Raw genomic sequence first — 263,172 nt, forward strand, 5'->3', positions numbered from 1 at the left:
TTAGAGGGCTCTATTGTTGAAATAATCACTCCATTAGCTGCATTTTTAACCGCCTTGTACTATATTACCAATTAGAATGTGTAAAAAAAGAAAGACATTAAGTTCTTATCCAACATAAGGGTTGTGAATGAGAGGCAAAATCCAAATGAATGTGCAGTTCCCCTTTAAAGACGTTTTGTGTTTGTAGCTTTACTGGGATTGTTAGAAAGAAGAGCGTGATCTGTCATCTGGCAGCGTCACACACATTTCACCAACACGTGCTCGCCTGCCTGCCACTCGGGGTGTCATTATGGCGGACGAGGACGGGAGATGAGGCGTCACTTACAACAAACATTTTCATTTCCTGGGATTGCACAGATAGTGAATGGATGAATCAGACAAGGCTTCAAAGTTAGGATGTGTGATGGACTGACATGGGAGGGCACGTGGCACGTGCACACACACCCACACCCACACAAACACACGCATGCACGCACGTACGCACACACACACACATTTTTGTGTTTGTTACCTTCTTGAGACCTCCGAAAAATACCTACCTCTTTAGGACTACCCTTTCTAAATATATATTTATATTTACAACATTAGTAATACATACATATTATGCAAATATAAAAAGGTAATCTTTTAGTTATTTTTTTATTTTTCTATTTTGTATTTGTAATTGCTTTTTTAATCCTCATTATTTACTTCAAGTTATTACAGTATGTCTATATAGATATTTATTTAATTTTTTAAAAAAAAATACATTTTGGCCAAAGGGGGCACATTTCAATTTCTTACACACACTTGTTATTTCATATGTTGGCCAGAGGGGGATCACTTCAAATTTTGACACGCACTTGTTATTTCATATGTTGACCAGAGAGGGAGCACTTTTAAAACCGACACACAGTCAATTTGAAAAATCACTGCTTTTTGGGACCACCCTAATTTTGATAGATTTCACCACCAGGGTTGCAAATGAGATCACTATTTTTATTTTTTTCTGTAATGCGCTTAAGGCAGATGACAAACGAGTGCCGCTCTTTGGGCAACCCAGCTGTATAAGTTAACTGTTAATGGCCACTATAGTTTTAGTACCGTAGTGTATTTGTTCATCCAATGGTAACATTTGGGATGGGGGTTGTCTTACGTCAGCACCGGAAGTCGTCAAATCCGCCGTTCACCTGGCGGGTTTTTTCGGGGATGAATCGGGAAGTCCTTCTTTAGCTGCCGTCTTGTTTTGTCATGTATGCACCTGTCAATGCCTTTGTTTACTTTTGTATGCACATTAAATCAAGAAGGAAAAAAAATCCTGACTTTGGAGCAATGTTCACGGACTGTAGTATTTGCAATGCTTTTCTATATTGGGACCATGATTTTTTTTCTCCTAACTTGTGGAAGGTACTCTTTCTTGTTGATGTCTCAAGAAGGGTAACAATACAAGAACACACACACACACACACACACACACACACACACACACACACACACACACACACACACACACACACACACACACACACACACAGGTTATCGTTTAGAATGAGGACCAAGTTTTTGATCATGACTTGTGGGGACCACCCTTTCTACAGGTTGTGGAGGCATAACAATTTTTATGTAAAATGGCCAATGCCCAGTTAGTTCATACACGTCTTTAAATCTCTGGATTGATGAAGTAAATGCTGATCATTCTTACTGGGGACCCTGGGGAAAAAGAGTAAATATGGTTCATAGAGACCAAATTTAAATAATTCTGCATAATTCACACAAATTTGTACCATACTACTGAGGACCATTAAAAATAAATAAAAAAGTTCAAATTAGATGTCAAATATGTTTATTTTTCAGTAAACATGTTTTATGGGCCAACGTTTAAAAAATGACTATCATTTAAAAAGGTTCCCCTTTAGGGGACCTGTTTTTTTGTCCCCATACTGCCAGAAGTCCCCTAAAGGTGACTGTGTAAACAGAGCCATGTACCCATTAAGTCAGCATTGCCAGAACACACACACACACACACACACACACACACACACACACACACACACACACACACACACACACACACACACACACACACACACACACACACACACACACACACACACACACACACACACACACACACAAACACACACACACACACACACACACACACACACACACACACACACACACACACACACACACAGGGTGAATAAACAGCATCAAAATGGGTCTCGGTGTAAATTGATGCCGTTTCCCAAGACAAGCACTTTGCTCCACCTGTGTGTCAATAGCCTCCTCAAAAAGACCCACCTGAACCTCAGGCCACGTCGACGCCAAATAAATAAAGCATGACACGCCAGCCGCTTATTTTGTTTTTGTTTTTTTTGCATTTTTATTGCTTGATTTTTTTCATCTGGTAGAAAATACACAGCAAAAACAAACACAAAAACAAATACAAAATTTAAAAAAAAATGGCACACAGTTCACAATACAATAGGGACTGGACTCGACAATACTGCTTTGGCATTACCAAATAGAAACAAACACACTAAACATAGAATAAAGTGCAGGTTTTCCATTCCTTTTGTCTTTTAGGTACATTCACAGGTGTTTGTTTTTTTTTTTTTTTCTTCACAGACTTTTCTTATTCACAGCGTTTCTCTCTTCAGTTTGTTGACAAATGTTAAAGTGCAGATACTGGATGGGCACCACTTTACAGCCAAGGAATATGTTTTTGCAAATCATACATTTGGTTTTAGCAATACACATGGGCGAGAACAAAGTGGGGAGGGAAAAAAAGTCATAATTAAGATTTTGTTTTTAATTGTGAAACTTCCACAATTCTTTTTAAAAGAACAAACAAAACAATGTAAAGTTGTAATGTGAGAGAAAAAAAAAGTTTTCTATTGCTCCTGATCATGTACTAAGGAGGAACACAATGAAATAGTTGAAATGTTAACATTTTCAAGGTTTTTTTTCAAGAAAAAAGTTGCGATATTATGTAAAATGAAATTTCAACATTACAATTTCAGCCCTGTAATGTTATGACTCAGGTTTCATAGCAAGAATTTTTAATCTTTGCACGTTACGACTTCTCTTGTAGCTACTTGTGACATTATAACCTGAATTTGGTAATGTTACGACTTAAATTTTTTTAACCCAAGATTACAAATCAATATCAAGTTGTGCAACTTTTTTCGTAATGTTGTAGATTCTTTGCGTGAATTGCAAAACATCTTAAAAGTCATACCATTACGGCCTCTGACTTCTTTTTGGGAGCATGATGACTTTATTTTGTAACGTAACACTGCAACTTTTCCCTCATAACATCATTTACTCGGAACGTTATGACTTCAAAGGTGTAAAATTGCAACTTTTTTTCCGTACCACAACAACTCTGACCTCATAACAATACAACTCCACGACTTTTTCATAACATTAAGAGTAAATTACGGTACATTTCACGATATGTGGTTGTAACGTTCCAAATTAACCTGGCCAATGTGTTTTTACAATAAAAACCTTATCCTTGAAGTACGTCAATTAATTTACATAATAATGTTACACGTTTTTTTTTCCTAACAGTACGACTTGAAGTGGTAAAGCTAATGACTAGGCGACCTTTTCATCGTAACATTTCAACTTAAGTCTCGACTTTTCTCGCATGATTACAAGTATTTCCTCGGAACTTTATGACATTAAAGTTGTAAAATTGCAGCTTTTTTTTCATACCACAACGACTCTGACTTCATAACATTACAACTCCACGACTTTTTCGTAACATTACGAGTAAATTGCAGTACATTTCACAATATGTCGTTGTGACATTCCAAATTAACCTGGCCACTGTGTTGTTCTTATAATAAAAACCTTATCCTTGAAGTATGTCAATTCATTTACGTAATAATGCCACGCATTTTTTCTCGTAACAATACGACTTAAAGTGGTAAAGCTAATGACGAGGCAACTTTATCCTCGTAACCTTTCAACTTAAGTCACGACTTTTCTCGCATGATTATAAGTATTTCCTCAGAACGTCATGACTTTAAAGGTGTAAAATGTAAATTGCGGTAAATTTCACGATATGTCGTCGTAACGTTCCAAATTAACCAGGCTGCTGTGTTCTTCTTACAATAAAAACCTTATCCTTGAAGTACGTCTATTCATTTACGTAATAATGCTACACATTTTTTCTCGTAAGAGTACGACTTAAAGTGGTATAGCTAATGACTTGGCGACTTTTTCTTTGTAACATTTCAACTTCAGTCGCGACTTTTCTCACATGATTACAAGTATTTCCTCGGAACATCATGCCTTCAAAGGTGTAACATTTCAACTTTTTTTTCGTACCGCAACTTTGACCCCACAACATTACAACTCCACGACTTTTTCATAACATTAAGAGTAAATTGCGGTACATTTCACTCTTGGTCGTCGAAATGTTCCTAGTTAACCTGGCCACTTTGTTCTTCTTACAATAAAAACTTTATCCTTGAAGTACGTCAATTCATTTACGTAATAATGTTACACATTTTTTTCTCGTAAAGCAAATGACTAGGCGATGTATTAAGCCCTAGCCTTGTTGTAAAGTGGTAGCACCGAATACATGAGACAGCGCTTGTGTTGGTGAAGTCTTCAGAGAGTCCGTGGCCAAGTGATACTTTGTTCTGCGCCCCCTAAAGGAGCACCAGTGGGCTCAGACCTCACTGGGCGACCTGGAGCGGTAGGCGGCATTGGGCCGGAAGCAGCCACAGAAGAGTATGTAGATGGAGCGCTGTATTTCTGTATTTCTGTAAGCGTAGATGATGGGGTTGATCATAGAGTTGTAGGTCGCCGGCAACAGTGTGGCGTAAGTGTACACTGACGGGTACTCCTGCTCGCCCACCAAGCAGTAGATGGCGAAGGGCAGCCAACTGGCGCCGAACGTCCCCAAGATGATGGCCAACGTGGACACGCCCTTCTTGGTGGCCACGTAGTGCGAGGTGGCAAAGAAGTGGTGCTGCAGCGCGATTTGGTGGGCGTGGTGGCACACAATCTTGCAGATCTTGAAGTAAAGAGTCAGCATGAGCATGAAGATGACGAAGAAGGACACGGCCAGCAGAGTCAAGTTGCTGCGGGTTAAAGGTCGCACAATGCTGCAAGAGGCCGGCTCATCCAGGCAGTTCCAGCCCAGGACCGGCAGCAGGCCCAGGAACAGGGACACACCCCAGGTGCCCACCAGCATCAGGTGCACGTACTGGAGCGTCTTCTCCGAGAAGTAAGTGAGGGCGTTGTAGAGCGAGAAGTAGCGGTCGATGGTGATGGCCAAAAGGCTGATGATGGACGCCGTGAAAGACGCCACCAGGAAGCCCACAGTCACAAGACTCACAGTCTGGGACGAGATCACGTACTTAAAGACGAAGTTGAGGATTAATCCCACGCCGGCCAGCAGGTCGGCCGTGGCCAGGCTCCCGATGAGCACAAACATGGGAGTCCTAAGCGTGGGTGTGTAGAAGATGATGGCCACCACGATGGCGTTCTCGCAGGCGATGACGGTGCCCGACATGCACAGCATGATGTCCCACGGGTTGATCGGGAACATGAAGGGGGCGGTGGAGAACTCCAGGGTGCCGTTGAGCCCCGGCGACTCCGCCTCCATCCACGGCAGAGCGTCCACAGGCGAGGAGTCATTCGCCGCCAGAGAGTCGTTCATATCTCCACGCTGGCTTCTTTGTCTCCTGCGGAAGCAAGCAGAAGAGACTGACTCAGCAAAAAAATACCTTCATCGAGCTCGAAGTAGAACAAAATAAACAATGCAAGGCTTGTGTGCATGAATGCTTGACTATCAGCACGTTGTTTTGGGCAGCTCATCATTAACTATACCGTTGTTGTGCTTGATGCACAGTAGCACCGAAAATAACATAAATAATTGTATTTAATTGCAAAATAAGCCTATCTCTCAGCAGTCATATGACAAATAAGTCGTACTATTGTGTTAAAAAAGTTGTAATGTTGGGGAACATTTGCTTGAAGAAAAACTGTTATGCTGCAAGAAAATTGATGTAATTGAGGAATATTTATTCATAACAAGAATAAAAAGTAGTAAAAGTAGAAATGTAGAAAACAATGAGTAAACTTTTGAGAAAGAATGAAGAATGTTGGGGTAAAAAAGTATTGTTAGGGAATATAGTTGTCAAAGTTGTAACAATATACAGCATTGGATGACAGGGCAAATAGTATTATATGAGAAAAAAAATGCTGGTTTTATTTTATTGCCATGACACCATAATATTCCGCCCAAAAAGTGGCAAAGCTACATGACAAAATTGCATTTGAAAAATCATAGTCACATGAAACCATAAATTGATTAACGTGGACCCCGACATAAACAAGTTGAAAAACTTATTCGGGTGTTACCATTTAGTGGTCAATTGTACGGAATATGTACTGAACTGTGCAATCTACTAATAAAAGTTTCCAATAAATCAAAAAGATATGACCGCACAATAACATTACAGGTTGATTGCCTCTCCCCATTAACACGCCACTAGAGGCAATAATCTTAAAAATTGTGTTTTTCAGCATCTGATAGCGAATGTTTGCCTCAAAAAGTCAGTTTTTCAGCCACAATAAGATCAGATATAATGCCTGTTACTCAGATGCATTTGACGAGGCTATGAGTAAGAATCAATGCTATAGTCCCTCAGCACAGCATCCATATAGTGTGCATACTTGCCTCTGTGCTCAACCTGTTATATACATTTATCATTCAAAAAAACCCCGCTCGAGTAAAAATATTGTAGTCCTGTGGTAGACAGGCATTAATCGATTTAAATCCATATAAAGAAGAAAAATAAAAAGGAGAATTCCCCTTAATTTTTAGGAGGAGCTGTCCATAGTGCTGAAACATGATCCCATTCAAACTCAATGCTGACTGTCATACAATAAAATGTTGAAATAAAGGTGCAGTTTACCTTACTCCAGTGGGATGAGTTGAGGTTGGCGTGGAAGTGATCTGGCACCCACCGCCAACCTACAGGATGGCAGGTAGCGTCTGCTCTCAGGTGAAGCCCTCGATCGCATGGGACGCACAGCCGACAAGGCAGAGGTGGTGTGAAGCATTGGTGGGGAAGAGGAAGAGAAAAGCAATGCCCGTGTGAGGAAAGGCCGGCGGAGGCGCAGGGATGGCTTTAAACGTCTGTGACGTCACCATGGGGAGGAGGAAAAGGAGGGGCGTGTGAGGAGGAGGGATGGTTGCACTTTTTTCAGTTATCAGGTCATTCATTCAGGAGGTGTTGGATTAGGCTTCATTCATCCGCTGGCCCCTTTGATTAGATAAAGTCAAAACACAGGGGAAAAAAAAGATGTAATATTTTTCCTTCAAATCTAAAATTCTACAACAAAAGAAAAATAATAAATAGCTTATTGATTTGAACCAAAAATTTGATATAAATCCTGTTGGTAATCTTGGACAACCATTGGGGGGAAAAAAACAAACTAAGATAACTCCAAAAATGTTTTATCTTATCTTACATTAACCACAATTCAAACAGATATGCTAAACATCCAAATGAAAATTGTGTTGGTTTATAATTAGCAAATCATAAAAAACAAAAAAAACAAAAGAAAACATAAAATGAAAATGGGCTTCACGGTGGAAGAGGGGTTAGTGCGTCTGCCTCACAATACGAAGGTCCTGCAGTCCTGGGTTCAATCCCAGACTTGGGATCTTTCTGTGTGGAGTTTGCATGTTCTCCCCGTGACTGCGTGGGTTCCCTCCGGGTATTCTGGCTTCCTCCCACCTCCAAAGACATGCACCTGGGGATAGGTTGATTGGCAACACTAAATTGGCCCTAGTGTGTGAATGTGAGCGTGAATGTTGTTCAATGTTGTCTGTCTATCTGTTTTGGCCCTGCAATGAGGTGGCGACTTGTCCAGGGTGTACACCACCTTCCGCCCGATTGTAGCTGAGATAGGCGACAGCGACCCCAAAAAAAGGGAATAAGTGGTAGAAAATGGATGGATGGATAAAATAAAAATAATATCCATAAATAAATGGGTTGTACTTGTATAGCGCTTTTCTACCTTCAAGGTACTCAAAGCGCTTTGACACTACTTCCACATTCACCCATTCACACACACATTCACACACGGATGGAGGGAGCTGCCATGCAAGGTGCTAACCAGCACCCATCAGGGTCAAGGGTGAAGTGTCTTGCTCAGGACACAACGTACGTGACGAGGTTGGTACTAGGTGGGATTTGAACCAGGTACCCTCGGGTTGCGCACGGCCAATCTCCCACTGCGCCACGCCGTCCCGTCCATCCATCCATCACCGCATGTTGCTTTTGGGGTCGCAGGGGGTGCTGGAGTCTACTTCAGATGTATTCGGGCGGAAGGCGGTGTACACCATGGACAAGTCACTACCTCCTCAAAGGGCCAAAACAGATAGACAACATTCACACTCACATTCACACACTCGGGTCAATTTAGTGTTGCCAATCAACCTATCCCCAGGTGCATGTATTTGGAGGTGGGAGGAAGCCGGAGTAGCTGGAGGGAACCCACGCATTCACAAATACATATATATATATATATATATATATATATATATATATATATATATACATACACTCCGTATTTCCTTGAATTGCCGCAGGGCATATAGTATGCGCCTGCCTTGAATTACTGCCGGGTCAAACTCGCTTCCCAAAATAATTAGCGCATGCTTAGTATTACCGCCTGGTCAAACTTGTGACGTCACGACACTTCCCTTGTCATCATTTTCAAAATGGAGGAGGCTGATTTCAATACCCGTATTTTGAAATCGCATAAAGAGAAGAAGATTAAGAGCTATTCAGTAGGATTTAAGGTCCAAGCTTACATCACACTCAATTTTTTACTGCATGCATTTGGTAAGTGCCGGAGTGAGAAGAAGTTTTAAAATAGTTAGCGCATGCTTACTTTTACCGCATGCCTTTGGTAAGCGCAGGGGTGAGAATAGGTTTTAAATTGATTAGCGCATGCTTACTTTTACCGCCTGCCTTTGGTAAGCGCAGGAGTAAGAAGAGGTTTTAAATTAATTAGTGCCCCGGCGGCAATTCAAGGAAAAACGGTAGAAGTAATCATCAACTTAAATTGCCCTCTTTGGGGATTGTAATAGAGATCCATCTGGATTCATGAAATTAATTCTAAACATTTCTTAATGAAAAAAATAAATCTTTAACATCAATATTTATGGAACATGTACACAAAAAATCTAGCTGTCAACACTGAATATTGCATTGTTGTATTTCTTTTCACAGTTTATGAACTTACATTCATATTTTGTTGACGTATTATTCAATAAATATATTTATAAAGGATTTTTGATTATATTTTTAGAATATTTTTAAAATCTCAAATACCCCTTGGCATACCTTCAAGTACCCCCAGGGGTACGCGTACCCCCGTTTGAGAACCACTGGTATAGACAGTTGAGAAAGGGTGTCAGGTGGCTGTGGTCTTTTGAAATCGGCATATAAATTTGGTAGTCATCTGCATAAAAGTGATAAGACACTCCATGGCTCTTAAAGATCTCTCCAAGAGGGAGGAGATACAGCACAAACAGGATGGGGCCTAGAATAGATCCCTGGGGGACACCACAGTAAAAGCGGAGCAGAAGAAGAGGTGGCATCCCCCAGCTTGACAGAGAAGGACCTCTCTGACAGGTAAGATGCAGTCCCCCTGACACCCACACAGTCTCTCAGGCGCTCTAAAAGAATTGTGTGGTCGACTGTGTTAAAGGCAGCTGTAAGATCTAAAAGCACTAAAATGACAGAGCTGCCAGAAATAGACAAGTCATCAAAAACCTTCAAAATTACAATTTCAACGATAATAAAAAAATTACCTGCAGGGTGTTGGTGTCTTGCCAGATTTTGTATTTTGTAAGAATACAGAATTTGTATTTCTGCTGTAGGAGCACTTGCATTCAGTGGAAGAGCTGGAAAAGAATAGAATAGAATACATTTCCGAGGTGGAAAATTGTCTTTGGCCCACTAACACAGGCAACAGACAGCATTAAAATACCAACAATGTCATATACAAAACACATAACTAACATAATAGGAACAGAGGTTAGGTAAAAACAGTAATGTAAGCACTTACAAGTTAAGGAATTTCAAGAAGTATTAGTAAAAATATAAATGTAAAGCAGTTCAGGTCAAGTGTGGATTTGTGCATTTTGTCACTTTAAGAATTGCAATGGCATAAAATACTTTTTGAAAGGACCTTTGGCCAGTGGAGCTCTATTGCTACACCAATACCACTTTCACACATTAATAACACAAAATGTGGATTGTTACGCTCATGGTTTGGTTGTCAAAGACAATGGTGATTATGTAAATTGTGATATTTCTACCTGAATAAATGCTTCTGATATTCTGTACATTACATGCTGTGGTGTGGTATTCACATCGCTACATGACAATTTTTTAACCTTCTCTCTTCATTAATAAAATGTAATACTTAGCCTGCTAAACATTCTGTAATTGCGGGCTATCAATCAGAACAGCTTATAAAAAAATATACACTTTATTTCAGTTTGCTAGAAAATATATATTTACCGTTAGGTAGAAATATCACAGAAAATATTTAACAAGGGATGATCATACATTTTTGTTATGGTAGTTAAAGCCGATATGACGCGTAGCACTTTTATTGTGAAGCCGGAAGTGTGTAATTGGTTTGATAAGAGCTGTTTTGACATTGTGACACAAATACACAAAAAGACTTCCTGTCTCTGCCTTTTCTTTCTGCTGAGGTTTTATTCCATTTTACTAAAGCAGTTAGTGCAACAATCTACATCTCATATTATTCATGCGCTTAACTGTAATCCAAACACGGAAGATAAAATGGTAATGCACTGCAAAAACTGAAGTCTAAGTAAGATTAAATATCTCAAATAAAGTTGATATTTGCTTATCTTCTGTCTGATAAGATAATTCCTCTCACTAAGCAGATTTTATGTTAGAGTGTTTTACCTCTTTTAAGGGTTTTGGTCCAAAATGATCTCAGTAAGATATTACAGCTTGTAGCTGAGATTTTATGACCGATATTAAGTAAAACATGTTTGAAACTAAAATATCAACTGATGCAAAACTGTGTCATCAACACTCACAAGTATAAAGTTAAAGTTAAAGTACCAATGATTGTCACACACACTCGGTGTGGTGAAATTATTCTCTGCATTTACCCATCACCCTTGATCACCTTCTGGGAGGTGAGGGGAGCAGTGAGCAGCAGCGGTGGCCACGCCCGGGAATCATTATTGGTGATTTAACCCCCAATTCCAACCCTTGATGCGGAGTGCCAGGCAGGGAGGTAATAGGTCTCATTTTTATAGTCTTTGGTATGACTCGGCCGGGGTTTGAACTCACAACATACCGATCTCAGGGCGGACACTCTAACCAGTAGGCCATTGAGTAGGTTAAAACCACTTTAACGAAAACTTTAACTTTAGTCCTAACATAAATAATAAATATAAATCGTTTGAGGTGCTTACTATGAGGTCTGTCACACCGCTGCCTCTACACCTGGCTGTTATCTACCGCCCCCCAGGGCCCTATTCGGACTTTATCAATGAATTCTCAGAGTTCGTTGCTGATCTAGTGACACACGCCGATAATATAATCATAATGGGGGACTTTAATATCCATATGAATACCCCATCGGACCCACCGTGCGTAGCGCTCCAGACAATAATTGATAGCTGTGGTCTCACACAAATAATAAATGAACCCACGCATCGCAACGGTAATACGATAGACCTAGTGCTTGTCAGGGGTATCACCGTTTCCAAAGTTACGATACTCCCGTATACTAAAGTATTGTCCGATCATTACCTTATAAAATTCGAGGTTCAGACGCATGTTCGTCAAACTAATAATAATAATAACTGCTATAGCAGCCGCAACATTAATACGGCCACAACGACAACTCTTGCTGACCTACTGCCCTCGGTAATGGCACCATTCCCAAAATATGTGGGCTCTATTGATAACCTCACTAACAACTTTAACGACGCCCTGCGCGAAACCATTGATAACATAGCACCGCTAAAGTTAAAAAAGGCTCCAAAAAAGCGCACCCCGTGGTTTACAGAAGAAACTAGAGCTCAGAAATTATTATGCAGAAAGCTGGAACGCAAATGGCGCACGACTAAACTTGAGGTGCACCATCAAGCATGGAGTGTTGGTTAATAACTTATAAACGCATGCTTACCTTAGCTAAAGCTAATTATTACTCAAATCTCATCCACCGTAATAAAAACGATCCTAAATTTTTGTTTAGTACGGTAGCATCGCTAACCCAACAAGGGACTCCTTCCAGTAGCTCCACCCACTCAGCTGATGACTTTATGCAATTCTTTAGTAAGAAAATTGAAGTCATTAGAAAGGAGATTAAAGACAATGCGTCCCAGCTACAACGGGGTTCTATTAACACTGACACGATTGTATATACGGCGGATACTGCCCTCCAAAATAGTTTCTCTCGTTTTGAGGAAATAACATTAGAGGAATTGTTACAACGTGTAAATGGAATAAAACAAACAACATGTTTACTTGACCCTCTTCCTGGGAAACTGATCAAGGAGCTCGTTGTATTATTAGGTCCATCAGTGCTAAATATTATAAACTTATCACTTTCCTCGGGCACTGTTCCCCTAGCATTCAAAAAAGCGGTTATTCATCCTCTTCTTAAAAGACCTAACCTCGATCCTGACCTCATGGTAAACTACCGACCGGTGTCTCACCTTCCATTTATTTCAAAAATCCTCGAAAAAATTGTTGCGGAGCAGTTAAATGAACACTTAGCGTCTAACAATCTATGTGAAACCTTTCAATCCGGTTTCAGGGCAAATCACTCTACGGAGACAGCCCTCGCAAAAATGACTAATGATCTATTGCTAACGATGGATTCTGATGCGTCATCTATGTTGCTGCTCCTCGATCTTAGCGCTGCTTTCGATACTGTCGATCATAATATTTTATTAGAACGTATCAAAACACGAATTGGTATGTCAGACTTAGCCCTGTCTTGGTTTAACTCTTATCTTACTGATAGGATGCAGTGCGTCTCCCATAACAATGTGACCTCGGACTACGTTAAGGTAATGTGTGGAGTTCCCCAGGGTTCGGTCCTTGGCCCTGCACTCTTCAGCATCTACATGCTGCCGCTAGGTGACATCATACGCAAATACGGTATCAGCTTTCACTGTTATGCTGATGACACCCAACTCTACATGCCCCTAAAGCTGACCAACATGCCGGATTGTAGTCAGCTGGAGGCGTGTCTTAATGAAATTAAACAATGGATGTCCGCTAACTTTTTGCAACTCAACGCCAAAAAAACGGAAATGCTGATTATCGGTCCTGCTAGACACCGAACTCTATTTAATAATACAACTCTAACATTTGACAACCAAACAATTAAACAAGGCGACACGGTAAAGAATCTGGGTATTATCTTCGACCCAACTCTCTCCTTTGAGGCACACATTAAAAGCGTTACTAAAACGGCCTTCTTTCATCTCCGCAATATCGCTAAAATTCGCTCCATTTTGTCCACTAACGATGCTGAGATCATTATCCATGCGTTTGTTACGTCTCGCCTCGATTACTGTAACGTATTATTTTCGGGTCTCCCCATGTCTAGCATTAAAAGATTACAGTTGGTACAAAATGCGGCTGCTAGACTTTTGACAAGAACAAGAAATTTTGATCACATTACGCCTGTACTGGCTCACCTGCACTGGCTTCCTGTGCACTTAAGATGTGACTTTAAGGTTTTACTACTTACGTATAAAATACTACACGGTCTAGCTCCATCCTATCTTGCCGATTGTATTGTACCATATGTCCCGGCAAGAAATCTGCGTTCAAAGGACTCCGGCTTATTAGTGATCCCCAAAGCCCAAAAAAAGTCTGCGGGCTGTAGAGCTTTTTCATTTCGGGCTCCAGTACTCTGGAATGCCCTCCCGGTAACAGTTCGAGATGCTACCTCAGTAGAAGCATTTAAGTCTCACCTTAAAACTCATTTGTATACTCTAGCCTTTAAATAGACTTCCTTTTTAGACCAGTTGATCTGCCGTTTCTTTTCTTTTTCTTCTATGTCCCACTCTCCTTTGTGGAGGGAGTCCGGTCCGATCCGGTGGCCATGTACTGCTCGCCTGTGTATCGGCTGGGGACATCTCTGCGCTGCTGATCCGCCTCCGCTTGGGATGGTTTCCTGCTGGCTCCACTGTGAACGGGACTCTCACTGCTGTGTTGGATCAGCTTTGGACTGGACTCTCGCGAATGTGTTGGATCCATTATGGATTGATCTTTCACAGTATCATGTTCTCATAGTCATCATTGTCACCGACGTCCCACTGGGTCATTATTGTCACCGATGTCCCACTGGGTGTGAGTTTTCCTTGCCCTTATGTGGGCCTACCGAGGATGTCGTAGTGGTTTGTGCAGCCCTTTGAGACACTAGTGATTTAGGGCTATATAAGTAAACATTGATTGATTGATTGATTGGTTTTTTAAAGTAACAATTTCTCACATCAAGCATGAAAACAAAAAATCATGATGCTGAGCACAAATCATTATGTCAAGATAATGGCACAAGCATTTTCTTATTTAAGAATATATATATATATATTTTTCCTACCAAGAAAAGTGCACTTGTTATTAGTGAGAATATACCCCGCCTTCCGCCCGATTGTAGCTGAGATAGGCGCCAGCGACCCCAAAAGGGAATAAGCGGTAGAAAATGGATGGATACTTATTTTAAGGTATTTTGGGGTTCATTAAGGTTAGCTAGGGGCAGCACGGTTAGTGCAACTGCCTCATAATACAAAGGTCCTAAGTAGGCCTGGGTTCAATCCCAGGCTTGGGATATTTCTGTGTGGAGTTTGCATGTTCTCCCCGTGACTGCGTGGGTTCCCTCCGGGTACACCGGCTTCCTCCCACCTTCCAAAGACATGCACCTGGGGATAGGTTGATTTGCAACACTAACTTGGCCCTAGTGTGTGAATGTGAGTGTGAATGTTGTCTGTCTATCTGTGTGGGCCCTGCGATGAGGTGGCGAATTTCCAGGGTGTACGCCGCCTTCCCCCCAAATGCAGCTGAGATAGGCTCCAACGACCCCCCGCAACCCCAAAAAAAGGGACAAGCGGTAGAAAATGGATGTATGAGGTTAGCTAATTGTACTTGTTTTGGAAAGTCTTGACAAGCCAAATTTTCTTGTTCTATGGGCAGATAATTTTGCTTAGTTCAAGTAAAATACCCCCTAATTTTTTCAATTTTTTCTTGTTTTTTAACCATGACTTTTTGCAGTATGTCTTGTCAGGAGAACGACTCGCCATGGCTTCAGATCTGATATTTCCATATTTCCATAATGTTCTCTTTTCTTTTTGCATTTCTGCTCCCTATTTTCCTGCTTGTCGCTCAACAGAAACTGAATGCCAATACATTTCCCCCACACTACTAAGAGTCAAAAAGGAGTCAGGAAAAGGGAAATTTGTTTTTTTATTTATAGTTAACACATCATTATCACGTTAAGTTTGAGAGCCCTGAAGCAAATCTATAAAATACGAAATACATGTACTGTAAATGCATGTCCAGAAACTGTGATAGTCAACCCAGTTCTGATGCAACAGTTTAAACAACAAAATCCTATTCAACGTTCTGTTTGGAATCAGTTGGGGATTTGTTGTGCAGATTTGAATACATTTTGTTACCCGAATGACACTTTATTATTTAGGCAAATTGTAGCTGTCCTCAACCATTGAAAAGGCATCAAAAAGTTATTCAAGTTCTCTTGGTATTGTAGTTTGCAGCTGTGTGCAGTTGTTTGGATCACACCAAAGTGTGTGCTTATTTCCCAACAAAAAGGACAAAATTTCTTGGTAAGTGAGAGATTTTGCAAGCATTTTCTTTGTTAAAAAGGCCAGATTTTGGATGTATCTTTCACAATAAGCTTTGTCAGTCAGGACATTTCCATGTTGCATAATTATCATCATCTTATTAAGAAGATGTTAAAAATGGTATTAGCGATGCGCAGACACACACACACGAGGCATCATGATTGGTCACGTGCTCATTTGAAATAGCATGTGATGTTTGCAGCCCAATGAATGAAGACCGAAGATGTATAAGGAGGCGGGCTGAAAATGCACCATAGAAATTCAGTGTGGTGACCATTGTTAGATTGTAGGCAACAGTTGTTTGGACACCTGTTTCAGTCAATCCAAGGATGAGCAGGAGGAGAGAGAAGGGAGCTCGGGGGGGTCTTTTCATCCATAAGTGGTCACATGAAGCGCCAAGTGACTCACTAGATAACACTGAAGGAGCCAAAAATGTAGCATGTTAAACCTGCTTCTAACTAGAACAGTAGTTCTGAAATGGGGTATGCGTACCCCTTGGGGTACTCGAAGGTATGCTAAGGGGTACATGAGATTTTAAAAAAATATTCTAAAAATACCAACAGTTCAAAAATCCTTTACAAATATATTTATTGAATAATACTTCAACAAAATATGAATGTAAGTTCATAAACTGTGAAAAGAAATACAACAATGCAATATTCAGTGTTGACAGCCAGATTTTTTGTGGACATGTTCTATAAATATTGATGTTAAAGATTTCTTTTTTTGTGAAGAAATGTTTGGAATTAAGTTCATGAATCCAGATGGATCTCTATTACAATCTCCAAAGAGGGCACTTTAAGTTGATGATTATGTCTATGTGTAAAAATCTTTATTTATAATTGAATCACTTGTTTATTTTTCAACAAGTTTTTAGTTATTTTAATATCTTTTTTTCCAAATAGTTCAAGAAAGACCACTACAAATGAGCAATATTTTGCACTGTTATACAATTTAATAAATCAGAAACTGATGACAAAGTGCTGTATTTTACTTCTATATCTCTTTTTTTCAACCAAAAATGCTTTTCTCTGATTAGGGGGTACTTGAATTAAAAAATGTTCACTGGGGGTACATCACTGAAAAAAGGTTGAGAACCACTGAACTAGAACAATGGTATCAATTTGACTCTGCACCAAAAAAGGACTGTTATCAAAAGCAGCATGTATTCACTGCCAATCCACCTGCTAACAGGATTCTGCAGTGACACGACACCTGCCTTGAAATGCAAACACGTGTCGTCCTTCATCCACACAAAGCATCAGGACACGCACATTCCCAATGATTCATCCTTAGAAAATGTACAGGGCTTCAAAGAAACCAAATATGAACTTGAACAAGACACACACCTCAGGTGACTTCTCCCACACTGCAAAAACTGAAATCTAAGTAAGATTAAATATCTGAAATAAGAGGGATTTTTGCTTATTTTCTGTATGATAAGATAATTCTTCTCACTAAGTGTTTTACTTGTTTTAAGTGTTTTGGTCCTAAATGTTCACAGTAAGATATAAACCGCTTGTAGCTATGATTTGATGACCTATATTGAGTAAAACATGCTTGAAACTAGTATATCAACTGTTGCAAAGCTGTGTTGTCAACACTCACAAGTATAAAACTGCAAACCCCGTTTCCATATGAGTTGGGAAATTGTTTTAGATGTAAATATAAACGGAATACAATGATTTGCGAATCATTTTCAACCCATATTCAGTTGAATGCACTACAAATAAGAGATATTTGATGTTCAAACTCATAAGCTTTATTTATTTTTTTGTCAATAACAATTAACTTCGAATTTCATGGCTGCAACACGTGCCAAAGTAGTTGGGAAAGTGCATGTTCACCACTGTGTTACATCACCTTTTCTTTTGATAAAACACTCAATAAACGTTTGGGAACTGAGGAAACTAATTGTTGAAGCTTTGAAAGTGGAATTCTTTACCATTCTTGCTTGATGTACAGCTTAAGGTGTTCAACAGTCAGGGGTCTTGTTGTCGTATTTTACGCTTCATAATGCGCCACACATTTTCGATGGGAGACAGGTCTGGACTACAGGCGGGCCAGGAAAGTACCCGCACTCTTTTACTACGAAGCCACACTGAAATAAGCAGGGGCTTTCATGATAACTTTGCTTGGATGACAACATATGTTGCTCCAAAATATGTACCTTTCAGCATTAATGGTGCCTTCACAGATGTGTAAGTTACCCATGCCTTGGGCACTAATACACCCCCATACCATCACAGATGCTGGCTTTTGAATTTTGCGCTTATAACAATCCGGATGAGTATTTTCCTCTTTGTTCCGGAGGACACCACGTCCACAGTTTCCAAATATAATTTGAAATGTGGACTGGTTAGACCACAGAACACTTTCCCACTTTGCATCAGTCCATCTTGGATGAGCTCGGGCCCAGCGAAGACAGCGGCATCCTTGATGTTGTTGATAGATGGGTTTTTCTTTGCATAGCAGAGTTTTAACTTGCACTTACAGATGTAGCAACCAACTGTAGTTACTGACAGTGGTTTTATGAAGTGTTCCTGAGCCTGTGTGGTGATATCCTTTACACACTGATGTCGGTTTTTGATGCAGTTCCGCCCAAGGGATCAAAGGTCCGTAATATCATCGCTTACGTGCAGTGATTTCTCCAAATTCTCTGAACCTTTTGATGATATTACGGACCGTAGATGGTAAAATCACTAGATTCCTTGCAATAGCTCGGTGAGAAATGTTGTTTTAAAACTGTTCGACAATTTGTTTACAAATTGGTAACCCTCGCCCCATCCTGGTTTGTGAATTACTTAGCATTTTATGGAAGCTGTTTTTATACCTAATCATGGCACCCACCTGTTCCCAATTAGCCTGCACACCTGTGGGATGTTCCAAATAAGTGTTTGATGAGTAGTTCTCAACTTTATCAGTATTTATTGCCACCTTTCCCAACTTCTTTGTCACCTGTTGATGGCATCAAATTCTAAAGTTAATGATTTGCAAAACAAAAATAAATAATTATCAGTTTGAACATCAAATATGTTGTCTTTGTAGCATATTCAACTGAATATGGGTTGAAAATGATTTGCAAATCATAGTATTCCGTTTATATTTACATCTAACACAATCTCCCATCTCATATGGAAACGGAGTTTGTCCTTTTTTTAAAGTAATAATTTCTTATTTCAAGCATGTAAAAAAAAAAAAAATCATGACTTTGACACAATTGTGTCTCATATTAAAACAGATGACAGCCAAATAGACTTTGCTGTTTTATTTTCAATGAAACAAGAGAATACACATACTCATATAGTAGTACACTTATTATTAGTGAGAATATACTTATTTTAAGCTATTTTTGGGTGCATTGAGGTTAGCTAATTTTACTTGTTTTGGAGCGTCTTGACAAGCCAACTTTTCTTGTTCTATTGGCGGATAATTTTGCTTAGTTCAAATAAAATACCCCAAATATTTGAATTTTTTTAAATTGTTTTTTAACACTGACTTTTTGCAGTGCAACCAATGAGCAAATCAAGTTAAAAATAATTATAACTCAAAAAAATTGGAATGTAGGTTATGCATCTAAACAAATGTATCCTTCGGAACTAATGAAAATCATGTGTTACACTGTCAAACTGTTTTAAGTGGATTAGTTTATAATTGTTTTGATTGCTCATTCAGGGGCGGACTTGCCATTAAGCAAGCTGTTGCCCGGGGCCCAACACGTCTCTTAAAACATGTAATAATTCTTAATTGGTCTCTCTTAATTTGTGTGCATCAAAATACTTACTCAATCATGATCGTTCTCCACAGCTGCATCCTCCGTTCTTGAGCTTTGTTGGTCCATGCCACCGCACATGTGCAGACTTGATTCTGGAACACAGCCAAAAACAAACTTTTTGGCTTGGTTTTGAGAGGTTTTTGTAAAAATGAGTTACCCAAGTGGAGGAGAGAAGAAGAGAAGGTGAGAAGAAAACACTTTTTATTAAAACTATGCTGTGGAGGGGGGCGTGGCCTGCGGACCTGCAGCGAGAAGGGTGTGCCAGGACTGGTTTCGAGATAAGCGACAGGTGCGTAGAAGACCCACCTGGAACTGGTTATCCATTCACCTGTCGCTCTGTTAAAAGGCAGCAGCCGGTAGGAGAGAGTTGTTGGAGCTGGAGCGAGAGCGCGAGTGAGAGCGAGAGCGACACAGACATGAACCCAGAGGGACAGATTTTGTGCTGAAAAGCAAAAGAATGGAAAACCCTGAAAATAAACCCATATTACATCCTATAAACCGGGCTCTCATGTCGATGTTTGGTGGTCTGGAGGACCCACGGGAGGGCAACCTCCACATATGCAAGGTGTCAACTTCTTTTCTTAGTGACACTTTGAGCCTGCTCTACTAAAATCCAAATACCACGCGCTAAACAGCACTTTCTAAAATTCTGTGTACTATTAGTGGGCGTGCGTGTGATTTACAAAGACTGATGCTAAGACCGCCTTATTTAAATAAGGTTTTTGCGTTTATCATACAGTGCTTTCACCACAGAGACACAAGCAGCAAAACATGTACCACTTTTTATGGGCATTTTAGAAGCCGTCCAGCGGTTCATGTACAATAGAAATCATTTCTATTACGCAAAAACTGCAAATGTGAAGAAGAATATGCAAGAAAATGCATTTTGGAATAAGTCATTTTTTACCAAATAGCAGATGTGTTAATATTTTATTTTATTTTATAATATAATCTTCCTTGTGAAACAAATTCCATAAAAAAACGCAAGGAGAAACCAAAACGCATCAATTGAATTTGTTTATGAATATTGCTGATTTGACAGTATGTCTGGTATTTGGATTTTTGACAGCCCATAGATCTCCCGTCCAAAGGCAAAACCTAGTAACTCACTTCTTGAGAAAACAAAGGAAAACCAATCTATCTTGATGCTGTCTTATAAAGATCTACAAAGTCATCAAACGTACAGATGTTTCCTTGAGCTTTCATTTTCTTGCCGATTGAGCCATGGATGGAATCTGCTCTCATTAACGTGTGCCCTTTCTCCAGATATTTTATCACAATCTCGGGTGAGCCCCATTCTGCGTTTGCACATTGGGCAAGAGCCGTGTAAAGCGTCCAGTTTTTATTTTGACCTCCACAGTTATCTGCCCAAAAGAGTATGCAAGGGGAAGAATCAAGAACAATACATGTAATGAAGGTGCTTGCAACGTCCTGGGCCAATCTTCCAAATATCCCCTCGTGCCATAATATCACATAATCAGGTTGACCGTCGGCCCCCATTCGTGCAAATGTCTCATTAAAGACAATAAGGCGACTGACAAAGAAGCTCCGATTGGTCCCTTGAGATACGAGGTTTTTTTGTTGTATCTATGCGGTTATGTGGTAGTTGCTAGGTCCTGCCATGCGTGTAACAGTTTACTTACGGAACAAATTACAATATCGGATACACTAATGTAAAGCATATCACCTAGGAACTCCAAAATTATTATCAGCTCAGTTTTGACCAACATTGAGTTACTGGGTTTTGCCTTTGGACAGGAGAGATGTGGACAAGCATAAGTAGGATGGAGCTGTTATGCAATTAAAGTACCAATGATTGTCTCACACACACACACACACACACACACTAGGTGTGGAGATATTTGTCCTCTATATTGGACCCATCCCCTTGTTCACCCCCTGGGAGGGGAGGGGAGCAGTGGGCAGCAGAGGTGGCCGCGCCCAGGAATCATTTTGGTGACAATTGCCTTCTTTCCCACAGCTGTGTGGAACTGTCTCAGTTTGCACATACTTTTCAAAAGCGTTAAATAAAGACGCAGTTGCAGAATAATTATATTTGCATTTTCTCCTCTCAGTATTGTGGGCCTTCTGATGATCAGCATATTCTGCTTTAGGGCTGGGCGATATATGGATATATTCAATACATCGCGGGTTTGTCTCTGTGCGATATAGAAAATGACATAGTGAAGTGAAGTGAATTATATTTATATAGCGCTTTTCTCAAGTGACTCAAAGCGCTTTACATAGTGACACCCAATATCTAAGTTACATTCAAACCAGTGTAGGTGGCACTGGGAGCAGGTGGGTAAAGTGTCTTGCCCAAGGACACAACGGCAGTAACTAGGATGGCACAAGCGGGAATCGAACCTGCAACCCTCAAGTTGCTGGCACGGCCACTCTACCAACCGAGCTATGCCGCCCCATCACATATTGAGATATTCGAGTATACATTCTCACACAATTACTTTTAGCTGTTGGCATTACACTACATGCGTTTCCCACTCTTTCTTGTCTCTCCTTGTCACTGAGACTTAAAACAAGCGCACCTTCTTACATACGTCACGTACGCAATGTCACACGCTCACGCGGAGCGGAGAGGTAGCGACATGGTAACGTTAGCTGTGATGCTAACAATGCGGTGCGGGTGTAATAAGAGAGAGAGAAGGTGCAAATCTGGTAACAAATGAAGGAAGAATTACTTCCCAAGAAAAACAGCAAGGAGTCCATCGTCTGGCGGTGGTTTGGCTTCAAGCGGGAATATGTCGAACATTTATGCGGCAAAAGCATTGTTACAAAAGTGAAGTGAATTATATTTATATAGCGCTTTTTCTCTAGTGACTCAAAGCGCTTTACATAGTGAAACCCAATATCTAAGTTACATTTAAACCAGTGTGGGTGGCACTGGGAGCAGGTGGGTAAAGTGTCTTGCCCAAGGACACAACGGCAGTGACTAGGTTGGCAGAGGTGGGAATTGAACCTGCAACCCTCCAGTTGCTGGCACGGCTACTCTACCAACCGAGCTAAACCGAGTAGCAACACTGCTAATATGTAGCATCATTTGAAAAGCCACCCGCTGGAGAATAAGGAGTGCTTGAAACTCCGCATGTCAACATCACCGTTCGGTGCCACACCAACAAAATGCAGAGGCAAGCATTTCTACATCAACACCGTATGAAAAAAATAGTCAACAACAGGAGAGAATGTCCGCAGGAACCTACCACATAGCGAAGGACATACACAATGGGCAGGTTCCTTTTTTTTTTTTTTGTCATGAAAAAGGGAGGTTTTTTGGGTTGGTACACTAATTGTAAGTGTATCTTGTGTTTTTTTTGTGTTGATTTAATAAAAAAAAAAAAATGATAATAAAATAATAATAATAATAATAATAATAATCTCCTCTCTGAGCTGCTACCTTACCGTGGTAGAGGAGTTTGCGTGTCCCAATGATCCTAGGAGCTATGTTGTCTGGGGGCTTTCATGCCCCCTGGTAGGGTCTCCCAAGACAAACAGGTCCTAGGTGAGTGATCAGACAAAGAGCAGCTCAAAGACTTCTATGGAATTACAACAAAATTAACTCAGATTTCCCTCGCCCGGACGCGGGTCACCGGGGCCCCGCTCTGGAGCCAGGCCCGGAGTTGGGGCACGATGGCGAGCGCCTGGTGGCCGGGCCTGTCCCCATGGGGCCCGGCCGGGCACAGCCCGAAGAGGCAACGTGGGTCATCCCTCCAATGGGCTCACCACTCATAGGAGGGGCCATAGAGGTCGGGTGCATTGTGAGCTGGGCGGCAGCCGAAGGCAGGGCACTTGGCGGTCCGATCCTCGGCTACAGAAGCTAGCTCTTGGGACGTGGAACGTCACCTCACTGGGGGGGAAGGAGCCTGAGCTAGTCCGCAAGGTAGAGAAGTTCCGGCTGGATATAGTCGGACTCACCTCGACGCACAGCAAGGGCTCTGGAACCAGTTCTCTCGAGAGGGACTGGACCCTCTTCCACTCTGGCGTTGCCGACAGTGAGAGGCGACGGGCTGGGGTGGCAATTCTCGTTGCCCCCCGGCTCAAAGCCTGCACGTTTGAGTTCAACCCAGTGGACGAGAGGGTAGCTTCCCTTCGCCTTCGGGTGGGGGGACGGGTCCTGACTGTTGTTTGTGCTTACGCACCAAACAGCAGTTCAGAATACCCACCCTTTTTGGGTACACTCGAGGGAGTACTGGAAAGTGCTCCCCCGGGTGATTCCCTTGTCCTACTGGGAGACTTCAACGCTCATGTTGGCAACGACAGTGAAACCTGGAGAGGCGTGATTGGGAAGAATGGTCGCCCGGATCTAAACCCGAGTGGTGTTTTGTTATTGGACTTTTGTGCTCGTCACGGATTGTCCATAACAAACACCATGTTCAAACATAAGGGTGTCCATATGTGCACTTGGCACCAGGACACCCTAGGCCGCAGTTCCATGATTGACTTTGTAGTCGTGTCATCGGATTTGCGGCCTCATGTTCTGGACACTCGGGTGAAGAGAGGGGCGGAGCTTTCTACCGATCACCACCTGGTGGTGAGTTGGCTGCGATGGTGGGGGAGGATGCCGGACAGACCTGGCAGGCCCAAACGCATTGTGAGGGTCTGCTGGGAACGTCTGGCAGAGTCTCCTGTCAGAGAGAGTTTCAATTCACACCTCCGGGAGAACTTTGAACATGTCACGAGGGAGGTGCGGGACATTGAGTCCGAGTGGACCATGTTCCGAACCTCTATTGTCGAGGCGGCTGATTGGAGCTGTGGCCGCAAGGTTGTTGGTGCCTGTCGTGGCGGTAATCCCAGAACCCGTTGGTGGACACCAGCAGTGAGGGATGCCGTCAAGCTGAAGAAGGAGTCCTATCGGGTTCTTTTGGCTCATAGGACTCCGGAGGCAGTGGACGGGTACCGACGGGCCAAGCGGTGTGCAGCTTTAGCGGTAGCCGAGGCAAAAACTCGGACATGGGAAGAGTTCGGGGAAGCCATGGAAAACGACTTCCGGACGGCTTCGAAGCGATTCTGGACCACCATACGCCGCCTCAGGAAGGGGAAGCAGTGCACTATCAACACCGTGTATGGTGCGGATGGTGTTCTGCTGACTTCGACTGCGGATGTTGTGGATCGGTGGAGGGAATACTTCGAAGACCTCCTCAATCCCACCAACACGTCTGCCTTTGAGGAAGCGGTGCCTGGGGAATCTATGGTGGACTCTCCTATTTCTGGGGCTGAGGTCGCTGAGGTAGTTAAAAAGCTCCTCGGCGGCAAGGCCCCGGGGGTGGATGAGATCCGCCCGGAGTTCCTTAAGGCTCTGGATGCTGTGGGGCTGTCTTGGTTGACAAGACTCTGCAGCATCGCGTGGACATCGGGGGCGGTACCTCTGGATTGGCAGACCGGGGTGGTGGTCCCTCTCTTTAAGAAGGGGGACCGGAGGGTGTGTTCCAACTATCGTGGGATCACACTCCTCAGCCTTCCCGGTAAGGTTTATTCAGGTGTACTGGAGAGGAGGCTACGCCGGATAGTCGAACCTCGGATTCAGGAGGAACAGTGTGGTTTTCGTCCTGGTCGTGGAACTGTGGACCAGCTCTATACTCTCGGCAGGGTTCTTGAGGGTGCATGGGAGTTTGCCCAACCAGTGTACATGTGCTTTGTGGACTTGGAGAAGGCATTCGACCGTGTCCCTCGGGAAGTCCTGTGGGGAGTGCTCAGAGAGTATGGGGTATCGGACTGTCTTATTGTGGCGGTCCGCTCCCTGTATGATCAGTGTCAGAGCTTGGTCCGCATTGCTGGCAGTAAGTCGGACACATTTCCAGTGAGGGTTGGACTCCGCCAAGGCTGTCCTTTGTCACCGATTCTGTTCATAACTTTTATGGACAGAATTTCTAGGCGCAGCCAAGGCGTTGAGGGGATCCGGTTTGGTGGCCACGGGATTAGATCTCTGCTTTTTGCAGATGATGTAGTCCTGATGGCTTCATCTGGCCGGGACCTTCAGCTCTCACTGGATCGGTTCGCAGCCGAGTGTGAAGCGACCGGAATGAGAATCAGCACCTCCAAGTCTGTGTCCATGGTTCTCGCCCGGAAAAGGGTGGAGTGCCATCTCCGGGTTGGGGAGGAGACCCTGCCCCAAGTGGAGGAGTTCAAGTACCTAGGAGTCTTGTTCACGAGTGGGGGAAGAGTGGATCGTGAGACCGACAGGCGGATCGGTGCGGCGTCTACAGTAATGCGGACGTTGTATCGATCCGTTCTGGTGAAGAAGGAGCTGAGCCAGAAGGCAAAGCTCTCAATTTACCGGTCGATCTACCTTCCCATCCTCACCTATGGTCATGAGCTCTGGGTCATGACCGAAAGGATAAGATCACGGGTACAAGCGGCCGAAATGAGTTTCCTCCGCCGGGTGGCGGGGCTCTCCCTTAGAGATAGGGTGAGAAGCTCTGCCATCCGGGAGGAACTCAAAGTAAAGCCGCTGCTCCTCCACATCGAGAGGAGCCAGATGAGGTGGTTCGGGCATCTGGTCAGGATGCCACCCGAACGCCTCCCTAGGGAGGTGTTTAGGGCACGTCCAGCTGGTAGGAGGCCACGGGGAAGACCCAGGACACGTTGGGAAGACTATGTCTCCCGGCTGGCCTGGGAACGCCTCGGGATCCCCCGGGAAGAGCTAGACGAAGTGGCTGGAGAGAGGGAAGTCTGGGCTTCCCTGCTTATGCTGCTGCCCCCGCGACCCGACCTCGGATAAGCGGAAGATGATGGATGGATGGGGGATGGATAATAATAAATTATTCTGCGGCCCGGTACCAATCGAGCCCGGTTGTTGGGGACCACTGTGTTAGAGTGTCCCAAAACCATGCAGGAATGTAGCAGCAGAGTGCGTCTGGGTCGGTCCAGCGTATTATACGCCTTCGTCGACCCCACTCTCGGGAGCTCCACACGAAACCCCACGGCGCAATATAAGTGAAGGCTGGTCTACGGTGGCCTAGGTGGGATCCCGGCCCCTCGGGGTTTCCGGGCGCACCACCTAATACGGTCGCAAAATTATAATTTGTCAAAATAAAAGCATGTTTTATTGTAAGTTCATGAGCTACGGTATGTTTGGAATTATATATCGACCTATTATTTTTGTGTATTTCGTCAGAAAAACTAACGTCAAAACGACAGGCATTGCATGCACACGTACTTGATAGCAAAGATGGTATCAGTTGTTAAGTTGGCCATATTCTCTTTACACATGACTCTGTTGCGGTGTAGTGCCACGCGTCACAACCTGTCCATCCTGTTTTATTTATGTTTTTTTCTCTCTGGCACTCATCGAGGGTGGACGCTCCCCTTTCATCTCCTGCTTGCTTCTTTGCTTTGTCTTGTCTTAACTGTCTTGTTGCCTCTTTTTGCACTGCTCTCCAAATCTAAACATTGGAACTATTTAACTGGCCTCAACAAAATTGACAAGATCTTGGGTTTGGGGGAACCTGTTGTCGTGACGGACTCTTGGGAGAAGAAGGAGTGCCGCGTGCCTGGCGACCCTTTTCTGTCGAGGACATGAAGATATCCACCTATTCGGAATTATGACAACAGGACATCTGCTGATTGGAGTAAGCGTTGCTCTGGTTTGTCGACAAATTGGAAGTTGCTGGCAGTCTTCAAAGTACTCCAAAGCCGCCACAAATGATTGGAGGATGCGGGAAGAACTGTGGATTACATCGGACTGTCTACCCCGCAGTTTTTGAGGACCAGTCATTGACAATTTAGAGTGAAAAGCAAATGTTATTTTCACTCGCATACAAATCATTCTAACTTGGATTGTTTCCCTGGCTTCGAGACTCTCCCGAAGAACAGCGCAGCGAAGACACAACAAATTCCCTTCTTGTCTCTCATGGACACACACCTGTTGTTGTTGACTTTGGACTAGCAACTGCATTAGACATCAAGGCCGGGGAACAGAGACACACTGCGGGCTTACACACACAGACACACACACACATCCACAAAAAAATATATGCCACACATACACCCCTCCAACCCAACGCCCTCGACGCAAATCCCGTAGGGGTGATGAATGTATGGTCAGCGCCTGAAGAGCTGCGGCCTACCACCATGACCTTGAACTACCTTCTATCTGTTGCTAGATATCTCGAGAAGTATGTTGTAATATGTATATGTGCTTTGCTATGGAGGTTTTTCCCCACTCCAGACTGGGCCCCCTTAGGAGCCCAGTCTAGATTGTATTTTTTTTACTCATCCTTCCCCAGCGTTGACCTTTTTCCCATCTTTTACGAGGCGCCTTATGGCGACCCATCAGAGTTCTTGTTCTGTAACCCTGTACACTGTTTGTTTGTCTAATCTTGAACAGGTTTGTGCTGAAAACAAAGTTTCGTTGTGCTTGTGCAATGACAATAAAGACCTATCCCCTATCCTATCCTATCTAATCTGACGGTGCTAACAAAATAATGATGTCTCTAAAAACGGCTTAAACTTTATTTAATGTGATCAATGCTATCAAGTATAGTGAAACCCGTGGGACATCGTGCTCTGCATGTCATGCACCGTCGTGGCATGTGAGAACATCGATCATTGATACCCTTTGAGCGGCTCACCAAGCTTTAATTTCTAACAACATGCTAAATTAGCACACTTGTGTTATGTGGAGGGCCCCAATGACTAGGTTTGCCCTCAGTCCTCAACTGACTAAATAGGCCCTTGCGTTTGTTGTCATACAAGTGTAAAAAGAAGTTAACCACTATCATAAACTACATGCTCCCTTCAGCAGGGGGTGATCAAGGGTGATGGGTCAAATGCAGAGAATAATTTCGCCACACCTCGTGTGTGTGTTACAATCATTGGTACTTTAACTTATCAACTTTATCTTGTTCAAGGAGGAGTTGACATACATGTATGAGTTCACGTTCTTAACTGTCAAACAAAAACATCATCAGCATACTGGTATATACTTGCATGTGTGTGCCCCATCAGCAAGTCTCGTCACATGACGACCTCTTTAGTGGATTTTTCATTCTTCACCTGTTGTTGATGATGATGATGATGATGATGTAGCCATACAGGAAACATACACAAAAAATGCACAAGAAAAAGCAAAGCAAATATTTGTCTAAGAAAAGAGGAGTGTTGTATTTTTATTAAATAATTTATACTAAGTACAGTATTTTTCGGATTATAAATCGCAGTTTTTTTCATAGTTTGGCCGGGGGTGCGACATATACTCCGGAGCGACTTATGTGTGAAATTATCAACACATTACCATAAAATATAAAATAATATTTTTATTCTCATTCGCGGAAGAAACGAAGAAAATGTCAGCAAACGTCACACACACGTCAGCCAATAAGAATTCAACGGGGGAGGGTCATGGCAGAAGTGCATTAAGGGTCATGGAATGCTAACTGCTAACTGCTATATGCTACTGCCGTAGCTATTAAAATGGATCATTTCAACGTTGGCGGTAACTTATAAAAACTGAGAAGGGCTGAACAAAAATGGCACCGAAAAGGAAATCATGTACTGGAGATAACAAGCTGGACGTAGTGAAATATGCAGCAGAAAACGACAAGAGGAAGCGGCGCATACCTTTGGAGTTGGCAGAGTTGTTTAGAAGCGACATCGAGGAAGAAGATTTCATGGGATTTATCGATTAGGAGTGACAGATTGTTTGGTAAACGTATAGCATGTTCTATATGTTATAGTTATTTGAATGACTCTTACCATAATATGTTACGTTATAAATAAATAATGATAAATGGGTTTTACTTGTACAGCGCATTTCTACCTTCTGTGACGCTTAGCTGGCAACATGGCGTGGTTTGCGTTCTCCCGTGGGTGCAGCGTAAGGTAGGAACAATAATTTATTTTACAATAAAATAAACTAAAAACAAAGGCACTTGCACAAAGGCACGAGACAAAACAAACAGAAAGTGCTAGTATGTAAACTAGGGACAGAAACTGAGTAACAAAAGTAGTCTTTACCACAATGCAGGACGTGCGACGTCAACTGTTGCGTGGGAGCAAACAAGAGTCCAAGAACGAATGTCAAACAAAGGCGGGCATATATAGGGAGATAAATAATCAAGGGCAGGTGCGCGTGATCAAAGGAGAGACAGGTGACACAAAATGGGTAACTATGACAACTGAACCAAAACAGGAAGTGCCACCGGGAACCAAAGACGTCAAATACAACACAGGGTGATAACAAAACAGGACAAAACCCAGAATATGACATGGTCCAAGACGTGGACCATGACACTTTTAAGGTACTCAAAGTGCTTTGACACTACTTCCACATTCACCCATTCACACACACATTCACACACTGATACCAGCACCCATCAGGAGCAAGGGTGAAGTGTCTTGCTCAAGGACACAACGGACGTGACGAGGTTGGTACTAGGCGGGGATTGAACCAGGGACCCTCGGGTTGCGCACTGCGCCACGCCGTCCCATAACATACCAGGTACGTTTTCAGTTGGTTATTTATGCGTCATATAACGTACACTTATTCAGCCTGTTGTTCACTATTCTTTATTTATTTTAAATTGCCTTTCAAATGTCTATTCTTGGTGTTGGATTTTATCAAAAAAATTTCCCCAAAAATGCGACTTATACTCCAGTGCGACATATATATGTTCTTTTCCTTCTTTATTATGCATTTTCGGCCGGTGCGACGTATACTCCGGAGCGATTTATAATCCGAAAAATACGGTATTTACTGTATATTTAAAAAAAACAAAACGTGTGGCCTAAAATGGGTCACAGTTCGATGAGTTTAAAGGTTGCAGATTGAAGGACGAACAATAACACTTCTAGATCTGCAACCTCCCAACAGAGGTGTTCCAGCTTGGAAAAAACCCTGCATCACATGACTTTGTTGCGATGAAGAAGTGTAATGCAACGGAAACACAACAATAAACATTAAGATACTGGTTCTGATTAGACAGTGCAAAGGTACCTATAACTGGGCCGGTGAGTGTAAACACAAGTCTACTCACCAACACTTTTAGGAACACCTGCGTCACAACTCCTCCTCTCCTCTCGTCAGTGCAGCAGCTGAGAGATTATCCCCTGCTTGAAATACCTGCCACACATGTCAAACTCCCAGGTCACCGGCCGCTTGTTTGCTCTTGGTGAAGAGCAGCTTCCGTCCGTCATTTCCTCCTTCGACAGGTGTGCTGGCTGAGAGTGGACATGCATCCTGTGTCAAGGTGCTGTTTGAGATCTGGAACAGATAAGACAGTCAACGCTCCACCTTCCTGTATCACCAACATCAGGACCAGAACGTATTGTATCCTCTTAAAAAGGTAACACTTAGACTGTCATGTCATGTCAATGTGTAATAAAAGTAGATATTATGACACCTGGTCATGTCTAGTGCAAGAGCTGTATCAAAATTGCTGTATTACAAAGATAATATTGCTCAGTTTTGTTAATAAATATGTTTATGTATTAAAGTGTAAACTGAATCATCGTCGTATTTCATTGCCCTTCTTGAATTTACTCATTTTCCCAGATGTCCATTCATGAAAAAGATTTAGATAGCATAAAACTGTCTACATACAGTGGGGCAAAAAAGTATTTAGTCAGCCACCGATTGTGCAAGTTCTCCCACTTAAAATGATGACAGAGGTCTGTAATTTTAATCATAGGTACACTTCCAATGTGAGAGACAGAATGTGAAAAAAAAATCCAGGAATTCACATTGTAGGAATTTCAAAGAATTTATTTGTAAATTATGGTGGAAAATAAGTATTTGGTCAACCATTCAAAGCTCTCACTGATGGAAGGAGGTTTTGGCTCAAAAATCTCACGATACATGGCCCCATTCATTCTTTCCTTAACACGGATCAATCGTCCTGTCCCCTTAGCAGAAAAACAGCCCCAAAGCATGATGTTTCCACCCCCATGCTTCACAGTAGGTGTGGTGTTCTTGGGATGCAACTCAGTATTCTTCTTCCTCCAAACACGACAAGTTGAGTTTATACCAAAACCGATACATGGATGATACAGCAGAGGATTGGGAGAATGTCATGTGGTCAGATGAAACCAAAATAGAACTTTTTGGTATAAACTCAACTCGTCGTGTTTGGAGGAAGAAGAATACTGAGTTGCATCCCAAGAACACCAAACCTACTGTGAAGCATGGGGATGGAAACATCATGCTTTGGGGCTGTTTTTCTGCTAAGGAGACAGGACGATTAATCCGTGTTAAGGAAAGAATGAATGGGGCCATGTATCGTGAGATTTTGAGCCAAAACCTCCTTCCATCAGTGAGAGCTTTGAATGGTTGACCAGATACTTATTTTCCACCATAATTTACAAATAAATTCTTTAAAATTCCTACAACGTGAATTTCTGGATTTTTTTTCACATTCTGTCTCTCACAGTTGAAGTGTACCTATGATGAAAATTACAGACCTCTGTCATCATTTTAAGTGGGAGAACTTGCTCAATCGGTGGCTGACTAAATACTTTTTTGCCCCACTGTATATATTTTTGAGCTTCTTTTATCTTTTTTTTTTTTGTAATTCTAAATTATTCCATAGATTTACTCTTTTAATACATATCTGTTTAAATTGTGTAAAAACACGTATTAGAAAATGTTATATAAAAAAAGATACATGTAAAAAATTGTAAGGTAAAGAGAAAAAAGTGCAATGTTACAATAGTAAAAAGGGTAATGCCAAGAAAATAAACGCACAATATTCAGATAATTAGAATTATTGTTAAAGAGATCGCTGTCACAGAAACATGGATTGATGATGAAAAAAAGGAATAGATTTTGACCTGGAAGGATATGAACTACATTACATCAAGTTAGACAAGCGGTAGAAATGGATGGATGGAAGTTAAAGTTAAAGTATCAATGATTGTCACACACATAAAAGGTGTGGTGAAATCTGTCCTCTGCATTTGACCCATCTCCTTGTTCACCCTTTGAGAGGTGAGGGGAGCAGTGAGCAGCATCGGTGGCCACGCCCGGAAATCATTTTTGGTAATTTAACCCCCAATTCCAACCCTTGATGCTAAATGCCAAGCAGGGAGGTAATGGGTCCCATTTCTATAGTCTTTGGTATGACCGACCTCAGGGTAGAAACTCTAACCACTAGGCCACTGAGTAGGTTAGGACCAACAAAAATGGAGGAGGAGTAGCGGTGTACGTGAAGAACCTGAACTACAAAAGTGATAAAACAACATGTAACTTGCTCTTGATAACATCTTAGAATGCATAAATATTGAAATATGTAATTAAAAAAGCAAAAACATATTCATCATTTGTATATGTAAATCACCTAAATGGTAAATGGGTTGTACATGTATAGCGAAGGCAAGTATTGAAACATTAAAGGCCTACTGAAATGAGATTTCTTATTTAAACGGGAATAGCAGGTCCATTCTATGTGTCATATTTGATCATTTCGCAATATTGCCATACTTTTGCTGGAAGGATCTAGTAGAGAACATCCACGATAAAGTTTGCAACTTTTGGTCGCTAATAAAAAAAGCCTTGCTTGTACCGGAAGTAGAAGACGATGTGGGCGTGACATCACCGGTTGTAGAGCTCCTCACATTCTTATTCTGTGAAATGTACTGTGCTACAATGTACATGACACCATATATCATAGAAGTATTACATACATGGACCGCAGATGTCAACAATATTTATGATTTATTGCAACAGTAAATGACAGATGAATAGAATGCATGACAATGTCTTTTGCATCATCCATGTCTGGATAATAACAGGTGCCATAATTTGCTATTAACTATTTTGTACTTCCAGGTGGGGACAATACACAGCATATCGACAGTTTGTCCGCTTCTGCTGGGGATATCTGGGAAAGGAGATAAGGGTGGCACTACCAGCTTGTGTAGTACATAAGATTAGAACATTTCCATCGATGAACTACACAGGGTTCCAAGACGTGCAGTGACTGCAACAGAATCCACATGGCCACTGTAGTTAACGCTTAGCGAAGCAACTCCTGTGCTTGGTGATGGCTTCCTCCTTGCCCGGCTTCTCCAGTTCATCGCAGAGGAAGGGAGGCAAATCCACGGTGACGCTGGCTGGTGTTCTCTCATCAGGGGTCTGTCTGCAGCCAGCAAAAACCTCCCTGATCAATTCATCTACGCAGCCTGCAAAATACAATTGTTCATTTTCCTGCTCACAACATAATAAACTCATGGAGAGTGGAACCTGACAGTATTATTATCATGATACAAAGTGTCGAGTGTTTACATGTTTTGTGTCCTCTACACTTACGGTATGTTGGCTCTGTCGCGATTTTCTTGACCACATGGCCCCCTGCTTTATACTTCGGGTAGCGTACTGCATAGCGCTCAGCACCCGCTTGTGTAGTGGCTATAGGGCGACTTGAGTTTCTATTCCAGTGCAGCCCAGCAAGCAGGTTTCTAGGTGTGGTAACAGAATAATGTAATAATTAGACATTGTGTACTTTACTCAGCAGGGAGAACAGATACATTAGTACGTGTGTGTTTAATGATGTCATATATCCATCTTTCCATTTTCTACCCCTTATTCCCTTTGGGGTCGCGGGGGGCGCTGGTGCCTATCTCAGCTACAATCGAGCGAAGGCGCTGTATACCCTGGACAAGTCGCCACCTCATCGCAGGGCCAACACAGATAGACAACATTCACACTCACATTCACACACTAGGGCCAATTTAGTGTTGCTAATCAATCAATAATATGCAAAAGTACTAAAGTATGGCACACACTAGTGACACTTGGATTAGTATGGAAGCATACCTGCACAGCATTCCAATGTATGAGAAGACATTTTCGGTGTGAACTGTATAAGACAAAAGACACTTTATTCAGTCATGCGTCCATACAATGTGTGTGTAAATTTATAAATTGTTTCTAAATTTAAATACAAATGTTTGTGTATTAAACTGTTTATAGTCAGCTATTAAAGATTGATCTCCTGCAATAATGAAGCTGTTTTGTAGCAACAATTCAAAAATCCTTTATGAATATATTTATTGAATAATACTTCAACAAAATATGAATGTAAGTTCATAAAATGTGAAAAGAAATGCAACAATGCAATATTTAGTGTTGACAGCTAGATTTTTTGTGGAAATCTTCCATAAATATTGATGTTAAAGATTTATTTTTTTTGTAAAAATATGTTTAGAATTAAGTTCATGAATCCAGATGGATCTCTATTACAATCCCTTAAGAGGGCACTTTAAGTTGATGATTACTTCTATGTGTAGAAATCTTTATTTAGAATTGAATCACTAGTTATTTTTATATCTTTTGTTCCAAATAGTTCAAGAAAGACCACTACAAATGACCAATATTTTGCACTGTTATACAAATTAATAAATCAGAAACCGATGACATAGTGCTGTATTTTACTTTTTTATCTATTTTTTTCAACCAAAAATGCTTTGCTCTGATTAGCGGGTACTTAAATTAAAACATTTTTCACAGGGGGTACATCACAAAAAAAAAGGTTAAGAACTACTGCTCTAGTATTTTGCTCCCTGGCCCCCAAAGTCCTAGTGGCAGGTGGTAACCACTCACGGCCAGTGGCGTCGCCAGACAGATTTCACTGGGGCACGTACCCCAGTGTTGATCTGTAGTGCCCCAGTAAAAATTTAACCAATAAAAAAAACGCTTCAGAGTTTTAAGTCTACATAACATAGACAACAGCGCACATACTACTTAGTATGGTAATTGATTGCTACTGTATTCACTCCACGTAACAAAGAGCACATGGCTAATTAATATGGTAATTTATTCCCATGTAGATGAGACTTCAGTTGAGAGAGAGAGAGAGAGAGAGAGAGAGAGGGGGGGGGGGATGCAAATCACTGCTGAGGTAGGTAACGTTAGCCAACAACAATTTGTTAATTATCTTAATGATCTTATTTCGATGGATATCAGAAAGTTATTCGCCCGCAGCAGGGAAGAAGCAGCAGGAATGAGAAAAATAAGTGAAGTCCTAGCTAGCTAGGCAACATCATTGTCTTAAGTTGATGCTAAGTTAGCTAACGTTATTCCTTGTATCAAGACAAACATGTTCATTTGCTGTATGAGCTGTCGGGGGAATTTCCAATCAACATGAAACATAATGTTGGTTATTGTCTGCTGGTTCTGCATCAATGATGATTTGGACTAAGCATGTGTGAGTTGAGTGCTTCTCAAATGGTTTATCTTCAGGAAGAAAAACATTTTTCCATATCATCAAGTCGTGAGCCAAATTTTTAAATCATTCAAGTTTATTTTACAGAAAAATAGCACAGTAGACTTGTCTTGTTAATCGGTGTGACTTTGACTAAAATAATCTTGTTTTGTCACCAGAAAAATGGCTACAGCATCTGGTTTTGTTTCCAGAGAAAATAGTAACATTTCTGTATTTGTTTTCAGAAAGATGGCTGAAAATATCGGGTTTTGTTGCCCCATTTAGATTTTTTAAAAATATATCTCCATGTCTGTCCTGTTAGTCGGTTTGCCTTTTGCTAAAATACTCACTAATAGTCACTAGAAAAATGGCTAAATATATCTGGTTTTGTTGCCAACATTTGATTTTTTTCTCCCTAAACTTTTTTTTTTTTTCATGCACACATCTGACTGCAACTCACTGAAAATGACACACAATCCACTTTTATGTCACGACCCACCAGTTGGGAACCACTGGTCAACTGTATAACAGTTACTGTAATATTTCCATGTCTGTCCAGAGTGACTGACCACTTTGCAAAAATGAAAACGAGACGTTAGTTTACTTCTCAGAAAACGATTACCTGAACAGACACACAACAGTTGTTCATTTAGTCTACTACTGTGGCATTATTGTTTTGTGTATATTTTATAGTTTTGTGTATCTGAAATAGGATTAGCCACATTGCCATAAATGGAAATTAAATAATATAAAAGAACCCAGAGATGTAGGGGTGCTTTATTTTTTGTTTTACTTTTGTAGATGTTAAATTTGCAGATGATTACTGCAATATATATTTCAAAAAGATTCATTGCTCTTCCTTTTTGCTTTTACCAGTAGCAGTTTAGAAGTCTGGAGTAAAAAAGTGCACAAGTAGGTCAAATGCATTAGTTAATTTCAGGTGGTTGATCAAAGATCCATACAACATAATCTGATATGATTTCATAGTTTAAAGCACTATTTATGTATTCTTCATGATACGTAAGTGCTAAAAATGTTTTTGCTTGCGTGCTTTGCACGCTCACATGAATTATTTGTGCCCCAGGTGTGCCCCAGTTCAGTATTAGGTCCAGTGACGCCCCTGCCCACGGCACCGAAAGGCGATCAGCCTATTTCTTACCTGGCTATGGCAATGGAACGCCTCCACCATAATACACTGTACTTTGTGTGTGTGGTGCAATCCAATCGTGTTCGCTTCTTCTTTGTAGTCTCCATTATTAATTGAACAAATTGTAAAAGATTCAGCAACACAGATGTCCGGAATACTGTGTAATTATGCGATTAAATCGGACAACTTTTAGCCGTGAGTGGTGCTGAAATAAAATGTCCGCTGCAACCAATAACGTCGCAAGCACGCGTCATCATTCCGCGACGTTTTCAACAGGACACTTTGTGGGAAATTTAAAATTGCAATTTAGTAAAATAAACAAGCCGTATCATCATTGATATATAAACTATCAGACTGCGTGGTCAGTAGAACTGGGTTTCAGTAGGCCTTTACAAAACTGAATGAAGGCAAATTTGATGTACATCGGTCAAAAGGTAATTTTCTTATGTGGTGACTTTAATATAGAGCTATTGAACCCTAATAAGCAAAAGTCCATTGATGCAATGTGTACAATGTACTACAAAGCTGTAAACCTTTTTCTGTAAATCGCAATGTTACAAAATAATCAAATAATCAATCCGGAAAAATTAATATAATGTTTGGAGAATTAAATGTTTTATTGACAAAAATTTAAAGGTTTTAATTGCACGAAAAACAAGATCATAGCCTGGTCCGGAGTCTCCCTACGGTACCCGGAACCTCCAAGCAAACACCTTTACTAAGAGGCTACTGGGCCAAAAGTGAAGTGGCCACCTCGCTTGTCCAGTAGAAGAAATCGACCAGCATATCTGTGCAACTGCCTGTTGTGCACTGTGACAACCTGTGACACTGTGACTGTGACAACACAGTGTCACAAACAGTGACACTGCAAGAGACCAGGAGCTTGGCCTGCAGAACAGGTGTCTCAATTCAACAGTGATGAGCCCAATCTGACAGAGATATAGGAAGCAGCAAGATCTTGTTCGGTTCTCGGCCCCAGTGGTGTACCCTATAAGGTCTATAAGTAGTGCCCACGGCTCCTCTGTCTGTGGAAATTTCTGAAGGTGATATGGGCAGAGAGGGAGAGTCGCACCACAGTAGAGGGTCCCCACATCTGCTGTCCCTCAAAACGTTTCTCATCCCCGCTGGGTTGAGTTTTTTCTTGCCCTAATGGGGATCTGAGCCAAAGATGTCGTTGTAGCTTGTGCAGCCCTTTGAGACATTTGTTATTAAGGGCTATATAAGTAAACTTCGATTGATTGATTGACAAAGGTATGCTGCAGGCGTTTGGATCCCGAAAGAAGAGAACTAAAGGGAACATTGAGCAGTTTCGTATAATCTCCCTGCTCAGTGTTCAGGGAAAACATTTCTTCAAGATCGTGTACCAAAGGCTAACTGAGTTCCTTTCGAAGAATGCTTACATAGACACCTCTGTCCAGAAGGAAGAAGTTGTTGGAGTGCCTGGGTGCCTGCAGCGTTGGGAATGCAAGAGAGGCAAGGGAAAGCAAAGGAGACTTGGCAACTCTCTGGCTGTGGTTTGATTCTGCACAGACTTGTAGAAACAGCACTGACAAGACATCACGTTCCTATGAAGATCTGCAACGTAATAATGGACGATTACAATGATTTCAGTGCAAGAATCTTTTTAAGCCAAGTAACATCTGCCTGGCACCGCCTGAAAAAGGGCATAATCACCGGCTGTGCAATTTTGCTGTCAATATTCTTTTGGTTCATAAAGATGACTGTCAAGTCCGCGAAGGTTGAATGCAGAGGGCCAAAATGAAGATCTGGGACCTGACAGGCCCACAGAAGAGCCTTTATGGATGACTTGACCGTGATGACCACATCCATGCCTGGGTTCAGGTGGCTACTTCACGTGCTTGAACAGCTCATCACATGGGCAAGGATGAGCTTCAAGCCAGCTAAGTCTAGGTCTTTAGTCCTGAAAAAAGGTAAAATGGCCGATACATTTCGCTTTATAAGTGGAAGGACTAAGATTCTAACAGTAACTGAAAAACCTGTTAAGAGCCTGGGCAAAATGTTTGAAAGCTCCCTGAAGGTTGCAGTCGATTTTCAGCAGACCAAGACCAACCAGTCGTCTTGGCTTACAGCCATCAACAAATCTGGTCCCCCAGGAAAGTTTAAGGCCTGAATGTACCAGTATGGAGTCTTGCCCAGAATACAATGGGCCCTGTTAATTTATGAGGAACCATTCACAACAGTAAAAGTACTAGAAAGGACCATCAACCAGTTCTTCAGGAACTGGCTGGGGTTGCCTCGATCCTTTAGCAGCATTGCCCTATATGGCAAATCCACTAAGCTGCACCTCCCTCTCAGCAGCCTCACAGAGCAATTTACAATCACCCGCGTGAGAGAGATGATAATGTTACGGGACTCCGAAGATGTCAAAGTTGCCTTGGCAGGAATTATTGTCAAGACCAGGAGGAAGTGGCAGTCACAAAAAGCTGTAAAAAGAGCGGTGGCACAAGACTTTGCTGGTTACTGTGGCAACAGGAAGGGCTAGCCTTGGTAGATTTCCTATGCCACGAGAAGACCAGGACCGTGGCAAGGAAAATCATCAACTGGTCTAAGACGAAATCCGTGCAGAGGAGGAAGAAAAACGTTGCAGCAAAACGGTCAGCATGTCCAAGCAAGGGCTGTGGACAAGGTGGAACCTCGCAAATTTAGCTGGGCAGAGCTCTGGAAAAATGAAACTTTGCGCACAAAGTTCCTCATTTAATATGTGTACGATGTTCTCTTAAGCCCGGTCAACCTGCACACCTGGAGCCTAGCAGACACTCCAGAGGATAGGCTCACATTCTGAGCTATTCCCCAAAGGCTTTAGGGGAGGAGCGGTATCACTGGCGCTATGACCAAGTAAGGCAACTCAAATTACCGGCCAATATCGCAACCACGTCACTCTGCCCAGACGTGGTGTTGACATTGGAGTCAACCAAGCAAGTGGTGCTACTGGAGCTGACTGTCCGCTGGGAGGACCGGATTGGGGAAGCCAATGAGCACAAGAGAGCCAAATACTCTGTGCTCACCATAGAGGGCCCGAGCAGTGGCTGGAAATCCTGCTGCGAACCAATCGAAGTTGGGTGCAGAGGTTTCGCAGGTCACTCCCTACAGCGAGTGTTCAAACTCCTTGGCATCAGGACTGCAGTCGAGAAAAAACACTAAGAACATCCTCGAGGCCGCAGAGAGGGCCTCACAGTGGCTGTTGAGCCGTAGGGAGAATCTGTGGTGCACACTCCATGACCCTGGGGTTCATCACTAACCACGTGTCCACGTCTCAACGTAGGGTGTAGTTGAGTTACAGTACAGTCTTGAATAAAAAAGGTGTAATATTACAGAATATCTACAACAGATAACCAGAGCAACAATGACAAAAACAGGGATATTATTATTTTATTTTTACATATTGTTGCTTTGTAATTATGTCATTTCGAAAATGGTGTAAAATCAATTTAAAAAAAAAAAAAAAAAGAATATTGTTTGCCAATAGAGAAGTACATATTAAAACGTAATTATTGTCATTTTAATATAAATCAGGTTAACCTTGGGAAAAAAAAACTTACTTACTACTTTTCTCCCTGATTATCTTTGAACTCTTTGAATGGCTTGGTTTGAAATAGTGAAACACCAGTCTCCATCACATGGTGGTGACAGGCGCAGACCCCTCCCTTCCTTTCTCAGGCTCACGAGGCTCAGAGTGATCAAGCGGTGGTCAGTCGCCATGTGTGTGTGTCTAAGAGCCCCCCTCGGGCACATTGGCAATATTTTTTGACACCTGAGAATGAAAGCAAACTAACAACAAAGTGTGACAGTCAGACAAAGGAGAAAAACTAAATGGACATACAACACTTCTTGAAGAGTACAATAATCAATGAAAAAAAATGTTATGTTTATTTGCGTCAGAAATACAATTTCAGACGCCTGTGAAGTGCTAGAATCAGCAGAAATCAGGAAACACGTTGAGCCATAGAAACAAAAATCTGCTTTTTGACAAAATGTACATGGAAAAAAGAAGCATACATTTATAAGTTAATGTTACTTAAAACAAACATTTGAATAATAAAATTGGCCATTTAAGAAAAGTCATGTACATGTTTGAAATATACATCAATATAAATATTTTGTTTTAAAACATGTAATTGCATTTAAAACAACAGAAAGTCCACAAACAAAGCTTCAAAATAACAGCAATAATGAAAAGAATCAGGACATGTGAGTCATTTACCACAATAAAAGCCCAAGTAGATAAAAAAGGAATACATTAGTTAGTGAGGGAGACATCACTCTAAAAATTGTTGCTGTGCTTCACATGTATCTGTTCTTGACGTACTCCCTGTACATCAGTGTGTCCTCACGACACAATGGCCTGACATGACATCTTCCCGCCATGGCGTGGCTCTCGAAGACGTTGCAGCTTTCCCGGTCTACTTGCGGCGGTGACACAGCGTAGACACTGTCCTCTGAGAAGCGGGAAACAGGCTCCCTTAACAAGCAGAAGGGAGAATATAGAAGAAAAAAATTAACATGACATTAAACCACAAACAACACTTGGAGATGCGGTATGAAGTGACCCGCATTAATCAACAAGTAGACACACTATTAATAGAATAATAATACAATATTTAAATATACATCCATCCATTTTCTACCGCTTATTCCCTTTGGGGTCGCAGGGGGCGCTGGTGCCTATCTCAGCTACAATCGGGCGGAAGGCGGTGTACACCCTGGACAACTAGCCACCTCATCGCAGGGCCAATGTGTATAACTTTCATATTTATTATGAAAGTTATACTGTCAATTGAGTAAAAATCAATCTTGGGTCCTTGCAAACTTTACAACATTTTTTTTCCCCCAGTAAAACTCACAAAGATACATTTCTCCAGGCATTATTAGCCATTTTGCATGTGTAGTTCGGGAGTTATGTTTAAATAACTGTAATATTGAGTGTGACAGTGTACTGTTATAGTGATTAAAACCTATTTTTTCTATTTGCAAACTTTACAAAAACAATTGATTTGAGTAAAACTCACAGATTAAAAATAACAGGCATTTTTAGACATATTGCATGTTTGTTTAGGAGTTATGTTGGAATACATTTTTATTGCTTTTTTTTGCATTATCTCAGGATTCTAAGAACATTACAGTATGAATAAATATAGCAAAAATAGTATACAAAAAAAAAAACGACAATAACACAGAAATATACAATCATGAATAAAAAATGCCATGTAAAGAAGATGGCAACAAAAAAAAGTATGCAAAGAATTTGATCAATAAATATAGAGTTGCAAATGATATAAGTAAATAAAAAATAAATAAATAAACTAAGCTACATAAAAATATCCAAACAATGGAATACTCATAAAAAACATATGAAAAAAACAAAAATGCCCTGTGGAAAAAATGGCCAGTACTGTAGACTAAAAAAATAAATCAATACATACTACCAGTCAAAAGTTTTAAAACATCTCATTCATTGTAATTAATAAGTCCAATAATGTCCAAACATTTCAAATCATAAACACTATTCTAATGCTGAACATCCTTACATGTCCTAATTTGTAAACCCGGCTACTGTAAGGTCCACTAATATTTGGACAATGACAGTTTTTTAATTGTTTGCCTTTACAGCGCTTTGGGCTCCTTAAAAAGGGGTAGAAAAGCGCTATACAAGTACAACCCATTTACCATTTACCATTACAGTGTACACCATTCAATATGAATTAGAAATAAATCATTCAATAAATAAATCAGCACGCGATTATAGTGATGACTTTCAACTTTATGTTAAGAGCTATGAAAAAATAATTTTCTTGTAATTTGCCATTTAAGAATCAAAGCATATCTATATAACAATGCACAGTAATGACATATATAACTACCATTTTAAGACTTTAACACTATATAAACCCCATGGACATCATTAAGTTGAGAATATTACAAAAGATATGAACATCTTTTTAGCATTATTTCTCAAATTCCGAATGACTCGTTTGTAGCAAGTTTGGATTTATGCAATCCCAAATACACAAAAACAGCTAGTTGTCTGTCTATCTGTGTTGGCCCTGCGATGAGGTGGTGACTTGTCCAAGGTGTACACCACCTTCCGCCCGATTGCAGCTGAGATATGCACCAGCGCCCCCCGCGCCCCAAAGGGAATAAGCGGAGGTAAATGGATGGATGGAAGGTACTAAAAAGGTAAGCAAAGTTGGTTTTGCATATTAGGGCTCATGAATTCATCTGCTTTGACAGTCAGCTCTTTGAAGTATTTTTTTTTTTAAATTTCACAGGGTTTTTATTTTTTGTGTAGCACTGCTAGAATAGTAGTGAAAATGTTAGATTGCTCAAAATCGACATGTCCAATTAAAAAAGCGGGAAGCCTATTGATTTTGAATGATGACAGAATATAGCTGTAGTTGTCTGATGTCAAATGAAGCAGAAACAATTCTGTGTTATTTTTATTGTGACCCACAAACCACACTTATTCCTCAGATTCTCAGGGATTAATTTTTTGGAGGATAACTCCTTTACTGGCTTTTATAGCAAAGCAAAAAAAAACTCACCAGTTTTGAAGGATGATAAAGAACCCTAATGATCTTGACAGCATTTCTGACAGAGAATAGTGGGCTTCTTGAAAGCCAAAGGTCAAACTTGTTTTTGTTACAGCGCTCAATATTTATTCTACTGTTGACACTTTCCTCAAACTTAAATGGATTTTATTTATTTATGCCAGAACCCAAATAGATTTTAAAGGTTTTATTTCTCTTAGCATTGGTTGTGATTGACTTCATTAACATGTATTTTCTGACTTCTCTTTTCATTCATTTGAATTAATACATGACTAAAAAACATGTGCACTTAAACTTGATAATTCTTTCCTAGTGTTTTTTTTAACCTAATTGTTTTACATAATAGTTTTTTTTACTTCTAGAAGGCAAAATATATTCACTCGAGAAAAAAACTGACTTTATACTTAATAATGAAATCCACCCAACTACCAGTGGTACAACCCCTACCCCACTGATGCCCTGCCCTCTATGACAGGAAGGGGAGGAGGGGGGTGGCGCCTTTAGTGAAAACATGTTTCGAGTTCTATAAGAGCGTCTTAATATAGCCATTTGTTGTGCAACACACACAGCTTGTGCACCTCTGACAACAGTAATAGCGGGATGAATGAAGGTGGAAGGAGACTGAACAAGGGATGGTAAGAATAGCGGCTTAGGCAACCACGTGCACGAAAAGCCTTTGCTTGTAAGAAATGAAAGCTGCAACACAGCTATTCCACACGACCTTTTACTAACTAATCTACTTGACAGTTGGTCTGCAAAGAACGCTAAAAAGATTTCTTACGAACAACATGGTGGAGGCCACGAGAACATTTCTCCTGTCCGGTCTCTTGTTTTTAATCAGTGCCACCTTCGCTTAGCCCTTTACAATGGAGGAAATTAAGGTTTACTTCTGCATACTCTTAGTATCAGATTTTAAAACGTATTAATTTGATCTTTTTCTTTAATACCCTCATGTCGTCACAGAAAGGAAGTTCTTCTTTCATTGTTTTTTTTCACCTGTACAGTAAATAACAAACTACTTGATAATATGCCGCAAATGTCACAATGATATCGTAAGGACAAGACAAAATCCACATACATGAACATGGTGAACGCCGCGAGAACATTTCTCCTCAATCAATTAACCAATGTTTACTTATATAGCCCTAAATCACGAGTGTCTCAAAGGGCTGCACAAGCCACAACGACATCCTCGGCTCAGATCCCACATCAGGGCAAGAAAAAACTCAACCCAATTGGATGACAATGAGAAACCTTAGAGGGGACCGCAGATGTGGACGTCAAGGGGATCTAGTACAATAAATCACAAACTACTTGATAATATGCCGCAAATATGTCACAATGATATTGTAAAGACAAGACATAATCCACCTACCCAGGGAAGTACAGTAGCAAATTGGGCCCCCACACACAAGTTTCTTGTAGTGCCCTCGCATCCCAACCGACCACAAACACACTGCACTCTAGGAATATGAATATTAAAATCTTGTTTTATATTCTTTGTATTTCTTGTTTCTAGTGATTTTATGATACCTGTTCACTTTTTAAAGGGCATTGTCCTACTTTCTGACTTATAGTTGTTACAATGTTGGATACTCATGTTAAACAATGCCTATTAATGCCTATTATTATCATAAGGTTCATGCAATGCTCACGCCAATGATTTTTGTTCTCTACAACAGTAGTCCTCACAATTTTTTCTCAAAGTACCACCTCAGAAAACACTTGGCTCTACAAGTACCACCATATTGACCACATTAAAATACTTTAGAGTAGCATAGTATGCCCAAGTATATATTTAAAACAAGGCAGAAGTTTTATTTAAGAAGTATATTATCCTAGCGAAGATTGGCTGCCCACCAAGACTCCTGAGCATGCCGTCGTTCCATGACGGCATGAAAGGCACAGTCCCATATGACGGCTCAGCGTCAGATGCCTTCGACATCCGCAGTGCCGTTAAACAGGGCTGTGTCCTCGCTCTCACTCTCTTCGGCATCTTCTTTGCCGTTCTGTTGAATCACGCCTTTGGATCATTGACCGAATGTGTTTACCTCCACACCCGGTCAGACTGTTCAACCTGGCTCGCCTAAAAGCAAAGAGCAAGGTCCGGAGACATGCTGTTTGCAGGTGACGCTGCTCTGGCCATCCACACAGAAGAAGAGCTACAGAGCCTGATGGACCCCTTTGCAAAGGCATGCGATGAGGTCAGTCTAACTATCAGTCTGAAGAAGACAAATGTGATGGTCCAAGATGCTGAACCACCCTGTATCACCATCAACGACTATCAACTAGAGGTCGTCAGCCAGTTCACATACCATGGCTCCACCATCATTGTCAACCTTTCACTGGAAGCAGAGATCAACAAGAGGATCGGCAAGGCATCCACAACCTTGGCCAGGCAAAGAGTGTGGAACAACAGCAGGCTGACAATAAATACCAAGATCGCTGTGTATCGTGCCTGTGTGCTAAGTACTCTCTTGTACACCAGCGAATCCTGGACTCTGTACTCATCGCAGGAGAAGAGGCTAAGTGCCTTTCACATGCGCTGCCTCCGTCGCATCCTCGGGGTTACATGGAGTGATCGTGTGACAATCAACGAGGTGCTGATGCAAGCCAAGATTCCCAGTATGGTCACTTTCCTTCGTCAGCGTCGCCTTTGATGGCTGGGCCATGTGTGTTGAATGGACGATGGCCTGATCCCCAAAGAGATCCTCTACGCAGAGGGCAACCGGACGGCCACATCTCCGCTTCAGGGATGTCTGCAAGCGTGACTTGAAAGCGCTCGACATGGACCTGAACACCTGGGAAGAGCTTGCTCAGGACAGATCCAGCTGGAGACACGCTGTGAACACTGGACTGAAAGCTGGCGAGGCAAAACTCCGCCAGTTTGCAGATGAGAAGCGAGCTCAAAGGAAGACCAAGCAACTACATCCTGTAGCTGACTCGACCTACGAATGCACCAAGTGCAACAGAGACTGTCACTCCCGTGTGGGTCTGTACAGCCACAGCAGACTCTGCATGACCAACTAAAACATATCTAAGGGGCGCCAATCCTATGTCTTCCGAGACTTACGGATGCCAACAACAACAACAACGTATTAATAATTTCTACACACAGTTTGAACAGCAACACTGTGTTTTAATGTGTACTTAAGTGATTTTTTGGCATATCATATTTTGAGAATCACTGCTCTACACTAATATAAAACAGAACAATTTTTTAAAAAATTGACTTTTAAGTATACAGAGTGTCTCCTTCAGGCCAACAACAACAAACATGGGTCTATAATAGATGATTTTATCAAGTGATGTGATGGATCATGTCTACAAGTCAACAGTCTCAAAACATTAAGATATAATGCAGGAATTGGACACAATCATTAATGAACAAACTGTTGAATAGGCGAAATTATACAAATTTTTTAAGACCGTTGTAGACAATACTTAGAATTTTATGGAGAATCGTGATTCTGTATGCAAGAGGGGTTCACCAGCATCTTCACTGTTGAAGGAAACACTCCTTTCATGTTGATAAAACCATTATGACTTTGTTTTATTTTGGAATCTCATCTTTTTCTCTAATGTTATGGTTTGGGGGTCTGCCTCTCAAGGACTGCCACAGATTGAGCCAAGCAATCAGGTATTTGAGTCGTCTTATTGGTGAGCTGCAGTTGAGTTTGGAGTCTCTGTATATCAGGCAGGTACAGCAGATTGCCAATGCAATTACAGCAGATAAAATAGTAAATGGGTTATACTTATGTAGCGCTTTTTTACCTTCAATGTACTCAAAGCGCTTTGACACTATTTCCACATTCACACACTGATGGTGGGAGCTGCCATGCAAGGCGCTAACCACGACCCATCAGGAGCAAGGGTGAAGTGTCTTGCTCAAGGACACAGCGGACGTGCGCTGGGGGTCGAACCAGGAACCCTCAGGTTGCTGGCACGGCCACTCTCCCAACCCCGCCACGCCATTCCCCCTCTCACCCTCTTTGTGGTCAGTTTCAGCTCCTTGCATCTGGTTGCAGGCTTCAGATTCCATGATGCATAACATCTTATAGGAACAGCTTTGTTCAAGCCTATTCTTTCAAACAAGTTGTAGTTATGTATTCGTTAAGTCATGGTTGATTTATCTTACTGTCTTTTATTCTGATGACAAATATGTGTTCTATTGCAGTGTTTTTCAACCTTTTTTGAGCCGAGGCACATTTTTTGCATTAAAAAAATGCGGAGGCACACCACCAACAGAAATTATTTAAAATTGAAACTCTCTTAACAGTAAAATGTGGTTGTCGCAATTGTTGGATATGACCTTAAAGCATAAGCAAGCATGTATCCCCATAGCTCTTGTCTCAAAGTAGGTGTACTGTCACCACCTGTCACATCACATCATGACTTATTTTCACTTTTTCGCTGTTTTCCTGTGTGTAGTGTTTTACTTCTTGTCTTGCACTCTTATTTTGGTGGCTTTTTCTCTTTTTTTGTTGGTATTTCACTGAGGCAGTTTCATGTCTTCTTTTAAGCAATATTTCCCGCATCTACTTTGTTTTAGCAATCAAGAATATTTCAGTTGTTTTCATCCTTCTTTGTGGGGACATTGTTGATTGTCATGTCATGTTCGGTTTTACATTGTGGACGCCGTCTTTGCTCCACAGTAAGTCTTTGCTGTCGTCCAGCATTCTGTATTTGTTTACTTTTGTAGCCCGTTTAGTTTTAGTTTGGTTCTGCATAGCCTTCCCTAAGCTTCAATGCCTTTTCTTAGGGGCACCCACCTTTTGTTTATTTTTGGTTTACGCATTAGAAACCTTTTTACCTGCATGCTGCCTCCCGCTGTTCCCGACATCTACAAAGCAATTAGCTACCGGCTGCCACCTACTGATATGGAAGAGCTCTATACAGCACCGAAACTCAACAACAACACATCATTTCCAGACTATAATTACTGGTTTGCAAAAAATATTTTCAACCCAAATAGGTGAAATTAGACAACATCTCACGGCACACTAGTGTTCCACGGCACAGTGGTTGAAAAACACTGTTCTATTGGTCATGGGACTTTTTCATCTTTTCCTGGTCCTGGTGCTGGTGCCAGAGAACCTATGAGTAAAAATGCATATTGCAAGAAGTTTTTTCCACATAAGAGTTTTGTAAACCACTTTTTTCCCCCAGTACCATTAACAAAGCGCATGCATAGCAGAAGTGTGTGCATTGCGATGTCGACTATGTGCAAGAGCCTGACAAAAAGCGAGACTTGGCAGCAAATTGCTTGTACTGCAGCACATTTTCAAGCCACGTGCGATTGTGTAAAAACAAATAAATAATCCATAAATAACAGGCCAATAACAGGCATGAGAGCAGCTAACCAAAGATTTACTGGGTTAGGAAATTAAAACCATCATAGCTAAAAACACCCATGGACACCACTTAGCAGAACCTTTTAATGCTGGAATTCATATGGACAGTAAAAAAACGCTGGCGCACGTGAGTGAGGATAATTGTGGTTGGACTGAACAGACGTGAATGTGTGGCTTTTCATGCGTGTCACGTTTTACTCACAAGGAGATGATATTTGCCAAGTTGAGACGTTCGCTCTTCATCGTTCGCCACTGTTGGCTCCCGCCCAAGCGTGCAAATCTGTAAATTAAAAAATACACACACGTTAGGTGGATTTAAATTATTAAAAGAAAGCCTCTTTTGCTTTAAAACACTTGTTCGACACCACAGTGTCTCGTCGGCTCTTGAAGGGGAGCAAAATATGAGTCAGAGGTGTCACACAATCATGACACATACACAGGTCGGCTCCGGCTCTACTTCAGGATTTTTAACAATAATGGAATGATTAGCAGAGCTGTGGAGGAAGCTTACATGTTTTTAAGCAGCCCCATTGTTTGCCTCCCAAATGAATGCCCTTTAATTGCCATTATGTTCCGCGGCATTAAAACCTGTGGGGACATTTAAGGTTTTTTTTATCATCTTCAAAACCAAACAAGGCCTTTAAGTTACTGAAAGGTACAAAATCATTAGGAATTCCTATTTCTTTGCTTAAATGTTTCAACAAACTTTAGTTTCAAACAAAATAATCAAACGTGTAATTGTTTTTATGTATTTTTTTTTTAAATTTGACTCTTTTAAAAGCCTTTTAATCAGATACTGTCACAAGTTTAAATCAGTAAAATAATTGATTTTCTGCTAATTTACAATAATTGATAACTTGGACATCATTTGACCAAAACGCCCTCAAATGGTTAAAAAAACAAAAACACTACATGTCTGGTATTTTTTTAAGGCTGAAGTTGATTAAAAGACTTAATCAAAGAAAAAAAATCCTAAATATCTTGATGTTCTTTAAAAAATGAGGGACTTTTATGTTTTGTTTGGCTATGGAGTTTGTTAAATAACTGTCGGTGTATTTACAACTGTAAAAAAATTGGACTTTGGAATTTAAAAATTCAACACGAAAAAAAAAAAAACTCAGAGAGGGGGGTATACAAGCTATATCAGAATGTAGTTCAACATAACTACATCAGCAAAAACTACATATTCAAATATGATACCAAAAATTAAAGCAAAGAACCAATTAATCACATGGATAGGAACAACACAGAAATGACATTGAACATTATTTTGCTACATATGAAACAATAAACTTAGTAATACCAATAGAAATAACACTATTGATAATGACTAACAATATTTACCTCTACTGTATTATCAACATTACGATCGCTTTAAATATATACATGTAATGAATAATTGGATTACAAAACAAAGACGAGAAAGTGCACGGGCACATACTGAGTATGTATGCACGTTTGTATGTATGTACATATCTAGACATGTACAATATATTTGTCTCTCAGTATGTGCGGAAGCCAAGGCACGACCCCAGCCATTCAGAAAGCCCCACCCAAAACAGCAGGTGTGGCGCCCAGTAAACAAGGGACAACAGCCCCACACAGGTAGACCGGCCAGCGACAATGTTTTATTATTTCTTCGGTCAGTTTTACATTCATAAATTGACAATTTTACAGACTGAAAGGGTTTAGGCTGAAGTTGAGCACTTATTTCGCCTAACGCTATAAACAATCTCAAACACAAGATGTAGTAAAACCATCGGGCTCTGATCTTGTGCTTCATAGAAATATGAAATTTCCTTTACACAACATCTTATAAATACACTTTATACACAACATGAACATAGTTCAAATATATACACAGTAAAGACAGAAAAACAATGCTGAAGCATCCTTGTACGCTAGTGGTTAGAGTGTTATTGATTGCCTCAGGATATCAGTAGGTTGTGAGTTCAAACCCCGGCCGAGTCATACCAAAGACTATAAAAATGGGACTCATTACCTCCCTGCTTGACACTTGGGTTAGATCACCAAAAATGATTCCCGGGCGCGGACACCGCTGCTCCCCACTGCTCCCCTCACCTCCCAGGGGGTGATCAAGGGTGATGGGTCAAATGCAGAGAATAATTTTGCCACACCTAGTGTGTGTGTGACAATCATTGGTACTTTAACTTTGATATGTTGGTTAAACATCCATCCATCGCTTGTCGCTTTTGGGGTCGTAGGGGGGTTGCTGTAGCCTATCTCAGCTGCATTTGGGCGGTAGGCGGGGTACACCCTTGACAAGTCGCCACCTCATCACAGGTTGGTAAAACATTTGTACCAATAATATACTATATATAAACACTTATACAAACCCCGTTTCCATATGAGTTGGGAAATTGTGTTGGATGTAAATATAAACGGAATACAATGATTTGCAAATCCTTTTCATCCCATATTCAATTGAATGCACTACAAAGACAAGATATTTGATGTTTAAACTCATAAACTATTTTTTTTCCCAAATTATGATTAACTTACAATTTCATGGCTGCAACACGTGCCAAAGTAGTTGGGAAAGGACATGTTCACGACTGTGTTACATCACCTTTTCTTTTAACAACACTCAATTAACGTTTGGGAACAGAGTGTCCGCCCTGAGATCGGTAGGTTGGGAGTTCAAACCCCGGCCGAGTCATACCAAAGACTATGGAAAAATGGGACCCATTGCCTCCCTGCTTGGCATTCAGCATCAAGGGATGGAATTGGGGGTTAAATCACCATAAATGATTCCTGGGCGCGGCACCGCTGCTGCCCACTGCTCCCCTCACTTCCCAGGGGGTGATCAAGGGGATGGGTTAAATGCAGACGACAAATTTCACCACACCTAGTGTGTGTGTGTGTGTGTGTGTGTGTTAAAATCATTGGTACTTTAACTTTGAAAGTGGAATTCTTTCCCATTCTTGTTTTATGTAGAGCTTCAGTTGTTCAACAGTCCAGGGTGTCCATTGTCGTATTTTACGCTTCATAATGTGCCACACGTTTTCGATGGGAGACAGGTCTGGACTGCAGGCGGGCCAGGAAAGTACCCGCACTCTTTTTTTACGAAGCCACGCTGTTGTAACACTTGTATTGCTGAAATAAGCAGTGTCCATGATAACATTGTTTGGATGACAACATATGTTGCTCCAAAACCTGTATGGACCTTTCAGCATTAATGGTGCCTTCACAGATGTGTAAGTTACCCATGCCTTGGGCACTAATGCACCCCCATACCATCACAGATTCTGGCTTTTAAACTTTGCGCCTATAACAATCCGACCACGTCCTCTGTTTCCATATATAATTTGAAATGTGGACTCCTCAGACCACACAACACCTTTCCACTTTGCATCAGTCCAAGTCCATCTTAGATGATTTCGGGCCCAACCAAGCCGGCGGCGTTTCAGGATATTGTTGGTAAATGGGTTTGAATTTGCATAGTAGAGTTTTAACTTGCACTTACAGATGTAGCGACCTACTGTAGTTACTGAAAGTGGTTTTATGAAGTCTTCCTGAGCCCATGTGATGATATCCTTTACACACTGATGTTGGTTTTTGATGCAGTACCGCCTGAGGGCTCAAATGTTCGTAATATTATCGCTCTTGTGCAGTGATTTCTCCAGATTCTCTGAACTTTTTGATGTATTTACGGACCGTAGATGGTAAAATCCCTAAATTCCTTGCAATATTTCGTTGAGAAATGTTGTTCTAAAACTGTTCGACAATTTGCTTACAAAGTGGTGACCCTCACCCCATCCTTGTTTGTGAATTACTTAGCATTTCATGAAAGCTGCTTTTAGACCCAATCATGGCACCCAACTGTTCCCAATTAGCCTCCACACCTGTGGGTTGTTCCATATAAGTGTTTGATGAGCATTCCTCAACTTTATCAGTATTTATTGCCACCTTTCCCAACTTCTTTGTCACGTGTTGCTGGCATTAAATTCTAAAGTTAATGATTATTTGCAAAAAAATATATATTTATCAGTTTGAACATCAAATATGTTGTCTTTGTAGCATATTCAACTGAATATGGGTTGAAAATGATTTGCAAATCATTGTATTCTGTTTATATTTACATCTAACACAATTTCCCAACTCATATGGAAACGGGGTTTGTAATTCCATTATTAGGTATGTCCCACATTTTTTGTAACAAATATTGATCACAGTATTAATTACTGGTGTTGATTCAAGAGCGATAGATTTTTCCAAGACATCGGTCTTAAAGTTTTTTTTAAATATGTGAATGGAACTGTTGTGATCCAATAGGTTTAATTCAGCTGCTTGTCTTGAATTCTCAGCTTCACACCTATACCTAAGATAACTTATTTCCTATAAAGGTGTTTTTTGTGGGGTGAAAAAAAGTTAACATGATACATGATGGAATCAAACAGCTCAAGTCTGAAGAACAGATGGCTGTGTTCATGATGAGGACAAACAAGTTGGTGGAGAAGAAGTGGACAAAGTGCAGCAAGGTCGGCTTTGTGATGTACACAGCAGGGTACAGTTGACAATGTCCTTTGCGCACAGTGACTTATATCAGGCTGAGGGGCCTGCTTGTCCCTACCCTTGCTGTCTAAACCATTAGGTGTGATTTAGAATTTCCTAGACTGGTGTGACACAAGCCTAGGATTCAACTTGACACCAAAAAATACACCAGACAAAAAAACCCAACAAAAATCAAAAGCCAGTTGTGTGTTTGTGTGTATGTGTCAGATTTGTCGCTCAGCATCAATCATTTACAAATGTATTGCGTATTTTTCGGAGTATAAGTTGCTCCGGAGTATAAGTCGCACCTATCAAAAATGCATAATAAAGAAGGGAAAACACATGTATATGTCGCACTGGAGTATAAGTCGCATTTTGGGGGAAATGTGTTTGATTAAAGCCAACACCAAGAATAGACATTTGAAAGGCAATTTAAAATAAATAAAGAATAGTGAACAACAGGCTGAATAAGTGTACGTTATATGACGCATAAATAACCAACTGAGAAGGTGCCTGGTATGTTAACGTAACATATTATGGTAAGAGTCATTCAGATAACTATAACAGATACAAACCCTGTTTCCAAATTGTGTTAGATGTAAATACAAACGGAATACTATGATTTGCAAATCATTTTCAACCCATATTCAGTTTAATATGCTACAAAGAAAACATATTTGATGTTCAAACTGATCAACTTTTTTTTTTTGCAAATAATCATTAACTTTAGAATATGATGCCAGCAACAAAGAAGTTGGGAAATGTGGCAATAAATACTGATAAAGTTGAGAAATACTCATCAAACACTCATTTGGAACATCCCACAGGTGTGCAGGCTAATTGGGAACAGGTGGGTGCCATGATTAGGTATAAAAACAGCTTCCATGAAATGCTAAGTAATTCACAAACAAGGATGGGGTCAGGGTCACCAATTTGCAAGCAAATTGTAGAACAGTTTTAAAACAGCATTTCTCAACGAGCTATTGCAAGGAATTTAGGGATTATACAATCTACGGTCCGTAAAATCATCAAACATTTCAGAGAATCTGGAGAAATCACTGGACGTAAGCGATGATATTAAGGACCTTTGATTCCTCAGGCTGTACTGCAACAAAAACAGACATCAGTGTGTAAAGGATACCATCACATGGGCTCAGGAACACTTCAGAAAACCACTGTCAGTAACTACTTTTGGTCGCTACATCTGTAACTGCAAGTTAAAACTCTACTATGCAAAGCACAGCCCATTTATCAAGTGAATTATATTTATATAGCGCTTTTCTCTAGTGACTCAAAGCGCTTTACATAGTGAAACCCAATATCTAAGTTACATTTAAACCAGTGTGGGGGCACTGGGAGCAGGTGGGTAAAGTGTCTTGCCCAAGGACACAACGGCAGTGACTAGGATGGCGGAAGCGGGAATCGAACCTGCAACCCTCAAGTTGCTGACACGGCCGCTCTACCAACCGAGCGATACCGCCCCAACAACACCCAGAAACACCACCGGCTTTGCTGGGCCCGAGCTCATCTAAGATGGACTGATACAAAGTGGAAAAGTGTTCTGTGGTCTGACAAGTCCACATTTCAAATTATATTTGGAAACTGTGGACGTGGTGTCCTCCGTAACAAAGGGAAAAATAACCATCCGGATTGTTATAGGCGCAAAGTTCAAAAGCCAACATCTATGATGGTATGGGGGTGCATTTGTGCCCAAGGCATGTGTAACTTACACATATGTGAAGGCACCATTAATGCTGAAAGGTCCATACAGGTTTTGGAGCAACATATGTTGTCATCCAAGCAACGTTATCATGGACGCCCCTGCTTATTTTCGCAAGACAATGCCAAGCCACGTGTTACAACAGCGTGGCTTCGAAGTAAAAGAGTGCGGGTACTTTCCTGGCCCGCCTGCAGTCCAGACCTGTCTCCCATCAAAAATGTGTGGCGCATTATGAAGCGTAAAATACGACAGCGGAGACCCCGGACGGTTGAATGGCTGAAGCTCTACAAAAAACAAGAATGGGAAAAAATTCCACTTTCAAAGCTTCAACAATTGGTTTCCTCAGTTCCCAAATGTTTATTGAGTGTTGTTAAAAGAAAAGGTGATGTAACACAGTGGTGAACATGCCCTTTCCCAACTACTTTTGCACGTGTTGCAGCCATGAAATTCTAAGGTAATTATTTGCACAAAAAAAAAACGTTTATGAGTTTGAACTTTAAATATCTTGTCTTTGTAGTGCATTCAATTGAATATGGGTTGAAAAGGATTTGCAAATCATTATATTCCGTTCATATTTACATCTAACACAATTTCCCAACTCATATGGAAACGGGGTTTGTATGTTCTGCCCAGGCTGCCACCTTTGGAAACTCGTGAAAGACAGACAGTCAGTTAGCAGCTCCTATCTCCCCCTACCTCATCCTATGTCAAGGTGTTTTGAGTGAAGTGGCTCAGTGATTGCCCCGTTTACATAACAAAAGGAAGGTTCACAGGGGGCCTTCCAAGCATTCAGATGCCCTCTGGGTTTTATAGGTAGCGCAAAAAATCCTGGGAGTTCTAGTGTTATTCCCTTCGGGGTCGCGGGGGCTGCTGGTGCCACCTCATCGCAGGGCCAACACAGATAGACAGACAACATTCACATTCACACACTAGGGCCAATTTAGTGTTGCCAATCAACCTATCCCCAGGTGCATGTCTTTGGAAGTGGGAGGAAGCCGGAGTACCCGGAGGGAACCCACACAGTCACGGGGAGAACATCCAAACTCCACACAGAAAGATCCCAAAAGAGCCTGGGATTGAACCCAGGACTACTCAGGACCTTCCTATTGTGGGGCATACGCACTAACCCCTCCCCCACCGTGCTGCCCTATAAGAAATATTTCAACAATAAAAACAAACGTCATTAAAAGAAACTACTAAAGGATACAAAAATGTATCAATTGATTTTCTTTTCAAACAGCCCATTAAGTCCTTTAGCAGCTATAAAAATTATAACATGATGTTACTGAATAAATGATTTGTCTAATATTTTTTTTTCTGACAGTCCAAAATGTTCACACTCACATGTAGGATGGAGGATTGATTCTCTTTTCAGCACATGCACTGATTCTGCGGAACTGTGTGGAACTGTCAGTTTGCACGTCTTTCTGAGAAGTGTTAAATAAAACCTTAAAGAGTGCTCGCAAAACAATGATTAAAGTTGATAATAGAATGGACTTTATTGTCATTATATTTGCATATAACGAAATTAGGGACTCCAACTTAAGGTGCGGTAGCGGGAACAAATATGGGATAAAAATATATTACACAAGTAATAAATAAATAAATCACATTGTGCGTGCTAAATAATTATCTTTGCATCTTCTCCTCCCAGTATTGAGGGCGTTTTGATGATCATCATATATGAAGACAGATGCAAAATGGATTGCATGCCATATTCGGCTCACTTAACCGTTGCAATCCACTCAGTAGATCAGATTTGCGTGTGCTATCAGGTGTGCATGTGTTTTAGTACATGTACAATTAAGTAATTCAGTGTTTTTTACACTTGAAGTTACGCACGTTTTATGTTATTTGTATTCTCCCATCCAGTCTCCATAGACGCCCACTATGTGTAAGTTAATGGTGCGTTCCAATTGTACTGGGAAGTCGGAAATTCCAAGTTCCTCATCGTAAGTTAGAACTGGAATGCACTTTGAGGTCGTACTTCCTATTTGGAAAGTCGGAGCATTCGCTCAACCTCTGAGTTGGCTTCACAGATGCCTGCCTCTGAATGTAAACAATAATTTACTCTTCAAAAAAATCTATTGGCAGCACTTCTGGGTAGTACACTAAATCAGCCATATGCAATGTTTTGTTGGACGTTTATATATTGTAACGTTTTTGTAGTGTGAACATTTTTTAATGTGGTATACACGTTCTACATCGTATGTGTTTCCTTTTCATCCACTGTGTTTGAATTCTGCAGAAATAGTGCATACCTTCCCATCAGTTGTTGATATTCAGAATAGGCAAATGCAAGAATAGCTTTTGTGGATATGGCCATCTTCCGACTTCACAACTACAACGGTCACAACTCTGCTGTTACGTCATTCCGAGCTCTGACTTCGAACTTCCGAGGTGAACGCGGTATTAGAGCAAAGTGCTTAAGTCTGGAATGAAGGCAGACTCATTACGAATGAGGCGGACTTTGCAATGACACCTTTTCTTTGGCTGTGTGAACATCATGGAACATGGAGTTTTCTTTGCACTTGTGAATGTCATTGAAATCAGTGCAAAACATAACACTAGTTTTGAAAAGGCCGTATTGATCGAGGCAACGCTTGTCATGTGCATTTGTATCGTCATGGTGATGCAGTTTTAGTTAGTGTAGTTTAGTCTTTATTTGAAGGGACAATGCACAGAAACATTAAAGGCCTACTGAAACCCACTTCTACCGACCACGCAGTCTCATAGTTTGTATATCAATGATGAAATATTAAAATTGCAACACATGCCAATACTGCCGTTTTAGTTTACTAAATTGCAATTTTAAATTTCCCGCAAAGTGTCGTGTTGAAAATGTCGTGGTATGATGACGCGTATGATGAAGCGTGCGTTTGACGTCTCGGGTTGTAGCGGACATTATTTTCCAGCCCGATCCAAGCTATAAGTAGTGTGCTTTAATCGCATAATTACACAGTATTCTGGACATCTGTTTGCTGAATCTTTTGCAATTTGTTCAATTAATAATGGAGAAGTCAAAGTAGAAAGATGGAGGTGGGAAGCTTTTAGCCTTAAGCCATACAAACACACGGTATTTCCTTGTTTAAAATTCCCGGAGGTGAAGCTTTACTATGGATCAGAGCGGTCAAGCGAACATGGATCCCGACTACATGTCAACCGGCAGTTTTTGGTGAGAAAATTGTGGTAATAAGTCGGCTCTTACCGGAGATCAGCGGAGCCAGCGTTCTCCTGCAGCTGCCGTGACTTCCCTCAGAGACACTGGGTCAAAACACCCGTGGCCACACCCCTCCGACTTTCAGGTACTATTTAACTCAGTAAAACACTAGCAACACAATAGGCAGATAAGGGATTTCCCTGAATTATCCTAGTAAATGTGTCTAAAAACATCTGAATCGCTCCCTCTGCAATCGCCTTTTTTTTTCTTTTCTAGTCCTTCACTCTGAATTTCCTCATCCGCAAATCTTTCATCCTCGCTGAAATTAATGGGGAATCGTTGCTTTCTCGGTCCGAATAGCTCTAGCTGCTGGTGGCTATGATTGTAAACAATGTGAGAATGTGAGGAGCCCTACAACCCGTGACGTCACGCGCACATCGTCTGCTACTTCCGGTAAAGGCAAGGCTTTTTTATTAGCGACCAAAAGTTGCGAACTTTATCGTCGATGTCCTCTACTAAATCCTTTCAGCAAAAATATGGCAATATCGCGAAATTATCAAGTATGACACATAGAATGGACCTGCTACCCCCGTTTAAATAAGACAATCTCATTTCAGTAGGCCTTTAAGATCAAAGACAGATAGGTTCTGTACCAGATTATAGCTCATTTCCATCTGCAGTTCCTGGCTACCTAAAATAGAGGGATACAAAATCATGCAATAAAATTATTACAATAAATTCATACCATATCACGTAATCAAATTAATGTCATAAAATGCCCTTACATGGACACATACTTAATATACAATACAACCGCATCTCATTTACATCATCACATAAATACATGCTCTTTTTCACATCTGCCATAATTTGTAAAAACATCCATGATTTTAACACACACACCTCACAATTTACAACAAAAATGCTGTCATGGATAAATATAATATACATTAAGTTGATCTGTCAATTATAGTGCCCACTTTAGTGACCGAGTGAGCAGCTTTGATTAATCCAAAGCCACTTTTTAACTTCAATTGTAAATGAAGAGTAATCTGTTAAACCTTTCAAGTTTGTTGTGAGGTCGTTCCATTCCTTTATGGCTTTATATGAAAAGGCTGACTGTGCAAAAGATGTTTTGCATCTGGGTACGCTACAATGCGTGTGTATGCAGGCGCAACATCTTCCTTGCTGGATGGAGCTCCACAAATTAAACTGTGTTTCACTTACTATGATATTTTTTGTGTTTTTACTACAAATGTTTGTGAAAATGTGACGCATCAGGATGGGTTTGGACAGCTGTTTGTGTGTTTTTGTGTCACTAGAGGTCTCAAATTATTGAGATTGAGAGAGGAAGCGAGAGAGAGAGAGAGGATTGAGAGAGAGAGAGAGGGACAAAGAGACAGAGAGCGAGAGAGAGAGAGGGAGAGATTGAGAGAGCGAGAGCTTCCTGTGTGTAGTAGTGGTTGTAGTAAACAATGGCATCTGTAGCGACACTTACTTTAATGCTGGAGCTGGAACTAATCATTTTGATACAAATAAACCGTAGAAAACTTATTTTGCGAAGGTGGGCCGTTTGCCGGGATCCTGACGGCAATGAGAAAAAGGATACGTTTGCTTGCAGTTGAATTTTGCGACGAATATTAGTCTCATCTACAATTTATGTCTGCAGTTGTTTTTTATGGTATGAAGTTCATATTTTATCTCATTATTTAGCTGTAGATGTCCCTGTTAAGCAATGTTTGCCAGCGATTTCAAGATTCAGTATATGCTGTTGACCCTTTGAAAGATTTATTATTCTATTAGGATATTTTCTTCATGCTAACAAATATCACCCAAGATGCTATAATATGGTCATATGTGTCGATTAAAGCACTTGTCTTTCCTGCACTAAGCTTTTAGTTTATGTTATAAAAAGTACTGTGGATTGGACCAACAATTACAATATCTATTACTGGGACTTAACATGACGTTAGTTTATTTGCACAACCAGGTCACTGTAGTCAAATTTAGGGATAGCAACCGCAGATGAACACAAACTAATTGCATTCTTTTTGAACTCACTTCGTATTCCTTTTGCAATGTTATTCCTCTGTCCTACAGCGTCAATAGCAATGCATTATGCAAATGAGGCCGTGAGATCATCGAGCGACTTCTAAGGACTTTTAGGACAGCCAATAGCTACTTTCCGTATTGAGAAGTTGGCAACACTGCACAGAGGAGACTCCGCTGCTCCTAGCGAGTTGTTGGTCCAATGAATGTGCAACTTACTTTTCAAAAACTCATCAATAGCATCACTGATAAATGCAGGATGATAGTCCTTTGTAAGAAGAAATCTGTTAACTATTGAAGCAGCTCAAACACACAGTCACACTGCAGCTTCAGTTAACGCTAGTGTAGTGAAGTGAATTATATTTATATAGCACTTTTCTCTAGTGACTCAAAGCGCTTTACATAGTGAAAACCCAATGTCTAAGTTACATTTAAACCAGTGTGGGTGGCACTGGGAGCATTTGGGTAAAGTGTCTTGCCCAAAGACACAACGGCAGTGACTAGGTTGGCGGAAGTGGGGATCGAACCTGGAACCAAATGAGCTATACCGTAAGAGTTATGCTGTAGCCACAACACTTTATTTTGTGGTGATGAACGATTATATTTTTGACGTTCTACTATTGTAATTTACAGCACTGTAACTGATGGTTCTATTTTATTTATTTTATATTATCTAAAGCAGACGAAAAGCAACAGGTTAAACATTCAATACATGCATTTGTAGATCTCGGAAATGTTTTTACTGTTTTTTGTTGTCAACTTCAACATTTTATATGGACCTGTTATTTTTTTAAGTAAATGGCTGAAACTGCATTTAATAAAGTCTTTTAAAATCAATAAAATACACAATCAATCAATGTTTACTTATATAGCCCTAAATCATTAGTGTCTCAAAGAGCTGCACAAACCACAACACAAACCACTACGACATCCTCGGTAGGCCCACATAAGGGCAAGGAAAACTCACACCCAGTGGGACGTCGGTGACAATGATGACCCAGTGGGACGTCGGTGATAATGATGACTATGAGAGCCTTGAAGAGGAGGAAAGCAATGGATGTCGAGCGGGTCTAACATGATACTGTGAAAGTTCAATCCATAATGGATCCACACAGTTGCGAGAGTCCAGTCCAAAGCGGATCCGACACAGCAGCGAGAGTCCCGTTCACAGCAGAGCCAGCAGGAAAACATCCCAAGTGGACGCAGATAAGCAGCGCAGAGATGTCCCCAGCCGATACACAGGCGAGCAGTACATGGCCACCGGATCGGACCGGACTCCCTCCACAAAGGAGAGTGGGACATAGAAGAAAAAGAAAAGAAACGGCAGATCAACTGGTCTAAAAAGGAAGTCTATTTAAAGGCTAGAGTATACAAATGAGTTTTAAGGTGAGACTTAAATGCTTCTACTGAGGTAGCATCTCGAACTGTTACCGGGAGGGCATTCCAGAGTACTGGAGGCGAAATGAAAAAGCTCTACAGCCCGCAGACTTTTTTTGGGCTTTGGGGATCACTAATAAGCCGGAGTCCTTTGAACGCAGATTTCTTGCCGGGACATATGGTACAATACAATCGGCAAGATAGGATGGAGCTAGACCGTGTAGTATTTTATATGTAAGTAGTAAAACCTTTAAATCACATCTTAAGTGCACAGGAAGCCAGTGCAGGTGAGCCAGTACAGGCGTAATGTGATCAAACTTTCTTGTTCTTGTCAAAAGTCTAGCAGCCGCATTTTGTACCAACTGTAATCTTTTAATGCTAGACATGGGGAGACCCGAAAATAATACGTTACAGTAGTCGAGGCGAGACGTAACAAACGCAAGGATAATGATCTCAGCGTCTTTAGTGGACAAAATGGAGCGAATTTTAGCGATATTACGGAGATGAAAGAAGGCCGTTTTAGTAACGCTTTTAATGTGTGACTCAAAGGAGAGAGTTGGGTCGAAGATAATACCCTGATTCTTTACCGTGTCGCCTTGTTTAATTGTTTGGTTCTCAAATGTTAGAGTTGTATTATTAAATAGAGGTCGGTGTCTAGCAGGACCGATAATCAGCATTTCCGTTTTTTTGGCGTTGAGTTGCAAAAATTTAGCGGACATCCATTGTTTAATTTCATTAAGACACACCTCCAGCTGACTACAGTCCGGCGTGTTGGTCAGCTTTAGGGGCATGTAGAGTTGGGTGTCATCAGCATAACAGTGAAAGCTAACACCGTATTTGCGTATGATGTCACCTAGCGGCAGCATGTAGATGCTGGAGAGTGCAGGGCCAAGGACAGAACCCTGGGGAACTCCACATGTTACCTTAACGTAGTCCGAGGTCACATTGTTATGGGAGACGCACTGCACCCTGTCAGTAAGATAAGAGTTAAACCAAGACAGGGCTAAGTCTGACATACCAATTCGTGTTTTGATACGTTCTAATAAAATATTATGATCGACGGTATCGAAAGCAGCGCTAAGATCGAGGAGCAGCAACATAGATGACGCATCAGAATCCATCGTTAGCAATAGATCATTAGTCATTTTTGCGAGGGCTGTCTCCGTAGAGTGATTTGCCCTGAAACCGGATTGAAAGGTTTCACATAGATTGTTAGACGCTAAGTGTTCATTTAACTGCTCCGCAACAATTTTTTCGAGGATTTTTGAAATAAATGGAAGGTGAGACACCGGTCGGTAGTCTACCATGAGGTCAGGATCGAGGTTAGGTCTTTTAAGGAGGGGATGAATAACTGCTTTTTTGAATGCTAGGGGAACAGTGCCCGAGGAAAGTGATAAGTTTATAATATTTAGCACTAATGGACCTAATAATACAAAGAGCTCCTTGATCAGTTTCCCAGGAAGAGGGTCAAGTAAACATGTTGTTTGTTTTATTCCATTTACACGTTGTAACAATTCCTCTAATGTTATTTCCTCAAAACGAGAGAAACTATTTTGGAGGGCAGTATCCGCCGTATATACAATCGTATCTGTGTTAATAGAACCCAGTTGTAGCTGGGACGCATTGTCTTTAATCTCCTTTCTCATGACTTCAATTTTCTTACTAAAGAATTGCATAAAGTCATCAGCTGAGTGGGTGGAGCTACTGGAAGGGGTCTCTTGTTGGGTTAACTAAACAAAAATTTGGGATCGTTTTTATTACGGTGGATGAGATTTGAGTAATATTTAGCATTAGCTAAGGTAAGCATGCGTTTATAAGTTATTAAACTATCACTCCATGCTTGATGGTGCACCTCCAGTTTAGTCATGCGCCATTTGCGTTCCAGCTTTCTACATAATAATTTCTGAGCTCTAGTTTCTTCTGTAAACCACGGAGTACGCTTTTTTGGAACCTTTTTTAACTTTAGCGGTGCTATGTTATCAATGGTTTCGCGCAGGGCGTCGTTAAAGTTGTTAGTGAGGTTATCAATAGAGCCTACATACTTTGGGAATGGTGCCATTACCGAGGGCAGTAGGTCAGCAAGAGTTGTCGTTGTGGCCGTATTAATGTTGCGGCTGCTACAGCAGTTATTATTATTATTAGTTTGACGAACATGCGTCTGAACCTCGGATTTTATAAGGCAATGATTGGACAATACTTTAGTATACGGGAGTATCGTAACTTTAGAAACGGTGATACGCCTGACAAGCACTAGGTCTATCGTATTACCGTTGCGATGCGTGGGTTCATTTATTATTTGTGTAAGACCACAGCTATCCAATGTATTTATTTGACAGGGACAGTCTAATTAAACATTGCTACCCATAGGCAACCGATGTCAAAGTACATAAGACTTCTAGCTACAAGCTAATTTGCTACATCCGTACCTGGTTAGGCATTTAAAAAAAAAAGTTTAGAAAAGTGAAAAACATACAAAAGGATTAAGACAAGTACAAAATAACAAAATACACAAACAATAATTGTCCAATTTGTCCGTATTACATCCAGTTCTAGTGCTCACCATTCTGATTTTCCTTAAGCCACTTTTTCAGTTTTGTAGAGAAAAGTTAAATGTCCGAATGTGACTTTAACTTCAGTGGCAAAGAGCTCCTAATAAATAAATAAAGCCATTTTTTGTAATATATCAATCTTTATATATGCCACAAGTATGTAATACATTTAGATGGTATTACCTCAAATTGAGGGCTTTTCAATTTTTTTAGTTGAGATTAAAAAATAAATTAATTAGGGTAATGAATATTTTTAATTTATTATTATTATTTTTTTAAATCGCTCGACAGCAATACGTTTGATAACTGTTAAAAAAAACAATCAATTACCGTATTTTTCGGACTATAAGTCGCAGTCTTCTCCACAGTCCAGCAGGGAGTGAGACCCGGCCAAACCCAAAAAAGTTAAAAATACATTTAAACATTTTTTTTTTTTAATTGTTTGGCCAAGTCTCCCGGCAGAACTACAAAAAAAACAAAACGCGATTTATAGTCCGAAAAATACGGTAATTGATAGAGGCTGTACTATATAAATATATCCCATAAATAGTCTCATACAGTAGGTCAATGATCACTGTCCAGTCGAAATTGTTTAATGTATTGAATGTCTGTTTGAAGCAATCAGAATATATTTGATAGCTGAAAAGAGAGTTTAACCCAGAGAGCATGCAGAAATGGGCAAATGATGCGGTAATGACAGGCTACAGAAGCAAACAAATCAGTGTTGTTTATGTGAACGATGATAAAAAAAAAAGTGTTTTTGTTGACGACCCCTTTTTTATGACAAAAATTTGATGAGGACAAGCTAATAAACATGGCTCTTTGATTACTAAAAATAACGAGACGTGTGAGGTTTTCATTAACAAGACAAGGCTGAACGAAAATTAAAATAAGTTGTCTGTCAGACGTTCAACAGACTGTTGTGCTTGTCATTTGTTTGTAAAAAATTTAAAAGTTTCACTTTGGTGTCAGCTACTGTAATGTTTTTGTTTGGACAGAGTCAACTTAGTTGTTGGAAAAAAACAATCTATGGATATACTTTCATTATAATCCATCATTAAGAGAAAATAGAATGCATACTGGGGATAGGTTGAATGGCAATACTACATTGGCCTTAGTGTGTGAATGTGAGTGTGAATGTTGTCTATCTGTGTTGGCCTTGCGATGAAGTAGCGACTTGTCCAGGGTATACACCACCTTCCGCCCGATTTTAGCTGAGATGGGCGCCAGCGCCCCCCGCGACCCCAAAAGGGAATAAGCGGTAGGAAATGGATGAATGGAGAATGCATACTAAAGGAAAACGGCGATAACAAATGTGGACACAAACTAGGTGGAAAGAATACCACCGATCTCTGGAGCTCTGATATCTTTTGAAAGGTAGGTCACAAGTCCTGTTAACATCACATACGCTTGCAATATTTTAGTTGATGTGTAATGAATCCAGAATGTATGACGTTTTCATGTTTTTAATTGCATTACAGAAAATAAAGGACTTTATCACAATATTCTAATTTTCTGAGACAGTCCTGTATTTCATTAAAAAAAAGTTGCATACTCCTCAGCATGTCTAGTTTCAAATTGTATTCTTCGTGCACCGCAACTTTATCTTTACAAATAAGACACGTCGGGGTGCCCCTGTGCTCAACAAAGAAATATTGCATCTCCCACTTTTACTGGAATTGTCTTTGCTAATTACAAACCTTTCTTTTTACTGCAGGCTTTGAAAAGACATGTTTGGGGTTGTGGAATATATTTGTATTTAGCCAACGCACGGAGAATCATGTTATTTCCGCAATGTGTGTCGTTCTGCTTTTCCTCTGAAAGTACCAGGATAGCGAGCGCAAAAAAGTGACGGCTCCTGGAGTGTTATCAGGCGTCATATAGAAATATATGAAGTCTTCATTGTGTGAGGCAATGCAAATTAAACAATAGAGAAAACAAATAACGGTTTGAATTGGTCCAGGTTATCGGGGACTGTTATTACTGACGGACAGGTGTCGCGGTGTGACTGCAGCCAAGCACATAAGAAAACCCTCATCTCCATGGCAACGCCTCTGTCGCTTTCACTCATTTGCCGCCTTTCCACTAATGCAGGGGTAGGCAACCCAGAACTTTGAAACGGCCATTTTGGACCCAGATAACACAACGCTGTCAAGCGCCATTCATACAAAACTTGCAGGCCGCTCTAACATTAAACTTTCATATTAAGGTGGGAGCTGCAAAATAATGTCTCTCGGGCCGCAATTGCCAGCGGGCCGCGTGTCTGAGACCCCTTGTCTAAATGAACAGCACACTTGGCTTCTGTTATGTTTACATTAATTGAAGGAGAGTGCTCTTTGTTTATGTTTAGTCAGCTTGTTGTGATTGCTTTTGTTGGGGAACTTACACACAAAAACAAACAAACCCAGCAGTACAAATACATTATAAGTTTGGCCATTGGTCAGTACTTACGTACATGGTGGGTGCCAGTCATGTGATTATTAAGCTATCAAAACATTGTTTTTTCTTGCTTGTTTAATAGTTATCTTTTAAGGCCATTAAATCTTTTTTTAACATGGTAGTATTCTGCCAACATGATATGTTGAACTTGTATATCTGCAATTTACACATTTATGACACTTTTATATGATGAAATATTGTATTGATCCATCCATTTTCTACTACTTGTCCCTTTTGGGTTTGCGGGAGGCTGGAAGCTATCCCAGCTGCACCGCGGCGGATCTTCTGGCAAGCTTTTGGTTTCATTTTTGACCACACCTCTTGACAAAATTGGTGCAGTTAGTTCAGCTAAATTTTTGGTTTCAGACATGGACTTGTTTCTTCGACATTGTCCAGATGTTCTTAATTGGGTTTAAGGCAGGACTTTGGGAAGGTCATTCCAAAACCTTAATTCTAGCTTGATTTAGCCATTCCTTTACCACTTTTGATGTGTATTTGGGGTCATTGTCCTGTTGGAACACTCAACTGCGCCCAAGACCCAACCTGGTTGATGATTTTAGGTTGTCCTGAAGAATTTGGAGGTAATCCTCCTTTTTCATTGTCCCATTTACTCTCTGTAAAGCACCAGTTCCATTGGCAGCAAATCAGGCCCAGAGCATAATACCACCACCACCACGCTTGAAAGTAAGCTTGATTAAAGTCCTCCCCTTTTCTCCTCCATACATATTGCTGGGAATTGTGGCCACACAGCTCAATTTTTGTTTTATCTGAGCACAGAACTTTCCTCCAGAAGGTCTTATCTTTGTCAATGTAATCAGCAGCAAACTTTAGACAAGCCTTAAGGTTTGGCTTCTGGAGCAAGAGCTTCCTTCTTGCATAGTAGTAGTAGCCTCTCAATCCAATAAGATGCAAAACACGCTTGGCTGTGGACAATGACACCTCTGTTCCAGCAGCTTTTAATTCATTGCAGACCTGCTTTTTGGTGGTTTTCCGTTGACTCTTGATCATCTGGACCAATTTTCTCTCAGCAACAGGTGATAGCTTGCGTGTTCTTCTTGACTGTGGCTGTGACAAAACTGTGCCATGCACTTTATACTTATGAACAATTGTCTGCACAGTTGCTCTTGGGACCTTAAGATGCTTTGAAATGGCTCCAAGTGACTTTCCTGACTTGTCCAAGTCAATAATTAGTTTTTTCAAACCTGTGCTGAGTTTCTTTGACTTTCCCATTGTCGTGTTTGTAACCGAGTCTAATGACTGCAGCACATGAGCCCTATTTAAATGGGCTCAGAGAAGTCAACAGGTGTCGTCAATCGTAATCACTCAAATGAAGTTAAGAGGCCATGCCATGAAGCTAACTTGATTTGATTGTAACTTTTGTACATCACCAAAATGTATCATGTATGTTGCTGTATGTATATTTTTGACCCAGCAGATTTGGTCACATTTTCAGTAGACCCATAATAAATTCATAAAAGAACCAAACTTCATGAATGTTTTTTGTAAACAACAAGTATATGCTCCAGTCACACTATCACAAGAAAATAAGGGGTGTAGAAATGATTGGAAACTCAAGACAGTCCTTCACAACTGTATGTAAACATCAAATCCAGCCGGTGCACCTCTATGATCGTCTGAGACCAGACAGTCAGTCGGACAGTTGCTGCTTCAATTGATTTGCATAACCAAATAATTTCTGCACAAACTGTGAGAAACCATCTCGGACGCTCTTCTGCATGCTCATCATCCTCAACGGAGTCTCGACCTGATTGCAGTTTGTCGCTGTAACCGACTTATGTGGGCGGATGCTCACAATCGATGGCATATGGCACTTTAGGGAGGTGTTCGCTTCACGGATGAATCCCGGTTTTCACTGTTCAGGGCGGATGGCAGACAGTGTGTGTGGCGTTGTGTGGGAGAGCGGTTAGCTGGTGTCAACGTTGTGAATCGAGTGGCCCATGGTGGGGGTGGAGTTATGGTATGGGCAGGCGTTATGTTGTGGACAACGAACGCAAGTGCATTTTATTAATGGCATGTAGAATGCAGAAAGATACCATGACAAGATCCTGAGGCCCATTGTTGTGCCAGTCACACGAGACCATCACTTTATGTTGCAGTATGACAATGCATTGCCCCATTTTGCAAGGATTTGTACACAATTCTTGGAAGTTGAAAACATCCCAGTTCTTGCATAGCCAGCATACTCACCGGACATGTCACCCATTGAGCATGTTTGGGATGCTGTGGCTCAGCGTATACGACGACATGTTTGAATTCCTGCCAATATCTAGCAACATGGCACAGCCATTGAAGAGTGGACCAACATTCCACAGGCCACAATCTCCAACCTGATAAACTCTATGCAAAGGAGATGTGTTGCACTGTGTGAGGCAAATGGTTGTCACACCAGATACTGATTTCTTTCTTTTTTTTTTTGAATACCTGGCGATCGACTGACAGACCCTCAGCGATCGACCGGTGGCTTGCGATCGACCATAATGGGCCCCCATGTACTACACTGTCACTTCATTCTGCTACGTCTTTGTCTACCGAGGCAGGTGTGTCTGATGTGTGTTGAGAAGCGTACAATGTAAGTTCCGATGCATACGGCCACCATTCCGTCATAATTTATTCATGAGTGAGGGAGAAACAGAAGCACCAAATCCACATTTGTTGCAGGCTGACACAAATAAATAAATATATGGACCATTTTATTAGACAGCAGGCTGCTTCTTCGGCGTTGACTACTCAGTGCTCACACGCTAACAACGGACATAGCTTGCAGATGAAAAAGTGTTACAATACTAATGATACTGAAAAAAGCTGGTAATGATTTAATTTTTGTGCGCGGATATTTCTATATCATATTCTGAGGGACTCAAATCCTCCATGCATGTACAGTTGAGCACAACATTTTAAGCCCTCTCATGAAAATTTAATTTTTTATTAAGTATTTCCCCATTTGCTGTTAAAACAATAATACATTTTTGACACAGCTTTTCCGAGCATCTTACTTTCATTTTGGATGCTTCTAATATTTTTATTTGCACACAGGTCCTAAATTATTGACTAAAAATGACCTTAGTCAAAAATATTAGCTCCCTGATGCTAATAGGCAAAAGTGTGTCCTTTTTACTGGATAACAGCCTTTTGCTACAGTTTTACACAAGTCTCACACACCCCCTGAGCAATCCCAGCCCAATACTTATATGCAATATTTGACGGCCTTCTCCCCAATTCTCCCCAAAGATTCTCGATGGGATTCAAATCAGGGCTTTCTGCAAATTATTCAATAACATTCACTTTGGCCCTGTCACGCCAAATTTCATCCCCCCAACAAAAACCTTCCCCCCGGAAGACATTTGGCGTGACAGACCCTCTAATGCCTGAAGGACCCCAATGAGGGTGGAAGGACCTTAAAGCAGCCCACACAGCTGCCTGTTTTAAAAGCATTATATTTGGCTGATTGTCATTGGTGAAAAATAACGGTAAGGAAAAAATATTAGCATTCCAGCATAATAACCTTTCAAGCTATTTTTGCTTCGCTAATTTTGCAGCTGTAACCCTTAAGAGTGATATACCTTGCTTAAAGCAGCCCACACAGCTGCCTGTTTTAAAAGCATTATAATTGGCTGATTGTCATTGGTGAAAAATAACGGTAAGGAAAAAATATTTGCATTCCAGCATGCTAGCCTTTCAAGCTATGTTTGCGTCGCTAATTTTCTATCTGTAACCCTTAAGAGTCATATAACTTGGTATTATCACGCCCTCATTGGGGTCCTTCAGGCATTAAAGGGGCTGTCAAGCCAAATGTCTTCCGGAGGGAAGGTTTTTGTAGGGGGGAAGAAATTTGGCGTGACAGCCCTCTGTAGGTAGTTCTTCACCAGGAGTGATTTGGGTCGTTATCATTTTGGAAGACAAAGCGGGGACCTGTATCCAGTTTTCCCACTGAGTACCTGAGGTTTTACTACAAGATCTTCAAATATCATTTCTTCAGGATTACTTCCATCTTGACGAGATATCCAGTTTCAAATGCACTGACGCATCCTACAGCATAATACTCCCACCACCATGTTTTACACCGTGCTCTTTGGGTTGTATGCCTCTCCCTTCTTTCTCCAATCATAAGCAGCGTCTCCAGGGCCAAAGAGCTATAGTTTTGTTTCATCTGACCAAAGGACACGCTTCCATTATGCATAGTCTTTCTCTTAGTTGTCCTTTACATACTTCAGAGTGGCTCAAAGGTGTCTTAATAGCAGAAGTGGAGTTTTACTTGTTCTGCAGCCTCGCAGTCCTATTCTCTGCAGGGCTCTAGATTGTCTTCTTTGAGACCACAATTCAAGACTTGGCCAAGTCATTCACTAGTGTCTTGGCAGTTCTTCTGGGGTCTTAAGACACATCTCTAGCTTTGAAATATTTAGTTTCCTACCTCTGCCAGGCTTGTTTTGTACCATGTGGCTATCTTAAAATTTCTTGATGATACTTCTTACTCTAGTTCTTGACACTTGGAAATGCTGTGATAACTTCAGATAACATCACCGGTTTTGTATGCATCAATAATATTTGTTATTAAGAGTAAACAGATTTTTTTTTTTGTGTCATGATGATTTCTGAGTCCTGAATCATCCAGCGTTAACTGAATCTTCTTTGCTGCTCTACAGGTCCCTCTGACAGAGTCAGTGCTCACTAATGACTTTAAATAGGGTTGATTAACCACAGCACATGGCTTCCAACACTTTGTAAGGGGTGTGATCATTCTGACTGTGGTCCATCTTGTTTTTTGTGATATAACTTTGCTCCTGTGTGCAAATAAAAATATTGGAAGCATCCAAAATGAAAGTAGGATGCTAGGAAAAGCTGTATTAAAAATGCATAGCTCTCTTTAACGGCACTTGGGAAATAATTAAAAAAATTACATTTTCATGAGGGACTAATAATTCTGTCCTCAAATTTAAATGGACTTTCTGAGTAATCAACAATTTATAAATAATCTTGAGCTGTTGAATAGTGGCTCGTGAGCAGAGGCAATTGCTCTAAAACTGCAAGAGAAGCTCAGCTTTCCTTAAAATGTCAAAAGACTGGTTATACATGTGCTTTTGTGTTTACATTTAATTGACTAACATGTACTAGAATGCCTTCAACTTGTGTTCAGAATCAGCTAAAGTACTTCCATAACAGCTGTTGCAGATTTCTTCTCATTTTTTGTGGTGGCGTCACAGTGCATTAAACCATGTTGAAGCTGAGCATCCAATGACTTCAAAGGGGGAGCATTGAGTGGGTTGTTCCACTGCAGCCAAACGAGACTGTATTGGGTAAATGCTCTGCATTGTCCCGAGCGTTAGTGGACGTGAATGGAAAGTGGGCTTGGCCTCGGCTGGCGTGGACGCTCAGCTTTCACATGATGATTGGATGAGGTTGAAGCCCCTTTTTGATTGATAGCAAATTGAGCAATTTTGAAAATAAATTGCTGCCAGAGCATTTTTCAAATTCCATTATGTTGTTCCAAGTTGATATGACCTTTTCTTTGTAAAATCTACCATTTTTATATCTATTATCTGGTATTACAGACTCTACTTGTGTTTAGAGAGTAGCTGAAAATAACCTTCTCCTACTTGCTTGCGAGTCATAGTTAGGAGAACCTTGGCCTCGTTTATATTATACTAGTATGTGTGATGAGTGTGTCCTACCGGTTGTAAATCAGCAGGTCGTGCTCGGCAGGAAACTGGGCCAAATCTAGTCCATAGGGCTCCCTGATGACATGCTGCTGGGTCTCCTGAGGAGTTGACAGGGCAAAGGGTAAATATAAGTCAGTAGGGCTGTGAATCTTTGGGTGTCCCACGATTCGATTAAATATCGATCCTTGGGTCACGATTCGATTCAAAATCGATTTTATTTTTCAATTCAACACGATTTTCGATTCAAAAACGATTCTCTATTTCAGGGGTCGGAAATCTTTTTGGCCGAGAGAGCCATACAAGCCAAATATTTTAAAAAGTATTACCGTGAGAGCCATATAATATTTTTTTAAGACTGAATCCAACTAAATGCGTGCATTTTCAAATAAGACCAACATTTTCCGAGTATAACAAGTCCCTTATTATTTTTAATAACATTGTTATTCTGAAACTAACCAACAATAAATAAAATACTTCTTACCAATAATGTGACTTCTTGAACAGGTGCGGTAGAAAATGGATGGATGGATTAAAATGCATGAAAATGTTTTATATTTTGAACGTTATTTTTGATACTGTGATTACCAGTGGAATTATTCATTACTTACCGTGTTAAGCAATCTCAGCTAAGATTTATCTGAGAGCCAGGTGCAGTCATCGTAAAAGCCACATCTGGCTCTAGAGCTATAGGTTCCCTACCCCTTCTCTATTTATTCAATACATAGGATTTCAGCAGGACCTACCCCCGTTTGCTGACATGCAAGCAGAGTAGTAGATTTTTGTAAAAAGCTTTTATAATTGTAAAGGACAATGTTTTATCAACTGATTGCAATAATGTAAATTTGTTTTAACTATTAAATGAACAAAAAATATGACTTATTTTATCTTTGTGAAAATATTGGACACAGTGTGTTGTCAAACTTATGAGATGCGATGCAAGTTTAAGCGACTGTGACACTATTCTTTTATTTTTATACATGTCTAATGATATTGTCAATGAGGGATTTTTAATCACTGCTATGTTGAAATTATAACTAATATTGATGCTGTTGTTGATAATATTTAGTTTTGTTTCACTACTTTTGGTTTGTTCTGTGTCATGTTTGTGTCTCCTCTCAATTGCTCTGTTTATTGCAGTTCTGAGTGTTGCTGGGTCAGGTTTGTTTTTGGAATTGGATTGCATTGTTATGGTATTGCTGTTAATTGTTTTGTTGTACTGATAAAAAAAATGCGATTCTGAATCGCACAACGTGACAATCGCGATTAGAATTCGAATCGATTTTTTCCCACACCCCTAGAAGTCAGGTAGGATATTAAAAGAACATATGCGGTAAATACAGTTGTAGCTAAAATCATTTTTTTGTGTGCCAAATCACCCGGTGCGCCTAATGTACGGAATAATTAGTTTTTTTCTTACCGACCTTGAAGCAATTGTATTTGGTACATGGTGTAATGATAAAAGTGTGACCAGTAGATGGCAGTCACATATAACAAATATGTGCAGACTGCACTATGATGGCACGATGACTCAAGTAAACAACACCAATATTTTCAATGTCCCATTGAAAATATAGAACATTACACACGGTGCTCAAAAATCTATCAAAATGTTTTAGTATGACTTTGGTAAGCACAGAAGCCGCACCGCTTGATGTGTTTCAACTTATGAGTATTATTATGATGTGTGTATAAGGTAAGACAGTGGTCCCCAACCACCGGGCCGCGGCGTGGCCTGATTGGTACCGGGCCACAGAAGAATTTTTTATAAAAAAAAAATAAAAATAAAATGTTTTTGTTTTTTTATTAAATCAACATAAAAAACATAATATACACTTACAAATAGTGCACCAACCACAAAAAACTCCCTTTTTCATTACAAAAACGTCCCTTTTTCATGACAAAGAAGAAAAAAAAGAAAAAAGAAAAAAAAAGGACATCCCCCGGGCCGCGGGACAAATTATTAAGCGTTGACCGGTGCGCGGATACAAAAAGGTTGGGGACCACTGAGGTAAGAGATATTATCTGGGTTTTTGTTTTGCAAAATTATGCAAAAGCAACTTTTCTTACTTTCTGGTACCTGCTGATCTTTATTTGGGATCTGCATAAACCCTGAAAAATTGTGAGCGTCCGCCTTTTCAGTCCATGGGGACAATGTAGTCAATAAACTTTTTCCTCTATCTTCTTGTTATAGTACATTCATCCTACGTTATTGTCATTTCTAATATAAAGTAGTGTAAAGTTCTCACTTATATCTGTCAGTAAACTCGCCAAGAAAGCGCTCAGACATACAGGTGAACTAAGTTTACATTAGCCACCCATGGAACTTCAGTTATTAGAGAGTTCCGGTCAGACGTTTTTTCTTGGGACACATTTCTGGTGTTGTTGTTTACGGATAAGGAGATGCTGCTCCGTTTTTGATTTAAGTTAAGTCTGAATGTCTATAAAACAGTTAGCTCCATCTTTTGCCACTTTTTCTACTCTCGTCCTTACACACAACACCGCTACAACAAAGATTTCGGGGGAGAAGACGCTGCTGAAGGTGAGCCACGTAAATAAGACCGCCCACAAAACGACACATCCTGAAGCGACTGTCAGAAAGTGGCTTGAAGATGATCTTTAAAACATAATCTAAGCAACATTTTGACCAAAGAACCACCATTACATGTTATGTAGAAAACAAGGAAGTGTTTTCAATTTAGAAAAAAAAAACAATAATATGACTCCTTTAATGCGCCCTATATATGAAAAAAGATCAAAAATAGACCATTCATCGGCAGTGCGCCTCATAATCTAGTGCGCCCTATGGTCCGGAAAATACGGTAATCGATAGCTGCAGCCCTAATGAAAAGGTTTTCACAACCATATGACAGCTAAAAATGACTTTAGTTAAAAAGTGCCTTTGCAGTTGCAATTTTTATGATGGGGACAATCCAAACAATTAATTAGTAGAAAAGTGTCCGGAATGACTTGTGTTCGACCTTACGAGGTTTCACTGCATAGAAAACATCTTTAGTTATTAAAAATGACGGCCTCTGGAAAATAATCGGTTGCATTAAGAACAATCCCACTGTGCCTCAATAAATTTCAAGAGACCAGAAAGATTTTATGTAATATTGCGCGCGCACGCGCACACACACACACACACACACACACACACACACACACACACACACACACACACACACACACACACACACACACACACACACACAATTATCTTCTAGCAAAAATGTTTAACATATACATTCAATTTTTATTATATTTCCATTGATCTGCCTGGCCAGGAGGAGAGAACGGAGAGTAGGGGTGTTCTCAGACTGTGTCCAACAAACTAAAGCTGTGAACACACCTGCAGTCCGACACAATCTCAAAAACAAACACACAGCCTCTCTCGAACAGAAACGTGCGCACACACACAGACGCACAAACTCGCATTAACACACACACGCACACACACACGCACGCACGCATGGACCGGCACAAATCTTTTTTGTGCACATGTAAGCTGATGTACTCCCAAATTGAAGTGGAATATGAAATGGACATGTATAATTACATGGCAAACACAGTAATGATCTGACGTTTAAATATTTCAACAGTATTGTGTACTTCAGGCTCCCCGGGCAATCTGCTGTGAGGGTACGGGCTTTGAGGCAGCGACACGAGACCCATGTGAGCGAGGCAGCGTGCACCAACACGTGAGAGTCGAATGTCCAAAACGTACACAAGACAGGCCAAGGGAGAAAGACTGAGCAAAAAAACACACACACACACACACGCACACGCACACGCACACGCACACGCACACGCACACGCACACGCACGCACGCGCACGCACACGCACACGCACACGCACACGCACACGCACACGCACACGCACACGCACACACATACACAAACGTATAGCTCGGTTGGTAGAGCGGCCAAAAAGGAGGACATTATGCGGCATATCAATCAATTACTATGGTGTACATAGGACTCTGTTATACTCTTATTTATAGTACAATTTTGAGTGGTTTAAAGATGATGTTTGTGTGGCTGAATAGGAAAAAATATTAAAGTCAAGTGTTTGTTAACAGTATTTGTATTTATTCAATACATTGTGGTGTTCAAAAAGTGACCACCGAGATGAATCTTTTCAAGAGCAGAGTGCCACAAAGCATGTGTGGACTTAAATGTAAACAACAATTAAAAGGCAACATATATAATTAAAAAAAAAAAAGTCTAAACTTCTGTAGGACTGGTGATGCTTTACAGCATGGTACACCTTGCACAGCTCCGCAGCGGTTATCTTGTCATCCAGGGGCGACGAAACTTCACGGAAAAATGTCCTCATTGAAGAGGTACCTGCCGCACGTTTATTACTTTTATGTTTATCCGTACCCGCATGCCGTTCAATTGCAGCTTTCCCCTGACTACTTACGTCGACATCACATCGACAAAGTGTGCAGAAGCCATGGAATGAGTCTCGACTGCTTTTTGTTATAAATTCGTACTCTTTTTATCCATTCAGAATTAAACGAGGTCTTGCGTTTTGGCATGATGCTAACTTTCTGGCAATGTCATGCCGCAGCAGCACATGGACCCTTGTTTACTTTTGTAACCAATGATAAGCAGATATGTATCCGACACCGCTCTTAGCCAATCATTTGATATGCTACTGCGTTGGGGGCCTTTTTTGACGGTCTATGATTGGCTATTGCGCTGCAGCCCAGCAAAGATGAAAAAACTCCGCTCTTCAAGCCTAGTGCTTCAAAAAGGAGGACAAATACCTGTCTGGCTTGATGCTGCGCCGGACGCCGGACAGGGCATTAAAAATCCGGACTGTCCGGCCTAAATCCGGACATGTGGTCACCCTATCATAGCACCCACCTGTTCCCAACTAGCCTGCACACCTGTAGGATGTTCAAAATATGTGTTTGATGAGCATTCCTCAACTTTATCGGTATTTATTGCCACCTTTCCCAACTTCTTTGTCATGTGTTGCTGGCATTGAATTCTAAAGTCAATGATTATTTGCAAAAAAAAATAAGTTAGTCAGTTTGAACATCAAATATGTTGTCCTTGGAACATATTCAACTGAATATGGGTTGAAAATGATTTGCAAATCATGTATTCCGTTTATATTTACATCTAACACAATTTCCCAACTCATATGGAAACAGGGTTTGTAAAATAAAGGCTACAGTATTCAAAGTTTTAAATAAAGCAGCATACAGGAAAAATAAAATTATGGTACCAAGTACTCTATAAAACCATCAAAACAATAATACTGCAGCAAACGCAACCCCAAATGCAACTCAAACCCACTCATCATCCTCCTCTTCATTCAGAAGTTCATTGAGGAACTGGTGTTCCTCATCACTCGCCTCCTCTTCCGGAACCACAGCATCACCCTGCTGTCTAGCCCTCAAAAGCATCTCTCTGCCTGCCTGACATGGCTGTCCCTCTTTGAGACAGTAAATGAGCTGGTCCTCACTCCCATCAGCTGCCACCGTCAGCCCACACACCTTGTAGGATTCCAGAAAGCAACAATCAGCTATTGCCACTGTTTGCAACACACGCACACACAAACATACACACAGGCAGCCAGCCAGCCTACCTTGAATAAGTTGATCAGAGTGTCCCGATCCAGAGCATCCCAGGCTCCTAGGACCCAGTCAACCAGGAGGCGGCGGGAAGAGCCTCTCAGGTTCCCTGACTTGGTGTAGGTCTTGTCTTTATCACCAGCCATCCAGTTATCATAGTAGTCACGGAGCTGAGCTTTGAAAGGGCCATTCCACACAACATCGGGGGCCTGCAGGTACTTTGTGCAACCTCCAGATATAACAGGTATTGTAAGGTTGTAGCCCCTTTTGAGCTCTGCCTTCGTGACCTCGCTGATATGGCATCGGTACGAGTCCCATGCAAGTAGCCTCGGTCCGAAGTGAAATTTCCCCACTACCCTCTGGAGCCAATCCTTTGTCAGGTCATCATTAAACCAGCACATCTTGGAGGAAACTATGATCACCTCGGGGATGCTCTGCATAGCCTTTACCTCACGGACAGCACCTTTAAACACAATGTAAGGCTTCAGCTTTGTCCCGTCTGCTGTGGCTGCAAGAACCACCGTGACGCGTGCCTTCTCGTGGCCGGTGGTTTTGAGGCCCCTCTCATTGACCGTACTAAAACCAACCATGTCAAACCAGACGGCTGTTTCATCAATGGCGATGATATTCTTGGGCTGGATTTTCTTGGCCTCTATCTGTTTAGTAGTGAAAACGAGGAAGTTGACAATCTTCTCGATGGGAGCGTCCTTCTGTGCAACAGTTGTTCTCCTCCTGAGGGTAAAGTTGTTCCGACGCAGGAATCGATTAAGCCAGCAACTCGTTGCACCAAACACCACCCCGGTGTCTCTCGTGTCACTCGCGGTGGCATACAACTCCTTGGCCTTAATGCGGATCATTTTGCGGGACACACGGTGGTTCAGTCCACGAAGGTGATGTATCCACTGACACAAATTAGCATCAAGCTCGTCGCTCACTTTCTTCCTACCTCCGCCAGATAAGCAAGCCCGTTTTCCATCAATTGCCGACTGAGATAGTAGTTCTCCCTTTTTTTGTTTCCATTCGCGTACACACTTTGGGTCAACGTTAAACTGCCTGGCCGCTGCCAAACCAGAATTTTGCTCCGCATACTTCACAACCGCTAGCTTGAACTTTAAGTCAAACTTTCTATTCTTCTTCCCCCTTAAAGTATTCCCATCCATCAGTTGTGGTGTACCGCTATACATGGGCTATTATTAGGAAGAGGCGTTTAATTCACAAAATGGGCTCAGACCCCGGGCGGCTATTAGGACATGGGCGGTTATTTGCCCAAGGGCGTTTACTTGGTAATATATATATATATATATATATATATATATATATATATATATATATATATATATGTTTATAAATGTATATGTATATATGTATATATTGTAATGTCCGCGGTGGAGAAGGAGTCACACAGACGAGGATGCGCTGCTCAATCGCTTTATTGACAAGCGGTAACTTGCTGGTAGTTCCAAAATAATGCACACACATGCACGAGCTGCTGTTAGCCACAACTCATGCTCACGCATACAGACACTTCCCGCCAACTCACTCGCGGATGCGCGTTCCCAAAAACCCTTAAAGACCCAGTACACTAATACAAATATCACAGATATGACACTGCCTCCCCCTTTATGAATTCCCTCACCCCGAGGGGTCAACAAGAAAATACCTGAAAGTTGGCGGTCTAGTCGGGTCTGTCAACACGTGGCGTTAGCAGCTTAACGGGCACAGCAATAGTGGAATATGGGGAACATTGATCCACTAACTGTCCAGTGCCATCTGGCGAGGCAGGTGCCACCTCAAACTGGGGAACTTCTCTACCCCTGTAGGGTGCCAAACGGTCTTTATGCCAAACAACCTTTCGGCCCTTAAGGGACACTGCAACTCTATACACTACCTCTCCCACCCTCTCTAGCTCCCAACACGGACCGTCCCAATGACTTTCCAACTTAGGGCAACGTCCTTTTTTTCTTTTGGGCGTGTACACCCAGACCAGCTCGCCAGGCCTAAAGTCACGGCCATTGCTTCGCACGTCATGGTTCCTCTTTTGCCTTAAACCAGCAAAAACTCTGGATTCAAAATTCCTGCCCTGGTCGCTGTGGAGGATATCTGCAGTTTCAAAGCGATTGAACATGCCCTCCAGTAAAGCATCAGCCACGGTCTCTGCTTCCTGGCCCGGCAGCGCGTACGCCTACGGCCACTTGGTAAAGTAATCCATCGCGCAAAGCACTTACTTGTTCCCTTTGTCTGTTACGGGAAAAGGACCCATAATGTCTACAGCTACCCTCTCCATGGGTCCGCCAACCCCCTGCTGCTGAAGTGTTGGAGGTGTGACCGGTCTTGGGGTTCCTTGTAGGCTGCGCACCCATCACAGCGCCGACAGAAGCCGTCCACATCCCGCCGGTGCTGACCCCAGTAGAACCCTTGGCGCAACCGACGGAGCGTTTTAGAGCTGCCAAATGCCCTGAGCCCATGCCCCCATGACACGCCTTCAGCACTGCGTCCCTCAGAGTCTTAGGTACCACCACCTGCCATCTCTCCTCCCCGGTGGCCGGCTCCTTCCATGCACGCTTCAGTGTGCCGTCCGTGATGCGCAGCACAGTAAATTTACTCCACAGGCCCTTGGTGCCGACTGACAGTCCCAACACGCCTTCCCAGGGTGTTCTCCTGCCACTCTGGACCCATTGCAGCACTGGTTTGAGATCGCTGTCTTCCCCCTGCCTGACCGCCCATTCTGCAGCGTCCAGAGTCTCCAAGGTGCAGCATGAAGGCCCGTCAGCGGTCTCATCTCCGCGCAGCTCCTTCTCTCTGACGTCTCACCAGTCACAGTAGCTACAGCCATCAATAGCACACGGCCGCCGAGAGAGAGCGTCTGCATTGGCGTGCTGCGCCCCAGCCTGATGACACACACTAAAGTGGAAAGACTGGATTTCCTCCAGCCATCGTGCCACCTGACCCTCTGGTTCTCGAAACGACATTAGCCATTGTAGTGCTGCATGGTCTGTTCTGATGGTGAAGGACACGCCACTCAAGTAGTACTTGAAATGGCGTACAGCTAACACAACAGCCAACAGTTCACGTCTGGTCACACAGTACCGCCATTCACTCTTGCTGAAGTTGCGGATGAAGTAAGCCACCACCCTTTCACCTTCTGAGCCCACCTGTGACAGCACTGCGCCCATACCAACATTAATGGCATCCGTATCCAGCACAAAAGGCAGAGCTGGGTCTGGAGTGGTGAGGACAGGAGCATTCATGAGGGCCTTCTTGAGACCAGAAAATGCCCCCTGACAGTCCGGCGTCCACACGAACATCTGATTGTTCTGAAGAAGGTCAAACAATGGTGCTCCATTGCAGGAAAATCCCTTCACCAACCGCCGATAATATGAGGCAAGTCCCAAGAAGCTTTTTAGCTGTTTCTGGTCCTTCGGAATTGGCCAGTCTTTTATAGCACTGATCTTCTCCTCCAGCGTGCTGATGCCCCTCCCGTCCACCTTGTGGCCCAGAAACTCCACCACACGCCGCATTAAATGGCACTTCTCTGGGTGCAGTTTCAGTCCAGCTACCGCAATCCTTTCCAGCACCAGCCTCAAGGAATCAAGGGCTGATTGAAAGGACCGTCCATGGATGAGGACATCGTCCAAACAGACCAAGCACTCTTGCCTGGGGATGTTAGCGAGCACTGTGTCCATCAGTCCCTCAAATGTCCCTTGTGCGTTGCAGAGCCCAAAGCTCATGACCTTGAATTGCCAGTGGCCCCTGGTGGTGCAGAACGCTGTCTTCTGTCGTGACTCAGGGGTGAGTGGGACCCGCCAGTATCCACTGCGCAGGTCGAGCGCAGTGGATAAGTTGTCCACACCCCCAGCAGACAGCAGTACACGCTCGTCTGTCCTTCTTGTCCTCATACTGGGTTGAGCGAGTCTGCAGCGCACATACAAGTTCCTCAACCCACCCCGGTCTTTGCTCTGCACCCTGCGTAATAGATGCAGCCAAAACTGGGCGGGAAGATGTCTCAGGTGCCGCCCCAGTGGCGATCTCTCTCTCAATGGCGAGTTCGAGTGCATCTGCCAGGGCAGTAGGGCGGGCCAGCTGGACGCGCAAGCACAATTCATCCGGTTTAAGAGCTTGGATAGATTGATCACGTATCAGTTAATTTTGGATTGCGTCCGCCAATCAGATAGGCGCACGCCTTTCGATCCCATGAGCAAGGCACCGAAACGACTCACCGGGTAGCCTGTCACGGTGCTTAAACTCACAGCGTAAAGAGTCTCTCATGTCAAACTCTCCAAAACGCCTTTGCAGCGCAGCAACCAGCGCATTGTAATCAAGTCTTTCTCCCAGGTTCAGCAGGAGCAAACAGGACGCAGCTTCTTCTGTCATTGACAAAGCCAACTGTATTGCTCTCACCTCCTCAGTCCAGCCTGCTTTATTAGCCACAAGCTCAAACTGAATTTTATAAGCTTCCCAGCTTCCTCTCCCTGAAAACTTCAGTGTCCTCAATGCTTCACACACAAGCTCATGGGCGCTGCCATGTTTGTCGGCGGCGGCACATGTGCTCCTACGTCATGACCCCGCTCCGTCATGGGGATACTGTTGTCCATGTGGCGCGAAACGCTGTCTTCATGACGTCCGTGCACGACGCAAGCAGCGTCCGGCATGTCAATCGCACACTCTCCAGTTCATCTCTCTACTTTCACTCGAGCACTGAGGTCGGCGAACATCCTCTCTCCACAGGTAGCGAGCGAGTTGAAACCGAAGCACTTCTGACACCAATGTAATGCCCGCGGTGGAGAAAGTGTCACACAGACGAGGATGCGCTGCTCAATCGCTTTATTAACAAGCGGTGACTTGCTGGTGGTTTTAAAATAATGCACACAAATACACGAGCTGCTGTTAGCCACAACTCACGCTCACGCACACTGACACTTCCCACACTCCCCATGCGTGTTCCCAAAAACCCTTAAAGACACAGTACACTAATACAAATGTCACAGATATTACAATATGTATATGTATACATGTAACATTACCACAGCCTATGCTTAGTATAGCTTAGTTTTACTAACACCACTATTGAAAAAATATGCCCTGATCCACAATTCACATCAGGCGCAGTACAGGATGTATCCTGTTTGTGTTTGCTAATAACTATGTACTGCTTTAGCGTTAGGTGTTGCTACTGAAGTCTTTGTGCAAAATTTGACGCAGGCTGTATACAGGATTATCGCAAAATCCAAAAACAGACGCCATCATGCGCCACATCTTGCTTTATGTGTCCTATTTATTAACAAAAGGCATTACCTGGATCTTTGAAGAGTAATAATATTGCATAACATATTGTCATAACAACAAACAAATAGTTAATAGATTTCAAGGCAGAGAGTACCTCTTGGGCACGGCTGCTCTCTTCGCCATCTGTATGAAGTTTGATTGGGGTAGAGCGCTGAGAGACAGAGGCGTCATCATCGCGGTCATCCTCAGAGTCATCCTCCGATGAGCTGGAGATGGCCTCCTCGCTTGGGGGAGGAGGTGCACTCGCTGCTGTCTTCCTCTGGAGTAGCGTCTCTTCTTTGTTGCTTTTATTGCTACAAACAAACAACAGAATTTATTTATTCCTATTTATTTATTTAGCCTTTATTTAACCAGGTAAAATCCAATTGAGATCAAAGGTCTCTTTTCCAAGGGAGACCTGGTCAAGAGGGCAGCAGCAAAGTTACATTAAAGGCCTACTGAAACCCACTACTACCGACCACGCAGTCTGATAGTTTAAATATCAATGATGAAATATTAACATTGCAACACATGCCAATAGGGTCTTTTTAGTTTACTAAATTGCAATTTTAAATTTCCCGGGAGTTTTTTCTTGAAAACGTCGCGTAATGAGGACGTGTACGCTTGACGTCGCGGGCTGTTAGGGAATATGAGCACTGCGCACACACACAGCTAAAAGTCATCTGCTTTAACGGCATAATTACACAGTATTTTGGACATTTGTGTTGCTGAATCCTTTGCAATTTTTTCAATTAATATTGGAGAAGTCAAAGTAGAAAGATGGAGTTGGGAAGCTTTAGCCACACAAACACACTGTGATTCCTTGTTTAAAATTCACAGAGGTGAAACTTTACTATGGATAAGAGCGGTCAAGCGAACATGGATCCCAACCGAATGTCAACCAGCAGGTTTTGGTGAGAAAATTGTGGTAAAAAGTCGCTTCTTACCGTTTATCAGCTGAGCTTGTGCCGCCAATAAAGCTGCCGTCGACTTCCGTGAGACACTGCGCGTCAACACCCGGTCGTGGACACACACCTCCGACTATCAGGTACTGTTAAACTCACTAAAACACTAGCAACACAATAGAAAGATAAAGGATTTCCCAGAATTATCCTAGTAAATGTGTCTAAAAACATCAGAATCCGTCCCAATGCAATCGCGTTTTTTTTTTCTTCCTAGTCCGTCACTTTCAATATCCTCAAACACGAATCTTTCATCCTCGCTCAAATTAATGGGGAAATTGTCGTTTCGTCGGTCTGAATAGCTGTTTTTGTTGGAGGCTCCCATTAAAATCAATGTGAATATGTGAGGAGCCATCAACATGTGACGTCATCGTCTGCGACTTGTGGTAGAGGCAGGGCTTTTCTCTTAGCACCGAAAGTTGTGAACTTTATCGTGGATGTTCTCTACTAAATCCTTTCAGCAAAAATATGGCAATATCGCGAAATAATCAAGTAGGACACATAGAATGGACCTGCTATCCTCGTTTAAATAAGAAAATCTCATTTCAGTAGGCCTTTAATAACAGTAAACAACACATAAAACATCACATTTACAATATTAAAACTTGCTCATATGACACATGTGCATACAGACAAGGTAGACTGCAATCCTTTCACAGAAGTTTTAAAGTCATTTAATGTAACAAGGTTTTGCAGTTGAATATTTGATTGTAGGTTATTCCAAGCCTTCGTTGCTGAAAACCTAAATGCTTTCTTGCCCAGTTCAGTTCTTACTTTTGGGATGAAAAATTCAAGAACATTCATTGAACGAAGATTGTGACTTCCTTGTTTTTTTGTTAAAAAGATAGATAAGATGGAGTGATACAAAGAATGGTTTTGTAGATGAAAACATACAAATGATTGAGGCTTCGAGCACATAAAGATGTCCAGTTAACCATTGAGTATAACACACAATGGTGAGTAAGGGGAGCGCAGTTGGTGTTGAATCTCAGTGCCCCGTGGTACACACTATCCAGCTTGTGGAGACAACCAGCAGTAGCATTCATGTACAACACATCTCCATAGTCAATAACAGGTAAAAATGTTGTATCCACCAATGTACCAGAAGTACATGTAATACAAATATTTATTGTTTAACATTAAAGGTCCCCTGTAATACAGAATATACTTTTTGTGTCCACCTCGAGGGAATGTGTGTCACTGAAATCTGTTTATTATCACCAAACGTGTGAAAAATCTATAATTTCGTTCACTTGCCACTCACAAACCTTTTCAAGACATAATAAGTAGTAGGGCTTTCTAAACACACTTTTTAACTGCCTAAATTATGCTTGAAGGGTAAAATTTGCATAAGACACGTTATAAAGTAATTCAGCTTTTGTATTTTGTAGTAATCCTTCTCAAAGGTTAGATGAAAATTGTTATGGTTATGTAATACTTTATTTCAAACATGCATATAGTTACAATATGGTACATCATATATTTCCAGTTTATCATTACAGCATGTCCAAAAAAAGAGTAGGAACACGCAAAGCTAGCACAATTGTTTGTTCACTTACTGTAGTCAATCTGTTAAACAAGTAAATAATTACATGAATGAATGAAGTAAATACATATATGTAAAATAAAGTGATCAAAAATAAATATCAATCAATCAATCCATCAACGTTTATTTATTTAGCCGTAAGTCACTAGTGTCTCAAAGGGCTGGACAAGCCACAACGACATTCTCGGCTCTGATCCCACATGTTATGAATATATAAATAGTTAAGTAAAATAGATGGATGGAAGTTTTAATTCACATAATGAGATTAATAAAATGATCTCTATCTTCGATAAGGTTCAGGATGTTTGTAAGGATTCTTCTTCCTTTATTCCATAAGAAATATTGTAAATCCAATTGTTAAGTTCCAGACACTCAAAAATAATAAATTCTACAGGGAATATTACAGTTTTATAATCAGAAAAATATAAATAACGAAGGACATGGGCAAATTAGCATTTAACAATAGTATCTCACCTTCTTTTATTAAAGTGCTGGCACACGCAACTTTTCTGGCTCCATAGTGTATTGTTTTGCAATCATACTCAAACAAAAAAGCACAGAGACTGAGTCACCAAAACATAAGCTTCTTTGTTTGGTGATTCAGTGGAATAATACACTGGCAAACGGACTACCGGTCGTTTGTTACGTGTAATGTTTACGAAAACCAAGGTAAAATTTTGACAAACATTTTCGTTGAAAATCAAAACGTACAATAGAGGCATACCAAAAAAGAGGTACCGCTCTACACTATTATGAGACCTCTGAGACTTGTTTTAAACAGTCTATTATGAGACCATCAAGGCGAAAATAAAGATATTATTTGTATGTATAAACAGGTTAGCACTACAACAATTAGTCAAACTACTCATTTGGGTGCTGGACAGATAATTAATCTTTAACTATTTCATATTTGATAAAAGCAGTGAGTCATTTTTCAACCAAAATGTTTTTCAGCTTTTCCAAATGGATTAGGAGCAAAACCTATCCATCATGTAAACAGCCACATGTTTTGGCTCGCAAGCTAAAAATGCAACCACAATGTACCCCACTTGGCATCCTCCAGTGGTTTACAGTCGTCCCTCGCTTATCGTGGTTAATTTGGTACTGTAAATAAATTGAATATTTTTATAGTTAAGACTTTTGCAACCTGAGTTCTTTAAACAATATTTGAGCCCTCTTAATATTAAATAATAGCCATATAGTCACTATTACACTCGTTTCACCCAATATAGTAGCCTTGAATGCGTTCTACTGTAGATTGCAGTACACCTCTCGCCCAGATGAACCTCCAAGCCTCACTGCTATGACCGTCGTCCGGTCACTAAAACACGGCCACTATGTGAAAATAGGTGTGTCTTGTGTTATTAATCCACATAGCTCATGCCAAAGCTGTGTTATTGCTGTCGAAGATGATGTGCATCTTGAATAAAGAGAGTTCATCTCCAGTATGTTCGGATATGTTGAAAGCTGATAGCATTGTCAGTTAGCCTTAAGTGCTGCGCTGATCGCTTGATGCTCTGTCCGTTCTACTTTGATTTTAGTCGCAAATATGGAGATGTGTTATTGATGACGCAGGAGTTAAAGGTAGCGTTGACGTTTAAGTACCACTGATAGTCACACACACACTGTGGTGAAATTACACCCATCCCCTTATTCCACCCCCTGGAAGACGGGAGCAGTGAGGAGCAAAGGTGGCCGCGCTCTGGAATCATTTTGGTGATTTAACCCCCAATTCCAACTCTTGATGCTTAGTGCTAAGCAAGGAAGTAATGGGTCCCAATTTTATAGTGATTGGTATGACTCGGCCAGGGTTTGAACTCGCTACCTCCCGATCTCAGGGCTGACACTCTAACCACAAGGCCACTGAGCAGGTTTTAAAGATAAAGTGAACCAAAAAGTTAGCTTATGACTATCAGCATAAACCACCTGTCTCAATCGGAAGGAACTTTAGATCCGAAAGTGTGTGATCGGGTCAGAGTATTCCAAATGGCGTGTTTACATGAAGCATTTTTAGTCCGTTCAGGCTTTGAATCCTATTAATTGTGTTCATGTCCACATAGCTAGTGACTCCCTGCTTAACATTAAATCGTGAAAATAAAAGCAGTACAGAACCCTGGAAAGGACCGCCATTTGATCATGGAACTTAAGGTCATTAGGTTTCCATTCCAAAAGGAGGCTTGCAATAATCAAATGTATAACCATAATCTATTACAGGAAAGGGCATTTAAGTTCCCATCAGTTGGAATCAGACTAGGAAGACAAGTAAGGACAGTATTACCAATTGTGCAGGTCGCACCAGGGCACAGTGACATGCAACTTTTAATTTAAGGAGGGCAAATAACAACAAAACACGACTATTATGAACATGGAAGACTTACGCCAGCACTGATTTCCCCGTCTCCTCTGGCTTGCGGACAGTAAAAGGGCTCGGATCCACTCCAACTGTTTTAGGCATGAACTCCCTTAATGGAGAGCATATGAACGAAGGGAAAAAAACCATTAGACACTTCAAAGAGTCCTCAAACACATCAACAGGTGTTACACACCTTGCAGAGTTGCTCATAGCTATGCAGAAGGTGTCGTCGAAAGAGGTCAGCTCGTAAGGCTTGAAGAACTCTGTGTAGATGTCCGTGCTCTCATCGAATTGGTTCACTCGCTTGACTGTCACCTTCTTCATTGTTTCTTCACAAGGGACTATAGGAAACAAAACAACCATACACATAGAAAGACTGTTCAAGGTTCGAGTTTATTTGTCACATGCAGAGTACACCACAGTGAAAGGCTTTTTTTCCATGCTCTTCAGATATTGCGTACAGTGGGATCCAAACACTATTTGCAGCATCTAATGCACTAAATACAAAAAAATACAAAAAATTGAATAGCTCTGATTTACATTAATTAAAAGACAAAAAAGTTGCACAATAAGCCAAAGTAGTTATGGTAGAAATATCAGTACAAGTAGAAGTACAGTAGTCAAATACAGTACCAGTGCAAGATCAAATAGTATAACAGCATATACAGTATGTACAGTATAGGAAGCAACAAATATTAAGGTGTCTACAGTTGTTTGGCAGTTGAGTAGTGACAGTAGTATGAACAAAGGTAATGGTTCAGTTCATGCAGTAGTTTGTTTTAAAGCTACACTGTAAACTACCAGGCACTCCCATATGTTTATGTACCATTGTGTACCATTGTTGGACAAGGTTCCAACAATAAGGTAAAGATATGCAAATGTAAAAAGATGGTAACATCTTTTTGAAGTTCATCAAAATTGGGACCAATACTAATCCCTGTTGACATCTCAAGTACTGTTACAAACACAAACATTTTTAATTTGACCGAAATCAAACAACAACTTATTCCTTGGTGTATGTTTCCTGTCAAGCAATAATTCCTATAATTCATGGTCTTTATGATAGCATCAATCATTACATATCCTAGTAATCCACAGGAATGCTTTGATACGTGCTTTGAGGCTTTGCTCTATTTTTGCGTTAACTTTCTCAGAGCCAGCGTCCTCTGCAGTGGACATTGGTTTTTGGTCTTTTTCTTCTGTCAAAGTTGCACATTTCGGAAAACAATTGCCCTATTTTGCAAAACACAGATTCTCAAGATGTTAAAATGTCCTGTGTTATGCAAAAGTATGTACTACTGGTAGCATGGTGCTACCTTGGTTTTCGTACAGCCCACTTTTCGTGTGACTGTGTTTTATGAAAATTAGCCGAAATCTTGCCCTTCTTTTTGGAAAAAGTCTCGTACACGGCAAAACGTTGCATGTGACAAAGTAGTCCGTTTGCCCATGTTCACGTCTCTGACTGACTGTAATGTTAGAACTACTGCTCAGATACCTATGCGAGTGTTGCTAACGCTTGTGTTTTCGTACACGTCTATTACGGCCAAACACTGTGCTTAACAAACTAGCAAGTTTGCCCACATATCATTCTCAGACTGTCATGTTAGCACTGGCGCTTACATTGCTATGCTAATGTTAACAAACTAGCAAGTTTGCCCACGTATCATTCTCTGACTGTCATGTTAGCACTGGCATTTACATTGCTATGCTGATGTTGCTAACACTTGTGCTCTACCCCCTGGGACTAATTTACTATAAAATCGAAAATTACTATAATTTGGGACTTTAAGTTTGAAATAATACATTGCATTTACACAAGATTAATCCAACCCCAGATATCCAGATGTGTTCGGTATGTACTGTATATGAAGATTTTTGAGAATTACTATAATCAATAGAGGTGTAACGGCAGGGCAGGCTATAGTACAGCTCTCGGTTTGGTTCATTTTCGCTACAGTAAGGGGAACAAAATACAAAACATTTAACTACTTAGCTTTTTGTTGAAATATTTAAAAATTCAACATAAAAAAATTACAATGCGCTGGCAGTAAATCATTTAATCACTCAAATTCTCAAATAAAAAATATAAATATATAGTATGCATATGGCAGACATAAAAATTAAAGATGTGGGGAGGGGTCCTTCTACAAACCCTGTTTCCATATGAGTTGGGAAATTGTGTTATAAATATAAATGGAATACAATGATTTGCAAATCATTTTCAACCCATATTCAGTTGAATATGCTACAAACACAACATACTTAATGTTCAAACTGATAAACATTTTTTTTGTTGTTGCATTTTTTAACTTTAGCATTTGATAACAGCAACACGTGAGAAAGAAGTTGGGAAAGGTGGCAATAAATACTGATAAAGTTGAGGAATGCTCACCATACACTTATATGGAACATCCCACAGGTGTACAGGCTAATTGGGAACAGTTGGGTGCCATGATTGGGTATAAAAGCAGCTTCCATGAAATGTTAAGTAATTCACAAACAAGGATGGGGGGACGGTCACCACTTTGTAAGCAAATTGTCGAATATTTTTAGAACAACATTTCTCAATGAACTATTGCAAAGAATTTAGGGATTTTCCCATCTACGGTCCGTAAAATCATCAAAAAGTTCAGAGAATCTGGACAAATCACTGCACGTAAGCGATGATATTACGGACTTTTGATCCCTCAGGCGGTACTGCATCAAAAACCGACATCAGTGTGTAAACGATATGATCACATGGGCTCAGGAACACTTCATAAAATCACTGTCAGTAACTACAGTTGGTCACTACATCTGTAAGTGCAAGTTAAAACTCTACTATACAAAGCGAAAGCCATTTATCAACAACATCCTGAAACGCCTCCGGCTTGGCTGGGCCCGAGCACACCTAAGATGGACTGATGCAAAGTGGAAAGGTTTTCTGTGGTCTGACGAGTCCACATTTCAAATTACATTTGGAAACAGAGGACGTGGTGTCTCCCATCGAAAATGTGTGCCGCATTATGAAGCGTAAAATACGACAGCGGAGACCCCGGACTGTTGAACGACTGAAGTTTTACATACAAACAAAAATGGGAAAGAATTCCACTTTCAAAGCTTCAACAAATAGTTTCCTCAGTTCCCAAATGTTCATTGAGTGTTGTTAAAAGAAAAGGTGATATAACACAGTGGTGAACATGTCCTTTCCCAACTACTTTGGCACGTGTTGCAGCCATGAAATTATAAGTTAATTATTGTTTGCAAAAAAAAATAAGGCTTATGAGTTTGAACATCACATATCTTGTCTTTGTAGTGCATTCAATTGAATATGGGTTGAAAAGAATTTGCAAAAGTTTATATTTACATCTAACACATTTTCCCAACTCATATGGAAACGGGGTTTGTATATATTTTTTGCATTAAAGATGCTAAAACCATTCCAATGTAAGTCAACACTATATGCATATATAAGCATATATACATTATGTGTTACAGGTGACAAAGCAAATTTGATGGCATTATTAACAAATTTTATTTCTAGAATACACTGCGGGACAATAAAAAACAAGCTGTTTGTCGAGACTGGCCCCTGTGCATTAATAGATGTAGCATACTGACACGCCCCTAATATATAATTTTACATTAATAGTTTTCAGACACTTACATGACTATTGTTTTGTAGAGACGGATACATATTTTAATTACAAACGAGATTGTATCTAAATGGGGCCCTGTAATGCTGCCAACACTTGTCTTTTTTTTTTTTTTTTACAGCTGTGGATGTCAAAATGATGTCTACAGGTAAAATTCCACCTCAAAATAGACACAGTATGAATTCTAGGTTTGTTTTCTAATGCGTTTAAGCATATTTTGGAACGCTACATTTATCTCCAAAATATGCCCCTGCTGATGTCACCTGACAGGCAATTTCATATTACGTAGTAGGTGTTTTGGTAGCATCGTCATCCCGAATCACGTTATTTTCACACAGAATTTGCAAATATGCCTGGCGTATTTATTGTTGCCGGTTGTTGCAATACAGCTAAGGAAGAGATCAGCCTGCATACATTTCCAAATAAAGGGAATATGAGGAAAGTATGGACCTCTACATTCAAATTGACTCGCGCAAAATGGGACGGGCCAAGCGAGAGGAATGTAATTTGCAGCGTTGATTTTGATAAGTCTGATTTAAAAAAATATATTTTTGTGGAGTTTGTATGGAAACAATCTAAGACACTAAAGCCAAATGTGATACTAAAAATCGGGAGCAACCTCAAGGGGAGAAAGACCAGGTCAGAATCTGTGGAAAAACGGAGAAAGAGGAGCAGACCCGGCACTCAAAAAGGAGAGAAAAAGAAGGTAAGTCGCTTGTATTTAATTTTACATCCTCTTATACTGATGTTTGCTTTAAGATGCTTAAGGAAATTATGAAAGATGAGGAAACACAGGCTATGGTGTCCATGGAAAACAGGGAAGCCTAGAAATGGAAATTCTTTTATATCTATTTTTGCTCATTAATTTAATGACATCATTTTTTAAATAATCATGGACAAGGACAACAAAAACATGCAATTCAGTGATGATAAATGATATTTTACAATCCTTTATTTTGCCTCTCCTGGGAAATGGGTTTCACTCCTATAGATGATGTCACACCAAGAGGGGGGCGGCATATAGAGTCTGGCGATGGAAAGGGAGCGTTCTAACTTCCAAGTACAGTTAGTTATCCAGCCATGACTCAAAAAAAAATTAATATTATGGGAAATGACTGCCAGCTTTATTTTCAGGAGAAAACAATACATAAAGAGTAGTTGTAAGTTAAATTTTGGTCTTCTGGATGTTATGGTTTCTTTAAAGTTAAACTATGTTAAAGTCCGGACTACGTATTGGACTTTGTGCAATCCACTAATAAATGTTTCAATCAATCAATCAAAACCAATGATTTCAGTGAGCAGCAGTGATGGCCGCGCCCGGGAATCATTTTGGTGACTGAACTCCCAATTCCAACCCTTGATGCTGAGTGCCAAGCAGGGAGGTAAAGGGTCTCATTTTTATAGTCTTTGAACTCACGACCTACCAATCTCAGGGCAGACACTCTAACCACAAGGCCACTGAGCAGGTCATATCAATATCAATTAAATCAGATAATATCAATTCAATTGTTATGTAAGGCCATTACCTTCATCATAGGCGACAGGGAGATAGGACAGTGTTTCCTCTGACCACCACAGTGTGTAGCTGAGGACAAAAAACAACAAGATACAGGTCACATACACACGCATTGACAAACCTGTACCTTGTCCCTTGAGACACCACATAACCTAGATAGCAAAATTGTCAACTACTATTGGCTACAACTAGCACACAACCCCACCGACGCATCAGTCTTTTGTGCAATGAAAGCTTTGTGTGACAGTAGAAGTGATTTCAGATTCAGCCAAGTTAATTTCTCAGAATAATAGCGAGATCTTGAAAACCTGGAAAATTGGGTCCACTTTTGTGCAATAATGAATAACAATAATAGTTAATTGGATTTATATAACGCCTCCAGACACTCAAGGAACTTTACAGCGAGAGCCAATTTAGATATGTATGGGCACTTCACATTGCTCTTTCGCCTAAACGCACTTGCGATTTATGCATACCATTAAAGACACATTCACAAAGGGTGATGGTAAGCTGCATCTGTAGCTACAGCTGCCTTGGGGTAGACTGACAGAAACCTGGCTGCCAATTTGTGCCAAAGTCCTCTCTGACCACTGAATAGTTCACAGTTATACACCAGCGTGGAGGACAATGGAGTCAAGGTGGGTGAAGTGTTTTGCCCAAGGACACAACAGCAGTGACTGGGACAGAGGAAGCGGACTTCGAACCTGGAACCCTCTGGTTAGTGGATGACCTGCTCTACCTCCTAAACCACTGCCGCCCCATGAGGACAAACCAAACAAGCACACAAATGATAAAAAGATCAAATCCGATCAAGAAAGCCAGATTTTGCCTTATATTTATAAACTGCCCAGGCAGCATGTTAACCTGCGTCGGTCTATGGGTAGGACCATGGTGCTCTTCTGATGCAGGTAGAAGTCAGTGGGTAGCTCCCATAAGTGTGGGCTGGACTCTGCCGGCTGGTAGACTTGAAGAAATAAGTTGATGGCATCCTGTCGGTCAGCATCTGGAAAAACATTCATGTTTATTGACAGTCCCTTGCAATGTATTTAAATTTGACCCCAAATAGAACCAGTAAAAAAAAGACAGGAAAAAAGGAAAAAATTAAGAACACATTTAGAGGGGAACTGCGCTTTTTTAGAATTGTGTCCATCATTCACAATGCCTGTGCATGACAAGAATACAAATGCCTTTCTTTTTTTATGCATTTTAAGGAGAGGGCAAACATTGCAGCTAAACATTGCATCTATTGCGCCCATAAACCGTTTTAAAAAAAAACATCCAAAAGCTGCCATCCATCCATCCATCCATCCATCCATCCATCCATCCATCCATCATCTTCCGCTTATCCGAGGTCGGGTCGCGGGGGCAACAGCCTAAGCAGGGAAACCCAGACTTCCCTCTCCCCAGCCACTTCGTCTAGCTCTTCCCGGGGGATCCCGAGGCGTTCCCAGGCCAGCCGGGAGACATAGTCTTCCCAACGTGTCCTGGGTCTTCCCCGTGGCCTCCTAGCGGTTGGACGTGCCCTAAACACCTCCCTAGGGAGGCGTTCGGGTGGCATCCTGACCAGATGCCCGAACCACCTCATCTGGCTCCTCTCGATGTGAAGGAGCAGCGGCTTTACTTTGAGTCCCTCCCGGATGGCAGAGCTTCTCACCCTATCTCTAAGGGAGAGTCCCGCCACACGGCGGAGGAAACTCATTTCGGCCGCTTGTACCCGTGATCTTATCCTTTCGGTCATGACCCAAAGCTCATGACCATAGGTGAGGATGGGAACGTAGATCGACCGGTAAATTGAGAGCTTTGCCTTCCGGCTCAGCTCCTTCTTCACCACAACGGATCGGTACAACGTCCGCATTACTGAAAACCGATCCGCCTGTTGATCTCACGATCCACTCTTCCCTCACTCGTGAACAAGACTCCTAGGTACTTGAACTCCTCCACTTGGGGCAGGGTCTCCTCCCCAACCCGGAGATGGCACTCCACCCTTTTCCGGGCGAGAACCATGGACTCGGACTTGGAGGTGCTGATTCTCATTCCGGTCGCTTCACACTCGGCTGCGAACCGATCCAGCGAGAGCTGAAGATCCCGGTCAGATGAAGCCATCAGGACCACATCATCTGCAAAAAGCAGAGACCTAATCCTGCGGTTACCAAACCGGAACCCCTCAACGCCTTGACTGCGCCTAGAAATTCTGTCCATAAAAGTTATGAACAGAATCGGTGACAAAGGACAGCCTTGGCGGAGTCCAACCCTCACTGGAAATGTGTTCGACTTACTGCCGGCAATGCGGACCAAGCTCTGGCACTGATCGTACAGGGAACGGACCGCCACAATAAGACAGTCCGATACCCCATACTCTCTGAGCACTCCCCACAGGACTTCCCGAGGGACACGGTCGAATGCCTTCTCCAAGTCCACAAAGCACATGTAGACTGGTTGGGCAAACTCCCATGCACCCTCAAGAACCCTGCCGAGAGTATAGAGCTGGTCCACAGTTCCACGACCAGGACGAAAACCACACTGTTCCTCCTGAATCCGAGGTTCGACTATCCGACGTAGCCTCCTCTCCAGTACACCTGAATAAACCTTACCGGGAAGGCTGAGGAGTGTGATCCCACGATAGTTGGAACACACCCTCCGGTCCCCCTTCTTAAAGAGAGGAACCACCACCCCGGTCTGCCAATCCAGAGGTACCGCCCCCAATGTCCACGCGATGCTGCAAAGTCTTATCAACTAAGACAGCCCTACAGCATCCAGAGCCTTAAGGAACTCCGGGCGGATCTCGTCCACCCCTGGGGCCTTGCCACCGAGGAGCTTTTTAACTACCTCAGCGACCTCAGCCCCAGAAATAGGAGAGTCCAACACAGATTCCCCAGGCACTGCTTCCTCATAGGAAGACGTGTTGGTGGGATTGAGGAGGTCTTCGAAGTATTCCTTCCACCTATCCACAACATCCGCAGTTGAGGTCAGCAGAACACCATCCGCACCATACACGGTGTTGATAGTGCACTGCTTCCCCTTCCTGAGGCGGCGGACGGTGGTCCAGAATCGCTTCGAAGCCGTCCGGAAGTCGTTTTCCATGGCTTTCCCGAACTCCACCCATGTCCGAGTTTTTGCCTCCGCGACCGCTGAAGCTGCACACCGCTTGGCCTGTCGGTACCTGTCCACTGCCTCCGGAGTGCTATGAGCCAAAAGGACCCGATAGGACTCCTTCTTCAGCTTGACGGCATCCCTCACCGCTGGTGTCCACCAAGGGGTTTTAGGATTGCCGCCCCGACAGGCACCAACTACCTTGCGGCTACACCTCCGATCTGCCGCCTCGACAATAGAGGTGCGGAACATGGTCCACTCGGACTCAATGTCCAGCACCTCCCTCGTGACATGTTCAAAGTTCTTCCGGAGGTGGGAATTGAAACTTTGTCTGACAGGAGACTCTGCCAGACGTTCCCAGCAGACCCTCACAATGCGTTTGGGCCTCCCAGGTCTGTCCGGCATCCTCCCCCACCATCGCAGCCAACTCACCACCAGGTGGTGATCGGTAGAAAGCTCCGCCCCTCTCTTCACCCGAGTGTCCAAAACATGAGGCCACAAATCCGATGACACAACTACAAAGTCGATCATGGAACCGCGGCCTAGGGTGTCCTGGTGCCAAGTGCACATATTGACACCCTTATGTTTGAACATGGTGTTTGTTATGGACAAACCGTGACGAGCAAAAAAGTCCAATAACAAAACACCACTCGGGTTCAGATCCGGGCGGCCATTCTTCCCAATCACGCCTCTCCAGGTTTCATTGTCGTTGCCAACGTGAGCGTTGAAGTCTCCCAGTAGGACAAGGGAATCACCCGGGGGAGCACTTTCCAGTACTCCCTCGAGTGTTCCCAAAAAGGGTGGGTACTCTGAACTGCTGTTTGGTGCATAAGCACAAACAACAGTCAGGACCCGTCCCCCCACCCGAAGACGGAGGGAGGCTACCCTTTCGTCCACCGGGTTGAACTCCAACGTACAGAATTGCCACCCCAGCCCGTCGCCTCTCACTGCCGGCAACGCCAGAGTGGAAGAGGGTCCAATCCCTCTCGAGAGAAGTGGTTCCAGAGCCCTTGCTGTGCGTCGAAGTGAGCCCGACTATATCCAGCCGGAATTTCTCAACTTCGCGCACTAGCTCAGGCTCTTTCCCCCCCAGTGACGTGACGTTCCACGTCCCAAGAGCTAGCTTCTGTAGCCGAGGATCGGACCGCCAAGTGCCCTGCCTTCGGCTGGCGCCCAGCTCACATTGCACCCGACCTCTATGGCCCCTGCTATGGGTGGTGAGCCCATTGGAGGGGTGACCCACGTTGCCATCGTGCCCCACCTCCGGGCCTGGCTCCAGAAGGGGGCCCCGGTGACCCGCGTCCGGGCGAGGGAAATCTGGGTCCATGATTTTTCTTCTTCATAAAGGTCTTCGAGCTGCTCTTTGTCTGATCCCTCACCTAGAACCTGTTTGCCTTGGGAGACCCTACCAGGGGGCTTTACGCCCCCGGACAACATAGCTCCTAGGATCATTGGGACACGCAAACTCCTCTACCACGATAGGGTTGCAGCTCAGAGAGGAGACATCCAAAAAGCTGCCAACAATACTCCATTCACAGGTTGTGACTTGCATATTAACCAAGTATTAGCGATAATGTTAGTATAAGCACGCACCACAAGAAACTACTCTTAGTGACACCGGGCTCACAGAGAGGTAAGTAACTTATGCAGCTATTGACCACCGCTGAGCTGCTGCATCGCTTTTGCGTTAGTAAAAGTTAACGCTAGATCATAAATAATTCATGGACAGGGTTGTGGCCATAATGTGAGAAGTTGGTCAACTTTGACATTCAACCTGTACCCTGAGATCGCGAAAGACCCTCGTTTGCGCCCAACTTTTTTATTGTTTTTAGCGGCGTGAAGATTGATTAATTCCTCATAAACGGTATGACATAAAATTCCTAATAATTGGTAACCAAGTGAGAACCGACATTTTACGGTAAATAATTGTTTTATTATCATTATAGTTTGTATTTCTTTTTTAGCAGTTAGCATTAGTGCTAATTGCTGGACCCGCTCATCACTCCGATTCTAAAACTTGTAGATCATCCTCCTTATGTTCAGGCTCAAAAATATAAAGTTCTGGATGTTCATTTGTCCCAAAGTAGGCGTTGGCTCAAGAAAAAATTGCAATACTGAAATAAAAAGTTGTCATATTCTGAGAATAAAGTCATAACACAAAAAGGAAGGTCATAAAATAAATACAATAAAATATTATTACATTACTATTATGTACAGTATTATTAAAGTACAATATTTACAATAATATCCATATATTGTAATATAGATTTGTTATCGTTAAAATTGAGCCTGTTTGATAACCTGAATACTGAAAAAAGGTTAATGTTTTCCATCAGCATGACTAAGAAATGCAATCATGAACACATGTATGAAAATGGCTGTGGCCCTCTCTGATGCTGGTGTGTGCATCTTGAACAACACCCACCTTTCTCCCTTGACATTTTCAGTCTGAATAAACAGCAAGTTACATTCCCTTCTCTACTCTGCGGCCAACCTAGAGATGCCTTTTTTCCCAAATAGAGTAAATGACGAGAGTCAAAAGGCACACGGACCCAATAAGATGTACAATGTCAAGTAGTGAGGATTAATGCACGAGAAACAGCCATCATGTCCATTTCAGGAGCCGTTGACAGTATTTTTAGCTGTTAGTTGCATTTTCATAGACACACTGTATCTGTTAAATTAGGGCGCTATTAACAGTGCTCGAAAATGGAAAAGAAGGCATAGCAGAGCCACTTTTGTCAAGCATCAAGCTTCTTCCAGCACTAATACATGCTTGGGATCTGCACTGAGCTCTGAAAAAGCATTGGTTTGTAAAGAACCTCATTGTGAGCTTCTTTGTTGTGTTGATATCCCCTATGCATTATTTTGCATGATGTCTGGCAATTGTATTGAAATGCTAAAGAGTTCCAAGGTAATCTGAATGTTGTGGCAATTTTATCCTGAGATTACATTTGAAGGGGACTATAATGTTCTGCATGAATCTCAAGTCTGTTCAGGTGAAAGAGCAATGTGAAGTGTCCATATGTCTCTTTGCATCACGCACCAGAGAAAGCGTTGCTGTAGTAGCGTGACAGTGTCTGCATGATGTCTTTGGAGTGCTGCGTCCACGGAGCAATCTTCCGGTAGGTCTTGACCCTGTGTACCAGCTGGGAGCCGCCATACTGCAGCGACAGGGTGTCTCCATGGTCCTCGTACAGCTCTTCAAACAATCTAAAGCATACAAAATACGGCTGGTTTTACACATATAAGCACTTTTTGGGTAATAAGTGGCTTATTTAAAAAAAGCAATAAAGAAAAAGGGTTTATGGCATATAAAAAATCGGGCATATGACAGTCCTATCTATAAATTACACATTGACTGATGACCACATACAATATGGTTGTAAATTTTTGAAATAGTTATTTGTTTGGCTTAAGTAGCTTATAAATGCACAACGTGATACATATTTCTCGCAATTTATAATAAAACAAATGTAATCAATTTCAAAGCTTAACCCATACAAATGTATATTTAGGACCACATCATTGGAAGTAGGTACAAAGGCTGTCATTCAGAAATGTGAAAATTGTACTTAACCTGTTTTCCATAATGACTTGGAGAGGATGAAAAACCTCAAAGCATAAACATAAGGTCTCTTTGATCACTCATTCATTATCATCATATTGCACAACACAACCATATTGTAATAGCTGAGCAAACTGATCAGTCAGCTTTGATAGTGTTGTTGAGTTAATTCTAAATAACAGGAAAGTAAGTGTAACAAGCATGACTTTCACACCTACAGCTGAGTAAGCGACAACAACATGCAGAGGTAAATAAAGCTTCTGGAATCATCATAGTTCGAGAAGGTAGAAAAACACATTAGGACGTTACCAATAGCCACAGCTGCAAATGCTCATGGTTTTGTAAGCGGGACTAATTAGAGACCCATGCAGTTATATTACTAACCCACACCCGGCAACTACAGGAGACTGCTGTTAAATGAACAGATGCAATAATTGGAGCATTTCCTGTAGTTATTTTGGGTTTAACTAACTTATTTATGCACGACAACAAAAGGGGAATATTGTAAATAAGAGAGTATATGAGCTCTTGTGTAAGACAAAAATAAAGGACGTTGTGTTAACAACACAAACACAAAACATTACCCTAGAGAAAAATACAAATTTATTGTCTTACATACTCCCATTTTATTTAAAAGTGGATCAAGATGTAACGGGACTGTTGGTTATGTCACTAATGCTTGTGCATGAAAAAAAAAAACATTCTAACTACTCCTCTTACTCCTTCAGTGGTAATAGGAGTACAAGCAGTAAGTAATCAGGATGATATGAGTGGTATTGGACAAAATGTACGTTATCAAGGGGTGCAGAACGGAGAACATGATGGGGGAAAGGGGGGGGGGAGAACAATCTTATCCTGCTATGGGGGACATTTGAGCAGAATAGATTATGTGATTATAACTGGTGCACATACTTAACTGCTTCTATGTGGCAGTTAAGTATGTGCACTTATGATGTGGCTTATTCATTAAAATCCAAAATTAGTAAGGTTTTTGTGACATTTATTATTGTACTCATAGAGGCTGTAAATTTGTAATTTAAAAAAGTGTCAATGGAAAGAAAAGCTTTTACTTGTGATCAAAAATTAAACAAATTTAAAGAAAGGGCTGATACCTCACACAGTCAGTGTCGAATTGGAGTTTGGGCTTGTCAGTCATTCCAAGAGCATAGAGCTGATAAGCAAGTGCACACTTGCCCACCATGAATTGGGCGGTGTTGGTTCGGTCCAGACAGTCCACGCAGTTAGTCCGCAGCACACCGGTCTAGATAGAGCAATGCAAGAGATGACACTATTTAAAAATTCTGTCCGATACAATGTTGATTTTTGGTAAAATGTCAACAATTCAGAGAATATCCATCAAGCATCTAAGTGGAAATCTAAAAAAATAGCGTTTGGTTAGCCAAACTAACCTGCACCCGTCCACAGACTGTAACGTGTCCACCCAAATCTCCCCATCTGTGGGAAAAATGACTTCAGTTGTACACAGAACAAAATACACAGAAGAAAAAATAAAACAATGTCCAGTACATCCATTCTTTTACAAGATGTGTAGCTCAGAGGGGTCGAACTCGTTTTGATTGAGGGGCCACATCACAGTTATGACTGCTTTTCGAGCTTGTAACGGTGAACATATATGTGTATAAATGTATAATCACCTTACGATAGTATTACACAATTTCCAATGCATTTTATGATTCGATTGTTTATGTACACCTTTATGGATAACTTGTTTTGAAATCATAAATCAAGCTTAATAGCAGATATTTAATTATTAATCTAAAAAAAAAATTGTAATACAGAACGTAATAATTTAGGATTGCAGCGATCAATCGATTAATTCAATTAGAAAAGAGCTTTGATTTATATTCTGCTAATTCGATTAATCGTTTAATGAGTATAACTATCCATTCATCCATCAATTTTCTACCGCTTATTCCCTTTTTGGGTCGCAGGGGTGCTGGTGCCTATCTCAGCTACAATCTGGCTGAAGGCGGCGTACACCCTCGACACACTCACACTCACATTCACACACTAGGGCCAATTTAGTGTTGCCAATCAACATATCCCCAGGTGCATGTCTTTGAAAGTGGGAGGAAGCCGGAATACCCGGAGGGAACCCACGCAGTCACTAATAAAAATTTATAAAATATGGAATATATGGAGTGTCCGGAACTTTAAAAACACTAACATAGTTTTAGCTATGCTGCTAACAAGTGTGTGTTGTGATCTCTGTAATGGCAAACAGTGGCAAGTTTATTATTATTTTTTAAATATAGAGTATATTTTGTTATTAATCCACACATGTTCAAAGTGCAATTTCAATGTTGATTATGTACATTTATTATGAAAAAGACTGTTTGTCTATGCGTGGTGCAATCGTACAGTATGTAGAAAAGGCTCCACTGAAATGGCAGCTGGTTCTATCAGGTCTGTTCTCTTTTACTGTCTTTTATGTCCTTGGTGTTCTTTGATGTTTCCGCCTAGTGTTTTTTACCTTATTTTTGTGTACTTTTTGTACCTGTACTACAAACACATAATTTCCATAATGTGGAATTAATAAAGTTTGTCCTAACCTATTATACAACAGTTTATTTGAATAGCCCTGCAGTATGATGATGAGCAGGTTCATGAAAGTAAACTCTTGTCACTAGTGTTTTTTATGTGAAGTATCCGTAGGGCTCTGATTACTCCCTAAATATATCGACAAAGTTGTTAAATTGGCAACACTAATAATCCCTCCTAGTACATCCCTCTCTTGGGTCTCGGGGTAGCAGATGTGGTGCATTATAATATGTTTATTAGTGAGGGTAAACATGTAGCACCAAATGTATTGTATTCTATGCTTACTGTTTTTGTGTGCATACCCTGAAAAGGAGGGTCACATAAAGAGTGGGCATTATAAAGAAAGTGAGATGGCCAATTAATATGGTGGCAGCGCAGTCTTTGTGTTATGTAACAATGTTGGGCAAAAGCGATTAACATGTGCAGACAACGGCAGAGCTTGCATGAAGAAAAGGCAATCTACTTGGCTCCGTAGAGGACTATTCACAGCGACACAGCTGCCACTGGGCATCATTTCCATTAAGAATTCAAAGCCTCAGAGTTTGAAAATTAAGAAGCAGCTATAAATGTAATAATCTTAACTTTGGTTAAACTTTTCTGAATATAGATATCCTATAGGTTTTATAATCACAAGCGAAATTGTCGACGACTTCTGAAAAGTTATTTGGTCATTCCCACAAGTGACCTTGGACATATTTCGCTTAAATGTGGGGCTCTGCTTTTTTTTAACCAAGCGTGCTCAAATTGTACGCCCATGTGCTTGTCAGTCCACCAAAAGTGTGTACCAAATGTGGTGATTCTGCGTAACAACCAAAATTACAGTGGGTGTTTCGTAGAGCTGCGTGAGGAATCTCAAGTTAATCCGACTGAAACAACAGCGCCAACATGCTGTGTATTTGTCAAAAAATTATAGCGCAAGCAACACAGAAGGGAGACATGTTTTGCCAATTTTTCACACTGTCAAATGCAGTTGTTTACGAGTATGTAACTGTTATGCTTTAAGTTGCAAGAAAATAAATATTTGAGTTTGTCAGTTGACGTAGCAAATGTCTAAGTGAAATCCCAAAGATTAGCATCTGGTCTTATTCGCTAGCATTAGCTGTTAGCTAGAAATTGACATAACTATGTTTTTACAACCATGGGAAGGAAGAAAGTAGTGTGAAGGACAGTGCTGATAAGAAAATGTGGATGATATTCATTGAATTAAAGTAAGAAATCATCAAAGTATGACAGTGTATGGAGCCAACCTGGAAAAACCAAATGAGCGAAACACTGCTAGTCTGCACAATACTGAAACAGAATTAATCTAACGCCAGCCAAAAAGGGTAAAATAATATCTCAACGGGGGACATTTTTTAATGAAACTATGAAGAAGCTGCGGATGGTGTGTTTGACGGCGAAGCAGCTGGAAGGAGATACCATAGAAGTCTACTCTCCAAGGAAAACCTTCTACATTATTAATACATTACTAGATGTAAGTACTGTATTTGTTTGTAGTACATTCTATTGCATCGTTTTGTACCGTTTTTATCATCTAAAAGTTTGTTCTTTTTAAAAAGACATGTTGCATGTTAAATTAGTGCTGTTTTTGGCAAGTCATTTTCAATGGGTGATTTTGATTTGAGATACAAGTGTTTTATGTTAAGCGCTCTATCACAGAACCAATTAAACTCGTAAGTCGAGGTACTGCTGTACATAAAAATTGTGTAAAATCCCCAGAACCTTCTGTTAGTCACTTTCCTTGCCGGTGTTACATAACAGAGTCTCACCTGTCATCGGGCCTGAGAGTGTGACAGTAGAAGTCTGATCGATTCACAAAAAATCCAGTACGTTTTACCACATTCTCTGCGATCATACTTAGACGGTCCAAAACATTGCACAGTTTACTGCAAAGGAGAGAAAATACCATATTATAGATATTTGTGTAAAACAAAAACTCCAAATCATTGTGGTGCGAAAATGATAAGTTATGCAAATATATAAAAAAATGTTTTATATTTAACACAGAGCTGTGTTTTAGTGGTATGAGGAGCATTGAGCTTGATGAAAAGTGGCCAGGCGACATATTGAATAAGTAATATTCCATCATAAATATTGCTGAACTATTATTCTGTTTCCAAATGTAAATAATAAAATCACATTTTGCTTTTGTTTTACACTAACAAAGCCTGGTTCCCAACCTCTTGGTATATCGGGCCATGTCCCATGCGATGTAGTCAATGCAGTGCTGAGGTGGCAGGAACTGGTTGAGGTTAATCACAGCGGGGTACAGCTCTTCACTCAAAATCTTTTCATGTTTCCTTTTTTCTCGTTTCTGCGACACAAAGAGATGTACATTACATGTATGAATTATTTTCTGTGATCTAAAAAAGGGACGTAGGGGGGGAATAATGGGCGCATTATTCCACAGCTTTAATAGGATTCCATCCATTCATCCCTTTTCTACTGCTTGTCCCTTTCAGGTTCGCGGTAGGAGGGGTGGGGAGGATGGCCTTGTATAAAAAGGTCCTGTGAGGATACAAGTAGATGTTGTATGAGGCATGTTAGCTTTAATGCATTCTGACATTGGGTCGTCTCCATGAAGGAGAAGCAAGATGCACACTACATAGCAAGACGTCCGGAATGATAGATACACACTTTATAACGAGGAGTCCTGAGTGACAGATATATATTATAGCAGGGAATCCTGACTTATAAATATTAACTGACTATAGCAAGGAGTCATGACTGATAGATACACTATACATAGCAAGAAGGTCAGAATGATAAATATACACTTTATAGCAAGGAGTCCTGACTGATAGATATACATTACAGGACTGTCTCAGAAAATTAGAATATTGTGATAAAGTCCTTTATTTTCTGTAATGCAACTAAAAACCTGAAAATGTCATACATTCTGGATTCATTACACATGAACTGAAATATTGCAAGCCTTTTATTATTTTAATATCGCTGATTATGGCTTAAGAAAACTCAAAAATCATATCTCAAAAAATTAGAATATTTCCTCAGACCAAGTAAAAAAAAAGATTTATAACAGCAAAACAAAATCAAACATTTGAAAATGTCAATTAATGCACTCAGTACTTGGTTGGAAGTATTTTTGCACGGATTACTGCATCAATGCGGCGTGACATGGAGGCAATCAGCCTGTGGCATTGCTGAGGCGTTATAAATGCCCAGGATGCTTCAAAAGCGGCCTTTAGCTCATTTGCACTATTGGGTCTGGTGTATTTCAGCTTCTTCTTCACAATACCCCACAGGTTCTCTATGGGGTTCAGGTCAAGGGAGTTGGCAGGCCTATTGAGGACAGTAATGCCATCCATGGTCAGTACACCAGTTACTTGTGGTTTTGGCACTGTGGGCAGGTGCCAGATCATGCTGGAAAATGAAATCATCATCTCCATAGAGCTTTTCAACAGATGGAAGCATGTAGTGCTCTAAAATCTCTTGGTACACAGCTGCATTGACTCTGGACATGATGAAACACAGTGGACCAACACCAGCAGCTGACATGGCTCCCCAAACCCCAAACTTAAACGCTCATCTTACTAAGACATTTTTACAAGTGCATTCTTTCCACTCAGTAAGAAAAGTTTAAAAGACCATTTTCTGCTCCACAGTGCACAAAGCTAGGTGGATAGGTTGGTGTGGAAAGAACTTTGACACCAACCCCCAGTCAACTCAGCGGAAACAATTTAAAACAAAAACGTTCTCTGATTTGTTTGGAGACTTTAAATGTATAATGGAAATTCAATGCTCCTCAGGGGCTACAATATGAATATATAAATGTATAAATATTTTTTTTAAGTTTATTAAAAACTAACTCCAGGTGTGTGCTTTGGTTTTTCTTTGGCTTTTCAATATTTGTTCCAATTGTTTCAACTGCCAACACAAATCAAATCAAATCAACTTTATTTATAAAGCACATTTAAAACTTACCACAGGGGTAGCCAAAGTGCTGTACAATGGACAGGTTAAAAGATAATACAAGGACCGAGCAAACAACACAACACAAACAGAACATGATAAAAATAAATAAATAAAACATAAAAACAGGTTCACAGCAGGTGTATAATGGGGCGCCATTGCAGGATGGATATCACTTAGTGTTAAAAGCCAAGGAATAAAAGTATGTTTTTAAGAGAGATTTAAAAACAGGAAGAGAGGAGGCTTGTCAAACACTCAGAGGTAAACCGTTCCAGAGCTTGGGAGCAGCAGCCGCGAAAGCTCTGTTACCTTTAAGCTTCAGCCTTGTGTGAGAGACCGTCAGTAGCAGCTGATCGGCTGATCTTAGGGATCGAGTGGGGCAGTAAGGCTGAAGGAGGTCGGAGAGATATGTTGGCGCAAGGTTGTTTAGACATTTAAAAGCAAATAAAAGGAGTTTAAAATAGATTCGATAACGCACAGGGAGCCAGTGAAGGGACGCTAATATAGGGGTGATGTGCTCACGTCTGCGGGTCTGTGTTAGCAGACGAGCAGCAGAGTTCTGCACGAGCTGCAGGCGGGCGAGGAAGGCCTGGCTAATGCCTACATACAGGGGATTAAAGTAAATATTGCAGAAATCTTGCGCCAAAATGACATTTTTAACACGCTTTCTGAATGTTTGTAGGGGGTTTGCATTTAGATACACCCTCTCGACCCTCTCAATCAAAGTTATTGTCACCCACACGCAGGTTCAGCGATTGTACCAAAAAGTTCTATTTTGGTTTCATCTGACCACATGACATTCTCCCAATCCTCTGCTGGATCATCCATGTATCCATTTTGGTATAAACTCAACTCGTCGTGTTTGGAGGAAGAAGAATACTGAGTTGCATCCCAAGAACACCACACCTACTGTGAAGCATGGGGGTGGAAACATCATGCTTTGGGGCTGTTTTTCTGCTAAGGAGACAGGACGATTGATCCGTGTTAAGGAAAGAATGAATGGGGCCATGTATCGTGTGATTTTGAGCCAAAACCTCCTTCCATCAGTGGGAGCTTTGAATGGTTGACCAAATACTTGTTTTCCACCATAATTTACAAATAAATTCTTTAAATTCCTACAATGTGAATTCCTGGATCTTTTTCCCACAATCTGTCTCTCACAGTTGAATTGTACCTATGATGAAAATTACAGACCTCTGTAATCATTTTAAGTGGGAGAACTTGCACAATCGGTGGCTGACTAAATACTTTTTTGCCCCACTGTAATTATATTACGTTTATATTTACTTCTAACACAATTTCCCAACTCATATGGAAACGGGGTTTGTAAGTTATTTTTATTATTATTCACAATCAAAAACAAACACGCACGCACGCACACACACACGCACACAGTCAATGATTTGTGGTTATAAACAGGGCACATTGAGCTATCTTTACATGTACTGTTCTACTACACAAGTTGTTGGCACTTTTGTGCAGTGATCATCTAAGATGATAATAGGCTTGGATGCAACATTTAGCAGATCACATCTCCACTCACATGTCCCCAGTAACGGCTACCAGTCAAATTACTGTCGCATTGTGTCAACCTTTCAGCAGAGCGTGTCATGCTGTCTAGCATATGTATTCGAACAAACACACACACATACTCACACATCTACAAAAAATATTCTAATCACATCTTTTAATGAGCAGATGAGAAAATAAATGTGCACATGCATTTGTCAAAGCAGACATGCACTGTGGCAAGGTCTAAGACTGCACTGCCAGGGTAATAATCAAGGATAACAATGGTGAAAAACTAGTTGCCCATAAAAGTACTGGTATAAAATAGCGATGATTTTTCAATTTAATACCTTGAATGCTTTTACATCTCATGTTTACATGTGCAAAGGAGTGGTGCTTCATCTGAAATAAAGTTATCTACAAGAGTCCAAAAGAATACGCAATCCACAGCCAATTAAATAAGGTGGTACGAAAGTTAATGCACATGCTGGGCCACGTGTGCACTTCCTCCCTCGCACTGAAAGCCCTGAAAATATCAGAGTTTTCGCTGCCATGCAGGGAAAGTGTCCACCACTGTGATATAGACTGTCATGATTTTATGGCTAATTACCCATTATTTCTTCTGTCTGTCTGTCTCCCTGGCATAAGGAGAGGTTGTTGAGTAAGAATGGTGGGGGTGTCCCCCTGCCTTAATCCCCACAGTTGCAAAAATCACATGGCTGCAGCTTGCGTGGATCTCCGAGGTCTCCGATTGGTCCCCGTGCTCACGGTTTCCTTTCCTCGAGACAACGTGAGCATGAAACCCAAGCAGTAGAGTGAAGAGTGAGTATGCACCCCATTGTTCTGTTGTGTGTGGGCACAAAAGGAAATGCAGTGCAATGCAAATGAATGACTGCTGCATGGGAATGAAATTTTTGTCTATGGATTTTTACCTTTTTTGAGCAGTGTTGAATAGGCATGGGTACCAAAGCCCGGCATAAAGCACTAAGCAGTAATGATTGATAATTGGAGCCTCAGTGACACTCACACACGCTGGCTGTACTGACACTGCAGTAACACTGTATTGCTGTTTCATAATTGTGCCATCTGCTGAATTGAAAAAGACACTAGATTTGACATGCACATAAGATCAATAGTTAGCAAAATATTTTTTTCTCTCAAACAAATAGGAACATGAAACTTGCAACTCTGGTCAATGAGCCAAATAGTAAACATTTAAAATAAAATGTACCTTATAGGGCTGTGTGATAAAAAAATTGTGCCGCACTTCTTAATATTTCCCTTTTCTTAATTCCCACTACAGCAATGATGGCGACAAATGCAGATGTCAAACATGGGATGTCAAACATTTCGGGAGAACATCGGCACCGTAACACAGCAACTGTATCGTTTAAATGTTTAAAGTTAAAGTACCACACTAGGTGTGGTGAAATTACCCTCTGCATTTGACCCATCCCCTTGTTCCACCGCCTGAGCAGTGAGCAGCAGCGGTCGCCGCACTAGGGAATCATTTTGGTGATTTAACCCCTAGTTCCAACCCTTGATACAGGTAACGGGTCCCATTTTTATAGACTTTGGTTTGACTCAGCTACTGAGCAGGATTTATTTCTTAACGTGACACGCACACCGAGGGACACACTATCACTCCTTGTGTTTCATAATGCATCAATGCGTCAGTATAATTTCACTCATCACTACAGAGTAAATAACGGTCCCTCATTTCAGTGCTAATTTAGTGGCACTGAAATGAGGCAAACATTTGAAAAGCTATCACTGAGTCAAATGTCCCAACGGTGTTACGTTTAAATGTGTTTTTTCTCATCTACACTGACAAAGGTAGCTCACCTTTGTCAGTCAGTCACTAACTTAGACTATAATGCTCAAAATGTTGTAATTTTTCTCAATTAATATGCGACTTACAGTATGTGCGTAGGATTAAGTAGTAAACACAATTGTATTGCCAGAATCATGTATCAATTCTTGATTTATGCTCTAATTGGTGAAATGTATGCACTTACTGTTTTTTTTTTGTCACATTGCATATGTTTTATATCGCTGCTGGTTTTGCTTGGGTTATTATGACTATGTTTGTTTATTATTTTATCTCTAATAGGTCGCTTGATATCGATTTAATTGTATTTATATTATCTACAGTAATTATTCAAATTATTATCTTGTTTAAATTCTGTTTCAAAAGAACTGATTTGGCACTGGTATTGAATAATATGTAAACAATACCCAAGCCTAGTTTTGGAGTACAGGGCACAGAAAAATGTGTTGGTGATTTTTGATGTGCTCTCTACCTGTCAGGGGATTTTAACTGCAATGCTAGAGTTTGCGATCACCATGCAAGTTTTCCACGACAACATCAATGATCAGTACTGATCGGTCTTGTGTGGCCTAAAGTACAGTACACAATTCCAACTCAAAAACTAACTGCTGAGTGATTCATTTGCATTCATTCAAAGCACTCAAGCAATTGACAAACAATTAAACAAATACCTACTGTAAATATTAACCATTTCAAAGCTAAAATTTACATTTACAAAGTTTTATGTTGATTTAATAGTGAATTAAATACATTGTGTTCTGCAAATCTTCGGCAACCTTTGGATTCTTCCAAAGGTAGCCATATATGAAACCATATATAAAACAGTCATGATTTATGTACTGTATATGTTTAAGCTAACACTTGAACTCCTAGTGAGTGTTTGTCTAAACATGCACTTTGCTTTTATTTTTCTGACCAATGCCACATGATGACACTGTTTTAAAACCCCATAAGTCAGGTTGACTAGAAATTTCAAATACAGCTCAATGCGTTCTACAACTTTGTAATGTTTAGCTGAGTAACAGCGGATTTTAAATGAAATCAAATCAACTTTATTTATAGAGCACATTTAAAGTTTACCACAGGGGTAGCCAAAGTGCTGTACAATGGGCAGGTTAAAAGATAATACGAGAACCGAGCAAACACAACACAACACAAACAGAACACGATAAAAAATAAATAAATAAAATAAATAAAACATAAAAACAGGTTCACAGCAGGTGTATTATGGGGCACCATTGCAGAATGGATATCACTGTGTTAAAAGCCATGGAATAAAAGTATGTTTTTAAAAGCGATTTAAAAACAGGAAGAGAGGAGGCTTGTCTAACATTCAGAGGTAAGTCGTTCCAGAGCTTGGGAGCAGCAGCGGCGAAAGCTCTGTCACCTCTAAGCTTCAGCCTTGTGTCAGGGACCGTCAGTAGGAGCTGATCAGCTGATCTTAGGGATCGGGTGGGGTAGTAAGGCTGAAGGAGGTCGGAGAGATATGTTGGCGCGAGGTTGTTTAGACATTTAAAAACAAATACAAGGAGTTTAAAGTTGATTCGGTAACGCACAGGGAGCCAGTGAAGGGACGCTAATATAGGGGTGATGTGCTCACGTCTGCGGGTTTGTGTTAGCAGACGAGCAGCAGAGTTCTGCACGAGCTGCAGGCGGGCGAGGGAGGCCTGGCTAATGCCTACATACAGGGCATTGCATTAGTCTAAACGATTCGAGATAAAGGCGTGGATTAATTTCTCGAGATCATGTCCTGATAGAAGCGGTTTCACTTTCACTATTTGGCGTAGTTGATAAAAGCTTTTTTGAACGACGCTGCTGATTTGTCTTTCGAATTTGAAATCTGAGTCAAACTTTACCCCTAGGTTTGTGACACAGTCGCTGAAATACGGGTCAGAGTGCCGAGGTCAACGTTGGGGGAGGGAGAGCGACTTGGACCGAACAACATAACTTCTGTTTTGTCTTCATTTAGGCTCAGGAAGTTAGCTGAAAGCCAGGCTTTGATGTCGTGCAGACAGTCAATGAGACGTTGAACCGTGTTATTTTGTGCCATGGAAAAATAGATTTGGCAATCATCTGCATAAAAATGAAATGCAATACCATCCATCCATCCATCAATTTTCTACCACTTATTCCCTTTGGCGTCGCAGAGGGCGCTGGTGCCTATCTCAGCTACAATCGGGCATACCGTACTTCCTAAAAAGAGAACCAAGGGGGAGAAGGTAAAGGGCAAATAAGATTGGGGCAAGGATTGAGCCATGGGGGACCCCATGTGGTAAAAGTGCTGTGGAAGACATAAAACTGTCTATTTTTACACAAAAACTCCTGTCGGTTAGGTACGACCGGAACCAGTTGAGGGCGGCGCCCTTAATACCCACACAGTTCTCAAGACGAGTGATTAAGGTGGCGTAGTCGACGTTGTCGAACGCAGCAGACAGATCTAAAAGCACCAGGACAACATGTTTACCAGAATCAGTTGACAGGAGGATATCGTTAAAACCTTTTGGCAGCGCTGACTCTGTGCTGTGGAGGGCTTTAAAACCAGACTGGAACAGCTCAGTGATCCCATTATCCTCTAAGAAGGGCAACAACTGACTGTAGACAACCTTCTCTAATATTTTGGAAATGTATGGAAGATTAGAGATACTGTAGGTCTAAGGATAGAGAGGAGAGAGGGGTCGAGTCTTGGTTTTTTAAGTAGAGGTCGTGCCACTGCATGTTTAAACTCTACTGGAACTATTGCAGAAGAGAGGCTACAATAGATAATGTTAAGGACACCTGAACCAATAGCAGCAAGTACCTCCTTAAACAGGTGAGGTGGGAGGGCATCTGCAGGAGAACCAGAGGGCTTCATATGACTAACTGTGTAATTTAGTACATTTCCTGGTAATAGAGAACAATGACAGTCACAAAAATAAAATATTGATGCCAAAAAAGCTGCACTTTTAGAAAAGGCCTTAGCAAAATGGTCTTCCTCGGCGAATGCACCACCCCTCAGCTACACTAAGTCATGTCAATTTTAAATACCCCTGACCAGTGTATTTTTGGTGGCCTAAGACATTTGCATAGCACTGTATGTATAGTATGTGTGCAAAGTTGTTGATAACATACCTTGACCAGGTTAAAGATGATAATCGGTGATCCAAATCGCTGCAGCATTTGGTCAAAATGGAGGCCAGCCACATGTGCATATGGGTCTGCTTGGTCCACTGCAAGAGATTATTATACTTTAAAATGTGCATATTCACTTTAATTCAGGTAACAGACACAGCAAACACCTCCTTAAAATAAACCTGGGGCCCTATTACCAAAAATAGTTATTCTTATTATACTCTGGGAAACAATTTCCATTTCTGATGAGCGCCTCACAACTGAGAGACATTTTCTAACTGCAATGACTTCATCAAAACATGTTATAAATAGGCTCCTTATGGAACGAGAAGGAAAGGCGAGGGTCACACCATGTCAGTCCAACGTCTGTTCAAACTGTCACTAAGTTACGTCACTGACCTAGATTTATAGAATAAAAGTCCTTTTCCACTGCTTGTATATTGACCAGAGAAAAAATATACTATTATTATTATTATTAAGATGTTTGATCTATCCGTCTGATCAGCCATCTATTTTGTCTAGTGAACACTGCACAAGAGAACAGAAGGATAATAGAAGGGGAATGGCTAAGGGCGGATTAAAACTGCACAGCGATACACAAAAGCAAGTTCTAGATTTCCCCAAAGCAGTCGATTACCTTCATCAGCACATGGCAGAAGGCAAAGCACCAGCCCAACTCAACAGGGGGGCTCCTCTCCGCCGCTCATGAGTGGCATCTCCAAGTTGACCTGGGAAGCTAACTCCAGTTCCCGGCCCACATCGCTACCACTTTACTCCACCCAGACATGGTGTTAACATCTGACTCAACCAAGTAGTTGGTGCTACGAGAGCTGACTGCACTCTGAGAGGACCCGATTGGCGAAGGTTATGAGTGCAAGAGGGCCAAATACAGTGCCACAGCAGTGGCTGAAAATCCCAATAAAAGCTGGTTGCTGAGGTTTCCCAGGTCACTCCCTACAGTGAGTGTTCAAATCTTTGGCATCAGAGGACTGCATTCTAAAAAACCCACCAAAAATATCTTTGAGGCTGCAGAAAAGGCCTCCTCGGTGGCTGCGGATCCGTGGTGCGCTACTTGGACACAAGCTGTGGTCTGATCACCCCCGCCCAGGTCGCCCACGCAAGGGTGTCTGATAAATGAAGACTCAAAAGACCAGGGTTTTTTCACTGAAGACCTGCATAAGTATCTCTGGAAGGTGAATTTGAATTATAATGAAGATATAATGAGAGATAATACACCACTACAGGGGTTGAAATACAACATTGGCAGCTTGATGGATATTATTGTGATAAGGGATATATACAGAGTATCAGTATTTTTAGGTACCGGTTTCTAACTGGGTTGGTCCAAGCGGACCGGGAAACTTCTAGACCAACGATACAATTTTGTCCTGCTGACCGTGTTAATGGTGACAATTAGGACTTGAAATATTCATTCAGGTGCCGCTGCCTAACATAAAAAAAAGACACGGCAGAACACCCGATCGGAGTCAACCTTTTACCGCACCACATCTGGATACACGGAGGTAAACAGAATTATAGATTTATGCGTCATCGAAATCATGGATTGAATCAATTTACGCTAAAAACAGATTTCAAATGCTAAAAGTTGCAGAATTGGCAAAATGTGACTAAGATGCTATCATAAAGAAGAAAAGGGGACATACTTTTGGGGAGAGATTTTTTATTTTGTCATGAAAAAGGGAGTTTTTTTTTGGGTTGGTGCACTAATTGTAAGTGTATCTTGTGTTTTTTATGTTGATTTAATAAAGAAAAAAAAAATACAAATTAAAAAAAAATTATTCTGCGGCCCGGTGGTTGGGAACCACTGCTATACATGACAGCCCACCATGGTGCACACATCTGGTGCCATTTCTGTGCTTGCCTTCGGTACACACGGGACAAACTACTCTAAAATACAGAGCCGAACAAATTCCAAATATATTCTACATGTCAGGTGATGTTTCCTTTGCAAATATAATGACTAAATGTCGCCATAAAGCTGTGTAAAAAACACCTGCTATGACTGCAGCAAGTTGAGGACGCGACCACCAAATAAATAACAGTTTATTATTATTATTACTTCACCAGTGTTGAAGTAATAACTGATGCATATTCATTTTATTTGATGCTATAAAATTGGCAGGTTAAAAACAATGTAAAATGTTTGTTTTGTTTTTTTGCCATATTGCCCAGCCCTCAGATGTGACAATTACCTTGGAATAATGACAAATATGGAAGCAACACCACAGAACAATATGTTGTTGTCAAAAGACCCTCAAAGTCAAGTGATTCAGTAATTTTCAATATTGATAAAAAAATGCAACATTAAAAAAAAAATACAAATCCATAAAGTTGCTCAAATGCAAGATAGCATTTGCTGACAGGTCTCTAGTCGCCACGTTTACGTGACATCAAAATACACCTTGCTGAACTGCACCCCACCAAATGTAAATGATTGTATTGATTTATGTTATATATTTGATATGATAGAAAATATTATATCATTTACAGTGCCATGTAAAAGGTCTGTGCTCTGCCTACATAAATATTATTTCTCAAAAGGCTGCACAAGCCACAACGAAATGATCAGTAAGGGGTAAATATTACACGTAGGGCTTAGAGGCAATGCAAAATAATAAATAAAACGTATATCTTACATCGTATTGGGGGTTTGGGCATCATGGTGGATATGTCCTGGGACCAGTAAAGCGGGACCGAACCCCGCACTTGGACGTAGGAGGAGTAACTTCCTGCTGTGAATGACATAACTGAGGCATCATGGACGATCTGCTCCGTCTCCACTTCATTAGCCACATCCCCCTTCACACAAAGAAACACAAAAAGACAAGTCAGTGACCGCCTGACAAACATAGCTTAAAGGTGAATTCTTCCCCAGGTATTATTATTGGGCCACTTTCTTCCGTGGTTTGCAACTATGTCACATAATATTCATAGGCTCATTGTTGCTATTATTGAGAAGCCCTGAAGTGGCTAAAAAAATGGGAATTTTGGGATGCCATCAGCTGATTTGACATGAGAAGCAGCAGTAAAAAAAAGATTGCTTTTCTACAAACAATTACATGTAGGAACAAATAATTTCCATATTAATTGTCTGTTCCCAGGTCAAACTGTTTTAGTAGCATTTTAACACTCTTAACAGCCAAACAAGTGTAAAAATAATTGTATATATATATATTTTTAATAATAACAAAAACAATTTAAAAAAAGGCTTAATCAGAATTGTTGTTTATTTTTTAAATACATTGCTCTGAAAGTAGTGAATGTTGCTACGGTATTTTTTATAGGTTACATAGGTGTCATTTCCTGCTCCCTGGTCATGATCATCATTGTTTTCTCCTTTGCTCTAAGTGGTAGACTTTTATGGTAGAATCACCCCAAAAATGAGGTGTCACAAATAAATACAAACACAAACAAAAACAATATATTGTAATGGAAGTAGTCTATGTTTGTTATCTCTAAATCTGAATTTGCTGGAGCAATGTAGTTATCAATGATGGCATGGCAAAAATACCAAAAAATAAACAGTCTCGTGCGACATGCATGCATCTCACACATTGTCACGTTTAAGGTTAGCTTGACCTTTATTGTTTGTGTGCCCCTTAAGAGGTTCTGCTGCACTTACTGCAGACATAGTTAAGAATTGAAACAGACCTTGGGAAAAAAAGCATCATACTGAGAAGTGTCCTAAGGCAGTGGTTCTCAACCTTTTTTCAGTGATGTACCCCCGGTGAACATTTTTTTAATTCAAGTACCCCCTAATCAGAGCAAAGCATTTTTGGTTGAAAATGTCATAAAGAAGTAAAATACTGCACTATGTCATCAGTTTCTAATTTATTAAATTGTGTAACAGTGTAAAATATTGCTCATTTTTAGTGGTCTTTCCTGAAACATTTGGGGAAAAAAAGATATAAAAATAACTAAAAACTTAAAAATAAACAAGTGATTCAATTATAAATAAATATTTCCACACATAGAAGTAATCATCAACTTAAAGTGCCCTCTTTGGGAATTGTAATAGAAATCCATCTGGATTCATGAACTCAATTCTAAACATTTCTTCACAAAATAAGAATATTTTAAACATAAACAATATTTATGGAACATGTCCACAAAAAAAATCTATCTGTCAACGCGGAATATTTCATTATTGCATTTCTTTTCACAGTTTATGAACTTACATTCATATTTTGTTTAAGTATTATTCAATAAATATATTTATAAAGGATTTTTGAATTGTTTCTATTTTTAGAATATTTTCAAAAAATCTCACGTATCCCTTGGCATACCTTCAAGGGTACGCCAAGAGTACCCCCAAGGGTACGCGTACCCCCATTTGAGAACCACTGTTCTAAGGTAATAAAAGCCCAAGTTAACCTAAACAACAACGTATGACTGAAATAGTGTGTTGGGAGCTCAACAAAAGCACCAGAACATGCCTGTTTGTTACAGAAGCAGCTCCCTCCTCCCACACAAGGACACTGATGCATACTAAAGGAAGAGCCAACAGGTCAAATTAACCCCCTACCAAGCCTGCAATTGTTTATTTTCCTCCGTTGCCCCAGCAACTGCTGTACCTCGCAGTTGGCTCCTCTTTTGAGGAAGCGGGTCCCGGCAAATTTGCTGGAGCGCCTTGCAAAGAGGGTGATGTGGACCGGGCGGCCATAGATGAGGAGCTCTGTGGTTGCCAGGATTAAGGAGGGAAAATGTAAAGCGGCCAATAGCGTGACACGGACAGCTGTTGGTAAACACACCTGCATTTAGTCAAAATATAAACCAATTACCAATTGAAGTGACCATAACATTTTCCTCCATTCCATTCCTTTTTACTTTTCATTCTTAAATGCTTCCTCGTTGTTGTCTATAATTTTTTTCCCCTATGCTTTCTCTGCGCCTTTTTGTTCTTCTCGGAAATAACGGCAAGAGACAATCTGTTTCCACAAATTGTCGAATGGTAGTCTTTGTCAGTGAAGGAGATGAAAGTGAGACATTTTAATCTGCCTCATTAAAAATAATTACATTTCTTATTCATCTTGAAGCATAGTAATTGGCAGATTTTTGTCACTGTGCTCCCTTTAAAAGTTGTGATGTGTAATTGTCTTATAAACCACATCCACAGTGCTTATACAGTAGCTGTTTTAGGAGGAATATCACTAGTATTTAGACAGTATTGAATCAAAAGCTACTTTGGTAAAGACTTGAATCAAAACAAACAAAATGTTTTGTATGCAGACATCAGATCCGTACACAACGAGAAGCGCAGCGGCTCAAGTAGTTAAAAATGCAGAGTGTCAAAAGCGTCAAAGAGTCTTTTCTCCCTGCGGATAACAGATGCGAGATGAAGTTTGTGCAAGCGGACGTGTTTACATACCTGACAGCTGGTGTTTAATTGCCACCTTGCTTTTCGACAAACAAAACGCAAAATGTTTTTCCCAGCGGTCAGACGGTGAATTGCGGGGGGTATCGACGAGGCCTGATGGAGACCATGTGTCAACAAGGTTTGGAGTAAACTGAGGCTTGGAGCAATACAGGACCATGTTTGAAATGGCATGTGTTAACACGGTTAAACAGCTGTTTTGTCTGTGTAGGGAAATAATCGCATACGGTATTAATATAAAAAGCATTTAGCAAGAATGGCAGACTACTAATGTTCCACAATAGTTCTGTTTGGAAGGGTAGTGTCATTATACTATAATACTGTGTGGGTGGTCTTATTTACATACCGGAGCCGTTCTCCTCAAAACCCCGCCTCGATCGAGGCTACCAACAATTATAAGTTGGAACTTTACGCTACTTTTTAAAATTAAAAATGGCATGTACATGTACCGGATCCGGTGCCCACCCCGAGTGACAAAGCATAAGCGTAATGTAAGACATATCCATTTTGTAAATGTAGTTCAACCGGATGCTGACCTACTGCCATCAGTAATGGCACCATTCCCAAAGTATGTGGGCTCTATTGATAACCTCACTAACAACTTTAACGACGCCCTGCGCGAAACCATTGATAACATAGCACCGCTAAAGTTAAAAAAGGCTCCAAAAAAGCGCACCCCGTGGTTTACAGAAGAAACTAGAGCTCAGAAATTATTATGTAGAAAGCTGGAACGCAAATGGCGCACGACTAAACTTGAGGTGCACCATCAAGCATGGAGTGATGGTTTAATAACTTATAAACGCATGCTTACCTTAGCTAAAGCTAAATATTACTCAAATCTCATCCACCGTAATAAAAACGATCCTAAATTTTTGTTTAGTACGGTAGCATCGCTAACCCAACAAGGGACCCCTTCCAGTAGCTCAACCCACTCAGCTGATGACTTTATGCAATTCTTTAGTAAGAAAATTGAAGTCATTAGAAAGGAGATTAAAGACAATGCGTCCCAGCTACAACGGAGTTCTACTAACACTGATACGATGGTATATACGACGGATACTGCCCCCCAAAATAGTTTCTCTCGTTTTGAGGAAATAACATTAGAGGAATTGTTACAACGTGTAAATGGAATAAAACAAACAACATGTTTACTTGACCCACTTCCTGGGAAACTGATCAAGGAGCTCTTTGTACTATTAGGTCCATCAGTGCTAAATATTATAAACTTATCAGTCTCCTCGGGCACTGTTCCCCTAGCATTCAAAAAAGCGGTTATTCATCCTCTTCTTAAAAGACCTAACCTCGATCCTGACCTCATGGTAAACTACCGACCGGTGTCTCACCTTCCCTTTATTTCAAAAATCCTTGAAAAAATTGTTGCGGAGCAGTTAAATGAACACTTAGCGTCTAACAATCTATGTGAAACCTTTCAATCCGGTTTCAGGGCAAATCACTCCACGGAGACAGCCCTCGCAAAAATGACTAATGATCTATTGCTAACGATGGATTCTGATGCGTCATCTATGTTGCTGCTCCTCGATCTTAGCGCTGCTTTAGATACCGTCGATCATAATATTTTATTAGAACGTATCAAAACACGAATTGGTATGTCAGACTTAGCCCTGTCTTGGTTTAACTCTTATCTTACTGATAGGATGCAGTGTGTCTCCCATAACAATGTGACCTCGGACTACGTTAAGGTAACGTGTGGAGTTCCCCAGGGTTCGGTCCTTGGCCCTGCACTCTTCAGCATCTACATGCTGCCGCTAGGTGACATCATACGCAAATACGGTATTAGCTTTCACTGTTATGCTGATGACACCCAACTCTACATGCCCCTACAGCTGACCAACACGCCGGATTGTAGTCAGCTGGAGGCGTGTCTAAATGAAATTAAACAATGGATGTCCGCTAACTTTTTGCAACTCAACGCCAAAAAAACGGAAATGCTGATTATCGGTCCTGCTAGACACCGAACTCTATTTAATAATACAACTCTAACATTTGACAACCAAACAATTAAACAAGGCGACACGGTAAAGAATCTGGGTATTATCTTCGACCCAACTCTCTCCTTTGAGGCACACATTAAAAGAGTTACTAAAACGGCCTTCTTTCATCTCCGTAATATCGCTAAAATTCGCTCCATTCTGTCCACTAAAGACGCTGAGATCATTATCCATGCGTTTGTTACGTCTCGCCTCGACTACTGTAACGTATTATTTTCGGGTCTCCCCATGTCTAGCATTAAAAGATTACAGTTGGTACAAAATGCGGCTGCTAGACTTTTGACAAGAACAAGATAGTTTGATCACATTACGCCTGTACTGGCTCACCTGCACTGGCTTCCTGTGCACTTAAGATGTGACTTTAAGGTTTTACCACTTACGTATAAAATACTACACGGTCTAGCTCCATCCTATCTTGCCGATTGTATTGTACCATATGTCCCGGCAAGAAATCTGCGTTCAAAGGACTCTGGCTTGTTAGTGATTCCCAAAGCCCAAAAAAAGTCTGCGGGCTATAGAGCGTTTTCCGTTCGGGCTCCAGTACTCTGGAATGCCCTCCCGGTAACAGTTCGAGATGCCACCTCAGTAGAAGCATTTAAGTCTCACCTTAAAACTCATTTGTATACTCTAGCCTTTAAATAGACTCCCTTTTTAGACCAGTTGATCTGCCGTTTCTTTTCTTTTTCTTCTATGTCCCACTCTCCCTTGTGGAGGGGGTCCGGTCCGATCCGGTGGCCATGTACTGCTTGCCTGTGTATCGGCTGGGGACATCTCTGCGCTGCTGATCCGCCTCCGCTTGGGATGGTTTCCTGCTGGCTCCGCTGTGAACGGGACTCTCGCTGCTGTGTTGGATCCGCTTTGGACTGGACTCTCGCGACTGTGTTGGATCCATTATGGATTGAACTTTCACAGTATCATGTTAGACCCGCTCGACATCCATTGCTTTCCTCCTCTCTAAGGTTCTTATAGTCATCATTGTCACCGACGTCCCACTGGGTCATTATTGTCACCGATGTCCCACTGGGTGTGAGTTTTCCTTGCCCTTATGTGGGCCTACCGAGGATGTCGTGGTGGTTTGTGCAGCCCTTTGAGACACTAGTGATTTAGGGCTATATAAGTAAACATTGATTGATTGATTTTGAAGCCGTAATGTCTGTGATTGGTTTGAGAAAGTGTCTTGACATGTTTTGAAATTGGAAAGGCTCCGTTCGACATCCTGAGTTAAGTTAAAGTACCAATGATTGTCACACACACACTAGGTGAGGTGAAATGTGTCCTTTGCATTTGACCCACCCCCTTGTTCACCCCCTGGGAGGTGAGAGGAGCAGTGGGCAGCAGCGGTGGTCACGCCTGGGAGTCATTATTGGTGATTTAACCCCCAATTCCAACCCTTGATGTTAAATGCCAAGCAGGGAGGTAATGGGTCCCATTTTTATAGTCTTTGGTATGACTCGGCCGAGGTTTGAACTCACAACCTACCGATCTCAGGGTGGACACTCTAACCACCAGGCCACCAAGTAGGCTCCTGCCGACTATCTTTCATTTCTGTTGAGCTTTTATGTCATTTTATATACTTAATCAGTCACAGTAACAATGTAAATGGTATGTTATCACTGCACCTTAATCGCAATCTGAACACGGAAAGTACACACCAACCACCTGAACTACGTGTGCAGCAGGCGTTTGCTGCAGGGATGTCGCCTCTTCTCACAGCAAAAAATTGTCCTTTCTTGTCGGGAGAACAACTTGCCATGGCTTAAAACCTGATATTTCCATAAGGTAGATAACTTTCCTTTGTCCATTTTTGCTCACTTGAGGCTAATGAATAACAAGTGAACTACAGCCAAGTTCCCCTCACTATTTCCACATTCACACACTGATGGCGGGAGCTGCCATGCAAGGCCCTAACCACGACCCATCAGGAGCAAGGGTGAAATGTCTTGCTCAAGGACACAATGGATGTGACGAGGTTGGTAGAAAGTGGGATTGAACCAAGAACCCTCAGGTTGCTGGCACGGCCACTCTCCCAACTAAGCCACGCCGTCCCGGAAATAGATATTTATTTGGTTGGTTCAATGAGTAAACTACGGACACTGTATTGCTCCAGTGCACAAGAGAGCAGTGTGCCTATTGGTGATCTAGCTTGCACTGCCGGTGATGTGGATTGTGTGTGCGCGTGTCTGTGGGTGTGGGAGGAAAAAAAAAAAGCTGTCTCATAAAAACAATGACAAAGTGGAAAGAGCGCAGAGCTCCGAGAAGATGATAGAAGCCCTTTTTCTAACTTTGTTCAATGATTCACTATGGCCGTAGTTCTTAACCATTTTTCAGTGATGTACCCCCTGTGAACATTTTTTTAATTCAAGTACCCCCTAATCAGTGCAAAGCATTTTTTGTTGAAAAATAGAGATAAAGAAATAAAGTACAGCACTATGTCAACAGTTTCTGATTTATTAAATTGTATAGCAGTGCAAAATATTGCCCATTTGTAGTGGGTTTTCTTGAAATATTTGGAAAAAAAGATATAAAAATAACTAAAAACTTGTTGAAAAATAAACAAGTGATTAAATTATACAAACCCCATTTCCATATGATTTGGGAAATTGTGTTGGATGTAAATATAAATGGAATACAATTATTTGCAAATCCTTTTCAATCCATATTCAGTTGAATATGCTACAAAGACAACATTTTTGATGTTCAAACTCATAAACTTTATTTTTTCTTGCAAATAATAATTAACTTAGAATTTCATGGCTGCAACACGTGCCAAAGTAGTTGGGAAAGTAGTTGTTGAAGCATTGAAAGTGGAATTTTTTCCCATTCTTGTTTTATGTAGAGCTTCAGTCATTCAACAGTCCGGGGTCTCAGCTGTTGTATTTTACGCTTCATAATGCGCCACAAATTTTCGATGGGAGACAGGTCTGGACTGCAGGCGGGCCAGGAAAGTACCCGCACTCTTTTTTAAGAAGTCACCCTGCTGTAACACTTGTCTTGCTGAAATAAGCAGGGGCGTTCATGATAACGTTGCTTGGATGACAACATATGTTGTTCCAAAACATGTATGGACCTTTCAGCTTTAATGGTGCCTTCACAGATGTGTAAGTTACCCATGCCTTAAGTACTAATACACCCCCATACCATCACAGATGCTGGCTTTTGAACTTTGCGCCTATAACAATCCGAATGGTTATTTTCCTCTTTGTTCTGGAGGACACCACGACCTCTGTTTCCAAATATAATTTGAAATGTGGACTCGTCAGACCATAGAACGCCTTTCCACTTTGCATCAGTCCATCTTAGGTGAGCTCGGGCCCAGCCAAGCCGGCGGCGTTTCGGGATATTGTTGATAAATGGGTTTGGCTTTGCATAGTAGAGCTTTAACTTCCACTTACCGATGTAGCGATCAACTGTAGTTACTGACAGTGGTTTTATGAAGTGTTCCTGAGCCCATGTGGTAATATCCTTTACACACTGATGTCGGTTATTGATGCAGTACCGCCTGAGGGATCAAAAGTCCGTAATATCATCGCTTACGTGCAGTGATTTCTCCAGATTCTCTGAACTTTTTGATGATTTTACGGACCGTAGATGGTAAAATCCCCAAATTCCTTGCAATAGCTCGTTGAGAAATGTTGTTCTAAAACTGTTCAACAATTTGCTTACAAAGTGGTAACTTTCACCCCATCCTTGTTTGTGAATTACTTAGCATTTCATGTAAGCTGTTTTTATACCCAATCATGGCACCCACCTGTTCCCAATTAGCCTGCACACCTGTGGGATGTTCCATATAAGTGTTTGATGAGCATTCCTTAACTTTATCAGTATTTATTGCCACCTTTCCCAAGTTCTTTGTCACGTGTTGCTGGCATCAAATTCTAAAGTTAATAATTATTTGCAAAAAAAACATGTTTATCAGTTTGAACATCAAATATGTTGTCTTTGTAGCATATTCAACTGAATATGGGATGAAATATATGGTGAATTTAGGGATTTTACCATCTACGGTTTGTAAAATCATCAAAAAGTTCAGAGAATCTGGAGAAATCACTGCACGTAAGCGACCTTTGATCCCTCAAATGGTATTGCATCAAAAACTGACATCAATGAGTAAAGGACATCACCACATGGGCTCAGGAACACTTCATAAAACCACTGTCAGTAACTACAGTCGGTCGCTACATCTGTAAGTGCAAGTTAAAACTCTACTATGCAAAACGTAAAGTGGGATTGAACCGTAAAATCGCGAATGCGGTCATCTACATTAGCTACGGACAGCGGATTATTGTGTTATTGTATTGTGTTGTTCACTGCTCTCGGCGCAACGGCCGTGTCGTGACGACCTGTTTCCTTTTAACTACTCTGTATTAATTCATCAGCCAAGTGTAACGTTACACCCGAAATATTTTGTGTTAATGCGGCCTTGTCGTTACAGCTAGCAATTCCTTGCTCACCGGACAAATTTGTGGAACGCTGTCAACCCGTTGCGTCAAACAGACTCTCTTGTGCTAAACTAACTCGGGCTAACCCTCTACAATAGCGACTGAGCCAATCTTCCTGCATGATGTCAGCGGCTTCGGTTTCCACCAAATGACATTGCACTAAAGCAGTGGTACTTAAAGGTTCGATCGAACCCTAGAGGTTCGGTGAGGGGTTCGGCGGAGCCTTCGCCGCCGACTCATCGTGTAAATAATACTCCCTACCGGAGTATTATGGATACCCCCAAACAATGTTCCCTCTAATTTTCCATATGCGTGTGCAAAGGCAAAAACTCCTTGAGCATTCAGTGGAGCAGTCCCAAACCTGACTAAATAACAAGTTAAATGCTTTATTGTTATAATCAAATGGCAGCAGTCATTTCCATGAGATTGTTTTCTAATATAAGTGTTTTGGCCCACTTACTATGACAATAACAACAAATATTGTTTTAAGATCAATGATGTGTCTGGAATCAGAGACATTTCTGTACCCATGGATCTGAAGCAAACAATTGCCACACACTTAGATGACGTTGCAAAGTCCCTCGACGGATATTTCCCTACAAAAGAGTCATATCCAGCATGGGTGAGACAGCCGTTTGCTGTTGAGACGGCAAATGCCAATGACGAATACCTCGACGAAATCATTAAAATTCAGCACAGCCAGGTTCAATAGCAACTCTTCAGAACAACAACGCTCTCAACCTTTTTGGGGTCTACAAATGGGAAACCACCAGTTAGCCCTGGAATTTTTTGCATACTATTTGTTACAAAATATCTTTGCGAGCAATCCTTTTCAAGGATACTGAACATAAAAATACAAAGAAAAGGAACAGACTTTGACATGACAATGAGAGTGGCACTTGCCAAGGTGAAGCCACGCATATCAGAACAGGTCTCTCATAAGGCAACAGCAGAGGTCACACCAATTTGCATATGTTTAATGTGCTGTGAGTTCATGCACTTGGTTGGTTTTGTTCTTTGAACAAGGTGATGTTCATGCACAGTTCCTATTGTGCACCAGTATAAACATATGTAACTTTGTCTTGAATTTGAAAAAAAATTAACATTTTATTTTTCACTAAAGAAGGGTTCGGTGAATGCGCATATGAAACTGGTGGGGTTCGGTACCTCACTAAACTAAAGCTAAGAGGCTGCATCCTACAAACCCCGTTTCCATATGAGTTGGGAAATTGTATTAGATGTAAATATAAACAGAATACAGTGATTTGCTAATCATTTTCAACCCATATTCAGTTGAATATGCTACAAAGACAACATATTTGATGTTCAAACTGCTAAACATGTTTTTTTTGTAAATAATCATTAACTTTAGAATTTGATGCCAGCAACGCGTGACAAAGAAGTTGGGAAAGGTGGCAACATATGTTGTCATCCAAGCAACGTTACCATGAACGCCCCTGCTTATTTCAGCAAGACAATGCCAAGACACGTGTTACAACAGCGTGGTTTCGTAGTAAAAGTGTGCGGGCACTTTCCTGGCCTGCCTGCAGTCCAGACCTGTCTCCCATTGAAAATGTGTGGTGCATTATGCAGCGTAAAATACAACAGCAGAGACCCCGGACTGTTGAACGACTAAAGCTCTACATAAAACCACAATGGGAAAGAATTCCACTTTCAAAGCTTCAAAAAGTTGTTTCCTCAGTTCCCAAACGTTTATTGAGTGTTGTTAAAAGAAAAGGTGATGTAACACAATGGTTAACATGCCCTTTCCCAAATACTTTGGCATGTGTTGCAGCCATGAAATTTTAAGTTGATTGTTATTTGCAAAAAAAAAAAAGTTTATTAGTTTGAACATCAAATATTTTGTCTTTGTAGTGCATTAATTGGGAAAAGGATTTGCAAATCATTGTATTCTGTTTTTACTTACATCTAACACAATTTCCCAACTCATATGGAAACGGGGTTTGTATTTGTGTCCTGCGTCATGCGGGCCCACGTCTCAGGGAAGGACCCTTACCCAATGTGCAAAGCCTGCATGGGCACTAAACATGTTAAGACATCCCTGACAGACCCCCAGTCATGCCATAACTGTGCATCACTGACAGAAAAGCTACAGGAAAGAAGCCTCAGAGTGGCTGTGTAAGATGGTCAGGACCCATGTTTGCCCGGACCCTCACCTAATACCACAGCTGTCGCCCATCCTCCGCATGCTACTAAGAACTGGGCGGACATGAGGGACGATGATCTTTCGGACACAGCCGCACACGTCCACTCTTTCATGAACTCCTCGAGGTGAACCCGGGAGCTGAGGATGCAGATGGCGACACCAATTTTGAGCTCCTCAATATGGATGAGATGGAGGAGGTGGAGAAGTATGACCCCACCTTTCCTGCTGAGGTGGAGAAGTAATACCCCACCTTTCCTGCTGACTACCCAGGCCCCCCAGGAGACAGCCATCAGTATGATGTTTGTAAGTGGGCTGCTTCCAAGCTAAGCATCCAGTGGCCTGACACCCAGGATGCAGAAGGGCTCCCCGTAGTCCATCCGCCGTACCAGCATGAATGAGGAGATGAGCCGTTATTGGATTACAACAGCAAGCTTCCCACTAAGGGCTGCTCTTAATTGGAGATTCAAAAGATTGGTGAGTTGGAGCTTCACTCTAACTGTTGGTCCATGTCGCCATCTCCTCTAATATCCCTCTGCCAAGCAAAATGGACCGCCTCAGGGGCTACATTTTCCAGAGGTCTTAATAATACAAAGCTCAGTCCGTGCTCTAAATGCACAAACGCTGCGGTCTGTGTATCAAGCAGCACAAAATCCTGGAGAAGTTGGGGAAGCTTATTGGACTCAGGATCTCCAAACTCTGACCTGTGGGACAAGATCTGTGTGGTGAATGATCTCATCTTGCATTCTTCTCGTGGCACAGTGCAAGGCCGTGGCCATGTTATGGGACTCGTGGTTTCAGGCAAAAGGGCTTGGCTGAACTTCTCAGGCATGAGTGATTCACTAAAGATGGAGGTCATGGACGCAAACTGTATCCCTGTAAAGGCCTTTTTGCTCCATACTTGGCTGAAAAAGGAAGGAGGCCAGTGCCACTCGTAAGCCATGGGCCTGTCCCGTATTCCAGGATGTTGTCCATCTGCTGCTTTCACCTTATATTGGAGCAATGGAGCTTTGTGAATTATATTTTGTTTCAGGGCTACAGTTGATTCAGTGTCACCCATCACTATCACCCTTGTTAAAAATAATAGGTTGTGCAACCCCATCTATGCCAAGACCTGAGGGCGATTTGAAACCAAAACAAATAAACCTATTGTCCCGCTTGGCCGCAAGGCGAAGCTCATGCTCCACCTGTGGCAGAGTTGTGTATTTAGAGAGTATGGCCAACCCGGTTTCAGGCGCTCTCCTCAATGATTGAAATAGTAAAACAAAGATAATGCTATTTAGTAACAGGAGAAGAAAAAGTCAAACATAAACACAAATACACAAAGTAGATATTGAAAGATTTTGGGTGCAATAATAAATGATAACGGATCAATAAAGTTTATCTGAGTCGAAAAGCACAGGCATAGCACTGTGATTCCAACCCAAAGCTAATGTAGATTTTGTCAAAATGAGGGTAATAAGTTATTTTTTCGTTGTTTTGTGTATTTTTTTTTCTTTTATTGCACTGTCAGGTGCATGCTACGCTGGTCAATAAACACTGCATGAATGTAGCAGCAGAGTGCATCAAATATAGCTGCAAAATTATACTTTGACAAAATAAAAGCACATTCTACTGTAAGTTTAGGAGCTGGAGTATGTTTACAACTATATTTTGGAATTTTTATTTTGGTTAATTTTGTCAGGAAAATTTAACATCAACAACCGCAATTGCATGCTTCCGGACACAGCCACACACCTCCTTGGTAGCAAAGAAGGCACCTTTCGTTTACTCTCTTCATACATGGCTCTGACTTGTGGCACACAGTTTCCTTCTGTTGTAAGTGGTGATGCCAGAGAGGTTTAAATGTACATGCTTTCAACAGAGTGGGCACATGTTTTACAAGCCGAAGTTACATCTTTTTTGAGCAAATAGGCGATCAGAGCCGTTCCGCAAGAGGTGATACATTAGAGCTTCTACTCCAGTTACTTCCTAGTTCCAAAGAAAGGAGAAGCAGCCCTTTGGCCCATTTTGGATCTTCGGGAGGTTAAACAAACATCTACTAAAGGTACAATTTCAGAATGTTGACACACAAACTTCTATGCAGTTTCATTCAGATAGGTGATTGAGTCACAAAAATCGACCTGTCAAATGCATACTTCCGCATTTTGATTTACTTTAAGCACAGGATGTTTTTGCCCACCAAGTCATAGTTTGCAGGTGTCAAAAAAATCAATGCAAAGACTACATTTTGCTGTAAATACATCGTATATGTGACAGTACAAATCTCCTTCTTCTGCTTCTATTCCATTCGAGCTGTCGTTAGCACTGAGGCTGTTCATCAAGTGTGTGGATATGCTCGCGCACAAAGTCAGGCCGTCATTGATTCCACGTCGGTGATAAATCACCTCGGGGATTTCAGTTTCACAATAAACTGGACAAAGAGCCAAGTGGAACCAGCACAGTGTATGAAGAATCTGGGTCTCAACATAAACTCTCTGTCTTTTTGCGTTATGCTGTCAGACGATAGATGAACGTGTCTCGATTAATGTGTCTCGATTAATGTCTCTCCCAGTTTGTCTGGAAAAGATGGTGTTGTTTCGACAATGCCTGCGCCTACTTGGCCTGATGGCATCAGTGAAATCTGCAGTGCATCCGGGCCTTTTGATGATGAGGGATTTTTAGCACTTAGTTGCAGCACTGTGTGTGTCCGCGTCGTCATCTTGCACGCAGGGGGAGGATCACGGTGGTGGCGGTGACAGCCCTGTGACCGTGGAGGGACACCACTCACATTGCACCAGACATCCGCAGGGGTCGGCAACCCGTGGCTCCTGAGCCGCATGCGGCTCTTTGACCACTCTGATGTGGCTCAGCCGCATACTTGCCGACCGCCAGGAGAAATCCGGTAGATTTCCAATTTTAATGTCTATCGGAAATCTCCCGGGTAAACATTTTTCGATTTTCACCCAGACTTTGACGGCGTACCGTGATCACAATGCCTTTAAGACCCTTTCTACATGTCATCGCGCGAGGATTTTCACCATGCTATCTGCGTGCCGGCCGTCTGGTCACAATTGGGATGCGACCTCTATCCGAAGGCATACGCAACTGCAAGGCATAATTGTTCAACAGCCATACAGGTCACACTGAGGGTTGTGATACAAACAACTTTAGCACTTTTACTAATATGCGCCACACTGTGAACCCACACCAAACAAGAATGCCAAACACATTTCAGGAGAACATCCCCACTATAACACAACATAAACACGACAGAACAACTACCCAGAATCCCTTGTATCCTGACTCTTCCGGGCTCCATTATACACCTAGCTACCACCAACCCAACCCCCTTTGCCCCCAACCCCGCCCACCTTCTACCGACACACGGAGTTGTGGGGGGTTTGTGGTAGATGGCTGTATAATGGAGCCCGGAAGAGTCAGGATACAAGGGATTCTAGGTATTTGTTTTGTCGTGTTTATGTTGTGTTATAGTGCGGATGTTCTCCTGAAATGTGTTTGTCATTCTTATTTGGTATGGGTTCACAGTGTGGCGCATATTACTAAAAGTGTTAAAGTTGTTTAAAGGGCCACCCTTAGTGTAACCTGTATTGCTGTTGAATAAGGATGCCTTGCAGTCTCTTGCGTGTGTCTGCAATAGCCTCGTCAAGCAATACTTTGGGCTGGCAAGCTATTTGTACAAGCGGTAGAGGGCGGTAGTGACATCATTGTACGCCCTTATTATTGTTCATTGGGTGAACACCAGCTTACATTCGAGAGAATAATTACTCTGAAATTTGGGAGTATCCCGGGAAAATTGGGACGGTTGGAAGGTGTGACGCTGTCAAGCGGCATTCATATAAAACTTGCGTGTCTGAGACCCCTGGTTTATACATAGCACAAAGCAAAAAATAACTTTTTATGCAGTATTATTTCATTATAAATTTTAAAAGAGTTATGTGGCTCCCATTGTTTTCTTTACTTTGTGAAACGGGTCAAAATGGCTCTTTGAGTGGTAAAGGTTGCCCACCCCTGCGACTAGGGTGTTGGGATGGCGTTGTTCAGGGTTACCAACGAACGCATCCCTGTCAGCCTGGGGAGCGACGTTGATGGCCAGAACTGTGAATGGTGCTTGGAGTCTAGAAATGGCTAAGCTTCACATAAATGTATTGGAGCTTGTGGCTTTTTTTCCGGCTCTACGGCATATTTTGCTATATCTCATGGTTCCTGGTAAAATATGGACAACACGACTTTGATGGCGGATATCAATTGCCACACAGTGGTGTGTCGCTACGCTTACAAAGGCTGGCACAGTGGGTTCTGTAATGGAGCAGAACAAAGCTCCTGCCTCTTAAGGCGACTCATGTTCCATTAAAAAAAAGCAGTTTTCCTGAACCAGTGCAATTGTACTGGCAGCCCGGGGGCCAATTTTGGCCTTGGAATTACACCATAACCGCCCCACAAAGATATTTGCCGCAAATTCCTAAAAACACTACAGTGCTCTTGTTGTATAGAGGTACTTGAACCATTTGTATCGACATTTCATTGATCATTTTATTTACATTTTAACCTTGCTGGCAAACATAGAACACAGTGGCCAAATTTGTGATTTAACTGAAGCATTCCTCAAAATATCTCTGGAAGTCTTCTACTTTTTGTCAGTTACAATTTGTTTTACCCCAAAAGGGAATAAGCGGTGGAAAATGGATGGATGGATCATGTGATTTATGTAACTAAGGTCATGTTTGTTTACTTCAGATGCAGTCAGTAGTTATCAGTTCAACTTCTTTAGTTACACTAGCAGAGTTCCTCAAGGTTTCATTTTAGGTCCTATCATCATTTCAGCTATTCAACTGGTGGCCTGTGAGTTCAGTTCAAACTATTTGTGGGAGACAAGACTCACATTTTTGAAAAAACACAAGAGTGCTGTCATAGAGATGATCTTTGACTAGCTATTATGAAGAAGGTCCTTAAAAACAGCAGCGCACTCCACTAATGCTGTCGAAAAATACACCAAAATCATATGACTACTGTAGAGAACCCCCTGGATCTCCAGAATATACCAAATAAGACTAATAGGGATGGGAGAAGTCCTGACCTCTGGTCCTTAGCATTCCGGAAATGTGGCCCCCAAAACAATTAAGTTTAATATCCCTTCCGTATACTGCATGCCTATAATTGTTTCTTAATGTGCACAATTGAATTAAAAATGTGTTTGACAATGTTAAGAAACATATTATAGAGTTTAAAGTATAATATATATGCATTTGTATGGCTTTCTTATGGAGGAATTTGTTATTCATCATTCAAGGCATGGGTCTTGCAATTTAACCTCTGCGAATGATGAGAATCGATTGTATCTGACGTACAGTAGACTCTTCATTGGCCAGGCTCTATCTCTCTGCAGTGTTTTTGCATAATCCTGTGAACTAAATATTAAAAAACAGGTTTTTTATATCGCAGCTGCTCAGTAAGCACTACATGTAAGCAGTATTAAACAAAGGTGATGTGTTCAAAGGATACTAGACTGTCCACAAAAGCCGTGGATTATATACATAAGCCAGTCGTGATGCACGATGTCCTTGACGCACTCCAGCAACTTCCCATTCCACACATACTTGTAGTATGGCTCGTTGCGGAGGCCGTAAATCACTGTGGCAGAAGACACAGATAGACCTTACTTTTTTTTTCTTACACAGCTGCTGAAAGAACCTCTGAAGCTCCAATGTGCTTTATCTACCTACACAGAGAGGAGCTTCCACTTCTACCTACCTTGCGTCGGCAGCCCTTCGTCTTCAAATATGTCAAAGCTATCCAGTTTGCCCCGCTGATTCGCTTCATCTTCGGCGGACGAGGCTGCCGACGACCATAACTCGTAGGGCCTCTGCAACAGAGTAAGGTTGTGTTGCAGCGAGTGGCTCAGGTCGTAGCTGTAGCTGCGGGGGTGCAAAAACAATGTTGTTTTAAACTATTAATTCAAGATTTTTCACAGTTTATTAATCTAAAAGACAGAAGGACAGCAGTAAGAATCTTACCTGAAGTAAAAGTTACTCGACAGGTCCACGTTTTGAAAAATTCGCACATATCTGGGAAAACATTTTAAAAGAGGCCTCAGGTAAATCACATGATCTGTTTCATGTGTGACATACGACAAGACTGAGGAAAAGATTCTACCTGGCTTCGTCAGGATGCGTGACTCGAACAGAGTCATTAGGAATGTAGATCATACTGGTGTCCTCAATTTTGTATATGGAATGGCCCCCGATGTCGGCCATTTTCCTGCGTTTCGTGATCAAAATCATGTAGTAGCCCTCGAGGAAACGTACAAAGCCTGTCAGAGGAAAATAAACTCAAAGATTTGAATAAGTACTACTACACCTCCACGGCATTTTTATAGGAATCAAACCTATTACCTTGACTTGGCTTTTTTGGTTTGGTCTAAAGCTCTTAACTGGTCATACTCAGAAAACATGGGGAAAAATAATGAAAGGTGCACAATAAAAGGTGTTGTGACTCAGATACTTTAGTCACAAGCAGTCCAGGGCTAAACAATAGCACAAGGGCACGGACGGCAAGTAAGGGAGAGATACAAATGTCAGAATGTGTCTGAAGCCCATCTAGTTAAAGGGTCAAAAATAAAGTATGCTACAAAATAAAGTAGTATCTGAACTCACAAGCATACTTGGTTCAAGGACCGAGCTCATGACTCAAAACACTCGTATCTGAAATTAGCCCCGCCCATTAAAATTTAAGTCAGTTTAATCTCTGCGTGTGCCCCGTAATCACCACAATTTTACGTTACCTTTTAAAAAAAATAATGAATTTTAAGAAAAAAATAAATAAATAGCGTCTAGCCGTCTACTACAAACAACTACAGTAGTTTTATGAAATAATGTAATAATATTGTACTGACTAAATGGAGTATCCTTCGGGCTGTTTCTCCGTTCAGTAACAATAAGAGCTGTATTCAGTGTTTATGTCAAACAGACATGTTTGAGTGACAAACCTGGGAGGTCAGAGTTGACAGCAACCGAAATGTACAGTATGTCTACCCAGTGAGCAAGTTGCTCACTCATCCAGTTAGTAGAGTCACAAGTTGGCCTGGACCGGTAACAAATTTTGCTGCAAGATATATTGACCAATAAACAATATTATTATCAACATTATTTTGAGACCAAATTAATTGGTAAGGATAATACATAACAATAATTCATGTACAGCCTTTCAAATGCAATGAACTTGTATTTATTGTGTATTTTAAGATTGTAATTGTAAATGAAATGTAACCTTCTAAATATCAATGTTATAGTGCTGCGATTTGGCTGCCTCGCCAGAGCGCGCCTACACCAGGGGTTTCGAGACGTCATTTTGCGGCCCCCACCTTAATATGAAAGTTTAATGTTAGTGCAGCTCGCGAGTTATATGTGAATGGCGCTTGACAGCGTTGTGTTATTTGGGTCCAAAATTGCTCTTTCAACGTTCTGGGATGCCTACCCCTGCATTAGTGGAAAAGCAGCAAATGAGTGAAAGCGACATAAACGTTGCCATGGAGACGAGGGTTTTCTTACTTGCCTGGCTGCAGTCACACCACAACACCTGACCGTCAGTTATAACAGTCCCCGACAACCTGGACCACTTCAAACAGTTATTTTTATTTTTATTATTGTTTAATTTGCATTGTCTTACACGATGAACACTACATATATTTCTATATGACACCAGATAACACTCAGGGAGCCGTCACTTTTTTGTGCTCACTATCCCGGTACTTTCCCGGATATTATCCGCCAACCACCCTGTCGCTGTAGGGAGGAAAATCGGAACGACACACATTGCTGAAATATCATTAGTCTCCGTGCGTCGGCTGTCTACAAATATATTCCACAACCCCAAACATGTATTTTTCAAAGCCTGCAGTGAAGAGAAAGGTTTGTGATGAGCAAAGACAATTCCAGGAAAAGTGGGAGATGCAAAATTTCTTCGAGCACAGGGGCACCTTGACGTGTCTTTTTGCACAGAGAAAGTTGCGGTGTAGAAGGGATACAATTTGAAACATCATTACACAACTAGACAAGCTGAGGAGTATGCAAACATTTTTTTAGAAATCTTTTCTTGCAGCCCAGCCTCACCTAGACTCTGCATCAAGTGGCCCCCAGGTGAAGTGGGTTTGTGACCCCTGGCCTACACAGTTGGTCATATGTTTGCTGGTTTGTTTTTCTTATCCGGTGGGTGTTGTCTGCTTCTTCTTCTTACTAATCACTTTGACAGTTCTAGTGGTCAGAGGGCAGAATTGGGTCGATCTCGTGCTGTGGTTTGCGTACAATTACTACCAGCGTCAGGAATGCTCGTAAATCAAATGTATGCTCGCATAATAAAAAGCCAAAAAAATGCTTGTGTCAAAATACTCTTAAGTTGGGGTACTTGTAAGTTGAGGGATCACTATCATTTATCTTATCTTACTAGACTGTATTTTCCTCAAATAGTGGCATGTCCTGTAACAGACACTGTGCCCAAATCTTATTCAGCATCCACAGAGAGAAAATAAACCATGTAACTTTGTAAAACTAAGTGTATTTCTTTTTCTTCATTTATTTAACTGACATATATTTAAAAATGAAATTCAAGGAAAGAAAATACAAAACAAATTTGGCAAAACATATACACCATCTGTAAAGCTGTTATTTTTTCCTAATTTTTTTAATGAGGTTATTTTTTTTCTTTATTTCATTAAATTAAATAATAAAATGAAACCATGCGGCAAATAAATAAGGCATCTGTAAATCTAAGGATTTTGAGGAAGTTTTAAATGAAAAGTGATGGGGCTGTATATATAATATACAGTGGTACCTCAACTTACAAGTACGAGATAGTACAAGATACGGGCTGTGTCTTGATTTTTTGTTGTGCTTTAAGTTGTGAGCATAATGAGTCACGACCCTCCCCACTAGCAGTCGCAGTAGTAATTGCCCTACAACCACAGGAACTGAGAAAGTTAGTGAGAAGCCGAAAAATCAGACGACTGAATCGGAGAAAAAAACTATTAAAAATATCTCCTGCCAGTTAGCCCAGGTTTTTTTTTAACCTTTTGGATCTTAGGACCCAACTTTTCCACTACAGTGGGGCCAGGGGACCACTTAAATATTAACACTAACTTAGTAATCATACTTTTGAATTTAATCATATCCAATACTTATATCTAACCTAGTAACAGTTTGCAACCTGGTCAAATCATATGAAACCATGTGTTAATCACAAAGATTTTTGTCTAATACATACATTTTGGGCTTAAGTCGGACTGATTTGAAAAATAAGTAATAACCAAATATACTAAACAAGAAGGTACCCGTAAATAACAGACACAAATTAAATGTATATACCATTATGGTAAAATAAACTAAATCAATAATGAATAAGTTTCTTAAACTGTCAATAAAATGAAAGTGCAAATGAAAATACAGCTTTACCACTTTAGTCATAATTTGTGCGCTGAAGAAACATACATGGCTTTAGCTCAAGACTTCTTCAGTTTGTTTGAGATTGACATTACTGTCATAAGTGGTGTAAAAGTGTAATACAATAGAGTACCGCTGCAGCCCACACGGACAACAGTTGAGAAACAGATATTTTTAGCATCCTTATAGGGGGCGCTTGCGGCCCAACAATGGGCCCCGCCCTGTGGTTAAGAAACAATGGGTCAGCCGACCTGGCGAGTCAGCCCAATGGTAGCACCGTCAGTCCCCATCACACAAGCTGTGGCCAGCCTCCCCGGCATGGAACCAAAAACGCACATGTATCCTTGAAAATATTGAGAAGCTGCCGAGGCTGTGTTTGACGTGTTTCACATCGTTCTGTCTCGTCCTGACTTTGCAACATGACCAACGATAACTGTTCCTATTGTAACACGGCAGAGAAGCAGCCTGTATGAGACACCTACAAAAGTCCACTATACAAAGTAAATGCTGAACAATACAACATTTTTTTCATAAAATTACTACAGTTGTTTTTATTTGTTGAAACACTATTTCTGATCTAAGTTGTTTTATTTTTCTTTCCATGGCATGTTGCATACGAAAATGGTCGCGTTTTTGGGGACCAAGCACAGATTTAATTTATTTAAATTTAAGATACAGGTATTTTGAGTTACAAACTAATAAGTTAAGATTACCACTGTTGTAGCAAAATTTACAAATTAGAAAATTATTAAATTGTATTACAGAAATGTTTGATTATAAATATTATCGTTCTAAATTGCCAAATGAGGAAACAAACGTACTCCCCATAAACACCTGATACTCGACAGTTACATAAACAAACTATAAGGAAATGTATTCAGCTTTAGTTTGTTGTGGTTGTATTATGTCAGGGTTTATTACTACTGCAAAGGAAAAAAAAAAACATTTTGTTTTGCTTCTCCATTATATATTTTTTTTGTTAACAGCTCAACCTTGCTGGAGGTCGGCTTCCTACTAGGTTCCATTCTAGTTTAAGTCCCTTCTAAATTGGCTATGAATAAAACAGCACTGACTGGAGATTGTGCAGCATTGTTGCAGAATGAAAATCCCATTCTTGGTATTCCCAATCAATGTGAACTAAAGTAAATTGTGGATATACCAAAAATTCTAATCATTGCAAATCTGCTTGCATTCCGTGATTAACAACACTGCCCTGAAGATTTTCCAATGAACATCCAAGGACCGAGCTTTTCTGAAAGGTCCAAACATTCTGTCATTGATAGCATGTAATCAGGATTGGCTTGTGTATTCAAAGACATGTTCCTGGGCTGTATTACCAAATGTAGGTCACCACTTGATAATGAAACAGAGACATGAAGCAGACCACTCTGCCCTGCTAATTACCTATAGAAACACTTCAATTAAATGTGTAAGGTTGAGACATATGTTCCCTCAGATGAAGACCAAACACTTCACCTGATTTTTAAAACTGAAATCATATCTGCTACACACAAACATCACAAGGACCAGTTTTTCCATGTTTCCATTTTTTATGGAGATCCACCACAAATAGATCAGGCCATTTCTAATGAAGCGAGCTTGAGTTGCAGAGGAACTAGTCAGATGTAGAGTTGGTCTTATTTAAGGAAGTTCTCTGCCTTTCTTTTACAGACATCACCTTAGCGATTCAATTTCACTACACACATAGATTACAGTCCTAAACACTGGGGACTTTTAATGAAATTGATTTTTTCGCACATAATCTTCAATCGTCCTTTGGTGCTAAAATTTGTTTGAAAAAATTCTAAATAGTTCCAAGACATATCAAGTATCCTCTTTTAAAATGGCTTTTTTTTTTAAATTGGCATGCTATTAAAGACAGTGGTATTGTATCCATTTAATTTTATATGTTAAATCTAAGAGGAGCAAAAGGAGTTGCATTATGTAGCAAACTGCATTGATTTGCCACCTGGGTCTTTTATTGTATTGTCCCATCTCCAGTGTGTAATATGCAAAAAGCAGGTCAACACCTGCAGCTGGGCACCTAACGATGCTTTGTAGCATGAAATACACGTTGCCATCTGTGTGGCCAAATGATTTTTCCTTTGTTGTTGTTGTGCAAGAGTGTGACAAGCGAGTGAAGGGAGGGCACGTACCGACGATGCCAAAGGCTGACACGGCCTTAGACAGTCCCGAGGGACCCTTTTGGGCGATCTTTGTGCGGTTTCCCAAGTCCAGACGGCCCAGCAACTCACGCACATCTTGCTGGTTGTACACATGCTAAAGACAAAATAGTAGATTTGAAGGACACAATATATAGGATTTTGTAGAAAAATCATTAAAAAAGTGTGACACATGTATTGCATTTTCACTGGACTACTTTTCAGCAAAAAAAAAATTCAATCGTGAGTCTTACTTTGCTTTGAAAATGCTCTCGCTGTACACCTATACATGTTTGTTTGTTTTTTGGTTTCTTTTTACAAAATCTCTAAAATTTGCCATGTTTCCAAAGTACTTAGTGTATCGACATGATTTTTCCCTAAAATTAACAAAAATATGTCCGTTTTAAAAAATGTTATGTCCACAATTAAATATATGAAAAATATTTACATCCAATATTTCCGGTAGGAGGCCACGGGGAAGACCCAGGACACGTTGGGAAGACTATGTCTCCCGGATGGCCTGGGAACGCCTCGGGATCCCCCGGGTGGAGCTGGACGAAGTGGCTGGGGAGAGGGGAGTCTGAGCTTCCCTGCTTAGGCTGCTACCCCCGCGACCCGACCTCGGTTAAGCGGAAGAAGATAAATGGATGGATGGAATACTTCCATCCATCTATTTTCTACCGCTCGCTCTGTTGTGGGACAGACAACAACATTCACACTCACACACATTCACACACTACGGCCAATTTAGTGTTGCCAATCAACCCAGGTGCAGGTTTTTGGAGGTGAGAGGAAGCCGGAGTGTTTTTTTTCCGCAATGAGCCACTTCCCATCTGTTTGTGTTTATTTATTTAAAAAGATGTTGTGTAAATATTAGGGCTGTGAATCTTTGGGCACCAAACAATTCGATTTGATTCAGAATCGATTCTCGATACAAAATCAATATTTTTTTACCAACATTGGGTGCCAGTTCTATGATTAACTACATTACTCCATAAAATAAATAACAGTTCTGATTACATTCTATATTAAACAGTTTTTAATAAAATTCTACCCAATCATTTTTAATTGCTTAAGAATCTTAACGAATAAAAATTGCGATTCATTCGAAAATCTTTATTTTTTACATCCCTAGTAAATATGCGGGATTATAGCAAGGAAGCTATTTCCATCCAGTTTGGTTTACTAACAAGAAAATAACATTCTCGAGCATCCACAGTACGGTTCTAAATTGGCATGTTTCTATAATGCCAATCTAATGGGGGAAAACAATGAATAAGTCACATAATATTGGCAGGAATGGAAGCATGGAGTGATGGATATTTACTTGAAAATGTCTAATAACAAAAAATTAAACACATCATCACAATAACAACAACCTCTGCAATATGACAATATATAATTTCCAGCTCATATCCTGGTAATAAGGGAAGGAGAAGGAGGTGGACTCAGAAGTCATCAGCTACCCGGTCATCCACAATGCACATGGGAGAGGCGGGAGCCATTGCACAATTATCCCCCCGGGCGTACTGTACTGTATTACATAAGCATGGAGTTACATTAGTACTGTACGAAGGCCAGTGAGAAAACAGTGCTCACCTTATCATCAATTATGACCAGGTCCTTGGGCTCTGTGCGGTCAATTTTGAGAACTCTGTTTTTGGTCTGAGCCTGATTGCTCCCCACTAAAAAATACCTCTGTCAAGAAAAAAATAGGGAAATGACTGCAAAACTTCAACTTTGACTTGTGTGACTTTGCATTTGTTTGACATAGCTTTCGTATTTTTCTACATAAATAGAAGAGAATCTTAGAGACTTTGCATGAAATAATTTTGCCCCTAATAAATGAGGTAACTCAAACAAATCTGTTCCGTTGTCAAACCGTCCCCATCATTCACCTGAACTGTACAGGCAAAGTTTTACATACCATTTTGACATTTGAAATGAACATACAGTCGTGGTCAAAAGTTGATATACACTTGTGAAGGATATAATGTCATGACTGTCTTGAGTGTCCAATAATTTCTACAACTCTCATGTTTTTGTGATTCAGTGATTGGAGCACATACTTGTTTGTCACAATAAACATTCATGAAGGTTGGTTCTTTTATGAATTTATTATGGGTCTACTAAAAATGTGACCAAATCAGCTGGGTCAAAAGTATACATACAGCAACATATATTATCAATTTTGGTGATGTAGAAAAGTTACAATCAAATCATATTAGCTTCATAGCATGGCCTCTTGTGAGTGATTATGATTGACGACACCTATTGATAAATAGGGCTCCTGTGATGCAGTCATTATACTTGGGTTACAAATGAGACAATGGGAAATTCAAAGGACCTCAGCACTGATCTGAAAAAAAGAATCATTGACTTGAACAAGTCAGGAAAGTCACTTGGACCTATTTCATAGCAGAGCAACTGTGCTAAAAATTGTTTGTACGTATAAAATGCATGGCACAGTTTTATCACTGCCACGATCAGGAAGAAAATGCAAGCTATCACCTACTGCTGAGAGAAAATTAGTCAGGATGATCAAGAGTCAACCGAGAACCATCAAAAAGCAGGTGTGCAATGAATTGGAAGCTGCTGGAACAAAGGTGTCAATGTCCATAGTCATGCGTGTTTTGCATCTCCATGGACTGAGAGGCTACCATGCAAGAAGGAAGCCCTTGCTCCAAAAGCGACACCTTAAGGCTCATCTAAAGTGTGCTGCTAATCACATGGACAAAGATAAGACCTTCTGGAGGAAAGTTCTGTGGTCAAATGACACAAAAATGTAGCTGTTTGGCCACAATACCCTGCAGTATGTAAGGAGGAGAAAAGGTGAGGCCTTTAATCCCAGGAACACCAACCTACCGTCTAGCATGGTGGTGGTAGTGTTATGCTCTGGGCCTGTTTTGCTTCCAATGGAACTGGTGCTTTACAGAGAGTAAATGGGACAATGAAAAACAAGTAAAAAATGGTAAAGGAATGGCTAAATCGGGCTACAATTAAGGTTTTAGAATGGCCTTCCCAAATTCCTGACTTAAAGCCCATTGAGACCATGTGGACAATGCTGAACAAACAAGTCCATGTCAGAAAACCAACAAATTTAGCTGAACTGCACCAATTTTGTCAAGAGGAGTGATCAAAATTTCAACCACAAGTTTGCAGAAGCTTGTGGTTGGCTACCAAAAGCGCCTTTTTGCAGCGAAACTTGCCAAAGGACATGTAACCAAATATTAACATTGCTGTATGTATACTTTTGACCCAGAAGATTTGGTCACCTTTTTTGTAGATCCATAATAAATTCATCCATCCATCCATTTTCTACCGCTTATTCCCTTTTTAGAGTCGCGGGGGGAGCTGGCGCCTATCTCAGCTACAATCGGGCGGAAGGCGGGGTACACCCTGGACAAGTCGCCACCTTATCGCACGGCCAACACAGATAGACAGACAACATTCACACTCACATTCACACACTAGGGCCAATTTAGTGTTGCCAATCAACCTATCCACAGGTGCATATCTTTTGAGGTGGGAGGAAGCCGGAGTACCCGGAGGGAACCCACGCATTCAAATGTATAAAAGAACCAAATTGAATTTTAAAAAAATTGTGACAAACAAGTATGTGCTCCAATCACTCTATCACAAAAAAATAAGAGTTGTAGAAATTATTGGAAACTCATGACAGACTTTTTGACCACGACTGCACACGTGTACAAAGAAGTTAGCCACTGTTGACAAACATTAAGTTAAGTTAATCCTTTGATTCTTCGCTGAAAGAACCTTTCAGCGAATTCCAAATTGCATTTACTTGGCATAGAATTGCTGGGATTTCTAATTAATGGAAAACAAATTGATGCTTGTCTGTAGGCAACCTCTTGATTAACTCAAGAGCGCTCATAAAGATGGCGTATTAGTATTATTAGTAATGGTAATCCAATCTCTGAAATGTAAATCTTACTTGTGCAGAATAATGACTTATGGTGCACAACATACTCTAATGCTGTATTTAGTGATAGCAGTACCAACACTAACAGTTGCTGCCATCTACTGTCCCTCCAAGTGCATGTTTTGCTCTTTTCAAAGCTGATTAAACTATGTTCAAGCCCAAAACTGGTGTTTGATCAAATATTTCTGTTGCACTCTTTACAAGAAAGTGTTTTTTTTTTCCTTTAAGCAAATTCAGAACTGACTGCTGATCACAATGACACTGTAAGAAAAACTGCACAAACATACGGCTCTTGTCTCGTACAAAACCATCCTCTGGATCCCACTGATGAGAGCTGCAGATTGTGGCATATTTGCTCTGGTGCGATCCACAAACCAGAAGACAAGAGTACCTGAAAATGTACAAAACACATCAAAGTATGTAGTGACGTCATCAAGCCTAAATAAATCGCATACATTCGGTTCCTGCTGGTAGATTGAGATCATCATTTATTCCGCTAACAACTCACCGTTATACTAGCTAGCGATCTACGACAGCCACATATCTTAACAAGGGATGACAATATGCATTTTTTTGTGTCTTGTGCGCTAAAAAACGTCCTAAAATAAGTGTATAAACAAGTTTAACACACCGGTTAAGTGATTGCTAGCTACAGAACATTACACGAATTTGTTTTAGTCACGTGACCGTCGTGAACCCGCCCGGAAAACGGTCACGCGTCGCTTGCTTACGGTGGCTCACTAAGCCCAAAAATAATCTTAGACCCCAATATAATCTTTCGTTTTTGTAATGCTGTGGATTTATAATTATGATTTTCTTTTTGCATTAGGATTATTTTAGATGTTACGTTGAACCATTTTTTTTAAATAATCATGATTACATAAGTTTACCGTAAATACAGCAGTGTACGTCCCCCCAAAAAAGCTTGTTGGTAGTTACCATGGCAACCAGCGGCACTCATGCCAACAAGTGAGCTAGTAAGTGCTCATATTAGATTGCACCGATTAACAAGTAACGGTGGAATTATTTTATGTTAGCCAGAGGAATTGCCTAAAGTATCGGTAGGTCAAATATGTAGTAAGTAATTGAGCTGACACTGTATTAACTTGCTTATGTGAACAATTACGTTAAACCTACTAGCGCCCTTTTGGTGTTTGATGACTCTTTGTTTTGTCGTTGCTAGTCAATAACAATCCAAACATGGATCTGGTGGACAACTTTATGGAAGATGAAGCTGAGAGACAACGTCTACTTACTAAACCAACCTGCTTCCTTGTGGTTGGAAGACCGGTAATGTCACTCTTTTAAAAAGGCCTGGATACATACACTCATGCACATAATCACGTTTCATCAAACATATATCAACGTTGTTGCCCTAGGGTAAACTGGGTAACACATTGCATATTGACAAAGCTTAACCCATTGTTACTATAACAATCTACAAGATTAATATAGGTTGCCTCTCTTTCTTCCCCTCTATCTTTCAGTATTCCTTTTTTGTTTGTTTGTTTTTTGTTTTTTATCTCTCTAGCTATCATTATGTACACGTATTGTTGCATTTGAACAACTATATTGTTGAAAATAGAGGTAAACTATTGCTATTGTTCATGATCAATAGCGCTTTTTCTATTGGTATTTGTATTGCTCCAGTTCTGGTTTAAAAGTGCTCATTGTCATTTCTATATTATTATTTATTTCACTAACTGCTTATTTGCTATCACTTTTATGATCATATTTGTACATATCGTATGTGCTGGTGTTGTTCTATTGTTGTTGTTGTTTTTGTTGTTATTGTTGTGTTTGCTGTTGTTGTTTTTGTCTCTCTGTCTAATCCCCCTCTTATCCCCACAATTTCCCCCTCTGTCTTCCTTTTTTTCTCTTTCTATCCCCTCCTGCTCCGGCCCGGCTGCACCAAATGATAACATAAATACATTTAATAAAGTCAAATTTAAATAAGGCAACAAGAGAAGTATCCAGATGGATGGATGGAGAAGTATCCTACCCTTCTCTTTTGTAAAGTAAATCTGAACAGCCAATATGGGCATCTACATCAACTATATGATTTGCCTGAGAAGCTGGACAGGACCAAAAAAAAAAAAAATAATTAATTTAAAAAAAATGATAGTAAAAAAAAAAGGCCGGGATAAATTCCAAATACACCCACCTAAAATGCCACCATAATGCTTCATTAATTTAACAAAAAAAAATGATTTGTTGCAGGGTGTTGGTAAATCCACCTTGGCCAAAGAAATTGCAGAGACCTGGGGATGTATATTAATTGATGGTAGGGAATATAATCACTATCTTATACATATATTTTTTCTTATACAATAAGTCAATTTATTCAATTGCTTCCAGACACGGATCTGCTGAACTACCACATTAAAACTAGAACAGACGATGGTATTAAGGTATTGGTATTTACAGTGCAAGTAAATTTGCATACACATTTTTTGTTATCTAACTAAAGCATCTTTTGACAGCTTTTGGATATCCTGAATGCGGGTGAAAGTGTGCCAGAAGACATGGTTCTACGGCTCATAATTGACATGCTAAACTCAGTAAAAGCTCAGCACTATGGTAGGCTCCAATTGTCAATTACAACATATCTGTAGACTGTTATGTAGAACCTGCATGTGTTGTGGTCCAGGCTACGTGTTGAGCTGCCTACCATTCATATCGGAAGAGAATGTGGCTGTGGATGAGCAAATGGAGCTGATCAGGAACCTCAAGCTCACGCCGGACTTTATCATCAATATCAAGGTTGAAACACATTGCTGCACCTCAACCTGTATCATTTAAAATTCACACATACAGTCGCGGTCAAAAGTTTACATACACTAGTAAAGAAGATAATGTTGGAGCACATACTTGTTGGTCACAAAAAGCATTTATCAAGTTTGGTTCTTTTATGAATTTATTTTGGGTCTACTGAAAATGTGACCAAATCTGCTGGGTCAAAAGTATACATACAGCAATGTTAATATTTGGTTACATGTCCCCTTGGCAAGTTTCACTGCAATAAGGCGCTTTTGGTAGCCATCCACAAGCTTCTGGCAAGCTTCTGGTAGAATTTTTGACCACTCCTCTTGACAAAATTGGTGAAGTTCAGCCAAATTTGTTGGTTTTGTGACATTGACTTGTTTCTTCAGGATTTTTGACACGTTTAAGTCAGGACTTTGGAAAGGCCATTTTAAAACCTTAATTTTGGCCTGATTTAGCCATTCCTTTACCACTTTTGACGTGCGTTTTAGGTCATTTTCCTGTTGGAACTGTAAACTGCGCCCAAGACCCAACTTCCGGGCTGATGATTTTAGGTTTTCCTGAAAAATTTGGAGGTAATCCTCCTTTTTCATTGCATCATTTATTCTCTGTAAAACACCAGTTCCATTGGCAGCAAAACAGGCCAAGAGAAAACTGCATACCACCACCATACTTGACAGTCAGCATGGTGTTCCTGGGATTAAAGGCCTCACCTTTTCTCCTCCAAACATATTGCTGGGTATTGTAGCCAAACAGTTACATTTTTGTTTCATCTCACATCACATGGACAAAGATAAGACCTTTTGAAGTTCTGTGGTCAGATGAAACAAAAATGGAGCTGTTTGGCCACAATACCCAGCAATATGTTGTCCAGGGTGTACACCACCTTCCGACCCATTGTTGCTGAGATAGGCACCAGCGCCCCCCGCAACCGCAAAGGGAATAAGCTGTAGAAAATGGATGCATTTATGTTTTGAGGAGAAAAGGTAAGGCCTTTAATCCCAGGAACACCATTCGTACCGTCAAGCCTGGTGGTGGTAGTGTTATGCTATGGGCCTGTTTTGCTGCCAATGGAACTGCTGCTTTACAGAGAGTACATAGGACAATGAAAAAGGAGGATTACCTCCAAATTCTTCAGGACAACCTAAAATCATCAGCCCGGAGGTTGGGTCTTGGGCACACTTTGCTGTTCCAACAGTACAATGACCCTAAACACACGTCAAAAGTGGTAAAGAAATGGCTAAATCAGGCTAAAATTAAGGTTTTGGAATACCCTTCCCAAAGTCCTGACTTAAATGTGTGGACAATTCTGAAATAACAAATCCATGTCAGAAAACCAACCAATTTAGCTGAACTGCACCAATTTTGTCAAGAGGAGTGGTCAAAAATTCAACCATAAGCTTGCCAGAAGCTTGTGGATGGCTACCAAAAGTGCCTTATTGCAGTGAAACTTGCCAAGGGACATGTAACCAAATATTAACATTGCTGTATGTATACTTTTGACTTAGCAGATTTGGTCACATTTTCAGCAGACCCATAATAAATTCGTAAAAAAAACTTTATGAATGTTTTGTGTGACCAACAAGTATGTGCTCCAATCATTCTATCACATAAAAATTAGAGCTATAGAAATTATTCGAAACTCAAGACAGCCATTACATTATGTTCTTTACAAGTGTATGTAAACTTTTGACCACGACTGTATACTATCTTATATCAGTGTGCAGACAAGGATCTGGTGCAGAGGCTGTCGGGTCAGAAGCAACACCCGGAGACAGGCCTGATGTACAGTAAAGACAGATGGAAGTGTGACAGTGAATTCCATGTCATAGGATCTATAGATGAAAAAGGCGAGGACCAGGAAGACTCAGAGGAAGAGGTATAACACACTAGTCCTGCATCAATCTAATTATTTTCACGTGTTGCCATCATAACTTGTTTGCATTGGTGCTATGTATGGGGGCATTGACCCACCAAATGTCTATGGTGTGTAATCAACACACACGTGCACAAACATTTTGGGGGGAAATGGATACATTGCAAAAACTATTCAATACATTTTTATTATTATAATACAAATCAAAGCATATTTTAAACTTATATAGCAGCACGGTGGAACAGGGGTTAGTGCATGTGCCTCACAATACAAAGGTCCTGAGTAGTCCCGAGTTCAATCCCAGACTCTGGATTTTTCTGTGTGGAGTTTGCATGTTCTCCCCGTGACTGCGTGTGTTCCCTCCGGGTACTCCGGCTTCCTCCCACCTCCAAAGACATGCACCTGGGGATAGGTTGATGAGCAACACTAAATTGGCCCTAGTGTGTGAATGTGAGTGTGAATGTTGTCTGTCTATCTGTGTTGGCCCTGTGATGAGGTGGGGACTTGTGCAGGGTGTACAGCGCCTTCCGCCCGAGTTCAGCTGAGATAGGCTCCAGTGCCCCCCGCGACACCAAAAGGGAAAAGTGGTAGGAAATGGATGGATGGATGGATGGATGGATGGATTGAAATAACTGATTAACCGATATAAGCTCAAATAATCAAACTGAACAAAACAAACATAAACAGTACACACATTTCTTTATTGTTTTCTGACAACGTTGAGGCATTAGCAGTATCACACTAATAATATATACAATATATCAATCAATCAATCAATGTTTACTTATATAGCCCTAAATCACTAGTGTCTCAAAGGGCTGCACAAACCACTACGACATCCTCGGTAGGCCCACATAAGGGCAAGGAAAACTCACACCCAGTGGGACATCGGTGACAATAATGACCCAGTGGGACGTCGGTGACAATGATGACTATGAGAACCTTGGAGAGGAGGAAAGCAATGGATGTCGAGCGGGTCTAACATGATACTGTGAAAGTTCAATCCATAATGGATCCAGCACAGTCGCGAGAGTCCAGTCCAAAGCGGATCCAACACAGCAGCGAGAGTCCCGTTCACAGCGGAGCCAGCAGGAAACCATCCCAAGCGGAAGCGGATCAGCAGCGCAGAGATGTCCCCAGCCGATACACAGGCAAGCAGTACATGGCCACCGGATCGGACCGGACCCCCTCCACAAGGGAGAGTGGGACATAGAAGAAAAAGAAAAGAAACGGCAGATCAACTGGTCTAAAAATGGAGTCTATTTAAAGGCTAGAGTATACAAATGAGTTTTAAGGTGAGACTTAAATGCTTCTACTGAGGTGGCATCTCAAACTGTTACCGGGAGGGCATTCCAGAGTACTGGAGCCCGAAATGAAAAAGCTCTATAGCCCGCAGACTTTTTTTGGGCTTTGGGAATCACTAATAAGCCGGAGTCCTTTGAACGCAGATTTCTTGCCGGGACATATGGTACAATACAATCGGCAAAATAGGATGGAGCTAGACCATGTAGTATTTTATACGTACGTAGTGAAACCTTAAAGTCACATCTTAAGTGCACAGGAAGCCAGTGCTTATATGTCACCAGACTCTCAAAACCCACCTTTCATCTCAATATTTAGGATTTTAAGTTTAACAAAACAAATAAACTATCTATTCTGTCGAACAGCAAATCTGTCAAATGATTCGTCTGCCTTGGACTTTCCCCCGCAGAGAGCAAAGTTATTTTTCTTTAGTAACAATTAAGTTACGTGGATTTGAGTCTCGGTCAGGCTGTGTCTTAACTCTTTTTTTTTTTTTTTTTACTAACGAAATAGTGATGAGAATAAAAACAAGGGTTGTTAAAAATGTGTTAACTAGTGTGATTAATCACCCAAAAATATTGGATTAATCAAGTTTATACACAGATTAGTAAAACAATTAATTTATAATAATACAAAATTAAAATGTATTAAATTTATCCATCCATCCATTTTCTACCGCTTATTCCCTTTCGGGGTGGCGGGGGGCGCTGGCGCCTATCTCAGCTACAATCGGGCGGAAGGCAGGGTACACCCTGGACAAGTCGCCACCTCATCGCAGTATTAAATTTATATAGCACTTTTTTCTAGTGACTAAGTTTGACTGTATATGCTCTTTTCCCTTAACTGGGGATGGTTACCTGAAAGGCAACACAGGTTGTTTTACACTCTGTCATCAGGTCAATGCATACATCAGAGCAAAAATGAGAAGGAAGACTCCAACTTGTGTGCTCGCTGGAAAATTTTACTTGGAAATACAACCTGACTGGACTTTAAATAAAAATCTTAGCAAGTTTCGAACAAATACATTTTGTGCATTCTACAGAAAAATTAAAATGTTTTCATATGACCTTCTGACAATAAATTTGCATTATTGTCCAACTATTGGGATGTTTTTTAAGTCAATTTGATATTACGCAATCAGGTAATAACCTCTGATTAAGTATGATTAATTACAATTTAAAAGTATGATTTATGTAATTTAAGAAATATATAATTTGACAACACCAATTAAAAAACAATGTTATTAGTTTTAAATTTTGCCGGAAAATGTTGCATATTTTGAATTGCAAGTGTTGATAAATATGCTCTCCCTTCATTAAACATGTCAAACGTCTGTAAACAGTTAGACAAAAGCTTTAGATTTTCTATTGTTTTTTCTATTTTGTTTAGGAAAAGTGGGACCATACATTTTGAGCTGCTCTAATAATGAGCTTAATTTTGCACCAAACAAAGTCTGGTATTGCACATACATGTATATTACCTGTCTGTCTGATGCTGTGTGTCAGAGGGGACTGGAGCCTGTAGACTCAGTAGAGTGCAGCGGTTAGTTCTGGCGCACAGTGCTACATTAGGAAGAGTGGGGCAGCTAGTGAGCTTGTGAGGATAGTGGATAGGATAGGATAGAATAGCACTTTATTATCCATCCCATCCATCGATTTTCTACTGTTTGTCCCTTTCGGGGTCACAGGGGTGCCTATCTCAGCTGCATTCTGGCAGAAGGCGGAGTAGCTCGGTTGGTAGAGCGGCCGTGCCAGTAACTTGAAGGTTGCAGGTTCGATCCCCGCTTCCGCCATCCCAGTCACTACTGTTGTGTCCTTGGGCACTGTACCCACCTGCTCCCAGTGCCACCCACACTGGTTTAAATGTAAAAATTTGATATTGGGTTTCACTATGTAAAGCGCTTTGAGTCACTAGAGAAAAAGTGCTATATAAATATAATTCACTTCACTTCACTTCACTACACCCTGGACAAGTCACCATCTCATCGCAGGGCCAACACAGATAGACAGACAACATTCACACTCACATTCACACACCAGGGCCAATTTAGTGTTTCCAGTCAAGCTTTCCCCAGGTGCATGTGTTTGGAAGTGGGAGGAAGCCAGAGTACCCGGAGGGAACCCACGCAGTCACAGGGAGAACATGCAAACTCCACACAGAAAGATCTCGAGCCCGGGATTGAACTCAGGACCTTCGTATTGTGAGGCACATGCACTAACCCCTGGCCCACTGTGCTGCCCCATTTTATTACCATTGCATTTAAAAAGTACAACAAAATTATATTTTAGCACAAACACGTTAAAAAGCAGACATACATTGTAAGTAGAAAGGAAATACAGAGCAGAAACACTGATGGTTCGCCACAAGTAAAAGAAAAGTAAATCCCATACTAGGCTCTAATGGGGAGGGGCTTAAAAACAACTAATTAGCCATATACACATGTCACAACACAGAAACCACAAGATTTGCAAAGGTTGGGGCATCCGGGTTTTCGAAGCTGTAGCTGGCACTGATCTAACAATCCGTCGCACACCAAGGGGATAAGCTGTGGCAAAGACACGATAGGGGTGGGTAATGTACGCATAAATACACTTAAATGTAGAATATATGTAAAATATATTTATACTATTCATTTATTATAAATTGTATATATAATATATGTTATATATAATTTATTATTATTATTGTCTATTGTGAGCGAACTGTGGTGCTGAATTTCCCCCAGGGATCAAAAAAGTACTTTCTATTCTATTCTATAACTGTGTGTAGCAGTCCATGGTGTGTGTGTGTGTATGTGTGTGTGCGTGTTTGTGTTATTTATACATGCCTGGAGTCGCTCTGCAAGCACGGCGAACAAGGTTCAAGTCCGTGGGAATTGTTGAAGGATGGAGGGGTTTAAATTTTTACGGCACGGCCTCACCAAGGCCTTTTGGAAAGAGTCCAATTGTGTTATAGTTGAATTGTCATAAAAACTAAAATATATTCCCCATTAGTTATCAAAACATATTGGGGGAATTGATGTCAGAGAGTAATTTATCCATCAGAAAGGGCACTTTTCTTACCTGGGGCAAAAGGGAAATTGGCTTAGCACCACTCGGGGTCTATCTGTGCTCGTGCCAGATAATCAATCAGGATCATGCATACTGTAAATAATTCTCAGTTAACACAGACAGGGATTTTTGTGGTTGCAGGAGGAAGAAGAAGAGGAAGATGAACAAACCCCAAAGATCACTATTGACCAGTTGGTGTGGGCCCCAGCATATCATCCGAGAAATACATCTCTTAGAATCAACACATACAAAGACACCATCCTGAGACCACTGGAGGTTAGACACATTTCAAAATCTCAGTATGCACCCAAATTAAAGTTTTCAGCATATTTGGATTGGATCTGAACACAAACGTGGTTTCTTCCAGGACTACATGATGGACCACAACCCTATTTACCTTTTCGAATTGGACGGAAGTGACAAACCTGAAGCGTTGCTCTTGGTTAGTAATGGCTGCGTTCAAGTGTGCAGTGAACTGTGGATGCTTCTCATTGACATCTGCGTAATGGTTGTTCTAGTTTGTGCTGTCACGTCTAGGATCGATGGCAATACAGCGTGTCTCCATTCCAGTTGTCCTCCATCAGGACAAAGAACTACCCGAAGATATCGACACAGTCAGTTTATATGACATCTCATCTTCAAAGCACAATCAAATGCAACGGGACCCCCAAAGTCCAAAATATTATAAATACTGAAAGTAAAAATGGTCGCTTCCAACCTCCACTAACATGAAAGCTTAATTAACTGTCCAGATAATATTCTTACCGATCATACATACGTGTCAAAATAAGTTAATCATTGTTTATTTTCAGACGTAGAGACAAAAAGACAGTTTGTCTTAACTTTTAACAATGAAAGTGAAATAAAAGTGATAAAAGTGATAGTTCGAGTCACAGTTGTGTCTCACTGATCTGAACGGTTATTATTCCTTTATTATTCCTTTTTAGCACAAAAACTTTGTAACTTTGTATAAAACAAAGTTAGGTCCAGTAAAACAAAAAAAACAGCAAAATAAGCGCAAGGTGGGACTTACACCCACAATTAACCCATTGATACTAACTGTGCTGTGCAATACATTACATTTTCTGTCACTTTAGAAGTGTATTCCCAAATGTCTTAAGTTCAATTTTTGCAACTTCACAATAGCAGTTCCATTCCACTGTATGTGAATGCATACATTCAAACAATATTGGTATTGAAAAAAAACTGTTTATCCCTTAAATACTTTTTTCCATTTATTTTATTTACAAAACTCATACAGAACAGTATTAAAATCAAATCAAAATAGATCAACCCCAACAATATCCCAGATTTCCAAATGTAGTACATACATTTTCAAAGCAATTGATAACATAAAATACAATACTAAAAAAGGAAAAAATTAATTGCCGTAATAATAGCAACAACTTGTTTCAATAACAATTACATAAATAGTGATTAAAATCATTTTTTTTAAAAACCTCAATTAACTATAATACCAGAAACAATATGCATAACTATTATTATAATCACTTTTCATTTATATCACCATAACAAACATTAACAATAAAAACAGTCACAGTGGCATCCACTTACATTACATCTCATAAACTTGACAGCCACATTGGAGCAAGTATTCACCACAAGGAAGAAAGGGTATTGTTTTAGGTTCCTTCAGCAGTTAAAACAATGTTTTTGATATTTTGAATATTTATTTGTCTTGTTTGATAATAAAATAAATATATTTACAAACCATTACCATGAATTGATTAACGTGGACCCCGACTTAAACAAGTTGAAAAACTTATCCGGGTGTTACCATTTAGTGGTCAATTGTATGGATTATGTACTCTACTGTGCAATCTACTAATGAACGTTTCAATCAATCAATCAATCAATCAATCATTCAATCAATCAATCAAAAAACTTTATGGTAACCATTTTACGTTGCAATGAGGCTATGCTGTGTTTGAGTTTTGCGCTGCGTTCAAGACAACTCGGAACGCATAAATGTTCGGCCTTCATTGTGTGAAGTTTTATATTATGCTAAAGTGAGCTGCATGGTCGCTACTTTGCCACAAATTTTACAACTAAATAGAATGCAAAACTACCTGCTCATTGGCATAACTGGACATGTATTTTGTCTACTTTAAACTGAAATGTTTTGACGCTGGACATCGAACCAGACACTGCATTACCTACTTTCTAGCAGTCTTGAACATTGCAAAACCAACTGTTATCATGCATGTTGTTAATATTTCTTTATCCATTAACTGACTTTCAATGCAGCCTTCTGTCCCGTTTCCAGGAAGACCTATTGAGGTTCATGTCTTCCACAAGGATGATGGTGCCAGGCTTCAGGTGGCGGAGGAGCCGCTGGGGTCGAATTTGTCCCGTTGCTCTGAAGGAAGGAAGGTTCCTCCCTGGAAAGCCAGAATATTCCGTAGGGTGAGGCTGCTTTTATTGGCTTTTAAGCCAAGCAACGGTTTGAAAAGGTTTTCTCATCAAATATTATCCAGCTTCCAGGAAAAACTGTACATCCTTTCGTCCCAAGAGGCCTTTGATAAGTTCATGACCAACCCAAGACGCTACCTGCTCCCTCCAATGCCCAGTCCCCCTTGCAGGGTTTGCATCATCGGAATCCCGCAATCAGGGAGGAGCGCCCTTGCCAAACTTATGGCTGAGCGGCACAAAGTTTCAGTGCTGGAAGTGGAGGCACTAGTAGAGCCTCTGCTGTCTCAACTGGAGCAAGAGAGGCTTGACAAAATCAAAGAACATGGATTGCAGGCTGCTATTGAGAAGATTAGTTTGAAGGAGCAAAGCGATCCGACTTCAGGTACCGGTAGGTGTCAATTTTTGTTGAACTAAACTTAACAAAATGAAAAATATCTTAGGTTAAGTAAGTATCAGTGTATCACCAGATCCAACTGATGTAAATGTTTTGATTTGTTCTACATGCTGTACAATGCATGCAAAGTAGGGACATAATTCCTGGCAGTGATGTTTTATAATTCATATTGACTAACACTACTGTCGTGATGGCTGAAGAAATACAGTATTTACAGAGTTTAAGACAAACATAATAAGCACATTCAATATTTATTACCTTCTTTATAGTTGTTCGATAACTCTTCATCATTGATCATTATCCTAAAATACAGATTTGTCTCTGTGTTGAGGCTTTATCTCTCAAAGCTGATGGTGTGCGAAGGAAGGAAGAAAAGCTCCAACTCTGTTGGTGTAAAGTATCTTGGCGTCATTAGTTGGTTTTTATGCGTAAATGTCTACAGCACGATTATCAAACAGCGTTTTCAAGAGAAATATATGATCTAGGACTGACATTTAATGCTGTGTAAAATTAAATATCGATTAAATTAATTCAATTGCTTTTCTCATAATTTGCCTCCCCAGATGCAATGCCAGCTGTGGAGGGTAAGCAAAATTCCAAAAATGTAATGTTACTTATTTCATAAATAGAAGTAATCTAACGTGGTCAAAATGTTCTTTCGGCTGTCTTCAGTCACAGAGGATCATCCTGAGGTAAAAGCCCTGTTGCAGAGTACCTTGGAGGAGGCCAAACAATCGAGCGAGACAGACAAGGAAATCTATTCTCTAGCTGTTAACAAGATTATAACAGAAGTAAGTCTTGAAGGAAAAGAAAATGAATGTTTACATTTCGTTGTGGCACTTTAACTTTTGCCATAACTACTCTATGCTTTTCATGTTGGGACTCAAAACAATGTTGTTTGTAAAGACTTGTATTGATCCCTCGCTTTTGTTAGATCTCATTCGATTGTGGTGCAGGTGTACCTAATGAGGTGTCTAGTGAATGTTACTCAGGCGTTTGAAAACATTTTTTTTTTGTCACAGAACGAAGACGCGAATGCGAAAGCCGAGCTCGGCATGGGCTGGGTGCTTGATAATTTTCCCAAAAATGTGTCCCAATTGGAATCATTAGAACGAGCCGGGATCCATCCAGATTTCCTCTTCTGTCTCATGTACAATGAAGGAGGTTAGTATCATTCAGTTAAAACAATAAGATGTAGACACATAGATCTGCTCAATTTGCTCAAGTGTTAAAGGTGCAGTAGTATCTTGGTTTTCGTCTTCCAAAAGGTCAGACAAAGACCAAATTGTGCGTAAACCAAAGCAGTTTTCCCCATAAGAAGTAACATAAATCCAATTAATTCGTTGTAGACACCCACAAATTTTAACACAAACAAATTTTCATAAAATAATTAAAGTTTTACATATAGAAAAATGTCCACAATAATGAATGAAATGAATAAATGAACATTTAACATCACTTTAGTTTAGTTGAAGACACTTTCTGCTGAAGATAGTGATAAGCGAAGTTTTCTCATCTATATTAATGTGCAGGCACTTGTGTGACATCAAAGAACGCACAGAAAATAAAAATAGAGTCCTGTGAAAACACTCGTGTGTCCACACGACTCAATTTCAATTTATTGCAAACAAACGCATGCGAGAGACTTAACCACACAATAGGTCACACTGTCAGGACCCGGCGACACCGACAGCAATATGCTACAACTCTTCCACAAATTCCTTTTGCCCCCATGGTGGGTAATTTTGCAGTCATACTTGATTAAAAAAACTAACTGAGTCACCAACGGATGGATATTTTTTTGGGCACTGGATTGTGCGTAATGATTTGCAGGAAGACGGACAAGTTTGTTACGTGAAATGTGTGATTGGCTGTACGATAACCAAGACAGTACAAACCGGGGCAAGTTTTTTGAGAAATTTATTTAAAAAATGTAATCACACCAAAACCAAAATACCACTGTATTAGTTTGACCTCATTGTGAATTGACCAAAATTGTTTTTTCAATATACTGCAAAAGTCAAGAATGATGGCACTGAACAACCAGATAAAAAGGAAGGTAAGACATTTAGAATGTTTGCATATTTTATGTATTTGCTTAAGACGATCTGAACAATGAACTTGACTCTCCTTGTTCGCTGTTTACCATAACCACACAGAAAAGACTTCTCCGGATACAGAGCAGCAAAAAGCTGAAAAGGTCCAGTTTACAAGAGATTGGGAGGGAATGAAGCTTTCTCTAAGCATTAGCCACTCAGTACTGGAGGCAGGCAACCGCAGCCCTGAGGAACTTCTCGACGAGATTGTCCAGCTCATGGAGAGTGAGTGAATCCCTTTAAATCAAGCCTAATCTACGGAATTGTTATTAAAGACATGTTATTAGTAAAACTACTTTTTCTCCCTTTTTTTAATTTATACTTTGTATACTTTAAGGTTTTTAACTCAAATATAGTCCAAAATAAAGTTAAAAAGTATAAAATACATAAATTGTTACGCTAGTCCAAGTTCCTCTATATAACAAGAGTGCTGTGCTTTTTTTAAAAGGGGAACTGCCCTTTTTTTGTAATTTTGCCTATTGTTCACAATCATTATGTGACGATGAAGGTTTTTGTTTTTTTTGCATTCTAAATATTAAATAAATGCGATTAAAGGTATGCCATGGGAGCCGTTCAATTCCGCCTTTAAAGCCCTTAAAAATATATCCAAACACCTCCATTAAGGCTTTATATACATGCTGTAAGCATATATAATGTAGTAACGGGCACATTTATTATTTACATATTTTGCTCATTTTAAACAAACGCGGCACATTAATTTTAATAAGGCATCATGATGTTTGCTTTTTTTTCTACATTACTGATTATTATTCACTGCAGATTTCATGAGAGCCAACACACATAATTAAACATAACTTACTGTACAATGTCTGCTGTCATTAGGATGCTGACTGCATGGATGTTCATGTACTCCCATTTAGGTAAAGAATGTCTCATAACGGACGGCGTGGTGAAGTTGGCTGAGTGGCTGTTCCAGCAGTCTGAGGGTTACTGGGTCAATCCCCACCTTCTACCATCCTAGTCACGTCCGTTGTGTCCTTGGGCAAGACACTTCACCCTTGCTCCTAATGGGTCCTGGTGAGCGCCTTGCATGGCAGCTCCCACCGTCAGTGTGTGAATGTGTGTGTGAATGGGCGAACGTGGAAATACTGTCAAAGCGCTTTGGGCTCTTTAAGAAGGGGTAGAAAAGCGCTATACAAGTGCAACCCATTTACCATAATCCTCACGAAGAAACGGAGTGTGGGGAGGACGGGGGACCAAGCATCTTTTTGTGTCATGCTGGCCATTTTCGGGTCGTAAATGGCTGTCAAAGTTTACCATTGTCGGAATACCTACTCAGACTTCTTTTGTCCAGGTGAGATGCATGATTGTTGATCTACAATAAACTTACAGGGAGCAAGGAAGCGAGGAAGGAGTAGACCACATGATGGGATATAAACATAGGGACACATGGTAGTGATCACCTCGCTGCTATAAATAGTTTGTCTTCATGAGTGCTGATATTAACAACATCACTAATACCTGGTAAATATTCAAATCACAAAATGTAAAAGGAGTATTGTTGGTGATTATTGATTGGTTATGTATTGGATTTTATGGGCGGAATAGAGGACCTTCCATTGGCTGCACTGTAAGCAGACTTTTATTTACATTTATTCAATAATTAGAATGCATTACTGCCCCTCGAGAAGTCCTGTGGGGAGTGCTCAGAGAGTATGGGGTATCGGACTGTCTGATTGTGGCGTTCCGCTCCCTGTACGATCAGTGCCAGAGCTTGGTCCGCATTGCCGGCTATAAGTCGGACACGTTTCCAGTGAGGGTTGGACTCCGCCAGGGCTGCCCTTTGTCACCGATTCTGTTCATAACTTTTTTGGACAGAATTTCTAGACGCAGTCAAAGTGTTGAGGGGATCCGGTTGGGTAGCTACAGGATTAGGTCTGTGCTTTTTGCAGATGATGTGGTCCTGATGGCTTCATCTGGCCAGGATCTTCAGCTCTCTCTGAATCGGTTCGCAGCCAAGTGTGAAGCGCCTTGAATAAGAATCAGCACGTCCAAGTCCATGGTTCTCGCCCGGAAAAGGGTGGAGGGCCATCCCCGGGTTGGGGAGGAGACCCTGCCCCAAGTGGAGGAGTTCAAGTACCTCAGAGTCTTGTTCACGTGTGAGCGATGAGTGGATCGTGAGATCGACAGGCGGATCGGTGAAGTATTTTCAGTAATGCAGACGCTGTATCGATCAGTTGTGGAGAAGAAGGACCTCAGCCGGAAGGTAAAGCTCTCAATTTACCGGTCGATCTACGTTCCCATCCTATCCTATGGTCATGAGGTTTGGGTTATGACCTAAAGGACAAAATCACGGGTACAAGCGGCCGAAATGAGTTTCCTTCGCCGGATGGCGAGGCTCTCTCTCAGAGATAAGGTGAGAAGCTCTGCCATCCGGGAGGAGCTCAAAGTAAAGCCGCAGCTCCTCCACATCGAGAGAAGCCGGATGAGGTGGTTCGGCCATCTGCTCAGGATGCCACCCGAACGCCTCCCTAGAGCGGTGTTTAGGGCACGTCCGACATGTTGGAAGGAATATGTCTTCCGACTGGCTACCCTGCTTAGGCTGCTGCCCCCGCGACCCGACCTCGGATAAGCGGAAAAAGATGGATGGATGGATGGATAAAAAGATGTATCCATTCGTTGTCATGTCTTTCTAAAAAGTGCAGTTCCCCTCTAAGGACTTAGGGGGGGAACCATGAGTCAAGTTTCTTCTATATCAGTGGGTCTCAACCTTTTTTCAGTGATGACCCCCTGTGAACATTTTTTAATTCAAGTACCCCCTAATCAGAGCAAAGCATTTTTGGTTGAAAAAAAGAGATAAAGAAGTAAAATACAGCACTATGTCATCAGTTTCTGTTTTATCAAATTGTATAACAGTGCAAAATATTTCTCATTTGTAGTGGTCTTTATTTAACTATTTGGGAAAAAATATATAAAAATAACTAAAAACTTGTTGAAAAATAAACAATTATATTATACATTATAAATAAAGATTTCTACACATAGAAGTAATCATCAACTTAAAAGGCCCTCTTTGGGGATTGTAATAGTGTCCATCTGGATTAATGAACTTAATTCTAAACATTTCTTCACAAAAAAAGAAATCAATATGTGCACAAAAAATCTAGCTGTCAACACTGAATATTGCATTGGTGCATTTCTTTTCACACTTTATGAACTTATATTCATATTTTGTTGAAGTATTATTTAATAAATATATAAAGTATTTTTGAATTATTGTTATTTTTAGAATATTTTTAAAAAATCTCACGTACCCCTTGGCATACCTTCAAGTAACCCCAGGGGTACGCGTACCCCCATTTGAGAACCACTGTTCTATATGTCTTGTGGCTTTAGTGTTTTTAGGAATCAGCTGTAAATATTCAAGTTTAACTGAAATTATGTCATTCAAGGGCCAGAGTTACATTATAATATTTACAATTTTACACTGATTGTTTTTGAAGGATTTCTGTCTTCCTAAACATAAAAACCTAATGTTTTGCAGAACCTTTCAAGTTTTTGCCCAGAGAGTTTTCAGCAGTGGACATGGATGAAGAGGCGGAGGATATCGAAGCCATGGCAAACCTGGATGATGATGACGAAGACAGCTTTTCCAAGGATACAGATGAGGAGGAGGATGAAGGAGAAGTCAGTGAAAATGCATCCTTTTATTGTGAAGGCATAAATAGCTTTGTTTATTGTTAGAAGAATTACACTAATTTAAAATATTCAATTGCAGGATATTTTATAAAGATGCATAGAAAACAGATTTGTTTCTAATTTTTTGAAACATTGCTGTACATTTTTCTAAATGTATCAGTTTAATAATGCTAAAAAAAGTTTCTTAAATTAGTAATTAAAAAAAATTATTCTAGGAGGCTTTAATCTCGGAATTTTCTTACAGAATTAATGAAGTACAATATATTAGGCTATATTTTTTTTCAAACGCCAAGTCTAATGTTACCATTTGCCCCCTGCTTTCTCAAACAGTCGGAATCCTCGGGGGACGCAACACCCAAGAGAGCCTTTGGTGAAACCTATCATTTCTGCCCAGTGGTACTGCAGAGGCAAAATACGCTGATGCCCAGTACAGATGAGATAGCCGCCAGGTATCGAGAGAAGGTCTACTATTTCTCCAGCGTGGAAGCCAGGGAAGACTTCCTTCTGAATCCAGAGCAGTTTGTCGCACGCACTGAGATGTTAAAGGTACATTCAAAATTAGATTAAAAGTGATTCCAAAAGTACAGTGGAACCTTGATTCACAAACTTAATTTTTTTTCTTCAACATGGCTTGCAAACCAAAATTTATTTAAAGTGAATTATAGTTTCCAGTAATAAATCAATGTACGCATGAATAATTGGTGCTAGCCTCGAACAAAAGTCCCACGCCTACGACGCTTGAATCCCTTAGGGGTGATAGGACGGCTGGGCAGCGCTTGAATAGCAGCAACCTGCCCCCATAGCCCCCACTCCATCTCCTATGTTGCAAGTCTCGAGTTGTATGTTGTAATATGCATATGTGCTTTGGGATCAAGTTTTTTTCCCACTCCAGAATGGGCTCCTAAAGGGACGATTGTATTTTTTTTACTCATCCCAAGTGTCGGGTTTTAAGATGGTATTTTTATTTTGGTCTTTGAATGACAAGTTCCTCCAACGAGACGTTGTTTCGTCCGTGTTTGAAGACTTTGAGTGCTAGGAATTAGGAGGAGGGAAATCGCTCTCAGTACATACAAAGTCGTGACACTTGCACGTCAATCACTTGTCCATTTGTACACAGATGGGAGTACATTTTATTCCAGTTTGATCAACTGTGTATATAATCATTTTAGGAGCAAAATGCAAATAAAAGGGTTACAGTCTGTATTTGCACATGTGCTTCTTTTTATTTTTAGGGACAAACGGTAGAAAATGGATGGATGGATTCGCACACCCTATTTCTAGTCGTAAATGTGACTGAAATGCTAGCACTGTACGGCAAGACTGTGAGAGTTTGGACACATGTCAAGCGTTTCTGATAATACAAAGTGATCTCTAAGACAGACTAACACAGCTCTAACCAGCGCAAGGTACGACAATAGTGGAAATAAACTCGTCAGAAGTGCCGCTAGCCGTCCAACTTCTTCGAAATGGCCACGCCTGTGTCTACAGGATGTAAACAAGACACAGCCTCTGTTAAATGGCCACACACAAAGACATATTTGGCGCGATGTAAACATTTGTAAACCGAAAAGGATGCAAATAGAGGAAATTGTGAATTGAGGTTCTACTGTAACTCAACTTACAAACTTAATTGGTTCTGTGACATCACTCTTAACTCAAAACACTTCTATCTCAAATCAAAGTCAATTATTTTTCTCACTACCGTCGTCCGTTACCATTACATATCTTCCCTTAAAGGCCTACTGAAACCCACTACTACCCACCACGCAGTCTGATAGTTTATATATCAATGATGAAATATTAACATTGCAACACATGCCAATACGGCCTTTTTAGTTTACTAAATTGCAATTTTAAATTTCCCGGGACTTTTTTCTTGAAAACGTCGCGTAATGATGACATGTACGCGTGACACCACGGGCTGTTATGAATATGAGCGCTGCACACACACACAGCTAAAAGTCGTCTGCTTTAACGGCATAATTACACAGTATTTTGGAGAACTGTGTTGCTGAATCTTTTGCAATTTGTTTAATTAATATTTGAGAAGTCAAAGTAGCAAGATGGAGTTGGGAAGCTTTAGCCTTTAGCCACACAAACACACGGTGATTCCTTGTTTAAAATTCCTGGAGGTGAAACATTACTATGGATCAGAGCGCGGTCATGTGAACATGAAACACGACGTAATGTCAACCGGGAGGTTTCGGTGAGAAAATTGTGTTTAAAAAGTCGCTTCTTACCGGAGAAAAGCTGAGCTTGCCCCGTCCATAGCTGCCGTCGACTCCCCTGAGACACTGGCCTCAAGACACCTGTGGACGTACACCTCCGACTATCAGGTACTATTTAACTCACTAAAACACTAGCAACACAATAGAAAGATAATGGATTTCCCAGAATTATCCTACTAAATGTGTCTAAAAACTTCGGAATCCTTCCCAATGCAATCGCGTTTTATTTTTTTTAAACTTTTTATTTTATTTTTTTTTCTAGTCCGTCGCTATCAATATCCTCAAACAGGAATCTTTCATCCTCGCTCAAATTAATGGGGAAATTGTCGTTTTCTCGGTCCGAATAGCACTTTTTGTTGGAGGCTCCCATTATAAACTATGTGAATATGTGAGGAGCCCCCACACTTGCGACGTCATCGTCTGCGACTTCCGGTAGAGGCAGGGCTTTTGTCTTAGCACCGAAATTTGCGACCTTTATTGTGGATGTTCTCTACTAAATCCTTTCAGCAAAAATATGGCAATATCGCGAAATGCTCAAGTATGACACATAGAATGGACCTGCTATCCCCGTTTAAATAAGAAAATCTCATTTCAGTAGGCCTTTAAATAGTTGATACAACAGTTAGTACTGTGAGTACTGTACTTATTACATACCAGCTGTTTGATTGTAACATGCATCTTAGGCCACTTTTAGACAAAACCGGCTAAGGTTTTCCAGGGTAAATCCCACCTAACCTTATCCTTGTCGACACACGCACAATGCCACCGTTTAAGACCCCCTCCGTCCGCCGGGGCAACGCGACCTAGTACGCATGCGCGAAAAAAAATACGCACGTCATAGTTGACTCTGACCTGGAAGTGTATTCCTACCCTGTGTCAAGGTAGCCTATTGCCACATTTCTCTTAACAGTAAACTTTGCTTGCCTCACCGCCAGCAGCTGTTTGACTGGCCCTATTGTAGTGAATCACACCTGAGCCATCATACATGAATCATATCTTTAATGAACGTGTGAAAGTAAACAATGTGATAAAGAACATTTTACGACAATCAATCTAGGGATATAGAAATCTGGTCAGGACACTGTGCTTGTAGGCTGAAATTGGCGATTGTACTTGACGGCTGCAAACCACTTCATGACTTCACAATAATTGTGGAGTACAAAACTAGATGGTGAGTAATCGCTCGACATACATCGCGGACAATAACTGATACTCTGTTTTGCCAGTCCAAATGCATTGGCTTTTTTTCCCTCGTCCACGGGAGCCCGCATTTTCGTTGTCTCCCCCTTAGACAAATGGACAAAGTTTTTCGCGAAGTGGAATCAAAGCTGACCTGGACATTCGAAAGTCCTCTCGTCGTTCCTTTGGCAAAACACACTCGTTGACAAACATATCCTGGCAGGCTGCCGTTCTTCCAGGCCTTGTCCAAAACCGTCGCTCAACTGCTATGTTGCCGTCTGAGATGTGTTGTATCCGAAATAACTGCAATCGTGCAGTATGTGTTGTATCCGAAATAGCTGTAATCGCGTGTTTCTTTCTTTCAAAGTATTCATGTGTGATTTCCACAAGCGTCTGTTAATAAGCTGGCTGTGGCGCAGTCTTTTTGGCGTCACTTCCTTTGTGGGGCGCGGTCTTTCTGGCGTCACTTCCTCTCCAAACTCAGTTTGTAAACGATCAATGAGTCCATACAAAGCTAAGAGTGAGAGATTCGAGAAATACACTTTCCCATGTAAAAAATTATCCAAGGAGGGGAACCTTAAACAATGGTTCACTGGGGTCGAAACGGGGCTTAGGCTAAATAATTATTTGTTTAATGAGTTATCCGGCTTAATGTAGACACGGCCTTAATTTTGTAGTTTTCATTGTCAAATTTAGAAGTGTGGAAATCGCCATGTAAAGTTTTTAATGCTAATAGCAAAGCCAATGTATATTGGCATCAAGCTCGCACATTTTTGGAAAAGTGGAGCCTTACTTTTACTAACATAGCAGCGTTTTTTAAGACAATTACTTTGTTGGCATTAAAAATTATATTTTTAAGTTGTTCACACTTTGACTTTGTTCCAGAAACAAGGAAAAACAACAAACAACCTAACAAGTTTATAGAAATACTGCAATACAACAAACACAAGTCTAACATTTTTCCCCGTCAGATTTGGACAACCATCTCTTGTCACACCTGCCAGCTTTTCCCATTACATTCTTAACATGTCCAAACACGCATTTACCTCTGTAAACAAGTCATTACCTGTGGTTGTCCCTTTTAATTGACTGCATGACTGCCAGCTCCTCCATGATTTGAAAGTCCGCAGTTATCCTACGTGAGAAGATGAGCGATGTCGCGTACATCGCAGCTCTCATCCAAAGCCAGTGAAAAATAGTCAAAGTCAGCCGTTCTGTTCTTTAGCTGAAGCTTCAAGTTTCCTGCGATGGGACAAGCGGTAGAAAATGGATGGATGGATGGGTCTCAACCCGCCTTGTTACAGTGCGTCAGGGGAGTGACACGTTGTCAAATGCGCCCCTCTTCTCCGGGCATATCAGCGCAACAGAGTCCAATAAGCACTCCTTAATAAAGTCTCCGTCAGAAAACGCCTTACTTTTTCTGGCTATTTTATGAGAAATGACGAAACTTGTCCTGACGGCTGGATCTCTGGAGGTGTGAAATTTGGCGAAAAGTCCTTGTTGGGTTTGCAGTTTTACCACCAACGCATCAGCCTCCCTTGCGCGATCTTCATCAGACAGATTTTGGTATTTTTCCTCGTGCTTCGTCGTGTAGTGGCAATTTAAATTATATTCTTTAAACACAGCAACCTGTGTACCACAAATTAAGCACATGGCTTTAGCTTTAATTTCTGTTAAAAAATACTTGGCAGTCCATGTCTTGTGGAAAACACGGCATTCATCATCAACTTTTCTTTTTTTAGCGTGTGCTGACATCTCGAGGGTAACCGGGCATAACTTGTCGCTGTGCACCTGCACTCACAGGTTACACACGGACATACGTCCATAAATATAAATTTTCAAAATAAAAGCAGCACAGTTGTATTGTACGCACGATATATATATATTTTTTAATTAATTTTGTTATTTGTGATTGCCGCTGTTCACATTCACTCACAATCACACAGAAGTAATGCTTTTCAAAACAAAAGAAGCACCGTTGTATTGCACACTCGACATACACTGTAGATACTTTTTTCAATTTATTTTGTACTTTATGATTGGCGTCACGTGGGCCGGACAGGGATACACAAAGGATGTGGCCCGTGGGTCGCAAAATGCCCAGGTCTGTCTTAGACCATTTTATATCTGAAACTTTGCTTTATTTCCTTTTAGCCCCCTGCCCTGCGGATCTTTTTGCTCGGTTGCAGAGGGTCGGGAAAGACCACTCAAGGTGAGTGGCTTGCCAAAAAACTGGGCCTCTTTCATATCCAGTTCAGGGAGCAGCTTCAAATGCTCCTTGTGGCAAAGACGAAGGAGCGGGTTGTTAACGCAGACGAGTCGACAGAGGAGCACCTCGATGCCTTGAAGGCTACCATCAAAGAAGCTCTCGGGGAGGAGGATGTTGAAACCACCAACGAGGTTAGTTTGCTTCTTAACATATAGGACTGTCAGATGATTTAAAAAAAAAAATCAGATTAGTCACACTCTTGAATTTTTATGATGATTAAATAAGTAATATTTGCTTCAGAAAAGACCCCAATATTTGGTCACATCTAATTTTATTCTCAGAATGTGGTACAGGAACGTTTTTTTTTTATGTTTTACTGAACTGGTGACAAAACTTGGTGACAATATGAAAAAAAATTATGTGCACATTTTGAAAGTCTTTGCAATATAATAGCAAACAAGGTAAGGATGTACACTAAGAGAATATAATAAACACACCCATAAACAAATTAACATAGAGCACCATTTACATCTGCACTTACTCTTCCTTTAACCAGGTGCTTAAACAAATAAGCTTCTTTTACATTTTCAGATGACATTGCTGATCTCTTTATTGTACAAAGCTAGTTGTGATTACTTCCTGAGGTGCAATGGTCTCCAGTAAGCAAAATAAATTCAATATCAGCCAGTAGTTGCAACTTGCTGCACTTGTTTGTGCAGTACAGTTCATTTATCCTTGTTGATATAATCGTGCCACTCCAAGGTAGTTTGTATGACGGATGATCTGTACAAATGTGACAGAGTGAATGAGCTCGGCACTTATCTCAAAGGTCTACTAATTTACATGATTATGTAATTGGCTTGCTAGCTTTTTTAGCAGTTCTGGTTTAATTTTATTTCAGTTCAATGTATTAAGTCATCTGTTGCAATATACTTACTTGTTGTGGCAGCTCACCTAAAGAAATGTTTGGGGCAGAGCCACCAGATATTTCGTGGTTCTTCTGTCACGCTTGCAGGGCTGCATGTAGTTGTGATTTCAAGATGCAAATAGAATGCACAAATGCAGCTTGCAAGAAAAGAATATTTAATAACACAAGTAGTCAAGCACTTAACAAACACTCTCGTGCAGTGATTTGCACGTAAAACAGAACACTATTGCTGTTAGTAACGCGCAAAAAGACTATACAGAAACTCAAAACAAGACTATACTTACGGTGAGCCTTGAAAAGAAAGAACGGCGTGCCACAGCCGTCGTCAATTTTTGAACGTTAATTAAAACACAAACAGGCTTCTGATTGTTAACTCAACTCATGGGACCTAACAGCGCTATGAGGAAGGAGTCAAGTCGCTTCAGGAAGAAAAACTAAAACCATCCATCCATCCATCCATCCATCATCTTCCGCTTATCCGAGGTGGGGTCGCGGGGGCAGCAGCCTAAGCAGGGAAGCCCAGACTTCCATCTCACCAGCCACTTCGTCTAGCTCTTCCCGGGGGATCCCGAGGCGTTCCCAGGCCAGCCGGGAGACATAGTCTTCCCAACGTGTCCTGGGTCTTCCCCGTGAGCTCCTGCCGACTGGACGTGCCCTAAACACCTCCCTAGGGAGGCTTTCGGGTGGCATCCTGACCAGATGCCCGAGCCACCTCATCTGGCTCCTCTCGATGTAGAGAAGCAGCGGCTTTACTTTGAGTTCCTCCCGGATGGCAGAGCTTCTCACCCTATCTCTAAGGGAGAGCCCCGCCACCCGGCGAAGGAAACTCATTTCGGCCGCTTGTACCCGTGATCTTATCCTTTCGGTCATGACCCAAAGCTCATGACCATAGGTGAGGATGGGAACGTAGATCGACCGGTAAATTGAGAGCTTTGCCTTCCGGCTTAGCTCCTTCTTCCCCACAACGGATCGATACAACGTTCGCATTACTGAAGACGCTGCACCGATCCGCCTGTCGATCTCACGATCCACTCTTCCCCCACTTGTGAACAAGACTCCTAGGTACTTGAACTCCTCCACTTGGGGCAGGGTCTCCTCCCCAACCCGGAGATGGCACTCCACCCTTTTCCGGGCGAGAACCATGGACTCGGACTGGGAGGTGCTGATTCTCATTCCGTTCGCTTCACACTCGGCTGCAAACCGATCCAGTGAGAGCTGAAGATCCCGGCCAGATGAAGCCATCAGGACCATATCATCTGTAAAAAGCAGAGACCCAATCCCGCGGCCACCAAACCGGAACCCCTCAACGCCTTGACTGCGCCTAGAGATTCTGTCCATAAAAGTTATGAACAGAATCGGTGACAAAGGACAGCCTTGGCAAAGTCCAACCCTCACTGGAAACGTGTCCGACTTACTGCCAGCAATGCGGACCAAGCTCTGACACTGATCATACAGGGAGCGGACCGCCACAATAAGACAGTCCGGTACCCCATACTCTCTGAGCACTCCCCACAGGACTTCCCGAGGGACACGGTCGAATGCCTTCTCCAAGTCCACAAAGCACATGTAGACTGGTTGGGCAAACTCTCATGCACCCTCAAGAACCCTGCCGAGAGTAAAGAGCTGGTCCACAGTTCCACGACCAGGACGAAAACCACACTGTTCCTCCTGGATCCGAGGTTCAACTATCCGGCGTAGCCTCCTCTCCAGTACACCTGAATAAACCTTACCAGGAAGGCTGAGGAGTGTGATCCCACGATAGTTGGAACACACCCTCCGGTCCCCCTTCTTAAAGAGAGGGACCACCACCCCGATCTGCCAATCCAGAGGTACCGCCCCCGATGTCCACACGATGCTGCAGAGTCTTGTCAACCAAGACAGCCCCACAGCATCCAGAGCCTTAAGGAACTCTGGGCGGATTCCATCTACCCCCGGGGCCTTGCCGCCGAGGAGCTTTTTGACTACCTCACCAACCTCATCCCCAGAAATAGGAGCGTCCACCACAGATTCCCCAGGCACCGCTTCCTCAAAGGAAGACGTGTTGGTGGGATTGAGGAGATCTTCGTAGTATTCCTTCCACCGATCCACAACATCCGCAGTCGAAGTCAGCAGAACACCATCTGCACCATACACGGTGTTGATAGTGCACTGCTTCCCCTTCCTGGGGCGGCGTATGGTGGTCCAGAATCGCTTCGAAGCCGTCCGGAAGTCGTTTTCCATGGCTTCCACGAACTCTTCCCATGTCCGAGTTTTTGCCTCCGCGACCGCTAAAGCTGCACACCGCTTGGCCCGTCGGTACCCGTCCACTGCCTCCGGAGTCCTATGAGCCAAAAGAACCCGATAGGACTCCTTCTTCAGCTTGACGGCACCCCTCACTGCTGGTGTCCACCAACGGGTTCTGGGATTACCGCCACGACAGGCACCAACAACCTTGCGGCCACAGCTCCAATCAGCTGCCTCGACAATAGAGGTTCGGAACATGGTCCACTCGGACTCAATGTCCCGCACCTCCCTCGTGACATGTTCAAAGTTCTCCCGGAGGTGTGAATTGAAACTCTCTCTGACAGGAGACTCTGCCAGACGTTCCCAGCAGACCCTCACAATGCGCTTGGGCCTGCCAGGTCTGTCCGGCATCCTCCCCCACCATCGCAGCCAACTCACCACCAAGTGGTGATCGGTAGAAAGCTCCGCCCCTCTCTTCACCCGAGTGTCCAAAACATGAGGCCGCAAATCCGATGACACAACTACAAAGTCGATCATGGAACTGCAGCCTAGGGTGTCCTGGTGCAAAGTGCACATATGGACACCCTTATGTTTGAACATGGTGTTCGTTATGGACAATCCATGACGAGCACAAAAGTCCAATAACAAAACACCACTCGGGTTTAGATCCGGGCGACCATTCTTCCCAATCACGCCTCTCCAGGTTTCACTGTCGTTGCCAACATGAGCGTTGAAGTCCCCCAGTAGGACAAGGGAATCGCCCGGGGGAGCACTTTCCAGTACTCCCTCGTATGTACCCAAGAAGGGTGGGTACTCTGAAGTGCTGTTTGGTGCGTAAGCGCAAACAACAGTCAGGACCCGTCCCCCCACCCGAAGGCGGAGGGAAGCTACCCTCTCGTCCACTGGGTTGAACTCCAACGTGCAGGCTTTGAGCCGGGGGGAAACGAGAATTGCCACCCCAGCCCGTCGCCTCTCACTGCCGGCAACGCCAGAGTGGAAGAGAGTCCAGTCCCTCTCGAGAGAACTGGTTCCAGAGCCCTTGCTGTGCGTCGAGGTGAGTCCGACTATATCCAGCCGAAACTTCTCTACCTCGCGCACTAGCTCAGGCTCTTTCCCCCCCAGTGAGGTGACATTCCACGTCCCAAGAGCTAGCTTATGTAGCCGAGGATCGGACCGCCAAGTGCCCTGCCTTCGGCTGTCGCCCAGCTCACAATGCACCCGACCTCTATGGCCCCTCCTATGAGTGGTGAGCCCATTGGAGGGATGACCCACGTTGCCTCTTCGGGCTGTGCCCGGCCGGGCCCCATGGGAACAGGCCCGGCCACCAGGCGCTCGCCATCGTGCCCCAACTCCGGGCCTGGCTCGAGAGCGGGGCCCCGGTGACCCGCGTCCGGGCAAGGGAAATCTGAGTTCATTTTGTTGTAATTCCATAGAAGTCTTTGAGCTGCTCTTTGTCTGATCACTCACCTAGGACCTGTTTGTCTTGGGAGACCCTACCAGGGGGCATGAAAGCCCCCAGACAACATAGCTCCTAGGATCATTGGGACACGCAAACTCCTCTACCACGGTAAGGTAGCAGCTCAGAACTAAACTAAAACTAAAACAGGAAAAAAAATAAAAAATAAGAGCTCTAGTCCGGAACGAAATCATCAAAAACAGGAAAATCACCACAAATTTAAAATAAGGCACTGTTTTCTTCCTCTTCTGCATTGTATGGCAGGTCATTATAGGTGCATACCCCCATCTACTGTACTGAATGGAGTGTGTATCCTCATGGAGAGTACTTAGGGTACAGACTATATTGGTAAAACCATATCAAATATGTATATACACAAACCAGAACAAAAAATTAAAAAAATAAAAACCAAAACAAAAAAATACACTTTTAGTAATAAACCTGTGGTTTTAAAGGGGAACTGCCTATCGTTCACAATCATTAAGAAAGACATGACGACGGGGATTTTTTTAATGCTTTCGAAATCTAATCCATCCATCCATCCATTTTCTACCGCTTATTCCCTTTTGGGGTCGCGGGGGGCGCTGGCACCTATCTCAGCTACAATCGGGCGGAAGGCAGCGTAAACCCTGGACAAGTCGCCACCTCATCGCAGGGCCAACACAGATAGACAACATTCACACTCACATTCACACACTAGGGCCAATTTAGTGTTGCCAATCAACCTATCCCCAGGTGCTTGTCTTTGGAAGTGGGAGGAAGCCGGAGTACCCGGAGGGAACCCACGCATTCACGGGGAGAACATGCAAACTCCACACAGAAAGATCCCGAGCCTGGGATTGAACCCAGGACTGCAAGACCTTTGTATTGTGAGGCAGACGCACAAACCCGTCTTCCACCTTGAAGCCCATGCTTTCGAAATATCAAATAAATGTAAATAAAAGTGTGCTTACTGCAGAGCCAATGGGAACTCCATTTTTCCGTCCATAAAATATGATAAATAATCATTCAATAAGCGCCAACAATACTCAATTTACATTTCGTGACTTGAATATTAACCAAATATTAGTGATATTGTTATTATAAGCGTGAATGCAGACAAACTATTAATAGTGGCGACATCATCACAAGTTTGTGTGCCTATGTTAACATCATCAAGTGGTCTGCTGCTTCTTCGCTTCCTTGCTCCCTGTAAATTTATTTTAGATCATAAAATCATGAAAAGTAGATGGCTGAGAATATAATCCGACAAATTGTGACACTTTGACAACCGTTTCAGACCGGAAACTGGCGAGAACACCACAAAAAGCGCCCCCCCTCCCCCACACCCTACGTCTTTTTTTTGCGAGGAATATGAGACATTTTCATCTAAATGGGAAAATATGAACATCCAAGCAGTCGGCATTCTAATACCAGCAGACCTTGTACAGTAAGTGATGTTTTATTATGTTTGTTGGCTCTCATAAAGTCTGCAGTGAGTAATAGTCAGTGATGAAGAAAAAAAAAAGTAAACGTTGTTGGTTGCCCTCTGCTTGTTATTGTCATGGTAGCATCCTCAAGTACAAACCCCGTTTCTATATGAGTTGGGAAATTGTGTTGGATGTAAATATAAATGGAATACAATGATTTGCAAAACCTTTTCAACCCATATTCAATTGAATGCACTACAAAGACAAGATATTTGATGTTCAAACTAATAAATATATATATATTTTTTTGCAAATAATAATTAACTTGGAATATCATGGCTGCAACACGTGCCAAAGTAGTTGGGAAAGGGCATGTTCACCACTGTGTTACATCACCTTTTCTTTTAAACCTTTGGGAACTGAGGAAACTAATTGTTGAAGCTTTGAAAGCGGAATTCTTTCCCATTCTTCTTTTATGTAGAGCTTCAGTCGTTCAACAGTCCGTGGTCTCTGCTGTCGTATTTTACGCTTCATAATGCGGCAAACATTTTCGATGGGAGATAGGTCTGGACTGCAGGCGGGCCAGGAAAGTACCCGCACTCTTTTTTTACGAAGCCACGCTGTTGTAACACGTGCTGAATGTGGCTTGACATCGTCTTGCTGAAATAAGCAGGAGCGTCCATGAAAAAGACGGGGCTTAGTTGGCAGCATATGTTGTTCCAAAACCTTTATGTACCTTCCAGCATTAATGGTGCCTTCACAAATGTGTAAGTTACCCATGCCTTGGGCAACAATGCACCCCCATACCATCACAGATGCTGGCTTTTGAACTTTGCGTTGATAACAGTCTGGATGGTTCGCTTCCCCTTTGGTCTGGATGACACGATGTCGAATATTTCCAAAAACAATTTGAAATGTGGAATCGTCAGACCACAGAGCACTTTTCCACTTTGCATCAGTCCATCTTAGATCATCACGAGCCCAGAGAAGCCGGTGGCGTTTCTAGATGTTGTTGATAAATGGTTTTCACTTTGCATAGTAGAGCTTTAACTTGCACTTACAGATGCAGCGACAAACTGTATTTAGTGACAGTGGTTTTCCGAAGTGTTCCTGAGCCCATATGGTGATATCCTTTAGAGATTGATGTCGGTTTTTGATACAGTGCCGTCTGAGGGATCGAAGGTTACGGTCATTCAATGTTGGTTTCCTGCCATGCCGCTTACGTGGAGTTATTTCTCCAGATTCTCTGAACCTTTTGATGATATTATGGACTGTAGATGTTGAAATTCCTAAATTTCTTGCAATTGCACTTTGAGAAACGTTGTTCTTAAACTGTTTGACTATTTGCTCAGTCTTTCTTGTGAAAGACTGAGCATTTTTTGGGAAGCTGTTCATATACCCAATCCTGGCACCCACATGTTCTCATTTACATGTAGCCTGCACACCTGGGGGATGTTCAAAATAAGTGTTTGATGAGCATTCCTCAACTTTTTCAGTATTTATTGCCATCTTTCCCAACTTCTTTGTCACGTGTTGCTGGCATCCAATTCTAAAGTTAATGATTATTTGCAAAAAAAAAATGTTTATCAGTTTGAACATCAAATATGTTGTCTTTGTAGCATATTCAACTGAATATGGGTTGAAAATTATTTACAAATCATCTTATTCTGTTTATATTTACATCTAACACAATTTCCCAACTCATATGGAAACAGGGTTTGTACATGTTTTGCTTTTAGATGGTAATTTTTATTTGATGTGCGCTGATGATAAGCAAGTTTGTCGATGCAAAATCCAATATTTTATCTTAGTTGTATCTAAAGTTCCAACGGAGTGTGTTTTGAAGCAGATTTGGTCGCAGAGCACACCGCTCTGACTCTCATTCTTAAATTTTGCACTGGCATGTGGCCAGATAACTGACCACGTAACAACGTGTGCCACCTGTCGGGTTAAAATGCAGTCAAAACAAAAAGTGTGATTCATGAATTTTTTATTTACGCAATATTTTTTTCTCATCGATCACATGCGCCTCCCCCGTTAATGTTGACACTTCTAATTCAAACTGATTGCCTCCTTGTTTTAGTCAATTTTGCAGGATGCGGAACTGGCTGAGGAGGAAATCAGTATCAAAGCCTATTTGGTGGATGGCATTCCACTGAGTCAACATGTTCTAGAAAAGGTCCTTAATCCGTATTGGAAAACGGAGCCTTTCATGTAACTACATGGAAAACACACAAATTCTCTAAGTCAGGGGTCTCCAAACCAAGCTCGCTGGTAGCTTCCCTTGCCTTTCCGAATGGTAGACATTGTGGTAGTGTTCACATACCCTTTCCAGAGGCTATTATTATGCTCAGCCATCTTACACAGCTGCTATAAGTTGGCCGAACAATAAAATATTTTGAACGGGTCTTTTACATAAACAATTAAGTATTAAGTTGGGCAATGGTACTGTAAAAGAAAGTAATTGGGAATTGGTTGTCAAGGTTCACTCAATGTATATCCGTTCAAAAAGTTGTTCATTTGTCAGGGGCACTGTTTTGCATAAAAATTGCATGCAAAATCTCGATTTATAAATGACAGGGGACGTCAAATTGAATTTTACTGAAAACGTTCACTTGGCTGCTTCCTGCTCCGTCCCTGACAAGAATAAAGTGGCAAAATTACCCCCACAGTCACACTGGCTCCTATGGGGCACAGTGCTTGTCTTGTAAGGATACTGGATTCAAATCCTGATTAAAGTTGATTTTGGAAGGTTTATAAAAGTGTTTTTTAATGTAATTAAACGTTTTTTTTCTGTACAAAACACTAGTCAAATTAAAATTCTGTTTGATTAAAAAAAAGTATTAAAATCGTTTCACATTAATGGGGACTTATTATGCAAAACCAACGTGTCTTACCTGTTGGTACCTGAATTTGTGTATTTAGGATCAGCCTAAGTACCAAAAATGTGTAGTGTATCGTTCTACCATATTTCTGTCAGTAGGTTCGCTATGGAAGGGCTAAAAACTAAAACATGGATGTTGGAGAGAAGATACTGTACACAGGAGCCACTTAAGACCGGCCACAAAACAACTCTCCCTGAAGAGACGGAAAACAGCTTCAAAACAGTCTGTAAAAAAAACAAAAACAATTCATGCTCATTTTAACCAAAAAAACACCATTCCATGTTGTGTAGACTACAAGGAAGAGTTCTAAATATAGAAAAAAATTGTAACGGGGAAAAGGAAGCCTCTAAATAAAATTCTGCTTAGGACCCCAATTTAGACTAGAGCAGCCATGGCTATGAAAATAAATGTTACCAAAAGATGTAACTCTCGGCCATTTTCATTTTCTAAAATTAGCTCTCACAAGAAACAAGGTTGGAGACCCCTGCTTTAAGTTATAGTTTTGGGTGTTGGCAATAATCAGGTTGTGTTTTTTTTACAGGTCTACAGGTTTTATTCTCGAGGGTTTCCCAATTAACACTGAGGAAGTGCACCACGTGTTGCAGTATCAGCTTTTCCCCGATGCTGTGGTCACCTTGACGGCGGAGGTGACAGACATTCAGACGCGTCTGCTGCCAAAATTTTGGCAGAGGTGGAGGGAGCACTGCGACCGGCGCGAAGCTTTGCTCAACGTCCTACGTGAAATGAACCGCAAGACTCGAGTAAGTCAGCAACAACAATGCCAGAAAATATGTTTAAGGGGACGGCCTGGCGCGGTTGGGAGAGTGGCCGTGCCAGCAACCCGAGTGTTCCTGGTTCGATCCCCACCTTCCAACAACCTTTTCATGTCCGTTGTGTCCTTGCTCCTGATGGGTCGTGGTTAGGGCCCTGCATGGCAGCTCCCGCCATCAGAGTGTGAATGTGTGTGTGAATGGGTGAATGTGGAAGTAGTCTCAAAGCGCCTTGAGTACCTTGAAGGTAGAAAAAGCGTTATACGAGTATAACCCATTTACCGTTTCATTCCTCACAAAAAGTTGTTACGGGCAATGTGATTTTCTGCTATACAGTTAGCTAAACAAGAAAAGCTCCTATCATTGCATCCTTAAAGGAACAGGTTGTCAGGACAGGCAGGATGTAAGTCAAGAAATACCTTTTCCTTTGTAAAACTGAAAATGGGCACTAATAAAAACAGTGAGTACTAAAGACTAAATAACATTCCATCAATAGTCAGTTTACAACAATTTAGTCGTTATTAAAACTACAAAATGCATGTTGATTTTACTTTGAAAAGTAGGCCCCCCTAGTTATTATCAGAGCTATTACCGTATGTTACTTCCTGCTGATGCCTGCTATTTATGCCTGCCACTGATTCCGATCAAACAATCATGATCAGGTGACTCTTTGGTAAAATCTCAACCAGTGGTGATGCTTCATTATTACAGTGGGGGCAGGAGAGGCAGAGCGCCACCAGATCTGGCATATGGGGTTCTTTAAAAAAAACAAACAGCTACTAGGCGTAATAAATTAAAATACAATGTTATATTATACATTATTTTGGCAAGAAAATTTACAGTGGTTAAAAAAGAAGAAAAACATTGTATTTGTTTATTTACACTTTATTACACTTCTATTTTGTAAAGTAAATCTATACAGCAGACATGGGCATCTACAGTGACAATATAATTTGCCTTAGTGGCTGGACAGAACATGTTAAATTAATAATAATAATACAGTAGCTTAGTAGGCCTATGTATTCATTAAACACAAGGCAAAGGTTTTATTTAGATGAATTTTAAACAGTAACACTGTTTGACCACAGAAAAATAATCAAGTAATTAGTAGGCCTATGTATTCATTAAAAGCAAGGCAAAGGTTTTATTTAGATGAATTTTAAACAGTAACACTGTTTGACCACAGAAAAATAATTAATCAAGTAATTAGTAGGCCTATGTATTCATTAAAAGCAAGGCAAAGGTTTTATTTAGATGCATTTTAAACAGTAACACTGTTTGACCACAGAAAAATAATTAATCAAGTAATTATTTAGCGTACCACTAGATGGCGCCCACGTACAACTAGTGGTACACATACCAGGGTTTGATCATCTTTGATTTCGTGCATTGTTAACATAAAATGTAGATTGTTAATGTAACTGTTATGATTATACTGGGGAAGGAGACGGCACAGCAGCGGGATGTCAAGTTCAATAGATTTATTGAATACTTGATGAATACGTGGCGTGTGTATGCTACTATGTGTCTGCATGAATGACTATGTGTGGAATTACCATATGTGAATACCGTAAGGTTTGTTGAGGAGCGTGTTGGATGTTTCAGCGTCCATATCCGAGTGGGAACAAGCCAGGGGAAGTCCAAAGTCCAAGCGGGGTTCAAAGGCAGGAGAAAGGGTCCCGAAAGTCCAAAGCTAGGTCAAGGATCCGGGAAGGCAAAACGGGTCCAGGGGGGAAACAGCAGTGGTGACACGAGCGGTGTGGGAAGAGCGGGTGAAACAGGGATTAGGGGAACAAAAGGCAACAGGGAAACAGGCAACGAGCGAGATCAGGAGTAGTCAGAGACATGCAGCTTACGGGTAGTAGAATATGTTACGACCTCGATGAGTCAGCGTCGACCGTTCTTATACTGCCTTCATCAATGCCAGGTGTGTCAGGTGTTGATTGCCGCCGGTTGTGGCAGAGAGTGGGCGCGGTCTGCCTGATAAGTGCGGGGGCGTGTCTTGTGTTTCCAGCGGAGCTTCTGCGAGCTCCCGCAGCAGAGGAAAGCACGGAGTGGGTGTGTGACACAACAGTAACTAGTTCAATAAGATGGGATACAAGCGCAGCAAAAATGAAAGACAGTAGGCAAAAAGTCAAGGGGGACTTTATTTTCTCGGGGGACTTTATTTTCTCTTGTCTGTCTGTTACGGTTCTGACCCTTGCCAACGGCGCTCATCCGTCCCGGCGCTATAGTGAGCACACCTCAGGACACGCCCAGGGACTTGCTGTGCGCGTCTCCGCCCTGCAGCGGCCGCCAGCTTTAATCATTCACCAACAATCACCACACCTGCCCGTAATGAAGGACCTCCCTTCATAAGCCTGCACAACTTGGCATGCCGGTGCCGGAGTTTAGCCGTCCGTACCTTCCCTGTGTTCATCCCCGAGTCTTGCTGTGTGTCGTGTGCTCCCGGATCTTTCCTGTCTTCCTCGTGCTTCCTGGTTTTTGACTCCTCGCTCGCCCCGGACAACGATGACTCGCTCCTGCATCTCGACCACGCTTCCACCCCTGGACTCCCCTGCCTGCCTTGCCCTTGTCGGACTGCACCGCTTCTCTCAACACGCACCTCCAACACTTAGGGTAAAATCCCTCCAGTTAAATCCTACACATAGCCTTACACCATACACACTCTTCGATCTCGTTCACACTCCATTTCCCTAGTTATATTATTGTATTATTATATATATACTGTTGGGCAAAAAAGTATTTCGTCAGCCACCGATTGTGCAAGTTCTCCCACTTAAAATGATGACAGAGGTCTGTAATTTTCATCATGGTACACTTCAACTGTGAGAGACAGAATGTGAAAAAAAATCCAGGAATTCACATTGTAGGAATTTTAAAATAATTTATTTGTAAATTATGGTGGAAAATAAGTATTTGGTCAACAATTCAAAGCTCTCACTGATGGAAGGAGGTTTTGGCTCAAAATCTCACGATACATGGCCCGATTAATTCTTTCCTTAACATGGATCAATCGGCCTGTCCCCTTTGCAGAAAAACAGCCCCAAAGCATGATTTTTCCACCCCCATGCTTCACAGTAGGTCTGGTGTTCTTGGGATCTTTTCCTCCAAACACGACGAGTTAAATTTATACCAAAATGGATACATGGATGATACAACAGAGGATTGGGAGAATGTCATGTGGTCAGATGAAACCAAAATAGAACTTTTTTGTATAAACTGAACTCGTCGTGTTTGGAGGAAAAATAATAGAGTGGCATCCCAAGAACACCACACCTACTGTGAAGCATGGGGTTGGAAACATCATGCTTTGGGGCTGTTTTTCTGCTATGGGGACATGACGATTGATCCGTGTTAAGGAAAGAATGAATGGGGCCATGTATCGTGAGATTTTGAGCCAAAGCCTCCTTCCGTCAGTGAGAGCTTTGAATGGTTGACCAAATACTTATTTTCCACCATCATTTACAAATAAATTCTTTAAAATTCCTACAATGTGAATTACTGGATTTTTTTTTTCACATTCTGTCTCACAGTTGAAGTGTACCAATGATGAAAATTACAGACCTCTGTCATCATTTTAAGTGGGAGAACTTGCACAATCGGTGGCTGACTAAATACTTTTTTGCCTCACTGTATATGGTCTATATATATATATATATATATATATATATATATATATATATATATATATATATAAAATACATCTTTGGACATTACTCCCACCTGGTGTCAGTCTGCCGTCATCTCCCCCTGTTTAAACCTTAACAGTATACTCCGGCAAATTGATTAGGGACCTGACGGCACAGTTCTTTAGCCCCGCCCCACCCAGTGACTTCAGCACTTTCCCTGCCCCGGTTAATTTTTTTTTTCTTGTTTTTTTTGTTTTTGCCCCTCTCAGGATGTCTTTCTTTTTCCTCCACCCTGGACAATTTTTCTAGCCCTCAACACTCCTTCAAGGGACTGTTTAGCAGTGCTGTAGGGATGGAGCTAGCACCTGTCCCCAGGCTGGCCCCCTCGTCTCCACCAGCTCCCAGGCTGGCCCCCTCATCTCCACTAGCTCCCAGGCTGGCCCCCTCGTCTCCTCCAGCTCCCAGGCTGGCCCTGACCTCTGCTCCTCGGCCAGCAGCGCCAACCTCTGCTCCTCGGCCAGCTTCTCAGCTGCCCTCCTCGTCGCCGGCTTTGATGACGTCCGCTGCCTCCACGCCGCCGATGTCCGCTGCCTCTACGCCTCAGACACTGTCTGTTGCTGCTTTCACGCCTGCGACGTCACCTTGTTTCTAGTGAGCTGCACCATGGCGCCACTCGCGTGCGCCTCCCCGACGACCAAGATGGTGGCCATTCCTTGGTCGCCCGCATCGCCGGCATTCTACTCGCCGCCACCACCAGACTCTTCCCTGGTGGATTCGGGGACATTTGGGCCGACGACCCACCACCAGTTTGCCCCTCCGCCCTCTCTTGACTTTTGTGCCTGTGTTTTTTGTGGTACGACCTGTGGAACATCTGGAAGCTGTCCATAAGGAGGGGGGGTCTGTTACGGCTCAGACGCTTGCCAACGGCGCTCATCCGTCTGTGCGCTCCAGTGAGCGCACCTCAGGACACGCCCAGGGACTTGCTGTGCGCGTCTCCGCCCTGCAGCGGCCGCCAACTTTAATCATTCACCGACAATCACCACACCTGCCCGTAATAAAGGACCTGCCTTCATAAGCCTGCACAACTTGGCGTGTCGAAGTATAGCCTTCCGTACCTTCCCTGTGTTCATCGTCGAATCACGCTGTGTGTCGTGTGCTCCCGGATCTTTACTGTCTTCCTCGTGCTTCCTGGTTTTTGACTCCTCGCTCGTCCTGGACAATGACGACTTGCTCCTGCCTCTCGACCCCGCTTCCGCCCCTGGACTACCGTGCCTGTCTTGCCCTTGTTGGACTGTACCGCTTCTCTCAACACCCACCTCCAACACTTACGGTAAAATCCCTCCAGTTAAATCCTGCACATAGCCTTAAACCATACACACTCTTCAATCTCGTTCACACTCCCTTTCCCTAGTTATATTATTGTATATGTGTGTGTATATATATATATATATATATATATATATATATATATATAATCAATCTTTGGACATTACTGCCACCTGGTGTCAGTCTGCCGTTATCTCCCCCTGTTTAAACCTTATCACTGTCATCAAAATCTGTCAAGACACCTTTTCTCCAAAAAAATCAATTACTTCAAGCTTCAAAATAAAAGCGCTATGCGTCACGTCACATCCGGTCAAACTGCACTAACGAAAATGAACATTTGTCTTACTTTACGATCATGCTTATCAAATATGTTTTGCAATGCAATCTGTGATATTTCTACCTAAATAAATGCTGGTTTATCAGTTGAGGAATACAGGAGCGGAAATTTCCTGAAATATAGTGTATATTCTTTTATAACATATTCTGGTTGATCGTCCTCAATTACAGAATGTTTAGCAGGCTGAATATTACACTTTATTAATAAATTGAGAAGGGTAAGACATGGTCATCCAGCGATACAAATTCCATTAAAGGCCTACTGAAATTAGATTTTCTTATTTAAACGGGGATAGCACGTCCATTCTATGTGTCATACCTGATCATTTTGCGATATTGCCATATTTTTGCTGAAAAGATTTACTAGAGAACATTGACTATAAAGTTCGCAACTTTTGGTCGCTAATAAAAAGCCTTGCCTTTACCGGAAGTAGCAGGCGATGTGCGCGTGACGTCACTGGTTGTAGGGCTCCTCACATCCTCACATTGTTTACAATCATAGCCAGCAGCAGCTAGAGCTATTCGGACCAAGAAAGCAACAATTTCCCCATTAATTTGAGCGAGGATGAAAGATTTGTGCATGAGGAAATTTAGAGTGAAGGCCTAGAAAAAAAAAAGAAAAAAAGGCGAGGGCAGTGAGAGCCATTCAGACTTATTTCCACACTTTTCTCACCGAAAACTGCCGGTTGACATGTAGTCGGGATCCATGTTCGCTTGACCGCTCTGTTCCATATTAAAGCTTCACCTCCGGGAAATTTAAACAAGGAAACACAGTGTGTTTGTGTGGCTAAAGGCTACAGCTTCCCACCTCCATCTTTCTACTTTGACTTCTCCATTATTAATTGAACAAATCGCAAAAGATTCAGCAACACAGATGTTCAAAATACTGTGTAATTGCGCGATGAAAAGGGCCGACTTTTACCCGTAAGTGGGGCTGGGCTAATATGTCCCCTCCAACCAATAACGTCACAAACACGCGTCATCATTCCGCATCATCATTCCGCGACGTTTTCAACAGGAAACTCCGCGGGAAATTTTAAATTGTAATTTAGTAAACTAAACTGGCCGTATTGGCATGTTTTGCATTGTTATAATTTCATCATTGATATATAAACTATCAGACTGTGTGGTCGGTAGTAGTGGGTTTCAGTAGGCTTTTAATTTGTACAACATGTAATGTACAGGATTTATTCAAGAGGAAATATTACATTTTAGATAACCAATATCTTTGACAATCAAACAAACCATGATTGCAATAACTCACATTTTGTGTTATTAATGCTCCAAACTGGTATCTAAACACAGAGGTGTAGCAAGTGTCCTACAGCAGGAATTAGAATTATGTCAGGGGTACACCAACTGCAAGTCATTTTTGTAAATTGTCATTTGAATAAAAAGTTTTTTTTATGGTAAACTTGCTAATAATGAAAAAATGTAACTATCTGCGATAATCGTGATAAAGTTTGAGTTAACCATGATTTTAATATTTTAGTTGTTTGAGGGCTTCATGGTGGCAATACGAAGGTCCTAAGTAGTCTGGGGTTCAATCCCGGGCTCGGGATCTTTCTGTGTGGAGTTTGCATGTTCTCCCCGTGAATGCGTGGGTTCCCTCTGGGTACTCCGGCTTCCTCCCCCTTCCAAAGACATGCAGCTGGGGATAGGTTGATTGGCAACATTAAAATTGGTCCTAGTGTGTGAATGTGAGTGTGAATGTTGTCTGTCTATCTGTGTTGGCCCTGCGATGAGATTGCGACTTGTCCAGGGTGTACACTGCCTTCCGCCCGATTGTAGCTGAGCTAGGCACCAGCGCCCCCCGCAACCCCAAAGGGAATAAGCGGTAGAAAATGGATGGATGGATGGTGTGAAGCTTGTGTGGCATAGCGATGCCGGATTTGTTCCTCCGTGGATGTGTCGGTCAAGAACACAGCGAATGGTAAGATATAAAGGATTTGTTAAATTACTAAAAAGGCTAGGAACAAAAATACTGGTGCTAGACAGAAAAAGCAAACAAAAGCGCTAGCATGAAGGCTAGGGAAACAAACAGATACTCTAATACATGGCACAAAGGCACAAAAGGGAAAACAAAAACAACTAGCATGAAAGGTAGGAATAAAATGAAGCGTAGCGTGAGAGCTAACGAGTGAGAGCATGAAAAACAAGTCATAAGCTATTGCGTGAAAGCAAACTAGGATCTGAAACAGAAGAAAGAAAAGGGGCAGGCTTATATAAGGCACTGATCAGTAGAAACAGGTGTGCGGGAACCGAGAGTAGCAGGTGGAAATAATAAGCAGCCATGGTGACAAAGCAAACAGGAAATAAGGAAGTCCAAACAACAGGATGTGAAAAAAGGAACAGCGCAACAATATGTGGTGATGTGACCTATGGATCACAACAGATGGATGGATAGATAGTTGTTTGAGAGCCTTAAATCATGTTTTTCACAGGTTGTTTTGGTGCCAGATTTAAAAATTGAATACCTAATACAATCAAATATGTCCTATTTCTATTTACTGTATTGCAAAGTTGTGATCAGGCTGTCTTTGTTACAGGAAGAAAACATTGAGAAGAGGAGGGCAGATCTAATGGAGGAGAAAGGTGTTTCTTCCCCGACCACAGAAAAAGTAAGGTCACACAGTAGTCTCTCTAAAATCTTTACTTCCCTTTTAGGGATAACATTTTTTTGTTCTAAACTCTAAACAAACCACTTTTTGTGTCAGGCCGAAGACGAGGACGGGGAAGGCTCAAACATCGAGGATGAGATCGAGGCTATCCTGGAGGAGGAGTTCCCCCTTGAAGGGGATGACGAATTCAGGGATGAAGAGGAGACCGAGGAAGCAACTGACGACAGGCTGAGCATGGAGATCGAAGAGCGCTACGTGACTGATACCAACAACATTGCTTCTGTGTTGGTAAAAAAGACAAACCCCTGTGTATTTGGTTTAACGTAAGATTAACTAAATTCTTAGTGCAGTTAAATAGGTTATCCTAACAATATAATAAAGGACTTCGACATTTTCAGCTCCAGGGTCAGACTGTTAGTAAATCCTTTATTCACCCTTACAGGAATCGATTCTGAATTGAATTGTTACCCCGAGGAATCGAATCGTGTGGTGCCCATAGTTTCAAAGCCCTATTGTATATACATACATACTTATGTATGTATATATGTATTAGGTGTATGCATCTCTACCTTAAATGGCAATCCGATATGCATCTAGATAAATGGGTTACGATAAGATTAAATAACAAAACTTTTTAAAATATTATGATTTGATGCAATTTGGTGGGGTACAATTCAATGCAAGGGCAGCACGGTGGGAAAGGCGTTAGTGCATGTGCCTCAGAACACGAAGGTCTTGGGTTCAATTCTGGGCTCGGGATCTTTCTGTGTGGAGTTTGCCTGTTCTCCCTGTGACTGCGTGGGTTCCCTCCGGGTACTCCGGCTTCCTCCCACTTCCAAAGACATGCACCTGGGGATAGGTTGATTGGCAACACTAAATGGTCCCTAGTGTGTCAATGTGAGTGAGAATGTTGTCTGTCTATCTGTGTTGGCCCTGCGATGAGGTGGCATTTTGTCCAGGGTGTACACCGTCTTCCGCCTGAATGCAGCTGAGACCGGCTCCAGCAGCCCCCGCAACTCCAAAAGGGACAAGCGGTAGAAAGTGGATGGATGGATGGATGGATGGATGGACGGACGGACGGACGGACGGACGGACGGACGGACGGACGGACGGATGGATGGATGGACGGACAATTTGATGTGATTCGATGCAGATGGTAGCTTTGCATGGAAAATAAAATATTAAATTGATGATGTATCATGGCAGAATAATGTCATCAAAATCTTGGTAATAAATCAGGAAGAGAATTTAACATTAAACAATGTAACCCTTTATCTTTATTGACAATAAATATAGGGCCTGATCCACTAAGAGCAAAATACCGCAGGCTAATAAGCATGTGCACACCATTTTAAATGATATATTCTATTAGTTGGCATGTTGTTGTTAATCTACTAAGACTACATGCCTAATTGATAAATAGTGCAATAAATTATAAAATTGTGTATACTATTAGTGGGCATGTTGCACATGGTCTACCTTAACTGCATGCACAATTGATACATAGTACAAAAGTGGTGCAGAACGCCCTATTTAAAAAAATATTTTGTGTGTACTACGCGGCTTTTACCATAGAGACACTCATTCACCTCTTATTCTTCGTCCTACCTTTTGCTATGTTTTGAAAAATGCAGCAGACAACTAAAATACTTTAATTTTACCCAATTTAACCGACTGAGCCGTTTTTAACTTTAGAGATATGAATACATCGTTTGGCGAGCCTCTGTATTGATCTATATCCACTATTGATTGGTCGATGTCCGGATGGAAAGTCATGAATCGGTTGATTGGAGCTGTGTTACAAAATATGGCCGCACTAATCTTGCGAGACTTCTGTGATGACACAAAACAAGAGTAACGTTCTCGTTTGCAACTGACAGCAACAGAGCAACATGGCAGACAGCAACAAAATTATTTACAAACAATGCACCGGCCAATATTAAATCTAAAGTGTGGTAAACATTTAAATTTTTACTAAAAAGAATGTTAAAAGTATAAAAATATGGCCATTTGTAACTTTTGGAAAGCAGCGATAAAGAAGAGCCAGAACGAATAACCCACCCGTTGTGACGGCATGAACAAACTCCAGCAGATTTGAAAGTCTTCAAGCCCCAACTTAGCCACAACTTTGCGAGGCATCTACTACACTGTTCATTGTGCTAAAGATAAAGACCTAGCTGCAAAGTCAATCAATCAATCAATGCAACCAGCAGAATGGCACGATAAAAAAGTATTTGAGCTTGTACACTAGAGTTGCTGTTTAGTTTACGTGTTGGCATTAAATTGTATCTTGCACTTGTGTTACTGTGGTGTTATAACACCTCTGCTTGATGCACAGCTTGCTTTTCGCTGTATTTTATTTTTACTACCTGAGCAAAGAACAGTAAATACCTGGTAGTTTTTCCAAAGGTGTTTTATTTACATCTTCTTTTCGTAAAGTTTATGGATTGCAATGCCTTGAAGTTGATAGTTCTATACTATCTGCTCATAGTTAATACATGAACCGCCTTTTTTGTCTGTGTCTATTTAAAAGATAAACACATGAAATTATTCTGCCATGTTACATGAGCCATTTAATATTTTTTTTCACCATGCAAAGCTACCATCTGCATCAAATCGCATCAAATTGTACCACGCCAAATTGCATCAAATCGTAATGTTTTAAAACGGTTTGTTATTTAGTCGTATCGTAACCCATGTATCTAGATGCATATCGGATTGCCATTTAAGGTAGAGATGCATACACCTAATACATATGTGGTGCATTGTCCAAAGCTTAAACTGCAAACAAAGTGGTTTTAGTACAAACGTTTTATTTACCCAATATCAAAAAGTACAGGTTGGATTAAATTGCCCATGCAAACAGACATCGTTCTTCCGGAGAGACGTGGATGATCGAAATCAAGCGAATCATGCAAATCATATCAAATGTTGGTCCACTGGCTTTTTATATGATTCCCTCATGTGTCAAGGTCTCTTTGTTTTGCAACTGCTTGTTCCAAAACAACCGTGAATTCCTTGGTCATAACAGTCATCACATTTTGTAGACTGGTTGGCGCGACCCCAAATTCAACTTTCCCCTACTTTGCTCTTCCAGTGATTCAGAATAGGCTTTTTGATAGACTTTCTTTTTCGGACTTCAACAGACAAATATGGTATAAAAGTAAGAAATTCCACTACATATATATAGTGTACATACATGTATGTACACTATATTGCCAAAAGTATTTGGCCACCTGCCTTTACTCACATATGAACTTGAATTTGAACATGGAATTATCCAAAATGTTTTGGTATCCTGGAGAATTCAAAGTTCCTTTCACTGGAACTAAGGGACCAAGCCCAACTCCTCAAAAACCAACCCCACACCATAATTCCTCCTCCACAAAATTTCACACTCGACACAATGCGGTCCGAAATATAGCTTTTTCCTTGCAACCTCCAAACCCAGACTGGTCCATCAGATTGCCAGATGGAAAAGCGTGATTCATCACTCCAGAGAAGGCGTCGCCACTGCTCTAAAGTCCAGTGGCGACGTGCTTTACACCAGTGCATCCGACGCTTTGTATTGGACTTGGTAATGTATGGCTTAGATGCTGCTGGCCATGGTAGTAACCCATTCCATCAAGCTCTCGGCGTACAGTATGTGGGCTAATTGGAAGGTCACATGAAGTTTGGAGCTCTGTAGCAACTGACTGTGCAGAAAGTCTTTGCACTATGCGCTTCAGCATCCTCTCAGTTTACGTGGGCTACCACTTTGTGGCTGACTTGCTGTTGTCCCTAAACTCTTCACTTTTCTTTTAATAAAGTTGACTTTGGAATATTTAGGAGTGAGGAAATTTCAAGAAATTTTATGTCTGGATTTGTTGCACAGGTGGCATCCTATGACAGGTCCACGCTGGACATCACTGAGAGCAGAGCATTCTTTGACATCTGTTTGTAGAAACAGTCTCCGTGCCTAAGTGCTTGATTTAATACACCGGGCCAAGTGATTAGGACACCTGATTCTCATCATCTGGATGAGTGGTCAAATACTAATGGCAATATAGTGTATATACAATAGGGCTGTGAATCTTTGGGCACCACACGATTCGATTTTTGGGGGTAACAATTCAATTCAGAATCTATTCCCGATTGAAAATGATTCTCGATTCAAAATTAATACTTTTTAATAACATTGGGTGCCAGCTCTACAATAACGACATTCCTCCATGAAATAGATGGCCAGCTGTGATACATTTCTATTTACATAAAAGAAAACTGGTTTTGTTTAATACAATTCTGACCAAACAATACAGATAAAGCAACAGGAGAAGTATCCAACACTTATCTGTTCTAAAGTAAATCTGTACAGCATGTATGATCATTTACACCAGCCATATGATTTGGCTGAGTGGCTGGACATGGCAGATTAAAAAAAAAAATTTATTAAATTTTTTGGATTCGTTTAAGAATCGTTACAAATAAGAATCGCGATTCATTCAAAAATCTATTTTTTTCACACCCTTAACATATATATGTTTGAATTTAGATTACGGTAATTACAATCATGTTCGTACATAATTCTTAATCTAAATAAGAGACTCCAATATTTTCACAAAAACTTAATTTTATTGTCAGAATGTCATACGGGAACATTTTTTGAAAATTTTACCCAAATGCATGTTATTTATCCACCATACCATACCATACAACTTTGTTTATAAAGCCCTATAAAAACAACCACAGTTGAAGAACAAAGAGATGGACACCATAAAGAAGAGAGGCAAAGGACAGACTAAAAAATAACATTTAAAACAGAAGTAAAATACACATTGAAAAAGCAAACACAAATTACCCTAAGAACAATTTGTTGGATAAAAGCAGTTAAAAAGTTAAAAACAGTTAAAAAACTTTGTTTAAAACGTTTTCTAAAGTCTTATCGGAGTTTACTTTGTAGTGAAATTGACCTTTGACCACACCAGTCTGGGTCTCCTCACATCATATTTGACGCACGCGTTTACCTGATCACTGACTAAAGAACAACATGTACCTTTAAGGTAAATGAGCGTGTGTGCTCAAAAAAGGTTGTGTGATTAATCTGTAACATGTTCAATGTAATATGTTTTTGTGATTAATCACGTGTTAACTCATTTTTGACAACCCTTATACAAGTTTAACCAGAAAAAAAAATTGCATAATGTGCAAAAGTTCACTTATGTCAGTCAGAAATTCAACTTCAAATGTGAAACAAATATGTGTTTTAAACTCATGAAAAGTGAGCTGTTTCAAGTCTGTATTTGTTATAACTTTGATCATCACAAACCTTTTCACGGTATTCATGTTTTTAAATTCACCCATATCTGACAGAAATATGTTGATTGTGGACACAAGCATCGTCAGGCATATTGCACTGCTCTCCTCAGCCATAAATGTGCCTGTATGCAGAAACATTTTAAATGTGCTAAATATAGAAATGAAACAGTTGCAAAGCAGTTAATGCATGATAAATCACCTCGCGAGTGCTAAATGACTATACAGTATTTGCATCTCCTCCTACTATTGTGAGCATTCTAATAAATAGCATATATGGCATTCCGTGTATATTGTATATGAAGACAGACACACTAAAGGCATTTAATAGACGCAATTTTCTGCGCATGAGCTTAGTATATCAGCTTTGCGTGCGGTATCAAGTATGCACATGCGTTAATACATGCAAACCTTGGGTATATCAGTCACATATGTAGTCTAGCAGCTACTGTTAGCATATTCCAAAATCCGCCAACCTTTCTATGACGCTTACCTCAACTCAAACATCCTACTCAGTTGCCTAATTGCTAGAGTGTCCACCCTGAGATCGGTAGGTTGTGAGTTCAAACCCCGTCTGAGTCATACCAGAGACTATAAAAATGAGACCCATTACATCCCTGCTTGGCACTCAGCATCAAGGGTTGGAATTGGGGGTTAAATCAACAAAAATGATTCTGGTGCGTGGCACCGCTGCTGCCCACTGCTCCCCTCACCTCCCAGTGGGTGAAAAAGGGGATGGGTCAAATGCAGAAGACAAATTTCACCACACCAAGTGTTTGTGTGACAATCATTGGTACTTTAACTCTAACCGAAAATTGTCAAATTTGGATATCAAATTTTTGTTTGTGGTAAATTGTACCCCCTAAAGCAGGGGTGTCCAAACTTTATCCACTGAGGGCCGCACACTGAAAAATCAAAGAAAGTGGGGGCCATTTTGATATTTTTTATTTAAAAAAAATATACATTTCGGCCTCCACTCAGGGTTGATCTCAGGGACCCCAAAGGGTTTTGGTCCAAAAAATATAAAAAAAAATGTGTCATTATTCAGTATTATTTTTTTTATTATTATTCAAGTTTTAAATCTCTAGATCAACATTAGGTCTATCTGTCGATATACCGATTTCAAAAATTTAAGTTGTATTTGTTTTTATGGAAAAATCACAAAATATGGAATATTTTCACCCAATAATTTTTTAAGTGGAATATGTCAGATTATATAATAATTGGAGCATTAAAAAGGTCAATAACAATACATTTTTTTACTGTTTACTTTTAACACAATAATCTCGAGATTAACTTCAGATCTATCCGTCAATTATAAGTTTTATTGTTGTTTATGTTTTTTGTTTGTTCATTTTAGGCCTTTCTTTAAAAAAACAGTTCAGTTTTTTATATGGCAAACACAAAATATGTAACATTTTCCCCCCAAAAAATCTCAAAGTGGAAAATTTAACGTGATGTAATTGGAGCCATGAATAGGTCAATAATTCATAATGAAATTGATTTTGATTCATTATTATTTTTTAAAGAAAGAAACAACCTGCATGGCAGCTTTGTGTTATTAGAGTAAACATTGCAAAATGTTCTTGTTACATTTCACCCGTTTGCTCTTTTATATCACTTTTTACGTTTTAAAAAATGTTCAATCGTATTTTTAAAATGTGCTGTGGGGCCATTAAAAAATTACTTGCAGGCCGCAAATGGCCCCCGGGCCGTACTTTGGACACCCCTGCCCTAAAGGGTGAGTGGTTTGTCTTATTTTCAGTTTTGTTTTATTTTATTAACGGGTGGTTAACTTCTCTTTACGATTGTGTGTCTTGTATATTTCAATGTTACTTCAAACATTGCCTGTAAAATCATAAAGGCTTAATGTTGGTGACTGTTCACCTTTCAGTACATGTACTTCAGTCTTTGAGAACATTTGCTTTTGTGTGTGTTTTCTATACCTAGGAGCTTGTGGCAGAGCTGAACATTCCGAGGATATCTATAAATGCGTCCCGTAAGATACAGATTGTTCGACGTCAACTCGTCCTAAAAGTGGAGCCTTTGTACACCAACAGGGAATCACTCTTCCAAAGATGCCTGGCCATTTCGTACAACTTGTCACAGCAGTTACTCCTCTACTCTTACAAGTTTCATAGTGCCTTTGGCTGCTTGGACCCCGTTAGGGTAAGCGAAAATAACCTTGGTTTTGAGGATTGAGACATTTTTAGAGTAAATTACATCCTTTTCCACACAGCGGTATAATGAAAGAGATATCATCCAGCCTTTGCTGTGGCCTCTTGATGGCGCCTATCCCGTACTCCTCAATCAGTATATCTACTTTTTAGAGTCTAAGAAGAACCAGCAAACATTCATGCTCAATCCTTTAAAGTACCTCAGGCAGACCAAGCCCTCCCCTACGCTTCCTATTAAAATGGCTATTATTGGACCACCAAAATCAGGGAAAACTGGCGGTGAGTTTCAAATTGCAGTTTTTCATACACTTCTCTAGTTTTCTAATCAATTTCTCTACATGTTGATGAAGTCGCGCAGATGTTGTCGCAGAAGTACGGCTTGGACTTGCTGTCCATCGGCGGCGTCATGCGTCGGGTTCTCGACACCCAGGGTCACAGCGATTTGGCCACACAGATGAAAGAGCATCTCCATGAAGGCCTTGCTGTGCCTGATGAACTGGCCATCCAGAGCCTGGAACTGGTGCTCATGAGCCTGGTCTGCTGCACCCAAGGGTTAGACAAAAATCACCTTTTACTCAATGAACTGAAACATTTTCAGCGACATTAATGCAACAATTATTCATTGTTTTTAAGTACATTGCACAATCAAATGAGATCTGATGAGACAGTTGTATGTAGAATTGTGTATTTACTGTACATCCATCCATCCATCCATTTTCTACCGCTTATTCCCTTTCGGGGTTGCGGGGGGCGCTGGCGCCTATCTCAGCTACAATCGGGCGGAAGGCAGGGTACACCCTGGACAAGTCGCCACCTCATCGCAGGGCCAACACAGATAGACAGACAACATTCACACTCACATTCACACACTAGGGCCAATTTTAGTGTTGCCAATGGTGCTGAGTAGAGAACGGTTGTCCAAACTTTTTTCACATATTAAAAAAAACAGGTGCGGGGGACACTGATAAGTTTTTATTAAGGTTTTTACTTTAACAGAATTACAGTAGTTGGTACCGATTCGAATTTCAACAATTCTTGAGACTACGACAAAAACAAAAAACTGAACCCGTGTTCTCCTAAATTCACTAAACTCACTTTATCACTGTGCTTCAACATCTTTTTGCAAATAATTCATCTGCCAAGAGGTAACTATACATTCAATAAAGAAAATCAGTCACCTACAGGTTACAAATATAGAAAAATATAATGTGCATATAAATATGCTTACAGGGCAGCACGGTGGTACAGGGGTTAGTACATGTGCCTCTCAATACGAAGGTCCTGAGTTGTCCTGGGTTCAATCCCGGGCTCGGGATCTTTCTGTGTGGAGATTGCATGTTCTCCCCGTGACTGCGTGGGTTCCCTCCGGGTACTCCAGCTTTCTTCCACCTCCAAAATACATGCACCTGGGGATAGGTTGATTGGCAACACTAAATTGGCCCTAGTGTGTGAATGTGAGTGTGAATGTTCTCTGTCTATCAGTGTTGGCCCTGTGATGAGATGGCGACTTGTCTAGGGTATACCCTGCCTTCCGCCCGAATGCAGCTGAGATAGGCTCCAGCATCCTCCGCGACCCCAAAAGGGACAAGCGGTAGAAAATAGATGGAACTATTTTACATTCCAAAAAGAACAGCAAAGGCATGGTACTTAAAACCCTTCAACTTAAATTGACTGTCAATATGGTGGTGGCTTGACATCATTATAACATTTGTAATGAAATAGGCTAATAAAAAAGGCTAAACATATATTTAAAGACAAATCTTTGCATTTGTTTTATTAATATCAAAATGTTTGCATTTTTTCATCACGTCAGATCTTTTTAAGCAATTTTTTTTCATTTTTGCTGGGATTTTTTGGGTGTTAATTTTATTTCTACAATGTTCCACGGACCAGTAAAAAAGCCTATCCCAGCTGCACTCGGGCGGAAGGCAAGGGACACCCCTGGACAGAAGGCAAGGGACATCCCTGGACAAGTCCTCACCTCGTCACGGGTCCAACACAGATAAACAGACAACATTCACACTCACATTCACACACTAGGGCCAGTTTAGTGTTGCCAATCAACCTATCCCCAGGTGCATGCTAGTGGGAGGAAGCTGGAATACCTGTAGGAAACACACATAGTCACAGGAAGAACATGCAAACTCTAGACAAAAAACCCTGCACCCGGGAATTCTTGCCGTGGGGCAGGTTAACCGCTGCGTCACCGTGCTGCAAAGACTTTATTAAAAGGCTAAAAAAAAAAGATACACCGTGAAACCTTGATTTTTGTAATTAATAAGTTTTAAAAGATCTGACGTGAAACGAATAATACAAAAAACAGATAAACGTTCATTAATCAATTTCACTGCGATGAGGTGGCGACTTGTCCAGGGTGTACACCGCCTTCTGCCTGATAGTAGCTGACATAGGCGCCAGCGCCCCCCGGGACCCCAAAAGGGAATAAGCGGTAGAAAATGGATGAATTTGCAAATGCAAAGTGTATATATACATATATATATTTTTTGGACTTGTTTGGTATTTCAGGTATGTGTTGGATGGCTTTCCCATGACAATGAAGCAAGCACAGCTAATGCAGTCTCACAGCATCATCCCCATGATTATGGTTGAGATTGAGATGGGGACAGTGGAGGTCCTCAAGAGAGGCCTTGCTAGCAAAATGGAGGAAAAAAAGTGAGATCCATCCCCTCCCAAAATAATCACCTCCTAACCAGAACCTTACGAACTGTCCTATTGTTTTTACGGCAGGCCCCACTTGATGCACGACAGCACAGCGATCCTCCATATACGCAACACCTGTTACACTCAGGAGGCTGAGAGTATGAGACAACATTTCCGACAACAATATGATAACTTGATCCCGCTTGATGGCCTCAAGAGCAAGTGGTACATGTGGGAGACCCTTATCAAGGAGATAAGCACCAGCATGAAATACATCCACACTTACCTAAAGAGGACACGAAGCGGTAGGTTATCCACAAGCAAATCAGGTTAAGTTTGCATTGTAATTAATGTGTCTATTATATGTTTTCTTTTTTTATACAGGCCAAGCTGGCTGCATCAACAAGCTTTGTGTTACACCCACGGAGTTTCAGCGACAGCTTGGCGAGTTTGGTCAGTACTGCCCTGTCTGCCTTGCTCTGGATAACCACCTGGTGGACTGCTCAGAAACGCCATCCCTTATGTATGCCGCTGAATACAAGAGACACTACTTCAAGATGTGTGACGCGCACCATTTGGAGGTTATCAAATTGAGCTTTCACATGTAAAAGCGCAAAAATCCCAAGTTATATTTTACCACGGCAGATATTCCTGGCAACTCCGGATCAATTCATCGCACCTAACTGCCCACGCCCTCTGCCGGAACTACACCTGCTGCCACAAAGGTTGACGGAAGCCGATGTAAAGGACAGATTCTCGCAGGAGTTTGAAATGGAGGGCTTCTGCCCCGTCACTTATCTGGATGGAAAGCAGAGGTACATGTGACAAACACTATTCATAAACGGGAGAATGACTTTGATTTGAGGAGAACACTACTAAGTGTTACACTGATTGAAAAAAAATGTACAGTATAATGCAGAGGAATGTATATATAAAAAAAATAGTAATCAAAAACTACAGTAATGTGTCTTATTGAATTATTTTACTTTTCTAGTTAAATTCCAAACAAAAAAATCTTCATCCAATGTATTGATTTAATTAATTCTGAAATGTTAAGCAAAATTGCTCAAATGCAATGTTTTGGTCACATTACATATGTTTTAATCCATTCGTTGCTAGGCAGAGTTAAAAAAGGGCACATTAATTTTTGTGGCTGCTCGAAAAATCAGAGAGCGCAGGGGGGGTAGTGTTGTAACGATACCAATATTTTGGTACCGGTACTAAAATGTTTTTGGTACTTTACGGCAGTGGTCCCCAACCTTTTTGTAGCCGCGGATCGGTCAATGCTTAATAATTTGTCCCGCGGCCCGGTGGGGGCGGGGGGAATCCTTTTTTTTTTTTTTTTTGTCATGAAAAAGGGACGTTTTTGTCATGAAAAAGGGAGGTTTTTGTGGTTGGTGCACTAATTGTAAGTGTATATTGTGGTTTTTATGTTGATTTAATTAAAATAAAAAATATAAAATTATTACTATTATTTTGTTTTTTTTAAAATAAAAATTAATAAAAAAAATTCTGCGGCCCGGTACCAATTGGGCCGCGGCCCGGTGGTTGGGGACCACTGCTTTACGGTACTTTTCTAAATAAAGAGGACCACAAAAAAATTGCATTATTGGCTTTATTTGATCAAAAAATATTAGGGTACATTAAACATGTTTCTTATTGTAGTTAAGTCCTTAAATAAAATAGTGAACATACAAGACAACTTGTCTTTTAGTTGTAAGTAACGGCTCCTAATTAGTCTGCTGACATATGCAGTACCATATTGTGTCATTTATCATTCTATCATTTTGTCAACATTATTAAGGACACTTGGTAGAAAATGGATTATTAATCTACTTGTTCATTTATTGTTAATATCTGCTTACTTGACCTTTTAACATGTTCCGTCTACACTTCTGTTAAAATGTAATAATCACTTATTCTTCTGTTGTTTGATACTTACATTAGTTTTGGATGATACCACAAATTTAGGTATCAATCCGATACCAAGTAGTCACAGGATCATACATTGGTCATTTTTAAAGTCTTCATGTGTCCAGGGACATATTTCCTGAGTTTATAAACATAACATACATTAAAAAAAATCGAAAGAAGATGTTGTGGTGCCAAAAAATATCAACTAGATACGCGACAGTACTTGGTATCATTACAGTGGATGTTTAGTGTGGATCCACAAATGGCGTTTGTTTACATTGTGGCGCCGGTGAACTACTGTGTGAAGCATGTTTAGCTATTCCTCATCCTGCAGGGATGATACTTTTAAGAAACATACTTTATTTGTTGCCATGGAGACCAGGATTAATGATTTAAAAGTCACTAAAACACTGCCCAAGGATGGATGGATGTTAGCCGCCAGCTAGCTAGCCATGTCTTAAAGCACCTCTTCCTGAGGGTGTTTCAGTGTTATAACTTCACCTTTATCTTTAGTTTTTAAGCCCAAATGTGTCCGATCTCCCTTTTCTGTCTACACACTGTGTCTGCTTGTAAGTACTCTGTGATTGTGTGACGCCGAACATGCTCCTCTGCTCGTAAACCAGCAATGTCACGACGTGACTTCAACGCGGGCGCGGGGGGGGTACCTGTACGTTTCAAAGACGGTATTTTACTGAAAATAATCCATTAGTATTGCGGTACTATACTAATACCTGATACCGTACAACCCTAAAGGGGGGTCGTCAAAAACACAGTCAATAAGTAAATGCCACGCTCAAAAAAGGAGCACTTGAAATATGCTTGTGTGTGTTTGTTGTTTTACAAATGAAATATTATTGTTTTTTTTAAATGACAATCATTGACAATGACAAATCACGGGGGAAAATCTGGATTCATAACTTGTGTCCATATTTACTTTCTTCGTGCGTTTAGGTATGAGGCCTTGGTGCGTGGAAGCAGCGAATATGCAGTGGAATACAAAGAACGCATCTACGCTTGTGAGACAAAGCAGAAACAGTACAAGTTTTTGAGGTGAGACTCCTAATTTCTCCCAAGAATGCCGATCCGTGTTCCATGAGATATTTTTGCTACGCGTTGTAACTGTAGCATCAGTCAGTTAAATATAATTTGGCTTTGATACATTTTATCACTGTTCAAGCGCTCCTGAGCTCTACTGCAACCTGCAGCTGCCCAGTAAAGTTCCTCCTCTGTGTGAGCCAATCCCTCTCATTTGCCTTCCCACATTAGGGTACCTGGAACAGGTCAGAAACAATCAAATGTCAAAGTTTTTGTTACAGGTTTTTATGACTTGAAGACATTTGGCCTGTTTTGAAGGGTGTGGCAGTGTCAGTCATCAAGGCCATGACAGCTGTTGGGTGTTTGAAACCAAAGTTTCCCTTCTACAGTATGGAAAAATCAGCTCTCCACTATGTGGCATTTTATATGAAAGGTGAATATACTGCATGCCAACTTTACCAATATCACAACAAACTACCAGGAATGACCACCAATATACACTAGTTCATAGCTCCACTCTAGTAGGAACCACCCCCTCCGCCAAAAAAGCCCCAACAAAAACATTTACTATGCCTTAAACCATGTGTCATAATAGACATCTTTAGCACAACACACACTGCCTTTAGTTTGTAAAGATGACGTTCACAGAGTTTAGAGCAGGGGTGTCAAACGTACGGCCCGAGGACCGGATCTGGCCTGCAAACGAGTTTTATTCGGCCCGCGGAATGAGTTTGCTATTAATAAAAATTTACCTGAAATTTTTGAATGAAAGAAACAGCTCTTCTAAATGTGTCCACTGGATGTCGCAATAGCAATTCTTTGTATCTTTGTGGATGATGCTACATATGTACAAATTAACCACATGATGTTTGTACATAAGTGGAGGAAAATGATCAAATTACATAAATAACATACTGTAATTTGATTTTGATTTGATTTTTTTTATCTTGATGGATTAAAAACGGAAAAGGGTGGAGTGCCATCTCCGGGTTGGGGAGGAGACCCTGCCCCAAGTGGAGGAGTTCAAGTACCTAGGAGTTTTGTTCACGAGTGGGGGAAGAGTGGATCGTGAGATCGACAGGCGGATCGGTGCGGCGTCTTCAGTAATGCGAATGTTGTATCGATCCGTTGTGGTGAAGAAGGAGCTGAGCCGGAAGGCAAAGCTCTCAATTTACCGGTCGATCTACGTTCCCATCCTCACCTATGGTCATGAGCTTTGGGTCATGACCGAAAGGATAAGATCACGGGTACAAGGGGCCGAAATTAGTTTCCTCCGCCAGGTGGCGGGGCTCTCCCTTAGAGATAGGGTGAGAAGCTCTGCCATCCGGGTTGAGCTCAACGTAAAGCCGCTGCTCCTCCACATCGAGAGGAGCCAGATGAGGTGGTTCGGGCATCTGGTCAGGATGCCACCCGAACGCCTCCCTAGGGAGGTGTTTAGGGCACGTCCAGCTGGTGGGAGGCCACGGGGGAGACCCAGGACACGTTGGGAAGACTATGTCTCCCGGCTGGCCTGGGAACGCCTCAGGATCCCCCGGGAAGAACTAGACGAAGTGGCTGGAGAGAGGGAAGTCTGGGATTCCCTGCTTAGGCTGCTGCCCCCGCGACCCGACTTCGGATAAGCGGAAGATGATGGATGGATGGATTAAAAATTAACACCAATGAGTTGACTGATGAACATTATCACATCATTTATTCAGAAAATATGAATAACGACAAATAAAGATAGAACACTATTAACCGCAACTTGTAAGTGTAAAAAAAAAAAAACGGTATGATTTTTTAAATTTCAGAATGTGTTTTTTTTTTTTTTAAAAAGGAAACGATCCGTAGTTGTCTTTATTTTTAGGTTAACGTGCCGTGATTTTACCAGTCCGGCCCACTTGGGAGTAGATTTTTCTCCACGTGGCCCCCAATCTAAATTAGTTTGAAGCCCTTGGTTTAGAGTGAACGTGAAAGTTAATATTCATAAAATTTGGGGGGGAAATTTTGCAGTCAGTTTTTCGGAACAAATCTGGTCTTACATTGATTTTTTTATGTTCCCTACTTTTTGTATGATTCAGTTTTCAATGAAATTTTGCCCAGTTTTTCATACACCACCATCACAAAGAGGTCAGCTTGCCCGTGTAGCATTGAGCAGAATCCAGCGCCCAAACAAATCGTCTAAACGTTCCTGACTCAGTCTCTGTACTTTATTACATTGTAAACAGCTGCAATACAACCCACCATGGGGCCAAAGAATGTTGGAAGTTGTAGTATACTGTTTATAGAGTCACGACAGTGAGACATGTTGTCCGGTAAAGCACTGTCACTCGCATTTGAAAACGTCTTTTGAGAAAAAGGCGAGTGAGCACATCATCGTTGGTGCGTTCTTAGCTGTTACACCAGTGCTAGTACTTTGATAAAGAAGGTGGGAAACACTTTTTAATTTGTGTAGCTAAGTAGAAAGGTGGCTCTTTTGTGGCTCTTATTTCTTACGGGAAAAATGGCTTCGATTTTCGTACGATTCGGTCTCTAAGGTTTTTTACCACTTTGTTGCCACTAATTTTATTCTAAATTATTCAATTCATAAAAACAAGTGAAGTACGTAACAGAAAACAAAGTTACTGTTTCTTTGGTTTCTTTTCCACAGCGTTCAACCATCGCAACACAGTGCACATTCGCCAGATGTACAAAAAGAAGTTGGCCTCATTTGAGGAGAGTTGCACACTCATTCCCTACCTGAGCTCATTGATGAAAGCACCTTATAAGTTCCCCAGTGAACAACCAATTGACTTTGAGTTCAAGCTGAACAAGTTCCTAGCCTTGAGTTACTCTCCTGAAGACGAAACTGAGCTCTAGCCAACATGCCAATATCAGAAATTCAGTCTTAGGAGCGTTTCTCTGGTTGAGGAATGTTTCCAAAATATTGTCAAAGTGTGACGAGGGCCTTAAACTTCAGAGTGGGCACAGTAGCGTGAGAAAAAAACCAACATGTTTCATAAATTCAGTGAAGCCAAAGGCAAGAGTTGACCATCTATGGCAGTGGTTCTCAACCTTTTTTCAGTGATGTACCTCCTGTGACGATTTTTTTATTTCAAGTACCCCCTAATCAGAGCAAAGCATTTTTGGTTGAAAAAAAGAGATAAAGAAGTAAAATACAGCACTATGTCATCAGTTTCTGATTTAATGAATTGTATAACAGTGCAAAATATTGTTCATTTGTAGTGGTCTTTCTTGAACTATTTGGGAAAAAAAGATATAAAAATAAGTAAAAACTTGTTGAAAAATAAACAAGTGATTAAATTATAAATGAAGATTTCTCACATAGAAGTAATCATCAACTTATAAAGTGCCCTCTTTGGGGATTGTAATAGAGATCCATCTGGATTCATTAAGTTAATTCTAAACATTTCTTCACAAAAAAAGAAATCTTTAACATCAATATTTATGGAACATGTCCACAAAAAATCTAGCTGTCAACACTGAATATTGCATTGTTGCATTTCTTTTCACAGTTACATTCATATTTTGTTGAAGTATTATGCAATAAATATATTTATAAAGGATTTTTGAATTGTTGCCTCTTTTAGAATATTTAAAAAAAAACTCACGTACCCCTTGGCATACCTTCGAGTACCCCCAGGGGTACGCGTACCCCCATTTAAGAACCACTGTTCTATGGTGAGAGAATGTATATTACAGAAATATAGTTTTTGGGGGGCAACTCTCATACATTGTCTGAGGGAGGCTCACTGTACCACACATTGGACAGACTCCCCATGTAAAGTATTTTTTCACTGTTTAAATCATAGCCAAAAACTCACCAATAAACATGACTCTTACAGTGTGTTGTTCTCTCACTGCATGTACTATATTGTATCTTTTGATTGTATTTTACCCAAATAACCTTGTCCCAATGGTCTCTCAGAGGCCTCAAAGTAGGGAGATCAGGGAATTCTCCTGGTGTACTCTGGTTTGCTCCCACATACCAAAAACATGCATATATAATTGGAGGCTGTAAATTGTGATGCCTATATCTAGCCTAGTGGCCATAGAGACCAGCTGTAGGGTTTCTGCCACACCAGAGTCAGTTTGGAGAGACTGGAGGAGATGTGGATGAAAAGACAGGGCTGCGGAGCTAGCACTGAGCGCCGGGACGGACAAGCTTCAGTGTCTTGGCTGAATGAGCAAGTATCAGACACCTCAGTCTCCTCAGACGTATCCTCGCTCATCCATGCGGACTGGACACTGGCCGAGAGTGGAGTCGGCTCTCTTGGTTTGCTTTGTTGGGTCTGCTCCTGTCTCTGGCCATACTCCCTCCACCCCAGCAGACGATGGCGTGGAACACCGCAGAGGCCACCACAGTGTATACGTTTATTTTACTTTTCATAGCTGTATGTAGAAGTGGCTGGTTGCATCAACTCTGCTCTTTAATGTCTTTCATGTTCTTTGTGTTCTTTGATGTTTATTGTTGTAAGAGGGATGTCTACTATGGCTATGAGTTGTTTTTTTTTCCCTTGGCCTCAGTCTGGACCCCTCTCCATGGGCCCAGGCTTAGACCGATTTTTTTTATTTTATTTTATTTTAATCTTTTATTTTTTTCTCCCATTCCCCCCCACATGTTTACCTGTATCTCACCATTTTGTAAGGGGTGCCGGAAGTTGGCAGACCCGTCAGCGATCCTGTTCTGTCTCCCTGTAATGTTTGTCTGATCTTGAATGGGATTGTGCTGAAAATTGAAATTTCCCCTCGGGGAAATTAATAAAGTATGTCTGATTCTGATTCTAATATATGCCTTGCAATTGGCTGGTGACTAGTCTAGTTAAAAGCCTGTCCCTGGATTGGCTCCAGCTTGCCTCTGACCTAAATGAGGACAATTGGTATAGAAAATGGATGGTTTCTGAACAAAACACTAGCCCCACTATACAGTAATGCAGCAGAACTAGAACATGCAAACTCCACACAGAAATATCCCGAGCGCAGAATCAAACCCAGGAGCTTCGTATTGTGAGGCAGCCGCACTAACCCCTGTACAACCGTGCTGCCATTTTTTTTTCAAGCCAATCAACAAAGATGGGTATTGATAACAATGAAAATGTATTAAATAATAAAAAAATTACAGTAATAGATTATTTTTTAGATCTATGTTCTCCCCGTGACTGCGTGGGTTCCCTCCGGTACTCTGGCTTCCTCCTACCTTCAAAGACATGCACCTGGGGATAGGTTGATTGGCAACACTAAATTGGCCCTTGTGTGTGAATGTGAATGTGTTTACACCAATACCAGTAGAAGAGTTATCAACCCTGACGGAGAAAATGGGTCGTTTGAAATCAGTGCTGGTAGGGAGACACTCAAGCCTAAATCTAGGAAAATTCTGGCCCAGGGGCCAGATGCGGCCCATTAAGCTTTTCAATCTGGCCCGCCGGACATTCCCAAATAATTTTTTTAGATCTTTAAGATGCAAAGTGTAGCTGCCATTTTGATGTACATTGATGTTTTTTTTTCATGACCGTAAGTCTTGAACTATACTAAGTATTTCAATGCTTGGAATCTGCACTTATGGATGATATACCAGTTACTATGGTAATTTAATTAGTTACTATGGTAATCTATGTCATGGCAGCTCAGACGAGGCACCAAGCAGTGTGGGCGGGAAGCGTTTCCACAGACGCGGAAGGAGCTTTTCACAACAAAGTTCTGAAGCTTAGTGATGCAGTATATCAGATATATCAAATTGTAGGTGGGTTTATTTTGTTCCCTTCGCTTTCATATTTCACTGTTTGTTGCATTTTTGTTGCGTTTCTCTTGATTGTAAAATATGTCGATCGAAAGGGGGTGTGACTTTCATATTTTGTCAATATTCAGTGTTTTATCGTTCTTATAAAAATGTAAATTACATTACATTTTTAAGGCGGTTTGTCATAACATTTTTAGCATTCAATCAGACATTATTGCGGACTTTGTATTAGTGTCCCTAAAAATACATATACTGGCCCCCAGACACATGTTTTTCTCTAAATGTGGCCCCCGAGTCAAAAGAATTGCCCAGGCCTGCTCTAGCCCCTTTTCTTTTTATCCATCCATCCATCCATCTTCTTCCGCTTATCCGAGGTCGGGTCGCGGGGGCAACAGCCTAAGCAGGGAAACCCAGACTTCCCTTTCCCCAGCCACTTCGTCTAGCTCTTCCCGGGGGATCCCGAGGCGTTCCCAGGCCAGCCGGGAGACATAGTCTTCCCAACGTGTCCTGGGTCTTCCCCGTGGCCTCCTACCGGTTGGACGTGCCCTAAACACCTCCCTAGGGAGGCGTTCGGGTGGCATCCTGACCAGATGCCCGAACCACCTCATCTGGCTCCTCTCGATGTGAAGGAGCAGCGGCTTTACTTTGAGTTCCTCCCGGATGGCAGAGCTTCTCACCCTATCTCTAAGGGAGAGCCCCGCCACACGGCCGAGGAAACTCATTTTGGCCGCTTGTACCCGATATCTTATCCTTTCGGTCATGACCCAAAGCTCATGACCATAGGTGAGGATGGGAACGTAGATCGACCGGTAAATTGAGAGCTTTGCCTTCCGGCTCAGCTCCTTCTTCACCACAACGGATCGGTACAATGTCCGCATTACTGAAGACGCCGCACCGATCCGCCTGTCGATCTCACAATCCACTCTTCCCTCACTCGTGAACAAGACTCCTAGGTACTTGAACTCCTCCACTTGGGGCAGGGTCTCCTCCCCAACCCGGAGATGGCACTCCACCCTTTTCCGGGCGAGAACCATGGACTCGGACTTGGAGGTGCTGATTCTCATTCCGTTCGCTTCACACTCGGCTGCAAACCGATCCAGTGAGAGCTGAAGATCCCGGTCAGATGAAGCCATCAGGACCACATCATCTGCAAAAAGCAGAGACCTTATCCTGCGGTCACCAAACCGGAACCCCTCAACGCCTTGACTGCGCCTAGAAATTCTGGCCATAAAAGTTATGAACAGAATCGGTGACAAAGGACAGCCTTGGTGGAGTCCAACCCTCACTGGAAATGTGTTCGACTTACTGCCGGCAATGCGGACCAAGCTCTGGCACTGATCGTACAGGGAGCGGACCGCCACAATAAGACAGTCCGATACCCCATACTCTCTGAACACTCCCCACAGGACTTCCCGAGGGACACGGTCGAATGCCTTCTCCAAGTCCACAAAGCACATGTAGACTGGTTGGGCAAACTCCCATGCACCCTCAAGAACCCTGTCGAGAGTATAGAGCTGGTCCACAGTTCCACGACCAGGACGAAAACCACACTGTTATACCTGAATCCGAGGTTCGACTATCCGGCGTAGCCTCCTCTCCAGTACACCTGAATAAATCTTACCGGGAAGGCTGAGGAGTGTGATCCCACGATAGTTGGAACACACCCTCCGGTCCCCCTTCTTAAAGAGAGGAACCACCACCCCGGTCTGCCAATCCAAAGGTACCGCCCCGTTTTTATCATCGTCCTAGATTACGTCCTCCGCCTCTCTCTTGATGCTAACAACAACATGGGGCTGCTATTAAAAGCCCCAAACTAGCAGCAGTCATCGAGTGGAAAACATCACAGATTTTGATTTTGCAGATGACATCGCAATACCATCCAACTCATCGGCAGATGCAGAGGCCCTTGGCGCAGTGGAAGAGTGGCCGTGCGCAACACGAGGGTCCATGGTTCAATCCCAACCTAGTACCAACCTCGTCACGTCCGTTGTGTCCTGAGCAAGACACTTCCCCCTTGCTCCTGATGAGTAAACTTTAAGAACTCAGCCAACACGCCTCGTCTGCATCTTTTATGATTAGACAAGACAACACATATTTGCAAGACCATTTTCAAGAAGGATATTTAAAGAGAAACTACATCTTTTGAGACGATGTCGGCCAACCCCGCAAGCTAGCTCAGCTGACCCGCCGATGAAATGTGAGTTCAGATATTTTATATCTTTATTTTTCCACGTTTAATATGTTTTTTGCAATTTTAGTTTTGACAGTACTACATAATATATGTTTTAATGGCTGATGTTGGTTTATTGATTTTTAAATGCGCCAGAAAATAACCTTTTTTGTACAATGTCGAGTACTGCGTGAATGTGTTTCTGTGTAGTATTTCTCCAGCAATGGTCATGTGGTGACATAAAAGATGGTATTTTGAGAGGTAATCATTGAAGTCGGACATCACTGAAGGCCTAGGTGGGAAACGCACAGCCCGCCACTGATACCAACGAATGAGGCATAATGATGCAATATGTACATACAGCTAGCCTAAATAGCCTGATCAGCACTCCAACAAGTCAATAACATCAACAACGCTCACATTTGTGCATTAACGCACAGCATGTAACTTTTGGTGGACAAAATGAGACAAAGGAGTGGAAAATTTTACACGTAAACGAACTGTTGCCTCACAGTCCACACTATGGTAATTTCAAGATCCGCTGAAATTAGTAGGACAAAACGATGTTGACCAAATCCTCTCATCAGTGAAGCATACACACAAACATTTTAAACAGTGGGTTTTCTAACTATTGGGAAGGTTTGTGTCATGATTGTCCTCAAACAAAAAACATACAAAAAAAAAAATTATTTTAACCCCATTTTTTTCCAATTTCAATCCCTTTTTTAAAATGCTCCAGGGAGCCACTAGGGCGGCACTAAAGAGCCGCATGCGGCTCGAGAGCAGCGGGTTGCTGACTACAGAGGTAGGGAATAGAGCTTAAAGGCAATTTTAGGTAAGGGTAACAACACTAAAGAATGTAACAAGTCTCTCACGAGATATCTTAAAACCAAAGGTTTAATACAAAAGGTTAATGTCTTTATTTAGTTGGTTTATTTAGTGTTACTAAGACAGGCTTCTTTTATCTCCGTAGTATCGCTAAAATTTGTTCTATTTTGTCCACCAGCGACGCTTAGATCATTATTCATATGTCCGTTACGTCTCGTCTTGATTGCTGTAACGTATTATTTTCGGGTCTCCCTATGTCTAGCATCAAAATATTACAGTTGGTACAAAATGCGACTACCCCCTGCGACCCTGAACGGGACAAGTGTTAGAAAATGGATGGATGGATGGACAAAATGCGATTGCTAGACTTTTGACAAGAACAAGAGCGTTTGCAGCCCTTTGAGACACTAGTGATTTGGGGCTATATAAGTAAACATTGATTGATTGATTGATTGATCATATTACGCCTATACTCTATATACCTTTAAATACCTATTGTGGACGTCTGCTTCTTTCCCTTCAGGGTTCGTCGGACCAACCTCGAAACGTGGGTTTTAACAGAAGAGTTTTTATTTTTTTCGTTTTTCTCATTGTCAAACTTTATTTTTTTGCTTTTCAGCAGTCTAGTCCCTTTTGTTACGCTCTTTGTTACTTTTCAGCTCCTTTGTGTCTCTCCTGCTCCCACTATCTTCCTCTGCTCATGGTCTCCGGCACTGCTAATAAAGGAACAGGTGATTAGATAACTCGTTCCAGCTGAGATATCCACTCACCAGTCAGTTGCTTCATGGTCGGACCACGCCCCTTTTCACACCTATACACCTATATCTACAGACCTATACTGACTCACCTGTACTGGCTTCCTGTGCACTTAAGATGTGATTTTAAGGTTTTACTACTTACGTAAAAAATACTACACAGTCAAGTTCTATCCTATCTTGCTGATTGTATTGTACCATATGTCCCTGCAAGAAATCTGTGTTCAAAGAACTCCGGTTTATTAGTGATTCCCAGAGCCCAAATAAGAGTCTGCGGGCTATAGAGCGTTTTTCTATTCGGGCTCCGGTACTCTGGAAGAGTTAGAGATGCTACCTCAGTCGAAGCATTTAACTCCCATCTTCAAACTAATCTGTAGACTCTAGCCTTTAAATAAACCCCTGAATTGATTAACGTGGACCCCGACTTAAACAAGTTAAAAAACTTATTCGGGTGTTACCATTTAGTGGTCAATTGTACGGAATATGTACTGTACTGTGCAATCTACTAATAAAAGTTTCAATCAATCAGTCAAAACTCCTCCTTTTAGACCAGTTGATCTGCCATCTCTTTTCTGCTCTGCCCCCCTTTCCTTCGTGGTGAGAGGGGGGGCACAGATTAGGTGACCACAGATGAGGGGCTAGCTGTTCAAAATCGGGACCTGGGGTGGACCACTCATCTGTGCATCAGTTGGGGACAACTCTGACAACTCAAGATGATCCCCTGCTGGCCCCACTATGGACTGGACTCTCACACTATTAACTAGATCCACTCGACGTCCATTGCACCGATCACCCAGGGGGGAATCCCCACATCTGCGGTCCCCTCCAAGGTTTCTCATTGTATCCCAATGGCTTGAGTTTTTTCTTGCCCTGATATGGGATCCGAGCCAGGGGTCGGGAACCTTTTTGGCTGAGAGAGCTGTGAAAGCCAAATATTTTAAAATGGATTTCCGTGAGAGCCATATAATATTTTTTAACACTGAATACAACTAAATGCGTGCATTTTTAAATGCCTACTGAAATGAGATTTTATTATTTAAACGGGGATAGCAGGTCCATTCTATGTGTCATACTTGATCATTTCGGGATATTGCCATAATTTTGCTGAAAGGATTTAGTAGAGAACATCCACAATAAAGTTTGCAAATTTTGGTCGCTAATAGAAAAGCCTTGCCTGTACCGGAAGTAGCAGACGATGTGCGTGTGACGTCACGGGTTGTCGGGCTCCTGACATCCTCACATTGTTTGAAATGAAAGCCACCAGCAGCAAGAGCGATTCGGACCGAGAAAGCGACGATTTTCCCATTAATTTGAGCGAAGATGAAAGATTCGTGGCTGAGGAAAGTTAGAGTGAAGCACTACCAAAAAAGAAAAAAAAAGGCGACGGCAGTGGGAGTGATTCAGATGTTATTAGACACATTTACTAGGATAATTCTGGAAAATCCCTTATCTGATTATTGTGTTACTAGTATTATAGTGAGATTATAAAGTCATACCTGAAAGTCGGAGGGGTTTGGTGACCGCCAGTGTCTATGATTGAAGCCATGGAGGTGCCAAGAAAGTCGCAGCTGCCTATTTGACAGCTGCTGCAGGAAGAACGACACAAGCTCCGCTGATGTCTCCAGTAAGAGCCGATTTATTACCACAATTTCCTCATCGAAACCTGCCGGTAGACATGTGGTAGAGAAACATGTTCGCTTGACCGCTCTGTTCCATATTAAAGTACATCCTGTGGATGTACTACCAGTCTGTGGTTGCCAGTGTTCTGTTCTACATGGTAGTGTGCTGGGGGGGCAGTACATCTAAGAAGGACAGCTCCAGACTTGAGAAACTGATCAGGCGGGCCGGTTCTACAATCGGAATGAAACTGGACTCACTGGTGACAGTGGCAGAGAAGAGGACTGTGGACAAACTAGTGAGCATCCTGGATGATGCCAGTCACCCTCTGCATAGCGTTATCAGTAGCCAGAGGAGCCTGTTCAGTGCTGGACTGCTTAATCCCAAGTGCAGGACTAATAGACTCAAGAACTCATTTGTCCCACACGCCATTAGACTGTACAACTCCTCTCTGGGACGGGGGACGGGGGGTATTAGGATGACAGGGGATGCAAAACATTAACAGTGCAATACGTTTTCATAACATGGTCACTACTGCCTACTTTGTCTTGTTATATTCTTGTTTTACTGTTATATTGTTATTCCCATTGTTTTTATTCTTTTTGTAATATTTCTCTATTTTGTTTCCTTTTAAACCCCTATTATTTACTTTTTACTCTTTTTTTTAAATTGATCTCAACTCTGTACACTGCTGCTGGAATTTTAATTTTCCTGAAGGAACTCTCCTGAAGGAATCAATAAAGTATTATATATCTATAGCTTCACAACAAACAGTGGCAGTACTGTCAAAAGATTTACTTTTAGATAGATAGAGATATATATGAATATAAACAATACTAATGAATAAACTAAGGAAATTAAGTGTGACAAAAACTCAAGTGTGTATGGTGTAAGGCTATGTGTGTAGATTAGCTGAGGTGTGTTTTACCAAAATGTTAACGAGAGCGAAAGGAACGCGGAAGTCTGTGGGAAAACGTGTCCAAGCGGGAGGTCGAGAATCCAAAAGGCAGTCCGGGAGGCAAGGGGAAACGGGATCCAGGAGAAACACGGGGAGTGCTGCGGGAAGACAACAGGAAACATCAGAACCAACGGAACATGGAAGTCGCAGGAGAAGAGCGAGTACGCGGGATGGAAGCCAGATACAGAATGCTTACACATGAACAGAAAACTATAATCCGGCAAGCGATGGCAGGTTGTCTGAGCCTATGAAGGCAGCTCCGTCATTACTGTCAGGTGTGACGATTGCCGGTGATTGACTGCAGCTGGCGGCTGCTGCAGAGCGGGGACGCGCGCGGCTCGTTCCTGGATGTGTGCGCCCGTGGGCGTGTCCCGAGGTGCGCACAGATGGACGAGCGGCGCTGGCAGGAGTCTGAACCGTAACACAAAACCAAATCTATATTATTTAGTGTTTATTATTGTTTTAGTTGCTTAAAATATATTCCTGGCTGTGAATTTGTTCACTGCTATTTTTATGTTTTTGTGCATTAATTGTTGCCGTCATCATTAAACGAACAGGTTACTCATCAGTTACTCAGTACTTGAGTAGTTTTTTCATAACATACTTTTTACTTTTACTCAAGTAAATATTTGGGTGACTACTCCTTACTGTTACTTGATTAAATCTCTAAGATAACAGTACTCTTACTTGAGTACAATATCTGGCTATTCTACCCATCTCAGGATGGATTATCATCATTAATATTATTAGGGCTGCGAATCTTTGGGTGTCCCACGATTCGATTCAATATCGATTCTTGGGGTCGCGATTCGATTATATATCGATTTTTTTTTTATTCAACGCGATTCTCGATTCAAAAATTATATTTTTTCGATTCGAAACGATTCTGTATTCATTCAATACATAGGATTTCAGCAGGATCTACGACAGTCTGCTGACATGCAAGCAGAGTAGTAGATTTAAAAAAAAAAAAAAGCTTTTATAATTATAAGAAAAATGTTTCATCAACTGATAATGGAAATTTGTTTTAACTATTAAACGAACCACAATATGACTTATTGTATCTTTGTGAAAACATTGGACACAGTGTGTTGTCAAGCTTATGAGATGGGATGCAAGTGTAAACCACTGTGACACTATTGTTTTTTTTTTGTTTGTTTTTTTAATGTCTAATGATAATGTCAATGAGAGATTTTAATCACTGCTATGCTGAAATTATAACTAATATTGATACTGTTGTTGATAATACCATATTTCCTTGAATTGCCGCAGGGCATATAGTATGCGCCTGCCTTGAATTTCTGCCAGCTCAAACTCGCTTCCCAAAATAATTAGCGCATGCTTAGTATTTATGCCTGGTCAAACTCGTGACTTCACGAGTGACACTTCCCCTGTCATCATTTTCAAAATGAGGGAGGCTGATTTCAATACCGGTAATTTGAAATCGCATAAAGGGAAGAATATTAAGAGCTATTCAGTAGGATTTAAGGTCAAAGCTTAAATCACACTAAAATTTTTACTGCAGACATTTGGTAAGTGCCGGAGTGAGAAGAGGTTTTAAAATAATTAGTGCATGCTTACTTTTACCGCATGCCTTTGGTAAGCGCAGGAGTGAGAAGAGGTTTTAAATTAATTAGCGCACCGGCGGCAATTCAAAGAAATACGGTATTCATTTTTTTCCCACTACTTTTGGTTTGTTCTGTGTCGTGTTTGTGTCTCCTCTCAATTGCTCTGTTCATTGCAGTTCTGAGTGTTGCTAGGTCATGTTTGGTTCTGGAATTGGATTGCATTGTTATGGTATTGTTGTGTAGTGGTTTGTTGGATTGATGATAAATAATAATAATAATAAAAATTAAAAACATTTAAATAAAAAATCGATTAAAAAATGAGAATCGATTCTGAATCGCACAACGTAGTCTATTCGATTCGTATTCGAAACGATTTTTTCCCACACCCCTAATAATTAACATTGTGTGTTATTAGGCTTTGGTTGCGTGTAACTCAAGTACTCAGCATGAGAATACACCCTCCAGCAGGTGGCAGTGTGCATCTAGTAACGTTGGTTGCGCCCTGTAATAAAACTAAAATGACGAAGAAGAAGAAGACAATGACATCCGGCCGGCTAAGAGAAGGGCGCTGTTACACCAAATTTCTTCTTTAATTTTTTTTTTATAATATAGCGTTAACAAAACGTCTGTATTTTTTATAATATAGCGTTATATTTTTATAAAATAGCGTTAACAAAACGTCTGTATTAATTATGACCCCGGAAGTAACTGGGGGGGGGGGAGAAATTTGGCGTGACAGTCCCATGTGAGTAGGAGCTTAGTGTCTGCCTCTTGTCAACTTATTTCAGAAACGCATAAACAAACTCAAGACGGGAAACTAAACAATCGCTAGCTTTTTTGTCGTCATCACTAGCCGTTTGACAGCTGAGCTAATACTATATAGCTAGCGGGTGCGTGCATCTGCCTTGATTTGGTTTTCACTGTATAATAAAATAGTGTTTGTAAAGGTGCCATACTTGCTGTTTATCTCGCAGACTGACAGTGACCGAGCAGTTGTCCCTCCAACTTTGGGTTGACTTGGAGCGAAGAATGTCAAAGACGAAAAATAGTCCCGTTGGAGTGAAGCCCTGCAAACGGGCCAAAGCAGCGGAACATGACGAAGAGGAGGATGCAATGCAAGTTGATTCCGACACTAATAAGAGAGATGCTCGATTAAGTAAACAGGTGCGAAAGTATTTTGTCTTTCAAGTCTTTGATGTCGTGCTCAAACTGAACGTGTTTAGGTGCTCATTGGTGGAGAGGTCGTGAGTGACGCAGGGATTGTGGAGAGCATCACACTGAAGAACTTCATGTGCCACTCCTTCCTTGGACCTTTTACCTTTGGATCCAATGTCAACTTTGTGGTCGGCAAAAATGGAAGTGAGTTTAACCAGCATTTTCAGGAAATTCAATTATCATCCATCAATTTTCTACACAGCTTGATTAAAGGCCTACTGAACCCCACTACTACCCACCATGCAGTCTGATAGTTTATATATCAATGATGACATATTAACATTGCAACACATGCCAATACGGCCTTTTTAGATTACTAAATTGCAATTTTAAATTTCCCGGGAGTTTCTTCTTGAAAACGTTGCATAATGATGACGTGTACGTGTGATGTCACGGACTGTTAGGAAATATGAGCGCTGCACACACAGCTAAAAGTCGTCTGCTTTAACCGCATAATTACACAGTATTTTGGACATCTGTGTTGCTGAATCTTTTGCAATTTGTTCAATTATAATTGGAAAAGTCAAAGTAGAAAGATGGAGTTTGGAAGCTTTAGCCTTTAGCCACACAAACACACGGTGATTCCTTGTTTAAAATTCCCGGAGGTGAAACTTTATTATCAATCAATCAATCAATGCTTACTTATATAGCCCTAAATCACTAGTGTCTCAAAGGGCTTCACAAACCACTACAACATCCTCGGTAGGCCCACTTAAGGGCAAGGAAAACTCACACCCAGTGGGACGTCGGTGACAATGATGACCCAGTGGGACGTCTGTGACAATGATGACTATGAGAACCTTGGAAAGGAGGAAAGCAATGGATGTCGAGCGGGTCTAACATGATACTGTGAAACTTCAATCCATAATGGATCCAACACAGTCGCAAGAGTCCAGTCCAAAGTGGAGCCAGCAGGAAAACATCCCAAGCGGAGGCGGATCAGCAGCGCAGAGATGTCCCCAGCCGATACACAGGCAAGCAGTACATGGCCACTGGATCGGACCGGACCCCCTCCACAAGGGAGAGTGGGACATAGGAGAAAAAGAAAAGAAACGGCAGATCAACTGGTCTAAAAAGGGAGTCTATTTAAAGGCTAGAGTATACAAATTAGTTTTAAGGTGAGACTGAAATGCTTCTACTGAGGTGGCATCTCGAACTTTTACCGGGAGGGCATTCCAGAGTACTGGAGCCCGAAATGAAAACACTCTATAGCCCACAGACTTTTTTTGGGCTTTGGGAATCACTAATAAGCCGGAGTCCTTTGAACGCAGATTTCTTGCCGGGACATATGGTACAATACAATCGGCAAGATAGGATGGAGCTAGACCGTGTAGTATTTTATACGTAAGTAGTAAAACCTTAAAGTCACATCTTAGGTGCACAGGAAGCCAGTGCAGGTGAGCCAGTACAGGCGTAATGTGATCAAACTTTCTTGTTCTTGTCAAAAGTCTAGCAGCCGCATTTTGTACCAACTGTAATCTTTTAATGCTAGACATAGGGAGACCCGAAAATAATAAGTTACAGTAGTCGAGGCGAGACATAACAAATGCATGGATAATGATCTCAGCGTCTTTAGTGGACAGAATGGAGCGAATTTTAGCGATATTACGGAGATGAAAGAAGGCCGTTTTAGTAACGCTTTTAATGTGTGCCTCAGAGGAGAGAGTTGAGTCGAAGATAATACCCAGATTCTTTACTGAGTCGCCTTGTTTAATCGTTTGGTTGTCAAATGTTACAGTTGTATTATTAAATAGAGGTCGGTGTCTAGCAGGACCGATAATCAGCATTTCCGTTTTTTTGGCGTTGAGTTGCAAAAAGATAGCGGACATCCATTGTTTAATTTCATTAAGACACGCCTCCAGCTGACTACAATCCGGCGTGTTGGTCAGCTTTAGGGGCATGTAGAGTTGGGTGTCATCAGCATAACAGTGAAAGCTAACACCGTATTTGCGTATGATGTCACCTAGCGGCAGCATGTAGATGCTGAAGAGTGCAGGGCCAAGGACCGAACCCTGGGGAACTCCACACGTTACCTTAACGTAGTACGAGGTCACATTGTTATGGGAGACGCACTGCATCCTATCAGTAAGATAATAGTTAAACCAAGACAGGGCTAAGTCCGACATACCAATTTGTGTTTTGATACGTTCTAATAAAATATTATGATCGACGGTATCGAAAGCAGCGCTAAGATCGAGGAGCAGCAACATAGATGACGCATCAGAATCCATCGTTAGCAATAAATCATTAGTCATTTTTGCGAGGGCTGTCTCCGTAGAGTGATTTGCCCTGAAACCGGATTGAAAGGTTTCACATAGATTGTTAGACGCTAAGTGTTCATTTAACTGCTCCGCAACAATTTTTTCGAGGATTTTTTAAATAAAGGGAAGGTGAGACACCGGTCGGTAGTTTACCATGAGGTCAGGATCGAGGTTAGGTCTTTTAAGAAGAGGATGAATAACCGCTTTTTTGAATGCTAGGGGAACAGTGCCCGTGGAAAGTGATAAGTTTATAATATTTAGCACTGATGGACCTAATAATACAAAGAGCTCCTTGATCAGTTTCCCAGGAAGAGGGTCAAGTAAACATGTTGTTTGTTTAATTCCATTTACACGTTGTAACAATTCCTCTAATGTTATTTCCTCAAAACGAGAGAAACTATTTTGGAGGGCAGTATCCGCCGTATATACAATCGTATCAGTGTTAATAGAACCCCGTTATAGCTGGGACGCATTGTCTTTAATCTCCTTTCCAATGACTTCAATTTTCTTACTAAAGAATTGCATAAAGTCATCAGCTGAGTGGGTGGACCTACTGGAAGGGGTCCCTTGTTGGGTTAGCGATGCTACCGTACTAAACAAAAATTTAGGATCGTTTTTATTACGGTGGATGAGATTTGAGTAATATTTAGCTTTAGCTAAGGTAAGCATGCGTTTATAAGTTATGAAACTATCACTCAATGCTTGATGGTGCACCTCAAGTTTAGTCGTGCGCCATTTGGTTCCAGCTTTCTACGTAATAATTTCTGAGCTCTAGTTTCTTCTGTAAACCACGGGGTACGCTTTTTTGGAGCCTTTTTTAACTTCAGCGGTGCTATACTATCAATGGTTTCGCGCAGGGCGTTGTTAAAGTTGTTAGTGAGGTTATCAATAGAGCCCACACACTCTGGCAATGGTGCCATTACTGAGGGCAGTAGGTCAGCAAGAGTTGTCGTTGTGGCCGTATTAATGTTGCGGCTGCTATAGCAGTTATTATTATTATTAGTTTGACGAACATGCGTCTGAACCTCGAATTTTATAAGGTAATGATCGGACAATTATGGATAAGAATGGTCAAGAGAACATGGATCCCGACCGAATGTCAACCAGCAGATTTCGGTGAGAAACTTGTGGTAAAAAGTCGCTTCTTACCGGAGATCAGCTGAGCTTGCGCCGTTCATAAAGCTGCCGTCAACTTCCCTGAGACACTGGCATCAAGACACCCGGCCGTGGACACACCCCTCTGACTATCAGGTAATGTTAAACTCACTAAAACACTAGCAACACAATAGAAAGATAATGGATTTCCCAGAATTATCCTAGTAAATGTGTCTAAAAACATCTGAATCCTTCCCAATGCTATCAATATCCTCAAACACAAATCTTTCATCCTCGCTCAAATTAATGGGGAAAGTGTCATTTTTCGGTCCGAATAGGTCTTTTTGTTGGAGGCTCCCATTAAAAACAATGTGAAGATGTGAGAAGCCATCAACATGTGACGTCATCGTCTGTGACTTCCGGTAAAGGCAGGGCTTTTCTGTTAGCGACCAAAAGTTGCGAACTTTATCGTGGATGTTCACTAATCCAATCCAATCCAATCCACTTTATTTATATAGCACATTTAAATAACAATAACGTTTCCAAAGTGCTGCACAGCCATGTTAAAAACAATTGTAAAAAAAATAAATAAATAAAATAAAATAAAAAAAGTATATATATATATATATTATGCTCCACCAATGACTGAATAAAAACAAAAAATAAATAAATATAAAAACAATAAAAACAATATAAAAACAAATATGATTAAAAACTATTTTAAAGGGTAAAATCAATTAAAACAGTAAAATAGAAATCAAAGTGTATAAAAAACACAGAGGACAACAGAGAACAGAGGACCACACAACTCACGTAGTGTTAAAAGCCAAAGAATAAAAGTGGGTCTTAAGACGAGACTTAAAACACTCCACTGTGGAAGCAGTTTGAACATGGAGCGGCAGAGTGTTCCAGAGCTTAGGGCCGACCACAGAGAAGGCCCTGTCTCCCCTGGTCTTAAGTCTGGTCTTGGGCACCACGAGCTGGAACTGGCTCTCGGACCTCAGAGCGCGCGCAGGAATGTAAATTTGGATAAGGTCCGAGATATATTGAGGTGCCAGTCCATGTAAAGATTTAAAAACAAGCAGCAATGTTTTAAAATCAATTCTAAAATGAACAGGGAGCCAGTGCAAACTGAAGAATTGGGGTTATATTCTGGCGTTTCCTGGCCCCGGTTAAAAGTCGTGCTGCCGCGTTCTGGACTAACTGCAACCGGGAGAGAGCTTTTTGGCTAATGCCAGCATAAAGTGCATTGCAGTAGTCCAGGCGACTTGAAATAAAAGCATGCACGACTTGTTCAAAAAGGTTAAAAGATAAAAACGGTTTAACCTTTACTAAAAGACGAAGGTGATAAAAACACGATTTTAAAACGCCATTGACTTGTTTGTCTAGTTTAAAATCGCTGTCTATAGTGACGCCAAGGCTGGTGACTTTGGGACGCACATCATTTTGCAATGGTCCCAAGTCAGTGAGGGCCAGACCAAAAACTAAAATTTCCGTTTTTCCCTCACTCATTATTAAAAAATTCTGGGCTAACCAAGCCTTAACGTCGCATAGACAGTTAAGAAGGGGTGTCAGGGGGCCGTGGCTTTTTGAAATCGGCATATAAATTTGGCAGTCATCTGCATAAAAGTGATAAAACACTCCATGTTTCTTAAAAATATCTCCAAGAGGGAGGAGATAAAGAGCGAACAGGATGGGGCCTAAAATAGATCCCTAGGGGACACCACAGTAAAGCGGGGCAGAAGAGGAGGTGGCGTCACTACTAAATCTTTTCAGCAAAAATATGGCAATATCGCGAAATGATCAAGTATGACACATAGAAGTGACCTGCTATCCCCGTTTAAATAAGAAAATCTAATTTCAGTAGGCCTTTAAGGATCACAGACCACATCACAACTCACGTTTAGTCAGTGGCGGGCCGTGCGTTTCCCAACTAGGCCCTCAGTGATGTCCGACTTCAATGCCCATCCATCACATCCGTTTGCTACCGCTTGTCACTTTCGGCATCTTGGGGGGTCCTGAAGCCTATCTCAGCTGTATTCGGGTGAAAGGTGGGGTAGACACTGGACAAGTCACCACCTCATCGCAGGGCCAACACAGATAGACAGACAACATTCACACTCACATTCACACACTAGGGCCCATTTAGTGTTGCCAATCAACCTATCCCCAGGTCCTTGTTTTTGGAGGTGGGAGGAAGCCGGAGTACCCGAACGGAACCCACGCAGTCACGGGCAGAAAATTGCAGGAAGAATGTGTCATCATCATGCATTATCCCGATGTAACGATACTATTAGAAGCGCTACCGAAAGCCAAATTACTATATGACGCAACCCCACACTAAACTATGAAGTGAAATAGAGGACCAAAAAAAATGGGCCTGTGGACCACAAATAGCCCGCATGTCGTGAGTTTGAGACCACTGACGATCCTCCAAGCGTAATTTTTATGCCTGTCACGCGGCCAGTAATACATGGCCACAACATAGAAATACTTAACTAAAGTGAGAGTAAGATACATACTCTGTGTCAGGATTTTTTAAATTTATTTCGTGTCCTGAGATTTATTAAATAAAAAGAGGTCAGTAGGTGAAAGTTGTCTTCTCGGAGAAAGATGAGGTAATAAAGGTCACGAGAGTCCTGTAATTTAGAATATATAGTGTCAGCTCATAACACAAACCTGAGTAGTTGTTTTTTTTTGATGTGATTTTTTACATGCAGTGTGTTTAAAGGCCTACTGAAATGAGATTTTCTTATTTAAACAGGGATAGCAGGTCCATTCTATGTGTCAGACTTGATCATTTCGTGATTTAGTAAAAAGGATTTAGTAGCGAACATAGACGATAAAGTTCGCAACTGTCAATGCTAATAGAAATGCCCTGCCTCTACCGGAAGTCGCAGACGATGACGTCACATGTTGATGGCTCCTCATATATTTACATTGAATTTAATGGGAGCCTGCAACAAACAGTGCTATACGCACCGAGAAAACGTCAATTTCCCCGTTAATTTGAGCGAGGATGAAAGATTCGTGTTTGAGGATATTGATAGCGACGTACTAGAAAAAATACAAAAAAACGCCTTTGCATTGGGAAGGGTTCCAATGTTTTTAAACACATTTACTAGGATAATTCTGGGAAATCCCTTATATTTCTATTGTGTTGATAGTGTTTTAGTGAGTTTAATATTACCTGATAGTCTGAGAAGTGTGTCCACGGCCGGGTGTTGGCGCGCAGTGTCTCTGAGGGAAGTCACGAAGCTGCAGCAGGACGAAAGCTACGCCGATTTTCGATAATAAGCGACTTTTTAACCTCAATTTTGTCATCGAAACCTGCTGGTTGACATTAGTAAATTTTCACCTCCGGGAATTTTAAACAAGTAATCACCCTGTGTTTGTGTGGCTAAAGGCGAAAGCTTCCCAACTCCATCTTTCTACTGTAACTTCTCCAATATTAATTGAACAAATTGCAAAAGATTCAGCAACACAGATGTCCAAAATACTGTGTAATTAAGCCGTTAAAGCAGACAACTTTGGGCTGAGTGTGTGCGTAGTGCTCATACTTCCTGAAACCCTGTGACGTCTTGCGTATACGTCATCATTACACGACGTTTCGAAGACGAAACTCCCGGGAAATTTAAAATTGTAATTTAGTAAACTAAAAAGGACGTATTGGCATGTGTTGTAATGTTAATATTTCATCATTGATATATAAACTATCAGACTGCGTGGTGGGTAGTAGTGGGTTTCAGTAGGCCTTTAAGGTGCTCATTTTCTGCGCAGGTGGAAAGACTGCCATCCTGACGGCCCTAATAGTTTCATTAGGTGGGAACGCACAGGCCACAAACAGAGGAGCGTCTCTCAAGGGTTTTGTGAAAGAAGGCGAAAGGTAAAAACTAGTGCTGTCAAATCATTTTTGATAAATTGAATATGATCTTTAATTAATTAATCTCTTTTTTAATATTACCTAAACAATGCAGTACAAAGAAAAACCCTCAACCTTGGGTATTTTTATTCAAAGTTATTACATTATTATAAGTGGAGATACATAATAACAAAAAATGTCTATTTAAAGTAATTTAGTGTTTTTAACAGACATGAACAGATGCAATCTGTTTTATTTACTAAAATAAAACATTACGGCATCATCAGTGCTGAAGTTGAACATAAAAAAACAGAACAAATTTTAGGCTGTAAGTATTGAATGTTGAACTTGTTGAACTTCCTTTGCTTCAGATAATATGAATTAAAAAAATACCCATCAATCACATTGCTAGCACATGTTGCCAATAGTGGTTTAAAGAACAGGTTTAACAAATATATATTTTATTTCTCACAATTACATGTTAAACTTTGTAAAACGTTTGTTGGCTTTGATTAAATTCCGTCACTGTCCATCACATATGTCTCATACAAGTACATATATCATGTCCTAAACCTTATTTAACGACAGAACATTAGGTTGTTTACTTAAACATTAAGTTATTTAAAACAACATTCTCCTTTATGTAAGTGTGCTCTGATGTGTATATATAATGTACACATAATTTTAATACATCAGCATATTTATATACAGATTTGTTTAGTATAAAAACAGCTTAATGTGGGTCAAAACACACCGAGAAGTGAAATAATATCTCCACGGCTCGTATGATAAATAGATCCGTCGTACGCTAAAAAATTTAAAGCGTTGTCTACTTCATGATAACTTTGAAACATATACTAACTTTGAAACATATACTAACTGTAAGCAACTTATAGTATGTCTACGTTTATTAATTATATTTTACTGCATTTGTTTGATTTAATTCACCCCCCAAGGATTTAAAGCTGCTAGCATCAATATTGTGACAGTGAGACTTCTTTTCTGCTTTTTTGCTGTGGCTATGTATTATTGTTGTGCCGACTGGCAGTACTATTTTTGCTCTCAGTCCGGCACAAGAAGAGTGGCAAACTTGCAGGCATGCAGAGAACGTAACATTTGAAATGAAAAATTAGATTCATGTCATTTAAAAACAAGGCTGAACTTTATTAACCGTAATTAACCCAGTAATTTGATACCCTTATAGGAGGGTTGCACATGAAAACACATCCGTTTCTGTTCTTTGCGGCTTAATTCTCACCATGGTCAAGCAGCTAAAGCGTAGCAGTAAAACAAGTGAGAGAGAGTGTAGCGTTCGATCAGAAAATGCCGTATTGCTGTTCCGTTCTTGGGTGTTCCAATCGTTCAAATAGAGAGATGGGAAAAAGATTTTGTAGAGTCCCGAAATGAGTGGTTTATTAAAGGTAATTAAGTCAGGTAAAAACGAAAGTGTGTCAAAGGGAATGGCTCTTAAAAATATCACTTTCATAATTTTGTGGAATACAATCAGACCATACTTGTGTCTGCAGCGATCACTTTGTAAAATGTTTGTTTGAATGTTTGATTTGTTTGAGAAAAACTTTCTGTGATGCAATACTTTATTCACTGCTATATTACTGGTGTTTGACAGCAGAAGTAAATGTAAAGAAAGGACACTACATCACATTAGTTTTTTGTTCTTTTGTAATATGTGGCTGCTATGCCTGAATATAACTACGAAGACCTCTATGGGCAAATAAATAACATCATGTTAAGTTCTAGTAATAAATATTGTTGGTCTAATCCAGCGTATTTTTGTTGTTCATTTTCATAACAGAAACTAACTACTTAGCTGTTTTTGTGCAGGAAAGACGATTGCTTTATTCGACACGGATGACCACATTATAGCGTCTTCGGTGATATTTGTTAGCATCAAGAAAATATCCTTCATAATATCTATTTAAATCACCATAAATGATTCCCGGGCGCGGCACCGCTGCTGCCCACTGCTCCCCTCACTTCCCAGGGGGTGATCAAGGGGACGGGTCAAATGCAGAGGAAAAATTTCACCACACCTAGTGTGTGTGTGACAATCAGTGGTACTTTAACTTAAAACTAGATGAATAAATCACTCGTAGGCTCAACAGCATATACTGAATCTTAATATTTCTCGCAAACATTGCTGAACAACAGGGACATATACAGCTAAATAATGAGACAAAATATGAAATTCACATCATAAAACAACTGCAGACATGAATTGTAGAAGAGACTAATATTAGTAGCAGGAAATCAACTTCAAACAAACTAATACTTTTTCTCATAGCAGCTCCGCACTTATGTCAATAAAATATGGTACTTAGCGATGCACAGAAATTAAACTTTGTCCTTCATGGATTAATGCTTAATTTCTGTACCCCTCACATGTAAATACATGATGTGCCTCCAATCTTTTCTTCTCTAAGTACCGTAAGTGTCAAGTGAAGTGAGGTAGCCGTAACCTCCTGGTCATGATAAATGGTTTAAATCTTTAAAAATAATAATTTTCTTAAGAGTGAAAAAATCCACTCTTTGCCATTTTAAATATTTTTTCATGATTACTTTTATATTTGCCTCTAAAACTTTCAACAAAAGCCTTAATTTGCACAGATTCAGGTAAATAAACAATAGCCTAATGGGGCTTTGACCATCTTCTGAAACCCAGAAGTGCCCGGATGTGCCTCGAGGTCACTATGGGGGGGGGGGGTTGCCCGCATATTTGGTCCTCTCCAAGGTTTCTCATAGTCTTCATTGTCATTGACGTCCCACTGGGTGTGAGTCCCACTGGGTGTGAGTTTTCCTCGCCCTTATGTGGGCTCTACCAAGGATGTCGTTGTGGTTTGTGTTGTGGTTTGTGCAGCCCTTTGAGACACGAGTGATTTAGGGCTATATAAATAATCATTGATTGATTGATTGATGATGTGATTGTAACCCACCTATTAAAAGCGTTAAGAAGTGAACTGCGTCTCAACACATCTCAGTGTGATGCGATTAAATTTTGCACTGCCACCGTTATTTAGTAAAGAAAACATTTTTGCTAAAGGACTGTGTTTCCTTGGGTTACATACATGTGCCCTATCAATGTGTTTGCTGTACTGTATGTATTTTTAGAGAAATTCTATGTCATTAACACACGAAGAGGCTAACCTGTTATTGCTTTGCTCTCCCAGCTCGGCTGACGTATCCATCACCCTGCGCAACAAAGGAAGGGATGCCTACAAATCTGACGTGTACGGTCAAGCCATCATTATAGACCTGAGGATAACCCGTGATGGAGCGAGAACATATAAACTTAAGAGCAAAACTGGTAAAAAAGAAGTTAACTACAGAGTTTTGACTTAAATCATGCCCACACAATCACTACTTTTTTGGTAGCCTTTTATTTTTGCCCCACTGTCAGTCCACAAGTATTATTCCCCCTTTACACATTTTATCATTACTAGGTCTTTCCCGGAAATTAATTTCCTTCAAATTGTACAAAATGGGGTTATTGAATCACCTGTTGCTTCGGTATGTTCTTGACAACCAGCAAACAAAAAAATGGGTGTTGACTTTTTTAATACCTGTGAATGTGTGGACATAACATTAGGCAATATTCATATTTTCACAGTACAATATGTCTCCATGCTAAAATGCAAGATAGTTCATTCAGATTATTTTTTCTTGTAGGCCATATTATCTCCACCAAAAAGGAGGAGCTTGACTCGATGCTGGACAATTTTAATATTCAGGTATGAACTGTAGTGGTGCAGGATATAGGATGCAGATTAATATTATTCATAAGAGAAATAACCTAACCTGTTATTTCCCCCAAAAAGGTCAACAATCCTGTGTCAGTTCTCACCCAAGAAATGAGCAAATACTTCCTGCACTCCAAAGGAGAGGGGGACAAATACAAGGTTTGCTTACCTAACTTTTCTTGGTGAATGAGTTTGTTCATTGAAGAAATAGATTATTTCACAAAATGATGTACACTTGTCACATTTGAAGAATATTTTTGTAATAAAGGGCAATATTAAAGAAATAAATTTTGAGAACACTAGGCAGTGTATGATTTGCTTAACAGTATAGATGTACATTTCAGTGAAAATGACTCAAAACTCAGCCAGTATTATTTAATACCATACTGGTACAAGTGTCACTGTCTGGGGCTGCATGACGGCCGCTGGCGCTCTGCAACAACGGTTCATAGAGATACTTTATTGAAGGTGTTTCTCCTTTGTTGTTCAGTTTTTCATGAAAGCCACACAACTGGAGCAGATGAAGAAGGACTTTGTGCACATCAAAACTACCAAACATGTCACTGAAGATAAAGTGGATCAACATGGTGAGGTAAGTGTCTTAAAGGAATCACATTGTAATGTTTTTCTCCATTTAAAACAATTCTTTATAGTCTACATAAGATGTAATAGTAGCTAGTTGGACAAAATTTTGCGTAGATTGTTTTACAGACCGTCTTCAAGCCGCTTTGTGACCGTCTATTCAGGGTGCGTCGATTTGTGGGCGGTCTTATTTACGTGCCTCCACTTAGAATGTGTCTTCTTTCCATCAGCCATGTTGTAGTTTTTAGCGCTACCATATCGTAGTGACAGATATAAGTTAGAACTATACTCTACTTTGTGTCAAGGTCGTTACTATGAATTTTGGGCACCCTCTACCCCATTTATTGCTACCTTCAATGTTCTTGTTTTTTAGTGTTCTTGACGGTGCCTTGTGTACCCAAATTTACTTTTTTGTATTTAGGCTATTAAAATTTCCCACTAATTACACATTTTACACCACCACATCGAACACAATTATGAGTATCTGACGAAAGTCATAATTTAGTTTCTCTGTAATTATTAACAGGGACGTAACAATATCGGAATCTCATGGTATGATATTATAAATGATAAATGGGTTGTACTTGTATAGCGCTTTTCTACCTTCAAGGTACTCAAAGCGCTTTGACAGTATTAAGACCACTGTACGATCTTATTGTGGTATATCTCCCAAAAAATACTTAAAAATTCCGGAGTGTGTAACATGAAATGGCAGGAATGTTTAGAATAAACACACTTACTGTTATTGAAGACATAATGCCTTTATGTTCTAATCATATTTATTACTACAAACAAGTATTTATAATTGCAAACAATTGTGCGGGAACACCCACTGAGTCGCTCAACGTTTACGTCAGACCAGCAGTATCTACACTATGGACATTTTTTCTCAGTTTTGAAAAGACAGTTTCTCAGAAAAGATAACTCACATTTTAACTTTTAATAATGTAAATACCTCAAAAGAATACATTTAACTTTTCTGGCTTCATCTTTTCCGAGTGATGTTAGCTTATCAAGATATTAGTAGGAGGAACTTGTCAGTAAAATCCTTTTTTTCTTTTTTTTTTTTCTTACTACCTTAAAACTTGACACAAACTGCAGTATGTGCTAGTAACTAAGAGGCCTCGGAAGGAATATTAAACAACAAATCAATGATTCAAGTGATAAACTTGCCATCTAAACAATACCCTGTTTGTAGACAAGAACTTGCAGTCATGGAAGCAAATTGAGAGCTAACACAAACTAGTGAAAGAGTAAACGAAGCTGACATCAAGGCCAACAAACTGCTGCTAACCTGCTGAGCTAACAAAAATGACTAAAGCTATAATGCCCGTGAGACTCAGACTTGGCATGCACTTGCTAATGTTACTAGGTAACAGGGTAACAGGCGCTGCCATTTGGAGGCACACTGAGACGCGCACACACTGTTCTCATATGAAACTAATCTCAACTGCATTATGCCAGATATCAACACGGTGCAGAGGGGTTAGTACATGTGCTTCACAATACGAAGGTCCTGGGTTCCATTCTGGTCTCGGGATCTTTCTGTGTGGAGTTTGCATGTTCTCCCTCTGACTGTGTGGGTTCCCTCCGGTTACTCCGGCTTCCTCCCACCTCCAAAGACATGTACATGGGGATAGGTTGATTGCCAAAACTAAATTGGCCCTAGTATGTGAATGTTGTCTCTGTGTTTGCCCTGCGATGAAGTGACGACTTGTCCAGGGTGCACCCCGCCTTCCGCCCGAATGCAGCTGAGATAGGCTCCAGCATCCCCCGTGACCCTGAAAGTGACAAGCGGTGGGAAAATGGATGGATTAGATTTAATTTTTTTTTTTAAGCACAGGGCATCCGCTAGGTCTTAAAAACTATTTATAAAAAAAAAAAGCGTTCTTAATTCCACAATTTTAATCTAAGGCCTTAAAATAATTTGCCTAAAATCTCATAAAAGTTTTGAAAGGTCTTAAAATGATTAAAGTGACTTTATATAAAACATACATAAACTTCCGTCTTGCATTTCAATATTTAGATTTTTTTTAAGGACACTAAATTGTAACTACAAAACGGAAATCCTTGAGCTGCCTGGTCGGAAATTATCGATGACCACTAGCTAGTGAGCTGTGCGCGTGCGGCGGTATGTTTTAGCTCAACATAGCAGAAGTGAAAACTTAACGAAAGCCCACAGCAATTCCTAACTTGCAAATGATGGGTAAGTGCAAGTTCAACTTTAATTTTGGCCCTCCAGATTTCCTTCATTTCTTTTGTACTTTTTTGCCAGCTGTGAGTAGGCAACAGTAGAGGATGTATTTGCATGTAAGAGCGAGTCTGTCTCACAACAAGAGAACAGAGATAAATAGGGAACTTACTGACTACAAGCTTTGGACAACAATGGCGGACTTGCACAAAGCTACCATTAAACATCTAAACATCTACCATTAAAATAGAAACCTAACATGTTGAAAAAACGTCACAGGATGTGAAAATTCCAAACGGCTTGTTTAGAATAAGTATGAAGAAAGGCCAGAATGTTTTTTAAATATATCGGCCATGCCTTCATGATATGATTTCTCATATTCGGGACTTATGCAGATCACAAATTCACAAAAACAGGTACCAATTGGTAAGAAGAGTTGGTTTTGCCTAATAGGTCCCCTTGAAGTTAATTTGTTAAATTATTGTTTTTTATTTGCTATGAAAAAATCTGCCCTCACTGTCATTGAAGTATTTGGGTGTATGTCACAGTGCTTGAAAGAACTGAAGCGGAAGTCCTTGGAGAAAGAGGAGCGCTACAAGAACCTGGCATCGCTTGATGAGTTGCAAACCAAATTGGAGGACTTACAGAAGCAGATGGCCTGGGCTGTGGTCAGATCATTTTATCCCACCTTTAAAGGGGCTGTTTGCCTTCTCTATGTGGATTCATACCTTCCAAAGTATTTTGGGCCGTATCCCGCCCACTTACTTTAAGATGTTTATTTATTTTAGATTCCATTTTTGCTTACAGAATTAAGCGTCCATTTTATTGTTAGTTTGTTTATTTAGTATAAGTAATTTATTTAACTTCCAATTACAGTACAGTAGTTAACAATTATACTATAATTGCAAACAAAAGTGTATATCCTTTTCAATGGTTACTTGCATTATTATTACTGTATATTGTGATGATTACATTACATTATAAACATTGTATAGTTGTTACAGGTTATTTTTTCAGTTTTAGAGCATAATGATGTAGACCAAAGTTGTGAGTCCGTGCATAAAGCCAAATATTTTTGAAAGTAAATTATTGCATTTTGTTCTAATGTGCGGCACCTTGTGACAACAATGTAGATTGACAGTCTTAAAATAAAATGTCTTACTTGTTACTTTCCCAGTTTTATGCATTTGTATTCATAAAATATAAAAATCCCAAATTGAATTGCAAGTTTGAAGAGAAATATTGCTTTCAGGTTTTTTCTCAGTCGTGCAGCCCTTGTAATGACGTACACTACTACTTACGTATGTAGCTGTTTGTTTCGTTGGTTAATGATAGTGTTTTGGATAGCTAACGTTAGTTATCATTGTTTGTATATTTTATCATAACATTATTTATGAGAATGATTTGCTTCTCTTAGACTGCATTTGTGTGTGCGCACGCTCCCTGCGTGCACATGTTTACGAGATGGTGTGTGACATGCCAGAACACCATACAAATTCTTCTGGTTGAATTTTTTTTTTCAATATAAATAAAAATATTGAAATATGAATGAAAAATGTACATTTATATACATGTATAATTATAACATATATATGTTCTGGTAAACAACTATAGGTTTTGTTAATTTTTTTTTTGTTGAAAAATTTTACTGTGATAAAGATTCAAACAGCCCCTTGAACTGGAGTAGGTTTAGTATGTGTCTAAATGTTGTGGATTTGGTGATTTACAGGTAATTGAGATGGAGAAAGAGTTGGAGCCGATGAAAGTGAAGCTGCAGTCGGACAAACATACGACTGCAAAATATGATGAAAAATTGAAAGAATGGAAGGTAATGATTGCCCTGCACTTTTCTGACATGCATACAAAGTTCTCATCCAATCCGATTGTAGAACAAGGTCAAGGACTCCGAGAAGAAGTACAAACAAATCCAGGAACAGTTGGAGGTGATCACACAGCAGGTCCAGGAGCTCCAGCCTAAATGTGCTGAGCTCAAGGCCAATACCCAAAAACAAAGCACTCTTTTCAAGTCCAGTGAGGTCAGTGTTGTCATTACTAGCTTTTTCACAAGTTTAAATTATACTTTAATCTTTATAGTACTAAATCTAAAAGGTTTTTTTTTGTGTTCTAGGTCACCGTCCATAGATGCAAGGCTAACCTGAAAGCTTTAGAAAAGGACAAGGCCCAGTTGTCCTCCAAGATAAATGATCTCAGGCTAAAGTGTGGCCCCTGATGACACATTTAGTTTTATTCAAAATGTAACATGAATAATACAGTATTATCATTCTATTGATCTATCCAGCATCAGTCAGATAACGGGGTCAGAGAGAAAGGCCAAGGAGGAGCGAATGCAGCAAATACAGACCGACCTAGAAGATTTGATTCACCAGATCTCCACTCTGGATCAGCAAATTGATCAGTATCAATACGCCTACAGTCGTGCAAGAGAGGAACATGGAAAGATAAGGTGAGGTCTTATAAACTAAACATTATTTATAAATACTTACAAGCACCAAATGCAAATATGCCTTCAGGAAAGAGCACAACATACTCAGGAATTCAATAGAAGCCAACAGTAAGCACTTGCACACCATGGAAGGCAGTCGATCTAATCGTCTACGGCGGTTTGGGGAGCAGATGCCCGCACTGCTCAATGCCATTGAAGATGCACATAAAAAGGGCCAATTCAAGCACAGACCTCGAGGACCCCTGGGTATGACTTGTTGGCCAATTGTGTGAAACATTTCTTTGCATGCATCTCTGTCATGTCCATGCCTTTCTGCACTAGGTTACCTTATCAACCTGAAGGACTCTGAGCTTGCTCTTGCCATAGAAGTGTGTCTAAAAGGTCTGGTAAAGGCTTTCACTTGTGACAACTACGAGGATGAAAAAGTGCTAAAGGGACTTATGGATAAAGTGTTTACGGCTGGGCGAAGGCCTCCAATCATCACCAGCCAATTTTCCCCACATGTCTATAATACAAGCAAGCGGTAGGGGCAACAGTGCTACTGAGAATATTGGAAAACCTGGCACTCAACATTCCAATCAAGAGTTCATTGTTTCATTTGTCTCTTCCAGGGCTGTGAATCACCCAGTATATCCATCTGCGCTTCAAGCTCTAGAAATTGAGGACCCGGTTGTGGCCAATTGCCTGATTGACCAGATGAATATCGAGTGCATTTTACTCATTAAGGTAATAAACCCTAAAGCAGAACAATTTAATGGCGGACCCGGGAATATTATCGGACTCATTTTGAATTCAGTTCAAAATTTTGGGAGAGAATACATTTTTTTACTGCAGATTTCCAAAAACTCTAAAGTGATGTCTTAAAGATATTTAGTTTTTTTGCTTAATTGAAAACATTTTTCTCCAGAATTTATAACTGTAACAAAAAATAAGAGACCGAAAATAAATGGCTACTGCAGTGTAAGCTCATTCTCATGAATATCCATCCATCATCTTCCGCTTATCCGAGGTCGGGTCGCGGGGGCAACAGCCTAAGCAGGGAAACCCAGACTTCCCTCTCCCCAGCCACTTCGTCTAGCTCTTCCCGGGGGATCCCGAGGCGTTCCCAGGCCAGCCGGGAGACATAGTCTTACAAATGAATAATATTGAAATACTAATAATAATAACAATAGTGTAGGCCGAAGTTCGGTACTTCGTTTTTTAGAATTATGCTCCCCATAATAATTTAGTTGAATAACCATGCTCGAAAGGAAAATGGGCATAATGAAACCATTTTTTTTTTCGCAGTGCTTTAGTGACTCAAGAGACTCGCTGGTTTATTGAGAAGAGGCACTAATTGGAGCATTTACTGAGAATTACAGCTTTACCTTTCTAGTTTTTGCTGGGCACATGTCTTTTAACGTACAAGCAAGTTGCATTTAAGATTTTGTGTGTGTAGAATTGCACTGAGGCCCGACAGGTGATGCAATCCAGACACCCTCCTCCCAACTGCCACGTGGCCTTCTCCAAGGACGGCGACCAGATTTTTACTAATCGCATTTATACCGCCGAACAGACTCGAGCCAACCACCTTTCTAAGGATGTCGAGGATGAGATACGGTATGTCTGTGTGTGTGCGTGCCCAGTAACCATCTACTTGGCCAAACACATCTGCTGGCATAAATGTAATAATATTCTATTTGTAGACACCTCCAGAGAGAGTTGGATAACCAGAAAACTCAGGCATCATCCTTGCAGCAACAAATTAAGAAGTTAGATGAGGACATCCGAGAGAACGAGAAACTGGAGAAGAGAGCCCTTGCAGAGCAGAAGCTTGCCAATGTATTACTTCTCCTTCTGTGATGACTGATGTTAAGTTTTTTCAGTGGTAGACTATATTTAATTGGTTGCAGGATGAAGCCACAAAGTTAAAACTGGAGCTTTCAGACCTCCAGAATGATGAGGAGCATCAGATGGAAGACCTCGACCCACTGGTTTGTACCAAGCAGCAGATCCCTTGTTAACAGGAGAAAATGTTAACAAAGTTCCATAATAGGAGGAGGATCTCCAGGAGATTGTCAATAAGATTTCATCGAAAAGCACAGAGTACAACGAAGTGCAAGCTCAGATGAATGAGCTAAAGATTTCTTACGAAAAGGCTGAGCAGAAGTACAGGGAACACAAAGAGCGCATCTGCACAATTACTGAGGAGGCCGACGCAATCAAAGTAAGATGAGACCAGCCCTTGTATTGTGTCTGTCTCTGAACATCCAGTTTCTGTCTAATTGATCATCCATTTTGTCTCTAATTGATGGTTGTGTTTTCATAAAGGAGGAACTGACCAAGGCCGACCAGGAGGTGATGAAATGCAAGCATTACAAGAACCAGTATGATGAGAAACACAACGCTCATCTGCAAAGCATCAAAATGCTGGAAGCCACGCTGCAGCACAAGGAGCAGGACATTCAGGTTGAGTGTGTTGGAACCAAGTTTTAAAAGATCCCTCCATGTTGCATCAGAGATTCACTAGTTTGCTTCCTCGAACGTTTAGGTTCATGTTTCCAAAGCCCAAGAGATTTGGCCTCAGCGCCTGAATGTGCGTCGGACTGCCAGGAGTCTGGACACAGAAATTAGCCGCCTCAATGACAAGATTGCCAGCCAGCGACAGCAAGAGGGGGACCGTGAGGAGATTGTTAGGTGTTCATTCTGCTGAAGCTTTTTGTCATGCACTCACCCTTTCTGCTAAGCCAGAAGTCTAACAACTTTGTCTCTGCTTATGTTGGTAACTTTATTTTATCATGAACACTTAGGCAGTACCATGAGGCACTGAGGGAATATAAGAATATGGCACAGCAATTGAAGAATCTCAAGATGTTCATCAAAAGCTTGGACAGTGTTATGAATCAAAGACTTCATGTTTACGCTGAGCTCAGGAGGTAAATGTGGCGAGGTTAAGTTCTAATTACCTGGACGACTTTAAAATCACCTCTTCTTCCTTTCCCTGTGTGCCACAGGTTCCTCTCTGCACGTTGTAAATATTACTTTGACAGCATGCTGGCTCAGAGAGGCTTCACTGGAAGCATGGTCTTTGACCATAAGAACGAAACCCTCTCCATCTCCGTAAGAACATTCCAGAGCTGGATTGCCTGTGGATTTAGAGTAGAACATTAACCAACCTCCTTTAATTTTTTTGCAGGTACATCCGAGTAAAGGTAACACGGCCGACATGAGCAACATGCGCTCGCTGTCAGGAGGCGAGCGCTCCTTCTCCACAGTCTGCTTTGTTCTCTCTCTCTGGGCCATTACTGAGGCACCATTCCGCTGCCTGGATGAATTTGATGTTTACATGGTAGTAACAGTTATTCTTTATCTGTGTCCGACGTGTTTGTATACAAAACCCTTTTATAATTTTCAGCATATTAAGGTGACAAAACAAGATTGGTTCTCAAATGGGGGTACGCGTACCCCTGGGGGTACTTGAAGGTATGCCAAGGGGTATGTGAGATTTTTTTTTAAATATTCTAAAAATAGCAGCAATTTAAAAATCATTTATAAATATATTTATTGAATATTACTTTAACAAAATATGAATGTAAGTTCATAAAGTGTGAAAAGAAATGCATCAACGCAATATTCAGTGTTGACAGCTAGATTTTTTGTGGACATGTTCCATAAATATTGATGTTAAAGATTTTTTTTTTGTGAATACATTTTTAGAATTAAGTTCATGAATCCAGATGGATCTCTTTTACAGTCTCCAAAGAGGGCACTTTAAGTTGATGATTACTTCTATGTGTAGAAATCTTTATCCATCCATCCATTTTCTACCGCTTATTCCCTTTTGGGGTCGCGGGGGGCGCTGGCGCCTATCTCAGCTACAATCGGGCGGAAGGCGGGGTACACCCTGGACAAGTCGCCACCTCATCGCAGGGCCAACACAGATAGACGGACAACATTCACACTCACATTCAGACACAAGGGCCAATTTAGTGTTGCCAATCAACCTATCCCAAGGTGCATGTCTTTGGAAGTGGGAGGAAGCCGGAGTACCCGGAGGGAACCCACGCATTCACGGGGAGAACATGCAAACTCCACACAGAAAGATCCCGAGCCTGGATTTGAACCCAGGACTGCAGGAGCTTCGTATTGTGAGGCAGACGCACTAACCCCTCTGCCACCGTGAAGCCCGTAGAAATCTTTATTTATAATTTAATCACTTGTTTATTTTTCAACAACTTGTTAGTTATTTTTATATCTGTTTTTCCAAATAGTTCAAGAAAGATCACTACAAATGAGCAATATTTTGCACTGTTAAACAATTGAATAAATCAGAAACTGATGACATAGTGCTGTATTTTACATCTTTAACTCTTTTTTCAACGAAAAATGCTTTGCTCTGATTAGAGGTACTTGAATTAAAAAAATGTCCACAGGGGGTACATCACTGGAAAAAGGTTGAGAACCACTGCACTAGTGGACACATCATAATATATAAATGGCATAGTACCTTATTGTTTACAAGAGAAAGTGGAAAAAGCCTTGTTGTCTTCGGTTTAAGAGATGTATTTGTGCATACTAAAGGACTCATTCCCAAGTGAGTCGGAGCTGTTTTTCCTGTCACTCACACAGACACTAATGACCTGGACAGGTGCAGATAGAGATTTTCTGGAAAAAGAAGGGGGGTTGTCTTCTATTTGAGTCAATTTGGTATTTTTGAAAACCAATTTCCCGATGCTTTGTGTGATTTGAATTAGGACATGGTGAACAGGAGGATCTCTGTGGATATGATGCTGAAAGTGGCTGATGGCCAGCGCTACAGACAATTCATTTTTTTCACACCACTAAGCATGAGGTAATCACAAATATTGTCCCAAATATACTTCTTTATTTTTCGCTTATTTGGCGGTGTGATATTAGTAAGTCACTTTTTCCTACCTTTTTGTTTTAGTTCTCTCCCGGAGAGTGATCTCATCCGCATCCTCTGTCTCAATGATCCTGCCCGGGACCCAAGCACAAAAGACGATCATAATGAGGCCCAGACCTGATCAAATGTTATAAGACATCTTTATGCACAGTATGTTGATTAACTGTTATATATTTTTCTATCCCTGTTTGTGTTCAAAATCAAAAGGTCATTGTGTTATAGATTTGTTTCTGATGTTGACCAGCTCTAATGAATAAATGTTAGAACTTGCTTACTAAATGCATATTGTGGGGGGAGTTTGTCCAGATATTTCTAAAATAATGGCTAATGCAAAATATGCTCAGTAAGTCCACAGAAGCAAAGTTTGGGCTCTATCATAACTCTCAGTACCCAATCAAGAAAAAGTCATGACCCACCCTTTCCCACTTGTTGCTATGCAGAGTTTATAAGGCTCGATCATAACTGCCATTTTGGCCAAAGTGAAATTTTGTCCTAAACCAGGCTCACATTTTGTTGCTAGGCAGATTTAATAACCGACCCAATTGAGAAAAAAGTCGGTCATATATTAACCTAACCCATTTGTGGGCAGATTTCATAGTGCCTCCAGGCCGATTTGAAGAAGTCAAATACAAGCCTGCCTTTTTCCCCATATACTAACTATGCCCCGTGTTGCTCAGCGGAATTAACAGGGTTCAATCACAACTGACTTAAAAGTCAATGGATAAATTGTCATGACCCCCCCCCTTCACCCATTTTTAGGGTTTACTCATAACTGCCCCATGGTTGTGATGTGCGAAATGATACTGATACCCCCAATGCTAGATCTTTATGCTCTAACAGAGTTTCTCAAATTAAAATACCGATACCTTTGAAACTTCACTTACCTTAGATAATGTACAGTTAAGTCCATAAATATTTAGACACTGACACAATTTTCAGTGTTCCAGCTCTGTACAACACCACAATGGATTTGAAATTAAACAATCAATATCTGCTTTAAGTGCAGACTTTGAGCTTTAATTTGAGGGTATTTACATCCAATTCAGGTGAACAGTGTAGGAATTACATTAAACACATGTTATATGTGCCTTTCACTTTTTAAGGGACCAAAAAATAATCGGACAATTGGTTACTCAGCTGTTCCGTAGCCAGGTGTGTGTGTTACTCCCTGTTTTTTACCATTTATTTCATTTACAAAGAGCAGATAAAAGGCCTAGATGTAATTTCAAGTGTGGTATATTCATTTGGAATCTGGGGAGGTCATCTCTCAATATGAAGTCCAAAGAGCTGTCAGTATCAGTGAAGCAAGCATCATTAGGATCTAAAATCTAAACAATGCCATCAGAGAGATAGAAAAAACACAAGGTGTGGCCAAATCAACTGTTTGGTACATTCTTAAATAGAGAGAACGCACTGCTGAGCTCAGCAACACCAAAAGACATGGAAGGCCACGGAAAACAAGTGTGGTGGATGACAGACACATCCTTTCCCTTGTCAAGAAAAAGCCCTTTACAATAGTTGGCCAGATGAAGAAAACTGTCCAGGTGGTAGGTGTATCTGTGTCCAAGTAAAAAATTAAGAGAAGACTTCACCAGAGGAAATACAGAAATGTCACAAGGTGAAAACCATCGGTGAGCCTCAAAAACAAGAAGGCCAGATTAGAGTTTGCTAATAAACATCTAAAAGAGCCTGTGCAGTTCTGGAACAACATCTTATGGACAGATGAGACAAAGATCAACTTAAACCGGAATGATGGAAAGAGAAGAGTATGGAGAAGGGAAGGAATTGCTCAAGATCCAAAGCATACCACCTCATCAGTGAAGCATGGTGGTGGTAGTGTAATGGTGTGGGCATGCATGGCTGCCAGTGGGACTGGTGGTGGTAGTGTAATGGTGTGGGCATGCATGGCTGCCAGTGGGACTGGATCTCCTGTATTTATTGATGATGTGACAGCTGACAAAAGCAGCAGAATGAATTCTGAAGTGTGTGTGACAATTATTGGTACTTTAACTTAAGCGTTTCGGGTAATATTATCTGCTCATGTTCAGCCAAATGCTTCAAAACTCATTGAACAGCGCTTCACAATGCAGATGGACAATGACCCGAAGCATACTGTGAAAGCAACCAAATAGTTATTTAAGGCAAAGAAGTGGAATGTTCTGCAACGGCCAAGTCAATCACCTGACCTGAATGCATTGAACATGAATTTCACCTGCTGAAGACAAAACTGAAGGAAAATGCCCAAAGAACTAGCAGTAAGTGAAGACAGCTGCAGCAGATGCCTGGCAGAGCATTACCATGCAGGGACCAAACTCAGCGTCTGGTGAGGTCTATGGGTTCCACACTTCAGGCTGTCATTGACTGCAAAGGATTTGCAACAAAGTATTATAAAATGACAATCCATCTATCCATGTCCTACTGCTTATTCCCTTTGGAGTCGCGGGGGGCGCTGGTGCCTATCTCGGCTACAATCGGGCGGAAGGCGGCGTACACCCTGGACAAGTCGCCACCTTATCGCTGGGCCAACACAGATAGACAACATTCACACTCACATTCACACACTAGGGCCAATTTAGTGTTGCCAATCAACCTATCCCCAGGTGCATGTCTTTGGAGGTGGGAGGAAGCTGGAGTACCCGGAGGGAACCCACGCATTCACGGGGAGAACATGCAAACTCCACACAGAAAGATCCCTGGGTTCAATCCCAGGCTCGGGATCTTTCTGTGTGGAGTTTGCATGTCCTCCCCGTGAATGGCTGGGTTCCCTCCGGGTACTCCGGCTTCCTCCCACCTCCAAAGACATGCACCTGGGGATAGGTTGATTGGCAACACTAAATTGGCCCCCGTGTGTGAATGTTGTCTGTATCTGTGTGTGCCCTGCGATGAGGTGGCGACTTCCGCCTGATTGTAGCTAAGATAGGCGCCAGCCCCCCCCGCGACCCCAAAAGGGAATAAGCGGTAGAAAATGGATGGATGGATGGACAAACTAACATAATCATAAATCAAAAAGTGACAATTTGACTTATAATTATGTTAGTTTGTCCAATTACTTTTTTGGGGGGACAGCATGGCGAAGTTGGGAGAGTGGCCGTGCCAGCAATCTGAGGGTTACTGGTTCAATTCCCACCTTCTACCATCCTAGTCACGTCCGTTGTGTCCTTTGGCAAAGACACTTCACCCTTGCTCCTGATGGGTCCTGGTATAGCGCCTTGCATGGCAGCTCCCGCTATTAGTGTGTGAATGTGTGTATGTGGAAATACTGTCAAAGCGTTTGGGCTCCTTAAAAAGGGGTATAAAAGCGCTATACAAGTACAACCATTTACCATTTGGGCCCATTAAAAAGTGAAAGGCACATATAACGTGTTGTAATTCCTACACAGTTCACCTGATTTGGATGTAAATACCCTCAAATTAAAGCTCAAAGTCTGCACTTAAAGCACAGCTTGATTGTTTCATTTCAAATTCATTCCGGTGTTGTACAGAGCTGGAATATTGAAATTTGTGTCAATGTCCAAATATTTATGGACCTAATTGTATATCATAACAGGAACACAGTGTAAAGTAACTAAATCATTGATATCTGGTCTAATTGAAGCCCAATTGGTGGAAACTAAGTTTTTTTCCCCCACCGAGGTATGTACGTAATACGCAATAGCAGCCGCACGCTGTGCGCCGTCATTCAGTCTGTCATGAACGGGACAAGCGGTAGAAAATGGATGGATGAAATGAATCGCTCAGTATTATAAACAGCAAATGTATGTACTCTTTTATTGTAGGCTATTTGGAGACACCACATACAGAGTTAATTATAATTACAGTAACGCATTCAGTGCAGAAGTATTTGAACACTTGAGATGTACTACTTTTTAAATGTTATTAAACACATTAGATATATTTGCACAACGTATCGCTGTCGGATCAGTATCGCCGAAACAAGCCCAAGTTTTACTCTGTATCGGTTAAGAAAGAAAATCAGTAGTATCGCGTATGGGCTACTAAAAAACTGAGCCTATGCCAGCGACGCCTACATAAATGCACCAAGAAAATTAGTCCCAATGAGAGGAATATATCGTATTTTTCGGAGTATAAGTCGCACCTGCCGAAAATGCATAATAAAGAACGAGAAAAAACAAAAAACATATATAAGTCGCACTGGAGTATAAGTCGCATTTTTGGGGGAAATTCATTTGATAAAACCCAACACCAAGAATAGTCATTTGAAAGGCAATTTAAAATAAAGAATAGTGAACGACAGGCCGAATAAGTGTACGTTATATGACGCATAAATAACCAACTGAGAAGGTGCCTGGTATGTTAACATAACATATTATGGTAAGAGTCATTCAAATAACTATAACATATAGAACATGCTATACGTTTACCAAACAATCTGTCACTCCTAATCGCTAAATCCGATGAAATCTTTATACGTCTAGTCTCTTACGTCAATGAGCTAAATAATATTATTTGATATTTTACGGTAATGTGTTAATTTCAAACATAAGTCGCAAACTGAAAAAAAACTGAGACGTGTAGTCCAAAAAATACGGTAAACATTACAGATTTCCAGAATATAATTATTAACCTGTATTAAGCATTAAAATGTATGGTTAGTCGATGCAGGAGGAGGATTTGCAGTTCCGTAGTAGCTTTTTTGCCAGCTCCTTTGCATAAAGCAGTCCAGAATCTGGAATGCACTTGCACTCATTCGAATAATGTCTGTTGACAACATACATGGCCCCCTTCTGCGGAAACCTAAGTTGTTGTTACAGCCCCTGCTCCGCCTCCTCCCAACACTACATCCTTCAAAGCCTCCACAAATGCCATGAAGCCCAAAGGTGTTCCATGGAGGTCGCTACTGCCCAGAGATGCAGAAGCAAGACCGTACCAGCAACATGTGGACTGCTGTGTGGAGGACCGTGATTCTGATGAGTCCACCCTTAGTTGTACTGAGACGCCAGGATTGGCTTTCCAGACAGGACGTTACCAGCCTCTCATTGACCAAGAGGAGAAGAAGAAAAGGAAGGAAAAGTACAAAAAAGTCAGAAAGGTTAGTGTTGTTACGCAGTGATGCATGTTGAGTACTATCCAAACACAATTTCTTCAAGGACATTCAATGATAACACTTTTAAGATAGAACATAACATTCTATGCATGGTTTGCTTGCTTGTGAATATATTTTTCCAAATCTTCAGACTTCCCGTCCCCCAGAAGTCAGCCCTTTCCTGTTCCAAGCAGCATACAATAGAGTTTACAACACTCAGTCTGTGTTTAGGAAAGGGCTTAAAAACAAACCCCTACTGTGCTTTTTTCAAATCATAGTTTTCCATCCATCCATTTCTACCGCTTGTCCCTTTCGGGGTCACAGGGGGTCGCTGGAGCCTATCTTAGCTGCATTTGGGCGGAAGGCGGGCTACACCCTGGACAAGTTGCCACCTCATCACAGGGCCAACACAGATAGACAACATTCACACTCACATTCACACACTAGGGCTAATTTAGTGTTGTCAATCAACCTATCCCCAGGTGCATGTCTTTGGAAGTGGGAGGAAGCCGGAGTACCCGGAGGGAACCCACGCAGTAACGGGAAGAACATGCAAACTCCACACAGAAAGATCCCAAGCGCAGGATCGAACCCAGGACCTTTGTATTGTGAGGCAGATGCACTAACCCCCCTTCCACTGTGCTGCCCTAAATACAATTTTCTCAAAATGTTGCCAGAAAGGACAACTTTGTTCTCTTAAAATTACAACTGTTATCCCCCGTATACAACTGTTGTATATATATATATATATATACTTATATATATATATAAATATATATATATATATATATATGTATATACTTGAATATTGTAAATTTACAATTATTTCTTCAAATACTTTTGTATTCCCTTGGCATATTGCAAATGTAATCTCATATCAGTACTTTTTTTCATAAAGTTAACTTTTCTAAAATGAAAACTTAAAGACATTAAATAAAAGCTATATATTAAGACAAGTGTACTTTGACAATGACTACATATAAGTAACAATTTACTTGACATAATTGTTCCAAATTAAAAAAAAAAATGTCAAAGTCTTGTAAATTTTACAATATTTATGCTAACAGTACTTTTATTTTCATGAAATTACAATTGTCACACTTAATTAAAATTTCACATTTAAATCTGGTCTTGTACCATTTTGACTTCATTTTCAAATTTCAACATTAATTTTATTGAATATAGCTTTTTGTCACAACATTATAAATTGAATCTTGCAGTACAACCATTTGAATAAACATTTCACAAACGTTTTTCCTCTTTTGTTCTTGTAATATTGCACATCAAACCTCATAGTATTAGGACTTTATTTGCATAAAAATTGTGTAAAACGATGACCTCAATGTCTTAACATTTCACATGAGTCGTCACACTACTACTTAATAAAATAATTGCCACTTCAGCTTAAAAATGTGAGTCATTGATACCTTTATTTATTGTGGTATTTGTATTTCACTGCAAATATTCTAAATATATAATTGTGTTATTACATACACTGTTTGTGTGTATGTGTGTGTGCATATGTATATATATATATATACATATATACATTTTTTTTTTGGTTTTTTTTGTACAATGACAAACTGCGTCTGTGTCTTCCAGAATGTTGGAAAGGTACTGCGCACCACATGGAAGTGCTTGATGCTGGGCCTGCACAATTTTGCACAGGCCTACTCCACTCCCATCACATTGGCTGCGACCTTTCAACCAAGGATGAAATAGAACCTGAAGGCCTCTGCTCCACTTCCTTCTGTCATGTAATTTAATACAGTACCTTAAATGTATTGTGGAGATTGCCCTTTAGGGGGTTCTTCGGACCTCCTATCATGCCTTTTAACAGAGCGACAGGTGATTCGATAATCAGGCTCAGGTGGGCCATCCACGCACCTGTCACTGATTTGTAAGCCGGTCCATGCACACGCCGCTTCGCTGCAGGCCCGCAGGCCACGCCCTTCCCACATGTATATATTCTTGTTTTTTCAAATCAAACTTTCTTTGAAAAAGAAGAGCAATTTTGGCATATAATTGTTTCAACAAGGAGCTAGTTATCAATACAATGTGAAGGGAAGGGGGCCACAATTAATTAGGAGACCAAAATGTAATGACAACAGCGCCATTTTTGTCTTTACATTTGCAAGTCATACATGAATGAATATATTAATAAAGTGTGCATTAAACCTATGTACCTTTCTGTTTGTGTAACATGTGGTCGTTCAGCCCCCAGACATGAACCCTGGAAAGGTGAGCGTGCTGACCACTGAGCTAAAATTCCTGGCTGGCCAACTCTGCAGCCAGAACACCCCTGAAGTTGTCAGGGAGCGGGGTTTACTAACCTGCACAATGTCACCCCTATTACAATCACGGCATCACTACGTGGTTCAGCCCCGTACCTTTATATCAGCCCACACGAGGATGTGAATCCTGGTCGTTCCCTTGAGAGGTGAGTGTGCCAACCACCAAACTAGAATCCTGGCCTGGCCCTCGACATACAGCTGTACTCTTGAAGTTCAGGTTTTCTAAAAAGCACATTGCCCAGCCACACCCGCTGGCCTCTGCTGCATATGTCGCAACCATATGGTTAAACTCGGCTATCTCAGCTGCCTTCGGGCAGTACAAGTCGCCACCTCATTGCAGGGCCAACACAGATAAACAACAGTCACACTCACGCTCACACACTAGGGCCAATTTACTCTTGCCAATCAACCTAAGAGTTTTGTTTCATGAATGGATATATAAAACCAAAACAATAGGTTTATCTGAAATAATTTTGAAATACAAGACTAAATTGGCCCTAGTGAGCGAATGTGAGTGTGAATGTTGTCTGTCTATCTGTGTTGGCCTTGGGATGAGGTGGCAACTTGTCCAGGGTGTACACCGCCTTCCGCCCGATTGTAGCTGAGATAGGCATCAGCACCACCCGCGACCCCAAAGGGGAATAAGCGGTAGAAAATGGATGGATGGATATATATATATACACACACACACACATATACAGTATATATTAACAAGCATTTTTGCATTTTGAACATATATATGTATATATATATATATATATATATACACACACATATATATATATATATATATATATATATAAACAAGCATTTTTGCATTTTGAACACATACATATATATACACACACACACAAACACATATATATTTATAAACAAGCATTTTTGCATTTTGAACATATGTATATATATGTTCAAAATGCTCGTTTATATATATATATATATATATATATATATATATATATATATGTGTGTGTGTGTGTATATATATCTGCCTGGCACCGCCTGGAGAAGGGCATAATCACTGGTTGTACAATCTCAGTGTCACTCTTCTCCTTGGCAATGAACATGATTGTCAAGTCTGCGGAGGTTGAATGCAGAGGGCCAAAATCAAGATCTGGGACCCGGCAGCCCCCCATGAGAGCTTTTATGGATGACTTGACAGTGATGACCACATCTGTGCCTGGGTGCAGGTGGCTCCTCCAGGGGCTCGAACGGCTCATCACATGGGCAAAGATGAGCTTCAAGCCAGCAAAGTCCAGGTCTCTGGTCCTAAAGAAAGGTAAAGTGGCCGACCATTTCCGCTTTACAGTTGGGGGTCCTTGATTCCAACGGTGACCGAAAGACCTGTCAAGAGCCTGGGCAAGATCTTTCATAGCTCCCTAAAGGACGCAGTGGCGTTGCAGCAGACAAAGAGCGACCTGACCTCATGGCTCACAGCCATCGACAAATCTGGTCTCCCAGGAAAGTTTTAAAGCCTGGATGTACCAACACGGAGTCTTGCCTAGAATACTCTGGCCTCTGTTAATCTACGAGGTACCAATGACGACGGTTGAGGTGCTAGAGAAGACCATCAGTCAGTTCCTAAGGAGATGGCTGGGGCTCCCTCGGTCCTTAAGCAGCATTGGTCTTTATGGCCATTCCACCAAGTTGCAGCTCCCTCTCAGGGGATTGTTGGAGGAATTCAAGGTCACCCGCTCCAGAGAGGTAATGATGTATAGGGCCCCCGCAAATGTCAAGGTCGCTTCGGCAGGAATCATTGTTAAGACCGGGAGGAAGTGGAAGGCACAAGAAGCCGTAAGCAGAGCAGTGGCGCGGCTGAGGCACAAAACCTTGCTGGGTACTGTGGCAAGGAGGAGGGCAGGCCTCGGCAGCTTTCCAAAACCACGCTTTGACCGGGCCCGTGGCAAGGAGAAGCGCCAACTGGTCCAAGAGGAGATCCGTGCAGAGGTGAAGGAAGAACGTTGCTGTCGGATGGTCGGCATGTCCAAATAAGGGGCGTGGACAAGGTGGGAGCATGCAGAACCTCGAAAACTCACCTGGGCAGAGCTCTGGAGAGCTCAACCTCTACGCACAAAATTTCTTATCCAGTCTGTGTACGGTGTCCTCCCATGCCCCGCCAACCTACACACCTGCGGCCTAGCAGACACTCCGGACTGCAAACTGTGCCAGAGGAGGGGCACCTTGGAGCACATCCTGAGTTGTTGCCCAAAGGCACTAGGGGAGGGGCGGTATCGCTGGCGCCACGACCAAGTTTTAAAAGCCCTGGCGGATTCTATCTGCGCAGCGATACATAACAGCAGGTCCCAGGCCGCCCCGAAGCAGTTATTAACCTTCATCAAAGCAGGACAGAAGGCAAACCGCAAACCCAACTTCTCAGGAGGGCTCCTCGCCACCGCTCGTGACTGGCAGCTCCATGTTGACTTGGGAAGGCAACTGAAGTCCCCGGCCAACATCGCTACCACATCACTCCGCCCAGACATGGTGTTAACATCGGAGTCAACCAAGCAAGTGGTGCTACTGGAGCTGACTGTCCCCTGAGAAGAGCAGATTGACGAAGCAAATGAGCGAAAGAGGTCCAAATATGCTGAGCTCACTGCAGAGTGTCGGAGTAACGGCTGGAAAGCCCGCTGCGAACCAGTCGAAATTGGGTGCAAGGGTTTTGCTGGTCACTCACTACGGCGTGTATTCAGAATCCTTGGCATTAGAGGACTGCAATCCAGAAAAGCCACCAAGAACATCCTTGAGGCAGCAGAAAAAGCCTCCCGGTGGCTGTGGATCCGTAGGGGGGATCCGTGGTGCGCTACTTGGACACAGGCCGGCGTCTAATCACCCCCGGCTGGGTCGCCCGGGCGAGGGTGTTTGATGATTAAAGACCCGAAACACCCTATGACCCCGGGTTTATCACTGATGATGTGTCCAAGCATCACCGTGAGGTGTATTCAAGTTCTATGTGTTCAAAATGCAAAAATGCTTGTTTATATATATATATATATATATATATATATATATATATATATATATATATATATAGATGTGTGTATATACTGTAAATACATACTGTATATGTGTATATACTGTATATATATATGTATATGTGTGTATATATATATATATATACAGTATATATATATATATATATTTATATGTATATGTGGAGGGAGGTTGTGATTAGCACACTGCAGGTAGAAAGATCAGCGACCCCGTCTGGGTGGCTGGAGACAGCGCACCCTCAGACGGGGGCGTGGCATGGGCAGGACGGCGAGACGCAGCTGGCAGTTGATTAGATGTCGCAGGTGGTACGCGCTGATCTAATCAACTGTTGTCTTTAACAGTAAACGGCCAGCGGAGGAGAAGGGGCTGCTGTTGGTGAGACTGAAAAAGTCAAGCAGAAAAGCGTGGTCCTGAGCAAAATTGAAAAATTAAAACTACTGTCAAACCCGAACCACTGGCGTCCAGCGTGCATCTGTGGGAACTGTGAGTAAGAAGCTTACAATTGGCGCCCAACAAAAACAAAAGCTGCGATGTCGTCACCAAGCCCCGAAGAGGCGCTGGGACAGTTGCTGGCAGAAGTGTCTACCGCTAATAACCGGCAGATGGAGGCGATGCAAAGCCAAATTGCGCAGCAGAGTCCGATTCTGCAGGCGCTGACGGAGAGGACCGGAGCGGGGACACACACAACAGCGAGGCCGGCTTTGACAGCAGTGGGGATGCACAGGATGGCGGAAACAGAAGATCCACACAGTTTCCTGGACATGTTCGAGGCCACAGCCAAGTCATGCGGATGGCCGGAAGAAGAGTGGGCGGTGCGGCTGCTGCCGCTGCTGGCGGGAAAGGCGCAGCGAGCGGCGCTCAGCCTGCCACCAGCGTCCCGGGTGAGCTACAGGGACATGAGGAGGGCGGTGTTGGACCGGACAGGAGGAACCAAAGAAGACCATAGACGGAAGTTCCGAAGCATGAAACTAGGACAAGATGAGCGGCCTTTCGTCCTGGGGCAACAATTAAGAGATGCGGCAACCAGATGGCTTCAACCCGGAAGCACCAAAGAGGTGATCGAACAAATAATATTGGAGCAATTCCTGGAGGCAATCCCGGCACGGACATCGGCATGGGTCCACTACCACCGGCCACAAGAGGTAGCAGCGGCGGTAGCCTTGGCGGAGGACCACCTGGCAGTACAGGGGGAGAAGGTTGCATGAGGAGCGGAGCGGCCAGTACCGGCGCCGCGCAGAATGCGGCCACCACCAGAGGGAGCCCAGCCGTGGCACAGGCCACGAAACATAAATTTGCTTTCTCCTCCGTAGGGACAGACCGCTGCAGACACCGCGTCTCCCCCGCAAACAGCGGCTCGAATGCCGGGGCAGGTGTGTTGGAGGTGCGGACGACTGGGTCACCTGCAACGGGAGTGTCCAGCGATGGAAGTGGGGCAGGTGATCCGGGTGGACGACCCTCCGGCATCCTCCCCTGGTCCAGGAGAGACATACTATGTACCGGTAAGGATACAAGGGAGTATACACCGGGCGATGGTGGATTCGGGCTGTGAACAATCCATGATTCACCAAAACCTGGTTCGACCCGGGGTATTGAGTAAGGTTACACGGGTGCGGGTTAAATGTGTGCATGGGGATATTCACACTTATCCCGTTGTGCCGGTGGAAATTTTTTTCAGGGGTGAAAAACATAATGTTAAGGTGGCTGTAAGTTTGCGCCTTGCGCACCCCTTAATCTTGGGAACAAATTGGTCGGGATTTAAGGGGTTAATGAAGCAATGTGCAGGGGTGCGTTCACGGACGGTAGGGAAAGGGGATACCCGCGCTGTTCTCATCGGCGACGCGAGTTTATCCGACGCTGCCGAGAGGGAGGGGGAAGGGGGGCCGGCGGGGATTTCCCAGGAGGTTTCCCCGGTTCCCTGATGGCGCCCCACGGATGATTTTCCTCTCGAGCAGTCTCGAGATGACACTTTGCGCGAGACCTGGGACCAAGTGATTGCAATTGATGGGCAGCGGGTTCGCTCGGGAATAACGCGGGACTTCCCTCATTTGGTATTGATTAGGGACAGACTATACAGAGTGAGCCGTGACACTCAGACAGGGGAGGAAATTACCCAATTGTTGGTACCAAAAAGCCGTCGGGAAATGATTTTCCAGGCGGCTCATTTTAACCCAATGGCCGGACACATGGGCTATGATAAAACACTTAATCGGATAATGGCCCGGTTCTATTGGCCAGGCATTCGGGCAGACGTGTGCCGGTGGTGCGCGGCATGCCCGGAATGTCAACTAGTCAACCCCGCGGCCACCCCTAGAGCACCTTTGAGGCCATTACCACTCATAGAGGTCCCGTTTGAGCGAATTGGCATGGACCTCGACGGGCCATTTCACCCGAGCACCCAGGGATATCGCTTTGCACTAGTCCTGATGGATTATGCAACGCGCTATCCCGAAGCAGTGCTACTGCGTTCCATCTCTGCAAAGAGTGTAGCACAGGCACTATTTCAAATTATCTCCCGAGTTGGAATCCCGAAAGAGATTCTAACTGACCAAGGCACGTTCTTTATGTCACGCACGTTAAAGGAGCTGTACGGTTTATTGGGGATCAAGTCTATTCGGACTAGCGTTTACCACCCAGAGACTGATGGGTTGGTGGAGCGGATGAATAGAACTTTGAAATCCATGATCCAGAAGTTCGTACACGAGGACAAACCAAATTGGCATAAATGGTTGGATCCCCTGTTATTTGCAGTGCGGGAGGTTCCCCAGGCCTCAACAGGATTTTCTCCATTTGAGTTATTGTTCGGCAGGAAGCCGAGGGGGGTACTAGACCTGGTTAAAGAAAGCTGGGAGGGAGGTCCAAGCCCCAGTAAAAATGAAATTCAGTATGTCATGGACTTGAGAGCAAAACTCCACACATTAGGGCATTTGTCACGTGAGAATTTGCTCCAAGCTCAAGAACGTCAACAGCGCCTGTATAACAGGGGAGTGCAACTTAGACAATTTTCACCGGGAGAGAAAGTACTTGTGTTACTCCCAACATCCAGCTCCAAATTACTCGCCAAGTGGCAAGGACCCTTCGTGGTCACACGACGAGTAGGTGAGGTGGATTATGAGGTCAGGCTGTCTGACCGGGGCGGGGCAACACAAATATACCACCTCAACCTACTAAAAGGTTGGAGGGAAGCGGAGCACGTCTCCATGGTGACGGCGGTAGCGGAGAGCGAGGAGCTGGGGCCGGAGGTTCCCCCCTCCCCCCGGCCCTCCCCTCTCCGCTGTGATAATCATCTTACGCTGTCACAGAAAGCAGACGTGGCCAAATTGCAGCAACATTTTGCTGACGTTTTCTCTCCCCTGCCAGGCCGCACGACTCTCACCCAGCATCACATAGAGACCAGCCCGAGCGTGACGGTGAGGTCCCGGCCCTATAGGCTGCCCGAACACAAACGCAAAGTAGTTCGGGAAGAATTAAAAGCCATGTTGGAATTGGGAGTGATAGAAGAGTCCCACAGTGCATGGTGTAGCCACATAGTTCTGGTAGGGAAGAAAGATGGGTCTGTACGGTTCTGTGTAGACTACCGCAAGGTGAATGATGTGTCACGTTTTGACGCCTATCCAATGCCCCGGGTCGACGAGCTCCGGGACCGGTTGGGCACTGCTCGTTTTTTTACGACACTGGATTTGACTAAGGGCTACTGGCAGATTCCCTTGTCTCCAGAGTCCAAGGAAAAAACGGCATTCTCCACTCCGGAAGGGTTATACCAATTCGTGACCCTTCCGTTCGGCTTGTTCGGTGCGCCCGCCACATTTCAGAGACTCATGGACCGGGTGCTGCGACCGCACGCTGCATATACTGCCACCTATCTGGATGATGTCATCATCCAGGGGAACAGCCGGGCGGAGCATATGCAGAGAGTGAGAGCGGTACTCGAGTCCCTGAGGCGGGCGGGGCTCACCGCCAACCCGGCGAAGTGCGCGGTTGGCCGGAGGGAGGTACAGAATCTGGGATACCACTTGGGGGAAGGCCAGGTGCGGCCTCAGGTAGATAAAACCGCAGCAGTTGCGGCCTGCCCGACCCCGAAGACGAAAAAGGAGGTGAGGCAGTTTTTGGGGCTGGTGGGCTACTACAAGACATTTGTCCCCCGGTTTGCAGACCTGACCAGTCCACTAACTGACCTCACCCGGAAAGGTGCCCCAGATCTGGTCCAGTGGACGGAGCGGTGCCAGCAGGCATTCGAGAAGGTAAGGAAAGCACTTTGCGAGGAGCCGGTACTGTACATGCCTGATTTTTCCATCCCATTTTGTTTGCAGGCAGATGCGTCGGGCAGAGGACTGGGAGCCGTTTTATCCCAGCAGCGGGGGGACACCGACCATCCGGTCCTGTACATCAGCAGGAAACTTTCGGAAAGGGAAACCAGATACAGCACTGTGGAGAGGGAGTGCCTCGCCATCCGGTGGGCTGTCGGTGCCCTCCAGTACTATCTGCTGCGACGCCCATTCAGCCTCTGCTCGGACCACAAGCCCCTCCAGTGGCTCCACCGCATGAAAGATGCCAACGCTCGGATCACCCGGTGGTATCTCGCTTTACAACCCTACAATTTCAGAGTGGTCCATAGGCCGGGAGCGCAGATGGTCGTGGCAGACTTCCTCTCCCGCGCTCAGGCGGGGGGGGAGGGGGTGTAAGTGCGGCCGGGGCCCGGCCTAAGTAGGGCGGTGGAGGTATGTGGAGGGAGGTTGTGATTAGCACACTCCAGGTAGAAAGATCAGCGACCCCGTCTGGGTGGCTGGAGACAGCGCACCCTCAGACGGGGGCGTGGCATGGGCAGGACGGCAAGACGCAGCTGGCAGTTGATTAGATGTCGCAGGTGGTACGCGCTGATCTAATCAACTGTTGTCTTTAACAGTAAACGGCCAGCGAAGGAGAAGGGGCTGCTGTTGGTGAGACTGAAAAAGTCAAGCAGAAAAGCGTGATCCTGAGCAAAATTGAAAAATTAAAACTACTGTCAAACCCGAACCACTGGCGTCCAGCGTGCATCTGTGGGAACTGTGAGTAAGAAGCTTACAATATATATATATATATATATATATATATATATATATATATATATATATATATATATATATATATATATATAGAGAGAGAGAGATATAGATATAAATATAGAGGGCTTCACGGTGGAACAGGGGTTAGTGCGTCTGCCTCACAATACGAAGGTCCCCAGTAGTCAGGGGTTCAATCCCAGGCTTAGGATCTTTCTGTGTTGAGTTTGTGAAGTGTGTGAAGTGAATTATATTTATATAGCGCTTTTCTCTAGTGACTCAAAGCGCTTTACATAGTGAAACCCAATATCTAAGTTACATTTAAACCAGTGTGGGTGGCACTGGGAGCAGGTGGGTAAAGTGTCTTGCCCAAGGACACAACGGCAGTGACTAGGATGGCGGACGCGGGAATCGAACCTGCAACCCTCAAGTTGCTGGCACGGCCGCTCTACCAACCGAGCTATGCCGCCCCCTTTGCATGTCCTCCCTGTGATTGCGTGGGTTCCCTCCGGGCACTCCGGCTTCCTCCCACTTCCAAAGACATGCACCCGGGGATAGGTTGATTGGCAACACTAAATTGGCCCTAGTGTGGGAATGTGAGTGTGAATGGGACGGCGCAGTGGGAGAGTAGCCGTGCGCAACCCGAGGGTCCCTGGTTCAATCCTCACCTAGTACCAACCTCGTCACGTCCGTTGTGTCCTGAGCAAGACACTTCACCCTTGCTCCTGATGGGTGCTGGTTAGCATCTTGCCAGGCAGCTCCTTCCATCAGTGTGTGAATGTGTGTGTGAAAGGGTAAATGTGGAAGTAGTGTTAAAGCGCTTTGAGTACCTTGAAGGTAGAAAAGCGCTTTACATGTACAACCCATTCAATGTTGAGTGTGAATGTTGTCTGTCTATTCCCCAAAGGGAATAAGCGGTAGAAAATAGATGGATATATATATATATATATATATATATATATATATATATATATATATAATGTGTGTGTGTTCAAAATGCCTGTTTATCTGGTATATATATATATATATATATATATATATATATATATATATATACATATATATATATATGTATATATATATGTGTGTGTGTGTGTTCAAAATGCCTGTTTATCTGGTATATATATATATATATATATATATATTCATATATATATATATAAAACCAGCGCCCCCGCGAGCCCAAAGGGAATAAGCGGTAGAATGGATGGATGGATATATATACACACACACACAAATGGTAAATGGTAAATGGTTGTACTTGTATAGCGCTTTTCTACCTCTTTTTAAGGAGCCCAAAGCACCTTGATAGTATTTCCACATTCGTCCATTCACACACTGACACTGACTGATATGTCTAAAAATGCATATAGACATATGCAAATTTATTTTAAAAGGAAACAGCACAAAATTCAATTTTAAGGCAATATTTTTATGAAAACCAACCCATTTTTGTTTGTTTTGAAATCCACCATACATAGCACAAATCCAAAACGGACCTTAATTTAGTTTTTTGATTTGTGTTTCAGAATTGGAAATATAATGAACGGTTAGTACACGAACCCAAAACATTCACTGGACGTATACTATTTTTTTATGTTTTATTTATTTTATAAACATTTATTCATAAATTGCAACATTAAGAAACAGTTGAGAAATAATAAACAAAATAAGTACAAAAGAGCGCCTGGCGGGGCCGTCTATACTCATAATATTGTAGCGTCCAGAAGTAGTGCATGCAAAGTCTGACGCTCTTTTTTTTTACTTTTATTGAGCAACCTGTCTAACACAGCTCAACTTATCTTGTTCCTTTTACATGCACGTCTATCCTCCTTTCTCATTTCCGCAACAACAACCTTCCTCTTTCTTTGCCAATACCTTTCAGGCGTGCTATGTTCACAACAATAGGAATTCTGAATATCACTCACTCAAGAACACAAAATGAACATCAGTAGGTCGTTACAATATCATTTTTAATTTATGCCCCGGTTTGGCGCTTGCTTGTGACGTCACTGCCATGCACCCTTACGGTCCATCGCTTCCGCGGTCTTGCTTTGTTGACATGCTACACTGCTACGTCACTGTCTTTACCGAGCCAACTTTTCCGTGGTTTTGGTGAACATGGCGACCCCAAAACCTCTCAATATTAGTTCCGTGCCTATCGACGGCTTCAGCAATTTAAGAATTACGTCAATATGGACTTTCCTCTTGTCTGTAAGTTCAACTTTATCGCCCAATAGAAAATGCTAGTATGCTCGGAGTAAAGCGTGTTTGAAAGCGCCCCTTCACTCCACACAGTGTAATACATTTACTTTTATTATTTACATTTGTGTCTGCCTTAGGTGCAGTGGTCGGAGCCCTGGCTTATTGGCTGTTGGGTGTTCCACTGTATGTGTCTGTGCCTGACTGTGTTGACGTGCAAGTATTACAGAGCTCAGATTTGCCACTTCCTCTTCATAGGTAAGTGAAAAACAATTGTTGTGTTGGTTGTAATGTGCTGGGGACCCCAGCAAATGGCCGGGCGATATGGCCTTAATTTAAAGGCCTACTGAAACCCACTACTACCGACCACACAGTCTGATAGTTTATATATCATCCATCCATTTACTACCGCTTTATTCCCTTTTGGGGGCGCTGGCGCCTATCTCATCTACAATCGGCGGAAGGCGGTGCACACCCTGGACGAGTCTCCACCTCATCGCAGGGCCAACACAGACAGACAACATTCACACTCACATTCACACACTAGGGCCAATTTAGTGTTGCCAATCAACCTATCCCCAGGTGCATGTCTTTGGAGGTGGGAGGAAGCCGGAGTACCCGGAGGGAACCCACGCATTCACGGGGAGGACATGCAAACTCCACACAGAAAGATCCCGAGCCTGGGATTGAACCCAGGACTGCAGGACCTTCGTATTGTGAGGCAGACGCACTAACCCCTCTTCCACCGTGAAGCCACTTTATGTATCACTGATGAAATATTAACATTGCAGCACATGCCAATGTGTGTGTGCATGCGTATATGTATGTATATTAGGGCTGCAACTAACGATTAATTTGATAATCGATTAATATGTTGATTATTACTTCGATTAATCGATTAATAATCGGATAAAAGAGACAAACTACATTTCTATCCTTTCCAATACTTTATCATTTCAAACCTGGCTACTACCTATTCCAACCATTCTGCAATGTTGGATGCTGAATGTCTTTCCTCTCGTAGCATGGTCGTAAGGCAGATTGACTTGTTCCATGTTCCATTCCTCTCCAATGTAGTGGCATGTATTGCCGAGGTAGGCTACGCTTGTCCACACATCAGTAGGGAGAGCAATTTTGCCCTGGGTGGCTTTTATGTCAGTCTACACTACATGGAATGTCTGCTCGTACTTCCTCTCCATCAGTTTGGTAAAATGGTTCCTCGAGGGAAGAGTTTAACCAGGGTTGAGGACGTGAATACTGATCATTTGTCTAAAAATTTCATCCTCCACCATTGATAGTCGCCTCGTGTCAGTTAGCAACATATTCAGGATCGCATCAGTCAATGCAGCCGCTTGCTTTGGTGTGCACACTTTCCTTTGTTTGAAGTCTCTAATGCTGCCTTGTTTCTTTCTGAAATGAGAGAAACCATATTATGAAAGTACATTGTAGCATCATTTACATGTAATTCAATAGATACCCAGTTGATTTAATTAATAATTTCTGACGTAAAAGACGCCACCACATTAAAAAAAACAGCTAAATTAAATAAATGGACATTGGGGTTGCAGAATACACCAATAACAACACAGAAATGTAACTCATCAAATTAAAACTGGATCAGGTATAGTACATGTTTCTGTTCTGAATAATAAAGGATTCACTTTAGGCTACCTCTGAATAATAGCATGAAATATTCCAGCACCTTCATAATGTTTAGTTATACTAAAGCGTCACTCAAGTCTAAATAGATTTATATAGCTTTATGGGTCCCAGCTACGTCGATCCATTATAAAACCAACCTGAGATATTTCTGTCCGTTACTTTTATACGTGCGTTTTCTCTCTGAAAACGGAGTCAAATGTGCCGGAGACACATTATCAGCCCCGCGTTGCAACAAAGACATAACGTTAAAGTTACTCATAAAAAGCTGAACTGTCTGAAATGTCTGTTGCCACTCAAAACAACACAGAAAATGAAGTCACCGCACTATTCAAAAAGTTCCTAACACTCTGAAAGTTAATACACAACAGTTGCTGCTGCGCTTCCAGAAAAAAATCTCATTAACAAAAGATTAAAAACACACAAAGACGGACAAAATGGATCAATATACTCGGACTATGGACTTAAAAAAGTTACGTACCGTGAGTTCTTCCCTTCATCCATGGCTCCTCTTCAGGTGCTGTCGAAGGAATGTTGTCCTTTCGTGCCACGCGACGTCCATGCTGCACGTTTTGCAGGAAATGTCTTCTTTGAAGTCTTTAAAGTAAAGTGTTCCGACACTTTGGACGACTTATGTCGTAGACTTTTCTCCATTGAAGCAATAACCTCGAAATGTTTCACCGCTGAACTATCCGTACTGTTTCCCTCCGCCATTTTTCGAACGTTTCCACAAATGAGACAGCGTGGTCACGTGAGCTGCACATGACACATCATTGGCTGGCTCACTGCCACCTCATGAGACTTAGCCTCAGCGCAGCCTTGTACTCTTGTTGTACTTATTTTGATTATTGTTTTTCAGCTGTTTGTACATGTTGCAGTTAATAAATAAAGGTTTAGGGGGGGAGGGGGGTGAAAGCCTCCGCGCATGCACATTGCATACATCCAACGAATCGATGACTAAATAAATCGGCAACTATTTTTATAATAGATTTTAATCGATTTAATCGATTAGTTGTTGCAGCCCAATATATATTCATGCGATCAAGTTAGGTTTAAAGAGTAAGTTACCACTTAACCTGCTTTCTGGAATACCCGCCAGCACCATGATGATATTTACTCTTTCCAAACAAAATATCAATGTAAGAAATATAAATGACATACAATATAAATATAGGGGCGAATCTCTCATTACGATGCAATGCCGCAAACTGCAACCACTATCCTCATTATTATCTTAACATAGGCTGAAATTTGCATAATGTGCAGGTGTTCCTAATGTCATGGCCTGGCCATTTCTGTGACTTATTCGCTTATATGTCACCACAGTTGCCTTGGTGTACAGTGCTGAATATTTGAACGAGCTGGCAGCCATGAACTGGAGGTAAATTTGTGATATTACCACCATGTGTTGAATGCACACAATCCTCTGTGTGTTTTTGTGTCCGTGAACAATCAGACACTCGTCTATTGCAGGTCTTTTTCCCAATTCCAGTACTTTGATTCCACGGGAATGTTCATATCGCTTGTCTTCTCTATTCCGCTTCTCTTCAATGCAGTTATCATTGTGGTGAGTAATACTATCATTTAACACTTGGTCTCACATTAAGCATGTTGAAAAAAACATGGTGTCTACAGATGGTGTGGGTGTACAGGACCTTCTCCACCATGGTCGAGCTGAAGACGCTGCAACTCAAGCGAAAGACACGCCGAGAGAACCGAGCCAAAAATGACTGATCCTTATGTTTTGGTCAATAAATGGGCTTTACTGACAGATTCCAAATGCAAGAACTTTGCTCATCCCTTATTTTTTTAAAGTAGTTAACGTCAAAAGGGCCTGGGTTTCTTTCTATGGTAAATAGTTGAAAGGATTATGGTTATGGTTTACGTTTATTTTAAACATGTAATGTGAAACATATAATTTATGTCTCTTTAAAACATGTCCGAAAAAAGGACCAACTGTTTTGTAAATATAAAGTTATTTTGTATTTTGTTCAGTTGCAAAAATAAAGTATTTTAAGAAACTCATCACTCATTGTTGCTTCTTGTAAATCCCAATTAAATGTACAGCACTGTATAAGAGTCATTAGTTTTGTTGATTTTGTATTGATATAATAGCAATAGATAGATAGATGGATAGTACTTTGATTCTTTCAAGAGAGTTCCCTCAGGAAAATTAAATATAACGGCTATCAAGTACAAAACCCAAAACCAGTGAAGCTGCCACGTTGTGTAAATCGTAAATAAAAACAAAATACAATGATTTGCAAATCCTCTTCAACCTATATTCCTTTGAATAGACTGCAAAGACAAGATATTTAATGTTCAAAATGGGAAACTTATTTTTTTTGCAAATAATCATTAACTTAGAATTTAATGGCAGCCACACATTTCAAAAAAGTTGTAACATGGGCATTTTTACCACTGTATTACATGGCCTTTCCTTTTAACAACACTCAGTTAACGTTTGGGAACTGAGGAGACCAATTTTTGAAGCTCTACAGGTGGAAATACTTCCCATTCTTGTTTGATGTACAGCTTAAGTTGTTCAACAGTCCGGGGTCTCTGTTGTGGTATTTTAGGCTTCATAATGCGCCACACATTTTCAATGGGACTACAGGCAGGTCAGTCTAGTACCTGCACTCTTTTACTACAAAGCCACGCTGTAGTAACACGTGCAGAATGTGGCTTGGCATTGTCTTGCTGAAATAAGCAGGGGCGTCCATGAAAAAGACGTTGCTTGGATGCCAACATATGTTGCTCCAAAACCTCTATGTACCTTTCAGCATTAATGGTGCCTTCACACATGGTTAAGTTACCAATGCCTTGGGCACTAATGCATCCCCATACCATTACATGTGCTGGCTTTTGAACTTTACGCCTATAACAATCTGGATGGTTCTTTTCCTCTTTGGTCCGGACGACACAACTTCCACAGTTTCCAAAAACAATTTGAAATGTGGACTCGTCAGACCACAGAATACTCTTCCACTCTGCATCAATCCATCTTAGATGAGCTCAGGCCCAGCAAAGTCGGCGGCGTTTCTGGGTGTTGTTGATACATGGCTTTCGCTTTGCATTGTAAAGTTTAACTCGGACTTAGAGATGTAGCGACCAACTGCAGTTACTGACAGTGCATTTCTGAAGTGTTCCTGAGCCCATGTGGTGATATCCTTTACACACTGATGTCGCTATTTGATGCAGTACCGCCTGAGGGGTCAAAGGTCACCGTGATTCGATGTTGATTTTCAGCCTTGCCGCTTATGATTTCTCCAGATTCTCTGAACCTTTTGATGATATGACGAACTGTAGATGGTGAAACCCCTAAATTCCTTGCAATAGCTGGTTGAGAAATGATGTTCTTAAACTGTTTGAGGATTTGCTCACGCATTTGTTCACAAAGTGGTGACCCTCGCCCCATCCTTGTTTGTGAATGACTGAGCATTTCATGGAAGCTGCTTTCATACCCAATCATGGCACCCACCTGTTCCCAGTTAGCCTATTCACCTATGGGATGTTCCAAAAAGTTTTTTATGAGCATTCCTCAACTTTCTCAGTCTTTTTTGCCACTTGTGCCAGCTTTTTTTATACATGTTGCAGGCATCCAATTCCAAATGAGCTAATATTTGGAAAAAAAAAAAAGTTTACCAGTTCGAATGTTAAGTATCTTGTCTTTGCAGTCTATTTAATTGAATGTAGGTGGAAAAGTATTTGCAACTCATTGTGTTTTTATTTATTTATTTACAATTCAAACAACATGCCAACTTCACTGGTTTGTGTTTGTAATGGGTCTAGGTAGGGCCTATGTCATTATTAGTATTTCCTTTTCCACATATAAATAATTGAATTATTATTCAAAATGCTGTTGAATAATGCATTTTATATAAAGAAAATAATGTAAATGTTATTCTATAATTAAACAGGCCACAAAATTGATACACTATTAAATATATAGGTCATAGAATAAATAATTAGTACTGTAATTAGTTTTATAGGATTTATTTAAACAGTTAAATTAATTAAAGTAACTTTTCAGCTTAATCACTTGATATTTAAGTTATATATATATATATGTATGTATACATATGTATGCATGCATGCATGTATATATATAACTTAAATATATCTATATATTAAATATATATATATATATCTATATATTAAATATATATATATATATATATATATATATATATATATATATATATATATATTTTAAAGGGAATAAGCGGTAGAAATGGATGGCTGGATGGATGGCTTTGCAGTATTTAATTTTGGCACAAATAACTGTAATGTCACACTTACCCCTGCCGGTTAACATGAGTAATGCATGCATTTCCCAACTGATGGTATATGTTGTTATTGTGCTACATAGTTCATAAAAACAAAGTCATCATGACATGCTCAATTTAGAGTCCTTGCCAAAATCAATACTTTTCTGAGTGGCCAGAGCATTAGGAACACCCACAGTCATTAAAATACATAAGTATTAAAAGGAGGATGGAGTGCGTCTGGCTGTGTGGCATCTGTGTAATGTTGACCACTATTTCCTGTTTTCTGTCAGTCCAGGAAATGGCAACCACCCCACTGTTATCTACTAGATGCACTTTGACCCTTCATTAGAGGGGGGCTTCAATTAAAAGCGTTTGCTGTCTATAGCACTCATTGTGCGATTATATAAAAAAAATTTTGATTTACATGCTGCCAAAAAAAAAAGGGATTTTACTGTCATGTCTATGCCACCTTCTGTGTACTGCTCTCAGAGGTTTTGTCATTATTCTGAGGTCTATTAGTAAGGGAAGCGTCTGAAAATCTGGGAACTAAAACGTTACCAAGAAATCTCTTCACCAATGGGTTTCTAAAGGTGTCTAATAACATGTCCTAAAAAGTTGAAGTTATATTCCTGGGGGGAAACCTCATAAAAAACTGCACAAAATCGGGGTACCAATAACCCATCCATCCATCCATCATCTTCCGCTTATCCGAGGTTGGGTCCCGGGGGCAGCAGCCTAAGCAGGGAAGCCCAGACTTCCCTATCTCCAGCCACTTTGTGTAGCTCTTCCCGGGGGATCCCGAGGCGTTCCCAGGCCAGCCGGGAGACATAGTCTTCCCAACGTGTCCTGGGTCTTCCCAGTGGCCTCCTACCAGCTGGACGTGCCCTAAACACATCCCTAGGGAGGCGTTCGGGTGGCATCCTGACCAGATGCCCGAACCACCTCATCTGGCTCCTCTCGATGTGGAGGAGCAGCGGCTTTACGTTGAGCTCCTCTCGGATGGCAGAGCTTCTCACCCTATCTCTAAGGGAGAGCCCCGCCACCCGGCAGAGGAAACTCATTTCGGCCGCTTGTACCCGTGATCTTATCCTTTCGGTCATGACCCAAAGCTCATGACCATAGGTGAGGATGGGAACGTAGATTGACCGGTAAATTGAGAGCTTTGCCTTCCGGCTCAGCTCCTTCTTCAACCGATTTTTGAAAATTTGAAAGTGCTTAATTGGGCCTTAAGTACTTGTGAGGGGTCAAAGTAAGGTTTTTTTTCATGATCCCGAGTTCATTTATAGCATTTGTTTTTCACTACAACTATTCCTTAGTGGAAAAACTGCCACACCCTTTTTTGCATTTACATAAAGTTGCATTTATTACAATTTGTTTCACATTAGTGAGAGAAAACAATGATCCCCTTTATGAGTCAATGTCTGCCTCTGAGTATTCATCATTAATGCCATCATCATGAATAGCATTCTTGCAGGTAATGCCTTGACAGACTCCACAAGCTGAGATGCACTTGACGCTATTCTTTTCGCAGCTGCATCGCCGGCTGCATCGCCGGCTGCTGCAATCTGCATGGCAATTGCAGTTTGTGAACTGGAGTAGCTCTTCAGGAGCCTTGGGGTCCAGAGTTGGAACTGGCTCATAACCATGAACACCTATTTTCCATCCATAGTGTTAGAAAAATTGTGTGTAAATGATCAAAAAATATATATAGTACTTCACACATTTACCCATGAGAAATCATTGAAATTGTCAGTTCCAGGATCAAGCTCCAACTACCACGCAACTTTTATTAGTTGTACACGCAATATTTTGAGTCATATTTTAGCATTCTTAACGGTCATTGATGTGTAAAAATAAGTTAACGACTGCTATTATTAGCATACTCATACGATAAAATGTGATTAAAATGCTTTAACTAAAACATATATATATATATATATATATATATATATATATATATATATATATATATATGCTCCTCCACATCGAGAGGAGCCAGATGAGGTGGTTCGGGCATCTGGTCAGGATGCCACCCGAACGCCTCCCTAGGGAGGTGTTTAGGGCACGTCCAACTGGTAGGAGGCCACGGGGAAGACCCAGGACACGTTGGGAAGACTATGTCTCCCGGCTGGCCTGGGAACGCCTCGGGATCCCCCGGGAAGAGCTAGACGAAGTGGCTGGGGAGAGGGAAGTCTGGGTTTCCCTGCTTAGGCTGTTGCCCCCGCGACCCGACCTCGGATAAGCGGAAGATGATGGATGGATGGATGGATGTATATATATATATCTACATATACATATATATATGGTAAACTACCGACCGGTGTCACGTGTTGCTCCCGTGGTTGGCGATGCGTCAGTAAGGCTGTAGTCTCGCGAGAGAGAGCGTACGTGACGCGGGAAAAAAAATAGAATCAAGTGGCACATTCGGCTGCCAAACAATTGGAATTAATTCAGAAATCCGCCAAAATTAAAACTAAGACAAAAAATAAAGCAAACAAAATAAAAATATCTAAATCTGGAGGAACTTGAAGACTACATAGAAGAGTGCTACGATCGTCTCGTCATGGGGAAGCCATTTATGACGCCAACATCAATAAGGAGCCGCCCGGAGGACTCACCTGGCCATGTGTCACCGCCGGTGTTGTGCCGAATTATGCACCCCCGCCGTAAAATGCACCCCCTGGCGGGAGCGCGCTTACGTCACTCGGTTGCGTCACCCGTCTCGAAAAGTAGCTAAACTCGGCTAAAATCGCCTCTTTCGGCATAAAAATGTACATAACAAGGTGAATAATCCAAGTTGTCTTTACTTTGGATATATTAATGGATGGATTAATTGTGATTCTTTAATGATTTCGCCGTCATTGCCTTTAATGATTTCGTCGTCATTCAATCGCCTCTTTCGGCTGAAAAATGTACATAACAAGGTGAATAATCCAAGTTGTCTCTACTTTGGATATATTGATGGATGGATTAATTGTGATTCTTCAATGATTTCGCCGTCATTGCCTTTAATGATTTCGTCGTCATTCAGGTGGGTACATCGCCTCTTTCGGCATAAAAAAGTACATAACAAGGTGAAATAATCCAAGTTGTGTTTACTTTGGATTTATTAATGGATGGATTAATTGTGAGCCTTTAAGGATTTCGCCACCATTCAGATAAGGCGAAAACAATAACCATTTAATATAGGATTATTTGCTGTCCCGAAAATGTATTGAAGTATTGTATTAAAGAATATATACACCAAAGTAAGCCTCTATATGTACTTTTTTAGAGACATCAAGGAGAACAAATGTTTGCTGCTTCACTCGACGTGATCCAATACATGTATTTTAAAAATATGACATTTTCTTTAACTGTAAGAAGCTCATGGGTGGATGGATGAATACATTAATAAATGAATGCATCTGATACCTATCGTTGTTTTGGTTTTAAGAATTTTCAAACTGAACATTCACAAATATCTTTACCAAAAGTACCCGAAGTACCAGAGATGGAGTTATGGTGGGGGTGCATTTTCAGTGAAGAGTTGATTCCAGCTGCCTGAACATCTATCTATCTCTGGCTAGGATGGTCGTAGAGACATGAAACTCACCCTAGTAACTCATCCTTACCCCCCTGTATACTGTGAAAACCATGTGATGATTGGACCTCCACAGGCGGAGTTAGGGGGGGGGGGGGTGCTTTTTCAGGCAGCACCAACAGCCCACCTGCCGGAAAATGCACCCCCTAGCTATCTCTCGCTAGGATGGTCGTAGAGACATGAAACTCACCCTGGTGACTCATCCTTACCCCCCCTGTATACTGTGAAAACCATGTGATGATTGGAACTCCACAGGCGGAGTTAGGGGGAGGGGGGTGCTTTTTCAGGCAGCACCAACACCTGGTACAAACTTCACCGAAATCCTGGATTCCATCGACAAAAGGCTGACTTGTTTGGATGGCCGCCTCGCACTTGTCGAGGTGCTCCACAGGGAATTCCAAACCATCCGTGAGAGTTTGGACAACAGCAAGTCGTTTCTCTCGCCAAGGAGAACGCCGCTCTTCGGGAGTCAGTTAAATCCCTCACCGACGGAGTGGCGAACCTCACCGGGGTAAATAGGTGCATGAAGGAGACGATGCTGGACCTCTAGGCGAGAAGCATGAGGGACAATCTGGTCTTCGCGGGAATACCGGAAAAGACCGAGGAAGATCCAGAGGGAACCATTAAGTCCTTCATGGAACACCAGCTCAAGCTTCCAGCGGACACCATCAACAACATCACCTTCCATCGCGTCCACCGGCTGGGAGCCTAAAAGCCGGAGAACAAGAGGCCGAGACCCATCGCAGCCAAATTCGAACATTACAAGCGGAAGGAGCAGGTGAGGAGCCAGGGCCGAGAGCTGAAAGGAACCAACTTCAGCATCAACGACCAGTTCCCCAAGGAATACCTCAAAAGGCGCCGCCATTAGTTCCCGCTTCGTAAGAAGTTTATCGCCGAAGGATGTCTGCTATCATCGCGGTGGATAAACTTTTCATCAACGGTCAACTTTACCGTGATCCGGAAGTCACGCCGTGGCTGTATTACTAACATCTTAAACACGGTAAATGTTGTAATTTTTTTCCTTCGTATTATTTCATTATGCTTCATTCCCTTTCTCCCCCCCCCCCCCTCCCACAACACACCTGTGTGTCATCATAGCCCTCATGTAAACATACGCGCGCGCTCTCTCTCTTTCGGTAAACCAACATGTTTACTGTTTTATTTTCTCGTTTTCCTTTCTCCTTTTTCACTAACTGTTTAATCCACCACTCTCTTCTTTTCTCTTTATTTAATGCTGTTTAGTTTTTCTCTTTCTATTTCCCCACCTGTTGCGTATCCCCTTGTCGTCATCAGCATTTACACTCACAGCTAATACATCAACAACTATACACACTGCACACTTAAATACATGCATGATAGGCTTAAATTTAGATACAGACATGCATTATTTACATATAAAGTACACACATACATCCACACACTTAGTTACAGTCTAGTTTAGTATGTCCACTGTACAGTTTGTCACTTGGAATGTGCGTGGGGTCGGGTCTAAGGCAAAAAATATAAAAATTCTTAATCATTTGAAGAGCATGCACGCAGACATTGCTTTACTACAAGAGACTCACCTCTCCAAGTCCGATACCTCAAAACTGCACTCATCACAATACCCACACACATACTTTGCTAGTTACACCTCCAAACAGAGAGGTGTAGCCATTCTCATTAGTAGAAAAGTAAACGTTACACTCCATAACTCCATTACGGACACTGAGGGAAGATATATCATTCTTAATATTTCCGTTGACGGGACAAATTTATGTATCGCCAACATTTATGGCCCAAATGTTGATGTCCCCTCCTTTTTTCACACTTTCTTCTCTTCACTTTCTCCTCACTCAAACCACTGCTTGATTCTAGGAGGGGACCTCAATTTAGTATTTAATCCAAATATAGATCGGTCCAGAGTGATTGGGAGTCACCGTGAGTCTCAGTCAGTGGTAATACTTAAGCAATATATGAACGATTATGGTCTTTGCGATGCCTGGCGTTCTTATCACCACACTCTTAGGGAATACACTTATTTTTCCCCAGTTCAACACTCATTTTCTCGCATTGACTACTTTTTAACAAGTAGCTCAATTTTATCTGACATCTCAAACATTCACATTCATCCTATCACCATTAGTGACCATGCACCTGTCTCACTCTCTCTCACTAACAAAACTATCACTGCACCTATTAAACAATGGAGACTTAATATATCATTACTAGAGGACCCAGACTTCCTAAACTATTTTGAGAAAGAATGGACAGATTTTTTAGACTTTAATGATCAACCAGAAATCACATCTTGCGTTCTCTGGGAGACGGCGAAAGTAGTTATGCGAGGAAAAATTATTTGTTATTCATCATACAAGAAAAAAAAAGAACGTTTATTAGAGCAGGAACTTGAAAATGAAATAAAAATATTAGAAATAGCGTATGCCAACTCACAAAATGAACAAACTCTGAACAAATTGAGAAAACTCAAATTGGATTTAAGAGAAATAATTGATAAGAAAAGTCAATTCCTGCTCCAGAGGTTACGCTTAGAAAAATTTGAACATGATAATAAACCAAGCAAATATTTGGCTAGCCAATTAAAATTAAACAAAGAAAAAAGTTCTATACCATCCATTAAGGATTCAGCTGGGAACATTACGCAGGTTCCTGAAGAAATTAACTCCATCTTTAGGGACTTTTACAGGAACTTGTATACACCCCAGATTGTCCCATCTCCTTCAGACATTGAGACATTTCTTAACGGTACAGACTTACCTAAATTAAATACAAGGCAAGTATCAAATTTAGATCTTGCTTTTTCTGCAGATAAACTTCACGACGCACTTCAACTGATGCCAAACAATAACGCACCAGGGCCTGATGGGTTCCCTGTGGAGTTCTACAAAACATTTTGGTCACTGCTTGCTCCAATATTTACAAAAATGGCTTTAGAGATTAAAGAAAACTCATTCCTTCCTCCAAATATGAACTCTGCCATGATCAGTCTCTTGCTAAAGCCCGATAAAGACCCAACACTTCCATCTAGTTACCGGCCAATCTCCTTGATTAATGCTGATCTTAAAATTATCTGCAAACTTTTAGCTCAAAGATTAGAAAAAGTCACTCCATGTATAGTACATCCTGATCAAACCGGTTTCATCAAAGAGAGACAATCATCCAACAATGTTCGCCGTCTACTCAATGTGATAGACTATTCTGTTATTCATAATCTAAAAACAGCTGTTGTTTCATTAGATGCTGAAAAGGCATTTGATAGAGTGAATTGGAATTTCCTTGTAGCTACTCTACAGAAATGTGGATTTGGAGACTCATTTATAGCATGGATCAAGGTCCTATATAATTTCCCTACAGCTTCGGTTAGAACGAACAGCCAAATCTCTCCAAGGTTTCAACTTATGAGGGGCACTAGGCAAGGGTGTCCACTTTCTCCGTCACTGCTTGCTATATTTATTGAACCTCTGGCAACCGCAATCCGACAGCATGCAAATATTAAAGGCATCCATACCGCAACCGTTCATCATAAAATAAGCCTTTATGCAGATGATGTATTACTTTTCTTACAAAATCCAAATTCTTCTCTTCAAGAGACAATCTCAATTATCAATAAATTCAGTTCTATTTCAGATTACTCCATCAACTGGCCCAAATCTACTGTGTTACCAATTAACTTTGACTTTCAGAGCAACTCATCGATTCCACTGCATAAAGGGAACATTAAATACCTGAGTATCAATATTTCCTCCACATTGTCAGATCTAAATCGCTTGAATTACTCCCCAATCTTAAAATCGATTGAGGATGATCTGGCGCGTTGGAAGTCACTGCCTATCTCACTAATGGGGAGGGTCTCCACCGTGAAAATGATGGTCTTGCCTAGGGTTAATTATCTCTTCAATGATTCCAACCA

The 263,172-nt window shown here is 41.4% G+C and overlaps 5 protein-coding genes and 1 long non-coding RNA gene across 15 annotated transcripts; 3 read left to right on the top strand and 3 right to left on the bottom strand.

Moving 5' to 3' along the window:
- Positions 1 to 2,450: 2,450 nt before the first annotated feature.
- Positions 2,451 to 7,265, bottom strand: LOC133552354 (G-protein coupled receptor 6). Its single transcript, XM_061899572.1, has 2 exons — positions 6,927 to 7,265; positions 2,451 to 5,690 (listed from the first exon to the last, which is right to left on the bottom strand). The coding sequence occupies exon 2, from the start codon at positions 5,663 to 5,665 to the stop codon at positions 4,670 to 4,672; it is 996 nt and encodes a 331-aa protein (XP_061755556.1). The 5' UTR covers positions 5,666 to 5,690; positions 6,927 to 7,265; the 3' UTR covers positions 2,451 to 4,669.
- A 33,576-nt stretch (positions 7,266 to 40,841) lies between these two features.
- On the bottom strand, positions 40,842 to 143,111 carry fig4a (FIG4 phosphoinositide 5-phosphatase a). Of its 5 annotated transcripts, none has more exons than XM_061900614.1 (24): positions 142,896 to 143,111; positions 142,675 to 142,778; positions 140,044 to 140,142; positions 138,439 to 138,562; positions 133,005 to 133,161; positions 132,866 to 132,916; positions 132,603 to 132,766; positions 132,354 to 132,482; positions 117,440 to 117,540; positions 115,502 to 115,664; positions 112,845 to 112,942; positions 104,644 to 104,777; positions 104,233 to 104,349; positions 101,311 to 101,356; positions 101,014 to 101,162; positions 99,380 to 99,546; positions 94,108 to 94,246; positions 93,254 to 93,312; positions 88,286 to 88,433; positions 88,118 to 88,201; positions 83,347 to 83,545; positions 72,394 to 72,479; positions 49,100 to 49,177; positions 40,842 to 41,457 (listed from the first exon to the last, which is right to left on the bottom strand). In XM_061900614.1, exons 2-24 carry the CDS (start codon positions 142,735 to 142,737, stop codon positions 41,280 to 41,282), a joined length of 2,733 nt encoding a protein of 910 aa, XP_061756598.1. In that variant the 5' UTR covers positions 142,738 to 142,778; positions 142,896 to 143,111; the 3' UTR covers positions 40,842 to 41,279. The 5 variants fall into 5 exon arrangements, with proteins under 5 accessions (XP_061756598.1, XP_061756599.1, XP_061756600.1 ...); XM_061900615.1 differs by having other exon boundaries at positions 143,019 to 143,104; XM_061900616.1 differs by lacking the exon at positions 72,394 to 72,479.
- A 209-nt stretch (positions 143,112 to 143,320) lies between these two features.
- Positions 143,321 to 200,989, top strand: ak9 (adenylate kinase 9). 2 transcript variants are annotated; one of them, XM_061900621.1, is made up of 35 exons: positions 143,321 to 143,448; positions 143,571 to 143,677; positions 144,608 to 144,671; positions 144,746 to 144,798; positions 144,871 to 144,967; positions 145,038 to 145,150; positions 146,871 to 147,029; positions 151,520 to 151,654; positions 151,746 to 151,820; positions 151,897 to 151,992; positions 153,666 to 153,805; positions 153,877 to 154,199; positions 154,769 to 154,789; positions 154,878 to 154,996; positions 155,228 to 155,369; positions 156,226 to 156,264; positions 156,365 to 156,526; positions 159,807 to 159,949; positions 160,292 to 160,507; positions 165,523 to 165,768; positions 173,677 to 173,807; positions 175,020 to 175,239; positions 183,092 to 183,163; positions 183,260 to 183,451; positions 190,406 to 190,624; positions 190,695 to 190,911; positions 190,983 to 191,184; positions 193,159 to 193,305; positions 193,381 to 193,598; positions 193,678 to 193,874; positions 193,939 to 194,108; positions 196,159 to 196,257; positions 196,385 to 196,487; positions 196,561 to 196,675; positions 198,872 to 200,989. In XM_061900621.1, the coding sequence occupies exons 2-35, from the start codon at positions 143,588 to 143,590 to the stop codon at positions 199,078 to 199,080; spliced, it is 4,944 nt and encodes a 1,647-aa protein (XP_061756605.1). In that variant the 5' UTR covers positions 143,321 to 143,448; positions 143,571 to 143,587; the 3' UTR covers positions 199,081 to 200,989. The 2 variants fall into 2 exon arrangements, with proteins under 2 accessions (XP_061756605.1, XP_061756604.1); XM_061900620.1 differs by having other exon boundaries at positions 143,358 to 143,464.
- On the bottom strand, positions 187,753 to 211,124 carry LOC133552961 (uncharacterized). The gene is made up of 2 exons (XR_009806808.1): positions 210,811 to 211,124; positions 187,753 to 191,172 (listed from the first exon to the last, which is right to left on the bottom strand). It is a non-coding gene; the product is annotated as an uncharacterized LOC133552961 (long non-coding RNA).
- On the top strand, positions 210,378 to 239,407 carry si:dkey-119f1.1 (Structural maintenance of chromosomes protein 6-like). 5 transcript variants are annotated; one of them, XR_009806807.1, is made up of 29 exons: positions 210,378 to 210,599; positions 210,829 to 211,018; positions 211,078 to 211,213; positions 218,206 to 218,311; positions 221,473 to 221,609; positions 221,972 to 222,033; positions 222,121 to 222,201; positions 222,533 to 222,634; positions 225,364 to 225,483; positions 226,545 to 226,643; positions 226,705 to 226,851; positions 226,944 to 227,032; positions 227,115 to 227,279; positions 227,347 to 227,525; positions 227,601 to 227,802; positions 227,891 to 228,005; positions 228,718 to 228,878; positions 228,965 to 229,100; positions 229,172 to 229,252; positions 229,315 to 229,485; positions 229,590 to 229,727; positions 229,810 to 229,955; positions 230,069 to 230,194; positions 230,273 to 230,378; positions 230,455 to 230,607; positions 232,013 to 232,110; positions 232,207 to 232,332; positions 237,709 to 237,834; positions 238,829 to 239,407. XR_009806807.1 is itself a non-coding variant. In XM_061900623.1 (28 exons), the coding sequence occupies exons 1-27, from the start codon at positions 210,547 to 210,549 to the stop codon at positions 232,301 to 232,303; spliced, it is 3,396 nt and encodes a 1,131-aa protein (XP_061756607.1). In that variant the 5' UTR covers positions 210,378 to 210,546; the 3' UTR covers positions 232,304 to 232,332; positions 238,829 to 239,407. The 5 variants fall into 5 exon arrangements, 4 of the variants coding, with proteins under 4 accessions (XP_061756607.1, XP_061756606.1, XP_061756608.1 ...); XM_061900623.1 differs by lacking the exon at positions 237,709 to 237,834; XM_061900622.1 differs by lacking the exons at positions 237,709 to 237,834; positions 238,829 to 239,407 and having other exon boundaries at positions 232,207 to 232,461.
- Positions 239,408 to 249,561: 10,154 nt separating this feature from the next.
- On the top strand, positions 249,562 to 253,433 carry tmem18 (transmembrane protein 18). The gene is made up of 5 exons (XM_061900627.1): positions 249,562 to 249,761; positions 249,890 to 250,007; positions 252,735 to 252,789; positions 252,882 to 252,975; positions 253,044 to 253,433. Exons 1-5 carry the CDS (start codon positions 249,669 to 249,671, stop codon positions 253,140 to 253,142), a joined length of 459 nt encoding a protein of 152 aa, XP_061756611.1. The 5' UTR covers positions 249,562 to 249,668; the 3' UTR covers positions 253,143 to 253,433.
- The last annotated feature ends 9,739 nt before the right edge of the window (positions 253,434 to 263,172 follow it).

The sequence above is a fragment of the Nerophis ophidion genome, linkage group LG05 (assembly GCF_033978795.1).
Source record: "Nerophis ophidion isolate RoL-2023_Sa linkage group LG05, RoL_Noph_v1.0, whole genome shotgun sequence".
In the NCBI taxonomy this organism is placed as follows: domain Eukaryota; kingdom Metazoa; phylum Chordata; class Actinopteri; order Syngnathiformes; family Syngnathidae; genus Nerophis; species Nerophis ophidion.

What these genes read in the sequence shown, in the direction of transcription:
- ak9 (XM_061900621.1), top strand. Translation starts at nt 143,588, where the DNA reads ATGGATCTGGTGGACAACTTTATGGAAGATGAAGCTGAGAGACAACGT. An exon ending in AAGCCAGAATATTCCGTAGG is followed by an intron (nt 153,806 to 153,876) that starts GTGAGGCTGCTT and finishes AATATTATCCAG; the next exon opens with CTTCCAGGAAAAACTGTACA. An exon ending in ACAACCAGATAAAAAGGAAG is followed by an intron (nt 156,265 to 156,364) that starts GTAAGACATTTA and finishes ATAACCACACAG; the next exon opens with AAAAGACTTCTCCGGATACA.
- tmem18 (XM_061900627.1), top strand. Translation starts at nt 249,669, where the DNA reads ATGGCGACCCCAAAACCTCTCAATATTAGTTCCGTGCCTATCGACGGC. An exon ending in CTGGCAGCCATGAACTGGAG is followed by an intron (nt 252,790 to 252,881) that starts GTAAATTTGTGA and finishes CGTCTATTGCAG; the next exon opens with GTCTTTTTCCCAATTCCAGT. An exon ending in TCAATGCAGTTATCATTGTG is followed by an intron (nt 252,976 to 253,043) that starts GTGAGTAATACT and finishes TGGTGTCTACAG; the next exon opens with ATGGTGTGGGTGTACAGGAC.
- si:dkey-119f1.1 (XM_061900623.1), top strand. Translation starts at nt 210,547, where the DNA reads ATGACCCCGGAAGTAACTGGGGGGGGGGGAGAAATTTGGCGTGACAGT. An exon ending in TTTGTGAAAGAAGGCGAAAG is followed by an intron (nt 218,312 to 221,472) that starts GTAAAAACTAGT and finishes TTGCTCTCCCAG; the next exon opens with CTCGGCTGACGTATCCATCA. An exon ending in TGGAAGACCTCGACCCACTG is followed by an intron (nt 229,253 to 229,314) that starts GTTTGTACCAAG and finishes GTTCCATAATAG; the next exon opens with GAGGAGGATCTCCAGGAGAT.
- LOC133552354 (XM_061899572.1), bottom strand. Translation starts at nt 5,665, where the DNA reads ATGAACGACTCTCTGGCGGCGAATGACTCCTCGCCTGTGGACGCTCTG.
- fig4a (XM_061900614.1), bottom strand. Translation starts at nt 142,737, where the DNA reads ATGCCACAATCTGCAGCTCTCATCAGTGGGATCCAGAGGATGGTTTTG. An exon ending in CGGCTTTTGTGGACAGTCTA is followed by an intron (nt 117,541 to 132,353) that starts GTATCCTTTGAA and finishes TGGCAACCACAG; the next exon opens with AGCTCCTCATCTATGGCCGC. An exon ending in GCTATGAGCAACTCTGCAAG is followed by an intron (nt 88,202 to 88,285) that starts GTGTGTAACACC and finishes CTCTCCATTAAG; the next exon opens with GGAGTTCATGCCTAAAACAG.